This window comes from Parasteatoda tepidariorum, chromosome 7 (genome assembly GCF_982258835.1).
Source record: "Parasteatoda tepidariorum strain Cologne lab strain chromosome 7, Ptep-v5.0, whole genome shotgun sequence".
Lineage (NCBI taxonomy): Eukaryota > Metazoa > Arthropoda > Arachnida > Araneae > Theridiidae > Parasteatoda > Parasteatoda tepidariorum.
This window is the reverse complement of record NC_141761.1, coordinates 83637834-83926145: the sequence shown is the minus strand read 5'-3', so window position 1 is coordinate 83926145 and position 288312 is coordinate 83637834. Positions and strand designations below refer to the sequence as shown.

Genomic DNA, 288312 nt, shown 5'->3' with positions numbered 1-288312 from the left:
TTGCGCATAAGCTGCAAGTAACCAGAACTCATTGGATGAGTTCAAAATGAAGATAAAACAAAAGAAAATTACAGACACATGGAAAAAAAAGGGGGGGAAGAAAAATAATAATAAAAAAAATAACAAACAAATGGAAGAAAAAAAAGGGATAAAATGCTTCTAAAAAATCCGGAAAATAAAAGATATAATCTTTTCATCAGCCCACACGATTATATCAGCTAAAAAGAGTGCTTTCTGATATTATATATATATATATTTATAGTATATTTCATAAGATAATTTTATGTCAATTCTGTTTAATTATTTCCAGAGGTCAGGCAAAAAAATTCATTTTTAATGAGTTTAATCTATTTATGAAATAATAGCATTTTGCATATTTATTTTTTATATAATGTTATATTTCACCACTCATCATAATTATCAGGAATTCTTCCCTAAAAAATGGTTTATAATTATTGATACAATTGATTTTCAGTCCACCATAAGATTTTTTTAAATTCCTTAACAAAGGACTAGTTTTTGAAAGAACTTTGTGAAAAGACTTATGAAAGATATAATCTTTGAATTCATAAATTTGTCTAGTTCTCAGTCTGGATTTTCTTGCTATATGATTTTCTATATTTAGTTCGAGTAAATCACAATAAATTAGACAGAATAATTTATTTCATGATAAAAGAGATAATGGTTTTTATCACGAAAGCATTTGATTATTGCACAAAAGTTATCTCGAGTTCACAAAATAATGTTACTTTTCTTTAAAAGATATTTTTGCTTAATTCTTTGAAAGCGATTTATTGGAAATTGTATATTAGATAAACTATAGTCTGACTATTTTGAACAGAATAATGACCTGTCCATTTGTTGAAATTCTCCTTATGTAGTTTTATATAACACTGCTTTAATTTACCAATTTGTCTGTAACATATAAAACATTAGTTGTAGTACATTTTTGGTATTACTTTTTAGAAATAGAAGCATAAATATATAAATGTTGAAATCTTTTTTCTAGATAAAACATTCTTTTATTTTTGTTTAATACTGAAGCAGTTTAATATATATTGCTTGTCTTTAGCTTTATATCATAATTTCTCATAAACATTAACAGGTATTATTTCGATATTAATAATTAAAATCGTTTGTTAATATTATTTAACAAACAATTACAAGATTATGTTAATTCAGTGTAAAGAATTTAATACTTTAATATAACTTTAAATTACTATTAAATAAAGTAACATTAAAGCGATAAAAAAGAAAATTTCTTCTATTTTTATCCTTTTTTGTAGTTGTAGACATCAGTTTTAGAATTTCAAATAAGATTAAAAGCATTTTTTTCAAATTTGTTTTAGTGTGGAATCAATCAATTACATTTTTGTAGCCTGCAATTATATTTTAAAGGTTTTATATCCTGCAAAAAATTAAAAGCGAACTTTATTTTTCTGACTTTAATTTCTTTGAAAAAAAGAGGATTTCCTTAATAACCGCAAATATTTAGTTCGGGTCTACTTTCAAATGTTCAGAAAATACTTCTTTTATCTTCTGTTATCTTTTTTATTAAAATTTCTGATACTCGGGGTAACTGTTTTAAAATTATTTTTTGAGAAAACATGTGATAAATGATTATTTATAAACACAGATTTTCATGCATTTCCTTCCTGTATTCATCAAGCTTCCAAGCATATAAAGCTACATATACAGTATAAATACAAACTTCAAATGACATACTTATAGAGAATGAAATACACGTGAAAAACAAGTAATAATAGAAAATTTGGTGATAGGACTTACTAGTTTACTATGACTTAACTATCCGAATCGTTTAAAGGAAGAAGTTAAAAGGATTTGAATATAGTAAAAATAGAAATAAATATAATCAAATGAAAAGTACAAATTATAAATACAAGATTTTATTCAGAACAATGCCTTAAAGGAAACAATATATAAATATCTTATTGCTGAGGCATGCAAAAATATGTGCATTAAGTTTTTTAATAACATTTGGAATGGTATTAAAAACTCAAGAGATTTTTTTATTTTACAACATGGAATATAAATCACACGTTATAAGTTTATCGTGAAAATTCCGGATTAAATAACGTTAAAAATTACCGGCAATCAGGGTGCCAGTACCTTTTATCTTAAAGTTGTACCGTAATACTTAGTACCGTAATTTCATCTGGATTTATTTTTTACAGCAAGTAATATCTTGTTTGATGGCAGATAAAATGATACATGTTCACGAAAATAGATACAAACACACAAAAATAAATAAATGACTAAAAATGTGAAATAGATCATAAAAATAAAGCTTTATTATCCCCCCCAATTTTTTTATTTATAAAATATTTTAAGAGGTATCCCGAGTGGTAGTATTATTACACGTTTTATATCGATGGTTCCTCGATTGAGCTGTAAAAGTAATAAAAAACAAGCAGATTTTTTAGCAGCAGTTTTGAAACACCCTACATATTGCAACAATATTATCTATTGTTGTTGTTGTTGTCGTCATAGGCAATTACGGCAAGGAGAGTGATTTTTCTTCTTTTGAAATGGAGTTATCTCTGTCCAAGAATTAGATTTCTGTCACCCCCATAGATCACACCCGTTTATAGGGTGGACCTACGCATACATCCAACTATTCATCCACAGATCGTAATTTTGACCTGAACCAGAGAACGATCAATCTCTAATTCCGTAGCCCCACAGGTATAATTTGTTATGGGGACATAGAGTCTAGAGTCATTTTTGTCTTAGTTACAAACTAATTAATTTTTGAAGATTGATAATTTCGGTTACGAAAATTCCAAATAGTCTTGCTGTATGTATTACAGCTTGATGTTGCGGCTCGTCGAGCAATAATTAATTTTAGGTGATTTAGAGGATTCTTGAAATATGTTTTTTGGCCAAACAGGTTTTTCGGCGATTTTTTAAATATTTATTACTTTTTCCAAAGAAATTTTATAACAGATATACAGCAAATTATAAAGCCTATAATTTTCAAACTTAGTAATTAATTTGTCATCGATTTTTTTCGGAACTAATATAATTTAAATATTTTGCTTTAGAAAAAAGACAGAATTAAAAAATTATTTTTTTATAAAATTATTTATTTGCGTACTTAGAATTTTATAAGTTTAAAAGTAATTGGTAAATAAAATCGGTTATCTTAAAATTTTATGCAAAATCTGAAACATGCACATTTCTACAACATTATCCATTCTATGTCTTTCAAAATCATGGACGTTTAATACCTCTCGTCACCTGGTAGGCTGATAAATAATAATAATGATAATAATAATAAATAATAATTTCAATAATTTTACTTTTGCACAGACTGACCACAGAGCTGACGAAAAATATTCTCAGTGATAGACAGATCATGGGTTATTATCCTTTTGCCATTCTGAGAACCATGGAAAGTCTTTGTGGTTTTCCTCTTCACATAACGCCAATGTGGGTTAGTTCCATCAAAAGTCCTCCCCGAAGGCAAGTTAGTACCAGTGCTTGATCCAGTCACTCCCCTGTTTTCCAGATTAAGCTCAAAATTACAAGGCTGCGGAGTTGAACGTTGATAGTTGTAAACTGAGAATTGGGTCAGCTGTTCTACGCTAGTTATAAAATAAAATTATTTGACTTATATAGATATATACCTCTCTGCATAAGGTTGGATCTCGTAGTGTACATTTTTGCAATTTTATTGTTCATTAACTTTTTATTATCAAGATTAAAAAACAAGTTATTAGCTAATATGTAAATATATACAAAATTATTTTATTATTCTGATTTCCTGAGGTTATTTTGATTAAAATGTATAGCACATAAACGTAAATAATTCTCTTGCCGTACAAATTCTATAAATTCTTAAATAAGTGAAAACGAGTTTTAAAAATGGCATATTTTCGATAAACTTGATCTAAATATTGCTTTCCAAAGTAGATCTCATTCGAATTCAAATAGAACTGGTACAAAAAAGTTTTAAAATTGTGGAAGGCACGTGCATGGATTTCAGAATGTCTTTTTCAATTCTAGAAGAAATGCGTGCTCATTTGCAAGAGGAACGGCTTCATTATTTCAAACGAAATTTTGAGTCAGCTTGAAGAGATTAGAAAAAAAAATAGCAAAGCATTTCACTAACTGTAACTCACAATTTTTAAGTTTGTTTTCTAAAATAAACTATGAGATTAAATTTTAAAAACTTAAAAATGCAGCATTCTTTTCATAAACTTTAGCGCTTCTCTAAAACCGATTTTTAAAGAACTCGCACGCTTTTCCCTTATTTTATAAAAATTGAACGAATTTTTAATCACTTTTGCAGCCACATTAGTTCATTTTAAAAGAAAACTCCTCCGGTATTTGGTTGATTTTGATAGCTAAACGTGAAAGAGATTCAGCAAATTTAGATTAATTTATACAAGTTGTATATCTTAACGAAAATATTTATTTTTCTAATCTGAAAAGGAAGCTGGAATATATATCAAATGTTTTTAATATTTTGGTCATGGCAACATCAGTGTCACGAAAAATACTACAAAATGCGTTTTACTGATTGTAGATAAAGATTGTTTTAACGAAAATAAAATTTCATACGTTATTTTTACAATGCATTTAGGAATAACAGTTTCTGCAAAGTTGTTTCGATAAGGCATGAATTTAATTTCATTAAATTTATGCATATATTTTTTCCCGTCAATTATTTTTACAACATTTAGAATTTAAAAAATATTTTCTTTTCTGGGAAATTTGCAGCACATTGCAGAGGGAGTAAAAAATTTAAAAATTTGATTAAGAGTAGAGACAAACATAATTTGATTTCTTCGGAAATATCTTTTATTGTAGTAAAATAATGATTTATTAATAGTCACATTGAGAAAATAAGTATGGTTGAAACTATCAGATTGGTAAAATTTACCGTGTTTCTGGCTCAGACCGTCAGAAAGCTCGGTAATTTTTACTGAAGTGCTTTGGTAAAGAGCTTAATAGAATTAACGAAAAAGAATTGTTTTACAATATGTGATAAAATTTCGTAAATGCGGCAAAATTTGGTATTGTAATTTGTAATTGGTTTGTAATTTTATCATGATACTTCAGATCATGGCATAAAAACCATTTTTTTGTTAATTTTACTTGTGCATTTTATATTTTTTACTAAATGTATAGTAATAAGAATCATAATTTTAAAAACCAGAATTTCCGGTGAGTCACTTCCATATGAACGGGAAATTTACATAATGAATAGTTTAAATATCGTATATTTTTTTTATTACTAGAATTGTGCTTTTTTACCGTAAATGCCATTACCACACAGTATGGGAATTTTACCAGAATTTTACAAGAGAAGAAAATAAATGTATTAGAAGAAAACTCCGCTGTATAACTTTGAATATTTATTATCAAAATTATCCTTCATAATATGTACCTCGCTATTATTAATAAATGTTTTATTAGTATGTACTCTTAAATAACTTTAATTAGATACGAGTTCTGTTTCAGCTTTTGGATGATTCAATTACTTCGTTATGTCTAATCAGGCAACCAAATGAGCATCCTAATCCTCATAGTATCAATCTAATTATAAGGAACAAAATAGGTACAGTTTCAAAGCTACAGATCGTAATTTAATGAATGTACTTCTAAACTCTGTGTAAGAATTTAATTAATCTACATCACAAACTAGGCTGGAATTTAAGTAATAACAGATAACTGAAGACTAGTATCTTTTTAGAAATATTATACAAATAGTTAGAAAGTTAATTTTTAAATTATTATTTTTCTTATAGTTATAACCTTATTAATCCTATTCTGTCAAATAAAATAAATGGTGGAAAATCTGAGCCAAACATAAGCACGTTATTTGAGCTAAATATGCTAAACATATTAAAACTCATTCAGATAATAAATTATGATCTTGTGTTGTTAAAAAAAAGTATTGCTAATATTACATGTTCTTGTATTTTTTTTTATTATATAAAATTAAGAACAGATTCATTAAGAAAACAGTACTTAACACTCCACAGAACAATTTAGTAAAAATTTTTCATTTTTTTTTTATTTCCAATGAGCTGCATAATCGGACTTGCCGATGAGCAGACCTAGTGCGTTCTCCAGAGGTGGTATCCACTCTTTTAGGACCACCACAATGGGTGAGATACCGTTGGTCATGTCAAATTGGACGTCTAGTTTCTGCCGCACTAGATAGCCACCGAGACTTTATTTGGATACTAAAGTGCACTGAGAATTTAATTTTGCTGGAAATGCCAAGAGCCAATAAGGCACTCCAGGGATCTTTTACATGCCGCATAATCATACGACATGGCCGCTGAGGATTTTCTGCATCCCGAAAATCCGGTGTCTGGGCCGGGGATCGAACCCGCAGACTTGGGCTCAGAAGGCCGACGACAAACCAACTGCGCCACCCAGCCAGTAAACATTACATAGGGATTCTGCACACGTTATTTAACGGCAAAATTAATGAAGCTACAGTTAGTGCAATTTCGTAATTGAAAGTTTATAAATTTGTTTCTACAATTTTCTATAAAAAAAATTAAAGCAGCTCACTTTCTTCTAAAAGAAGTTTTTGAACTGTAGGAAACAATCTCTTCCAGAGCATGAATTTCTTTTATTTGTTCACGATCAGTAATCGCTCATGTCCTCTGGGAAACATACCGGGTAAAATTACGGTACAAAGTCAAAGCTCTTTGGGTGCATCATCCGTAACATCAATTTTACCGTAATTTTTACTGTAATATTTATTTAATTTGAGTAATTCTCTGATTTCCCGTAATTATTTTGGTATATCAGACTTTTTGCTTCTTAACATGTTCCCGTAAAAAAATTATTTTGTGGATCGGCGTCATAAGTACCGGCCCTTTTTATTGCAACAATTTACAATTTAGATGTATTCTGTGTTTGGGTACATCATCCGAAACATCAATTTTACAGTAATTTTTACAGTAATATTTATTTAATTTGAGTGATTCTGTGATTTTCGGTAATCATTACGGTATACCAGACTTTTTGCTCCTTAACATGTTCCCGTAAAAAAATATTTTACGGATCGGCGTCATAAGTGCCAGCCATTTTTTTGCAATTTGATTAAGAATTTCTTACAGTGTATTACAAGCTCAAAATATAAATTTACGTGATTAAAGTCGGAAAAAACTTTTAAATAGTTACCCATATGAATATTTAGATGTATTATTAAATAAGTGATGGTAAATGTAAGTAAATTTATAATTTAATGATTTCTTGTTTATTTTTTCTTGTTTAACACAGTATTTAAAGCTTTTTTCTTTTTCACCTCCATCATGTTTTTATTATCCCGAAAAAATTTAACTTATTAAGTTAGCCAATTAAATTGGAACACAGGATTTCTAACTAAATTTCATTAAATTTTAGAATGCTGTATTAATTCATATTTATTTGAAATCTTATTTTTTAAAGAACTAAAATCATAAAAAATATGATCTTTTTCAATACAAAAAAAAGTTTTATGAAATTATTTTCTACTAAACAGCTTTTAAATACACAAGTGGGCGACCTTTGTGCTTTTGTGCTCTTTAACGTTGTTTGCCTTAGTTTGTAAACAGCTTTTATCTAATTTTAAAAAAGTAACACCTCCACCAATAATACAAATACAGCAAAACATATAATAATATTAAAAAAATATAGGTAATGCCACTTTAGTACTCATAGTCTTATATTCTTAACACATATTATTAGCACATGAATAATAAGAACTGACGTTAAAAAAAACAATTGAAACAATTTACATAATCTACACAGATTTTTAATTAGAATAATTGCTACGATGGAAATACTTAGAACTATTTTCACATTTTATATTAACAATTTTTATCTAAATGGAACATTTTGTCGAAAATCACATACTCGTGATCTACTTACATGCTTAAACTTATTTAATATGCTTAAGGTATTTGATTCTTATTCAAGTTATTATAATATGAACTGATGTTTCATAATCTACTTATACGCTCTCTTACAATACTTATCATGTTGGAAACAATTTAAGAAATTCTCATATTCTATATAGAATTTTTATCCAAATAGAATAGTGTCGCGGAAAATATACGTTCTGGATATATTTACCGTTACATAGGTTCTTTGATTCTTATTCCAAATTGTTAACATGTGTAGAATAAGAATTGACGCTAAGAAAATAATTTAAACAATTTACTTAATCTACTACGATTTTTACTTAGAATAATTATCATATTGTAAGCACTTTGAACAATTTCCAAATTCTATCTGGAATTTCTATCTAAGTAGAACACTGTTTCGAAAAGCCCACTTTCCGGGAGTGTGTTTTTTTTTACATACTTAATGTTTTTGATTATTATTTCAAATTATTAGCCTGTGTAAAATAAGATTATGAAGTTAATAATATTTGAAAGCTTTTCATAATCTCCAAATACATTCACCAAGAACAAAATCTCGTGTGGAAAACACTTTGAACAATTTTTATATTGTGTAAATAACAGTGTTAATGCATTTAGGGTATAATTTTGTGTTTTTTTTTTCATCCTGATTTGAAATGTTACAGATGCCATGTAATTCCCCTATTTAAGAGCCTAATGTGTAGTCTAAGTACATAATAATTCCTTCAAAGGAATCGCATGGGAGGCTGGTAGGTGTGGCACTCGGTCTTGTCGTGGTAAATGGAGTCCGTGTTCTAGCTTAATCTACAACAGCCCTACTATGTTTCAGCGAAGGGGTTGCGCTAACATCTGTCTTCTTACAAGTTGTTATCAGGAGTATTGAATTCGCATTAGGAGTTGAATCGGTGCTCAGTTGGAAACCCAAAGAAAAACAATGTTATCAGTCAAAATGCTCAGTTCAAATCAGTTTTTTTCACTTTATTTAAGTTGTTGTTAGATTTTAGATAACTTTTAGCTGCAAAATATAGTCTGCGAGTGGAAAAAATCTATAATTAAATTCGATTTTTTAATAAGTTTTTAATTTGAGATATGTGACCTATTTTATTCAATTTTCCGAATTGATAGGAAGATTAAAACTGTTAAAATTCCAATTTTGCAAGATTCGATCAAAAATACAATCAATGAGTAGTTTCCTAAAATGGCAGAAGCAAATAACTATTCGATTCAGGTTTTGCGTTGGTGAATATAGTGTATCTGTGAATAAAATTGAATTTAAAATTAATTATTTCCTTAAATTATTTTGAACTTTTGGAATTTTTTAGTCAAAGTACTTTTGGATTTTTTTAAATTTCTCAATTCAAAAAACAAGATACTTTCTGCGAAGAAATCGATAGAAAAATTCACTTATATATTATACAAATTCCAGGATAACCTGGTCGGTAGGGCGCTGGGTCCATGTTAGAGTTCGCGGGTGCGAACTCCGCCGGCCGAAGACTCCCCGTGTAGTAAAATGGTGGCTGATGCACGTTAAATCTGTCGAGTCGCAAAGTCCTCCATGTTCCCATAAAAAAACAATGCGTCTGGGGGCACTGGATTGGAGATCAATCGTTCTTTCATCCAGGTCAAAAGTTACGATCTGTGGATGAATGAATGGATGCATGAATGGGTCCGCTCTATAAATGGGTGTGACGTGTGTGTGGCTGAAGTCGAATTCTTGGCCATAGATGGAGCCACTGAAAAACAGGAAACGCACACACTGCCTTAAATTTGCACGATTTCACCAAGTGGGCTTACTAGTGTGGCAAAATGCATTAGAAACAACAACAACAAATTCCAGATGAATGTGTGGTATAAAATACTGGCACTTTGGATGCATCAATCGTAAAATTTAATACCATAAAATATAATTCCGTAACGTAAATTATAATACCGTACTTTTTACAGGTAATATATATTTAATTAGATTAATTAGAGTGATTCAGTAATTTTATGGTAATCATTACAGTAATTATTACAGTTTACCTAAATTTTTGTTCCTTAACATGCACCTAAAAAATTGAATTTTTCGGTTAAAAGTACCAGCATTCAGAGTGCCGGTGCTTTTTACCGTAATTTCACCAGGAGCTTTTTTACAGTGTAAAGAATTTTTGGGAAAGTGGAGAAAAACTCAATTCCAAACTATACATGAAAAGAAATCTTTTTCCTTTCAATTCAAACCAGTATAAATCGCTATAATTAATAGCCATTCACCTAATTAAAAATCGACGGAAACATTCCTTTACAAAGACTTTGAGAAAACGACAATCAGCATACTTAATGCCAATAAATAATATACTAATATGTATAATCCATTCTTTCAACAATCCCTCAACTATTTAAACTAAAAACAATTCTGCGCATTGTGATAAAATTTATTGTTCAAAAGTAAAATCTATTACAATTTCAAGTCAATTTGAAAACAGCTTTTCTGCTATTATCGCAACGAAAATGTGTTAAAAATTCCATTTGAATCTTTTAAATCTACGGCTTAGTTACTAATTTTTATGAAATGAAAACCAGAATTAACTCTGTCAATTAGTAATATATTAATATGCATAATCCATTCTCTTAATAATCCCTTAACTACTTAAAGCAAAATTCTATATATTTCGAAAGACTCTTTGTTAAAAGGTTCAATCTATTACATTTTTAAATCAATTTGCATACAAACTTTTCTGTCATTCACTATACAACAAATGTGTCAAAAATTCAATTTGCAGCTTTTAAATCTATCACTTAGCTACAAATTTTCTAAATCTGAAGCAAAATTAACTTAATAAATTAATATGCATAGCCATTTTTTCAACGACCCCTTAACTATTTAATTCCAAAACAAATTCTTACATACTTTGATAAAGTTTATTGTTAAGTGGTTTTAATAATTACAATTTTAAATCAATTTGTTAACAAACTTTTCTGCCATTCACTACACAGCAAATGTATCAAAAATTCCATTTGCAGCTTTTAAATCTACTACTTAGCTCCCAATTTTCTAAATGAGAAGCAGAATTGGTTCCATCACGTGTCATTTCTGCCTCCAAATGAGAACCGGAAAACGAGATACGCCAAAGTTAATCTACAGGACCAAATGACCAAGTGGCGAGCTAATATTTCCAATTCGAATTAATTCAAGAAACTCTCGCTACTTGGGCCGTCCTTTATTACCTTTTCGGTCAATATTTTCCTTCCTACTCTCTAAATGTTTATTTTGCGTTCAGGAAATGATCTTCTTGTATTTCATCATGTTGACAGGAAAAGTCTTTTACACTTGTTTGCAGGAAATATAAGATTTGTTCCAAGTATATTGAAAAGAAAAGTAACTTACTCTTCAAAGAACTACATTTTGGCAAAATAAATAGGTAAATATTTAGTATTAATTTGTTTAAAACTAATTTCAAACTATTTTACCTCCTTACAGCTCTAAATAAATAGTTTGCTTTGAATTTTCCAGTAACTTTACGGTTAAAGTTGAAATTAAGAGAGTTATTAAAAGTTAATAATATTAGTAACTATACAACTATCAATATTGAAATAAATAGTTTCTAAACTATAATATAATAAAATAAAAATATAATATAGTAACTATTTCGTATTTTTTTGGGGGAATATTTTGTGAAGTTAGAGAAAAGTTAATCAATGCTAACATTTTGTATCGCCATCTCAGAGATATTTATAAGATAATATTTTCTTAGTGGCAATTTAACACTAAAAAGAAGAAAAACTTGGAAACAGATGATTTTGTCTCGTTTAGAAGTAAAAGTGTGCAATTCTTATTAAGAGTAGATAGTTCTACAAGTGGGTTCTTGTAACAAGAGATTGTTCAATACCTTTTTAAAATGACTAAGTTGATTTTCCACAGCATTTAGACATCTTCAATAACTTTTTCTTTAAGAAATACCTCATTACTGAAACATTAATTTTGTGCCAGTGTTTCGGTGAGTTGTAGCAGGAAAAATTTAGTTTTGCAGTAATAGTTTTGATGAAATATGTTTTCTTTTCAAAAATTTTGGGGAAAAGCGAGTTAAGGAAAATAAAGCCTTTTTTTAAAAAACAAAAACACACTGAGAAAAAATGTATGGCTAAAACATGGTAAAAACTATTTCTGGCTCTGTCGGAACACCAAAAAGCTCGATAATTTCGACAGAAGTGATTTCATAATGATTTTGGTAAAATTAACAATAAAATATGATTTTTCAATGAGTGATAAAATTTGGTGAATATGGAAAAATTTGGTGATTTCGTTATGATACTTTAGAGCAAGGCATAAAAACTTTTTATTCGGTTAAATTTAATTTTAGTTTTTGTATTTTTACTAAATGTGTGATAAGAAGAACTATAATTTAGAAAAACTATAATTTTCCTTAAACCGTTACCATATGAACTGAAAAATTAACAAATGAATGTTTAAATGTTGTGTAGCTTTGTTTTACTAACCATAATTATTTTTATTACTGAAAAGTATAAGATCACAGGGTACGGTATGTTTTACCAGGATTTTTTCTCAGTGTATCAAAAGGTAGAAAAATGTGGTTTGAAAATAACAAATAAATTTTATTTTTTATTATCATAAACTACTTATTAACAACTATTGAAAATGTTTAATGTTCAACTCAGGTGCTCAGTCCATTAAATAAAATAATTCAATACTTGAGTAATGTTTTAATCAAGCATTTCTATAAATACAATATAAAAGGCATTTTTGAATGCATAATGATTAATTCAAATGCAGTAATTTACTTTATCTTAAAAATCATTCTAACTTTTGTTAGATGTTAGTTAATGGCTTAACACTAAGTGATACATTGACGACAATAATAATAATAAGGAATATATCATGATTAAAATTAACCACTAAGGTTTAGCTTTCATTTTATCTGGTGCGAAATAAAGGGTAATTTATTTCGGAAAAATAATTGCAACGCTATGCGGCTAGGAAGGTATCACAGTTAATTTATGAATAAAATAAATTTCCTTTCATTGAAAGCATATTGAATTGCGTGATTTAATTTATTATTTATTGAATTGCGATAGATTATGCTTCAATTTATAGCTCGCTATTCCTTTGTGTGAGTCTTATCGCATCGTGTTGCGCTATATAGCAATACTGATTTTCCATTTTTCACTAATAATATTGATTATTCTTCTTCGTTAAAATAGTTAAAATGAATAAAGATAAAAGTAAGCTACGTGATTTTGACCATCAATAGTTGATATATCGATTTATATTTTAAGAAAAATTATATTGACAATAATAGTTGAAGTTTAAGAGATCGTTAAAATAAGTTTTGCTATGATTTAATTTAAAAGACAATGATAGTTTAATAAGAAACTATATGGAAATAAAATACATATACTTAAATAAAAATATATAATAAATTAAAATGAATTTGATGCAAAATTTTTAATTAACGAAATATAAATGCACAGACATAAAGTTTTTTTACTTGAAACTTATTTTCTTTATTAGTGCTTTAACTTATGGTTCAATTACAAAAAATATAATGTCCTTGCGAACCTAATATTTGAGTAACAATGACTTAGTAAAGACATTTGACTGCCATTGTGAAGAACAGATTTCGATCTCCAGTGGAATCTTGGAGCCCTCCCAGTTTCAGATTGATGGGTACTAGCTTGTCTAGGAAGTAAAGGCGGCCTGGGCCTAGAGCTGACTACATTGCCCAATCATGTCATTGGTCACAAATTTGTGCAATCTTAACCTTCATGACCACCTGGACTACAACGTGGTGTTGCAAGAATACTTTACTTTTATTACTTAATATATAACTAGACTATAATGTTATGTTAAATATCATTTTTCATATTGTTACATATTGTTTTCATATTGCTACAAAATGTTAATCACATAACAACATATATAAACTTATTACATCATTAACATAATCTAATAATAGTTAGCATTATTATAACCTAACCAAACACATCATTAGAACATAAACATTATATTTTAATTACATAGTATTCATCATATTACATAATATTAGCATAATACAACATTAACATAATGTTTACAAGAATAAGATTAATGACAAGATTAAATAGGATTATATATGTTACTAGCAAAGTTTGGAATCCGGCATTCTATAGAATACCTAGGCATGGTGTGTAATGCCTAAAACTAGCCGGCAACGTATGAAACGATTTATATTTCGCACATTTCCTAGGCATTCTAAAGAATGCCAAATGAGAAACCGGCAAAGTATAAAATGCATCTCTGCTTCGTCAAAATGTCATTCAAAACTGAAAATTCAAAACGTCATTCAAGCCTGCCATGTTGCAACAAGTAGGTTAATTTCTTATTTTTTATATGAAAATTTTGTTTCCCTTAATAAGAAAGGCATAAATTATGTTTTACGCAACTTTTTCTTTTTCTTTACACATTTTGAATAAATATTTTTTAATGGCACTCTCAGTATTTTTTCAGAATAACATTTTTATTTTTGAGAAATGCATGTTACTGTGAATGACCGAAATCTGGAGAATGTCGATTTTCTCCAGTGAATGTTAACAATCACATAGTCGCTTTGGTGAATGTCCGATATATTTATTACATCCAATTTGATATTAATTTATTAGTGGATATAATTACATCCAATTTGATATTAATTTATTAGCGAATATAATTACATTTATTCCATATTTTAATACTTACTGACGATAGATTGGAAGAGACATCAGTGTTTGGAGTATCGGGCAAATATATACCGGGCAATGGCACTTGACCTTAAAAAATATCAGTGTAGGGTATACCAGGCAAATGTATACCGGGAAGTGGCACTTAACTAGACCTAGTACATATTTCGAACATTTACCAAAGGTCTAGTCATACTAGGTCTAGTTAAGTGCCACTGCCCGATATCCATTGGCCGGGTATCCTACACTGATGTTTTTTAAGGTTTAGTGCCACTGCCGGTATACATTTGCCCGGTATATCCTACACTGATATTTTTTAAGGTTAAAGGCCATCGCCCGGTATATATTTGTCCGATACTCCAAACACTGATGTCTCTTCTAATCTATCGTCAATAAGTATTAAAATATGGAATAAATGCAATTATATCCACGAATAAATTAATAATAAATATTTTGGACATTCACCAAAGCGACTATGTGATTGTCAACATTCACCGGTGAAAGTCAACAACCACCGATTTCGGTCATTCACAGTAACATGCACCTCATTTACATAATGACCTCATCACTATGTTTTTCTCATACTTTGCCTAAATAGTATTTGTCATTCAATAGAATGCCTAGGTATTTTATACAATGCCTAGGGAAAGTATGTAATACTTCTCACATTTCATACTTAGCCTAAAAACATCCGGCATTGTATACAATGCCTAGGCATTCTATACAATGCCGACGTTTCATACTTTGCCGGTAACATATATATTATAAGAAATATGTACTTTTTTTCTGTTAAAAATACAACTCAACTCAGTGGAAACTTGATAGATAAAAATAACTTTCATTTTAGGACAAATTAAACATAGATAAAGGAAATAAAATATATTTAGTAAACAAAAAGGAATTTAACGAAATTTTTTGAAATTATCGTAGTTATTGAAACATGGTGCATTGAATATAATAATATTAAAATGTACCTCAAGGAGAAAGGTCAATAAATTCGAAATAGAAGTGGAAGTTTGCCACTAAATCATTCAGAAATCAATTATTAATCCTTAGAAATCATTTTAAAGGAGAATTTAATTATTGATAATTCATATTACTATATTAAATTGAGCAAGTTTCTGACAGATGTTGAGGTTTATTATTTTTCAATTTAAAATAATTGCTTAGTGAAGCCAATGTAGATATTAAGGTTGAAATTAATCAAGTATAAATACATACAATTAAAAATGGTGTACTATGAAATTAGCAAATCAGACTTATAATTCTTTGTCGAATTGCAAATATTCTACCTTATAGCCTCATATTCTTCTCATAGAGTAACATATATTAACACATTACAGCATTAACATAATGATTTACTAATAATCAGCATTATCATAATCTAAGATTCCACACAGCATTACATTATATTATTACATAAAATTTTCATGTCATTGCAATTATAATCATATAGCACAATATTAAAATTTCACAACATTAATGTAATGTTATAATATTCTACATTTTTATATAGATTAACGACACTATTAAAAGGCAAGCTACTTTTTTTCCTGTTGAAAAAGTCAACTCATCTCTTCGGTAAAAAGACAGAAAAAAACTTCATTTTGGGACAAATCCAACCTCACCTAAACAAAAGAAATAAAACATAAAATGCCTTTTGAATAAACAAAAATGAATTTAATGAAATTATTTGAAAGTATCTTAGTTATTGAAAAGTGGTGCATTGAATCTAATAACAATAAAGTATACCTCAAGGAGGAAAGTCAATGAATTCGAAATGGAAATGGAGGTTTGCTAGTAAATCATTTACTATGAGAATTTACTTGACGTTAATTCATATTTCCAAATTAAAATGAGCACGTTGGCAACAGATGTTGAGGTTTATTTTATTTCCATTTAAAATAAATGTTTACTGAAGCCTATGTAGATTTATTAAAGTTTTCCGAAATAGAAACTGTAAAACTGTCGGCGTTTATTCATATTAAGTTAAATTTTCCATTGAAGCATTTGAGATATTAGCGGAATAAATTTTAAGACGTGTTCATCAATAGAATGGGGGAAAAAAGGTTTGAATCGCATATGGATATTTAGTTGTGTGTGTGTTTATGATTATATATTTAACACTTAAGTAAAAGAGATGGGGGGGGGGATACGGTGGAATTATCGTTACCTGAAATGTCACATATTATCCCTAAAAAAAGGGATAACAAGTTCAAATTTGTTGTATTTGTAATGTATAAAGTGTAATTAATACGAATTACGTCACAAGAAATTAACCGTTTATTTATTAAACAATACTGTTTTTCAGAAAATAATAAAATACAATTTATACCGGGCTACGATTATTTCTAAATGAATTTCTTTGACCGATTTAGATTTTTAGGTAACTTATTTTTCATTACAAAAACAATCGATGTTTAGTAAATGACCTTTTCTACAATACCATTTTTCTCAAGTATTTGGAAACCTTCATTATCATAACATCAATTGAATTGTACCCCATTCTACTTACAATTTTTTATTCTTATTTTTTTTAATTTTTCGCCTCCCATTTTTAAGTTTTTCGATTCTTCGTTAGATGAAGCCACTCGGTGTATTTTATGTATTTTGACTTTATTTCTATAAACCATTTTTCTGTTCTTCATTTTCATTGTAGTTTCTGTTACGAAGCATTCCAATTAGAACGACTGTATATTGATTAGTGAAAATTTTTGTTCTAACAAACAAATAAACAAGTAATCAAACTTATTTAAACAACAACGTTTTTTTTCTCTAGAATAATGATTAGTTCAATTGTTTTTAAGGAGAAGTTACATTTCAAGTAAAAAACAATCAAAACAATTATTAACATTTGTACAAATGAGCAAATATAACTTATCTTCGGGTACAAGTTTGAATTCTGCAACGCTAAATAAAAAAAGACAGATCGATAGAAAGAAGATATATTTCTGAATGATAACATGCATCGACTATTTAATAAAAAGGATATGATTAATTTTATTCTTTCAGACAAGTTACGTTTAAGAACGAAATCAAAAGTTATCCCTCAGCACAAAAAAAAATTCCATAATTCGTCTCATTTTTACTTACAATGATTATTAAATTAGACACAGAATTAATTCCATTGTTTCATTGTTGTTTACAAAAAAAATCATAACCTATCATTTGTACAAGTTTTTAAACGATAGATATCCCCGAATGGTAAACGTTTAATTACTATATAATAACATAGATCATTAACGTTATTATGAAGAAAAAAATAACGTTTAAGAACGAAATCGAAAGTTTAAATTTTGTTTGTTTGCTTTTTCCAGTACAAACAAAGAAAATAATTCAGTTTTTACTTACAATGAATATTTAAGTAGAGATATGAATGTTTTTACTTTTTTAGAACGTAAGTTACGTTTAAGATTAAAAATCATTACTTACCCTGTAGTACAAGTCTGAGTTCTGCGATGTTAATTACAAAAAAATACGAAAGAAGAGAGAGACACAGAAAGAGACACAGAAAGAGAGTGAGTAGTTTTATTCTTTCAAAAAAGTTACATTTAAGAAAGAAATAATAAATTTTCAATACAAACAAATAAACCAGTAATTCAACTCATTTTAACTTACAATGGATAATTAATTAGAAATGCAAATAATTCTATTGTTTCTGAATGTAAGTTACGTTTACTAAAAAAAATCATAAGTTATCCTTTAGTACAAGTTTTTGTTCAGCTATGTCAAGTACGAAAAGGTAGAAAGGGAAAGAGAGAGAAAAAAAAGATAACTATTTCAAAATCAAAACAGACAACGACTATTTAATTAAAGACATGATTAATTTTATTCTTTTAGAAAAGTTACGTTTAAGAAAAAAATAATAAGCTCTACAAATAAACCAATAATTCAAATCATTTTAACTTACAATGACTATTTAATTAAAGACATGATTCATTCTATTGTTTCCGAACCTTAGTTACGTTTACGAAAAAAAAAACATAAGTTATCTTTCAGTACAAGTTAGAGTTCTGCAATGTTAAGTACAAAGAAATAAAATACAAAGTACAGAAAAAAGACAGATATTTCTGAATGGAAAAAGACGGAAGCATCGACTTTTGCCAACATCTGGGTCAATGTTTATCTGTTCTCGCTTTTTTCTCCTCATTTTCTGAATCTCCTTTGTTTTGAAGAAAGCGAGAAATGTCACGTGTGATCTCCTTTTCTACGCTTCGTTTCCTTTTTCCAGATTTTTTCTCCTTTTTTTTATCATTGATGAAAGAGGCGAGAAGCTATGATTTATGGCTGAGTATTTTGCCCAAATTTTCTCTAGAGTATTTCATTCTTTTCTTTTGACAGTTTCACCTTATGTGACGATTATATGACAAGAAGATCAAACACCATTCTAAAACTTCTTTGTCTAAAAAATTGTTTAATTAAGGCTCTTGTTTCGTAGTTTTAAGGAATATGAATGCTGGTACTTTGTATATTTTTTTATGTACATTTTATGACCAAGCGTTATTCTTTACTTACTTAACTTATATATATATACTTAACTTATACATATTTAACTTATGTATACTTAACTTATATATACTTAACTTATATATACTTCAAGTGTTTAACTTTTAGTTGTGGTACACAATTTATAAGTTAACGAACTTAGTCAAAGAAAGCTGTAAGTGACATTGTTGGAAACATGAGAATTTCTGAAAAACCTCAAGTTTACATCGAGAAAAGAAAAATGGCAAAATATGCCAGAGTGTGATAAAATTTATAGTGATTCTGACTCAATAGGATCGCTTAAAAACTCGTTAATTTTCACCGAAGCACTTTGGTAATGATTTTGATAAAATAAGGAATAAAATATGGTTTCATAATAAGAAATAAAATATGACAAATTTGGTAAAATTTGTTAATTTTATCGTAATGCCTTATAGCATGTCATTCTAACCATTTAGTCTGTGAAATATACTTTTTAGTTTTATATTTTTTACTAAATCTGTGGAAATAGAACTATAATTTTGAAAACCGGAATTTTCCGCAAAATGTTTACATATGATTTTATAAGTTACCAAATGAATAAATTAAGTACTGTATGTTTTGGTTTTATAAACCAGAATTATGGTTTTTCTTATCTAAGATGTCTTTACAATACAGTAATTTCGAAATAATTTTTTCTCTTTGTAATTACTGCAAAAAGGCGAAGAAAACTTTAGAAAACCTTGGATTCAAAAAACTATTTATTCATTCGCTTACAGAATTAACTAGCTTTGCAAAATAGTTCAAATGAATGTTTAGGATTCACTATTTTTTTTTAGAAAAGCAAGACATGAAGGCAATGCATAAGTTATAATTCTACTCACACGAGCTCCCTCACTATTTTCTTTTTAGAAAAGCAAGACATGAAGGCAATGCATAAGTTATAATTCTACTCACACGAGCTCCCTCACTATTTTCTTTTTAGAAAAGCAAGACATGAAGGCAATGCATAAGTTATAATTCTACTCACACGAGCTCCCTCACTATTTTTTTTAGAAAAGCAAGACATGAAGGCAATGCATAAGTTATAATTCTACTACCCTCACTATTTTTTTTAGAAAAGCAAGACATGAAGGCAATGCATAAGTTATAATTCTACTCACACGAGCTCCCTCACTTTTTTTTTAGAAAAGCAAGACATGAAGGCAATGCATAAGTTATAATTCTACTACCCTCACTATTTTTTTTTAGAAAAGCAAGACATGAAGGCAATGCATAAGTTATAATTCTACTACCCTCACTATTTTTTTTTAGAAAAGCAAGACATGAAGGCAATGCATAAGTTATAATTCTACTACCCTCACTATTTTTTTTTAGAAAAGCAAGACATGAAGGCAATGCATAAGTTATAATTCTACTACCCTCACTATTTTTTTTTAGAAAAGCAAGACATGAAGGAAATGCATAAGTTATAATTCTACTCACACGAGCTCCCTCACTTTTTTTTTAGAAAAGCAAGACATGAAGGCAATGCATAAGTTATAATTCTACTACCCTCACTATTTTTTTTTAGAAAAGCAAGACATGAAGGCAATGCATAAGTTATAATTCTACGCACACGAGCTCCCCCACTATTTTTTTTTAGAAAAGCAAGACATGAAGACAATGCATAAGTTATAATTCTACTCACACGAGCTCCCTAAAATATTTTAAAGTTTATGTTCGTAGTTTTTCATATGTACAGCAAAGACAAGCGGTGTTAAAAATAAGAGGAGAATATTGAGAAAAAGAGTCTCGCGTATTTCCTAAACCATAGCTTTTTATTTCTTATTCTCTTCTTTCAGAAAGACGTCTATTAAGTTTTATAGTGGAAATTTATGTAATTTCCTTTGGTATAATAAACTTTTTACTATAATTCAATGTTTAACTTCTTAACGATCTTATTATTTTCAAGAAAACGGTCATAAAAGCGGCTAGTGTTTTATTTAAGAAACTTATTGCACGTAAGACAGGCGTATGTACAATATATGTATACCTTTTTGATTTTTGGAATTTAATACTCCGTATGTCCGAGTAACTCTGACTCTATTATGTACACAATATAAAAAAAATACTTTATAGCCGAGCAGAAATCATATGTATTTGTGTTCTAATTAATTTCAAATTTTATTAATTAATTTAATTTAATTAATAAAAAATTTAAATTAAATTAATATTAACTAAGAAGTTGTGTATTCTGTTACTAAGAAATGAAAAGAATATGTGAAACACTATAAAAAATGCCACATAAATCTTATCTTATAAATCTTATGAGACTTCCTTCGTTTTTGAAAAAACAATTTTCTGGTGCATGGAAATTTAGCCAAAGTGACAAAATAAGTATTGCCACTTCTTCAAAGAAATGAATTTCGTAATAAATCTTTCATTACTTTATTTTATTTCTTTCTATAAAAAAGTGTCGTTGTGGATCGTTTTTTTTGTGGATGCCATATTGGTGAATCAACGTCACCCCAACAACACAAGAAAGACAGATGTATCGTAGAGATAAATTCATCTATTCCCGGAGTGGTGTTAGAAACCGGGATCTTCCTAGTAAGGGGCTCACCCCTTGACCACCATGCATTTATTCTGCTTATGGCGTCATTCTAGTTTTGGATGGTGTGGTTTTCGTTCTAGTTTCGTCATTCTACTTAAGAATCTCTCTCAACGCTCTGCAATGAGGTTCCAAGTTAAGGTAACATTTTCGTCATGTATTTGAGATTTCGCGTTTCATCATAAATCACGTGATTTCGTGACAAAATGACCCTCAAAATTAACAAAATACAGCTCAAAGATTGCAGAATCGTTAAATGGGAATTTTATTTCTGAGGGTTGAGCTCTTTATATTTCTTACGTACTGTTCCCACAAAATAATTCAAAACATTAATGCAAAAAACTCTAAATTAATTTAGTTAAAAATATAATGAATTTTAGTGCACAAGTTTCCCAACAGCGATAGCATATCAGTTGTCAAATAAAAGTCTCATTTACAAAATCCAAGTGATACTTAATTTTAAAAGTAAAGCTTGAATCAGGATGAATGACATTAGATATTTTTGTTCTTCAAAGATAAACTTATAAATAGATATCATTATCTATTACGGAAGGAATTAGGTGCTTATCTTTTAATCGACATTACAAGCTAGGAATTACTCACTTAGGAAAGAACAAAGTCACCTTCCAATTCTTTTGGGGATTTCTCTAAAGGGAAAACTCTACCATGCAACATTATCCCTGCAACTATTAATCTTGTGCAATCTTGAAGACATAGTGAGTTTCGGATTTTTCGGACTACCTCAAGTGGACATTCTTATCTGTCCACAGCAGATGGGAAAGGAGGAGAAAATGTCCATGTTGCTGATTCTTTCCTGAATTATCATATTATCTGGATGTCTAATGGTCTTGTTAGGCGGATTATTACCGTCTGTACTTGATAATAATAATTGCTTTCACGGAAAGTAATTACTATTTAAAAAAATATAACAAATAAGTGTATTTCTAACTGAATGAAAATAATCACCAACAAATAGTATTTCATGTGTAATTGAACTGTAATGTGTAGAGGTTAAAAATACAGTATAATATTTTTTGATACGATAGATAAAGTATAAATGTTTGATAAAGTTCTACTGGATTACATCTTTCTGTTCTTAATGATAGATAAATTTCTCTTACGAAAGGTAATTGCCACATTAAGAAAGGAATAAGTCTATTTTTAAAGACCAAAGCAATTGAATACATAGTATTCAATATATAATTTTGTGATAATATGCAATAATCTGAAAATATGATCCATGTCGATTTATATTATGACTCTATATAAACCATATATTTTTATCGCATCAAACTATAAAAACTATATTATTTATATACTATTTTACTAAGCCAAAACAATACATCCAATACATAAGAATTCAACATATAATCTTGTGATAATATGTAATAATCTGGAAATATGGTCCATGTTGATTGATAGTATGACTCTATATAAACCTTATAATTTTATCGTATCAAACTGTAAAAACCATATAATTATTATACTATATTATTAAGCCAAAAAAATCCGATACATAAGTACTTTATGTATAATCTTGTGACAATATGTAATAATCTGAAAATATGATCCATGTCGATTGATATTATGACTCTATATAAACCATATAATTTTATCGTATCAAACTATAAAAACCATATTATTTTTATACTATTTTACTAACCCAAAATAATCCATCCAATACATAAGAATTCAACATATAATCATGTGATAATATGTAATAATCTGGAAATATGGTCTATGTATGTCTTGATATTATGACTCTATATAATTATATAAAGCACATTATTATTGCACTACATTATTAAGAACCAAAACAAACAAATGCATAAGTATTCACCTTGTAATAATATGTGTAACTGTGTGATAATAATGTAATAGCAATAACTGTGCCATAATATGTAATAATCAGAAGATATGGATGTAAATTTGTAAATTTTAATTGAATATAAATCAGATTTGGAATCGGAATCAAACTGCAAACTATATATTCCACAGCACACACACGCAAAAAAATCGTTGCTGAGAGAATAGGAACAATTTTGATAAGATTTTGAAGACGAAATCACTGCTTGAAGCTACTTATTTCCTTAAGAAGAGTCGCAGATTGTGATCATCTCTCGATATTTTCTGACTCAGATGAATGTTACATGTGATCACGCATGCGTATTGCTATTGTTGAAGAAGCATTTCATTTGCATTATATCACACAATGCTCACAGAAAATTTCATTAAAATTTTCCCAGTAATTTTACAGATACTCGACCTAATCTAAAAATTCATTCAATTTCAAACACTTGGGTGAATTGCTTTACAAAGAGCTTATTTCTATAATTCGTGTTTTGTTTTACTGTTTTAGTAGTGTATGGAATTAGATTAAAAACAGTATATTCTGCTTAACCCTAATAATTTTTCAGAAAAATCTGAGCCCGATTTTTTTATTAATGATCACTTAATTTTGGAAACAAACAAAAGAGGATCGCTTGTGTTTAGAATTGTGCATTTTAATCCATGTGCAAGCTTTAAAATGCAACGCCTTAAATGTAAACATAATCTGTTCTTAGATGTAAATATAATCTTATTTCGATCCATTTCGAAACGAATAGAGTTTCAAAAATTAGAAAGGGAGAGAATGTTTATCTCTTGATAGAGGAACAAAGCAAAGAATTCTACAATATCAAAACAGACAGGAAAAAAAAATATGATCGCTTAAAGCAAACAGAATGGAACTAATCTCCGCTCTTTTGCAAAAAAATTATTTATATCTCGGGGACTATTGTAGGATTACTTCAAGTAGAAGCTCAAGCGAGCAAACACATGGGAAGAAAGAGATCTGGTGTAAATGGGAAATTTTAAATGCAAAATTCAATCCAGAGATTCAGGGTTCGCAAATAAACGACCTTGCGTTTCCTTTTAAAATTTATACTGCATGCGAGAAATACTTATTTCTTTTCCTTAAAATTGAATTATAATTTGTTAAAAACTTTTTGTTAATATTTTGAATTTCTTACTCAACAATATTTTTACATTATAACAAAACCGCATTTGCAATCTTAACAAAGGACGTGCTGGTGATTTGCCTGCACGAGCTCCACGATTCGCTGTTCCACATTGTTTCCCGCCTTCACGAAGTGACCGTTTCGCTGCTCCAAATTGATTCAGCTTCATTTGGCGACATTTTTCTGATTTCATAGCATTGGTATTTTAGAAACAAATCAAAGAGCAAGCAAACAAAAAAAAATATCACAGGGCATCTAAGCGTATTTGCCCAAAATGGGCAAACTTCCTATGTGGCAAAAACAAAAAAAAAAGAGCACTCGAAATACTCCATTTAAATGTTATTATTACTTTTTAATTCTGTGTGTTGATGCATTTTGATCAGAAACTGGGTATCTATAGGTGCACTTGTTCAGCTCCCGTCTATTAAAAAACTTGTTTTCTCTACTATTGAACCAGCTGCATAGTATTCATGAAAAGTTTCTTCAAAATTCTTTACAAAAAAGCAAGCTGAGGTGTCTGAGTCGCTCAAATAATAAATAAAAATAAAACACAAAAAATAATAATAAAATAAATGCTTTTATAAGCTTAAATCGCACTAAACAATATGGTTTATACCGGTAAACTCGACAATGTATTTTATTTCACAACCGGCGTTGAACAGCCGTCCCAATTCTAAGTTTGCGACAATCAGTGTTCAACTACGTAGCCTCGTAATTTTGAACCTAACCCAGAAGGAAAGAGATCACCTGGCTCAAGTATTTGTATAAACAAGCCTTCGGGAAGAATTTCTTAAAAATACTAACCCACATTTGCTTTACATGGAAAGGAAAACAACGAAAACATCGCAATACGACAAGGGGATTCTGACTCATGATCCGTCTACCACTAACTTGGGTCACCTGATTAAAAGGTGAGCGCTGTATCTCCTGATCTAATTTTTTCTTTGTATATAGAATGATGTCAAATTCATAGCTCAAACACTAAAAGTCAATACACATAACTAAAATTTATTTCACAGGAGCGTATTAGTGCACATGACAAAGTAAGTAGATAACGTGTTTGGATAACGCGTTTATTGACAGAGCCGTTAACAAGTACAATGTTAGCGTCAAGTGTTTCACTAAGCACTGTGCGTTAAGTGGTTGAACTATATCACATGGTTTCAACGTAATGGAACGGCATCCACTGCAGCGTTGGTCGTCTGAATCTCATTTTTGGAATTCTTTTAGAATTTGGAAATCTACAATGTGATATACAATGTAAAAATTTCTGGATAAGTCTACGATAAAAAAAGTTTTGGCACTCTGGGTGCATCATCCGTGTACTTCGTAAAACATTTTACCGTAAAATTTTATCTCTTAAATTTCACAGTAATATTTATTTAAATACATTTCAGTGATTTTATAGTAAATTCTACTGTAAAAATAACAGTATTTTGGATTTTCTGTTCCTTAAAATTTTACAGTATACAATCCTTAGAATTAACATGAATCAAGAATCACTACGTCACGATTAAATGGATACCTTATTAAATTAAAAAAAAATGTTTGGAATGCGTTTAACTGTTTTTGGATACCAGCTTAAAAGTTAACACGAAAGAAGTAATTATAAAACCATTTAACAATTTAATGTATATTTCACCACAAATGTTTTTATTATTTTTCCAGCAAATACACTTAATAAGTATGTTTACATCGCAAACAAAGCTCTAAAATCAAAATAAAATTAATAAATTAAAGTATTTGAGAAATTATATTCATTATGCAGTTAAAATAAAATTCTTAACCTATTCCTGTCGAAAAAATGTTTGTTTTTATTATCCGTTGAAATTGAATTTATGAACCTCATATTGATTAAACTAAAAAAAATAATTCTTAGAGTTTCCATAAATTACTAATGACGCATTTTTTTTAAAACAGAAAGAGTGTTTTCGCAATGTTTTAATTTGTAAAAAAAATAAATTAAAGCAGAAAGAAGGAGAACAAATGTGGAAATGACAAATGACAAATTCTTGTCTTAATTTGTATTTTTTTCAACTTTCTTTTAATTACATATTTTCTTTCATTATTGCAGCTCGAGAATTTTTTTTAATTTTATCATTTTTAGAAAGTATTGTTTTATTGTTTTTCCATTAATCTTTTAAGAAAAAAGTTATAAATAATTTTTTTGTGCCTCGGCCGCTTATCAATTTATCATTTTTAGCTACTTATTTTAAAATTAGTAGCAAAATTAAATAATTATCAAAGGAATTTTTTTACTCACTCTCGAAAGGAAAAAAAATTGCTTGAAAAATCTCTCTTTCTGTTCTTTATTTTTAATTATTTTCGTTTCTTTGTTAGTTGTTTAACATCTTTACAGAATAAAAACACATAAATGTATGTGCATACACACGTCTTAAAACTGGTGAACATTGTCTCTTTTAGTAAGAAAAACATGAAGTTAGTAAATTTTAATTACCTAATTATTTTGAGAACTTTACTGTAGTTATTTTTATTTAGTACTTAATTTAATAAAAGTTATATCTTCACTGCTGTTTAATAACAGTTTTTGGGAACAAAGTGACAATTTACTAATTATATCTTTGAAGTTATTTATATCAGTACGTTGTAAGCACAAAATATTTCCTCGTATGCCTCTTATTGATGTTATAGCGAGCAAAGTTAAAGGTTATGAAAACTGAGCCTCGGACGTTATTTAGAACGCAGTTTAATAAAAACTATGCTCTTACTTCTGGGTAATAGTTTTATGATAGCAAAGCAAAAAGTTTGTATATTAAAACTTTGAAAGATATTTGTATTTAATCCGTATTTTGGATAAATGTATTTATTTTCATTAACAGTTTCAACGAACAAAGTAAAAAAGTACAAAAATTAGTATTCAAAAATAATAAAAAAGTTCTAATAAAAGCTGAGATAAAAAATTTTCTGGTAAACTGCACTGAATGGTTACGTCATTTCGAGTAAAAAAATCATAATTCTGGTTAATAAAATCAAAATATAAAGTATCTAAACAACTTATTTAGTAATTTTTCCATTGATATGATAATGTTTTACCGGAAACATCGGTTTTTAAAATTATAATTCTAATAACCACACTTTTGGTTAAAAATACAAAACTTAAAAGTAAATTTAATGGAATAAGGGATTTTTATACCATGCTCCAAGGTTTCAAGATAAAATTACTAAATTTTCATTTTTATGCATTTTATATATTATTTATAGAATTATATTTTATTGTTAATTTTATCAAATTCATTAACAAAGGGCTTGTAAAAATTATCGAGGCTTTTGGTGTTCTCGTGGAGCCTGAAACAAGGTAAATTTTACCATATTCCGGTAGATAGGCCCATACTTTCTTTCTTAGAGGGAAAATCCTAATTACATTATTAATAATATAAGATTTTTGAGTGTATTTATCGTCTTCTTCAGCATTAAAATTTTTATTTAAATTAAATTGAGTAAAACAGTTTTTTTTAAAAATAAAAACTATATCTCCTTTAGTTCTCTCTTCATTTTTATATCGAATAGAAAGGCCTATTCTAACGTTTATAGCATCATTGTTGTCCTTAAAAGATAAAAAAAAAAGGATCGATTTACGATACACTTCTTGGAAACGAATTTTTTCTGTCTCATCAAGCATAGTTTTCTTTTCTCAAAAGTTTAGAACTGGCATGCTGTTTGTCACTGAGTGGAGATCATAAGCAACCAAGAATTAAAAAGAACAAAAGAAACAATCACCAGACGAGTGGTTTGGTATAAACGATTGATGAATTTTCGGTAAGACTTAAGTGTTTTTTTTTATACTGATTTCATTCTAATCTTTATTCTTCCTGTTTTAATTTTTAGAGTTGATTTAAACTCGAATATCTTTGAATAATAAAGATAAACAACTTGAAAAAAGTACAGATAATACCGCATTAAACGCTTTCTATGGCTTCTTTTTAATAATAAAGAATCTCAATCCCACTATAAAAAAATTCGGATTAAATTACAATAAAAAGTACATTGGGCACTCATGGTGCCGGTACTTTTTACCTAAAAATTCCTTTTTACCGTAGCATGTTACAAAAATTCTGATATTCCGATATTTTTAAAGTGATTGTTACCGTAAAATAACTGAACCACAATCATTAAATAAATATTGCTGCAAAAATTATGGTATAATATTTCACGTTAAAGATTAATTTTACCCTGAAATAGATTTCTCAGATAATCCACCTTTATACCGTTATCGGATCTGGAATATTTCACTGTGCAGTGTCCCATCACAGAATAAAACACAGGTGTGCTGAAGAAAACTACAAACAAGTTATAACAAGGAAAGAAGGAGGTTGTAGCAACGATAGAAAAGTGTGAACTTGCTTAAATGAGGTAAAAAAAAAAGCAATTTAAAACAATACAACTGGTTTGTTTACAACAACATTTATTTTCAATGTGACCTTCCATGTATTGGCTAAACTAATCATACCCTGAAACAAAAACATGCTTCAAATCAAGATATTCAAGAATCACTCATTACCTATGTAAATAAATTTCTTATCAAAGATTTGAGTTTCCTTCTGCAGAAATATTCAACATTGCCACTTAGCCACTAAACAAGATTTTTAGATATAATTAAAGGCATCTGACTGTTTTTGACGCAATTTTCTTAAGGTTAAGATAAAGTTTTAATTTTATATTTGATAAACAGCAAAATACATAATTTTAAAGTAATGTTTAAATATTTATAAAGTATTTTTAACATCAAGGGCTAATTTGGGTAAAAAAAATAAAAATTTCTTTATGTCACGCTAACAGCTCTACAACAAATTGTAATTATTGAATTTCAAATTATTTTCTTTCTTCTAGATCCATAGTGTGATTACCTGTGCTTTAAACTAAAATCTTAAAAAATTAAAAAAAGACAAATAAGGAAATAGTACTAAATACGTTGTTTAGTATCGAATTTAGTTGTTTAGTTTTCATTGTTAGTATAAATATTTATACTTGAATCTTGATAAAAGTAACAAATTCGAACTTACGAATTTATACTCTAGGTTTTAATTCAAAACATCTCTAAAATTATACATAATCTACATTCTAAATTTCAAAGAATTCGACAATATATATATATATATATATATATATATATATATATATATATATATATATATATATATATATATATATTGTAATGTGGGATAGCGTAAAGAAAATTTTCTCAAATTCAACGTTTTTCAGTAAATGAATTTAAAATGGAAAAAAAAAAATCTAAAATGTAAGAAAATTAACACATCGAAAATTAACTTCTGAAAATAAATTTTATTTTCTTAAAAATATAATTTATTCAAATAAATGATGGGTTCAAATACTTAAAACAAAAAGAAAACATTTTAGTTTCGTTTTTGTGAGTTTACTTCCGGTTTCCGTTTCGGCTGTCAACATACGAAAAAAAAACATTTGTAACTTCATTTCTAAAAGCCTGAGAAGAAAATTTGAAATGATTAGGGAAAACTAATGAACTAGAGTCAAAATCGAAATTAAAGTAAAGATTGAATTTTTCGTGGAAATTGCGGATTTTTACCTAGTCGGATACTTTAAAAAATTTTATAATTCAATTAATGATCTTCTTATTATCAATTAATCACCTTTTTTGACAAATATTTAGAAATATACATGGATATATTTTAATTTTGTTACCATTTTAGCACTTGCCATACTCAAAATATCTCTTCTACCTTGGCGTAATATCTCTTTGAAGTTGTGGGAAGGAACAGTATATTTCAAGTGAACACGAAATAGAATATCCATGTAACATTTATGAATGTAGTTAAATCTAAACACTTATCGTGTAAAAAGCTAACGCCAAGCTTACTCGCATTTACATCATACGTGAATTATTCTCGATTTCAAAAACACTCATCTTTGGAGAGTTTCGGATATCATCAGTAGAATTCATCGACATATTCATCGACAGAAATGAAAGTTAGCCGTTAAAATACACGCGTATATTTACAATTGTGAATTAAGAATACTTATTTTAAATTTTTTATTTTCTATGAATTGTATTAACTAATTTTATAATGTATAATATCTATCCGCTTCTCTTTTGTTAAGCCTAACTTGAATTCGACTTAATTTTCCATCTGGGCTACGCGCACATTTGATTAAAAAATTAATTATATATATATATACAACAAAGATTAGTTGTTCTACTTTATACTGCATTATAAAAATTCCACTACTGAGTCTTATGATTATCATATGTAACAGCAATTAAAGTTTTAGCGTTACTGAATAACAAAACTGGTGGCGGTTTCTTTGCACCAAGTAGTGTTAAGGAACATTCTTGGTATTTTCCTATATACTAGGAACTAACCATCATTTATTTTTGGTGCAGTAAAACCCTATTTTGTTTTATAAATTCAGTGTAAAGTAGTGGTCACTGTTTTTGATGATGAGATTTTTACAGCACACTTGACAATTACCCGGAAGGATCTGTGCAAAATGCAATAAACTTTCGCAAGATCAGTAAAAAAAAATTTTGGCTTCTATACGGAAATATACTGCTATTAAAAATGATGGGAAATCAATTAAACAATAAGGTACAAAAAGCTTTGTATAATCTTAAATTACGTAGTTCAATAACTTTTGAGAAATTAAATCATAGAAATCTTATCTTTTCTTGTTTTTTAATTCTAGATGTTTTTTTCACCACATTTAGCTAAAATTTTTTAATTTCGTAAATAAAACTACTTATTGTTTTATAAAACAAGAAATTTTCCTAAATATGCTTTAAAATTTCTGACTGTTTATATTTTGTGAAATTTTTTTTTATAAAGATATCATAAAAAAGAAATTTTTTAAGCAAAAGAGGACAAGTACTTTTTAGTACTTTGCAAGTACTAAAAAGTACTTGCAAAATCTTCTAGATTCTTGCCATTTGGAGAAAAGATATGGAACTTTATATAAACACTTAAAACAAAAACAACTAAAAGGGACACGCATTTTCTATCTTTTTCTTAATAAATAAAATACAGAAATATTTTTCAAGATTCGAATTACCACAGGTACAAAAATAATGATACGTAAACATTAGTTAAGTTAATATGCATTTTTTAAAATTTGATTTTATAAATTATCACTTACTTTAACCAATATACGCAATTAAGACGTCCTTACAGTTCATTATTTTGAATAATGTTTGTGTTAAATTTGTAGTGTATCTACCACTACAAAAATACATTTCCTATTCACTATTATATCTGACATGTTAACTCGATTCTACGATGGGGTACCTTTTCATAGATGAAGGTTGACATTGTCGCCCCACAAATTATCTATGAATAAATAGATAAATTACAATTGTTAAAGCTTTTAATGATTACATTTAATTGTTTCCACAAGTAATTCATACTATTTAATAATATACTGTTTTTATTTTTAATTAATAGAGCCAGCTAAATAAGACACTAAAATTTTATAAAGTTGGGATTTAACATATTGATTTTAAAATGAGCACAAACTGAAGATGTTTCTCACAAACAATCTTAAAGTTGAATTAAGCTAAAATTTGATTCAATTTTAAAATTTAAATACAAAATGCAGGTTTTTCTTTTTTCTTTTAACTAGTGAATATAAATGTTATGTTATAGAAATTTTTGAATTTAAATAAATAATTGAATAAGAAATTTATTTCAGTATTTCTATCAATAAATTGAAATCATAAATTAAATACCTATCATATTCAATTTAAAATGTCTAAAGAGTGTATTATAACGTGAGAAACCATTTAAGTTTGCGCAAATTATTAAAATAAAAACCTAATTTATTTTATGAAAAAAGAGAAATCAATTCTAATTTAACATTTTTTCCGACTTTTTCATTCAACGTAATTAAAAAGTCGTTAATTATGAAAAGACATAAAAAATATGAGTTTCATGAAAAAAGACACCAAAGCAACTTTAATGTCTGGATTGTTATGGTAACAAAGTTATGAACCTGATGGTTTTTAAAGTTCTTTTCCATCAATGATTAATTAGTTATTCCATCTGTTTTTACCTATCTTTTTTCCTATTATATTTTCATTTCTTGATATTCGATATTGTAATTATTAACTAATATGACAAAAAGTCTTAAGATAAAAAGCTGCAAGAAGTTACACAAAGAAAAAATAAGTATAACCAAAGCTACCAGAATATGGTAAAATTAACCATATTTCTGGCCTTGTGGGAACACTAATTGCTTGGTATTTTTTATCATAGCTCTTTAGTAAAGCTTTTGGTAAAATTAACAATAAAATATAGTTTTGGATTATGTGATAAAATGTGTTAACTTTGTGATGATACTTTCTAACATGCCATAAGAACCATGTTTTATGGTAATTTTTTATTTTTATTTGATTCAATTTTTTCAATTTTTATTATTTAATTTTCAATTTCCATGCTAATTTTTATTGAATGTCTGGCAATAAGAACTATGATTTTGAAACTTAGAATTTCCTTTAGAACGGTTGAAATACCGTAAATTTTGATTTCACTAACGGATTTTTTTTTTTTTTTTTTGTCAAACCTATATTTGGCTTTAGTATGGTAATGTTACCAGAATTGTTTTCTCCATGTCGTATCACATTTTGAAATACCTACGAAATCATCCTATTTTGAAAAGAAACTGGGAGCATCCTTGCTTCCTTTAAGCTTCTAAAAATGTCAATACTTATGCAAATATATTATTGAAAATTATTTTTTTTTAAATTTTAAGCAAAATAGTTTAATTGTTTTTTGTAAAAGTGATAATTGATTTTTTTGAACAATCACATTTAATTTTATTAGTCTAGGTAAGATCCATTAGGGAGAATCTAAAAAGGTTTGATTAAGAGGAAATTACGATTGGCTCTAATTAAGTAATATATACATGCAAATTCTGCTATTAGCAGTAAAGAAATGATCGAGTCTTGTACTGTCATCAGATACAGAGATAGAGTTTTTTTAGGCGTTTAACGCTATAATGTTTTTATAGACGGTTTCAAATATCGTTCGTTTAAAGTTACTTGAGGTTACGTTACTTAACGTTACATCAAATACAAAGCCTTCGATACAAATTGCAGAATCATTAAGATGCTGTAAAGATCGTTAACGTTACTGTTAATGCAAGAAAAAAGCCATGCAAACCTTGCCTAATATGATTGAAAATTGTTTTTGTCCGGAAAAGATTGAAAATTGACTAAGCATCAAACAAAACTCTAGATAATATGCATGCACTCTAGTTAATCGGAAATTTAATAGACGATAAAAAAAACGTGTTATTTGACAGTAAAAAGAATAAGCTCTGCTTCTAGTGGTTGGAAAATGCTCGAAACTTGCACTAAGAAGTATGGTAGAAACTGTTAGAATAAGGTTTCTGGTTCTATAGAAATCCAGAAGCACAGTAATTTTTATCGAAGCGCTTTGGTTATCAGAATTTGGTAGTTATAACATGATAACTTTAAGCATGGCTTTAAAAACATTTATTCGGGTAAATTTATTTTTCAGTTTTGTAGTTCTTACTAAATGAGTGATAATAAGAGCTATAATTCTGAAAATCAGAATTTTCAGTAAAACGCTACCATAGGAAAAGCCAAAAAAAAAACCCTGATAAATGAATGGTATAAATACCGTATAATTTGGTTTTATTACCAGAAATAGGATTTCGTAAACCAGAAATGCCAACAAATACGATAATTTTGCAGACATTTTCCCCGTGTACATTATCACAAGACAGAGCTCCAATCAACATTTGAGTACCAAAATTTGAGTGATAAACATTTGAATATTTAATACAGTTTACAAGGATTTGAAAAATAATATGAAAGTATCCTAATTAACGAAACTAAAAACGTGCATACATAATTTAAGCGGCGAACTTTTTCGGTAAATTTAAAGCATCATTGAAGAAGATCGCAAACTTTTAATCAGTTATAAACAATTACTGACGGTATCAAAACACGTCAACATTGGATTTTTAACGTATGATTCCAAGGTGTAAACATTTTTGAATTCAATGTTAACTTGGTGTCAACTTGATTTGGCTCAATTTGGTGTCAACTTGAATAAAAGTGCACTTTCACACAAGTTTTAGGGTTGTTCAATATCAAATTGGGAGAGATATTACTTCCCAGGTTTTACATTTCATAAAATATGCGTTTTGAAACAAATTTCGTTTGTGTCATTTATAATCGAAACAAAAGTACCGAATTTCACTTGCACTCAAAGAAATTGTAGACAGCAGCAAAGTCTTTCAAATACGCTACATCTTTACTGGGGTGATAAGTTAAAACTTAATATCGCAGCTCTTAAACTTAATTGCATTGTCGTTGGAACCATGGTAGTCCAGTGGTTAGTAAATCCGACTCCGGTTTGACTCTTAATCCCGCAAAGACCCACCGAGTATATGTGATACGTGATGCTCATGTTTGTAATACCCGTTAAAGTTAGACATGCAGCCGGTCGTCGAACAGTACCATTAGTACAGGGGTTAGGAGAAAATTTCCTTCCCCTTCATATCTGTGTCTAAGTTGAGGGATTGGTCTTAAGAATCATTCCTGCTTCCATATGTTCATGGGATTCTGAGCTAAGACATATTTCCCCCCTTCAGATGCTCTCTTATCAAACGAAAGGCGCACTTTCCTGATTTAATTCGTAAAAGGCCAATGATTAACGAGCTTGGTTTGTTCAGGATTGAACATCTCCTGTTGAACTTAATGTACGGAAGAACTACCAGCTGAACTTCATGCATGGTTGAACTACTGTGAATGAATTTCAATAAAAACATTATTCAATTCATCATCTTATTAAGGATACTAAAAATCTGCTCCATATTATGGTTTAAGGTACAAAAATCAAGGTACGACCTGAATTGATTCTTTTGAAATTGCATGTACTTTAAAAAATGTATGTACTCTTTAAAACGGCGTTATTAAGGGTTCAGCAAATATTACAACTTTTATATATTAAGTAGTTCTACGAATAAAATGTAATTGAAATTAAAAAATGTTTAGCTCTTAAATTAAAAAAAAATGTAATAATAACTCTTTTTGTAGGATGTTAGCTAAATTCTTATTAAACGCATGGTAATGATGTATATATATTTTTTTTTACATACATCATTATATATTATATCATTTTATATACATCATTATATATATTTTTTATTTTGTAGATAACCATTTTTATTCATTTATATTTTAACTATGATCACAATAGAAGAACAAAAAAAGGCAATTAAGTAGTCGCTAGAGTTTAAATAAGCTTATTCTTGCAAAAAAGTGGTTTTAATGATTTTCGAAACACAAAGAAAGCAAATTAATCAAAGGTCGTCTTTGTCCCAACGGCTTTGAAGAGGTGTCTATTCAGAAGTTCTTTTTGTAAGGCAATTCAATATTCGTGACATCTTTTTCGCAAAATGAATATCCTCTAAATACACATCTTTCAAGAGGGAGTATACCTTGTTAATATTTTTTTTTCATTTAAAATTGGTTGTTTGATAATGCGCAATTTTAACTTAAATGGGTGTGTTAGTTTATTAGTGAGTTTTAGTATCGGAAATGCTTGTTTCTATTGTTCAAAAAGATTAAAGGAGAAATACATATAATTAGGAAAGCATAAAAGCACAAGGGAAAAATTAAAAATGTATCATAAATAAAAAAAAACTATTTAAAAAATATAATTTTCCTTTTGTATTTTTAATTTTTTATTTTAAATAAAGTTCGATGAGCTTAAATTCAAAAATAGTGATTTTTTAAGGATTATGAACTGAAAGGTACAATGAGAAAATTACTTTTTGTTCCTAAATGTTTAAGTAATAAGTAAATATAAATTATGTTGAACAAAATAAGTCTAGTTATAAAATTTTACTTGCCATTTTTTTAAATGCATCAATTAGGTTAAAAAGGACTTCACACTTCTTACTGAAAAATCGGTTCGGTGCTTATGCTTATTTGCAGCAACCTTGATGAGGAAATAAATTGAACCGTGTTTCCGTTCATCATCATCAAGTCAAGGTCAAGATTTTCAAGAGCTCTATTTTCTAACGACCATGTCATCGGTCAGACCATGTGAACAGCTCCGGAGCAGGTACCTTTTTCTTCAAGATTCCCCATCACGAACAAAAAGTGAACTTCCAACCACGAAAAATTTAACGGGCTGCTTGTGACCAACGGTCAAACTTTTATTGGTAATCTTGCTTGTTACAGACGGCATTAGTAATTCAAATACCAGGATTTGAAATGAGCTACTATATCTATAACTATATTATTGCTTTCTGCAGCTTTGTAATGACAGAATCTTCGAAATAAAAAAAATCACAATAAAGATATAAAGATACAAATACAACTATTTTAAATAAAGTACATTGTTTCCAGAAAGTAGCGGTATCTGTTGACAAAAAAAGGTAACTAATTGTGAAACTTAATAAAAATTCTACTGTTTCCAAAATTATAAAGTGACATACCGTACAGTTCTCTTTTCATTTTTTTAAATTTATATTTTAAACCTTCGGCCCTATTTGATTAATTAGTAAAACTAAAATTTATAATACTCACCTTGCTAAATACATTTACTTTAATTCCTGGTAGAAATACAAATACGTGATTTAATTTTCCTGGTTAAAATTCCTGTTTTTTTCTGTTAATAAAAATTATTTAATGCGTCTTAATATAGCGTGCTTAAAAAGTCATAAATGTTATGTTTTTGTTGGACAAACATTCTATTTCTTTCAAATGACAAAAATGAAATTTATTGTGTTTGAAAACTTGATTTCATTATATCTTTTGGGAAAACTCTTCTTATAAACCTCTATATATGTTTGCTTTTTACAAATAAATTTGATAACAGCGAATATATAAAAGAAAGTCTATAGATATAGTCAGGGAAAGAAAATAGAAAAAAATGGAAGACTGAGTGTGAATATATTGTCGTCTCTCGAGATATATTGTTCGAAGACTGTATTGTATATTCAGTTTAAACTCCCATGGATATAGAACTTGATACTAACGGATTTTGAGAATACAAAAGAGAAAAAAAAAAGGAAAGTCTACCATTCACCTATTTAACAAAAGAAATGCATAAAATCTGATCCGAAATATATATTATCATTTGCATAACATTGTATATCTAGTTTTGAGATCAGTTTTCTGTATTTTATTTTTGAACAAATATATTTTTTTTATAAATGACGGACTGTATTATGATGAATGTTTTTATTTTGAAATAGTAAACATTTAAATATTTTTTTAAAGATATTTGCTTAAAAGAAAAAAATAGTATTATTTTAAAAAGAGTTATAAATATATAAGAGTTATAAAGCACATTAAATAAATAATCCCAAGAAACTGAAGAGGTAAGATATTACTTGATTGGAAACTTCATTCACTTCAAAAACATACAAAGTGGAAATTCAAGCGCTTCAAAAGTAGGCTCCCATTTTCAAGACTTGCCAGGCGTAAAAGTAAAGAAAACAAAAATGATTTGAAATAAAAAAACGTAAAGTAGCTAACAAAAACAAGAAAAATAAATGTGAGAAAAAATAAATAAACAGAAACTAAGAAAGAAAAGAAAGAAGAAAAAACAGAAAAATAAATCACATTGTCTGAGAGGCAAATCAGGTGGAAACGCATTTCTACGCGTTATGGAGAGGGGAGGAATGAATGTCGTTAACAAGGGAATCAGCATTCAAAAGAATACAACATTCTTTTATCTAAATGTTTTATGCATTCAAATGAATAAAACAATGTCTTACGTAAATGTTTTATTCATTTGAATGCTGATTATTTAGTTCCAAAATTTTATTTGTTGAAGTTTGTTTGCTCAAAACTCTTTAGGTAAGCTATCCTTTTTTTAATTTTGAAATCTTTATTTTGTTATCCGAGTTTTATTATTAGAATTGCCAGAAACAATTTAAGTTTTTGTATACATGCTTCTTACGCGATAAATTTTGTTTTAGACCACCAGCGCTAAATCTGAAGTACACTCTGACCCAAAAGTGTATACACGAGAGAAAATATTTTATTGTTTGATAAATTTTTCTGGCTTCATATCAAATATTTACGAAGTTATCTTTTTTATAATACAACTAATTTGAAACATTTAAGTTAATAATTAAAGCATGAGAGATATTTAATTGTATAAAATTGATAAAATTAAATATAGCTTGTCACTGAAATAAAAACTATCGATGCTAAGCTATCAATCGATTCGATCGATAAGATGAAGTAAAAAATCAATAATCAATCAAAAAGAATGATCGTTTTTTTCTAAAAAAATATTTTCGTTATTTAAAATCATAATTTAAAATTATAGGCCCTTGGAATGATTTTACTACATGGTTTACTTTAAAATCTTTATTTTCCACTTCATGTTTATTCAAAGTGCGTATTGCAAGATCTATTATTTTTCCGAATTACATGAATATGGTAAGAGGTCAAAAACTTTCTAAGGAAGAAATAAATACAATTTTGCATTAAAAATAGAAATGAAAATGGCTTGTTGATGCTTCTTAAGTTTTAAATATTAATAAAGAATTTAAATGCGGCAAAGATGAGAAAAGCCGCCAAAGTCTTCCAATTTTTGATGACAAACAGATGTATAAATATCATTTGAAGAAAAGAAAATCTGCGACCAATTGCTTTTAGTAAGCTCTTTTAATGTTTAATAAGATGTTAAATTAAAAAAAAGTCATGGGCATGGTAACATAGAGGAAGAGTAACAGGAAGGAAAGACGAAACTTAAAGTCAATTTTACTGAATTAGTTCAATTAAAACGAAAAAAATATTTATCTAAAATTAGGAAACATAAAAAAATCTACCTTATAAAAATCAAATGAACATTTAAACAAATATGCTGGTAACAAAGGGAGAGGTGAATAAAACAGATTTTTCTTGCCAGTTTTATTTTTTCAGAGTAAGCCAAATATAATGAAATTTTTAGAGTAGCTACCTTATCTAAAAATAGATCAAACAGGGAATCAATGGACCCCTTTTTGCCTACTCAACAGAAATAATTTAATACAATAATTACGGTAACAAATTGAAAAACGAAATCCTAGGACAACTTTAAAATGTTTGATTATTACTAAACAATAGTTTTTTAACTGTATATCAGATAATCTAGGCTGTATATTACATAATACACAATTTTCATAACTAGATAAATTAAAATTATTATTTAATTAACAGTTGGTTTAACTGAAATAAAAATAAAAGGCAATGAATGCTGGAACAAAGCAGTTCAGCTGAATCTGACTTTTAAAAATAGTGCAGCATATGCATATTTTTAGAAAAATATATTTATTTTGATTAATCTACATTTGCTAAACCATAAACTAAATTAAATTTCATAGTAAATTAAATTAAAATTAGTATATTATAGTAAATAAAACCTAGTAGAGTATATTAAAAAAAACTTTAATTTGCTTCCTAAAATATACAAAATGGTAATAACAGTCGACATGTTTCAAGCGCTCAAAAACAGGCGCTTAAGATGAAAATGAGAGCCTGTTTTTGAGTGCTTGAATTTTGACGATAGTTATTTCCAATTTGCATATTTTTGAAGCGAAAGAAGTTTTGACCAATTAATATCTTACCGATTCGGTTTCTTGCGATTATGTTTTTAATATATATAATTTAATTTAAATGCTCTTGATATACATGGTTAAAATCTATAGTATAAAGATTAGGAAGTTATTCCAACCATGTTATCTTTGAATTCTGAATATTATGTATGAATTTTTACTATTTAGAAATAATATTATTTCGCAATCAGTCTTCAGAAAAATAAACTTGAAATAAAGAAAAGAACAGCACTGTACTCATAAATTGGGATATCTATCACAGTCTGGAGAACAACGCCAAGTTTCCCTATTTAGATCTAACATTTCAATATCTGACGCTAGGTTCTTCTTCTTCAGCTTACAATTTTTTCTTTTTTCTTACTTAAAAACATTTGTCTTTCTTCCTCGAGTATATATTAAGAAGTCCTATCCTTCCTAAATTTATGCTCTCGTTTCAGACAGAGACATATGCAACATTGTACAATAAAGTAAACAAATCCCGCCCATTTTCCCAGAAAATTTCGCAATTTATGGTCTCCCCTGAGTTTTACATCATCCAATGTAAACTCGTTTGTTGTTCTATTTTTTTTTACAATATTGTTGTATGTCAGATTTTGTGGTTTTTTATAGTTGGATAAATTTTATTTTTCTGAACTAGATTTTATTCAACAATTAATCCGCCATGATTTTAAAATAAAAACCCAAGGCTTGCAAATGATTAGTTGTATCATTATTTGATGAAGTTATATCTACATATCAACTAATTGTCTTGTTTATTATAATATAAACAGCCCTCATCACTTATTTAAGTTATTACTATTTATTATTTGGTAGTATAAAAATTTTTCAAAAAAAAATGACTGCATTTTGTGAACTTTTTAAATTCTTAAAGTTTGTCGAACAAAAGCAAATTGAATTTTCAAAAGTTGTTAATTGAATGATAAGTTGCTCGTGATTTTTTTGCTATTCCTTTGTTTCCAAAAAGAGAAGGAGTTAAATATTGAAAATTTACAAAGAAAAAAAAAGCATTTCTTTTTTTAAAGCTAATTTTGTTTTAAATTAACAATGTTATTTCATTTTTATTTTATAGCCGTCGTTGAACAGCCGACCCAATTTTGGGTTTACGACTACTAATGTTCAACGCCGTAATTTTGAACCAATCCAGAGGACAAGAAAACTCCTGGATCAGTACCCCCAGAGGTATGATTTGTTATAGGAACATGGAGGACTCGACGGATTTAACGCGCATAAGTCATCTTTTACTACACGGGGAGTATTCGGCCGGCGGGGTTCGAACTCACGACCTCTTGGACATGGGTCCAGTGTCCTACCAACCAGGCTATCCCGGCCCGAAACAATGCCATTTTATATTTTATAACCGTCGTTGAACAGCCGATCCAATTTTTGAGTTTATGACTTCGAATGTTCAACCGCGTAGCCTTGCAATTTTGAACCCAATCCAAAAGACAAGGAAACTCCTGGATCATAGGGAGAAATTTTGCCTTCGTGGAGGACTTTTTGATGGAACTAACCCGCATTTGCGCTACATAGGGAGGAAGATTACGAGAACCTCCCACGGTTAGCCTAACCGCAAGGGGACTAACCCTTGATCTGTCTACCACTGAGGATATTTCAAGTCAGCACAGTGATCGGTGCAATCCGGATGCGGAATTTGTATCGACCAGCCATCGCCGGGATCGAACCCCGGTTCACCTCATTGGAAGGTGATAGCTCATGCAATTCTTTGCTGGTCCGATGAACCATCCAGAACTCACCAAGACGAGTTCCACCCGTGCCCATCCCAGTCACCCTACCATTGGGCATCGTATTCTCACTGTTATATATTTTTCTACAAAATCCTTATTATAACTTTAAATCAGTGTTGAATTCTGACTTAGTTTCGAAAGTTGCCATTATTGACCTGTCTTATAGTTTTGATAGTTTTTCTCGTATCATACCATCACGAGCTTCCACTCCACAAACATTTTTAGAAGCATCCGTAACAATTGTAACACATTTTTCAACAGCCTGGGTGTGGCATGGAGAGCAGAAAGTGTGTGGAAGAAAAGAAGGACCTTTATTCAAATTTTTTTTCAAATTTTCGCTTGATAGATGGGATGTTAGCTGCAGCTCTGTTAATTCAAATTGCTGCCATCGATGAAATCAATGTAGTGTAGTGCATTCACGTTGATCGTTGGTATCTTGAATTTACGTACTGGCAGGGACGGTTTTTTTGCTCTTGACCCCGCAGTAAGAATTACTTGTATACCTATGTTCCGGATATATTCGTCTTCATCCGCTAGTATTGTTACCAATAAATTTTCTGGGTGTGTGGCATAACCATTAAGCTGAATACGGAACCCTCCACGATGCTCTTTCACTCAGGTATAGAGGAAACCAAAGTGTACGCCATAGGTTTACAAAAGCAATCGTGATGGTAGATTTACAATTTTTTTAAAACTACATTTCTTTTTCACGCAAACAAATAACACCTCTCAAGTTACCCGTATTTACTGCAGTTCCGTGACATTAAATAAAGCGTGGGTGTATGTTTCTTCTATATTTTTACGTCAAATTGAATTAGTCTAAACATGAGTCAAAATAATTAGTAATGTTTAAACTTAAATTTAAAAAAAATATATATATATTTGAGTTTTACCTCGCATGAATAAAAATTTTATAACTTTTAAAGTATTTATGCAAAAGTTTAATGTTTTGGCGTATTTAATTTAATGTAAAAAAATCTCTAAGTTATGCATAAAATTTTCATAAACTTCTGAATTGTTAGTCTAATTTAAGAGTAAGAAAATACTTAATAATATCTGAGTTATCTAGATAGCAACGTTAGTTACGCAAATAGGTAATTTAGCATAAATATATTTTCATAACCCTCATAACTTCCAAACTATTAGTACTGCATCACAAGCTTGGTTACATTTGATTTAGCGAGAAATATTACGTCGGAAACAATATGTCATTTGTCTAAATAGTAATAAAGGTTATCCTCTTTTATTACCCCTCTTCCACCAAAACTCGTTAAAGAAACTGTTTTTGCGGATTCTCATGCTTGAGATCCTTATAAACAAATATCAATAAGTTCTGAAATAAATGGGAATATGCCCATAAACAACAATCAATTCTTTTATTTTGAATGTCTGGGCTTAAGCCATTTTTTAGATTAATTCTATTATAATATTGTTACGGCGGGCGACTTCACCAACTGAGCGATAGGTGCCAATAGGGCAGCCCCTTCTTCATCATCCAATCAGAAGGACTTTGAAGGGTTGCCCTGAAATGGTGAAGAATCTTGTGGAGCGTCCGGCAGTTGGAAGCGGAGCCATCTGAAGGAAGGAAGCTGGCGTGTGAGGGAGAAAGGTGCAGGGGTATGTTGGCTTCTTTTAAATTATATTCTAATTTGTAGTATTGATATAGTTAGAGATTAATTGTTTAGTAATAATCAAGATGTGTATTTAAATATTCAGGATTAAACATTAATTAAAATCTGTAGATAGTTGTTATCATATTATTTAAATTAATTTAGATTAGCTAATATAGGGATCCACGTGTGAATACAGGTTATGAAATAATCATTAGATCTTAAACAATGCAATGTACTGGGAACTTCGCAACATTGGCGCCGTGACCAAACACGGAATTTTTTTTTTAAAATTTAAAATGCTAGGAAACTTTAAAAAAATAAATTTAATTTCGACACGTGGATTCAATCTTAACAATCCAGTTATATCTATGAGTAGTTTTCATATACTAATAATTAATTTCGTTAAACTATGTATATTTGTTCAAAATTTATAATTATTTCATTTTTATTTTTTTTTAATATCGAGAGGTAGGGATTAACTTAGCTGCTACGCCAATTTTTTTTATCTAAGTCTTGCCACGTGCCGATTCACCGACTAGTGTAATTTTAGCATTTAGTATTTAAAATATTAAACCATCATGAGTAGAAGACGTCAACGTTCACCAGAACATGTGGAAGTTAGAGCAAATAATGTTCGCCTTAATAATTCAGAATTTTTAAACTTATTGCCTGAATATCGCGGCGATAGTGATGAGTTATCTGTTAGGGAATTTATAAACAAATTAAATCAGATAGCTCTTCTAAGTCATTGGACAAATCAAGAAAAAATAATTATAGCCAAATTAAAACTTAGAGATTCAGCTGCTAATCATCTAGAGATAGATAGGGAAATTAATACCACAAATGATTTTGATATGTTTAGTAATCTTTTAATCCAAAGGTTTTCAAAGAAAATACCCTTAGCTACAAATTTGCAAAATTTTGCTCAATGCAAACAAGAGGATTTAGAACCGGTTCAAACTTATGCATCCAGAATTAGGAAATTAGCGGTCGGCATATTGTCGCCGGTTGAACACTCGCGTGAAGTTTTAGAAGCTCACGATAGGATGATTCAAGCTCGTTTCACCAGCGGTTTGAAAGAGGGAATTCAGCGAGCTGTTTTATCTAAGGGACCGACAAGTTTTTCACAAGCGATAGAGATAGCTCTAACAGAGGAGCTTAACGATTCAATGGTTGCGCAGTCGCGAGTTAATAACAAAGTTGACCAGGCTACTGTCCAAGGGTCCGTTATTAATCTTTTGGTTGATCAAATATCCGCATTGAATTTGAAAGTTGATAAATTAGCTGAACAGGCAGCATGTTCAAATTCTGTTGAACACAGGGTGCATAATTACCAAACCGATCGGAGAAGTTATAGAGATCATAACGATAGATTTAGAATACAGTGTTTTCTTTGTAAAAATTTTGGGCATTTCAAAAGAGAATGCCCCATGTTGTTTCAAAATCAAATTCGACACCCAGATAGAAGACCCAGAGGACAGGGAAACGAAAGGGGGGGCTTCTCAACAAGAGCTCGAGGTTGGAACGGGAGGCCCCGGAGAAGTTAATTCAAGAAATAGAAAATAGTAGTAGAAAAATATCCTTGCCTTTGATAAAACTTCACTGTGGAGATTTGGAATTTTTTTCTTTAATAGATTCAGGCGCTAGTGTATCAATAATGTCTCCACAAATTTTTGATAAACTCGATAAAACTCAAATTGAAGAATGCGTTGATAAAGATATTAATATTAAAGCAGTAAACGGGGATACTTTAGAAATTTCTAAAGCTTACGTAATTAAATTTAAAATTGAAAACCATACATTTTCTCATTTGTTTTATATTACACGTGATATATTAACATCAGCCTATCAAACTATTTTGGGCTTTGGATTTTTTAAGCAAACCCAAGCTATCTTAGATACAAAAAATTCATGCTTACAAGTGTTAGATATTAAGGTTCCGATCATAGATCTAGTTTCGCATCATATTTATAATTCTGATTCTAATGCTACGCGGTTAAAACTAAAGAAAAAGACTATTCTTCCACCTAACTCTTTAAAAATATTAGATGTTACATTACCTATGATACCAGCTAACAATGTCGATATTTTAATTTCTCCTTTGAATAAATTAGATAAACGTGGAATTAATGTATTACCTACTGTAACAACAACCAATTCTAAGACAAAAGATCTTCAGTTAATGATTAGAAATACTACCAACAATGCTTTTGAATTAAATAAGCATATGACTTTAGGCATCGTAAACTCAATGGAGGAATTTCCCGTAACTGAAATACCTATTTCTAGTGATCCCCTTCCTCCTCTTTCCGAGAAAGACTTTAAATTTCCCGAATTAGACAAAAATTTAAAACAACGATTAGTTAAGGTCTTACTACAACATGCTAACGCGTTCGCAAGATCTACAAAGGAGTTAACCGGAGCTAAAACTCAACCTCATAGAATAATATTAGAGCATGAGAATCCAATTAAATGCCCTATATATAAAGTACCTTATCAATTGCGAGATGAAATGCGTAAGCAAATTAATGATTTATTAGATGCTAAAATTATATCACCTTCTGACTCGCAATATAATGCACCCACGCTTTTCGTTAGACAAAAAAATAAATGGCGACTCGTCCTCGATTTCAGACGTTTAAACGAAGTAACGTTAACAGAAGATTTTTTAATCCCATCCCTGGATGATATTTTATGTGAATTATCAAATAAAACTTACTTTTCGGCGCTAGATATGCGTTCGGCATTCAATCAGCAGCCCTTAGATCCAAGAGATCGGCACAAAACAGCCTTTACTGGTCCAGATGGAAAAAAATTCCATTTTAATAGATTATGTTTTGGACTCAAAAATAGCCCTAAATCTTTTCAATCTATTGCTCAAGAAATTCTCGGTGACTTATTACATAAAGGAGCGCTTGTTTACATCGATGATGTAATAATTTTTTCCGAAACAATAGAGGAGCACTTAGTAATATTAAATGAAATTTTAGGCCGTTTCGAAAAGTATAATTTGAAGTTTTCTCCTGCTAAATGTCAATTTTTAACCAAAACATGTAAATTCTTAGGCTTTATTGTTTCCTCCGACGGAATTTCGGTTGATAAAGATAAAACGGTCAAAATTAATGATTTCCCAGTTCCGAAAAATGTAAAAGAAGTTAAATCATTTTTAGCATGTTGCGGATTTTATAGGAGATATGTAAAAAATTTTTCAGCCAGAGCACATGCTCTTACGAATTTGTTACGCAAAGATGTAAAATTTGAATGGTCTCCTACTGTTCAAGCCGCTTTTGAAGACATAAAAAACGCAATTTTGAAACCACCTTGTTTAGCTCTCCCGGATTTCAACTTAGAAATGCAAATTACTACAGATTCTTCTGAAAAAGGAATTGGAGCTGTTTTAGAGCAAATCTATCCTTCAGGTGAAATAAAACCGATTTATTTCTATTCAAAAAAACTTAACCCGACTCAATCAAAATATAGTGCAACTGTGCTTGAATTCTATGCAATATACTGTGCCCTTCAATTTTTTAGAGCATTTTTAATAGGTAAAAAGAAATTTTTGATTTATACAGATCACAAACCGTTGTTAGGCTTTCTCTCTAACAAAAATCCATCCGCGAAAATTTTACGCTGGAAATTAGCACTAGAAGAGTTTAATTATGAGATAAGATATGTAAAAGGTACGATGAATCCAGTAGCAGATCATTTGTCTCGGTCAATAAATACTAATTCTATCTGCTTTCCCAATTCCGAAACCATTATAACTTTACAAAATCAGGACCCAAAATTGAAAACAATTATTTCGAAAATTAATAACAACACTAATAACGATGATTCTTATTTTATTTCCGAGGAAGGGTTGCTTATGCATTTGAGTAAAAGACACTCCAAATCCCCGCGAACTTCTTTAATTAAGCAAATTTGTATTCCACATTTCTTAAAATCCACAATTCTCAAAGCAATTCATAATGACTACGGAGGTCACTTGAGGTTTTTCAAAACCTATCATAGGTTACGAGAAAAATTTTTCTGGTCTAAAATGTACTGCGATACGAAAAATTTTATCAATTCGTGCGAAATTTGTTTATCCAGACGCAGTGCCTTTAATGTAAACAAACCTCCACACCAACCATTTACCCAAAGTAAATTTCCAGGGGAATGTTGCCATGTCGACATATTCGGACCATTAAAAACAACATCGAAAGGAAATAAATATGTCTTATCCATTATCGATGCTTTCACTAAATATATCCATCTGGTATCACTGTCGGATACGAAATCAGAGTCTATTAGTAAAGCTATTTTCGATAATTTTATTGCATTAAAGGGTTGCCCTGAAGTAATGATTACTGATAACGCTAAATATTTTAAAAGTAAGGAATTTTCTGATTTTTGTAAAATAAATTCAATCGAGAGGAGACACATTTCAGCATACAGTGCCTTTGTTAACGGCAGGGTAGAACGCCCAAATTATTCGATTGCAAATATCCTAGCAGCGCTCTGTGACGAAAACCCAGAATGGGACCAATTGCTTCCACATGTCATGATGTCGTTGAACTCTTCGACTCATGAGGCGACACATACATCACCTTTTTTCCTTGAACATGGTAGAGATATGAGATTACCATATTGCATTAAAGATTCTACTAATAAATTTCAATCAGAAACCGAATATCTACAACAGTTAATTTTAAATTTGAATGAAGTTTTTTCCAAAACGTTAACAAACTTGTTAGAGCAAGAGAAAAAACATATACGTCTCAGTGAAAAAAACATTGATACTAAAAAAATAAATTTCAGAATTGGTTCTCTTTGTTTTTTGAAAACACCTAACACTACAAGTAAATTATCAGCAAAATTAAAACCAAAATTTTCCGGTCCATATAGAGTTGTAGACAGGATTTCAAAAGTAAATTATAAATTAATGCTCGTTAATAATCCTAGGAAAGTCATATCTACTCATGTCCATAGGATGATTCCATTCATTAAAAGGTTTAGTTATTTGCACCTTACTCAACAAGATGAGGATCCTACAGAACAAGATAAATTTATTAAATTGCATTTGCAGCCGAAGAATAATGAGAATAAACCTACTAAAATTAATGCAAATCGTAAATATAATTTCAGAACAAGAGTTTTTAGGAATTCATCTTTACCAACAGAATAAAGTTTATAATTTGTAAAAAAAAAAAAAAAAAAAAAAAAAAAAAAAAAAAAATTATTTGTTAACATTTGTTTTTTCTTAATTGTATGCTGGCGTGCAGTTAGGGAATTCAAAAAAAAAGAATTTTTTTTTTCACAAGGGCCCGTGAGAAAAATATTAAGTTTGCAAATTGTTTTTTTTTTTCAGACAAGCTAAATTTGTAAAATAAATATATATAGATATACAAAAAAAATTTTTTTTAATTGATTATTTACATTAAATTTTTTTTATTCTTAATAAGTAAATAGCCACAGACCCTCTGTATCCTTATCTCCCTCCAAAAAAATAAACAAATTGTTCCTTCCAAAGAGTTGATTCTGCCAAACATTTCAGATCCCCGATCATCATTCAACCATGACACCCGTGGCTCCTGTGCTGACTTTCCATGTACGACATCAGTTGTTCCAGTTTGGAGGACAGATGATTCTTCGTCACTTCCAGTGTTAGCCTGTTAATCTTCATCCATTACTTAAGAGCAGCATCCTCAGCCTCCGATCCATGTGATCCAGACTTCGACCATCTACGTTCATATGAATGCTATTCTTCGATACTGTTCCAGTGTGAGCCTGTCAATCTTCATCCATTATTTAAGAGCAGCATCCTCAGCCTCCGATCCATGTGATCCAGACTCCGATCCTGACAGATCATCTATTGGACTTTAAGCAACTGCCTCTTGACACCAATCTCCCTCACAAAGTAGAATTTAGCGGCGGAGGGATGTTACGGCGGGCGACTTCACCAACTGAGCGATAGGTGCCAATAGGGCAGCCCCTTCTTCATCATCCAATCAGAAGGACTTTGAAGGGTTGCCCTGAAATGGTGAAGAATCTTGTGGAGCGTCCGGCAGTTGGAAGCGGAGCCATCTGAAGGAAGGAAGCTGGCGTGTGAGGGAGAAAGGTGCAGGGGTATGTTGGCTTCTTTTAAATTATATTCTAATTTGTAGTATTGATATAGTTAGAGATTAATTGTTTAGTAATAATCAAGATGTGTATTTAAATATTCAGGATTAAACATTAATTAAAATCTGTAGATAGTTGTTATCATATTATTTAAATTAATTTAGATTAGCTAATATAGGGATCCACGTGTGAATACAGGTTATGAAATAATCATTAGATCTTAAACAATGCAATGTACTGGGAACTTCGTAACAATATAAAATGTTCGCTACCTGGTAGAAATAAAATGCAATCCCATTTATACAATCGCTAATGGGCACGAACAATTAATATGTTGAAGTTCACAAACGACCTATTTTTTAAGTTTTTATTATTTGAAGTTTACATATAAAAATGATTATCTTTAAATAAAATTGAACTATTTGCAATATACTTTAAAGTATTTTGCCCTGGAAGAATGTAATAAATCTAGATGAATAATGAAATTCATTTACTTTTTTCTTTTATAAAACTTGTCAACAACGAGATTTCCGAAATATTTGTTGTTTTAACTGCTAGAAATCGCAATTTTCTCCAACTTTTTCCATTTAAATTGCAATACTTCAAATATTTTGAATTTCATCTAGTTTAAAAAAGAAAGTAAAAAAAGAAAAAAACGAGTTTCGACGATATTGGATTTGCCTGGGGTTACAAATAAGATAAATTGGTTTATCTTTCACAATATTTTTAGCTCTCAATATACAAATATCTTCGAAAAAAACCCTTTTTTTTTCTCTGAGTAAAACATTAAACTGGAGCTAAGACTGCACTTTATATTTTTAATTTTCGTAGAGATATCTCTATATTTTATCTACTTACTCTGAATGTAATATTTTGAAAATTTTCATAAAGCCATGTATACAATTTCTATTCTTGTCTAATTATTTTTTATTCAATCCATAATCCATTTTTCATGAAGTCTATCAAAGTATGATAATATATATTCTTTAGAAATTTTAGAACATCGATAAAAAATACATTTATTGTTAAAATATTAATATTTATAATGCAAAATGTTGGCATTATTATAAAAAAAAAAATTTAAACTAAAAAGAAACTATAATTAAAATATAAAATATTAATTTTTTAAAATTGAAAGTTTGCTCTGTTTTAACAAAGTAGTCGTTAAAAGAAAAAACTATTAATTTTTAATAATAAAACCAAAATTGTAAGTGAAATGATGCTTTATTAAAAGTTGAAAGATAGCAATTTTTAAGCATAGTAGTAAAAGCCAATCATATTGATTGTTTTCCATCAAGTTTTTACTTAATTCAAAACAATATTATAAAGCAAAAAGTGTTTTTGAAAAGTTAAGAACTAAATAAAGCATTTAAATAAAGCAATCGAACCATTCTTAGGAAACAAACATTTTTTATTATATTTTATTTATGCATTAGTTAAATTTTTCTGTATTTAAATTAATGCATGGTAAATTTATGTATTAAAATATATCTGTAAAAAAGGAAGGCTTTTTTTAATGAATAGATATTTTCTGTTTTACTAAATTTTTCTTAATTAATATTTTTTGTGTTCTGTTTTAAAATCAATTTATATTATCATAACGGTAAAAAAGTATGGATAAGTTGTCATGAAATAAATAAAAAAAAATAATTAAAATAAGTGCAAGAAATTATACTTTTGCTTAATACACTATGGAAATTGAGGTGTACTATTTCTCCAAATATATTGAACAATCCAAAAAATTGTTTGAAAGAGCACTTTGTCTTAAGAAAACAACACACCTAGGTTTTAGTGAATATTCCTAAAAGTCTTAAAATAAGAAAAGTTTACATAAGGTTCACATGCTCTCGCATCGTAAGTTAAATATTTTCTCTTTCAAAAATACCAATGTTGGTGTTTTTAATTGAACTTACCTGCATTTGCGTTACTCGGAGAGGAGAACCACGAAAAACTCCTACGGTTAACTTGACAGTGAGGAGAGTATAACCCATGATGCGTCTACTACTAGGGATATTTTACGTCAGCCCTGTGAAAGTGCGAGTCAGGTGCAGAATTCGTATCAACCGGCCACAGCTGAGAATCGAACTTAGATCATCTCATTGAGAGGAAATCGTCTCTCTCATAAGCTACCGCGACTCTGCTTTACTGTAATTTTAAATAATTGTGTTACAGAGCACCAAATATGGTGGTAGTTACTTTACCCAAAAGTATTGAAAAGAAAATTATTGGCGTTTTATTACGCCAGAAAATATGCTACGATCTACACTCCTAGCAACAATTTTACCTTGGCCCCAGTTGGGCTCAAAATTGGCTCACTATGGGTCTGTTAAGAACATGCATCGAGTGACCAATATTGAGATGTCTAATTTTTTTAATACTATTGCGATACCGTGGTGGCTCAGGTAATAAGAGGGTTCTCTTCCAAATGACGTGAACTCAAATCCCGGTAATTCCGCACCCGGCTCGCACCGACAACAGTGGTGATGTAAAATATCCTCAGTGGTAGACGGATCATGAGTTAAAGTCCCCATTATTGTTAAATTTCATTTGTAATAAATTTTGCAAAATTATTATTCTACGAGAAATAATTAGTATTAAAATATTTTAAATAATTATAATATGTAAACTATTAAAATATAATTATTTTTAAAATGTTATTATAGATATTATTTTAGAAATTTGTATTTTTTTCTTTTTTCTTTTTAAAAAAATTTAAGCAATATAATAATTTTCCACTCGAAAGATAGCTAATTGCACTACATAATATAATATTTTATTTTAGTTATTCGTTTAACAAATTCTGAGCAGCAATGGGCTTTTTTGGGATTTATTTTATTTCTTAAAAAACCTTTTTCTTTTACTTTCAGAAGCAATTTTAGTGCTTTTAATTTTTCCATTAACTAAGATAAATAAACAAGATTTTCAGTTAATCCATTACTTAAAATGCAATTTTCTATCTAAGCCAATTAAATTACTAAGGAAAGAGTGTTCTTAATAAACTAAAAACGAAATTAATTAGTGCAATATTTAGAACAAACATTACTCTAGGTTTGTCAGTTAGTTTAATATGATAGTTGCTCTATTTGAACTGAATAATTGCAACACGTCTAAAAATGCTTGTGACTTTTTTAAACAACTTAAAAAAGTAATTGGATTCAAAAAGGTTGAAATAATTGGTATTTAGATTAAAATACTTCAAAGATTAGAAAATAACTATTTTGTCTGTCTAAAATTTTCGGAAAAAAGCAAACCTAATGTAAAAGTAACCTTTTGATGAAATAGAAAGTTATACGAGTAAACTCAAATTATGCTTATCTGAGTTAATCGAAATACAGACCAGGAAAATGAATAATTAAACGCTGTATTTATTTGACGAACTATTAACATATTGGAAGAATTGTAAATTGAAAGAATGTTGAAATATAATACCGATACGCGCAGTCGCAGAAAAATCGAAGGAATGTTAAAATTTGATACCTATGCATGCAATCTCTGGAAAATTAGTTGAAACTGAAAAAAAAAATTACTGACGCATGCAGTCTCAGTAAAAATTATCGATCCTTTTGGTTTTCCTATCGAACTTGAGAAAACGTATATTTTGCTGTATTCTGGTAGTTTTAACTATACTTTTTTCCTCAGTGTATGAAGCAAAATATTCTTTCAACATTTTTGAGTCATCTAAAATCGAAAATTTTTAACTAAAATTCGCAAGAAAGTTGATTCATAAATTCATAAAAATTTCGTATATTATAACAAAGGTAATTTTATTATTTTTAATTACTTGTTATAAAAATAATAAATAAGGCACTATTGTTTTTGCACAAATTCTTTTATAAGTAATTTTAACTTTTAGAGTTTTTTCCGCAGGGTGTTTGGTAACCTCCGCTCTTCATACATATTTCAGAAACCTTATAAAATTAATAAAACAATTTACACGTAGAGGTTTCTGATAAATAGTTACACGAAGAAAAAAAAATCCAATAGAAAGTTTGACAATTCATAACTGAAGAAATCGTGTTGAAACAAAATTTTAGATAATTTTCCACAACAACTACAAATTTCAATCAAAATGAATTTGATGTTATTTTCTTTAAATTTCTCACCTCAAATATTGCAGATTTCGATTGTGTTTTCATTATTCACTCGTTTTGGCGTAGTAGTTTGCAAACGACAGCGTGTCTTTTTTTATTTTAAAAAGATAACAAAAATCTATATTACGGGCAGTGATTACTGAACAGTTTGCATTAAAAGATACTGTAAGAAGTCCAATTGTTCAATTCTGTATAGTTACAGATTATATGAGATAATTTTAACCTTTTTTCCAGTTTCTTTCAAATCTCGCTTAAAATACAGATTTCCCTTCAAAAAAATACTGAAATGCTTATTTTTTACTAAATTAAATTATTTACATTTTGAGACCAATATGAAACTTATAGCTGTAATAATTTCCAAGATACAATAAAAAAAAGAAAAGAAAAAAACGAATAGCTTAACTGAGAATTCATCTTTTAGTTGAAAATGACGGATGACGCATGCAAAGTAACTGTAATAATTTGATTTAGAATTTTTTTCATTGTAGACAATTTAATTTAGTAAATATAGCCAATTTATATAATATTGATAGCTAATCGAAGCATTGTAACAATGCACGATAAGTTCAGTGGGCTATTAAAATTTCCTTGCGAATTGCCAATTGAATCATATAATTCTTAAATGGAGTAGGAAAAGATTTTAATTAGGTTATTAAAAAAATCAACGAAGTTAAAATTTTAAAGTATATATATTTATTATTATAGATTGAAATCAAAACAATTTTTTAAAACATTTTTAAGAATTTATTAGAATTAATACGATATACGATGAAATATTTTGAATGCATAAAGATATACCAATTTAGTCAAAATTTCCTCGTAAACTTTCCTTTAATAAATAATTTCACTGAATCATGCTATTTTAAAAATAAAATTGAAAGCATTTCACCATTTTTCAATTAAAAACTTGAAGTATTTAATTTTAAAATATATTGCCAAGCATGGAAAGTAAATATAATATATTATTGAGAAATCTTTCACTAAAGTAAGAAATCTTTAATTTTAACGTTACAAAACAATTGATTAACTTCACTAAATTCTTCATTTGAGCATAAAATTACATGCTTCGTTCTTTTTCGAAATCTGAAATTTTATCCATTCTCATTAATTTTTGGTAATAAAAAAAGTTGCTGACAATGAAAATAAAGTCTTTCTCTTCAAAACTTTAAAATTATTAAAACTGTTTAATTGAAAACTCAGTCGAGCAAAGAAATTTTGAAATAAGTTTTGCTCTTATTTTCAATTATCAAGAACATTTTTCAATAAATTAAGATCATAATGGCTTAGTTAGGAACAGCATTTTTAAAAGTGACTACAGCCATTTAAAAGTGACTGAAAATAAGTTTCAAGTTTTCTAAATATAATTTTATTATTTAAGGAAAATACCGATAATTCTTTTTTTAATCCACATGTTATAAAATATGTGATAGAATGTATATTCTATTAAAATCAGTTTGAGACAAGTTCAGTTCTGAAGTTAAAGACATGACATTAATCATGACAAATTTTTGCGCTTATATTGAATTTTTAATCTTAGATTTTTATCCGATTTTAGAACCATATTATTTTTTATTTATGTTATAAAATATGTGGTGGAATGTGTATTAGTATTAACATTAATCTGCGAAAAGTATAATTTTGAAATTAAGTACACGAAATTAATCGTGAGATATTTTTTATGCTTATCATGAATTATAAATCTTAGATTTTATATCTGATTGCAAAATTATATTAATTTCATACATGTTGTAAAATATGCGGTCGTATGTATATTACATTAACATCAATCTGAGATAAGTATAATTCTGTAAGAAAGTACATGACAACCATTTATTGCGCTTATAATGAATAGTTAATCTTAGATTTCGATCTGATTCCAAAATCATATTAATTTCAAATTACTAAATATTGTTTACATTTGAGCCATGACTTCTTAACGGTAGTCACGGTAAAAACACGAAGCATTATATGAAGATTTTTTTGAAACAAAGCATTTTGAAGAGGTATTATCTTGAATATCAATATTTTTTTTCTAAAGCTTCTAATGCAGCGTTTCTCAACCTTTCACTATTCGCGGCCCAGTATAAATAATGTTAAAATCATAAATGTTACGTACAAATGCTCTCAAAAAGCCTTGAAAAAATAGTTTCTACGAATTTAATTTCTGAGAAGAACTTACCTTACATTTATCCGAGATAATCTTTAAAAGCTGTAATGTTTTGGAAAGGGAGGCTTTTGTTTCAGGTTAAATGTTTTATTGTTGAAGTTTGTTTTTTCATTATATTTTGCGCTTCCCAATTTTTTGCATCATTTTTATTTTTTATATTTAAACTCGGAATTATAGCAAAAGTATATTTTTTGAAGCAATATCTGAAGTAAAACGTATCGTTAAAAAAATTGATTTTTTAAAGTATGAATGATATCTAAAAGAAATTTTTCGGGAAAAATGGTCGAATAACAATTCGTTTAATTATTTTTTTACCATATTAAAACAATATAGTCAAATAACCATAAATAAAAGGGTATTCAAGCTATTAACTGTAAGAAAAATTGTTTTTCTTAAATTGCTTCCCCTAATACGGTTAGCCACCTAGCTCCTTGCAGGTGGTTATATATTATAATCGTAAGGGATAATCTGTCAATCTTGTGACCGACAGTATTGAAGTTCGGTTCCAAGCGTTGACACCACAATGTTTCCACCATTCACTTCAACAAATGAACATCTTCAAGCATCCTGTACTTCCTAATTTGTGACCCTGGACTATTAAAATACGATACTCTCATTCACGCATACGCATATATGGCAGACTCATAAAGCTGCTAAACTATCTCTAATGTTAGATGAAATTTCTTTTTTACGGTTTTGAAACGTTGCTAGTTGTAAATAGTTAAAAAACCATTTAATTTAGTATTCATGGATTTTTAACTATTCTAGTTTTAAATAGTTTAAAACTGTAAAGGTAAAAATTTCTCTTTACCCTAAGCTTTACGGTTAATTTGATAGATGGACTGCTGCCGGTAATTTTATCATAATTTCAGAATGAAAATTCGAACAGTGTAGCATTACATTTTAACAGAAAACTTTTCTAGTTGATAAATAATATTCTTTACCTTTAAAGCATTTACAGATTAAAGCACACAATTTAAGTTGAAGATTATTTAAGGTGTGTTATCGATTGAATAAAAAATACATTGCATGATCCTGCACTAATTAATACAAACTTATAAATAGTTGATAGTGCTCATTCGTCTTTGTAAAACATTAACATTGTAAAAAAGTTTAACGGGATGAATTTTTATGAACACGTATAATATTAAATCACAAAATTTTCTTTAGAAAATATATTTAAAATCTAACTTAAATAATTCTACGACTTGTATTAATGGATCTTGTATTTTTTTTCCTATTGTAAGAAAAATTTCAAAATTATGTATCATTTTGCAAAATATAAGAGTGCATATAAAAGAAACATTAGTGATTAGAAAAATCTCGGATTCAAAAGCAAATGTAATCATTTACAAATGCTTTCTTGTAGTCATATTCTTTTGCTTCTTAATATTAAAACTGAATTCGTATAATCAATTGAAAGCAAACGTTTATGTATGTAATTTTACTCAGTTCATATACATAATTTTACAATTATGCTTTATACATGAAGCAGAAATAATTTCAGTCGTAACTACTTAAAAAATATCAAAGATCTCACAGGATAAAAGCTAACTTTAAATAAAATGCAATGATAAAAAAATAGCTCAATAATTATCACATTTTAATATCGTTCATACTATCACAAATTACTATTTTGATAAAAGCTATTATTGTCTATCTCTTCAAAGATAGACGTAGTTTCAAACGGTTAATTCAGCGTTTCTCAACCTTTGAGTATTCGCGGCCCAGTTTTCAATCATAATTTTCATCGTGCCCCCCACTTGCAGTAAACTGTATGCAACAATAATGTATATTGAGTATTTTGAATTCTGTCTTTAAATTATTTTTAACTAACTACCAAAACAAAAGTAAAGTAAAAATCAGCAGCAATTGAGATTGCAGAAACTATGCTTGGAGTTAATTTTTCAAAACAATTACAGTCCATACCTCTTTCAAATGATACTGTTGCTATGAGAATTGGTGATACAGCTGAAAATGTAGTGTCAGCTTTTCTCGATGTTACGTGACAAAATGTTTTCAATAAACTTTGAAGCAAGAGATATTAATAAAGATGCTCATTTCATTGCCTATGTTTGATTTTGTGATAATATGTCAGTAGTAGAACTACTTTTCTGCAAATCAATAGAACTCAAAACAACAGCGATAGCATTATTTGCTATTTTAAATGATGTTATGAATGATGCAAACACAGAATGCAAAAATTGCATCGGAATATGCACTGGAATATGCATCAGAATATGCTTGTTCAATATCCGGAAGGTTCGAAAGTATACAAGCACTAGTAAAACAAAAATCGCCTCAATGCGTCTGGACACATTGCATGATCCACAGAGAAGCTTTGGGTTCGAAAGAAATACGTCCTAATTTAAATATTGTATTAACTGCGGTTGTAACCATTTCAAATTATATAAAAATGAGAACCCTGAGATCGAGAATCTTTTCTGCTCTTTGTAATGACATGGGTTCAGTACATTCAGAGTTACTATTCGCGATCGCAACGCTCGAGTACGCCGTCTAGCGGGAGCCTGTAAATATCAGACATTAATTTATCACGTTTTCATTTAGTTCCATCAAATTCATTGACAGAATCAGACGCCATTTTTTAGCAGCAAATAAGAAACAAAATTTCCCTAAGGAAAAGGCCGAAGAACTTGAAAAAAATCTCCAGAATATTTGTAAATCTTTCAGGAACAGAACACGCCAAACATTTGAAGAAAAATTCCTGAATAATTTTTAGTTTCTATTATCAACAAACTTGCAACTGATGACTTCCGATTTCGGATACTGTTACAGATGTGTGTATTAAGGTAAAATGCATTTCTTCTGTCTTCAATTCATTACGAATTAAAGTGAAGTCAACATTGCTTTCGTCATTCCAGTGAATAAATATGAATTCAGAACATACAGAATTGTAATAGTTATAGCATATTCTTCTTTGTTATAGAATAGTATATATTTCTGTATCTATATAATTCGGAAAACAACAATAAAAAATTATCCAAGTTACTTGAAATAGTGCCATTTGTGCTGATTCTTAATTAATTAAAATCGTTTTCTTGGTAAGTATTTTTTAGTTTTGAAAGAATAAGTTCAACTAGAATTCAGCTATTCTGTTTTTAGCTACATATTCAAATTCATATCAATTATAAAATTTTGCTGTGTAGTATGTTATCTAAAAGTAATGAAGGGATAAACTATGTATCTATTATTTGAGAATAAAGTTTTCAAACAAGGAACTTATCATTTTGGAATTCTCCGGGAATTATAAATCAGGTAAGTGCAATGATTTTTACAATAAAAAATTTGCTTGTAAATAATTGTTTTTCATTTGATGATGGTTCTCTACAGAATGGTTTTTTACGTCTGATTAAGAACTATAAGAATAATTAAAAAAAAACAATATGAAAGTTTTTATTTCAATGTAAAGAATTCTTAAAATCGTTTTTTTATCCTAAGAATTCTTTATTTTCCGTTTTTTAGTTTATAATTTTTGACAAAAATTGTTTTCAAAATACTTTTTTTGAAAAATTAAATGGTATAACATTATGTGTATATGTATACTTCTTGTATATTCCAATGTTTGAAGTAATATGATTCAGAAAAGTATGGAATAAAAATTCGGTACTTACGTATTAACCCCACCGCCGCTACAGGTTTGGCGGTTTTTAAGTGCCGCCAATCTATGCTTAAAATTTTTGCGACAATTCATAAAATAAAACACTTTATTTAAAATCAAAATAGTCAATCGGATTTCGGTGGAAAATGAGCCGATATAGAGTTTAGCATAGATTCGAAACAATCATATCGCCATATAAACTCTGATAAATAAGATTCCAAATGAAATAACATTTCCAAAACGTACGCTTACCAAGATAAAGTTTTATGTTGTGGGAATTGGTACATTTTCGTTTTTTCGGTAAAATATTTCCCTCCCGAAAAAATAAAATTGCATCTTGTTTTGTTTTTGGCAAATCCCAAAGACGAATTTTCGTAGCACTAAAAATGGCGACAAAAAAGAATTGTTTTTTTGTTTTTGTTTCGTCAGTATTCTTCATTTTACGTTTCTTAGTTTCTAAATAATGATTTTTATTGAAACTTGACATTTTTTGATAAAAATTGTTGTCAAAAAACTTTGTTTACAAAATTAAATTTCATAAAATTATGAGGCTTATGTATACTTTTTATTCATTTTAATTTTTGAAGTAATATGATTCTTAAAACTATAGAATGTAAAGTTTAAATGGGCCTTTCATGTTATATCATTAAATTTAGTAAAACTATTTCTCGGGCATTAGGTTTTAACTCTTATAAGAATAGACATATTTTTTTCTGTTAATGTACAAATATTTTTCCGATGTGTTTTGGATATTCCTTCTCTAATAAAAAGAGATACCATTTTGTTTTCGTTTGCATAAGAAAGAATATGAAGCATTTTTCTTTTTTAAATTTAATTAGCCACAATAAAGAAGAAACGTTGCAATGCTACGTGCTACATTAACGACGTCTCTAAAGTAACTGAATGACTGTTCATATAGAAATCGCAGGTATTAGTCTCATACAACAACGCCCCCTATAGTTCGTTGCGATCGCGAATTTAAATGTGAGGCAAGATGTTTATCACGTGAGAAATTTTTGCAACGTGCTCATGAATTAAGAGAAGAAATCGTCATTTTCTTAAAAGATAACAGACCGGAAACCGGGAATTTACACTATTGTTTATTTGTGATGAAATTGAGATACTTGGTCGTCATATTCGAGAAATTAAATAAATTGAATCTTAAACTCCAAGGAGCAAATACACATATGTTGGATACGAGTGATGAAGTTAATGCTTTTTGTAGAAAATTAGAATTGTGGGGCAGAAATTTAAAGCAAAAAAACTTAACAATGTTTGCAAATGTGGATAATTGTTCTAAAACTTATAAGGCTGAAGAAGAATAGATAAAAGTTACGTTTGTAACCATTGAAAATCATTTAGCCATGCTGGCGAAGAATTTTAAAAAGTATTTTCCTGCTCATGACAAACTGCTAGCAAGTTACGAGTGGGTTAGGAATCCATTTCATAAGACTCTCGAAGGACTCTCAATTGATGAGGAAGAAAAATTCATAGACTTCACGACAAGTGGCGAAACTGAAATGCAATTTAGTAAGAAATCACTATTTGAATTTTGGCGGGAGGAGGATTTTTCTGCACTGAAACAAAGGGCATTTCGCATTCTATTACCGTTTTCAATATCCTACCTTTGTGAAACTGGATTTTCTGCTGCGGCTTCTTTAAAGACAAAATATAGATCACGGCTAAATATAGAAACAGGACTGAGAGTGGCTATTTCTAATATTAAGCCTCACCTCAAAAAACTTTGCTCGGCAGGACAGACCCAAAGAAGTTACTAAAAATTATAATTTTTTTAAAAAAATTTAGTATGTTTGATTAAGTAAGGTGGGTAAGTCAAAGGTGACCAGTGCTCCTAACGTAGCCCGCCCCCCAAAGTAAAATGAAATTTATTTTGAATCATAAGATGTCCCTTCTGCATTGTAAATCTTGTATCTGAGGTGCACGAGGCTGAATTGGAAGATATTTCCTTGAATGGCCTCCATTGTATGAAGTGATTTAATTATTTGAAGTTGTCGTTCTAATTTCCTGGTGAGAAGATAATGTGAGAAGGTAATTCTTAGTGGTGAGAAGATAATTCTTAGAACTTGGAGTTGTAATATGTTTTCTGAAAGTTTATTTCTTTTTCTTTAACCACATTACTTTAATTCGAATTAATCTATCAGATTAATAGTTTTATGTCGTTCAAATGGTAAGAGAGACCTTATGTATGTTCCCAAGTGGCGCCACACTTGGGTCACCTTCGGAAGCAAACGTGAAATCTATAAAAGAGTTTATTATAAATCATTACGTAGCATATTATTTCTCAAAAAGGAATGCTTGAATTAAATGCCAATTGATTTATTTCATTTTAAGCAAATGTGGAACTTTGGCATTTTTTAAATTTTTATAATATTTTGACGCTCTCTGCACTTTAGTTGACTTTGCGATATTTTGATTCAAGTTTTTTTGTTTTGTTTGCATTTGAAAGTCATTTTTCAGGTATTTTTTTTATTTTTGTGGTAGTTATAAGTGTTTTTGTGGTCGATTCTGGTATTTTCTTGCAAATTTGGGTATTTTTAGATTAGTTATGGGTTTAGTTAGTTAACTCTAGTATGGTTATTTAACTCTTACTTATTGGCTAATCCTTCTGAAAAAATTAGCTCAATAATTCTTGATTAATTCTAATGAGTTAACTCAAAAGAATCGCTAATGACTTCACACAAGAACTATCAAAGTAAAATCAATAAACAAATTATACACTCTGAAAACAAATATCTTTTTTAAAGTCGGGAAACTTGTTCCTACCAGCAAGACACTTAAAGTGCCTTTTTAAAAGAAGTTTGCCAGTCCAAGTGTTTTTTCTAAAGATAATTTGAGTAAGTGAAAAAGTGATTTCAAAACATGGCTCACCTTTGGAACCTGTGCGAAACCTTAGGTGCAGAAGCTAAAATTTTAAAATTGTACTATAAAATAAATGAAATTTTATTTTACAATTAAAAGTATACGTGATATATATTAGAGATAGGTGTAAGATGTTACAGAAAAAATTCAGATACACAGACTTAATCAGAAAATTATAAAAAAATCCTTAAGGCCAAGCCACCCTTGGCTCCCCACCTTCAATTTTGATTTAATAAGTTGTTTCACTTTAATAAGTTATTAAATATGTCAAAATGTATTTTGTTTTCATGTATATGTGCGCTTTCCTTTCATCCAGTTAATCAATTTTTTTAAATAATATTTTCTCTTGAACATTCTCGCGCCACCCCTCTGGTGTGCTCGCGCCCCCCTAGGGGGGCGCGCCCCACAGGTTGAGAAACGCTGTTCTAATGTATTTACGGAAATTTTTAGAACTATTTATACCAGATTTTTTAGGAGGGTCAAAGTAGTACTGAGTAGTTATCTAAACGTGAAGGAAAAACATCCCGTAAAATTACTGTTTTGCATGGTAAAAGCATTTCAAGCGAAACAAATACTAACAATAAAACTATAACATGCGGTATTTAAGCCCATAATCTGGTAATTTTTTGTTCTTGCAGAATGACGGTTCACTAAAATTTCTAGTTTGCAAAATTATAGTTCTAGTAATAAATTAAGAAGTGGAAATTTAATTTCACCGAATATAACAGTTTTTATGACATGCTCTAAAGTAACATGTTAAAAATACCAAATTTTGTCACACTTATCAAATTTTAACACAAATTATAAAAAAATATTTAATAGTTAACTTTATAAAAATCAGTACTAAAACAATTGCCGTGCTTTTTAGCTTTCCCATGGAGAAAATAACATGGCAAACTTGACCTTATTCTTAGAGGTTTGACTATATTTTTGTTCTTAATGTATGACTGGACATCAAACCATCGATCTGAGGAATATTATCTCTTCTAATATATAATGTTGAACTCCCCAAAATTCTGTAGTGAGGAACACTTTGTTTCAGAATAACACCAAATCGAGCTTTCATGTATAATTTTAAACGCCTAATTTAAATCCAAGCACTTAAAATGGTTTGCACAAAACTCCTGAAACACTTATGTTGGTGCACTTTGAATGTCACCAGTAGTTAGTTTGTAATTCGAAATGGGATGGCGTGTCTTTGTTGTTGTCTTTCACACCATTATATTTTTATCTTTTACACATTTTACACATTAAGCCAGGGGTCGCCAAACTTTTTTGATCATCGACCCCTATATAAATTTTTGAAATCTCTATCGACCCCCACAAAATTAATTTTCTGTTAATTAAAATAAAACTCTATCAGATACTGTGTTTGTACATTTATTTTATGATTTTAAACATTTATTAAAGTAGTAGTACATTGTGTAACAACAGTATTATGAAAAATATATTAACATTGAAATTTAAATACCTTATTATTAAATAATAAATAATAATGCATAAATAGATATACTAAGTAAAGTGACTAAAAATTTACTGCTTCTTGATCAATGAGATGGGTGTGCCTGGTGTTTTTTTGAAAGGTTCGCTATATTGGGTTCAAAATTGGTCAATTTTAATTTTCGTAAAAAAATACAAAGTGTGCTATAGTTTTGTCGCGGGCTGTACTAATCCATATTATTAATGCTTACCTTCTTTTTTGTGCATTGATAATTAAAATTGATATCTAAGCTAAACGAATGGTTTTATCGAAACAATAACTAATTATCCAAAACCATAAAAGTTTTAATAATGACACTGCAAATATTCAACACAGTTTGCAAAGATAGCTGAAACTGCGTATGATATTTGCATTTGTAACGTCAATGCTCGTCACACGTGACATTTCTACAAGCGCATTTATGCATATGACTTATAAACTGCGCTGAGTTCGTGCCACTGCGCGGTGGTACGTAAATACTTGTTTTACCCCAATAAATATACGTTTATAAATTTATGTTTTATAAAGAAACTGATATTGAGTCAATTATAAAAAAAATTCACAAATTTTACATACTTAATTAGGTATTTGTGATTTGCGTATTGAGAACTGTTTTTTTTTTTCCGACCCACAATCGATCCTTCCAATTCGGATCGACCCGCATTCGCCCCCCATGGCTCAGATCGACCCCCGCTTTTGTTAAATAGACCCCTGGGGGTCTATATAGACCACTTTGGCGACCTCTGCATTAAGCAAAGAATTCAAAACGGGAAAGTAAATTTGAGCGAACAAATGATGTTTATGCCATGCTTTAATGTATCATGATAAAGTACCAAATTACCAAATCAACAAAGTAAAAGGTTACTGTTAAAATATGTATGCATGTTTTTAGTTACGTAATAAGGATAATTAAATTTTAATTTTTAGATAACTGCGAACTATATCAAATAGATTTGTACAATATAATTTCTATCAGCTTCAGATCTGTTACGTACAGTTCAAATTCATCCGAATATTCAATTTCTCAAAAACCTTAATAAATCGATTGAAGATATTTGTATTCAAATGGAGATACTTTCCATTCGAGATATTGGTTTTTTGAAATCCAATCAATCCCTCCATTTTTCTTCCCTCACATTAAGCAAAGAATTCAAAACAGAAAAGTAAATTTGAGCGAACAAAGGATGTTTATGCCATGCTTTAAAGTATCATGATAAATTACCAAATTTACCAATGTTTATCACATTCTCAAAACCACATTTTATAGTTAATTTTACTAAAATAATTAACAAAGTGTTTCGGTAAAATTACCGATCTTTCTGGTGTTCCCATAAAGTCAGAAACATTGGAAATGTAACCATATACTAGTAGTTTCGACCATATTTTTTTCAATGCAAAATTATAATAATTGATACAAATCTTATTTTCTAGTATTAAATATTTCAATTACAATCTCCATTTTAAAATGTGTTTTGGTAAAAAAATAACGTAAATTTAGTATTTATGGTAAAAAGAAAAGTGCAATTTTTAAAGCACGGCTAAGTAAAATAAAATGTATTCTTAGTACCGTGATGCTTTCTTCCACAAAAATGATTATAAAATGAAAACAGCATTCTTATTTCGATAATATTTATATAGATAACTATATAAAAACGTGTCTCTTAATTTTTTACTCGATGAATGCTATATAAAATAAAATAAAATGGGCGATATTCAAAAATACCTTTTTTTTTAAAATTGCAAACTATAAAAAGTTTTTAAGTCTATTTTTTTCAGATTCAGTTATAACACAATTTTTTATTTTGCTTATAGTTGTTTTTTTTAAATAAAATAACATTACACCTCAATACATAACGTCGAATTTATTTTGGATGTTCTGCAATATTTAAAAAAAATCCGTTTCGAGCTTACTTTTACCACTTAAAACCATTAAGTACTTTTATTAACATTAATTTAATTAAATTTAATTGTTTTTTTTTATTTGTATTTTCTCATGAACATAAAGTAACTTTAAAATATTCTAGACACTACTTCTAGCTGCAATAACAAGCTTCATTTAACAAAGGAGACATTATCAATTTTGTTTATCGCAAGAAAAATAATTTACTGCTTTTAAAGTTACCGTAAAAACATATAAAAAAAGATATGTTTTTATTTTGTAGATTTTTTTCCTTGCTTTCGCCGCTAGTAATACATCACAATTTTTTTTTATTTGTAAAAAAATTAAAATACGCGATGACAGCGCTTTTTCATTCTAAAAAACAAATTACTTTTCTATTCGTAGGAAATTGTTTACTTGAGTAGATGAGATGTTTACTCTCTACTTATGGCAATAAATTAAAAAAATATATACATATAAATAAAAGCGTGAGTAAAACCTTTTATACCCTGAAGAACAAAATTGTAAGATTGTTGTTATAAGGAGGAAGAAGCTTAAGATAATGAAGGAAAAAAAAAGAACGCTCTTCTTCATTTACCAAGAAATGGAAGTAATAATTCTGATGTTTAAGAATAATTCTGTGAAACTTCTAATTATCTGTGCAAATATTTTTGATTCTAATATGTCGAAAAAAATTATGAAGTAAAAAATGTATTTGATGTCTTAATGAAATGATTTTGAGATATTTAAAACTGTGCTTTTACTTTTCAACAACAGGCTATGTATGTGAATTTCGTATGAATTTTTTTTTGTTTCGGCCTTAAATTCTTAAAAAATTAGTTTTAATAATTAATATGCATTGTGAGATGTATATTTAGTAATCGTCAATAGTTATGCAATAATTAATATTTAAAGGATTTAAAAGCTATTTTGCAGTCATTTTGATCATTGGATCGAATTGCTTGCTAAATATAGAATTTTTGCATTTAGAAGTATAAGAGGGAAGAAATCACTGAGAGGATAAACTATATGTTTATCTGTATATATAAGAGATATTTAAGTAAACATATAGTTGATAAATAAACATACAAACGTACAGGCAGAAAAGTGTTAATTGTTTAAATCACCGCACTTTATGGTAACGACACCTATGGTAAAAAAAATAATCTTAATTCTGGTTAATAAAACAATAATATACAGTATTTCAATTACTCATTTGGTAATTCTTCGGTTCCTTTGGAAACAGTTAACCGGGTATACTGGTTTTAAAAATTATAATTTTTATTACCACTCATTTAGAAAAAAATCAAAACCGAAAAACAAATTTAACCACATTTTATGTTATTCTCTAAGGTACTATACTGAAATTATCAAATTTTACCACATTTGCTACCAAACTGTATGGTAATAAAATCATATTTTATTGTCAATTTTATCAAAGGCCATTATCAAAGCACTTCGCAAAAATAACAATGCTTTTTTGAGTTCTCATAGAGACAAAAACAAGGTAAATTTTACCATGTCCTGGTGGTCTTCACTATACTTTTTTTCTCAGTGTCAGGAAGCTTAAATTATTTTTAACATTAAAAGTCTTTATTTTGCGAAACCACTAGTAAATGCTGCTGCTGCTGTAGCGTTTGTTATAGGTTAACTTTATAGGTTGGTTATTGGTTAGCTCCATAGGTAGGTTATAGGTTAGCTGGTAGTTTAGCTTTGTCGTGAGTACAGTGAAAAGACAGCTATGCGCATGCCCGAAATAATCGTCATCGTTGCAATTCAGAAAAAAAGATTACCTTTGGAAATTATTGATATTAAATTTCTAATTTTGGATAATTACATTCCCCAATTACTGTTTTTTAATTGTTAATTAACAATAAATTTTTTTAACTATACATATTTTAATTAACTATACATATCTTTTTAATTTAGGTAAAAATATAGGATAAATACTTTCCGAGGTCCTCTAATCTTTCTTATTTTTTTATCTGTTAGTCCTAATACACAACATTGTTAAACCAACTTCTTAGATTATAAAACATCTTCTAGCTCAATATAGCCAATTTCAAGTATTAATACAAGCTCAAAACAGACAATAATTTGTGAGATTCTATTCCACATTTACACTCATAAGCAAAAATTAGAAATAATAATATCTTTTAACAGGCTAAGTGTGCAATTTCAAAAAGCAATTATTCAAACAATGATTAATTTAACTTAAGGTTCTAAACTATAATTCTAATTATAAATGAGAATCTATTAACTGATTCGCAGCACTATCACTAAGATAATTTATTGATAAATTACTAGAGATAAGTAAATTTCTGCAATTCAATATATCTAATGCTATGAGCTAGAAGTGGAAATCATTAAATAAAGAGTACTTTAATTGAAGACATTGTGGAGAACTAGACAACATTCGCTTCCGCGTATCACGTCCCTATATTTATTTTAATTGAGAGAATTTTCGGAGAAGCATGGAATATTTATTGATAACTATATTAAGTAGTGGGAAATTTCAATCCTTTATTCCATGAAATGAACCAATCATTTAAAATTTTACTTGCGAGAGAGCAGTGATATGTTATCTCAAAGGCTATTAAAGATAATGTTTATGTTGATAATATAGTTGGTTTATTTCCATTTTTAAATTTTACTGTCCGTCAATTTTTATAGTTGAAATAATGGTTTTAGATCATGGTAAAAACGCCATTTCTAAGTTCTTCCTCGAGCTTTAGTAGTTAAAGGACCTTAATAGACGTAAGAGCTATAAATATAAAATTTTTAGAATGAAAATGAATTAGCAATCATATTTTTACGTTGAAATATTTAAAAGTATATTGATTCGTTGTAATGGTTTGAATGCTAGTTTGATTTTTATTTCACTGCACTTAGACAAACACAACTTTTAACCATTGTTTTTAGCACTGCTATTCTAAGCCTTGAAATAATTTCGATTTATGTTGTTTATTACCTTGTAAAAATAGGAGGTAAAAATATGGATTCGATTGATAATAATAGCAATTAACATGAAGAATTCAATCGAAAAAAGCACGAAAATGCAGTATTTATCCATTTTTGAATTTGCAGGTGATGAAGTAGCCAATGAAAAAACAGTAAATTAAATTATAGTATTTTTCATAAATTTTTTTTGAAACCATTGAAAATAAATGAATAAATAGCTAACTGTCCTTGCATCTGAAAGGTTCTGGGTTCGAATCCCGGGCAAGGCATGGATGTTTCTTTCTCTCTCTGTGTGTTCTATGTCATTCCTCATTTGTGTGTGAATGTGACCCGCTCTATAAACGGGTGTGGTTGTGTGAATGGCGTGGCAGAAGTCGAATTCCTGGCCATAGATGGCGCCACTGAAAAACAGGAGCAATCGCACCCCCACTGCCTAAACAGGCATATGGCAACAACAACAACAAACAAATAAATAGCTGAATTTACTTGCTCCTAAAAAATGAACCAAGAATTCCTTATTTTGAACGACTTAAAGTAATATGAGTCGAAGAAAGCTTTCTTGGAGCATTTATTGGCTTGCACTACTTCAAGATATTTTCTGATAGACCTTTTTTATTTTTTCTTCTTATAGTCTGTTTGTCTATTAAGACTTATTTTTTTACCAAGTTCGTTATTCAATACTTTTATTTATTAATGACATGTATTAAGTTGAAAATTACGGAAAATAAAGTTCATTTAATATTTACTCTTTATTACTCAGATTTTTGCAGTATCTAAAATATTTAACAACTAATAAATAACAAAAAAGCAATTTTCTTTCTAAAGAACCGCTTGTATTTCTTTTTGCTTTCAAAAAGATTTTTAAAGCAGTTTTTCACACTTTATCTAAACAAATGCAGATTTTTTTTCTTCCATTCTAAAAGAAGAAATATGGGAAAATGTTTTTGTTTCGCTTTGTTCTAAATACATTTAAAATTCTCGAGTCGGCATATAAATGCCGTACATATTCTCAAACCGCATTCACTTTTAAAAAAATACCCCAAACATATACTAATAAATGGGAATGTTTCTTTTTTTCCTTTACCTTTTTAAAGACAATTCAACGTTTTGCAATAACCGCTTGGGATAGTAACCATGGAAACGTTTGCAAATCCAGATATCTATCTGTTTTGAAATATTATTGTCCTGTTGTCTTTATTTTTTTTCCTAACAGATTTTTCTTTACACTACAGATTTTATTTCTTTTAAAAACTGCTGACAGCTAATTTGATTTTTTCTTGCCGAGTTTTATTTAATGAGGTAATAACGTGTAAAAAATATATTTTTGGCGCTCTTCTTACAGCTTAAGCTCAATTGCGTAATTATCGGACAAATTCAATTCTGTGTTATTTTAAACTGCTAAAGAAACATTAATATATATTAATGATCTTGAAAAGGCTGCTTTTTTGAGAATTTAAAATCTGCGAGTTGACACGAAGTTTAATAATGGGATTGCGCTAAATTCAAAAACATCTTTTAAAAGATTATTCCTTTGAAGCTTTTTTAAGGAAATTTTCAAACCATTTCATTGAGCAGATGAAATTCTTATTAGAGGAAACTATAGCATGGGAGAAACTTTTCATTACAAATTTTCCTTCATCTCCATAAGTAATTTAAAGCTTAAAGAAATTTGAGACAAGGTAGACCTCGTTTAATTGCTGAAAAGTAATTTTCAAAATATCAAAAGGAAAAAAAATATAATGAGGACTTATTATACAATGGGGAAGTTCTCTTAAAATAATTTGTTTGCATTTTGATGTTTTGAAATTTTTTTTTCAACAATTGAACTTCATGGGCCTACTCTAGGTTTGCATAAACTCACAATTTCTATACTTTAAATTTTAAATTAGTTGGGGTGGAGAAACAGAATTTGCAATGAAAAGTTTATCCCGTTGTATGGCGTCCTCTTAAATCTCTACTGCAGCACCGTGCCTGATCACAATACCAATAAGAATCATTTTCCTTTCGGGCTACAAACTTATTTTATCGTTCTTTTACCATCGAGTTGAATTTATCGTCAATCACATTTCTCACCACTTCTTCATTTCACTTCTTATTACAGCTCTGTCCAATAACATCCAAACGGATTTCATGCCAAAAACAATCGAATTATAATGTCGTATTGTGTCCCAAAATCAATTTATCGTCAATTTAAATTTGTACTACTTTTTGAGAATTTAAATTTCAACGAAGCATTCTGAGCATGAATGACAAAAAAATTGATCAATTTCTGGAAAGTTTTCAGGAATTGCTAAAGCTATTAACGCCAAACAAAATTTCACTTCCATCAAAATTTCGACTACTTTCCGATTGGCTATAGAAGGTATAAATTCCACCTGATAAGAAATGACCGAGGCAAATGCTAGTTATATTCGTTTTTTTAAATTTATTGTAAGCAGTATTTATCACTCATTTCTACCACTTTTTAGATGGATGTGCGAAAAAAACAGTCATGAAAATAAAGGGTACTTTTCCATTTCGCCCCCGCAAGTGAGTTCTACTCTCTTATCCATTAATTTATTTATTTAAAAAAATAGTCACTCAAAAAAAAATTGAATTCACTTACTTTGGCAACTTTATCGCCGGCGAAATGGATAAGTACAAAATTTGTGTTAATGATTAGAGCAACCTTCACTTTTAAATTGTGACCGAGTATGTATGAAAGCCTTAACAAAAAAAAAAAAAAAAAAAAAAAAAACAGTGCTCGTCTAAAATATTAAACAAACCTTGAGAAGGAGAATTTGTCCTCGGTTTGAGTACGGTTTCCACTCGTAATATGCGAAGGATGATTCATAGTCGAATTCAGAAGTTTTTCTAGCCTTATTTTGTAAAGGCAGATTTAATATCGATATAAAATTGTTCTGTACGGTAGGTTAATGTAAACCTCATTAGCTTGTAAACTAGCGTAATTAAGTTTAACATTGTTTCAAACTTACATGATTTATTTAAGTATTGTTTATAAACCTTGCTGGGTTTTGCGACAAAATTTCTTGATGACATTAAAATCAACCTTACACTGCTATTCCGGGTTCTTATTTTTCTTGGTAAAAGAGCTTAAAAAACACCCAACTCATAAGAAGTAAGTAATAATAATCTAAATATTAGAAAAAAAATGGGGAAATGTTAATCAAACAAATTTTATTCATAAATGTACAAAAGTTCGCTTAAAAAATGTATAAATAAATAAATAAAATAACGTATGAGGCGTTTATACATGTTATTTCTTGGCGTAAATAAAGACCATGTTAGAGAGGAACAATCTTTTATAGTACCACGTCTATCTACATTGGGTAATTTTCACGCCATCTGGTTTCTTCTGCGATAATTACCAAACATTTCTACTCCCCCTTCTTCGATTATTCTATAAGATACAACCCTTCCTCTCTTCTATCATCGACTAAAAAAATCAGAAGATTAAAGACACTCTGCTGATTTGAGATGAAGTGAAGTCAAAAAGGGCAACTTCGCAAAAGGAAATATGTTTATTTCCCCAACCTCTGTGGTGAAAGTATATTTAAGTAATTTTCGATACAGATCATCGATATTCATTGTTAGGCGAGAAGTAATTCTGAGCTTTTGATATCGATTAAGTAATCTGATGGGAATGGAAAAAGGCTTAAAATATGCAGTAAACTTGTCTGTTTTCATTCCTTGTTCCCAGTGGTAGTCAATATTTAAAGGACATATTTCGGATACGCGATACAATACGTATGGAGGTAAAAACTGATGTACTAAAAAATGATGGATTACTCTTCAGAAAAATCCATCATGTTTGTCAATTTTTTATCTTGATAACGGAATAAAAAGTGGGAAAATGAATTGCTAAGACCTCATAAATGTTTATGAATATTTTTCATATTAAAAATTCCAATCTCTCTTTTTTTTAAATACATTGATCTACGTTTTAACCCTCTCACCTTCAGTGGGACATATATGCCCCGCATATGAAAACAGAACTGGGACTTATGTGCCACACTTTGTTTTTTAGACTGGACGTATATGTCTCTGTGGTGTTGTAGAAGAAAAGCCATTAGAGGCTTAGCAGAAAAACCGTTCTGTTAACAAAGCAAATATGCAGAAAAAGTCTGTAAAATACGAATTTTTTTACATTTCGCATATAAAGATTAAAAACAGAGAAAAGCTCTATTTTCCTAAAAGTAGCTCTTTTCCGTAAAATATTTTTTTCCTGTAGAATTTACAGTTATTTTTTGAAGATGTAATAGCTTCAGCCACGATCTCAGTAAAATAATAGGTTCACAGCGTTGAACAATTATATCGACATTCTTCATGCTATTGGCTGAAACCTTCACAAGATCTTAACCTGAAAAATGTTCCTATTCAAATCGAATGAGAAAGTTTAAGAACTTTAATAATAATATGGTAACCATATTAAGGTTGCAGAAAATTTGAACGACATTGAGGTTCCAGCTATTTTAAAATTTACAATGGTTAATTTGCTGGATGAAGTGGCTTGACTTAACACCATTTTGAAGTTGCTGTCAATTTGAATGATAATTAGGTTCAACTCAGTTCAAAAATATATACAACGTTTTTAACAGCGTACTTGTAAAGAAGATACTCAATGATGAAAACCAATGATGAAAACTAATGATTTACTCAATGATGAAAACTATTTGCATATTTATTCATGAGTTTTAATTTAACAAACTGCTGTAATTTAATTAAAAAAATATCATTCCAGATCAAAATACGGTATAGTATCGGCACTTTGAGTGCACCATCTGTAACTTTCATTTTACCGTAAAATATTGCACCGTAACTATGACAGCAATTATTTTTAATTGAAATTATTCCGTGATTTTGTAATTATTTCTGTAAAAATTATGTAATATCGGATTGTTGTTCCGTAACATCTTCCGGCAAAAATGGATTTCGCAGTAAACAGATGGTAATTTTTACAGTGAAATTGCTATCATATTATAGCCATAATTAAAAACAACTCATGTATTAAAAATACGCTTTTAATATTTTTTGAAAAAAAAAACCCGTCTAAAATAAAGCAGACAAGAATGCTAATTAAGAACAAAATGATAAATATATACTCTTCTGGCTAAAAAATATTTTTAAATACGATAATTAATATTTATAATCAGAAATAAAAATCATAAAAAATATGTTTGAAATCAGAGTTCAATAATTTAGCTTAAAAAGAAGAAAATTTTCTCATTAATATAATTTCATTGGTATTAACTTTGTTTAATTCATATTAAAGTAAGTTAAAAATAATTTAAAGTCATTACATAATTAGTTTTAGAAATAATTCGATATTTTTCAAAGCCATTCTTCAAAAAATCTTCTATTTAATATGCTTTTTAATAACTCAATATTCTGTATCAATTACGTGTTATTGTTATAACTTAATTAAACCTGTAGAAAAGTTATTTCTACTTTCTGAAATATTTTATTGACTTCTTGGCATCGTTAAAACTAGTTGAGTTTTGCAATTGCAGATAAAGTCCTCTATTAAAAAAAATGTAAGAGAGTTTTAAAGACATGTTGACATTCTAGACAAGCTGGGAATAATTGGAAATAATTAAATCTCCAAACAGTAATATTTACTAAAAAGGATTTTTTTGCCCATTTTTGCCTTGAAGCAATATAGGAAAAAAAGAAAATGGACATTTTATTTCATTAATTAATTACGAATTCTTTTCGTTTTTAAAACATCTCAATTATATTTCGTTGAACGTTTTGCATCATTGTTAAAAATAAAAAACATAAATTTGGAATTGATTTTTTTTAAATCTTAAGAAAAAGATGGGCTGCATAGGAAAATTATTTAATATTGCATAAGTTGCGCAAAAAGATAATTGAATCACTTTAAAAGTATTCTATTACATTTCAATTACAAGAATTTGAATATTTTACTTTATTAAAGTGTTTATGACTAGGAGGTTCCACCCCTGTTTGTTCCTCTTTCCAGCCCCGTGATGGACTCTTATCCTTCTTTACCCCCTTTAAAATTCGAAACTTTTCAAAAAAGAAAGATTATTTTGTTGATAAAACATATAATTATTAAGATTATGTAACAAAATGAATGTTTACTTGAATTAGAAAAATAATCTACTGTATTTGAAAAATAAATTAAACTCTTAGGTATATGGAATGTGTGATAAAAATGAGAAGTAACTTTTTTGTTTAACAACCTAAAAATAACCTCATATTGTGAAACAGTTTTAATTGTAAGTGATTTTTTCCCTCCTGAGTCATGTATATTTTTAGAAAAATTTCTATACACACACACTATTATTATACCTCTAAGCAACAAGTAATCGATTTTTTTTATTTCTTTTCTTCAATTTCTTCATTTCCTGTAAATTTTAACACATCAAAAAAAACACATCAAATTAATTAAATAATGATCTCAAGAAATATTTATCTATCTATATTATCTGTAAATACTATATATATATATATATTATGCATGGTATTATATATTACACATGATTATTCGGTGTAAATTTGAAAAATAGTCCCATTTGGAAGATGGGCACATTCCCATACAATTTCTGTTTGATTTCGATGTATTTTGTTGCGTAATAGTAACAGATGCGGATAACAAATTTGACGGACTGTTATACGGAAAGGTCATTAATTAAGTACTTTTGTTTCGAAATAGGACCTGGTAGATAAGTTGTAGACGACAGATACATGCAAATACATGATTTGAAAATACGTGTTTGCAAACATTTCATGTGCGAAATTTACATGTTTTTTTGCATATATAATTAGATAAACGCATGTTGTCTTTTAAATTGCATAAATACCTGCGCACTTCAACTTTCTAAACTTTCTTGATATTACGAGCATCTGAGGAGAATCATAATTTTCTCGTAAAAGTGAATAAGGGAGAATGTGCCAAAAAATAAACCTAACACTTTGCAATTATGGTGGAAGAAAAAGAGCTTTTTTCCCTTAAAATGTAAATAGTATCTATAACCACAAATAATTGTAAAGTTCCATTTCCATCAAATGTTCAATCTGTATAACAAAAATAAATGCTTACCAATGTTTTTAATTTTAAAAACTTTAATATACATTTCGTTTTAACTACTTATATATATAACTACTTATAATATATATATATATATATATATATATATATATATATATATATATATATATATATATATATAAAATAAATAAATAAATACAAGAAAACATGAAGAAAGTTAAGAAAAACAATAAGTTTCATTCGTTCAGCTTTAGATGCAAAAAAACAAAACTCAGTAGATAAGGTTCAAAATGAAGATAAACAAAGAAAAATTATAGACATATGAAAGAAAAGGGGGGGGGAATTAAAAAAAAAGGGGAGAAATAAAAAGTAAAAAAATAACAAACAATAGTTAAAAAAAAAGAAAAAAAAAGAAGAAATTTTATTTAGAAAACCGGAAAAAAAAGATATAATCTTTTCATCAGCCCACACGATTATATCCGAAAAACAGAGTGCTTTCTGATATTGTATCAATAAAGCCAAAGCAAAATATATTAATACAATAGTGTGAGGAGCACTCAAAAAATTTTTTTACAAAAATTACAACAAATAAAATAGAACACAAAAAGTAAAAATAAGTAAAAATAACATGTAAAAACAGAAAATAAAATAAAAGAAAAAGAAAAAACAGTATAAAAATGAACTATAAAGCGAGTAACGAAATCAGATCTACTTTCTTGGACGGGAAATTTTTCAAGAATGATTTATAAATTTTTTTGCAGAAAGATTGCCAGATTACAAAATATTAAAATAAAAGCGCAAATTGAGTGTAAATAGAGGGTTTTAAAGTGCCGTTCTTACTGCACTGCTGAAGTGATTTGTTATTCTGTGCATTGATTTGTTAGTTACCAAGGATGGGCCCGAAATGGATGTGCGCAAGGTAATATTATACTTTATAGTTTTAAAAATTGACCATAAATAGTTTTAGAAAATAGATGTTTATTTAAGAAAAAATATAAAATAGAAAAGAGAAACATAAATTGCCTGTTTTGCGAATAATTTTAGCCACGGATTTGCACGAAATGGATTAGCACATGGAAAAATTACATAAACTATCAAAGAAAAAAAACTTTAATAGATAATTTTAACACGGGTTTGCCCGATTTTGTTTGCTGAAAATTTCTTGTAGTTCTATACATATATATATATATATATATATATATATATATATATATATATATATATATATATATATATAAAATCAGAGCAAAAATTATTGAATAAATTGTTTGATATTCTTTTAATTCTCAACGTACTTAATGAGATACAGTTTAGAGATTACACAGTATTATTACGTTAAGCAAAAATAGTACTTAGTAAGAAGTTTTTTAATGGTTAATTATTCAATTACCGCAAACAAATTATTTAGTGAATTTCTTATCTATTAGTTCAAAGTATTTTGTTCGTATGCTTGAGAGTAGCTATATGAAAAAAACTCCCTTCAATGAATATTTTATATTTGCTGAAAATTTTGCTTAAAAAAACTAACTAAACAGGAACGAAAAATTTTACAACGCTGGAGTTTAATGAAAATGTAGAATGGAATACATGCAAGAGATGAATTCAAGAAGGCTAAAAACTCAGTAGGTAAGGATACGCAGTAAAAAATGGTTTCAAGAAACTTTCTTCAAATCTTTCAAAACTTTTGTCAACTGTCTTATTTTATTTTATAACCGTCGTAAAGCAGCCGACCCAATTTTGGGTTTACGACAACAAATGTTCAATTCCATATCCTTGTAATTTTGAGCCCCAGACGGCAAGGAAATTCATGGATCAAGTATTAGGAGAAATTGCCTTCATGGAAGACTTTTTGATGGAACTAACCCGCATTTGCGGTACCCGGAGGGGAAAACCACGAAAGTCTGTAATGGTTAGCCTGAAGGAAATGACTCTGTTCCATGATCCGTCTACCACTGAGGATTATTTTCGTCAACACTGTTATTGGTTCGAGCCGGGTGTGAAATTTGTTTCTACTAGCTATCTGTAGGATTCTAAGCCAGTTCAGTTTGGAAAGTTTAGGAAACATTTTTGCTAGATATTTAAGAGTCCGCGTTTTGTCCCAAATTCCATCATTTCGTTACAAAATGATGCTTAAAATTAAGTAATTGCAGTTCAGCGATTGCTGAATCATCAAAAGTGAGATTTTATTTCTGAGAATTAAAAAAAATATGTAATATCTTATTCATCTATGAATTGATTGTATTATAAATCATATGTCACTAATATATATATATATATATATATATATATATATATATATATATATACATAAAACATTAGTTTATTCTTTAGATGTAGCTTCCAGATCATTATACTTATATCAAAATTTAAAATATTTAGCAAGACTAAGACACTACAAAAATAAATGAAATATGGGTAAAACACTAAAAATGACTTTAAATTAAATTAAAATTGCTTTGATAATACTGGCTAAAACAAAAAAAAATAAATAAAATATATGCTTTGATTGTCTCATGGTTCAGCAATAGGAAGTAAATCCCCTCTCGATGACAACTGAAGTTCAATCTTCTTGCCACCTGAAGTGCCCGAGAAAACATGGAAGTATACTTAGCTTTCGGCTTTCATAGTCAAAACATAAACGATAAAAACAAAACACCGTAACGCACTGCATTTGGTGCTAAGAAAAATTTATATTATAAGTTAAAGACTTTGAGAATCTTAGTCAGTGGTGATCAAACGAGCCTATTAAGCAGCAAAAACATCTGAGTTTTGATAGAGCATTTGAAGGGAATTTGTTTATAAGCTGTATGTTTCATTATGTCTTAAATGTTTTGGCTCAAGAGCTGGAGGATTCACCCTTTAATGAGGTGAACCAGGTTCGAATCCCGGTGATAACTGGTAAAATCGTAAGCAGAGACATGACACAGTACTGATGTAAATTATTCCCAGAGATAAATAGACCGAGAATTAGATTTTTTTTTGCCATTTGACAAATCGCAGAAAGTATTCCTTCTTTTTTATAACATATAAACAAGTTAGTTTTTTTTCAAGCAACCAACCTAAATGCAAGTTTGATCCGTTGATTGATTCAGGTGCCTCCTTATGTTTTTTTAATTCTTCTGTGTGTCCAAGTACTTTTCAGATTATTTTTTACTTTGTATGCAAAGTTTTTAATATATCGGTTAGGACCGAGGTGGCTCAAGAGACAGAGCATTATTTTCGCAATGAGGTGCTCCGTACTTGAATCTCAACGGTGGTTGATACGAATTCTGCTCCCGGCTCGCACCGATTGCAAAAATCCTCTTGGGTAGACAGAATATGGATTATAATCTTTTTGTCTTCGACCAAGCCCTGGGAGGCTTTCACGATTTTTTTTCTCCGTGTAAATCGAATAAGAGTAAGTTTCACCAAATGTAAAATATATGGCTTATAGAATTGCTTGCCTCTTATACAGGGTGTTTATAAAGTCCCGGACCCATTTTGATGCTTAATAACTCATAAAATAATAAAGATAGATTAAAATTAATAACATAAATGGTTAGATAGACTCAAAAAATTTCATGACCCTTGTCAATGAACTTCCACGTGTGCCCCCTTCGTCACACGGAGAATATCAAGTCGATAGACAATTTCACGCCAGGTAGCGGCAAGCATGTCGGCATCCACGGAGGCTATTGCGGTTTTCTGAAGCGCATAATGTTCTCCGACAAAACATCCTTTCATGCTTCTGGCATTGTTAATCGCCATAATGTGGACATATGGGGATCTGAAAACCCCCATGAATACCGTGAGACACAAAGGGATTCCCCAAAGGTTAATATGTGGTGTGTACTAATGCACGACCGAGTCATTGGGCCTTCCTTTTTTACAGAAAAGACGGTCTCATCAGTCGTATACTTAGACAAGTTGGAAAACTTCGTATTTCCGCAACTAGAAGAGCTTCAGCCATATGCCTTTTTTTTGCAACAAGATGGTGCACCACCTCATTGGGGTATCATCGTTCGTAATTCTTTGAATGACCATTTTCCAGGAGGATGGATTGGGCGAGGAGGTGCAATTCCTTGGCTTCCCAGATCACCTGATATAAGGCAGCTGGACTTTTTTCTTTGGGGATTTATAAAGGACAATGTTTACAGGAGGATCATGTCGAACATTGATGACCTAAAAGCCAGAATTACAATCGCAAAAGCCTCTGCGAATGCCGACATGCTTACCGCTACCTGGCGTGAAATTGACTATCGAATTAACATTCTCCGTGTGACGAAGGGGGCACACGTGGAAGTTCATTGACAAGGGTCATGAAACTTTTTGAGTCTATCTAACTATTTATGTTATTAATTTTAATCTATCTTTATTATCTTATGAGTTATTAAACATCAAAATGGGTCCGGGACTTTATAAACACCCTGTATTTTTTTCCCTTTTTCTAAACCTATATTATTAACCCTTCACGAAAACTAGTTTGATTAATTAAATAAAGTGATAAAATATTAATACTTAAGTGTTCAATAAATGTTGAGCTTCTCCTTTCAATACTGTTCAGCTTGCTCCTCACTGTCATCTTAGATACTACTTTGAAGTACCAGTAGGATAAAATACACTTGTTTAAAAATATCGTACTTCAACTATGTTCAGAAATGTCGATAAATTTTTTTACATATTACTAAGTGTAAACATTAAAAGTTAAATTATGAAAATAAAAATTATAGATCAATGCTTAAGTACGTGTTTTAGGTCGGAAAAATTGACAGCTTTGTACTTTCCGGCGTTATATTTTCACACTATTTGCTCTAATTTATTGTGTGTTACATGTTTTTATATTTTATTTCGTTAAAATGAAAGGTTAAAACACCCCGCCAATATATAACACAGAGAAATCCTCAACACACCCACATAAATAAATATGAGGTTTAGATCACGGATAAAGAATTTCTATTTATGTCCATATAGAGCAGAAAATGGCGATTTCTTTGCGCATTCACCAAATTTTTCTTGAAACTGCAATATTTTCCCCTCTTTTTTTTCTCTATTGATACATAAAAAGAACACAATCTTTTTCTGTGACCAACATAAAAGATTCAATTGAAGGGAAGGAAAAGGCTAGGAATCTCGTTGATAGCCATCAGAAAGAAAAAAAAACTTTTTGAACTGAACCGTCTATGTTGATAGAATAAAGACATAAGGTTTATGAGTATTTCGAAACTTTAACACGCATAAAATTTTATTTTATCAAATGCAAAAAAATTTTTTTTTCTGTAATATACATTTCTTATTGGTATTTTATTTTAATAAAAATTATACATTCCTTTTGTTTGTTTAACTAGTGAATTTCAGATTAACAAAAACTGTAAACACGAAAACTCCAAGGGGATATAAGAGAATGATAATAAATTAATGATAAAACTAGGTTAATTAATTAAAATTGAACAAAAACAAAATTCTTTTCTTTAAATTATAAAGCTTTTTTTAGCACTTATAGAATATATATATATATATATATATATATATATATATATATATATATATATATATATATATATATATAATAAATAAATACAAGAAAACACGAAGAAAGTTAAGAAAAACAATAAGTTTCATTATTGTTTTCATTCAATAACTTATTATTTCCCCCCCCCTTTTTTGTCTATTATTTTTCTTTGGTTTTTTTTCTTCATTTTAAACATATATATATATATATATATATATATATATATATATATATATATATATATATATATATATATATATATATATATATATATATATATATATATATATATATATATATATATATATATATATATATAAAAGAAAATATCATATCATATTCAATCCTGAAGAAACGAGCTTTTACCAGCCATATGCATAGAAAAGAAGTATAATAAATCTTATTTGAAACTAATCTCCATGCTTTTTAAATCTTTGTTGCAGAGCTTAGAATTTCCGGGCATGAACTCTGCTTCAGCAAAAAACAGAATAAGCTATTTAAATAAAATAAAAAGTTCCATGATCTTTGAAGTAATGCTCTATTGTTTGTGTTTTGAACCTAATTCAACCATTTTAAACGAAAAGAAAACAGTACAAAATCTTCATGTCACACAAGAAAATAAGCTTATGTATACTCCTTTTGAAACAAAATGTAAGAAAAAAATCTGTTTGAATGCTATGTTTAAGGTATGTTTTATTGAAATCTTGATTCCTTACCTTATATGGAGTATACTATACAGTGTATTAAAAAGACTATATCCAAACACATGTTTTCAAAGAATAACTCAAAGTTGTACCCTTCTGGGAAGGAAAAAAAAACGAAAGGAAAAAAAAAGGAAGAAAAAAAGTATCTAACAAAACGAAGCACTACTGTTAATAGCAAAGATATCTGCCGAGGCCTGCAGGTCTTTCATATGCACAGTCCCACTATGAATAGAATTTAAAAGTTTTCTTGGAAACTGACCTAAAGGATTGAGCTTCAATTCCCACTGCACTCGTGCTTGTGAAAACTGCAGCACCCTGAAGGAATTATATAAATTGAACCGAACTTACTTGATAAATAAAGTGAGATAAGGCATGCGAATGAATTAAATTTCAAAGCGATTCTACATGTTTATTAAGTAATCTGTACGGTGGTCAAGGGAGATGACCTTAATTTAGAAAGACCCCGGGTCCGAATCCCGGATAAGACAATAGATAGTCTTTCCTTTTCTTCTCTGTACCATCTGTCTTTCTTACTGTTAGAGCAACGTTGATCCACCACACTACGGTGTCCTTAGAGACTGGAGCACAAATTTGCCCTTCTAATATCCGAATGACGAAAGTCAATGTCCAGGTGGACATTGGAAAAGGAATTTAGTATGTGGAATAAATTTCATTAATTTTTCCCAATTCCTTCATGATGTTTCAATGTTCACATACACTAATGTGTTATATAAAAACCATTTCTGCGAAGATTTGCATCATAAATGGAGAAGTTATCCACTTGGAAAATCCTACTTAAGCAACCGATTATCGCTGAAAAATAGCAGTAAATACGCTTTATGTGACCCGATTGAAAAGGTATGCAAAGTTTACCACTATACCCTAAGACTTCACACTCCATTAATTAACCTTCATCTAGCTGTTTAACTGATAATAAATTGTCCTCTTTCTATTCTAATCGTATGCCAATTTGTCTTGGTCATCCGGATTCCGTTCTTTTTTGTTCTCCTAATCTTGTCGATAACTTTCAACAAGGTATACAATTTAATTCTTTTACTTCATAAATTACTTGCAAGATATGAAAGTTGAAATTGCAGATGAGAAAAAAAAGAGGAAATCTCCAACAAATGGTAAGGCTAAATAATGGTGTAAGAAAACTTCAGCTATGTTAGTAAACTTAACGTGGCTTTTCATTTAGACAGCAGTAAGTCTACTAATCACAAAAAAATTATTGACATTTGCAGAGAATTGTCATGTCATGGAATGTTCTGCATTTTCTCTAGATTTCAATTCTCAAGAGAAAAGCTGGAGTTTGACCAGCAGAGCTATGCAAGTCAAGCAGTTTTAATTTATAGAAGGATTGGAGGTTGCCATTATTGTTACCAGGGATAATACTGTCTTTCTGAGATTAGTAAATAGTGTCTAACGTCGTATATTTTAAAGCATATGTAAGTATGGTGGTTATATTGGTTATTGCCATGAAAACACTTTTTCCTTGGTGTTTTAATATGTTTGATACTTCTTGAAAATATGTGTTTGCAGGTGCAATATCTTAATCCAGTAACGCCTGAATTTTATTACATGCCGCGACTCAAAAAAAGCTATTATAATTTTTCTTTATTTTTTCATAACTAGATTATTTCTTCTAATATTTTTTTGATATTTTCTTCTGTTAGCTACTACTTGTATTTTGAAAATAATTAAAAACATTTACTTGATTTAGTAAGAGTCTTTTTTCAAAATAGAAGAATTCTCATAGAATTCTCGCAATTCGCATGATGTATAGGTCACGCTAGGTCAAAATGGGTATATATTAAGATACTCCACTCCCTGATTACTCCATGCACCAACCCTATAATTGCTTTTCATTTATCATTGCTTTTCCCCCCTTAAAAGTCAATATTTTCCACATAATGAAAAAAAAACATTTTATTAACAAAATAAATGATTATTGCAGCTTTATAAAAGAACATTTTATCAATATTTATATCGCAGTGAAATAAACGATTACCTGGAATTGAAAATTAATTATCTATACTTGAAAAAAAATTATCCAAAGGAATATACGCTAACCAAAAATAACTGAATAGACTCTTTCAGAATCTTCATATATTTTAGTCTTTAAAATTTTACCAGAAATACTTTAAGAATCATTTAATAATTTTAGAATTATTTAGGTCATGCGATTTCAATATCACTTTAAATATCACATATAAGAATAATCTTATATGTGATATTTAAAGCTTTCTCAGGTTTGAGGGATCGGTTCAAAACAATTACGAACGAGAAAAAGTTTTTATAGATAACCTATGTCAGAAAATATATTAATGAACTTTAACTTGTATCGACTACTTTGGTTATAATGGGTAATAACTTCATAAAATTTCGTAAGCCTGGTTTAAATATTTATGAAGGTATGGATATTTTTATAAGAATTATTCTCTTGTCTTACTCTTTTTTTGCTGTGCCTTTAAAAACATTCAATGCAATTAAACATAATTTTTGGAACAACTTTTAATTATTAACAAAATTATTATTTCAAAATTCGTTACGAATTTTGTACGATATGGGAATTTAAAGTAGTTTTTTTATACTTCGCTTTCGAGCGAAACATAAATTTTTTATTCATAATAATGTAGAGAACCATATTAATTAGCTAATGAAAAAAAAAGCCTTTTAATATCCAGAAATTTAAAAAAAGTTCCTAGCAATTTTTTAGTAGTATTTATATATTTTAAATAAAGCTTTGAACGATGAGGGGATTTCCACAAATTTTATTTTATACTATTAAACTAGCTTTATTAAAATGGCATCGGCATTATGGGACATTATCTCCCTTAAATTTGTAATTTCCTCCTTTATGCCATGGCATTTTTGTGTTCAGGCAATTATTTTAAGGTATTGCGATTTGTTAATAAATTTTGTGTCATGATACAAATTGAAATTTGTGGAAAACCCCTTATCATTCAAAATTTACAAAAACACTTAGGAAAATTGCTTGAATTTCTTTTTAATTTCCAAAATACTTTTTTCATTACTACAAAAATATGAAAAGAATAATACTTTCAATGCATATTGGGCGTGCGCAGTAAGAAAGGATTATTTTAATTGTTTACTTCTTTCTTAGTTTCAATATAAGGATTTTTTTACCAATACAAAATTTCTCCGAAATTTTTTTTAATTTTACTGAGCACTAGACGACGACGGATTTTTCCTCTGTTGTAATTTTTTTTAAATAATTTCAACATCAACGATGCATTTTACATGTTACGATATACATCTGGAATAACAACGTGTTATGATATATATCTGGAAACATCGTAACCTTTCTCTCATTTTTTTGATTTTGACTTTAAATCGAGCGTGATAAATATTTCGTGACTAAAAATTAAATTTTTCTGTAACAATGGATGAATATTCAATACAAAAAAAAATCTGAGAGAAAATTAAAGAAAAATGTAATTCAAATTGCAATAATTTTCAAACAAATAAGAATTTCAAAAACAACTCACGTTAATTTTGCAAATATAAATTGCTCTTTGAAAACTTTTTATTTCAACTCCATAGTTACTTTTTTGCTGTCTATTAGAGTGGCTCGCCTGGTATTTTTCACTGCAAGTTTTACAGTTAATAATTCTTGAGGTAATAATTGATTGTTAAATTCATTATTCCATTACTCCTAATACATTTTTCCACACTCCATCATAGTTTCAAGGTATTGAATCTTATAGTTTTTCGTCACAAGGCAAAATGTAACATAATTAGCGAAAAGGGCACATTAAAATTTTTAACCTTCGAACAAATTTCAGTTTCAGAACATCGTAATTTTAAAAAAAAATTGACTTTAAAATTTCGTCAGTTTACAGATCGACTCACTAAGTATTTTATAGTGAGTTAAACAGTTAATAATTCTCTATATTGAATTTCAATTTTTGCTAACAATGAAAGTTTTATTCCGTCGTACTCTCAGTATTTTTTTTGACACACCTTCGTAATTTCACGGATTATAAGTCTTATACTTTTACGCCGCAAAAGAAAGTGTAATGTAAAGTACAACAACAGCGGTACTTATGATTTTTTTTAATAGAGAGAAATTTTTTATTCTCAATACTTTCTATGTAAATTTTTTGCTCAAGTTCAAGGTGCTTTAACTTAAGTTTAACATACTAAATTATTACTGTACAAAATAACAAGGTTTCTTTTTCCAGAAAAATTATAAAATTTCTAACTCTAAATTTAAAAATAAGCATTATCAGTGTAAGATTTTTGAAAAAAAGCTTTGCTAGAATTTTTTCTATTTTCTTTTTCAATCACCAAGAGTGATATAAAATATCTGAAGCACCATGATATAAAATATATATTAATTTACTGGCTATTTTCCAATTGCAACTCGAGATTAAAATTTCGAGATTCCATTAGAATTTCGAGATTCTGATTCTGTTATTTAAATTTGATGCATAAAAAAAAATTTTAATAAAATTGCTATTCATTTCGAATTTCAAAATTTAGTTTATTTACATTGTAGATATGTTTTTCCCTTAAAGAAAACAAACAATTGATCTCCTCGTTTAACAAACAACATTTACGAGTTAGTTATTGATAAAAAAAATCAATAAATAATAAATTAACAGATGAAGCAACACAGATAAGTTTCTCGCTGTCTTTTATAATGAAATTTGTTGAAAATTGTACCATTCAAACAATTCATGGGTATATCGCCATTCAATTGTTTTAGTCGAACAATCAAAATAAATAGTTTATTTTTACTTAATCATGAAGAGTTAATTTTTATTTTCAACATGTTTCGTTATAAGCGACAGCAGGAAACCTACTTCATCAAAAGTGCCTGTAAGCTATTGATAAAAGATATTTAAATATCTCTTGTCTATAACTCAAAAGTTTTTAAATGAAGTAACGCCAATAAATTTCTCGCTTTCTCCTAAAACAAGGCATGTTGAAAAGTAGAAAATTATAGCATTCGAACCTTTCATATACATATCGACATTCAACTGTTCAAAACAAACAATTGGACCAGATAGTTTGTTTTTGCTTAAAAATAAAGCACTATTTTTTTTTTATCTGATATGCACTCTATGACATCATTCTCATGCAAAACGTAGAGTTCTCCGATGTTTACGCAATTTTAGAAACCCAGTTCACGTCCTGGCAGTTGTTTCCACACTAAATTACCCTTTCCATTTATATTCTTCCTATACTGATCCTCTTTCTTCTCTCTCCTTCCTTTTTTATAAGCGAATGTGAAGAAGATGAAGTGCTTTCAAGATGAAAAAAAAGACCTTGCTCGAATAAAGACTATACTTGAGGAAATGATGCAAGGAAAATTCAAGAAATGGCCATACCAGATGGTCGAAAATCTCGTAGTCAAAGACGAAATTTCCATTTCTTCATCCTAAAGAGTTAGGGACAACAAACATCAAAAGAATGATGCATTATATAGTGCACACGGTTTTTCTATGGGATAAATGAAAATATTTTCGAAAAACGCTATTTTTTTTTAATTTGCCTGTCTCCCAGTTTTTATTAGTAAGATTAATAGTAGATTGAAAAGTTTAATTTAGGTTTTTATACCTTTTGTTATCATTAGTTCTATGAGAGGTAATAAAATGGTGTTAAGTTTTACTCCGTATTTCTAAACATTTAAAAATTTATTTTATTATGCACCAAAGAGCCATTACATTATGACCACCCTGCTAATATCATGTAGGACCACCTTTAGCCCTCAAAACTGCTAACACCCGCCGTGGCATTGATTCCACAAGGTGCTGATAGGTAGTCTGAGGTATCTGGTACCAAGCGCCCAAAAACTGGTCCTGCAATTCCCTGACATTGCGAGGGGGTAGCGTGGCAGAACGAATTTGGTTTTCCAAGTAGGACCACAAATGCTCTATTGCAATAAGGTCAGGTGAATTTGGGGGCCAAGACATGACTTGAGAGTCACTGGAATGTTTCTCGACGATTCGACCTTTATGACATGGTGCATTATCCTGTTGGTAAACACCATCCACCGTAGGAAAAACTGCTGCCATGAATGGGTGAACCTAATCTGCAACTATGTTTAAGTAGTTTACAGAGGTCAGGGATTGTTCTATGAGGATTATGGGTCCTAATGTGCCCCATGAAAACATTGTTCCTAGGCGAGAAACCATGAAAACCAGGGCGAGCCCATTGTTATAGATGGAGGGTGGTCATAATGCAATGGTTCTTCGGTGTATATCGTTCTAAGACGTAGAACTAAATATTATTTACCTTATTGGATGCAGTTTATTTTTCAAATAAATATTTAGTATATTTTAAACATGAATAATAAGGATATAAAATCTAAATTATTAAAATTCTTCATTTTGAATATCTTCATATAAGAATAATTCTTATGCAAAGGAATTGCGAAGAATAATAACCCTTCGTTTTGGACTACGCTATCACAATGTTGATAAGCATTTTTTTTAAACATCTTATAGAGTTTTTTTCTTCTTAATTTTAAATTTTTTGTAATTATAATGAATTTTTATGAACAAAGAAGAATGCACTCCTCCTGAAAAACATAAGAGGCGCAGAGGTCATGAAATGACCCCAAATGCAATCCATTAATGCGTTGCTAAAAAACGTTAAATTTTTTATTGGAAAATCTAACGCTTTTTAGTCTTAGACGTCGAGTATTTATTTCTTAACTATTTGAAGATTTTTAACATTCCTTTTGTGATCAAATTTAATAAAACCTGATATTCGTGAATTTCTAGTAATTAGTTTATAAATTATTATATTATATCACTGTAATCATATATTATATTAGATGTTATTATAATTATATAATATACATTATATTATTATATTATGTTATTTTAATTATACATTATTTTATTACATATTTTGTTATTATATATTTTGTTATTATATATTAATTTTTGCACTCGATATGATGGTTTTAATACAGACGTGAATGTATATAATAATATTCATTTATATTTGTTTTATTTGAAGCAATAGTTAAATACGGAAATTATATGTTCCTTGAAAAATATTGGCATTTCCAGTATCTCCAGTAGTTTTAGATTTTTCGAGAAGAACTCCCTTTTAAGGAAGTAGTTTTTACATTTCTATTTTGGTGATTTCAGGCAAAAACTTAGTATATGAATTTTAAGTTCATTATTTAAACTCGGATTGACCGTACGTTTACTGGCGTTAATCACTAGTAAGTGACCTAGCAAGGTCTTTGATTTTCGCACACAAATAAGTACCATCGTTGGTTCTTATACACAGTTTAATCCAGTAGTGCGTATAAAAATCGACTCCTTTGCTATGCACGGATTTTTGTTACATAGAAAAGCAGTTCTTGCACTTATTGTGGCAAGACTTTCATAAACCTAGTAAACAAATAGAAATCATTTTAATGTGAAACGAAGAATAACGCACGGAACTCCCAGCTACAAGAAATAAAATGATATGTGGAACAAACTGAAATATGCACGGAGTCAATCCATAACCCCAATTACTGATAAAAAGTCTATTGGTGTTAGGAAAAATGCGGAAAATTTCTAATTACTCACGAAAGGATGATAAGGATGGAAAACTCAGCCACTAATAAAAAAAGAATTAAGAAGTGTCTAGTATTTTTAGAAATCGGAACTTGTACAATGCATGGGGTCATGAGATGACCCCTGCGATTCCTAATTTATAACATTTTGCAAGTTTCTGCCGAAAGTACGCTGTTATGAAAGAACTGAGAATCTCAAAGACTTTCTATGATATACATTCGTTTTGAAGATATCCGTGGTCATCTTTGTACTTTTAACTAATGTAAGTTTTCTTTAAAGTTCATAGTTTTTATGCTTAAAATGAATGTCGATATGTTGATTTTTTTTTGTGCAAGATATCCTGCGTTCCTTCAATAAAAAATTCAAAGTTCATAAAAAATTGATTAGACCTGCTGAAATAGTATTTTTTAAAAATTATGCCTCTTAAATTGAATAGTCTCTGAAAAAGTTTTTTTTTCTTAAAAGAAAAAAACTGGTTTTTATAATTCTGTAACTTTCAAATATGAAAACAATGTTTCTCCAAAACGTCTATCTATGCAGCAATGGAACCAAAGGGCAATGAAATGTTTTTGACCAACCTGCCCAACAAAAAAATATGCCTATTTCTTTTAGCCAGTTTTATAACCATAAACAGTGTACCAGTTACAGATACAGAAAAAGAAATTATCTTATTTCTCTTTTTCATAATTCATTGTAGCAAAATTTTGAAAGAATTTTGTTGGGAACTAACTAATTGTACCAAATTTTTAAAACGCAAGTTGATAAAAAACTGATTTTATATTTTAAACTAGGATCAGTATTTCAGATAAGTACCTCAATTAGTCGAGGACAGTTTTATTCATTATAATTATTTTACAAACAAAAAGTGTTTATAGTTCAAATTTATAAGTAAATATTGAACCACTAACAGATTCATTTAGATTGAGCAACCCTCATGTGATTTATAAAGATTAATTTCTATCCGTTATTTATAATTGACTTATGTTACTTCGATCGACTATGTCAACCTTCATCTATCAAAAGGCTCCTCTTGATAAAATCAAGTTAACATGTCTTATATACTAGTGAATTGGTACTTAATATTTATAGCGGTAGTTACGCCACACTTCGTTTTTTATTAATAAACTTAGGATATAAATGGTTTTTGAGCAATTTATTGTAAAAAGGTACATTCCGACGTAGAAAAAGATTTCAAACAATATAGACACGAGGAAACAATGTAACATGTAGTTTTTTATCTGTAAACAATAAATATCATCACATATGGAGATCAGGGAAACGAACTTCCATTGTTTGAATATGACGAAGAAATTCATCTTTGTTTTTCTTCTTTTTCTTTTTCATGCTACCGCCCACCATAAAAACTGGAGAAGCATTTGAGAAGTTCTTAGTGGTTAACTCACGGTTCTGATTGTGCTGAAGACAGTGAGGGAGATGTTCAAAGCTCGCTGGATGAGTCTGTTGATGAAGTCGACGCTGCTGAGAGTATTTACGGAACAAAAAGAATATTAACAGCCCGACTCCCATAAATACAACTAAGCACCCCATGCCCACTGAAATATACAGTGTTAAAGTTTGCTGACAGTTTTCTGCGGATTCATCAAATCCACTGTGAGGGCAGTGCACAACGCCATCACACCAGAGTTCAGGGTTGATGCAAGCACTGAGTTCTGGGCATTCATGGAGACAATTTATGTTCTTCAGTGTCCTGCCCCCATCTGAGTGCACTTCATCTGTGACTGGTTTAGATGATGGTTTGGAAACTTCCAACCACTTCACTGTCAAGGTACCTTTTCTAAAAGCCATGAGTTCTACTATTATTTTATCTGGAATACTTTGGTTTCGCTCTTGGTAACTGTTGGAAGAAATCGATTCATCCTTAATGAAAAACTGTGAGTTGTTGGTATCATTTTTGTACCATGACGTAGAGAAGAAATCGAAAATTTCACTCTCAGATTTTGAAGAAACTGATTCTGATGGAAAAGAAGATAAACATAGCACCATTTTGGGATACATGAGGCCGTTACTTTCGCTGCTATACAATATAACTCTATTTCTTTCCTCCAACCATAAAGGATTATCACAAGGTTTACCACGCAATTGTAAATACAAGTAAGTTTCGGGTAAGGAGGATTGTAGAAACCAGCGACAACGCAATAAATGCTCACCTACCATATTTGAGCTTGAAGGAGCTGCCTGGAAAGACAGTTCTCCTCCATGAGTTCGATTTCTATCAAGTTTATCTGGTAAAACACTACATTCTTGATCATTAGAACTTGAAGGAAGAATTCTGTAACGAACACTAAAGCTGAAATTGGAGTAATCCTCAAATGCAGTCATTCCAGATACATCAAAAGTCATTGTAATTGCTGATGACTGTTCAGACGAAGAGGAAGTAAACATGATTGATGGGGCTAGAGAAATTGCTCGGTCACAAATGCAACCAACGTGAACTGACGATGAGCCAAATGATTCGGTGAAAGAAAGGAATGAATGTCTGTGCGGGATTGTATTCTCTGAATAAGATTGATGAGAGGAAATTCCACCTTTGAAATAACAATCGAATCGCTGAAGTCGAGGATCAAATGATGTAGAACATGTACGTATATTAGAATGAAAGTGGCCGACTTCAATGAGGATTCTTTCTTTAGCTTGAAGCGAGAAATGGTAATCACACGTTAGTTTTTCTTGCCCACCTCTTCCATACAAAAATAAATTCCGTGGGGAAAAAATTTCACCAGAAAGATTCACACTTGAATTTATAAATCTGCCGCAAGATCTTCCAGCAGTTGCATCAAACCTTTGCGGTTTTTCAGAGGGCTCAACATCTACGAACTCATATCGAATTATGAAAGATGTAGCAGAAAGTGAGGATACTACATTAGGAGCTCGCATACTGAGTGAGTAACGGATAAGAACTTTGGATGATTCAGAAAAATAACTTTCATTCGGTGGTAAGCAAGGCCTCTTTGGAATGAAATCAATAAAGTCTGAAGCCCTGGTGCACATCACAGGCAATGTAGATTCGCAAAAACGGAAATAAGTACTATTGTTCATTGATTTTTCGTGGCTTGTTTTTGAAAAAGACTTATTGTGAGAGTCGCGTAAATACAATTCTAAACTACTGATATCACAAGTATCTTCAGTCAAGGCATTACTTTGAAACTCAGTACTTGATGGGTGGTGATCAAAGCCTAGAGTGCCCTGATCCTGTACAAAATATGATACAAAATATAACCATATACGTTGGGAACTGGTTCCTATTAATTTTGCTTCACAAGTGGTATTTTTAGGCATGTTGTGCTGAGGGCTTTTAATAACACCTGTACGGGTGACAGATCCATCAATCACTATTTCACACTTTCCATCACGATTAGAACTGAATTCATTTTCCATTTTTCTTATTTCAGAAAACTCAACACGGACTTCTAATTCTAGTCTTGATTCATATAGGAGATTTGATGGAGCACTATAAAGCTGGACGAGCATTTCTGGACCACTTGATACAACATCAGTTAAAGAACCGGATTCGCAAAATTCCGTCAGTAGAGCACGACCACCATCATCTTCTGAGTTTATCCTATCATATATGCGAACAACATCTCCTGCACAATCTGTAGAGAGCCCACCAATGCCTGCAAATAGCAAAGAAATATTTTTTTACATAATTTTATGATATGTTATATGAGAAGTATATGTTGTAATTTAATTTTATGATATTTCAAGTTTATTCATTAAAACATAATATTCATTTTTACTTTTCCATTCCTTAAAATTGCAACATTAATAAACAATCATTCAAATGAAATTAAATGAACACGCTCTGCTTGCAGTGGAATCCAAACCACCAATAAATGGTTGGTAATTCGCTAAAAAACACTTGAGCTCAGTGAATCGAATTCCAGCCAAAGGTTTATAAACATTAAAAAATCTTTATAATAAATTTGAAACTAAGAATAAACCTAATTAAATATTCTGCTTTAATATAAAAAGAATTTTTTTTTCTAACACTTAGGGGAAAGACCACTGCACAGTGATTGTCGAAATATTCTTTTATTCTTATTTATATATATATATATATATATATATATATATATATATATATATATATATATATATATATATATATATATATATATATATATATATATATATATATATATATATATATATATATATATATATATATATATATATATATATATATATATATATATATATATATATATATATATATATATATATATATATATATATATATATATATATATATCAATGAAACACTTTGAAAACAGTTTTAAAAATGAAACGATAGTCTAAATGTGAATACCTTGATTAATTAGTTTCCTGGAATCAGATCTGATGAGAGAAGAACCAGTATTAACAGATATTTTATACTCATTAGATTGATATATCACTATGTGTGCTCTTTTTCCTGGTGGAATGTAATCCTGTCTGATGTAGTAATTACAGGTGAAATTCCTCAGATACAATCCAGGGAAGTTCGGTGATCGAATGATGCACTTTTTCCGATCGCAGTTGGCAAAAGCTTTGTCGCAGTAGGTGTTCGCAACCTCATTGCCTAGATGCATGGTAGGACCATCATGATCGGTGTTTTGAGAAGCTTTGGGTGGATTTGATGACAAAAATCTGTAAGAAACGCTTAATTAGCCGTTTCAAATGCCAATAAAAATATCTCAATAGAATTCGAATTTCCCGTTATATTTAGATGAAGGTTGATACCTATGGGCCACTTAAATTATTCTTAATAACATCAGATTTTGAAACTTCATAGTTTTGTGTATTTTCTTAAGATTATTACTTTTCATATTGCGCTTATCTAGGCATTACAATTGTTTTGCATTAAGTAAATAGTGGAAAAATAAAATTGAGTGTCATTTGTATAATATATTAACCAGTCATTTTAATGATTAATCTGGAAGCTATTTTATCGCAGTACCGCACAATCAAAGTATCAATACAATTAAGTAAAATGTTTAAAACTATTTTTAGAAAACCCATTACAGACCATTGGAGGAAGTTGTCAGATCGGCACAAACGGAGTATATATCACTTTAAAACAGATTTAAATATACAGTGTCCCAGTATGGAATAAAAGAAGATTATTATTTAATTATACATTTAATTTTAATGAAATTTCTTTAAGTCACGCGCAGCCTCATTTTATTACACAACTAAACAAATTGCAAGATATTTGTCCCGATATGATTTTAAGCTTATGCACAGCGACTCAGCATAAATCAGTGAAGGCAAATATTAGTCTGTATGTATTATGTTCAACATTTGCTTATAACAAAGTATAAAATATTTGTTAAGGTGTTTAAATAACTCTGATTTAACACAGTTTAGCTATGGTAAATATTTTTCGCCATGTGATATTTTCTCACTTAATTTTAATCATTTTTTACCCACTTTAATCTTATTCAGTAAAATGTTCCAAGGAGAAAGCCGATGTAGAATAATATTGAAATGTAGGGAAAAAATCTGGTAAAATTACTGCACTAAAAGCCAATAACATTTCTGGTAACATTTTTAAACTTTAATTCCTATTACCACACATTTAGTGAAAAATACAGAACTGAAAGATAAACTCAACGGAATAAATAAGTTTAAGCCATGATCTAAGATATCATAAAAAATTTACAGCGTTTTATCACATTAACCAAGTTTTATCACATATTGTAAAATCATATTTTGTTGTTAATTTTACCAAAATTATTAAAAAGTGTTTCGGTAAATAATACCATGCTTTCGCTATTCCCATAGAAACAGAAACACTGTAACTTTCACCACAGTACGGTAATTTTAACCATACTTTTTATCAGTGAACGTGAAACTGTTATAAAATTTAGAGTGCAATTTCTTAAGTTTCGAAAAGAGATTAATCAGTATGTGAGAGTCTCACGGAATTGATTTTATTTTGTATAATGATATTTAAAATATTAGGCTTTGGTAGTTGTTGAGGCTAATTTTCATCACAGTATAGCTACACAATGGGCTATTGGCGACGGTCTGGGAAACATTCCCGAGAATGATTCGAAGACTAGCAATTACAATTTTGATTCTCTGCAGAGGAGATGGCACCCTGCTTTGGCAGCTCGACAACCTGCCAGTGAAGTCGAGCACTTTACGGTAGAGCAGCTGAACTAGGACCCCTAACGTGCTGATCATAGTGGTCACCCACCCGCACACTGACCGCGGCCAGGGATGTGTGACTTCGATGATCTGCTGGGATCCATAGCCTAACGATTAGTCCACTGCGGGACGTGGGTCTTGGTCATTTCTCCAACTTCCTTTGATCTACTTTTGTTCGTCCTTTGAAGTCTGCTGAGTTCGCCAAAGCACATTCAAAACATTTTCTAACTTATTTGCTTTAAATACCATTTTGCAATGAAACCATTTCGAAACTATGAATGAACTTTCGATACTTCTTCTTCCATATAACGTTCCATGTTCTATTCCACAGTTCTTCCATTTTCTATTTTATATCACATCAAAAATTAAGTTTCATTTAAAACGTTTCATTAAAAATAAAATGTTTCAATTAATTGGTGCTAAAATGTTTGATTTAAGATGTCAATGCGAATTTTTTTACCTTAATAAGAAAGCATCAGTATGACCAAACAGCTGTAAATTTATTGCTTTTTATTTTAATATCATTCCGTAAACCATTTTCATTATATGCCGTTGTAGTGAAATATATTCAAATTGTTTTTTTTTCTCGACAAATTGTATTAATTAATCGTAATTATTAACGTTAATCAAATTACAATTAGTTTTTAACTGTTACGTGGAATTCTTAGTCTACAATTTTGTGACTAGGAAACACACCAGAACTTTCACATTAGTAGGAACGGAGCGTCTGCTAAAAGGTTAAACAATGTAATTAATATAAATTTACAATATGATTCTTAGAAACTTAAAATTTACTTTAATTAAAACCCATCGTAATAAAACTAGATTGCTTTTATGATTCATTTACCCTACTGATTCCATATAAATAGATAATTATTAGTAAATATAACACAAAATCTTGTTTTATTTTAAAAAGGGGAAAAATACACCCTATTGATTCTGTATTTTTTGATTTATCAAATACAATGAAATTTTTATTTATTTACTTTCAATTATGTATACAAAAAACTTGCGAAAAATTAGAAATATATCTCCTTATAACAAAATCCGATGACTCAAGATAAGTTGTAATGAACCTCGCATGTTAAACATTATATCATCTCTAATTTTACAAAATATCTGATAATGTTCTGAAATATTTATTTCGTTTCGGCATCGAGAAAAAAACAATTTGATGAACCTTTTCTCTTATTACAAAAAAATGTTGAAGGCAATTTTTTCACGTAAGATAGCAAGATTTAATATTTTTTATAAAATAAAAATTCAATTTACAAAAAGTAAACATTCTAAACATATCCCTTTCAGATCATGAAAACATATTTTTCTAATTAGATAAGATATTTACTAAAATTTTTAAAATATTAATTTTATGCAGAAATGGATACGATGATCTCAACTTTTCTTCGTAAGGCAAAATAAAAGTAAAGCACAGCAATTATTGATGTCTAGACTATCCAACTTTGCTAATTAATTTAGTCTTGTTTTCTTTTTAATAGAATTATGATTAGTCTCAATAATGTTTTCCCCAAAGTCATTGTAAGCTGATTAAAATAAACATACCCGATTCGTATTAGATTTTAAACGGATTATACCCTACTTATGTGCTGATATCTTAGGAATTAATTTTCTATTATATATAGAGGAAATATTATTAAATTTTATTTCCCTATGCAATTCGTAGAATTTTTTGTATTTAAAAGATTAATAGTAGCTTTCTAAACACGTTTGTCGGTTCTGTTTATCCTTACAATCTAACATGTAAAAGGGGGAAAAAGAAATGGAAGATAGGAAAGAAAGACATATTCTTGGTATGAATCAATATTTCAAATAATAATCCTTTTGTCTTTCAATTATCTATTAAATTATTGTACGGAAATTATTTAAATCTCTTTTTTTGGCGAAATTGTTGTTAACTCAGTTTACTATTTCAGACAAGTTTAATGTAAATAGAAAGCGAGTTTTAGGACTAAATCATCACTGAATCTATTTTTTAAGATCCACGTTGTATAGTACAATTTTTCATAAACACATTACATGTTATATCATGAAAATAGCCGTGCTTTAAATGTCTTACATAGCTATGCTTTATAAATAATCAAAACTGAATAACGTAAAAAATTTCGGATTTTCTTAAACTAAAGCGAAAAAACATACATACTTTGATAGTACTGAGTGTCTCAGCAACGATTTGAACTATCATTTAAAGAAAAGCGGAAAGAAATGAATAGTTTACTGCGTTTTGCTTATGAGCTTTCAAAATAAGTTGAAAATTTCGACAACAGATGATGACACAAGCTTTGAAAAACTTTAAAAAAACATTTATAAAATAAATATAATTTACAACACCAATCTAGATTAGCTTGAGGGCAAAATTAATAGACTTATGGGTATATATTTTATTTAAAAGTATCCCACATTCAGAAAAAAACATGGTTTTTGTTATGTTTTTATCTAACAGCGCCATCTGTTGACGAATTTTGCAACTAGTTTTCCCTGGTCATAAAAAATCTATGGGTTTTAATCAGAATGACAGTATACGGTTTGCTTGTACACTTCTTCTTATAATTTTTCAAGTTATTGGTCTGTTTTGTGACACCCGGAATAATTTAGCAAGAATTGAAATATATATATAAACTATTTAATTTACGGGGAATGTTTAAAGTATAACTTTTGGTATTAAAACATATATTATTTTCCATGCACTGGCAAGATAAATTCTGGATTTTGAATTTCAGTTATCTTGTTGACTAATACGAATGGGTGTTTAAAGTTTTCATCCTTACAAAAACTGATAGTGCGTAAACTTTTAAGTTCATGTTGCCAACTGGGTGAATATTTCATTAAGCGTTCTGTTTAAAAAATTGATAAGTTCTGCACAGATGTGTTACTTTCATTAGTAACATCTATGACAGAAAAAGTGAAAATATTGTCTGTTTAAAACAGGATCTACCTACTGTCTGTATTAAGAAGGACAACGCGGAATAAATTTTTGTTGCATTTATACAAATGATTGATCTTGCCTAATTTGCGTGTGGGGATTATAAATCTAAGACTAGTTTTACTCCTAAGGCTAAAGATTTCTTTTTAAATAACATTTTCAGTCTATTTTTTTGTTGAAATGTACGAGTTTAAAAACGTTATATATAACAGAAGTATCAGTAAGTGTTGCAACAGATTTCAAGGGCACATTATCAGAACTAAATTAATATACGAATAATCCATACGAATCCTATCGCTTCCCTGTTATCACTACTTGCTCAGAAGCATAAGAAAAAACAGTTCATAATAGGGTGGCTCCCTTAGCTGAGTATGACGAGATATCAGGGCTGGAGTTCCTATGCAATTTTAATCCTGATGATGTGCCCTAACTGTTTATATGGCGTTTTATATAACCCTAATACTAACGGGTGTTATATAATACTAACGTTTTATATAACCCCCTGTTATAAAAAACGTTTTTAAACTCGTGCATTCTGACATAAAATAGACAAAAGAATGTCATTAAAAAACTGTAGCTTGAACAGAGTAACTGATTGTAGATTTGTAATTAAAGTACCTGAGACTGTAAGATTAAGAAATCTCATACAACAGAACATAAAAAATGTTCCACAGAGTAATTATTCACTGGATGGGTATAAGAATATATTTATTTGCATTTATTATTTACATTTTGCCACCACTAAATCTTTTTCTTTAACACGAGAAATTGTTTCACAAAGAAAATTGTTGGTTAGTTATTTTTGAAGAAAAAATGATTTAAATGCATACTGTGAAAGTAATCTGAAGGAATAAAAACTTGAATGGAATAAATATGGAGAGAGAGAGAGAGAGAGAGAGAGAGAGAGAGAGAGAGAGAGAGAGAGAGAGAGAGAGTGAGAGAGAGAAAAGGAAATTTCAATTAAATAAATACATGTTATTTAACACTTAACAGAAATAAATAAACAAGTAGTCAAATGTAATAGTCAAATGTAACTGTAACTAATTGCAGAACGAATTATTGTAGAAATTAGGAACACTCAGGGTACCGTTACTTTTTTTCCATAAAATCCATTCTTACCAGAACCAAAAAGCGAAATCCGGTATACCTCTAATTACATAAATATCACTGTAAAAGTTACGGAATATTTTACAGTAAAAGCAGATTTAACGTGAAATGGATTTTACTGATGATGCACCCAAAGTGATGCTACTTTATACGGCAACATGATTCTGAATTTTTTCTAGAGTATGAAAAAAAAGAGGATTTAGTAAAAATGGATAGAAATTTAGGTTATATCCACCTAATATACAGGGACATCTTTAAATTAGATTACTTTAATATACTTTTATAATAAATTCAAAATGTCTGTCATTTTATGCACTATAAATAATTTTGAAATAGTTTCTGAATAAATAATTTATTTCATAAATAGAAAATTAACAGTTTAATGTAAACTACTTAAAATAAATAAAAAATTTAAAATTTAAAAAAAAATCAGAATTAATGAAATAGATACAACTTCAATATTTCTCATAAATGCAATTAAAAAATACTTGTTTCATCTACTTGTATGATACAGGTAGATAATGAATTACAAGTGAAAATAATAGTTTCGTATTTAATCTACCTGTAGGTTAAATACAATCCAAACGAGCCCATGAGAGACGTTGCTCCAACAGCTGATCTCGGTGGTAAATAGACAGATAATGTGACATTATTTCCAGACGAATAGAACGCAACTCCTAAATTTGACGAAATGAGACTTCCGCAAAATAATCCGAAATCTGGTTCCATGTTGGCAGTAAGCTCGTAGAGTGTAGACAATTGTCTCAGCGGAGGTTCTTTAAATGCTGAAATGAGTTGAGAAAACCCTCGAGTCTGCTGACTTCTGAGAGTTGATCCCGGTTTTCGAAAACCATCATCGCCAAGAAAAATGTCATCGTGGCTCTCAGATAGACGAAGGTAACCTCTTTTGCATTCCAGTTTGTCTTCACTGCCATTACTAAGAAATTAAGAGAAAAAAAAACAAGAGCATTAATGTATGATTATGTTAATTTTACTATTCATTTGGAAAAGTTCATGGTATTTATCACAGTTCTTCACAGCATTGCAGATAAATTTGAAACATTTTGTGCGACTAAAGAATCAATGTTTTACAAAATAAAAACGAACATTTCTATTCAGATATATATTTCTTTTAGGAAAAAAAAATTAATTTCATTTTAACAGAAAAATTCAAATTTAATATATCATTCTTAGTTCCACAGGTAAATATATATTGAAAATAATGCGTAAATAAATAGATACCGATGTTATAGAGCAGCGGTTCCCAACATTTTTGTTGCGCGGATCACCAGTTTTGTAGAAAAGGAAACAAAAAAAACTTAGAGAACTTCTAATTACTAAATATACAAGTAAAAAAAATATAAGGACAAATTGACACATCTAGAGCCATGGTGTCTCAGGGGATAGAGCATTTGTCTGCAAATGAGGTGAACCGAAACTGTTCCGACCACAGTGCTGACGTACAAGATCCTCAGTGGATCATGGGCTTGAGTCCTCTTGCCGTCAGTGTAACCGTGGAAGGATTCCGTGACTTTCCTTTTCATGTAACGCAAATGCGGGTTAGTTCCATCAAAAAGTCCTCCACAAAAGCGAATTTCTCCCAATACTTGATCCAAGAGTTCCCTTGTCCTCTGATTTGGTTCAAAATTACGTTGAACATTAGTAGTCTTAAACCCAAAATTGAATCGTCTGTTCAACGACGTTTATAAAATAGATACATCTAACATCCGGGTTAGTTCCATCAAAGAGTCCTCCATGAAGGTAAGTTTCACCCAATACTTGATCCAGGAGTTTCCTTTTCTTCCGGATTGTATTCAAAATTAAAAGGATTTAAACATTCGTAGCCGTAAATTATACTATCATTAGTATTATTAGTATTAGTAAATATTATTATTAGTATTATTAAATATTATTATTAGTATTATTAGATATTATTAGTAGTATTATTAAATATCATTATTAGTATTATTAAAAGCACACCATATTATCAGATATGCCAACTTCCTTTGGATAGCAAATAAATATTTTCGAGTGGTAATTCGTTAATGTATGATTTTTGGATGTAGTAAATTCAATTTACAGGATTTTAACTCACCACTACTTCAAAATAATTCAAATGCTTATGTGAAATGCCATTTTTTTACAGTTAAGCATTGTTGAGCCGTTTAAAAAAGTGACAACATTAACCGAAAATCTGCAAATTCTAGTTTGTAGTTCTCTACCGTTTTCTTAAAAAAGTTTGCCGAATCCCAAGCAGATGGCATCTCTATATTATATACATACAAAAAATATTTTAGACAAGCAAAAAATATGTTTTTAGAAAACACAAAAACAAGTAATCGAAGTTTTTAAAAACAATAACCACGCAGAAAAAAAAACTTGATGGAATTTTTGGCACTGTTTGAGAGCGTAGGATGATAGAGGACAATCTTAGCCTCAAATCACTCTTAAGGGACAGTTTTTGAGGGACGTCACACATCACAAAGAATAGTGAAACGAAACTGGTAAAAACTGGTATTGGCATTTAAATTTGTCTTGGCTTAAACTTTCGACCCGTGGTTTGGGCTGGGAACCCGCTCCTATGAAATATTATTGTTCCGATTCAGCAAAATATTGATGTATTCTATTAACCGATAATAATCCCTCCGCTTAACTAATTTTCCGTTTAGCTTGTCTAACTTCTATTTTACAAACAGACATACAATAGATATATTAAATTTCTAATTTACCATTAGACAAGGAATAAAACTATAAATTTCATATTTTACAAATAGCCCTATAACGAAACTACTATATTTTTTACACAGAAGAAAAAACTAATAAATTTCTAATTTACAAATTGAATAATCTAAATTTCTAAGAAAAATTATTTATGAATATTTATTCACAGTCAACGTAAAAGTCCTTTTAACAAAACTAATTGCTTATTTAGAAAGACCTAATGCTCTTAAACTTAACTTATTTCTACCCTTACAAAGCATTTATACTATTCAGTTGACTTTTCCCGTTTTGCAGAATTTAATTTTTAAACACAAATTAATTACAAAGACTATTAGACTATTTTATTAAGATCGATGATAATGCCTTTGATGAATCTAAACTTAAGTTCAATAATTGAATGAAAACATTCACGATGATCATAGTTACGGAAATAAGTAAGCACATTAACTATTTCAGATGAATAATTATTCAAAAAGATGCAATCTGCAAACTTAAAGAAATTAATTATATCCAATTACCTACTTATGTCTAAGTTATGTCAATAATGGAATGAAAACATTCACGATGATTATAGTTACGGAAATAAGTAAACACATTAACTATTTCCGATGAATAATTATTAAAAAAGTTAAAATCTGCTAACGTAAGGAAATTAATTAAGTCTAAGTAACTCTAAAAGCACATATTTTAGATGTCAAAAAATAATAGTGAAATAAAATGATAAAATTCAATTTGTCTGAACTTCAGTTTTGGATAGAAAATCGTTGATAAGGAAGAAATCTTTAATTAAAAAATATTGAGTTACAATCCTGGGGGTAAAAACAGAAAATTAATTTATTTTCCTTTGTTTAAGAATGGGTTTTGTAATGAAAGTTTGTGAGAAAAAAAATGAATAAAGGAAATAGAAATAATATATTTCAGTTTAACAGTGAACATACAAAGGTAAAAAATTACAATTTTAAAGTTTATTAATTTTTAAAGTAATGTTGAAGTAAAAAATATTCATAAAGAAGGTTTATCTAAGTCTGTATCTGTTGACTGAAGTTATAAAATTAGCATTAAAAATATAAGAAATTGAATATTTCGTATGTGTATCTTTAATAAATTTAAATGCCGACCGGACTGTGTGGGAGGCAGGGAACTGTCCTTGCATCAGAAAGTTCCTGGGTTCGAATCCCGGGCAAGGCATTGATGTTTTTTTCTCTCTCTGTGTTCTATGTCCCTTCTCATTTGTGTGTGAATGTGTGTGAATGTGACCTGCCCTATAAACCATAACCACTTAGAGTAGGTGTTGTATAAACACCTTCTAGTAGGTGTTGTATAAACACCCGTTTATAGTGGTTGCGTGAATGGCGTGGCAGAAGTCGAATTCCTGGCCATAGATGGCGCCACTGAAAAACAGGAACTATCGCACCCCCACTACCTAAACAGGCGTACGACAAAATAAATAAATAAATAAATTTAAATGATGAGATTTTAGTAGCGAGAAAAATTTATTAAGAACGCTGTTCATGAAATTCACTTGTCTCAAAGTGCATTAGTCCACTCACTAGTACAAAGAGAATAAAAATCTGGTTAAAAAAACTGTATGGTATGGTACTAATATTTCTGGGAAAAAACATAAATCTGGTTAATAAAGCAAAGCTATGCGATATTTAAATAATTTATTTGGTAATTTTTCTATTCATGTCGTAATGGTTTATTGGGAACTTTGATTTTCAAAATATTATTACACACTAAGTAAAAAAAAAACTTAATTTAATTCAAATTCGATGTTTACGTGACTCGTATAGTGAAACGCAAATAAAATATTTTAACTAATATTTGATGTTGTAACTTTTGATGTTATGAATAGCTATGTAGGAATATTGGTGAAACCTCTTTGAATCTTAATTTAATTCAAATTCAATGTGTTTGTGACTCCTATTGTAAAACACAATTAAAATATTTTAATTAATATTTTACTTTTGATATTATAAAAAGCTATCAGCGAGAACATTGTAGTATAATTATCCTCTTTCAACTTTATCCTTTGCTTATTAATATTGAAATTAAAAAGAAAGATTCAATAATTGATTCTTCTAAACCCCTAGATGACTAAAGTAGACCCATTTAGTGTTTTTCCACATGGAGAAAAAATATGGGCAATATTACAGCACTATGGGTAATGACATTTCTTGTTAGAAAAAAACAACAACGTAATTCTGGATAATAACACCAAAATTTAAGTCATTTAAACCATTCAGTTTTTAACTTTTCTGCTCATATGGAAAAAGTTTGCTTTGAAAATTCTGTTTTTTAAAATTATAGTTCTTATTACCACGCATTTAGTTAAAGAAAATAAAACTGAAAAATAAATTTAACCGAAAAAATGGCTTTTATGCCATGCTTTAAGTTATCACGACAAAATTAAAAAAATTTATAATAGAATATAAAACTATATTTTATTGTTAATTTTTCCACAATCATTTACCAAAGTGCTGCGGTAAAAACTTAGGGCTTTCTGGTGTTCCCTTAGAGCCAGAAACACCGTAAAATTTTACTATATTCTGTTAGTTTTGAGCACACTTTTTTCCGCTAATCAATTCATCCATTTTTTTGGTTTTGTAATTAATTTTATTACTTTTCATGTTTAACGGAATAAATATTTAAAGCTTTAAAAAAATAATGTAGGGTAAAAATGTCTTGCTCCACTGCATTACAGTTAAACAATATCAAAGTTGTTTTTTTTTAAATCAAATTTAAAATTATAGTGCTTTCTTAAAAACTTACAAAAGATAATTGAAACTACATTAAACTACATTTAATATAAAAAATAATCAAATTATTTAAAAATTTGTTTGCTTGGAATGGTTTAATTACTCTGCATATGCGTTTATCACAAGCTTCAACTTTAAGAAAAAATGTAAAAAGGCAGTTTGAATAAGCAAATCCACTATGGATGTACAATTCAAAACAAATGTACAGAGAGCTTATTTAAAAATAAATTTTATTTTGTCCGCAATCAACTAGTTTATATACTTTTTAAAATCCTTTTAAAGAACGAGTTTAATTACTTTTTTTAACACTCTTATAGGACTAAATGTTAACTAAAATGTAATGTTTATTTTAAACTCTTAAGTTATTTCAACGCAGCGTACTTAATGTGTTTATTTTCACATATTAGGTTCAAAATATTTTCATATAATTAGATTATAATACAAAAAATAAATGAATTTCTTAAGCTCATATTTATTTTATGAAGCTAATAGAAATTCCCAAAGTTATCAATGAATATGCAGTTACTAATTACGATTTTTCCATCTGAACTATAAAGTAAATATATTTTTCTGATGAGAAAAGAGAAAAAAGAAACTTTTCGATTATTGAATTTTCATAAATAAAAGTTAAAAGAATAACTATCGCTTATAAGAAAATATATAGGTTTATATTTAAAAAAAAATCCAGCTCTAAGATAAATCGTTGAAAATAGATAAATGTTAGTTTAAGTATGCATGAAACACATATGCAAAAACACATAACTTAATTGCTTTATTACAAATCTTTACTTAGGGCTTCAAAAACGTAATGGTTGCTCTAAACTTATAATTATACATGTTATCATTTTTAAAATGATGGAAAATATCTAGCAGCAAACTGTCCATCTAATTAACTATAAAGTTTACGGTAAAGAACATGTTTTACCCTTACGATTTTCAAACCGTTTACTACTAGTACTGATAAAAAAGCTATGAATACTAAACTCAGCGGTTTTTAACCATTTACAACTAGCATGGTTTCAAAATAGCTAAAAAAAAGAAAATTCAAGTGAACATTGGAGATAGTTTAGCAGCTTTATGGTGTTGCCATCTAAACGTGAATGAGACTATCGTATTTTAATATTCTAAGGTCATAAAATGGGGAGTGCAAGATACTAGAAACTCTTCGTGTGTTGAAGGGAATGAAGGAAATGTTGTGCTGTCAATGTTGGGATTCGAATACCCGTTCTGTCAGTCATGAGATTGTCAGTCATGAGATTGAATTATGCCTATTGGCTGTGTACCCATCCTCAAGGAACTAAATGGCTTCAGTTGGTCAAATTGGTTGGTGCTATAAATTTCTGGCTCGTAAACCGTAATAGGTGAAAGTAGTTAATAAACGGTTTTTCTCACACTTCGAATACCATTTTATTTATGGTTATTTGACTTATTTGCTTGAATATGGTAAAATAACAATTAAATAAATTTTATGTAACCATTTTTCTTTGAAATTTCTAACAGTCTAATATTAATCATTTTAACATATTTTAGGTGTGTGTGTGTTTTTTTTAAAAATATTCAGTTATTAAACGTACTCTTATATAACTGATTTACGATACATACAATAATTAAAAGTCATTAAAATATTTTTATTTACCAATAGATGCATATTCGTGATTAAGAATTTATACATTATTTATTTTTACTTTTCAGCAATAGAATGAAATTATTGCTGCTACGTGACAAAAGCAAAAAAAAAAAAGAGTTAGTAAAATTTCTTTAATAAATAAGTTTTGAAAAATATTGTACAATAAAAATACAAATTCCGTCATTGAATAAATCTTTCATGTCTAAATATAAAAATAAAGAAATTTCAGATCTAAGTGGTTAATGAATCGTCTAAAATAGATTAAGAATCATCTGTCATCAGATTTTTGAAACATGCATAAATTTAAAACTTCCAGAATTTTCTAGTCTTGTGGAATGTTTACACAAATCCTTTTTTTCTTCTATTTAAAGTTGTTTTTCTTTTCTTCACCTGACGTAAATTATGTTGATGATTATTTGTGAAATATTGGCTACTAAATAACAACCAAAGAAAAGCTAATGTCCCATATTTTTCAAGAATTTTCTGTCAAAGAACTCGGCAATAAATCACACTTGATCATTAGGAGCGATAGAAACATCTTTCTTTTTCTTCGCCAGAACTTAAAGAAAAGAAATCACCATTGAAAGATAAATATTGCTACATTTGAAAAGAGAGTTATAGAAAAATTATCTGAATTTTTTTCAATTTTTCTAGTTATCGAAGAATAATAAGTTTGTATTGAATTCATGTTTAAGAGATTTTTTATTTAATAATATCTGTTTTACTCACAGAAATAAAGAAATGTTTTCTGTTAGTAGGCAAATAAAGAAATTTCTTGAGATATATTTCGATAATGAACTGCGAAAATAAAAAAAAAAGTAAAAGTGTTTCCTTTTCGCAATTATCCTTTTTACATTTTTCTTTCAAAAATACACAAAGCATCTATATTTTATTAAAAAATGCATCATAAGCAAAAGTATTTTGATTTATAAATCAATTTAAATGCACTTTAAAAGCATCAGTAAACCGTCTAAAAATAATATCAATTCATTTATAGTCTTTTAATGTTTAAATTAACAATTAATCTCTTTATATATCCCTTTCATTAAATTCTATTAAAAATCAAACTTCTTGAACTTTTTTTTTCCTTAGGAAAAATAATAGTCATTCCTTTCAATAAAAAAATATTAAAATTCAATTATCATCTTAAAATTTAATTATCTTAGCACAACGTAATTATCATCTACAGTTATTAAAATTTAATTATCATCTAATAGCTTCAAAAAGAAATATAAAATTTGCACGGCCCTTAAAATAACAATAAATTTGAAAAGCAAATAAATCATGCATTTTTAGACAGGTAAGGGAGGATAAAATAATTTATTTAATCTTTCTCGCACATTTTCTTTGCTAGATTGAAGATCTGAAACGAAGTATCTCAAAGTTGAAAATAAATAGCGCAACTCTTCTAAATTGCAGTTAATAAATTTATCTACTTGATATTTCATTTTTATTTTAGTCAAACGAAGCACAAGCCCTTAAAATTCTCAGCGCCAGGCAATTGCCTCAGAGCACGTAATTCTACACTATGTTATTGATGAACTACCCCAAACACCACTAATGTGTTTTCTTAAAGGTCCTCGGAAAGTGAGGATGATTAAAAAAAAAAATTGCAACAACTTTCTTACCGGGAAACTTTATTAGAGTGCTTCAGGGTAAAAAGGTTGTTCTTCGAAATTACTGCACTAATTACATTTACCCATTCAGTGAAGTAGTTATTGACTTCTTGGAAAACACCCCAGTAATAAACTAGTAAAAAGGAAAAAAAAGGAGGTTGTTCTGAAACGTCTTGTAGATTAAATTTTATAGTTTCCTCTCAGCAGTTTGTGAATAATAAAAGCTGCCATGTTACTGCTTGGGTTAGAGGCTTGCAAATATTGCATTAGAAGAGGTAGTAATTATCATTGACTGGTAATGAAAGTGCGAGTTATTAAACACGTCATTTCGCCGATAGGTTCTAGGATGGGGTGTCATTACAAGAGTTTGTCCATTAAAGTTGTCAACGCCTTGCGTGTTCTCCAGAAAATTGACGCTGAAATTAAGACAGGCAAGATAAATGAAGCGTTTCTCACTCAGTTTGGCTCTCGGAGGAAATTAACATGAAACTTACGGACTATTTTTTTCTTCTTTCTATTCTGAATTAAGCAGAAATTTAACGCAAATAGATCAACCAGCATGAGGGACAAAAATTATAATAAGAATGTGAATTTCATGCATGATATCTAAGTTTAATTTGTTCCATAATATGATTTGCAAAGTATAGTGCGCAGAGAAATAAAAAAAACTGCAGGAAAATTAAATAACGTTTGAGGATCTTCATGTTCTAGGATTTAATCTTAAAGGATCGAATTACAAAATTACGACTTTTCAAAATTGGAGTTCTCTGGAACTATTTAACCGATTTCGTTCAAGTTATGTTCCACCAATTCCAACTTTCTATTTGAAATTTCATTTTTTAAAATTGTATCAAAATTCTATACCAAACAATTTAGAATTTTCCTACTATTATTAAACGAAACAGCCAATACAATACCAATACAGTTTTCCTCAAGTTCAATATCTATATGGGTAATTAATTGCAGTTGTCTTATATTGTAATCAATGTGATCAATTTACCATGTGATTAATAAATTTAATTGAATACTTTGGAGCAAAATTTTTCTAATGTTGTTGAGGCATTTTTATTGGCCGGAAATTCATATGGTAGGATACAGTTTCCTCTTATTGACATTCATATTCTTTGGTAGTAATCAGCATAATATTATAATATTTTTTTATTTTTAGGTGAAAGGTGAGGATGGAAAATAAAACAGGCTCATCAATAAAAATAAATGCCGATCCTGGCACATTTTTTAAAATCATTAACTGTGCCACTTCCATCTTTTTGAGTCTAGAGATCTACGCTTAACCAGACTGCTAGGTAAGAGATATAAAATTGAAAACTAATATTAGAAAATAATTATTAATTGACAAATTATAATAATGCAGGAAATATTTTAATTAAAAAAATTAAATAAGTCTTTGCTTTATCTAATTTTTAGACTGGACAGCATAGGCAAGCATGTTGATGAAATAAGCATTTCGCAGAAATTCAGCAATATACATATATCAAATGTTTGAAATATTGTTGAGTGAATGCTAGAACTGGCGGCAGCTTTATTGCTAGCAATTAGATTGGGACCTCTTCTGACTTGGAAGCTTACTGTTATAGATTTTTATTTAATTATTTTTTTCCCTTTAAATTTCGTAACATTGATTACGAAGCTTATACTAATTGCTTTAAAACAGAATAGCAGTAAGTTTGGTAATTGATTGATTTAATTTGAAAGTTAATTGATATTTACTTATGACTTTGCTACAAATATTTATGTTTTAAATTTACTACTACCAACAGGGGGGAAGAGTCAGTCAAAATCCAATTTAATTTTAAGCTCGTTTTATTAAGAGAGTTAAAAATTAAAAAAAAATTCATTTTTCTTTACAGATTCGTATCTATCCTAGACACCTACTTGTAAATAAAATAAAATTAAATTAAATTTAAAAAAATAAAATAAAATAAAATAGAATAAAATAAAATAAAATAAAATAAAATAAATAAAATAAAAATAAAATGAAAGTGAAATAAAAATAAAATAAAAATAAAATAAAATAAGATAAGAATAAAATAAAATGAAAATAAAATAAAAATGAAATAAAATAAAATAAAATAAAATAAAAATAAAAATAAAAACAAAATAAAATAAAATAAAATAAAATAAAATAAAATAAAATAAAATAAAATAAAATAAAATAAAATAAAATAAAAATAAAATAAAATAAAATTAAATTAAATTAAATTAAAATAAATAAAAATAAAATAAAAATGAAAATAAAAATAAACATAAATGTAGAATGTAAATATATCTCTTTTGTGGCACCATGAACTAGGGTATATATGCATTACTAGCACCATTATTATGTATTATCAATTCCGTTAGATTGGCTTAATTAATAAAATAGTGTTAAAAATTGTTAAAATGTTTATTATTTATTTAGATTAGTTTTGTTATATTACCTTAAGCAGTAATTTAAATGTCGTTGACAAGTTAGTTAGATGTCAAGTATTTATTTAGATTCATTTTGTATTTTTATAGAAATAAAAACTTAGTTTAATTATTGAGATTTATTTTTGATCCTTTCTAAAATAGCCAAAGAAAATTTAAATATAAACTGTGCTGTGGTGCCGCATAGTGCAATGTCAATTATTGGTGGCTGAGTTTGCCTTTTATTTGAGTGATAGCACATATACATTATGCGGTACTTGCGTTATGGTGCGAAATGTGCTTGAGGAAGTAGTACAGCACGTAATGGAGCATTAGATTGAATTATCCTATTATCTCACTACAGAGAAGGAAATAGTTCTAATATTTCTGCTATCTACTATGCTGAAATGCCACAGACTCATATTTAAAGTAGTTTGTGTGTTTCAATGGCTGCCGGATAAATTTTAAATTATTACAAAAAAATCAGTACATAAAAATTCGTGGACATCTCTTGAAAATAGTTAAAAATTGAAATCAAAGTACTTCTGTGCGGAAAACAATTTAGTTAAAAATCTGGTTAATATATATTGTTTAAAAATAATTAAGCTTTTAGGATTGAAATAGGGGTTGATGAATTACAATGTTTAAATACAATTGTGCTGTGCATTTGTGCTTGGTTAACATTAAAGTTTATATGCTGTGTATGATATTTTTGAAAGGAGAGCAAGCTGGTCCCCAAAGTGTTACAATGAAATAATTTTAGAAAAAAAGTAAGATTCGCTTCATTAATTCTACACCACATGATTCCTTAGACACTAACTCAGTAAGTACTGAAACGCTTTAGAATTGAACCTACACCACATGGGGTTATTACAAAGCTATTGTAATTGTAAGGAATTGAAGACTGGAATGTGTTAATTACGTTTCGTACTTGGTTTTAATAAAAATAATGACTCTTCTAGAATTTTCATGAATTTGTTGAAGTTAAATTTATTTCAAAAATAACTTACTCTGTATTCTTTTCTTTTTTCTTCGCAAGGTTGTTGCAAATTAGAGTACCTCGTTTCTCGTTTAAACAACCATCCTATACATTATTGCAAGATATAAGTGGAAGTAAATTATTTCAAACCATAAACTTGCACATCATTAGCCTAGAGATCATTTCACTAATTGGGATTGTTCCACTAATTACAGGCTTAAGTATTGAAGCAATTCATCGTAAAGCGCAGTAAGTGCTAAAACAACACGGGGGTAAATGATCGTACTTCATGTATCATTAATAACATGATGTCGAATTAGGCTTGGTCCAGCCACGGTTAACAGTTAATAAATGTTTTAAAGCAAAGTAAGAGTAATCTCTTCCTACTTTTTAATTACTAAGCTGAGGAAAATTAATTAATATTTTTCGGAGTTGGTTTAATCTGAATTATGGAAGCAATCTTTAAAGAAAGTAAGTAAGAAATATTTAACTACTTTGTAAGTGAGCCGTAAAACTTTGATGGTTTTGCGGTTTTCGCATGTAAATTAAATAGCATCGAAAAAATTGAATAATAATATACTTAATGTTTAAAGGAAGATTTTTTTTACACAGTAAACACTGCAGTGCAATATCTCTTTGAATTTGAAGTTGAATAATTCAAAACATTGCGTGAAAGAGTATTTTATTAAGAGCTAAAGCCAAATCGAGCATTCAAATATAATTTAAAGGTTCAGTTAAATCTAAACACCATTAAAATAATTAAAAAAAATTGTGATCGCTTTATTGCAATCACTGGTTAACCATTGGTCTAACGCTTTTTTTTCTGGTTTGACCCGATAAACGCAACATTTCAGATCATGGGTTGCAAAAACTGTCTCAACTGATGTTTGCCGTCGGATTGGTTTTCAAATCCTGGCTATATAGAAGTTTCAAGAAGTCACGAAATACTTTTCCTTCTTCAGTATTCATATTTGTATTAAAATCACCGTCAAGACAGTAATTATAAGTTAATAATAAAAGAATATAAAAATACTTAATTGTGTAAATAAAAATACTTTATTATGAACGACTGCTGGTGAAAATAAAAAGAAAAAAAAATTCTAAAAAAAATATCAAACTTCAGTGGTCACCATAGCAACGCATGCAATTATGACGCATGCGCACTGTTTACTATTACTCTTGAACACAGTTGAAAAGTGTGATGACGTCCAAATAAAATGCTCACGCCATCATAAACCCAAAACAAAACCCCTTTTGCCGATCGGTAACAGAATGGTCACACAGTGCCCAAGCATATTCACACCATTCGTAAACTGCTTTCGCTTCCCAAAATGCCAAATTTGGGGTTTTGTCAGTCGGTAGTTTATATTCGAGCACGAAATTATGTGATTTTATTGTTATCTTGCACAATGCTCTACAATTTTAGACACTATAGTTTGCCATTATAAAATGTAAGTCTGTTTTTAGTCGTTTATTGAAGATAATTGTATTTTATTTCAATACCTGTCAATTGTATCAAATAATTTTCTAATATTTAATTTCCATCAATTTTATTCCATCAAATGAAATTTGAACTTTTTTTTGCTATGCGCATGTTTGATTTACTAACTAATTTTAATTCACGAATTAGTGTGTGCAGGCATCCAAAGTTAACTATTCTTATTTAAAATTGAATTGTTATATTAACTTCACTAACCCTTATGTATATTGCATTTATTGTAATTATAAACTTAAGTGTTTCAAAAAAATAGTGGCAATTACTTTACACCAAAAGTTTTGCAAAGGAACATTCCATGTAATTCAAAATATCTTAAATTGCCCTTTATGTTTATTTACACCACGAACTATCTCTGGGGCTTTAACTCATAAATTGTTTTGCAAAGTAGCTGCCACCAATTTAGGTGTTTCGATACATGAAAACATTTTGCATAGCGCAGTTTATCTTTATACATTTGGAAGAACATAGTGATATCTTTATTCCATAAGTTAACAAACAGCGAGGTAAAATGTTTACAAGTACCATGAATTCGATCAAAGGAATAGGATTTTGATTTATCTAAAGAGAAGAACTTTAAACAAACGTAACTGAAATGTTTGGTAAAATGTAAAATTTATAGAGTCAAACGATGATTAATTGGTTGAAGAGACTCAAGCATCATAGAAATATGTGCTCACATATGTTTAATTAATCTCAAAGTTTAGAATCAATTAATTTTAAGGTGACGCCCGGTGGCTAAGCGGTAGCTTTTCGCGCTTTCGTGCCACTGGTCCCTGGTTCGATCCTCGGGCCGGGCAAGGTTGACTCAGTCTTTCATCCCCTCAGTGGGTCGATAAATGAGTACCAAGCATGCTTGGGAACTAAACACTGGGAGTTCCGCGTTCGGCTGACCACCTGGCCGGAACATCTGCTACTGCCCCCAGAGCCCATGGTCAGGAAAACTGAGGTGGGCACAGTAGGCCTTGGCCCTCTATGGGCTGTCACGCCGCTGAGTGAGTTAGAGTTAGTTAATTTTAAGGTAAATTTAATCAATAAATAACCGTAAAATCCCTTTTTACCGGAACATGCAATGGAACAAAAAAACTGATGTACCGTAATTTTTACTGTAGTAATTGCCGTAAAATCGCTGAATAAAATTAAATATATATTACTATAAAAATTACTGTATAACATTTTAGGATAAACCAGGATTTTACGTTAAACTGGATTCTATGCAAGATGCATCAACCAGTGGCCCCCATCTCCCCAGCTCTTGGGCGCATTCATCCCCCCCCCCAAAAAAAAATTGCTAACTTCCTACTTCCATGCTAGCTTGTTCATTTATGTACTTAAAAAATTCTCTCGTCTAAATTCCCCCCCAAACTATTCGTTTTTTTCAGTGTAAAAATCCCCCCCAAGCTTCAAGTGGGCGCATCGTGCGCTCACCTTCCCCCCTGATGGGGGCCCCTGCATCAAGCATGCTTCTATCTACCGTGATTAGATCCGGTATTTTTCACTATGTATTAAGAAGTAAAAAATTACCATATTGTTATTGATGCCAATGATGATTAATTAAATTTGGTAATAGTTAATAATTGAAGCAAAAAAATAAGCTACGCACTAAAAAGCAAAATTAATGAAAAAATGTTACGAATTTGTCTAAGAGAAGCGTAAAACCCTGAGCAACAGTAACCTAACGCCAAAGCCCATTACCTAACAAAAAGTTTTGCTCCAATATCCAGTAAGACTTCCTTTTTACACTTTTGAAATGGACAAATTATTATTGGCTCGAATAATAAATATTTAATTTTAGCAATTGTTATTAATTGAATATAAATAAAAATTAAGCTATGTTCTGAAAAGAAAAAATAATGGGGAAACGGGACCAAGTAATTTAAGAGAAGCGTGAAAAACCGCCATGACGCCAATGACGTTTAGTTAAAATTTTATTTCATCATGATTGGTGCAATATACATATGGGTACAATTAGCAATATACTAATATACCAAATATACTAAAATAGGTTCTATTAGAATATTTAGTACCTACAAAACTTCGCCAGTACTGAGCAGTTTTAATATAGGCACAGTAGAAAGAATAATTTTACGGCCTCACGGAAGGAGTAAGAAAAGGAGTAAATTGTTTGATTGTGGAAAATTTGCCTATCATGAGTTGGCAAATTAAATTTCTTTTTCCAGTTAAACTTCATTTTTACGCTTTTGAAGCCCTGCTAGTTGTAAATGACAAAATACCGTATAGTTTTGTATTTATGATTTTTTAGTCACACAAGTGGTAAAGTGTTTCAAATGCAAAATGGTTTTTATTTTAAACCCTACGGTTAATTGGGTGGACAAAATGCTGCCTGTTATTAATTTTAGAATGAAAATTTCTAACAGTGTGGCATCAAATGTTAAGAAAACAATACAACAAGATTAAAATCAAATTATTAGAAGTCTTTTCTGTTCCTTCCGTATGGATCTTGAGTTATTTTATTTTTACAATATAATCGATTAAATTTGCCAATTCAAATGAAAAAAAAAAAAAAAAACTAAAACGACGAGACTCTCGAGACAGAAAATTAAATTATTTCTTCTTGGTTTCGCACAACGTAATTTATTAAATCCAATTTACTAGTTTATTATACCATAGACATAATTTTATTCTGTTTAACTAAGATGCATAATATATACTAAGATAATACACTGAATTTTGTTAACTTCTTTCAACTAAATAATTTATTATAATAAATTTCCATCCTATTACTCTTATTATATTTTTAAGTGGAGGAAACTAATCTACTTCTACACTAATAGTTAAGAACAAAGGTATAAAACAGAGTGGATTAAAGCTTTTTTTATTTTAGTTTATCGAATAAAAATGACTAATTACACCCAAGATATACCAGATTAAAAATAAATATTTTTATTATTAAAGGCTGAGTTAACTAAATTTATAATGATATTCATTGATTGTTTGCATAAATTCTCTGGCATTGATAAATGATAAAAGATTTTAATACTTTAAGGATGGGAGGTCATTTACACCAAACGAGAACTATTTTCACTTCCGAAAATGCCGATGTTAGGGGGTTTTGATTTTATTTTATAATCGCCGTTGAACAGCCAACCTACTTTTGGGTTCACGACTGTTCAACTCCGTAGCCTTGTAACTTTGAACCCAATCCAGAAGACAAGAGAACTACAGGATCAAGTATTTGGAGAAATTTTGCCTTCATGAAATACTTTTTTATGGAACTAACCCGCATTTGCATACATGAAGAGGAAAACTATGAAAACCTTCTACGGTTGATCAGATGGCAAGGAGACTCTAACTTGTGATCTGTATATCACTAAGGATATTTTACGTCAGCACTGTGGTCAGTGCGAGCCGGGTGCGAAATTTGTATCGACCAGCGATCTCTGGGATTCGAACCCGTTTCACCTCATTGGGAGGCGAACACTCAATTCTCTGAACTACCACTACTCGAGGGGCTTTGAGTAAAAATCACCAGTTTTCTTTCAAACAGAGAATGAGTTTGAACAGGAATCTACGGCACTGTTATATGTCCTCGCCAAACCAAAAGCTCACTTGTAAAATATATCTACATTTGTATTATTTAGTTCGGTAATAAATCTAACTATATTTTAATTTTTTAAATCTTTGGGAAATGTATTAAGTGATTTAATTATGAATCAACCAACTACCGCTCTGTTGAGTCTAGTTAAAATCCATATCAATATTTTCTCTGTGCTGTGTGTCTGTTTGATTTACGAATTAATTTTAATTTAAGTATTAATATATGTACGTATTCTATATTAATGATTTTTACTCAATTTTGAATCGAAAATATAGTTTTACTGATTCTTATGTGTACTTTATCTTACTGTTGTCATAAATGTTAGTGCTACTAAATACAAAAAAAATGGTGCCAGCTGCTTTAAACCAAGTAGTTAAAAAGAACATTCGTGGCGTACTGGAACATCATTTTGGTGTTAAGTAGTCACCAGCATTTTCGTTGCTAAAACACTCGGCAATATTCTTCAGTGTCGGAGTTTAGATACCTAGCTTTTGGCATAAAGTAGTAGAATCAATGACAGCTAAACTAGATCCAAATATTTTATTTACTTTACTGGATTTTAGTTCACTGAGTTTAAAAAATTAGTGATCATCTCCATTTTGGTGATGAGCCCCCCCCAAAAAAACAAAGAATTTCTGAAAGACAGCCTTTAGTTATAGATTATGCATCAAAATCTAAATGTTTTTTAATAAGATGTAATAAATCTAATATTTGCTTTTCAAATTACTCCCCTGTACTGAAAAGAATTTTTAAAAAAATTGACAGCTGATTCGTAATCTACAAAAATTAGTTATATCCAATTTCAAGCTTTGCTTAAGATTTTAACTTAAGTTTAAAAATCATCATGCACTTGAAAGGTTTTCTATAAATATTTAATTATTGACTAGTATTATTTTATTCAATAGTGGTCAAAAGAATGTTAGTTGAATGGTTATGTTTGACATCATTTTAAGGAACGAAATTTTATCATACAAATCGCAAAATTTGATCGAAATCGGTTGAATAGTTCTCGAGAAATCAAATTTTTATTCTTTAAGGTTTTTAAAATTGGGTAACTCAAATACTATTTGACCAATTCTGCTCAATTTTTTTCCACTTAAAACCACATTCTTAAAATAATTTGAAAATCTGTATACCTCACAATTAAAATAAAATTATTACTAAGTAAAATAATAAAAAAAAATATTAAAAAATAAGTTTTGCACAGGATTAAGAAATCATCCTTGAATAAAGAAATTTTACAACTGTGTGTAAAAAAAATTTAGTCTTAAATGAAGCAAAATTTTCAAAATGTGGCAAAATGCGCAAAAAGTACAATTAACATAAAGGTGTCCTAGCTTTGGATTGCTCTCCTGACTTAAATATTGGGACCATGTTTTCTAGATTACGTCTACCTGTTATATTTTGGGGGTCATAAATCCAAATACGTTGAAAAAAAGATATGTTTATTCAGAGAAAGTACGTTTGTGCCTGATTTCGTAACTTAAAATATCATCTGCACTAATAAATTAGCAGATTTCAGGTCAAATGTAGGAACATTTGAAAATTTCTTCTAATACTTGAAAATCCGATAATTAAATCAAAAGTTACTGTGGTGTAGCATTTTTTAATTTTTTTCGCAGCCTCTTAACCACTAAAACTAATTTTTAAGTTGCTTCCTGATTTGAAACATTTATTAAAGTGTATTTTATTATAATAAGACATTAGTATCACACTTATTAATAGCTGTTAAATTTAACTATTCCCATGTTATAAACTACGATACAAGTAATATCCAAAGGGATTCGTAATCGTATGTACTCATTGAAAATCAACAAGGTATAATTTCCCAGAATACAATAACCATCTATCATTACAGTGGACGTGTTAATTCAAATTGCTGAAGTTGAACTAAATTAGTATATATACTGGTAGCTCACTTGAAACACCCGGACCGGTTAGTATGTTTAAGAACATAGTATTAACGATGCAGTTCTGTGATGAATTTATTTAGGATGTTGATTTCCCTGACGTCGAAGTTAGAGAGTTACCATTGCTATGAAATGTTCAATTTTACATTTTAAAATGATATAAAACATACCATTTTATTTATGAAATATGGTAATTAATAGTAATCGAAATTGTTACAAATAAAAACATCTTAAGTATGTTTTATGTTATCTTGTTGTAAAAAATAATAATATAATTTTCACTTAAATTTTCGTAAGGATTTGAAAATTCGATTTAAAAATATAACAATGCGCAAAATCTAAACAGATTTAATTTAAAATTGTGCATAACTTCATCTTTTTTTAAAAAAAAATCTTTTTAAGTTTATTTTCTCTCTTTGCTCTTATTTTTAAGAAATTACCTAATGGTTTTGAAAATCAGATAAATAAAATTGTGATTCAAATTCATTGTTGAATTGATACTCTGCTTAATTATTAGCAGTCTTTAGATATATTTTTTTGGTAAAATTGCCAGATACTTTGTTTAAGCCTAGACCAACATAGTTTTAAACGTTTCTTATACGTAACTATAATTTCAGAAAGTCAGTTTTATACTTTTAAGCTAAAAAAAAGGGTTCAAGATCTTTCTTCATAAAGAAGTAATATATATACATATATATTTATGTATGTATGTATGTATTGAGAAATATTGACAAAACATGGAAAATAATAAAGATTAATTAAAAGAGAAGAAGGAAAATTTTAAAAATAAAATTATTCTTAAAAAACACTAAAATTTTTTTATGTATCTTAAAAAAAAAGAAAGAAAGAAAAAAACATTAAAATTCCAGAAAACAAAATAAAAAAAAAAGATATAACTTCTTCATCAGCTCACACGGTTATATCCAAAAAAAAGAGTGCTTTATAATATAGACTAAGCAAAATATATCAATACAATTGTGTGAGGAGCACTCAAAAAAAAGTTTTATTTGTTTTATGAAACGAAAATAGAATTCCAAAATTAAAAACTATGTATGAAATAAAACAAATGAAGCAAAAAACAGAACATAATAAGTAAAGGAAATATATAACAAAACACGAAAAGAAATCAGTAAAGCGAGGAGCGAATTCAAATGAACTTACGCGTGCCAGAATCATTCAAGAATGATACAAAATATTTTTGTAATATGATTGCCAAATGACAAAATATGAAAACAAAAGCTTAAATAATGTGATCTCTTATAGCGCGTCCTGACTGCAATACTGACGAGCGTTTAATATGTTAAATACCTAGGATTGACTCGAAAATGGATGTGCGTAAGGTAATAATAATATATCGAATAATTTAAAGTTTATAATTAATGAGGTTGATACTAAATTATAGAATTTTAGTGATTTTAGAAAATTAACATGTATTTAAAAAAGAATCATGATTTTCTCGCTTTACACAGAATTTATTACTGTATTCGTTTTATCTCATTCTTTATTTTTTGTCTTCATTGAGCTATATATATATATATATATATATATCTATATATATAAAAGAAAGTCGTGTTAGTTACTTCACTTATAACTCAAGAACGGCTGAACCGATTTAGCTGAAAATTGGCAGGGAGGTAGTTTAGAGCCAGGAGAAGGACATAGGATACTTTTTATCCCGTGCGATAAACCGTTCCAGCGATATCAGTGAAAGTCGAAATGGAATTTTCTGATTGGTTAAAAGCTAGCCATTGTTTTAAATTTTGCTATAAACGATTCAATTTTCAAATATCTTGAAGATAACAACAGTGATATTTTCTATCTTATAACTCTATTCATTTAGAAAAGTAAATTAAAGTAAATTGCATATACTTTAATTTTTAATTCGCGCTTTTCTGTATGTCAGGTGAGCACAAGCAAGTAAAATCAACGAGAATAGATTTCTTAATTGTTGGTCGTATCACGGATTCAGTACTGTGAAAACTGTTTAATAAATATAAAGACAAAAGCAAATTTCATTCAAATTGCACGTTTTCAGAAATATTTATATTTAGTACGTAATTTTAGGTTAGCAAAATTAAATATACTTTTCGAAGATTTCAGTGCTGTGACAGTTGTCATTTGAAAACTATTAGTTTGTTTGTTTATTTATGCAAAGTTTTCGAATTCATCCATTTTATTTCTTTCATTTATAAAATTGATTTTTGTTTTAAATCTTATAATTTTCATGTTTCTTATTCATCTCATTTTTATTGCTCTTTTTATTATTTAAAATATGTATGTGATATTTCGATTTAGCAAATTTGCGACCACTGCCAACTTTTACATTTCTTTTTCGTTGTCAGAAAGAATATTTGCAAAAATATGCCGCCTAAGCAAATCGCTCTTAGTCGGTCGACATCTCAAGCGCGCAAAAAGAGAACTACCCGTGTTTCAGAAACATCGGAGCAACGGGAAAAAGACTTGAAACTAATCGAGAACAGAATGCTTTTGCCCGTTCCTTAGAAACGTCTGAGCAACAGGAAAGAAGACTGTCAACAAATCAACTACGAACTACACAAGCCCGTTCGTCGGAAACATCAGAGCAATGGGAAGCAAGAATGAAAACCGACCGAGAACGCATTTCGCTATTCAGACGCTGCCAATACTCTGATTTGAATTTCAGTGCATTTCACTATGATCCGACAACAAACTATAGTCTTCCCCTAAGTGTCATCATCGGAGAAATATATCAATTATGTATGTTTTGTAATGCTCTCAAATTTAAAAATGAAACAGCTGAAATTTGCTGTTCTAGAAGCATACAGAAACTACAAGATTTTACGTCGCCTGCCGAGACATTATCAACCTTCGTATCAGGTCAAACAAACCAATCTAAACATTTTTTGGCGCATATACGCCGGTACAATTCGTGTTTCTAAATGACTTTATTCGGTGCTACACGTATCCTGAACGAGAATTACATCCCAACATTCAAAGTGCAAGGCCAAATTTATCATCGTGCAAGGATCACTTCTTTCAATGCCTAACGCAGATCATAAATTTCTACAAATTTATTTCATGGATAACACAAATGATCAAGTCAATCAACGTTGTCAGGTAAACAATGGCACTAAACGAAAAATTGTTACCGTATTACAAAAATTTTTCGATCAACATAATCAGTTAATTAGGCTGTTCACAATTGCCCTAGACTAAATGTCATCCGATATTTACAAAGTTGTTATTAGAGCTGAAAAAACACCTGTAGGCCACCACAAAGAAAAATACAATGCGCCAACATTGGATGAAGTGGCTATTGTTATAGTTGGCGAAGAATTTACCTCCCGCGATACAGTTCTTCATCGCAGAAATCGTGACGTTCAAAGAGTTCTCAGAAACGTATCGATCATATGATGCATTGCAATATCCTATTTTATTTTGGTGAGGAGAGGAGGGATATTATTTTAACATAAAATTAAGAAGTCCGCAAACAGGCGAGAAAACCAATAAGAAAGCAAGTGCAATAAGTTTTTATGCATATAGATTAATGATTGCCAAAACGCTGATAATCATACTTTAAAATGTCGACAATTAGTTCATCAATACATTGTCGATATGTATGCGAAAATTGAAACTGAACGCCTACTGTATATTAAATTAAATCAAACCAAATTACGTTCAGAAGAATGCATTCATTTACGGGATGCAATAATTAATGATGGTAACGTTAATCCTAATGATGTGGGGAAAATGATTATATTGCCGACTACATTTGCAGGGAGAAAAACTTGGACTCCCTGCAAATGTAGTATTCATACATGTCTGAGTATTCATACATGTGCCTTGGACTCCAAGGCACATGTATGAATACTCACAGGATGCAATGACATATGTTCTCGCATATGGGCTCCTAGATTTATTTATTACATTTACGTGCAATTCTGCTTGGGTTGAAATTAGAGATATTTTGTTACCAGGACAATCATCATCGGATCGTCATGATATTACAGCACGTGTGTTCAAACAAAAATGATAATCTTTACTTGATTTCATTGTGAAGCGTCATGTTTTTAGAGAGACACGGTGTTGGGTGTACTCTATTGAATGGCAAAAACGAGGATTGCCTCAGGCACACATTCTAATTTGGCTTATTGAAAAAAAACCACCTTCTAAAACTGATCAGATATCAGCAGAAATTCTTGATGTCACCATAGATCCAGTCTTATTTCAGATCATTGTCCAAAATATGTTTCATGCTCCGTGTGCATCACCATACATGTCTGTTTGAAAATGCACTAATGATATCCTAGAGAATTAACTGCTTTTTTTCACCATTAAATAAAATTTGCATTTCAAATCATAATCGCAAATGTCATTTACACACTTAAATACAAAATTCAAATTCAAATTGAAAGCGTTGCAACGCACGCAGGGTACAGCTAGTATATATATATATGTGTGTGTGTATATATATATTGTATATATATATATATATATATATATATATATATATATATATATATATAACGTTAAAAGTAATTTTAATTTAGAATCTTAAATTAATATTTGTTATAAAAACTAAGTTTGTAAGCACTCCATCAACATTCGACTGAAAATTAAATAAAAATATTTCTTTATTCTCTTTTTTTGTTTAACTTAAAAGAAAATGTCAATTTCTGACTTAGTCTATTTTATCTTATCATCGATCTTATTTTTGTTACTTTCTAAGAATGAATCAGAAAATCAATTTCGAAGATGATATTTCTGAAACATTCTTTATAAATACTGAATTAACTGAAATAATTCTGTGAGGTTTTCCATTACACTTGAATAGTAAGTATCCTTTTGTAGGAGTAGTAGTAACTTTCAGGAAGTCTCCTCCTACCGTATTACACCCCCCTTGTTTGACATGAGTGATTAGCCTGAAATGTTGTTTGGTGTGAATCAATCTCTTGAAATCCTCAATTAATCTTCAAGCTTGTCCGGATCCCCAACAATGCAGAAATCCATTTAATTGAGCGATTCCAACTAACAGATTCTCTGGATCGAAAAGCGTATCAGTTCTGTATCAATACAACGCCTTCCTAACTCAATTCGGTTTCAGTATTCTTTAGAAGTTTAATTTATTTATTGATTCGCTTTATGTAGATTGTTCATTTCTTTGATGCGAATAATGATCTCAAAATAAAAATAAAAAATTGATTAAATACCTTCCGTTGTTGGATAAAATAATTGACTCTATAAAAAAGGGTTTTATCATAATATAATTTGCAATTGTTTAAATCTGGATTAAATTAATATCCATTTAATAGAAAATCAATTAATAATTTTCTATCTTTTATGAAAAAAACTTTTTTTCAAATCTATTACTTTTTATTTTTTTTTTTAAATCAGAGCATTCTTTAAATAATAAAATTTTAAAATCTTTTGTACATCACAAAGCATTAAAATTTAATATGACAGTAGTTTTTTTACACAATCATTTTTAATGTGATATTTCTTTTATTTTTTTAAATTTATGTTTAATTTGGAAATATAACAACGTTGGAAATTAGAATGATTACTTAATGCTTGTAAAAGTAGAATTCGGCAATAGGTTTCTAATTTGAGTAGAATCAACTCTCTGTTATCGCAAATACTTAGTATAAAAATATGATGTTTCTTATATTTAGCAAATAGTAAAATTAACACAAGTAGAGTTAGCAAGTAAAATTAACACAAATTTTATTAAATTTGTGCTAATTTTACTTGGTGATGAATAAATAAATTTTTATCAAGAAAATGATATCTGATTCTATTCAAACATTTAACAGATAATATTCTTGAAAGAATGGACTATTTGGAGATATATTTTTTTGGGCCAATTATTTTTATTCGTATTTGGCTCAGTTTAATATCTTAGAAAATAAATGCTTAAATTCCATAGCTATTTGCCAAACTAGCGTTTATACATTTTTTTTTACCACATTACAAATTAGAACCTTGAGTCGCGAAGGCTCAGGGGATAGAGCGTTTGCCTTCCAATGAGGCGAACCGGGTTCGAATCCCAGTCTATACGAAGTCCGCATCCGACTTACACCGACCACAGTTCTGACGTAAAATATCCTCAGTGGTAGACGGATCATGGGTTAGAGTCCCCTTATCGTCAGGCTAACCGTGGGAGGTTCTCGTAGTCTTCCTCTCCATGTAACGCAAATGCGGGTTAGCTCCATTAAAAAGTCTTCCATGAAGGCGAATTTCTTCCAATTCTCGATCCAGGATAGCCCTTGTCTTCTGGGTTGGGTTCAAAATTACAAGCCTACGGAGTTGAACATTAGTAGCCGTAAACCCATAAAATTGGGTCGACTGTTCAACGACGGTCATAAAAATTAGAACCTTTTTCTTTCTCAACTTCAAACTATGCTCACTCCTGCACAAGGATATTTCCTTTTCTCCAAAGTCATATTTATTTTCGCTCTTCGATATGTTTTAGTCAATCATTTCTGGAAAAAAAAACTCATCTTTGCCAAATCAATTTTCTTTTTTAAAAATCAAATGTCATTCTACTTACCGATCAAGAGTCAAAGATCCGATTTGAAATGAGAGGAATGTTATTTCCAATCTTTCTCCTAGAAGATCTCCGCCACCGGCCACAAGATGGAGTTTGCATACAAAGGGAGAATTCCGATGAAAAGGTTCAGTAATTCTCAGCGGATACTTCGTTCCCACTTCGCCCATCAACGTCTGGTTACAATCTGCGGATAAAAAGAGAAAAAAGAAAAGATAAAAAGTTAAGTAAAGGTGGAATGCAGTGCTAAGTGTATCAAATCATCATTGTTCATTCTCATTAGTATTTTTAAAATGTAATATATTTGCATAAATATAGCTAGTTTAATTTTAAAATGATGCAGTTCAACACAAATATCGAACTGATTAATTTATACATTTTTGCTAAAGGTTGTTCAGTATTGAAACCTAAATAAAATGTAATTTGAACTATATAACGGGAGAAATGGGTTGAAACTTATTAAGATTTTAAATTCAGCAATGTTACAGTCCAAGTTGAACAATAGCACCGTAAAATCCAGCTTATGAAGCAAGTTAATATGATTCAATTTTGCAATTTTCTTCTCAATAAGATTCTCAAGATTCCCAAAGAGTTGCACGAATTTTAACAATGTAGAAAAGGAAATTACAGTAGTATTTTAATTTAGTGCGTACTAATTGAGATGATTGATGAAATTGTGTAATCACTAGCTCTTTGTATCAATAGATTCTGCATTTGCTTGTTGTTTTACTTTTTAACGTTGAGTCTTATGCAAGGTGATCTTTGAATTTTGTAAGTAATCGGTGTTAGAAATATTAATGAAGGACTTTTCCCTCTTAATTTTATTTATTTTTTTGTTGCGTCTCTTATAACTATTTTTACAGAATAGAATATTTTTGCTAACACTTACATACCTCATTAATTCGAGATCTATTTTTACGAAAAAAAACTTTAAAATAATAATTTTTTTCCATATTTTTGTAATGAAAGAAAAAGTTTGATACTTTGAGTTTAAGACTATATAACGAAAAATATAATGCTATTTTATGCTATAAATGCAAAGTCTAAATTAAATTGTTGTGAAGGTTTCTCACACTATAGTAATGTATAATTGAATTAGTGATGCCAAGTTGACACGAGAACAGCTTTTGTAAAATAATTTATAATTGGAGAATTTTATACAATTCTCCCCAGTTAGGCATCTGAGAAGACTTAGATAGTACTCGTCAACTTTCTTAAGGTCTTATGTTAGTGTTCGAGTCTATTTTTTTGTATTCGACAAAATATTTTAAATTTCTTTGCCCAGTATAAAAACAAGTTGCATCATCAAAATTTTTTAGTTTTCAAAATAATGCCTTTCAACTTCATGCGATTTAATTCTTAAGACATTTCTCACAATATTAGCTGTTTGAAAACTTTTTTCAGTTCAGAAATAAATGAATATGAAATAACAAGCGCTTCAAAAATTATCGCCAATTTTCAAGACTTAATTGCCAGACATGAATGTTAAGAAACAAAAATGATTTTAAATGAAAAACGTAAAGGTGCCAACAAAAAATGGAAAAATAAAGGTAAAAAACATGAAGAGGTGTAAAAAGTGAGAAAATTAGTAAAACCACAGAAGCCGAGAGAGAAAACGGTAAAAAACAAAACAAGAAAATTCACTGTGACCGAGAGGCAAATCAATACAATGCATTTCCACGCGTTATGGAGAAGTGGGGAAACTAAAGTCGTTAACAAGGGAATCCCCAGTCAAATGAATAAAACAAGATTCCAGAGCATCAGGATGAGCTCATACAACAGGGGTAGATATTTTTATAGTAGCTTATTTTATAACCAGAGTTTAACAATGATTGATTTTTATACTCAGGTTATAAAGTAAAATATAAGATAAACTGTACCTTATCCTATTTATTTAATTAAGTTCCCATAGTAATACTTTTGCTATGAAAATTAAATTTATATATTTCATAATTTCTATCTATCGGCAAAATATTTTAAGATGCAATTTTATAGTTGACTGAAGGCTATTTAATTTTTATTTTTGTGATTAGTTACACTCATTAGATTAGATTTATTGGATAAATTATTTCAAAATTCCCATACTTGTGCAACCTGGTGGCTCATCTGAAGAATCTCCACAGTCATCCGTTCCATCGCAATAACGATTGTGGCTGATGCAGTGATCGTTTGAGCAACGGAATTCCCATGACTTGCAAGGGCTGGATTCCACTGTCTCCCCTTGAGTGCCATATGTCACCACCAGAAGAATTAAGACCACACATCTCATAGTCAACTCCCTTCTCAATCACATTCTAACTGTAAATAAGAAATATGCTATTTATAACAATAAAAACATTGGTATAAAAGTAGAAAAGGTAATATAACAGCAGTATTTTGATACTAAAAATAAATAAAAATATATGGTTTATTTTCATTATATGGAGAGTGAGCAAAATTTCTAAACTGAAGAGCCCATAGAGCTCCACTAAAATTAGAGCTTGAGAATTAAACTAGATTATAGACTACACAGTCGTCTGAGTAATGATAAAAAAGCTAGCCAAAATATAAGCGGTTGAAAAAATTACGAAGGGTAGCTTAGGAGATAGAGCGTATGTCTCTGGATGAAGTGACTCAGCTGATACGAATGGTTAATTTGCTAATGTCGATACGAATGGTTGACACGAATACTGGTTGATACCCTCTCGCTCTGAAAACAGTGCAGATGTAAACAAATCTTCAGTTTTGGAGGGATCTTGGGATAGAATTCCTTTGCCGTCGATCAAAAGATGGGGTGTTTTTGTGGTTTTCCACTCCATGTAAGGAAAATACGAGTTAGTCAAGAGAAAAAGTCCTCCGTGAAAATTAAGTAGTTCTACTGCTTGATATAGGAGTTCCCTTGTCTTCTTTGTTAGGTTAAAAATTACATGGACATTGATTGTCTTAAATTTAGAATTGAGTCAGCTGTTCAGCATCTATTATATATATATATAGTATGAGCAAAGTAAAAATAAATTAGTGTTTTTTTTGGGAGGGGGGTACGGGATTGCTAATATAATATCTACGTGTAAAAATTTAAAAGCGGATATAAAAGTTTTATTGTTATTAAAAATAAAATCTTTAATGACATTAATTTGAAATCACTAAGTTTGAACTGTGAAAACAATTGGGATTGAAAATTAAATATTAATTTATATAAAATGCATCAAATATTGTATACATTCTATAAGATCACGAAATAAATTAAAAATTTACATATCCTGCATTATATGATAAGAAATATATACAGTAATATTACTTCCAGTTGTCACATCTCCTTTTTTTAAGAGAAAAATTTTATAATGATAACATTTTGCTATTAACTTTTGAATGATAGTCACGATTTAAAATTTAGATTAAAGAGAATTATTCAGATTGCAAGCTACAGTTTTTTGAATTTCGATATCGAGACCTAGACTTAGCTATGAATTGAAACATTAGATTATCACTAGAAGTACATTGTTTTTTAACAAAACTATTAAAGCTTTCCTCATGTCTTGCAGGAGATAATTACATATTAATAATATACAAAATTAAATGTATTCTCTTTTAGATTAACTTTCAAATTTATTGCTCTCTTTCAATTTTAAGATTGAGTAATTTTAACTCTTTACCCCTTTATTTTTAATGCTTACTGAAGTCCAATGCATGGAGTATGACTTTTTTCTAAATGAGCAGCAGATTTGTTTTCTTTCTTCTTAAAACAATGAATTTTTGAACTCTCAAAGATGACCATCATTTTTGAATTCAAAGATGTTCCTACAAATTCGGAAATTAAAATGCATGCTCTTATAAAGTCTACATGAGAAAGTAAATTGCAATATGTATGCATTATTCTTACATATTTGTATTCGTTAAATGTATTATTTTATCAAGCAATTCTTTTGCTTTCAAAAATTAATTTTGTGAAGATTTTGTTTGAGCCTGTTACTTAAGTGGAAAAAAGCAAATACAATGTTTTTTCTCTGTAATTATATTGTTCTATAGACACTTTTAATAGTCCTTTGCTTTACATTTGGCTCCCTGTTTCTCGATTCAAACAAGTGGGCGTCGAATGCAGGTGAATTGTTACATAGTAAACCAACGATAATGAAATTTTCGATGCAAACGTACGGAAAATATATATTCATCTTGATTTTTAAGAGTTTTTGGCGCAAATATGCGCAGCCAATTCTTTTTTTTTTTTTTTTTTGTTCTTCATTGTATGAACGTTTCTCTACATCGATAATGCAATTTTAAAGCAGCCATATGTAATCAGCATTTTTGAATTTAAAAAATTGCTTCTAAAAGAAAAACAGAAACGAAAATACATACTTTATAAAGTCTACCTGAGAATATAGTCTATATATTCCCCCATTTGCTTTTGTTAAAGACAACATTTAAAAAAAAATTAAAAAAACATTTTCAAAATTTAATTTTTAAAATTTTAACTTTTTTTTCTTTGTGACGTTAAGATAAAAAAGCATAAATTCATCAAGTTATATGAGAAAAAGAAAAAGCCAACACAAAATGTATCCTTGTGGTGACTTTGGTCTATATACATCAAAAAGACGTTATGATAACAAAAATAAATTTAATATTTTTTTTCCACTTTTGACGATTTTTTTTCGTTCTTTTTAAAATCTGGACTGACAATCGTAACTGGCAAATTTTATCACAATAAATTATACAGATGATTAATGCAAAAGTGTTATAATAATAAACAAACGAAAACGTCAATATTTCGATCAAGGAACATGCTCTTATGTGGAAATAAAAATGTGGAAAGCAAGTTTATTTGCCTCGCCGTTTTTTGATTTTTTTTTTCTAATTGGTGCTGCATGTTTCAAATGTTGTGAAAAAGTTCAGTTAGTATTTCGATAAAAATTTTAAAAATTACAACAAAAAAGGTGATCGAAGCAAAAAATTTTCCGTTCTATGCTGTCTGTTGATAAATGTTTCAAATTTTTATTAATATCTGTAAGACTTCAATTAAATCTTATATAGATTTTAATTTTATTTTTTTGTTGTGATATTGAATAATTTGGTAACAAAACTTATAAATTGTGAGTCTAACATAAAAATCAAGTTGAAGGTATTGAGTTGAATCAAAAAAACGCCTCTAAGGCATTTTTTTAGGGTTCTTTGTTGGTTAAATTTTGCTATATATTACAAATAAAATACTATTACATATTTATTCTTCAAAAAAAAAATACACAAATAATTCTATATCTAAAAGTATCAGTATCAAGAACTTCAGAAAATTCGACATTTTTAAGAGAGTTTTTATTTCATTTTCTCTATCCTTTTCTCAGATTACTGTCGAGATACACACGCCATCAAAAGTGTCAAGTATGTTCAAGCAAGGTTTAGTTGTTTCCTTCCTGGTAGAAAGTTAGCCTCTTTGATATTGTTCCCTTTCCCAGAGGAAACGTAATAAAAAGTTCCATTCCTCTTCGAGTAGTGTCGCGAGGGTGCGCAAGTGTAGATTTTCACTTTTCCCCTGAAATAAGGGCTCATCACACCTCTCTGCTAAAATTGGATTTCTAGAAACTCAAAGTTTCTCTCCTCCTTTTTTTTTTTTCCTGGTAGAACTTTCGATCGACATGATCAAAATCTTTAGAATGTGCCCTTTGAGATTTAACACAACTCACAAAATCACAAAAGAGCATAAAAATCTTTTAACTTTAATTCCAGTAGAAGGTGAAGCTTTTGTTTACCTACGAGGTGTTTGGTTTCAAAAACCAGCTTTGTTTACCTCTTTCCGAATCCCCTTATTTCCTTTTTATTCCATTTTTTTCTTCATGATTTCTATCAATAGCCACCTTCTTCTGTGCTTCTTGGATTGATTAATTTTGTTTCTGATAAATTTTTATCAAAAAAAAAATAATAATAAATCGAAAACGCTATTTTGTAAATTCTGTCTGCAAGTCTTTAGGAATATCCGAGTTTAGTTATTCCAATTATTGAACATTTAGAAAATTCACATTTAGAGCAATTTTTCTAAAAAAATGATAATATTTTCGAAATAAAACATAAAAACAATATTTTTCTTCTTTTTCTTTCTGTTTTCAAGACACTGATAATGTGCAGTATTCATTTATGATTTTGTGGTTTACTTATTTAGTATTATCATTAGTATTATTTATTATTATTATCATTATTATTATTTATTATTATTATTATTATTATCATTATTATTATTATTATTTATTATTATTATTATTATTATTATTATTATTATTATTATTATTATTATTATTATCATTATTATTATTATTACTATTATCATTATTATTATCATTTATTATTATTATTACCATTATTATTATTATTTATTATTATTATTATCATTATTATTATTTATTATCATCATTGCTTAAATTTTTTACCAACTACTCGTAAACCGTTTTTAATTTCATTCACTATATTTTAAAATAGATATAGTATTTCATAAATTTTCTCCAAATTAATATTTAATTTTCAATCCCAATTGTTTTCGCAGTTTAAACCGAAGAATTTACAAAATTATTTTTAATTGTAATAAAATTCTTATATACGTTTTTAAATTTTTATTCGGTGATATTATATTAACAATCATGAATCTGAATTCATGATTAATGATCAATCATGATCAATAACTAAAATTTAATATTTTCAATATTTTTAAAATTTAATAATATGCTTAACAAATAACCATTTTCATCTTTTATATCATTTCTTTAAAGATACAGAATGTGTATCTACATCAAAAATAAATTCATGTAATAGACTAGATAATAATTCATATAAAACATAAAAATTCATATAATGCATAATAAAAAAGGAAAAAATTCATATGATAGATAAATAAATAGACTAGATATAGCATTAGGTTTGCAAGTTTAACAGTGGAACATAAAATATAATTTTAGATTATTAATGATAAAACAATGAAACATCTTTATCCCTCTAATTAAATATTTTAGAAACAATCCTCTGTAGGTTATAACGTTCCTAATTACACTAATAAACTTTATTTATAAAGCCTGGGTTTCTGCCGGAAGAAGGTTAATTTTTTAGGGTTCTGTAACCGAAGAAGAAAAAACTGTATTGAAAGTTTCCTTATTGATGACGAAGTTCATTGTTTAAAAGAATGAAGATGCCCACAAGCTATAATTTCAATTTTTTAAACTAAGCCTTTTTTTATGAAATACTAACAAGGAAAATTTTAATTTTACCTTAACAATATAATAATCTTTTATAAAATTCAATAGTATATTTCTACCTTCAACGGAGTTTTCAAACTTCATGCTAAACAAAAAATAAAACTGAGGAACAAGAAAAAAAGAATTGTGAAAGGTTCTTTCATTAAACATGGTGTTTACTGTTTAAAAGATATTCAATATTTCACAGTATATATTTCCTGTTTTCTAAACTTTTTATTGAAATATTGGCAATCAGAAGTTCAATATTATTCAGAAAAAAGCTCAGGAGCTTGTAAAGTGAGAAAATAGACTTATTATTTATTTATTTTTGATTTCATAGCTTTTTTTCTCTAAAAAAATCAATTTTCAAATTTGAAATTAAAAGTCGACGGATGTCACTTCGATTGTCAATACTACCAGAAACTATTGCTTACTTTTTCTTCCTTTCTAAAACTCAGGCAGAAAACTTCGAATAATCAATCTTGACTTGGGGAATTTTTTGCTCTTTTTCTTTATTGTACTAACTCGGATCCTTTATTGAATAGCCAGGGAAAAAAATCCAAAAACAATAATAAAAAAATTTACTTTATCCAATGACTTTAAGACTAAATAAAAGTTATTAGTATCGAGAAGTTTAAAATTAGTTATGTCAAAATGATTGATGTAGGTTGAATTAGAACTTAACAGTTATATTTTTTCCACTTAAAAAGAAATTGATTGAATTTTGTGCATACAAAATCAGTTTTTGAATTACTATAATAGATTTTTCCTCACGAAAGGTGAAGTATTTTTTTAAATATATATTTATCTATTTTTTTTAAAAAAAAGTTCGCAATTTGGCATCAAATAATGAAAAGCAATTTATAAGGCGGATGAGGTCAAACCCTAGATAAATTTAATAGAAGATTTATTATTTTATTTCAAGTTTTGTATTATGTGTATTACATTGTTAATATATTGCGTTGTTACTGTATTGTATTTTAATCTTATTATATTAGACATATATTGTAATCACTTATAATTTTTTTTAAAAATTTTAATAAGCAAATGCGTTAGAAATAACTGTTCATTTACACAGAATATTGCCTTATATTAAATTTATATTTCATAAACTGTCCTAATTTATTAGTAAAAGATCTCCAAACCCATGAAACGGATCCCCATTTAGAGTTTTCTCTCTCTTTATGTACATATATATATATATATATATATATATATATATATATATATTCAAAATAATTATAAGGCAATTGAAATTTCGCAGAAAGAATAATTAAATACCAATTTTTTTGATTGTTTTTTTGCCATATTCAAACGAAACAGTCAAATAACCATGAATAAAGTGGTGTTCAAATTTAAAATTGTGCGAAAACCACTTATTAACTGTTTTCACCTAATGCGCTTAAACAACCAGAATATTATAGCACCCCAACTAGGCCCACCAAATGATGTCATTTAATTCTTTGCAACTGGGGACACATTATAGACAATAGGGCTAATCATTCAATCTCATGACCAACAAAATGGGGATTTGAGTCCCAGTATTTCTCCCATTCTCTTCAAGGCATAAAGAGTTTCTAGTGTCCTGCATTCTCAAATTTGTGAAACTAGACTGTTAGAATATGATATTCTTATTCACGCATAGATGGCAGCCCCATAAAGCTACTGAACACAAAAAAGCTTAGTATTTCCCATCTCTTATAAGTGCAACAACAAGATAAACTATTTTAACCACATTTCCACAGTTCATAAAACACAACTCAACTACAACATAATTCCATAGCTCATTACCTAAGGGAAAGCGTAACTCCAATGACGAGTTAGATATTTTTTGTACGGTTTTAAAATCATATTAGTTATAAATAGTTGAGCAACCGTATAGTTTTGCATTTAAGCCGACTTTTAATCATACTAGCTGTAAACGGTTTCAAAACCGAAAAGTTAGAAAAAAAAGCTCTTTAACGTAAATTTTACGGTTAATTGGATGGACAGACTGCTGTCGGTTATCTTATTGTTAATTTCGAATGAAAATTCTAAAAGTGTACGTCACTTTTCATAATTTGAAATTAAATTAAAGACATTATATAATTGACTTGATAATAAAAAAACAGCACTCACAAAAATTTTAGGATTTCTAAAATTAAAATATTGTACATGTTAAAAGCTATATAATTTTTTGAGGAGAACTAGTTGAGTTCAAGGGATAATTTCATGTAGGCCCTGTGTTTACAAGTTTGAAATATTAAATCATAGAGTTAAGTTAGTTTTTATGGATAAAAAATATCTTATTTAATTAAATGCATGTAGTTTTTCCTGTGTGTTCAAAAATTTTACTAATCGTATTTCAATTTCTAATGCAATGGTTGTAAAATTTAAAATTCTAAAGTAACTCAGATTAGTTCCTAAATATCACATATTTGTAATACAGAGGGACACGGGCATCCATTTTAAATTTATTTTCTTCAGACTACCTAAATACATGCAAAAATATATTTTAGTAATTTTAAATTATAAAAAGAAACAGTCAAAATTTGCTAAAAAAATAGTTAAATTATCGAAATTATATTTGTACTAAAATACAAAAGCCATGAAAAGGAAGTTTGATATTTTTTTCATTAATATTCAAACTTTTATAATTATTTGATTTTGTAAGTTATAGAAATTTCAATGATGAGTAACTGTTAACTTAAAACTAAATGAATGCAGATTTGAGAAATTATTGTTTGGAAGATTTTACATTTAACGCATGAAAAACACCTGTATTTCATGCTAAATTTCATTATCATAAATTATTATAATGTTAAATGTAATATTTTCCACTTATTATGATCTGAATTAAAACAAAATTACTAAAAATACGATTTAAAATTTTCATCATAGGGTTAATAAGGAAACTAATAATAGTATTTCATTGAAATATATATATTTTTTGGCATTATAAAATCAAAAAATCAAAATATTAATCTTTTTTCTCTGGAATAAAACCCAACATATCAATCAAAAATATTTGGACATAATATTTTGTCAGCGAAAAAAAGATGTTTCTTTTCAATAAAAAGGTAAAAAAAATGTATTTGACATATTTCAACCATGAATTGAGCATTATCATAATTTACTTGTCATCTTGTCAAGCACTGCAGAATGATTCATAAATAATCGATTTTTATGACAAAATCAGAATTTCGGCATAAAATGCATGAATGAAGAGCAAGCATACACTGTAAGGAGATGTTGTAGATATTATTGAAAGCAGGTGTCTTATGGTACATATTAATGACTTGATCACGGAATTATTTTTTGCTTATATGCATGATGATTTGTATGGACTAGTGACGCAATTATTGCATTAAAAATGACACAAAACAAACTTTTAAACGCTTTTTAGAATTGAATTTAAAGAGTTAATTTTTACTAAGTTATTCGCGTGACACATTTTACGGATATAAAAATTTAAAATTTTTAGAAATGAGATTTAAACAATGTTTAATAATGAAACATTTTAAATTTTTGAGATGTGATTACTTTATGTTGCACAGAAGAAAAACGAATCTGGTAAAAGCACTTTACTGTATGGTAATTGTATCTCTTTTAAAAATCACCAAAATTCTGGTAATAGAAACCAAAATATACAGTATATAAACCCTTCATTTAGTAATTTTTCCGTTTATATCGTAAAATTTTACCGGATATTTTGGTTTATAAATTATGCTTTTTTTTTCGACTCATTAAGTTAAAATTATATAGCTGAAAAAAGATTTATTTCAATTGGTTTTTATGCCATGGTCTAATTATTTTTTCAATGCCCACCTGGAGAATGACCTTTCGTCATAAAAGCAATTGAAGGGCAGCTTTGTTGGTCATTCTTTCAGGGGCACCATATTAGGTGGGCCAACGTTGCTCCCATAGTGAGGACAGATAGTACAGAGAAATTCGAACCCAGAACCTTTCTAATGCGAGGCTAGTTCCCTGACCCTTACACAGGCTAGTCGGCACCATGGTCTAAGTAATCAAGATAAAATTACTAAATTTTACCTCATTCACCGAATTTTAGCAGGTATTATGAAAACATATTTTAGTGTTAACTTTACCAAAATCAGTAACTCAGTTTTTTGATGTTTCCATAGAGCAAATGAAATCTTTACTTTGTTAAAATATTTTCTTAAAACCTTTTTTGACCTCATGCAATGTTTTGGCATTTATATTCTTAGCAATACAATTTCTTAACTGAAATTTATGTTTGATGAAATTTATACAACTTATCATCATCATGTTTGATTGTCTTTATTTCCTGTCTATTAAAGCAGCATTTTGACCAGACGATAAAAATATTTAAAGAAAAAAGAAAATTAGAAAAAATTTTGTGTTAATGTATAGAACAATTTTTTTAACTAGTCAAAGATAATTTAAGAGTGTTTCCGAGTGATAAATTTAAAGACAGGCATTTTTCTTCTGTATTGTTAGTTATATTTAATTACTAAATGCCTGATGTATTTGAAGCTAATGTATTTTTGAAACTTACTTCACATTCCCTTTTTAATTTACAAAATATTTTTAAAATTTTTTTTTAACAAAAAGGTACTTTCTAGTGTCATACTTCAATTTAAAATTTAAATATATATATATATATATATATATATATATATATATATATATATATATATATATATATATATATATATATATATATATATATATATATATATATATATATATATATATATATATACTTAAACTTAAACAGAGGGAAAAAAGTATTTTTCAAGGCAATTATTGAGGTCGCATTTCTTAAATAATTTTTTCTCATAACAATCTCGGAACTCAAAACAATGATAAATCCGAAACTACACTGTAAAAAATCCCTGATCAAATTACCTTAAAAATTATTATAGTCAGGGTAACAGTACTTTTTACTGTTAAATGGAACATGTGAAGGTACGAAAAAATCTGATGAGTCGTGTTTTTTACAGTAATAATTACTGTCAAGTCACTGATTCACTCTAATTAAATAAATATTACTGTAGAAATTACTGTACAATATTTTACGATAAAAATGGTTTTTATGATAAAACAGATTTTACGAATGATGCAAACCAAAGTGCCGGTACTGTATATCGTAATTTGGTCCTGATTTTTTTACAGTCTATGCAGAAATTTATTTTTCTAAGAATTATTTACTTAAAAAGAGCTCTTTTAGTTTATAATAGAAGAATGCTGATTTTTTAAATCTAGCTCTGTAACAGAAAAATCTTTTAAAATTTATGAACTGTGGCTTGTGTTATGGACTGCGGCTGTTAAACTGTCAGCTGGTGCGCCAATCTATGAAATAGTTACCTGTTTTTTAATCAGATAAGTATTATTATTTTAACGAGCAAACTTCTTTGTTTTAACAAATAAACTCTGTTATGTTAACAAAAAAAATTCTGCTATTTTAACAAAAAATAATTTATAAAATATCTACATTTTGGTCATAGAGAAACATGAGTAGACTTCGTATGACCAGTAAACGTCGGAATTCGAACGATTTAGGAAACGGATGTTCTGTCCCTAAACTATCGAATCTGTAACATTCATTATATATTTTTTTTAGCTGTTTTTATTTTAAGAGTCATATTGAAATCATATTTAAGTGTAAAAACATTTAAAACTAAAAAGACCCTTTTTTTATAAAATTAACACTAGATTGCCCAAGGATGTCATTTTGACTGCTTTTTAATTTCAATTAAAAAAGCAATGATGACACAATTTCTTAGAAGTTTTGTGACTTTTTGTACAACATATAATTTTTTTATTGTTAATATTTACTAACAACTTGGTTTATAACTGAAAATGATATCAAAAATATTAAAAATTAATTTTAAACAAATTTTTTATACATTAGTTGTTCTTTCACAATGCAGTATTTTGACTGTTTTTTGGCAATATAGGTATTTCAGTCTTTCTAGTGTTAACTAAACTAAACCTACTAACCAAACTTTACTAAATAATCAAACTAAACTAAACTTACCAAAACTATATTTAGAGAAACATAATAATCCGGTCGACTTTCATTTTGACAATCAAGCAGTTTTATTTATACGATATATAAAACCATAAAATAATTGCTGAAAAATAAGAACAAGTAAAAGTACGCTTTGTTAAATATAAAATATCTCGGTTTCTTTATAGAAAATAATAAGAGTATTTCAATATACCTATAGTTTTTTACTTATAAAGAAAAGGAAGATCAATTTTCCAAAAATACAATGTACAAGGATAATTGAAACGCCAGTGTTCAGTTTAATCAAATGCGTTTGTTAACTGAATTAAATAAAATAGTATATAATTTCAATGACCAAGTCTATAATATGATTTTATTAAATGAATTATAATTATATTTCAAAATTTTTGATGCTTAGTTGATATACAGTACAACTAATCTACATAAATAATTTACAGACACTGGCCCCTTCGTCTTTCTAGTGTTAACATCCGTTTGAATAATTACACTAATATTTAAAATCGATAAAACGAATTATCTAACAAATATCCGTACAATATAGTAAAATAAAAAACATCAGACCTTTAAAACAGTGTCATTATGTTTCAGACAAAGAACTCTAACGTGATTAGTTTCCTTAAATAAACATTAAACTCAAATCTCTTAAAACTGAATAGAGTATCATGAACAATTAAAACTAAGCAAATCTTATCACTTATTGAAACTTTAAGAAAAATAAATGAAATGCCGACAAGTTTAATACAAGTTACAAATTGAAGCTTGTATTTTAAATAATGCAAGAAATGATTCTTTAATCTAACATTGATTATTTACTGAGACCATTCTTTCTCATCAAAAGGAATTTGATTTCGTTCCCGATTCTTCATTAATTCTTCAGTTACCTATATTTTTCATGGGAATGTATGAAGAAGGAAGAATGTAAGAATAATTTGTTTGCTAGTTATGCATATATTCCGAACTAAGCAAACGTTGCAATTGGATTGATAATGGATGGAGTGGGTTTAATTCGTTCAATGCTTACTTTGTCATCCAAATTGATGAAAATGCAAATTTTAAATCTTTCGAAGCTCTTGGCGAAGCTTTTAACCATATTATTTATCTTAAATCGGAAATTTTAATTCCAAAACAAATCCCTTGATCCACTTGGGTAATGCCAGTATTATGTTAATAAAACAAAATGGAGAGGAAGGAATCATTAATATTTTTGTAATTTAATTGAAAGATAGGATCTGTTTTGTCTTTGTTTTGCTTAAATCCTTCGGACAGTTTCATGTAAGATTATTTGTTAGTTTTGTGTAAGAGACTTAAGTAAATTTCAAATAAAATAAATATCTTTTTGTAAATTATATTTTCAAATTTAACACAAAAAATAGAAATATTCTAAAATATTTTGATGATGTTTCAAAATATTACTTTCATGTCATGATTTTAACACTTTTTACTAACATCATAACAGAATTGTCTTTAAGTTTCGAACTCGCTGTAAATTTGGTTGGTAAATTAGAGGTCTATCCAAGTCAAATTTACTACCGTTTAGTGGTACCTTCACAAATTCAACTTTAGAAAAAACGGTAATTTCACAAAATACTTTTTCTTAAAATTTTAATTTTGCGTCTAGTAAGAAACGATAAATCCATATTTTTACCATTTTTTTGTGTTGATTTTTTAATATAATTTTTAATTTTCGCAAATTATGTCTAAATTTTCATAAAATAGGTACCTTTCAGAAAAACCTAGATATATGGTAGATAAACCTAGATATAAACCTTATATTATGGCATTGGTTGACTTACATATATAGCAAACAAAATATCGTTAGAGACAGTTTTTATCTCTAAAATATCATGTTGAATTTTTTTCAACGATTGAAATTTTTCTTATAATATTTCAAAAAATTATTTTTAAAATTCCATACATCAGGAAATATAGTATTTTTTTCAAACATCATAGCGGAATTGTATTAAAGACATGAATACTTGATAGGTTTATTCCGTATTCCGAAATAATGTCACACCAAAAACCTAATCAAACATTTCAAGTACTAAAATATTGTCAAATGAAAAATATCGTGGATATTTTGGCTATAATCAGAAGTGTGTTTAATTCGATGGGACGCGTTTCCCCCATCTCCTTAGTATTTTCTATGATTGAAAGTCGGAACAGGAAGTGAGTTACTCCTTGTAATTATGTATATAGGTTTTCAAAACATGTATGTTTGGTTCGCAGGGGTTTTCTTTCAGTATAGTTATGACAAAAATCAAGAAGGCTTCATTTAGCTGGGGTACATTACATGAATGATAATCATACAGAAATTGAATGAGGTTAATTTATCTGCACGCATATAATTTGCTTTCACTAATAAAAAAATAATGAGAAATAGATTTTCGTGAAACATATTATTTGAACAAAACATCGTAATAAACAGCAAAAAATAGTTAATAGTATGCTTCTAAGATTAATTTCCTTTAAAGACTAACACAAACTATCGAATTATTTGATGAAGTCATTTTACGATAAAACAAACTATATATTTATGATTAAACTAAAAAAAATTGATTTAATAAATATGGTAATAGTTTATTTATAAATAACAAAAATTACGTACATGTTTTTTATATTGAACACTTAAATATGAAATACTTAATTTTGTGTTTTTCTTTGCAATAACAGAATATTTATAAATACGGCAGCTTTTTACAAAATTCATTTCCACTAAATACGATTAAACTTAAAAATATTATAAGTTTTAAATAAAAATAATTGTATATTTTAAAGAAAACTTTTATTTTAATTCTAAGGAAACTCTTAAATATTTTTAATAATCAATAGTAATATCTATGAAGTAAATTTATCAGTACAAATATAATTTACTTATAATAGTTTAAAAGTAAAGAAAAAAACTTTTTGGCAATATAAAATTTGTTTATGTGTATACTATCACTCATAATTACTCAAACAAATAAATTAAAATAACGATAATTTGCTTTTTAAGATAGTGTATTTTACACAATTATAAAAACAACTCTCGAGTTATTAAATAAATAATACCAAGAAATTTAAGCAGTAAGATATTACTTATTTTATTCGCTTCATTTCCTATTCGTATATTTTTTAAGCAAATGGAATTTTTTATCAGGCAACTTTCGAATTTATTTGGTATAGTTAATTTACTATGAGAAACTACATCTTTTTTATATTAAAAAAAACTGAAAAATTAAGATTGCTGAAAGCTGCTTATTATCTAAAACCTGACCTTTCCACAAATTGGTAATCAGGCAAAAAATGATGATATAAAAGCTGCATAAAGAAAGAGGTAAATAATCAATCAAAAAAGGGGGAGTTATCAGGCAGAACATGCCTGGAGAATCTACTGAAAGATATTGCAGTAGGATGCATAAACTTGGTAAACCACTCTCTCCATCTACGTTCAAAACGATTTAATTAAAAATTTATTATTTTAATGTACAAAAATGATTTAATTGTAATGAATTATACTATATTATAATTATAGTATTACTGTATTATAATTAACTTGAGTAAACTTACATTATTTATTCTATTGTTAAATGCATTAGATCCTGGTCCTCAACGTCTGTATATTTCAAAGAATATTCTGAAGAAAATATTACGCTATACCACATTCTTAATCAATTATACATTTAGAAACACAGCATAAAAAAGTTTAAAAAAATGTTAAAAAAGGAGAATATAACAACACACCTGTTACAACAAACTGAGAAAACGAAGGAAAAAAAAACCCGACCATAAATTTCTTTTTCGTTTTTCACATTGGAGTATTACGTTAATGTGTTTTTCTTTCACACTCTTACGAAAATTTGCTTTTCAATGCTCAAAAGAATAGATTTTTCTAAGATCTTTACTCCAAGATAACAGTACCACTTTTTATTTTTAGAGGAGAGTTAGTGGCATCTTTTAGAGTGAGATCAATTCTAAGCTTCTTCAGAGTAAAGGAAAGAAATCCGCAAAAAAAGAAGGAAGAAAGCACAGCTGATGTCGCAGGATAATATTGAACTTTTTGAAACATTTGGTTTATCCTCTTTTTTTAGAAATCTGATAACTTTAGATTTGAAATTTTGTCGTAGTTGGAAGAATGAGGGAAGATGATTTTTTCCTGAAATAATGCAAAATTCATACAGAATTTGTTTATATTAAGTTAGACATGAAGTCAATTTATAAAAAAAATATATTCTTTTGTGTGTTACAATAAAGGTTCAAAATAAATCCATCGTATCCATTTTTTAAAATTTTAGTATCGTCTGACTTTTTTTTAAAAATTTTTTTCTCTGAAATATATATTTAAACAACAAACAACTTATCAGTACTATATTTATTTTATTTTATTATTGTTTTAATGAGAGAAACATCTCCTTTTCAGAAATAACACTATATTTGTAGAAAAGCTATTGAAAAAGAAAATAACATTCTGAACCATTTTTGAAATTTAAAATTATGCTATATGAGTTACACTGTAAAATATTCCAGATAAAATTATGATATAAAGTACCGGCACTTTGAATCCGTAAAATCCATTTTTACTGTAAAATATTTAACCACAATTTTTGCAGAAATATTTATTTAATTAGAGTATTTCACTAATTTTATGATAATCATTACTGTTTAAATTTCAGCATGCCAGACATTTTTGTTCCCTAACATTATGTTCCGATAAAAATGTATTTTACGGTAAAAAATAATTTGATCCGTAAGCTCTGTAGTGCCTGTAATTTGATCCAGAATTTTTACAATGTCGAAAATTATACTATCGAAGTTGTTTGTATACTTGTAAATAGTCATATTATTGTAAATGCATAGTGAATATTTAAAAGAATACTGATAAATGATTTTTATACATCTTATTAATTGACTAAAAGATTTTACAAAAATACTCGATTACTGCCAGAGTACTGTCACCTGGGTGTCGGTACTTTTTATGGTAATTTGTTCCTATTTTTTTTTATATTTTAGTAGGACATTCTTTTCATCACAATTAAATACCCTTCACATAAAAAAATAAAAACTTTTAAAAGAAAAATATTACATAAAATTAAAATGTAAAAATAAATAGATATTCTGTTTATTGTGCATGCATTTATGCATACGAAATACATGCCAATGCAGAAATAACTATCACGTCAAATAACAACTCACAAAGAGACTGATGTAATAGTTTTTTCAATCATTTCATTTACTTTTCGAGTAAGCGACTGATTAAATATTAAGTAAAATTTTCACACAAGGTTTGCTTTTAAAAAAAGTCTCCCACATTTACGTGTGTTTTTTTTTTGTTTTTTTTCTTTTTAACTGTCTATCATTTCTCTTCGTAATAATAGTCTTAGGTTTACACCTTCTTCTTTCTCCTTAAACAAATTCACAATGAAGTAAAAGAAAACTCACTTTTTCACCCGCATTTTAAATTTTTAAGTAAAAGATAAGCTTCTGATCCATATAACAAACGCATTTCTTTCAAGAAAGAATGTAATTTGTTTCCCTGGACACAGACTGTTCTGCTGTCATTCAGCGCTTTAAAAATATTTCCCCTTCTTTGAGTTAAATGGAACCAACAAAGAAACGCGTGATTTTTTTCTCCGAAGAACGTATAATGGGTGATATATCATTCTTCTCTGCATCGTGTATGATAATTATTCTCTTTTTAAAAAAAAATTATAATTGCTAACAAAAACTGAATGGTTACCAAAAGAATTCTAACAAATTCAAATATCGATTCTTTTTCTGTCAGTATATATATATATATATATATATATATATATATATATATATATATATATATATACATGTATATATATATATATATATATATATATATATATATATATATATATATATATATATATATATATATATATATATATATATATATATATATATATATATATATATATATATATATATATATATATATATATATATATATATATATATATATATATATATAAGAAAAATAATAATAATTTTTATTATTTACTACACATAAGCTGCAAGTACATGGAACTCATAAAATAAGTCAAATGTATAAAGAAAACAAGGTGAAAGATGCAAAGACATTTTAAAGGAGAATAAAAAACTATTAAAAAATATTTTTAAAAATATTCGCAATAATATTTTTACTTTTTAAAATTCAAAGAAAAATGTAAGAAAATTAAGAATGTTTTACAACTTTTTAAGTTTACTTACGATTGCAACTTTTAAAGTTTACTTAAAATTTTTAAAGTTTTATGAAGAGAGAAAGGTTATTACTTTTTGATTCTTTAATTTTTGATCAAGAAAGTGACGTTGACGCTACGTAAGTAATTGAAGCTGCTTTATTTTTTTCCATGAATAAACAAAATGTTTATTTTTATCGTTAATGCGAAAACCAAAAAAAAAAAAAAAGAAAGAAAGAAAGAAACAAAAAGCATTGAAGCGTTTAAGATTGTATTTTTTTTCGTCAGAGCAATTTTTAAAACAATAACCTTATATTTTTTAATAATTTGAAATTTCAACATCTGACTAGCATTTTTCGGCCGGGTAGTACAGTGGTTAAAGAATCACACTTCGGTCTGAATGGGCTAGAGTTCGATCATTGACTCTACTAATACCAACCGAATGCATGCCATATACGTGCTCGTCTGCGTAACTGAAAGTCTGTTGCTGAGCAGCACCATGGTTACAGAGATCAGTCTCCCTTCAGATCTATGTCTTTACTGAGAAAGCGACCTGATTAATTAATGGTGTCGTCATTTATCCGAGAGGTTTTGAGCCAAGGCGTATTTTCACCCTTGGGGTACTCTCATCTCAAGCGAAAGGCGCACACTCCGGACTTAATTTGCAAGGAAAATAACTGTTTAGCTTGATTTGTCCAAGTATCATTGGAAACACTACAATTCTTTTGATCCCTTTATTTTACATCTTTTACTAACTTTTATTTAATACTCAATGTATAATATAAAAAGAATAAAATGAAACGGAAAATATTGAATTATCCGTTAAATTCTACGCCGTAATGGCATTTCTCCAATTTTCATTGCAAGAGATTTGCTTTAGATAGGATACTATATTTATATTTTGATTTAGTATATAATACATAACCTATATTCCATTACTATTGTCTGATTTGAAGCATAGAAGATGGAATTCGTTTTGAGGAAAAGCTTTTCATGTTGAAAGCAAACGTGTAAAAATTCTTAAAGTCACTCTTGACTAAAATATTCAGTTGTTTGAAAAAGCTGACACATAGAAGAGAGACACATTCCTAAAGCAACATTCCAGAAAATATTCTCGGAATTCTCTTTCATAAAGTAGTAAGTTCTGCCTTTTGTTCGCCGGGCATATTTGAAATTCTAAGCTAAAAATACATTAGTTCTCTGTATAAATAATGCAAGTAGAAAAGAAAAAAGAGATTATAATTCACATAACTATAGAATTCCAACGTATATAAATTAGTTATTTGAAAGTACATAATACTATAGTTACACACGACGCAAAGTGTGTTAATTGGTGTGTCAACAAGCTTTGAAAAAAAAGTAAAAAAAAAAAAAAAAAACAACAATAATTTTAATGTGATGCTCATAAATTGGTTTTCTCCTTCCCTAATAGCTATACTTCAATTTTATAAATCATTTTGAGTGCTCTTACAAATAGTTAAACAAATGAGCTTGTTGGCCTTTTTTACATCATTTTCTATAAAATGGCATGGGCGATATTAAATATATTACATGCACAATCATATAATAATTTTGTTCAGTAGTCACGATGGCTCAGGTTAGTCGCTAGATTCTCACTACAAAGATCTAGGGTTCTATCCTCGATGGCAACTTGTCAGTGAGATAAAAATTACTTTGTGCAATGAAAGTCACATTGACATTATTATGCCACTGATAATGAAAAAAGATAGTCTAAACCTCTATGAGAATAGGCCGTTCCTCCCTGCTCAGAATAAGCTGTTAAGGGAATGCTACATTTTCTTCTAATTGTTAGCTGTAGTTTCCTACTGCAATATTCTCTGTGCAAGTTTGAACAGACCTATCTTCTTATTAGTCAGCAAAACACTCTCTTAAAAAGAAAAAAAGAAACGAAAAACACCGTTCAAAATGCTTGAGGATTGATCAGTGTCCTTAAATATACGTAGGTAAATTCTGACGCTTTATCTAAAAATGTTTTTAGTAACCTTTTTGTCTTGTTATGATTTATGCATTAATAATATACCCTGCACACCATAAGAAAAACCTATGGCGTATAGAGTAATTTATAAATGTATAAACTAAAACTACCAGAATCTGGTAAATTTACCGGGATTTTGGTTTTATGGGTACACCAAGCTTAGATATTTTTACCGAAGCGCTTTGCTAAAGAGTTTGGAATAATTATCTATAAAATTTGCTTATTTTTTCACGATACTTTAGGGCATGACATAAAAACCATTTATTCGGTTAAGTTTACGTTTTAGCTTTGATACACCGAAAAACAAGTTGAGAAAGAAGATCTGGTCAAAACCATCAGAATATGCTGAAACGTACTATATTTCTGAAGCTATAGGAGCACCAAAAATATCGTTAATTTTCACCGAAGCAAGTTGGTAATGATTTTGTTAACTAACAATAAAATATGGCTTTCTAATATGTGGTAATATTTAGTAAATGTGGTAAAATAAGGTAATTTTTTCATGATATCTTACAGCATGATATAAAAATCTTTTTAGTTAAATTTATTTTACAGTTTTGAATGTTTTTCTAAATGTAGGCACTATAATTTTGGAAAACTAAAATTTCCAGTAAACTGTTACCATATGAAAGGAAAAACAACTAAATGAATAGTTTAAATACCGTATGTTTTTATCTTTTTTATAACCTGAAATATGATTTATTTTACCAGAAATATCATTAGCAAACAGTATGGTAATTTCCCCAGAATTTTTTTCTCCGTGCAGACGAAACTTAATCCAACCAGACAAATTATGGTACAACTAATTAACCTGAAAAGAAATATCTCTGATTCATTTTCATATTAAGTATAAGAAATAGTATTAAAACTAACCGTTTTATTGCAATGTATTCTATATTTGCTTGTCTGCTTAAATATTTACTTTTTTTCCAATTTTCGGGTAAAAAATGGCCAAAAAAAGTAACAGAATTCAACGATAACATAATCAAATTAAGTAAAATCAATACAATTAGTTTAAAAGGGAACATATAAAATATAAAAAGGAAGATTTAAAGAATTGAGCTTTTTCCTTACCTGAGTATCATAAATAAATAATTCAAAACAGTGTTGTTATAACTACGTCACCAGGTCGGTAGGCATAAATTTAGAAAGTAAAATTAGCGCAGTGAGAAAATATCAAAGTGTGCGACCCTCTTTTTACATTATGTTTGCTTTATTTTATTATTTCAGTATTGTTTTCACTGAAAGAGATCATGTTATTAGAAAGTATAATCGTCTTTTCTGGTCCTCCTCTCGTAATTGTACACGGAGAAATCCCCCCCCCCCAAGAAAAAAAAAAAAAGAAACGAAATTCTGGACGTGAAAATCCACAATACAATTCTGGTCTGGTAACTAAAATATACGGTATTTAAACCATTCATTTGCAAATTTTTCCTTTCATTTGGTAAAAGTTTACAGAAATTTCTAGCCTTCAAAATTATAGTTCTCGTTGCCTCCTATTTAGTAAATAATACAAAATTGAAAAGTGAATTAAACCGAATAATTACCTTGCTTTAAGGTATCATGATTTAAGAATACTAAATTTTACCACATTTACCAAACTTTATCACACATTATAAAGCCATATTTTCTTGTTTATTTAATCCTTACCAAAGCTCTTCGGTAAGAATTACAGATCTTTATAGTGTTTTCACCATGCCAGAAGCGCGGTACATTTTACCATATTTTGGTTGCTTTGACTATGCTTTTTTCTCAGTTTATTAATACATTTTGTTTTGTAGATATCGATACAATTGTAGGAAGCCTCTTAATGTTTATAATTGTGCGTTTTAAAAAATAAAATCTTTACTTTAATAATTGGGTATTAATCGATTTAACTTCACTTGTTTCGTTTTTTTAAGACAAAAATAATATTTTCGTTTTGTAAGCTAATATATTTTTTTATTTTTCCTTCTCTAAACTCCCTATTTTAAACATTTCTGTGCTTTTTTTAAACTTCTATTCATTGCATTTTGTTGTATTACGGCACCTAGATACCCTGCAGCATATGCGCTGTTTACAAAACTTCCATTAAATGTAACTTTTGTTTACAAAAAAGTTTTCTTTTTTTTTTACTTATAACCTTAAATAACCTTACATTTCTGTGAATGGTAGTATAAATTTAGTTTTGAGGTGTTTCGGGTTTTTATTTTGACAAAGTCAGCTTTATTGTTAAATTTTTTTGTTTATATTTCTGAATAAAAAAATCAGCTTTTATAAATAAATTCTAACAGGATATTAAACCATCAAGCACTGAATTTACTTAAGCTATAAATATTTGTAATTTGTTTTTCAGATATATAATGTTATCAGATCTCTAAATGAGTTAATTGATTTATTCCTCATACAAAATAAAAATATGTAATCATTTTGGTAGACGGAAAAAAAGGTCCCGGAAATAAAGGTACGGAAAAAAAGGTCCCGGAAAAAAAGGTACCTGGTAAAAAAGGTACGGAAAAAAGGGTCCCTGGAAAAAAAGGTCCCGGAAAAAAAGGTCCCGGTAAAAAAGGTACCTCCATAGGGAAAATCTGTAGGGATATTTCCCCTCTCGCTTTCTGGGCAACATGAATGCTTCTCGCTGTTTCAATGAATATTCTTTTTATCTGTAATAATTCAGATTAGATCATTGAGGTAACGAGAAGGGTAAGGGGGGGCACTTATAGGCTGGTTGTATTACGCTTTTTTTAAAAATTTTATTTCACTTATTTATTCTTCTTTGATTATTTTTTAAAGCAGGAAGATACAATTTAAATTTTTCAATAATATTTTACTATTTTTTTAAATTTTTTTAAGCGAAAAATGTGTTATTTTCTATTTTAAATTATATTTTGTGAAGAAGTTGCTAATGTGGGGCTTAAAGTAGCCAATCGGGGAAGTTGGGAGGATTTATGTGTTGGATGGTTATTCGTGATTGAAGGTGTAAGTATTGGTGCCTTTTAATTAGAGTAGCGGTATTTCTTTTTTTTATAAGCTGGGTATGTTTAATTTCTCTATTTATTTTATTTTTTTAGGGCAAGATTTAATATAAAATATGCTATTTTTTTTCATTTTAAATGATATTTTTTGAAAAGGGTGTTGATATTTATATGAGCCGATTAAGGAAGGTGGGTGGATTTCTGTGTTGGATGTTTATTCTTTAATTGTGGAGAAAGGAAAGTATTGCTCTTTTTTAATTAGAGTCATGGTATTTCTTTTCTTAGAAGCTGGATGTATTTAATTTATTTATTTATTTTATTTTTCTAAGGGGAAGATGCATTTTAATATGTTTAATGTAAAAGATGTTATTTTTTTATTTTAAATGATAAATTGGAAAGAGGGTATAGATATTCATATTAGCCGATTGAGGAAAGTAGGAGGACTTCTAGGTCGGATGCATTTTTTCTTTCTTTTTATAAGATTTTAAATTGTTATAAGAGGTTTCGTCTTTTATTTATTTATTTATAGATTTTTTATTTCTTATAAGAGATACGTTTATCTCTATTAACTTATTTTATTGTCGAAAATTCTGATTCGGATGGTTGGTGTCATGGAAATATTTTAAGTTCATATTAATTGATATTTAGTTTTGCTAATTGAGGTAAAGGAGAAAGAACATTTAAGCACAATGTTACTTTTTCCCCCTTCCTTTATATGATAAAAAGACTATTTAAAATGTTTTTGTTGTTTCTGTTACAGAATGTGTGTTATTCTTTATTTAACTAATAGTTTATAGAAGTAGTTGACACGACGCTAACGTTATGAATAGTTTTCTTGCCGTTTCATAATTTTGATTCAGATTCGTTAATTAGTGCAAGTAGGAGGAGGAGGGATTTGATGCAAGAAATTTTTTTCATTTCTAAGAAGGAGTTTCTTAAACTAGATATTTTTTTGTTAAATATATTTCTTTTCTTAATTAAACAAGGATTTTTTTAAAACATATGTCAGTTTTTAAGTAATTAGTGGAGATACAATTCTCTGCAAAATTGTTTTCACCCTATTTTAACAGTTATGATTCATTTATTTTGGTAAAATGAGGAGTCTTTTACCAGATAGGTAGTCTTTTAGGGGATTATTTTAATACTGAATTTTATTAAGAATATTTTTTTGTTAATACATTTCATTTTAACACGGTTAAGATTTAATTTAAGATTTCGGCATAAAAAAAAATTTAATTTCAAAGAACTTATTCAAACACGCGTTATTTTGCGCTGATAAATTACATTAAATAGCCTGTAACACATTTCTCAGCTATTTTTAGGAAATATATAAGTAGATTTCGCTTTGTTTAAAATCTATTATTTATTATTATTTCTGTTAAGAAATAATAATAAATAATAGACATTTCTGTTCTGTTATGTCTATTTTTATTCAGTTTTAAATATGTTTTTTTTATTTCATTAAAGACGGTTTTATTTTTAATTCTTTTTAAAAACAGCATTCATGAAACTACATTTTTTAATAAAAAATCACTTTCTCTATGCACTTTCATTATCAGAGAAATGTTTTTAAAAGGACGATTCTGTTATAATGGTCTAAAACAGGGGTGTGGGGAGAGTAGTTACAGACCATGTTAACCTTCAGTGGGGAGAGTAGTTACAGACCATGTTAACCTTCATCTATGAAAAGGTACCCCGACATAGAGTCGAGTTAACATGTCTTATATACTAGTGAATTGTAGTTGTAATTTTGTAGTGGTAGATACGCTACAGTACTCCCCCACCAGAATTATAGCTATGATAGAATTCGATGAATGGATGCCACTAGTTGATTCATTGCTGTTTTGTGCGAAGCCGGGAGAGCTGTATTAAGATCACCGTATTTTTTGAGTGCTGAATGTGAGAGGTGTATTAACTTCACGGTCGTAGTCGCTCCTCTGTTGCCGTTAGCAGTCGAGTAATCACAAGTATGCAAGCCGACGTTGTGTGTGATCGAGATGAGACTGAGTAGCAACTGCGTGAGGAGGTGGATAATGATGCAGTCACAAGTAGCAAGTCAACTGTTCAATGTGGATCATTCAACGAAGTAGGCGTTACTGCCGATGTAGGCGTATCCAGATCAAAGTGGGCGTTTTTGTCAAGGTAGGCGTGTTTACATCACGTCCGAAGGTGACCAATGTGGGGGGTGTAGTTACAGACCATGTTAACCTTCATCTATGAAAAGGTACCCCGACATAGAGTCGAGTTAACATGTCTTATATACTAGTGAATTGTAGTTGTAATTTTGTAGTGGTAGATACGCTACAAGGGGTTTCCAACTTACATGAGGCCGCGGGCCACAATTAAAAATTCAAATCAAATGGTGTTGCCATAACTTTATAAAATTTTATGAAGGACTTTTTCATGTTTGAAAGAACATTAAATATTATTGTCAGATTTTTAATAAGTTGTACAAAACAAAAGTATTGAATTACAAATTAAAATAAGAAGTAGATTTTTAGAAATATTTAATTCTTATTAATAATATTTTTAAAAATATTAAATAAATAATAAAAATTCGGGCTACAATAACTTAGGTTTTTATTAAAACTTACATAGTAGCACACAAAATATTCAATGAGAAAATTGAGATTTGTCTGCTACAACCACCAGAGAATAGATATTTACATTTAAAATTTACAAATGTGTGTGCAAATATTTTCGTCCAAAATGAGTGGTCTCAAAAAGTTAAATCGGATAATTTCTTCGAGAAAATTTCTGATACGCACATGCTAAATTATATTAACAAAATACAAAAAGAAATGAAATAAAATAGAGCTACATACATGATTATTTTTGCATTTGAATAAATATTTTCCTGGGTGTAAAACCTGAGAAATAAATTTTTTTGCACAATTGGTATGTTAAATTTCACAGATACGAAGAAATTAGGTTTTTATTAACGAGAAAAGCATTTTAAACCCATATTGATTCTTTACGAAAATTGTCCGCAAAAAAATGACAACTAGTAAAGTTTAGTCCGCGGGCCACAAAAAAAGGCTTCGCGGGCCGGATGCGGCCCCCGGGCTGCCAGTTGGAAACCCCTGGTCTAAAACAAATATCATTTGAACAAAGTGAATAATATATATTATAAATCAATGATTATCAAATTCAATAAGGTATGTTACAGATTGAATCATGTTAGATGCACTGAAGTGTGCCTTTACCAAAAAACAAGCATTTGTGGCTATATTAAAATTTTTGCAAATAAAAGGAAATTGGTGTTATAAAAAAGGAAAGATGTTTATGTACTTTTTTGTGAGTCTACTGCTAGAATCAGTGCATTTCATTAATCTTGTAAATTTCTGAAGATAGCAATTACTTTGACGTATGTGTACATTAGTGTACTGCAAATGGATGTCCTTGAGGTTTCTTGAATACACCTACAAGAATAAGAGGGGGTTTCACTCTAACAACCCTTTCAACCTTTTTCTTAGAATGTTTCAGCCATTCTTTGTATTTCAGTTTTTCATTTTTTGTCATTCTTTGTATTTCAGTTTCCAGCAAATCAAAGCTGGAGTGCATATCGCACATAGAAAAAAGAGGAGCTATGAAACTCTTCAAAAAAGGTTGAAAACACTTTGCGTTAAGTTTTTAAACCAAAATCTAGACATCCCAGAATTTTTAAGTTCAATAGCTAATAATCTAAGAAAGAAAAACATGTAAATTTAAAAACTAACTAAATTTAAAACCCCTAAAAACTCAAAATTGTCAACATGCAAAATTTTCATTCATTTCCAATTTCATATTAAAATCTGTATTCATTACTTTAGCTTATTAATTTTTTTGAATAGCTAAAAATGATACTACATGGCAGTTTTAAATAAAGCAAATTTTATATTTAAATATTCCTAAATGTAAGTTTTTAATTTTCTTTAACATCTAAAAGACATACCATTTAAAAAATTTATGAGATATTTTAACGATGATATGTAATACCTTTTTTGCAGAGTTTCATAGCAATGAACTATTTATGTTTTTGTATATTGTATATTTGTGAATTTGTATATTTTAAACATCGAAATCGTCATTATTTTACAAAAAAATAAAAAATTTTCCTCTAATGTATTCCAATCAAGTTATTTTTTAATTTTCTTGTGTTTTCAAAAAATAATGTCATAAAAAATGATGTTTATAAATATATTGTTGTAAGCAGAAACAAAGTTCTCCATATACGTCTAAGCTGAAGTTTTTAGAGGAATAGTTAAAAAAGTTGTCAACTACGTCATAAAAGGTTTGTGATATATTTTATTTTAAATTGAAGAAACTGATCTACTTATAAAACACATCTTATTTAATTCAACTTTATAAATATTAAAATAATAACAACTTAATAAATATTAAAATAATGTAATAAAAATAATTACATATTTCAGGCAATATTACTGTATTATAAATTACTTTCTAGCAAATGCATAATGGATGCAAACTTTTTGTTCAAACTAATTGGAAATTGAATATAAATGAATCATAAAAAAATAAAGAAAAATACATGAAAAAAAATCAAGCATACTAATTTTTTTTTATTTACTTATTAAAAAAGCAATCCTACTTTAATGAATGGTTTCTTTTTTTCTGGAAATTTCATAATTACAAATTAAAATATGTAAAAGACCAGATATTATAATACATATATACATTAAATGACTAATATATATTTAAGTATTAACATTCGATTCAATACGAAACAATGATATTTTCAAAAAAACCAGCTGACTTAAATCATGATTAAATCAATGAAATCCTGCTAAAAATATTCAATAAGGTTTGCTTCTGATAAGTTTCCAGCATTTTGATTCTAATTTGCTCTTAAATATAGTACATTGAATAAATTTTAATTGTGAATGTAAATAAATGTGAAAAAAAATTCATTAATTATAATACTACGTTGTAATGCAACGTTAAATAACCTTTTACGCTTCAATTAGTAAATTAATTACTAAAGATGTAAAGTAATTAAAATGATAGTTGTTACTGTTTAGATAATTTTTTAAGTTGTTCTTATTGCCAATTAATTAAATAAGAAGTATTATCTATTTAAAGAGAGAAATAAGCGAATAACACCACCATTACCACCAATCAAATGCTCAAGAGCCGAACCGGGTTCGAATGCCAGAGCCGGCGGGTCAATATGAAGATGCACTCAGTTCGCACTGATCACAGTACTAATGTAAAATATCCTCTGTGGAAGACAGATTATGGGTTAGAGTTCACTTGCCGTCAGTCTAACCGTGGATGGTTTTTGTGGCTTACACTATATGTAACGCACATGCTTTTAAGTTCCATTGAAAAGTCCCCACGAAGGCAAATTTCTCCCAATGCTTGATCTAGGAGTTCTCTTTGTCTTCTGGGTTGAGTTCACTTTTATAAGACTACGTAATTGAACATTAGTAGCCTTTTAAAAGCAATTAAGACATTACAAATATTTATAATTTTTAACAAATTTTAAAAAATAATCGAAAATAATTTTTAGATTTATTCACTAAAATAATAAAAATAAAAAGTCACTAACAGAGATAAAATCTTTAAGAGAAATGGCACCGAAAATTGAAGTTTTTAAAACCCAAAATAAAAAAAAGAAAAATATGCTCTCGAATTCGATAGCAAATGATATTTAAACATTAACCAGATAGTGGATATAGAATGCTCTGCCTTGTTTATTGCAATATATTTTCAGATAAATTATAATTTTGTCATATTTTAGGGTTTGAATTATAAATTCAATAGTTAGGGGATATTATGTTTTAATAAATCAAAAACTTTAAAAAAAATTTAAATCAAAAACTTTTTTTAAACTTCATTTTTTTTCCCAATATCGTAAACAAGAGGTGGCAAACAGTGGGTCAAATAAGACCGTCAATGCATAAACCGATTCCCAAACGTGCCATTGGTTAACTGAAACGGTTCTGTGCTATGTTATCAATTGTAACTTATTACAAAATAAAAAAAAAGCGAAAAATGAAAGAAAATGACACCTGTCAAAAAATTTCTATTAGAAGCGTTATAAGCGAAACACATTAATTTTACTCCCCCTCCCCTAAAAGTTTCATGTAGCCTGATAACACTTTTTCAATAGATAAGAGTCAAGATTCCCGGTAGAATCATGATCTTAGAAAATAAATAAACAATTTTATTGCACATTTTCATATTTAATTAACTTTTTAAGAATAAATGCATAAATAAGAAACAAAAGTTGGATAAAAAGCTCTTTGAACACGCGCGACACGCAAAAAAACATGCACGGAACAGCAAAAAGCGCTTCAATCCAATCTTCTCATTTAAAATATTTTCCCCTACAGAATTTTCCCTACACAGGTACCTTTTTTACCGGGACCTTTTTTTCCGGGGACCTTTTTTTCCGTACCTTTTTTTCCGGTACCTTTTTTTCCAGGTACCTTTTTTTCCGGGACCTTTTTTTCCGTACCTTTTTTTCCGGTACCTTTTTTTCCTAGAATCATAATTTTAAATCTAAAAAGAATGCAGCATTGTATTAAAGAAAGAAAGTGTTTTTAAAAAAGTCCATTTTATAAAATAAAGTTCAGAAACACGCTTGTTACTTATAAGAAAAAAAAAGAGAATAAATAAATGAATCTATGCTAAAGCACGTAAATACTTAATACGCTAGAAGTAAACAAAACTTAAGAAAAACAATTTTCTTCTCAAAAAGGAGTAGCTTGCAAATCAACTAATCAACTTGCTATATACGTAATTAAAGAAAGTAGAAAACTAAATGAAATATGTAAGGATAAGCTCACTTTCAATGTCCAGACTTAGCACCAAAGCCAATTATTTTCAACTAACGAATTGCATTTTTTTCGCCAAATCAAAGCCCCAACTGAATAATGTGATGGCATCAAAAATTATGAGAAGTGCGTCTTTTCGTTATTTGCTTATCAGTAATAGAGATGAAGTTCTTTATTTTTTAGTTGTTGGTGGAGGAATATATTTTAACTTAGAAGCTTGCCACTTTCTAACTTTGCTTATGATTTATGAATATAATCTTCGTCTTCTGAGGAAAGATATCATTTTCTTTTATGATGGAAAAAGACTTTCTCTTATTTGAGAAGGAAAAAAAAACATGAGAACGAAAACTGAATATTTGTTTGATTCAATTTCCTGTTCGCGTGCTCGGAACTTAGAATTTTTTCTTCTTGACATTTATCTAACTTGAATCCATCAGGGTATAACCTTCATTCTCAACCAAGAAGTCGAAAGGCATATTCTCATGAACATAAATAAATTCAATGTATAACATACATTCAGCCATGAAATCGAAATAAATAATAAAAGTATATGTCTCAAATATCACTTAACATCTATGAAACTCAAACCAAAATAAAAAGTAAAGCTTTAAAACAATACATTAAAATATTTTTTTCATAAATTGATAACAGGAAATTTTGTTGCATAATTAGAAGATTCCTCTTCAAAGAAAACTATTAAAATATACTAAAATGCTTCGGGGATAAAGTGTAAAATGAACATTTCGTTGCTATATTAGCAGTTTTCGTTTCAATGGGAAACAATAAATAATAAATATTCCAGGAATAAGTCAGGAATTGGAAATTTAGTGGCCTTACTAGAAATTTTCGTTCCAGTGGAAAACATTAAAATATGCTGAAATATTCCGCGAAAAGTTGTAAATTGAAAATTAAGTTGAGTTGTCTCATTAAAAATTTTCGTTTCCATGGAAAACAATAAAATATGCTAAAATGCTTCAAGTTTAAAAATGGGGCCGGAAATTTAATTACTTTGAAAGTGAATTAATTAATTACTTTAATTACTTTTATTACTTTCATTTTAAATTGAAAAAAAATTGATATAGTAGTTTTTAATTTCTTATAAGAATATAATTTAGTAAATTGTAAGCTTAGTAAATCCTTAACGAAATCCTTATATAAATAACACAACTATATCAAAGTATCATATAGTGCCAACGTATGAGGATCTAATTCCACGTAAGCAAATCTAACTGCACGATGTGCCATTTATTAACTAAACTACTACTCATGTGAATTGTATTGCTTCCTAAGGAGGGAACTGGCAGGTTCTTTCTTTTTCTTTAGGAAATGAAGTGAAAACACAATTGTTATTATTTTGATTGGTTTGGTGATAAGTTATTTGGAACCAAAAATAATATTTTGTGTTGAAATGTTATACATTTTATTTGATTTCAACTGTAATTGCATAAAGTTTATGAATTCTTTGATATGAATCAGTGTAATTTTATGAAAAATAGAGTTGTAAAAATTATAAATAGTAGCAAAACAGTTACCAATATCTTTTCTATCCTCATTTATAAGATATTAAGTGAATAAAAAATTGTACGCTGAGAAAAAGTGGTAAAATTTCTGTACTGCATGGTAAAAACATTTGTGGTAAAAATGAACTATAATTCTGGTAAAAGTATCAAAATATACTGTATTTAAAACATCGCATGGAAAGCTTTCTGTCCACATGATAACTATTTTACTGGAAATTGAAGTTTTCTAAATCTCATTACCATACTTCTTATTACCACACATTAAATACAATTACAAGGCTTTAAAGTAAATTTAACCGAATAAAGGATTTTTTTTTTGCCATGCTTTAGAGTATCATGACTAAATTGCCAAATTTTATGACATTTACCAAATTTCAACTCATATTACAAGACGATATTTTATTGCTAGTTTTACGAAAATCAATACCAAAGAGCTTAGTAAAAATTACCGTACTTTTTGCTATTCCTATAGATCAAGACACACGGTAAATTTTCAAAATGTCAGGTAGTTCTGACTATACTTTTTTCCCGGTGAATAAAAAATTTAAAATTGAGCTTGTGCTACATTTTAAACAAATAAATTTTATAATTTCAGTAATATTCACATATAACGTGTTATCTGAATATTAATGGAGGTCAATATCAATAAAACTAAAGTCTTTATATTGGATATTGAACTACAGTTATAAAATGTAGTAAGAATAAATAACAAAAGAAGGTGACGTGTAAAAAAATCATGGTTGAAATGTAGAACTCCATTGGTGAATCCATGGAAGTATTATGAAAGTTGTATAGTTAAATTTCGGGTTTTTAAAAACTATTCGACTCATTTCCTTCAAGTTTTGTATTTTGCCATGCAATATTAGATACTTAAAAATGATGGAAAAAATTGTATGCCATACAATTAAATTAATTAAGGCTATTATTAAATAAAATAATAAAAAATAATAAATATTTCCTGAAATTTATTTTTTGAGTGGAATTATTGATGAATAAAGGAATTTTATAATTATGTACAAAAAGTTTTCAATTTGCTTAAAAAGTTCTCGAGATATGGCGAAATACGCAAAAAGTAAAATTAAAATTAAGGGGTCTAAACTTTGGAGCGCTGTCCTGACCAAACTATAGGGACCATATTTCCCAGATTGCGATCACCCTCTATATTTTGAAGGGACAGAAATTTGAATCCGTTGAGCAAAAGGTATGTTTATGCTGAGAAAATACGTTTTGGTGTTTGATTTTGTAACTTAAAATATCGTCTGCACTAATTATTTAGCATATTTGACAGCATCCCTTCGAACCATTAAGATAGAGTTCGAGATCGTAAAGATCGGATTATTAGATCGAAAGTTATTTAGGATAATATATTTTTTTATACATTGTGCATAAACAAATAATTCAATTTTTGATCAATACACTCATTGACAAACTTTTAATTAATACACGCATATGACACTTACAAAGACTTATTCCGTAGAATTATATTTCCTGAATGATTCTAGTGAATGATTAATTAAATACATTAAAAAACAATGATTTCTTTTTTCAGTATCCTCAACCAACAAATCATACCAATAGTTTTTCTGCGATTTTTAAAGTAAAACTTGCCTACCCCCTTCGTCGTTGTCAAATTGAAATTACAGTCTATTCATATGGTTAAGGTTTCTATAGAAATGGCAAACTTCTCCGGCTTTCAAAATTATAGTTCTTATTACCATACATTTTGTAAAAATTTAAAACTAAAAAATAAATTTAAATGAATAAATGATTTTTATACTATGTTAAGGTTATCTTGACCTTCTAAATTAGAGCATAACTTGTGTAAAATTACAGATACATTTATGCTTTGTATTATTGGAAAAATAGCATTTTAGTGATGAATAAAATGCTATTGCGACATTTTGAAAACGTTTTAAAGCGTCCGAATTATAAAATTAAAAAAAAATGATTAATGCTGAAAAGAACCCTAACAGTTTTTCGCTTAATGGATCCTTGTAACTATTTGAACTCTGTTGAATGTTATAAACATTTGTGAAAAACTTTAGAGAGAAAGAAATAGTTTAATGCTTAATGACAACTAAAATATATAAACTTATATAAAATTAGCTTTTGCGCATTTAAAACTATTTTATGCTGACAAAAATGAAATTTTAGTTTATTTAAGGGGCGTCGGTAGAGCATACACCAATAATGCTAAAACTGTCCTTTTCCGATGTACTTTCTGTAAAGGATATTGCTTCAGTTTTTTTCACAGAATATTTAAATAAACATGTTTATACAGGGATAACTGTTAATATGCATCTTGAGCAGAATTCGTTTCTTAAATTTAAGGACTGAGAACTTTCAATTTTTTAGGCAAATTCCTCAATTTTCAGCAAAAATCATTCGTAACTCAAAAACTAACTTCTGTTAAAGCAAAAAAATTGCCACGGCATACAACCGATATAATCTGAAATATCCCCAAAAATTTTCTAAACGATATCATGGGTAGTTTCCTAAAAAAGTTACATCGAAAAGGATCAGCTTCAGCATTATTGATATTATGCCTCCAGTTAATTTTTATATCACCACTAAGCAACTGCAAATTATTTTTCTGTGTTTTTAGTTAGGGTGTTTTCATAATAAAAATTGAAAATACTTAAATGCAAGTTAAATATAGATTAAATTAAAGAGACTAAAATAAACAGTAAAAGTAGCTGTTGTAGTGTTGTTGTGTGTTTTCGCAAATATGAAAAAGCACAGTAATTTATTGCTAAAGTAAAAAAAAAATATTTAAAATAAAAGATAAATTAGCCATGAATACTTATAAAAATGCGTTTGCAATTCATATGATTCAACTAAATAATTAATTTATATTTTTGATGATCTTATGAAATTATTGAAAAAATATAAATAATGCACGTTTTCTTCAAAACAATATCTTACACGAGAATCGAGTATCATGAACCTTTAATCATGAAAAGCGAATATTTAAAAAAACACAACTGTTTATAATCGACAATAAATTAATTTTAAAGAATGAAAACTAATCATTAAAGGAAAATTACTTTTTTTTCTCCATTTTAAATGAAAGATGGAATCGGTAAATTTAACTTCAAATTGCCTTGGGAAATGATTGAGTTTTAAATGAGAAAGAATTAAGCAAATAAAAGGTAAATAGAAATTATTTTAATCAGATTTCTGAAACTCAAATTAGCTAGCAATATTTCAGGCGTATTTTCAATAGAGAAATGAATTTAAACTTTATCATCAGTCTCATTTCAACTTCAGGTATTGCTTTTTAAAATATTGCTTAAATAATTAACAGCCTGTTACATAAAACTATATTTTTTTTTACGAAAATTACAGCTATTTTGAAAAAGTATGGATATTTCTTAATTATATGCGTAATGATTTGCTTAAACCTTTAAGTAAAAGATAAAACATTTTTCATTCTAGTAGATTATTTGACTTTTTTTGTTTCATTGAATGAACAAATAAAATTTGATTCTTTCAGTAATTCATCCGATTATCAAATGTACATGTAAACGCTTTTCCTACTAAATTAATGATCAGAATTGCTATAATAATTTTACAAATTAGTTGATGCTTTTATTTGTCGATTGATTTTGATAATTTTTTTTAAATATATTGATAAATTTAATCAAAATTATAATTTTGATCATGAAATGCATCATATATTTTAATATCTTTTCATTTCTTATAATCTTTATAAACGTATCTATAGTATCATACGCTTTTCGTCTTGTAAGTATTTAAAATTTACAAAATATAAAGGTTTATAATCAAAAATTATGTTTATCAAAAATTATGCCTTGGGCGTGGAATTTTTAGCCTTTTCTGTTTTTACAACTTACCGGTCATGTAAATATTTAATCAGAAACAATATAAAATAATTACATTATAATTACAAAGAATGTAAAATAATAGAAACAATATAAAATAATTACATTCTATTTGTTACAAAAATCACCAAGTTGAACCATAGGGCAAAAATGGGTATCATATATGTTGTGAAAACAAAGGGAAAAAGTTTTTTTCAAAATATAATAGCTGTGTATAGGATAATAAATTCAATAGCTGTGTATAGGAAAATAATTTAAAAAAATTTCAAATATCATTTTAAGTAACAAGGTAATAAGCATTTAATAACAGATTAGTACCTAATAAAGATTCATACTTTGCTATTGTAGATAAGTTTCCAATGTAATTTAAATAAGTAATAATTACATGCATATGCTTTCAATCGAAAACTACATTCTGGCATGTAAAAGTTCTATTTGAACACGTAATTGGGTACAATAATGTGCCCTATAAAGCACGAGTTTTTCAGAACGAGTTTCTATAAAGAACGAGTTTTTCAGTTTCGAGTTTTTCAGAGCTCTGTTAAATACTAGTTACGACATTAGTTTTCAAAATAAAATGTAATTCGGAATATTTTTTAATCACGTGACTATTCATATGGATGTTTCTTCTACTAAACAATCTAGTCATAGACATATTTGATGCGCCTAATTAGTTTATTTTATTCAACCCTTTGACACAGAAAATTATGAAGTATAGTTTTTAAACTTTTTTCATTATTTTGTATTAATTTAGGCAAAAGTAAATGAAACATTTTATATCAAGTATTTTAATAATTTCTTGGCCATGAAATGTATTATGAAACATCAGTTTTTTTTCTGCATAAAAGATAAAATAATTCAGGTACTGCTTTCTTCAAACAAAATTTTTTAAAATTTGTGCTTATTTGCAGTTATTTAGATCTAATCGAAATAGCTATAAATCATTAAAAATTTCTTTTATTACCAAAATCAATAATTGATAAATTTCCGAATATGAATGAAAAAACTTTTTTTTTGAATTTTATATTTCAGTACAAATATAATTCCCGTTAATCTAACAAATTTTTTAGTAACTATTAGACTTATAATTAAAAAATACCAAAATATCTTTTAAAATATAGAATAGAGTGTCTGAATAAGTTATATATAAAAGGGACACCACTGTTTCAGTTGCATCAAAGGGTTAATAATATATTTCTACCCATACAAAATTAAATATTTATTCTTGTCATATTTTCGTCTTCATCTATTATTGTAAATACAAACTTCATATTTAAAACCGTTGAAACAACATTGTCAAGTTTTAATTCAATAAAGTAATAAACGAAGCAGAAATAACCATTCCAAACGCCGAATCCTTGTTTTGAATCAGCATATTAATCTTAATTCTTATAGATTCTCTTTAAAACAAAACTTTTATAGCCTCCAAACTTCAATTTTTACCCTACTCCATTGTCGTTTTCTTTAAACATTAAGAGCCTACTGTCGTTTCGACCAGCCCTTTAATATCCTTCACTTTTGTCTTTAGGTTTTTGGCAACAGCGCCACTTTTGCGGTTGACGTCCATAGTATCGCCAAATGGCGAGAAGATAATGGCGCCATAAATCAACTTGGGTCTTCTTGTACTACTATTTCTACTTCAGTGAACCCTCTCCCTTACCCTCTTTCTTTATTCGAATTTTCTACTTCCCCAGCTTTCGTTATATCGTAACTTAGAATTGAGTGAAATACCCCTTTCCCTGAGATGAGAGTATTGAAGGCTTAATAAATTTCTGTTCCACTTGCTGGCCTGTAATTTGCTTTTACAAGACAGCCAACAATCTATCTTTGCTAGTTCACATCACCCCCTCTTCTTTGCTGCAATTTATGTCCCTTATCGTTTCAAAACATCCAATGTTTGAACAAAGACTAAGATTAAAGAATTTGGATATGCTAAAAAATAGGAAAACGACTGAGCTATTTTGTATATTTTTTTTTATTTGGTTGTATTGGCTAAGCATATATGTAAGCATCATTTTTAGAACCATTTTGAGCTTACGAATAAACCATTTTATCTATTTCATTTTTTTTTATTTATTTTTTAGTTGAGGAGAATCTTTTGGAAAAATAAATGGGGGAGGGTTATTTTATGATCCTGCAATGGAAATTGATGGGCACCTATAAAAGAAGAAAATGGTTTTTTCATAGGAAACTATTGAGCAATAGTGCTATATTGGATTTTTTCAATTGCTCTCATTTTTCTATTGAGTGAAACTCTGAGACTCAGCAATGTAATGTTTAATAAAGCAAAAACTTGTTATTATGCAGCCTGTTAACAAAAATAGCCAAATGCTGAATATATATCGAATCAAAAATTAAAATGCATATTTATTGATCACATTAATGTATCACATTCAGTGGCATAAACATAGAAAGAACATAGTTTAAAAAGGATTCCGTAAAAATTCAAGTTTTATTCCTTCCGTCTTTATTTATTTTTTGATATCATGGAAGATAAAACTTAGATGTGCAGAGCGTTTGATGGAAAATAAATAATAACAAATCTATCTAAATTTTCTCATTTTTATAAACAAAACAAATCTGCTTTTTTTCTACTTATTTTCAAACTGTAACGAGCAGAAATTCCTATGATGGAAATTATTCATACGGCGATATAATTAGCAAAAACATTCATACCTTGATATGGAAATTTATTTATATTTTGAGAAAATAATGATGCTTATAACTAAGTTTAGTTATAAACATCGGTTGTTTATAACATAAGAATTAAAAATAAATAACCTATTACTTATGTAATTATTTTCTACAATGTATTTGAACAAAACAAAAAACTTAAAAAATAGAGACTAATTTTTACAACAGTAAGGCACGTCAAAAGCATTGGGGGAGGGGAGCTTGTGGTAGCCCTGTGGTTAGATAATCGAACTCTGAGACGGAGGGACTGGAGTTCAGTTCTCGACTCCGCTTAGACCCACTTAGTACATGCGAATTACGAGCTCGTAAAATCTGTGGTATCGAAAGTACCATGGTTACAAGGATCTCGTGAAAATTTCTTTCTCTTCCAGATCTGTGTCAAAATTGTTGAAGTGGCTTCACGAATTTATCTGTTGCCATCTGCCTGGGCGTGGTTAACCAAGTTTCATAAAACAACAACAACGAATAGATTGAGAATCCCATAATGTAGCTCGTGGCAAATAAGATTCATCACATTCAAAGTTTTGATTTCTTTCAGTGGGAGAATTTCTAAGCTATCGTACATCATGAGACTGTGGGGTGTGAAATTAATCTAGTGGCAAGACTTGTTCGCACTGCTGCAACAACAGTGTTTAGCAATTAATGTTCTATGGATACCCGGGATGTGAAGACTATTCGAACATCTATTGTAAATATATAAGATACAAATTCCCCATTGACTATAAACACTTCGTCTTTTGTAAACCTGTAGCACAGTTATAGATTGCAATTAAAAATTTCTCTATGCCCTTTCAGATGTACTCAACCATATTCCTATGGCTTGCCAGCTGTGTCAGATTTTCGTGGTTTTCCACTCTACGTAACACAAATGTGAGTTTTTTCCATCAAAAAGTCTTCCACGAAAGCTAGTTTGCCCATGTAATTCATACATTAGTTCCCCATTCTTCTGGGTTGGGATCAAAATTACCAGGCTACGGATTTGAACTTTAAAAGTTACAAACTCAGAATTGGCCGGCTGTCAACGCTGGTTACAAAACATAGAATAATGAAGGTTAAGATTTCCACTTAGAGTGTGAAAACACTAATCTTTATATCAAAAGTTGTTCCCTTTTTTTCGTATTGTACTTTTTTATTTGTATTGCACACTTGTATTATTTCTCAAAGCAACATTCATTTAATTCATTTTTATTCCCCATTTAAAAATCAATATCTCAGGTACATTAAAGGTACATTTAGTACAACTTTAAATGGAATCATTTATATTTCAAATTTAAATATAGAGCGCGTAGTCATAAAGGAAACGTAACAAATATCACTCACTCAAACGATAGACAGTTCTGTCTTTAAAATGCATTTCAAATTATCCTTTAAAAGAAGAACGGTAACATAGTAATTGAACTGACGACATTTCTTGCTGCAATTTCAGAAAAGGAGAAATTAAATTATCTCAGTTACTATCTCAACAATTTCTTAATCTAGTCGCATTTTCGAAACGAGATGACGCTTTCGAAAATATTTATGAACGTACAAATAGAAAATTCTTCTTGAAGCACCCCTGAAACTGCAACTGTGAGATAAAATCCACACCATTACCATGAATATTGTTGTTCTAAAAAGGAGCAACTTAGTTTCGGTTCATTACTTTACAAATCTCTACAAACTTGGCAGAAGAAAATGCATTAGTTGCCATGGAAACAGTGAAGTGGTGATGAAAATAAAATGGCATTACTTTTCAAATTATCAATTGAATCTGAAAATGTTGTTTCGAATCTGTGCTTGAAAATCTTGAAATTTGTTTCAGCTGAGAGATTTACGGAAACGAAGTACAGCTCGAAACTTCATCATTTTTAACAGTGGTTGCGATATCTTGAATTTAATATTTCTTATTCGATGCAAATACATTTCAAAATTGCTTTATAAATATAAAATTTGATGTCATATTTTGCCTAAATCTTAGGTTACATATATATGAATGCAATTTTGCGATGATAACTTAGTTAATTAAATTAGCATCATTTTTGAAGGATGACACTTTTAATAATGTAATTTTTATTCTGTAAATTTAGAAACAAATGATTTCTTAAATTTAACTCTAAATAAATGTAATTTTTTCTTATCGTTATATATTAATTTACCGCTTTTGTTGAATTGTTACATATGGCTTTATTGGAAATATTAATCCATATACAGATTTTGTTGAATTAAATTCAATTAAATGACTATAAATTTTAAGGTGCATCAGTTATTAATTCCTCAATAGTTAGAAATGACGAAATATAAAAGCATGAAATAAAGAAACCATTATACTTGATTCAGTTTAAATAAATAAAACTAAAGTATAAGCGTTATTTATTGCATCTGTAAACTGTTACCTTACAATTTTCAAATTTGATATGGTGCTAAATCAGACCATGTTGTTGTGAAAATTCATGGCATGATATTTTGGTTCAAATTGAAATAAAATAGGGTTCTTTTAAACGCCTTAAGTAAAGTTGCACGGAATTTAGGCTCGCATTATGGTTCAATGAACAAATAATATTGTTCATAGTCGTACTGATTGTTCTGAGAGTATAGTTCATGTCCATTGATAATTAAAAAGAAAAGAAAAGCACGTTGTTTGATGTACGTTTATCTAGCTTTTATATACTTCATCGCAATCAAAAGTTTCATTGGAAATCTGTTTATCAATCATTTATTAAAATAAATAATGAATGAAATGATATAATTAAAAAAAATTAGTATTGAATTGGAAATTTCCAGAAAAAAATATTAACTAAAGCTTTTTTACAGTTTCGGGAATCTTGATTAGTGATACATGTGGTGCAACATTTTTCAAATTAGAAAATAACTATAATTACCAAAGAGTCGTATATGCTCCCCGGTAACGAGATTCATTGCTCCAAGTAAGATAAAATTGTTATAAAATGTGCGTAAATACCCCATCTTTAATTTAAATTACAATTGATATTATTACCGGGTTGAATGGTAATGACATTTCTGATAAAAAGACAACAACATAATTCTGATAATAAAACCAAAATATACGTTGTTTAAACCATTCCATATGGTGTTTTTGTAAATTCATATGATAACGGTGTACTGGAAATCTTGTGTCTCAAATAATAGTTCTTGTTACAACACATTTAGTAAAAAAAAATAAAGAAAAAAAATTGAAAAATAAATCTGACCAAATAAATAGTTTTTATGCTATTCTCTAAAGTATTTTGATAAAATTCACTAAAAAGCTTATAAAGCTTATCAAGATTTTTTGGTGTCTTCTTTGAGACAGAAGCACAGCTCCGTACAGTTCCGTATTTTCGTAGTTTTCACCATATTTAATTCTCATAATAGTTTTGAAGTTAGATATAGATCTATAAAAAGGTCAAACGCTCGTGGACTATAGCTCCTGATCAGGAAAAAAAGTTTTTTAGACTATTCACACGGCCTTGCTTCCCATAAGCTGCAGTGCGTATGAAGAAAATGAGTTTTTAAGTTATTATATAAACGCAAAGCATGTTTAGGTAGATATTACTTTTAATAAACCAAGTTGTTTATATGAAAACTTTCAACTTATGTGATGAAAATAATACAAAAAATATATTTTAAGTTTAAAATATTAGAAGACATATTCCAAATATTCAAAACATTTTTCCTAATATTCAGTTTCAGATAATAGAATATTCATTTTAAGTGATTCAGATATTTAAAGCAAGTTTTATTTATTTTTTTCAGCATTTTACGATGTTTATGACAAAACTGTATGTAATTAAGATTATTTTTTTAAAATTATTTTCTACATTTCTAATTGGATTTTTTTTATTGAGCAATTTAGATATTGTTTCGGAATAAATTAGTCTTTTTATCTCTGAATAGCATTGGCATGAAGGTAGCAATAAATAGTCTAACGTTAAATTATTTCGTTATCAAGTATATTAAAAAATATTGAAAAATTATATATAAAAATAAAAATGAAAAGCTCTAGCAATCGATTGCTGCAGTGGCGGTTAAAAATAAAATTAAAATGGCAAGAATTCACCGAAAACTGCATTTAAAAAAATGACTTCGAAACCTGTGGTTTATCGAAGAGAACTTAAATTATTTTGTAAGTTGAAAACATTATATCTTGATTAATATAAGTTTGATATGAGTGTTCTAAAATGAAAGGCAATAATATTTGTAAAACAAAAGTGTGAGTGAAATCCTTTTTTTTTTCAAAAATGTTATCAAACCTTGAATAAACAATTATTCTAATTCATTTAAACAATGCTTACTTAACATAACTTTGAAAAAAAAAAGCATAAGATTTTATTCTAAATGAAATAATATTAATAATAAAAAATAGAGAAACCTGAAGATTCCTTCGACATACGCTTTTTTATTGAAAAGCAACTATACAAATAATTCAATATATTAAAAAATATATGAAATATAACAGATTTTACACAATTTCATTCTGAAACACGCTATTCGAAAAGACTGAACCACGTTTAAATTTGGAATAGATAGGATTAAACTAAAAGGATAAACAGATCAACGTCTGATGAAATTGAAATCCTCCTTCAATAGCAGTTAAACCTCGTTTCCCAATTTCATGTAACATGTTTACAGTTTTCTCAACCAATATTATACAGATAATGGATATCTTAAAGCTGCGGGAAAAAACGCACAAGAGCAATTCTTATTTAATCCTATCCTATCATCTTCCATTGTTTGGCGATGAAGATGAATTATTATTTGCTCTAGAATGGTGACTTTTCGCAATTTTTCGTTTTGTTTATACCTTCTAGTTCGAAAAATAATCGAAACCAAAAGCATAATTCTATATATATATTTTTTTTTCATATATCATGTCATTGTTTGTGATCAATAATAAGGTAATGTTAACGGTAAGAACTGTTGTTGATCTTCCAGTCGAAAATATCAAGCCAAGCTTCTTTTAACCCTTTTTCACTCCCCAAATCCCCCCATATCAATTTTTTTTGTATACGATGCAAGATTGGATTTTCCCCCATTTTATCCCCCTCATTTTCTTTCCTTTTGTGAGCCTTAAATTCATCGATTATCTTTAGAACCCTCGCTGTTCAAAAATTTTTTTCATGTATTTTTTTAATGCATGTATACATTGGATGGAAAAGAGAATGGATTTTAGTTTTTTTTCACTGCTTTTGGTTTTCTATTTTAAGTTTTATCAGGGTTAGGGAAAATAAAAGAATTGGAAAATAAGTGGAACAGAAAGAAAAAAAACAGTCTTACAGAGAGAAAGTTTTTCACTTTGGTTGACCTTATTTCAAAGTTCTAGAAGAAGTTTCTAGAAACATTGCCAGAATATTTGATGGACATTATGAAAATAAAGTATGCTGAATTATCTCAAACTCCTTATTTACCTTTTATTTTACTATTTTGCTAATTAAAACTTGAAAATTCCTTTTTTTAAGCAAAAATAAAAATTTTATAAAACTCGTCTAAAAACATCAAATAAGTACAGGTAATGACTGCAGTAAGTCTTAATTAATAGATTAAAAATAATAAAATTATTTTTTCAGAGCCCTTTTTGATGTTTTAGAAGAAAAAAGAATCGAAAATCGCTCGGAATTACAAATGAAGATTTTACTTGAATGATAAGTTACATTTCTTGACGTTCAAACAAAACAAATTTACCTTCAAATACAAAAAATGGTTCTTAAATCAAAGTTAATACAAAGCTTGGCAAATATTTTATTCAAAGTCTTAGAAGAGAAAAGTTTCCTGAATATAGTCAAAAATCAAAGGAAAATTCAAATCATACGATTCCCGAAGTTAAGATACTAACTTTGGTTGACCTTATTTCAAAGTTCAGGAAGAGGTTTTTCGAAACATTGCCAGAATACTTGATGGAAGTTATAAAAATTCAGTTCAGTTATGATTGCTGAATTATCTCGAATTCTTTTTTTCTTTCTTTCATTTAATTTGTACTTTTATTTTTATTTTACTAATCAAAATTTTCAAATTTTTTTCTATCCGTAAGTATAGCAATTTTCTACAACTTGTCCAAAAAAAAATGGCGAATAATATGTAAAAAGATTGTAAATAAGTCTGAATAATTAATAGATTAGAAATAAAAAAATATTTTTAAGGCATTTTTAGTAATCTTTCAGAAAAAAAATGCACGGTTTTAGAAGATCCAACAAACAAACTCAATTCGAAATATCAAAAAGCACAAATAATCCTCTTTTATTTCGAAGCTAAACATAAAAGTTGGCAAATAATTTCATCGTAGCACAGTTTTAAAAAAGAAGTTTTAATTCAAATGTTTCCAAATCTAAATAATAACTTGGATCAGACAATTTTGATTGGATCAAGTAATTTTTCGTATTATTTTTTCCACTAAGAAGGATTTCTAATAAATGAATTGGTAGATTACAATTTAAACCTAATAACTTTTTGCTAAATTTTTCTTTTTAATTAGTGCAAATTCTCAAACAAAAATACTTCATTTATAATATTTTTAAGAAACTTTTCATTTAAAAAAAAATAAATGAAAACGAGAGAGAAAAGCATAATTTGGTAATAATCGCTAAACTTTTTGCTATTTAAACCATTTATTTAGTAAACACTAAAATTTTCGCCATTTAAACCATACATTTGGTAAAGATTCTGTTCGCTATTGTGATGGTTTGTAGTAAATTTAAGTTTCAAAAATTACAGTTTTTATTAGTCACACATTTAATAACAAAGTATAACATTGATCTCTAAATTTTGCAGCAAAAATGCTTGTTACGCCATTTTTTGAAGAACCACAAGGAAATTGCAGGACTATTCTCAAGAACGTGTTTAATTTTGCTATTTAGTTGGTAACATTGAGATTTTGCAGGTAATATATTTACCAAAAATAATGGCAGTCTGTTTTCAGCTTTGGGGTATGGGTTATTTAAAATGATGGTGATGAGTCAATTTGGAGTAACATGATATAATTTTCCATCACGTAGTAATATTTAGTTCTATAACTGAAAACGGTGTTAATTCTATATTCAGAAAACTAAATATTTTGTTAGCTCTATATTATCTTAAAAACGTATTAATTATTATAAGTTAATACTTAAGTCAGTTAATAATTTTATTTTTATTAAATTGATTACCACATTTTAATTTTCTATGAGACGCTGCAACCTGTATAAAGTTATCTTTACTTTTATAATTATGAAATCTTGCGCATAAAAATCTAATTTAAAGAAAAGATGGGAAAGGGAGAAATTTATATTTTTAAAGACAATATAGATAGATAATTATTTTAAAACAAAGCTTATGAAAGTGAATGTATTTATTGCACACAATAAACAAATACCTGCTTAAAAACTACAGGCAAATTAACAATTTTTAAGACCTGTAGTGTTAAAAAAATATACTTTTCTGTTTTTACTTGTTTCTTTAATTTCCTTATGAAAAATTTATTTTTGAAATTTCCAACTAACTGTATGTTCTGCATTGATCAAAACAAAGTAAAAGCTCTCTTCTGTTTTCGAAATCCATGTAGAGTTCTTTTTCGAATATCCAAGAATATCTTTTAGATTTATTGCATAGGTATTAGAAATTAAGAAAATGACGTAAAAAAGATAAGCAGAAACGCTAACGAATTTAGAAAAAAATATTGTTTTATATAATTATTAACTAGATATAATTACTCTAAAATTCTAATTCTAAAATTATTTTTAAAAAAAAATTATTTTTAAAATTATTTTTCTACTCTTTTTAAAATGTTCACGATGTTCTTATATTTTTTTTACTTCTTTAATTCATTCGTAGTTTTTGTGTTGAAATTCACACAGAAGAACAGATAAACGAAAGTGTAAGAATGTTGTCTTCTTAAACTGTTGCGTTCAATCGAAACCGCTAGAAATTTTATTCACTTCAAATTATGCCCATGACTAGGACTGGGCTATAGATCGATGTATCGAGACATATCGATTTAATGCATATATCGGCAAGACGATACAGCGACTTTCATTCAAGGCGATGCATCAGAAATCTGATTTAAGCTGTCGAGTAAAGACAACGAGCGCAAAATGATATAGCGATATAAGACACGCAAGGATGTAAGATAACGATATAGCGATATAAGACTCTTCTCTTACGTTCCGATGTCGACTCGCGCTGTGGAAGACGATGTTCGTTCCGTTATGTTGAAATGGCCTTGATTGGTGAGCTGTATAATCAGAATCAGAGTTTTGAGAACATATATCGTTATATCGCATGTTTCTTTTCGCACCTCTTAGCTTTTTTTTCTTTGTCGCGACTTTTCTTGTAGATTATTTTCAGTGAGACTAACTTCGTGATCGCCGATGTTACCTTGTTCTGAAGGCAATCTATTATTGAAAAGAATATATAAAGAAGAGTTTCTTCATTAATTAGATAAGTTTTTTTTTTTAAAAAAACTTCTTTTTATTTTTAAATGTGAAAATTATCGGCAATCTAATTTAAGCGCCCATAAAGATTTGAATTTATTAGGTTATTTTTTTACTTTCTTTTAATTTAATAAAAACTTTTTGGGTGAAACCTCTAATAATTTAATGAGTTTTTATTACAGATTTTAAATTTATAAATCTTGTTGCTTTTATTTTTAGAAATAAAGTTAAAACAAAATTTATTTTTGTCATTTGGATTTGGACATAAGTTAATCAACTTTGTTGATACAAAAAAATTTGAAAGATTTGAGTATTTTATTCATTTTTTTAAATCATTTAGCACTTCGTTTTATTAGAGAGTATAATAATTCTCTTTAAAAAATATTCTTTTCATATTATTTGTTAATTAGCGAATTATATTATCGAATATCACAATTTTTTTATTTTTAAGAAATTAAATCTTACTTTGCTTTTCGTTCATAATTCGGTCATTATTTAATTTAATTTAATTATTTATCTGAAATGATTAGGTCCCGCAGTGGACTGATCGTTAAGGCACGGTTCCCTGCAGATCAGGTCAGTGTGCGGGTGAGTGACCACTTGGATCAGTCTGCGTAGGGACCGAGGGTGTGCGGTATTGGTCCTCGTTAAACTGTTCGACTTCGCGTGCAGGTCGTCGAGCTCCCGAAGCGGGGGTGCCATCCCATCTGCAGAGGATCAAAATTGTGATGGCATGTCTTCGGATCATCCTCAGGGATGTTTCTTAAACCGTCGCCAATAGCCCATTGTGCAGCTCTAGTGTGACGTAAATGAACTATAATATAACTATAATAACTGAAATGATAATAATAAAAAATAGTGTTTTAAAAGCGTTTTTTTCTAAAATTTATTTAGCAATTTGTTTTAAACATACAAATAATTTTTAACGTTTCATTTAGAAATTGAACATTACGATCGAACTTAATAATTATGTATTTATTTATGCATAAAAGTACAAGAAAATATTAGTTTGTAAGAAACGCTTTAAAAAAAAAGTTTTTAACACTTTGTTTTACGCGTATTATGAATTTCTAAACAAACATTTCAATAAATATTTTAAGTAAGATTTGTACATTGTAGTCAATTTATTTAATATCTTTCTTAAGCAAAACATATATATCTTCAAATTTATAAATTGATTTAAATCAATCTGAGTATGAAGTTTTGATAGAAATCTGACTTTCTGTGCCTTATAAGTAAATGAAATTCAAAAATACTATATCGCGATACATCGCTATATCGCGATGCAAAACTGACGATGCATCTCGATATATAATTTCTAATATAGCCCAGTCCTACCCATGACAAATTGTCACCGTAACGAAATATGCCAATTACGAGTTACGAGTTGTTCCCTACGATGTATTGTCGTTGCATCGAATTGTCACCAGGATGGATTGTGGGTGATAAATTAAGGAAAAGCCTTCAGAAACTGTTTTTTTTTTTTGTATACCTCTTAATTTTATTCTATTCATTGCCGCTGAAGGAGGGAACTATATATCAATCCACATCGGCATCGGATTTTACAATTATAGTTTTTAGAATTTTTGGTAAAAATTTAAGATTTACTTTATTTCATATTTTGAAAATGCTGCAATGAAAATTATGACAAAACGAACTGTTAAATTAATTTACTTTAAAAGAAAACCAATCCATACATTTTATTAAGAGAGTTTCGCTCGAAAAAACTCTTAATCAAGCTTGAAGACGAAGAGTGCTCTTTTTGTAGGCTGATTGCTTTACCAGCTAATGCTCCGGACTTATTTAATACGATTAATTTATAGGTTCTGAAGATCGATAACAACCCTTGAGACTTTGCTTTTGCGGTGTAATCTAAGAATATACTAGCATGAGTTCTCTTCTAGACAGTGTGTGATAAATTGAGGTAAAAAGAAAAAGGATATCGATATCTCTTCGAAAACGGGAAAAGTATAAAAAGCAAAGAAATCTATCTCCCGTTAAAAGTAAAAGGTTTAGAAGATTTATTCATGCTACGCTAGGTATGACACAATTTAGTTTATTTTTTGTTAAATAAAGATACTTAAATGCAAACTGGAAAGAAACATTTGTGGTCATAGATACCGGAATGTGTTAAAATTTACGTGTTTCTGACTCTAGGCAAACACCAAAAAGCTAGGTAAGTTTTACCGCATATCGTTTTTAATGATTTTTGATAATATTTACAGTAAAATATGTTTTTTTTAAATATGTATTAAAATTTAGTAATTGAGGTAAAGTTTGGTCGTTCATTCGATCATGATACCTTAAAGTATGATGAAAAAAAACATTTATTAGGTAAAATTTATTTTTCAGTTTTGTATTTTAACTAGATATGTGGAAATCAGAACAACAATTTTGAAAACCAGAATTTCCAGAAAATCGTTACAATAGCAACGATATGATTTCCAAATGATTAGCTTACCTTATAGTTTGATTTTATTAACCAAAATTATTCTTTTTAATCATAAATGTCATTACCATACAGTAAAGTAATTTAAGCGGAATTTTCTTTCTCTGTGTAGGCATAACAAGTAGGGTAAACATTCGGAGCCATTTTCGAATAAATCGATTGTTTATTAACCTTTTCCTTAAGGCTGGTACAACATGTGAACCACATGTGATGGTAGAACATAGTACACCGTTAGCAAATGATTAATCCAACGTCCTACCAATTTTCTGAGAATATTCATAATTTGCTATCTTGAGTATGTATACAAATAGTATCGAAAACTGCAGTTCTTATGGGTTTAAATTTTTGAAGATGCTAAGGGTAAAATGCAAATTTCATCAACTCGTCATTATCTGGGGAAAGATCAAGTTTCTGTATTCTACTTCACCTGAAAAAATATTGACTTATGGGGGCCCATTTAGGTCCACATCAAAACTGATATTCGAAGAAACTATCTTCGAAACTAATATTCGAATTTAAAAATCAGGTATTTTTAGATTATGACAATTAATTTAAAGATTCGGAAACTCGATAACAGTCAGTAAAACCCTAGCTTGCTTTTGCGGTGAAACTGAAGAGCATTCTAGTATGAGTAATTTTTCAGATATTATAGGATAAATTAAAGTAGAATAAAACTTAAAGTGATAATAAAATGAAAATTTTTATCTCTCCTTAAGAATATAAGGTTCAAAAAATATTCCCCGCTATAAAAGGTGCGTCACATTTCAAGCAATATTTTTGTTACTAAAAAAATACTTTAGGGCATACTTGAAATGCTTTGAGTAATTTTAATATTGGGGGTACAAATCAGCTCAGTTCATTTTTATTCCGGAACGTTCATGCATTTATTTCAGAACAAAATGAATTAACAGATTAATCAAAGTATTGTCCATCGCTGGCTACTACTTTTTCCCACCTCTCAGGCAATTTTCGAATTCTATCTCGAAAAAAATGTCTCGTCAGAAGACGAGACATTTTTTTCAGGTGATCCAAGTTGGGAGCCAATTTTCGATTTCCGCGAAAGAAGTGAACTGGTGACCTGCCAAATCATGCTTCATCCGTAGGAACAACCAGTAATCAGAAGGAGCAATGTCCTGCGAATACAGCGGGTGCGGTAAAATATCCCACTTGAGCGTTTCCAAATAATTTTTTATGATTTTTGCAACATCATGCCGACCGTTATTATGCAGAAGAATAACTTTTTATGTCTTTGCTCGTATTCCAGCCGTTTTTCGCTTAATGCGCGGCTCAAACGAATCAACTGTAGCCTGTACCGATAGCCCGTAATGGAATCACCAGGTTGTAGCAGCTCATAGTATACAAAACTATTCACCATTCACCATTCTCGAAAAGTCGAAACCATTCCCTACATGATTTATCAGTTGGAGCATTGTCACCATAAATTTCTACGAGCATTCGATGCTCTTCAGCTGCACTTTTCTTCCAATTAAAGCCGAAACATTAAACCTCCCGCAAATAGTGCTTCCTTACAAAATGTGACATATTCAACTAGGTAAAAAACAGGGTTTTTGTATGAAACTCAAAGCGATATAAACTGAATATAACTGACAGATGTTTAACCTCTCTGAAATTACCGAAACCAGCTGTCACTATGAAACATTCACAACAGCAGAGCCATCTCTTAAAAGCGGACCGAACTAATTTGTACTCCCAATATTAATTTACCGAATTACAATCTTTAAAAACTCAGTCAAAGTAATTCCTGAACTCTGCTAGAGATATTGGAGAGAGGTTAAAATTTGCAGATATATTTGAGTGCACCGATATTCTAGTAGCAAATTAGTGTACAACTTTTTTTCGAGAGTATACTTAAGAGCTTATGAAAAGTATACATACGAAGCCTGAACAGCCAGTTTTTTGAATAAACATTTTAAAAAAAAGGAATGACATAGCATCAAATGTTTATAAGTTTATTATGATCTAAGGAACGATTAAATGTGTGTTTGCTTTATCAGCTGAATTTATTTTACACGATTTCTTTACAGTTTTGAAAATCTGGTAGCAGTACTGGGGACTTTATCCAGCTTTAAAGCGTAATCGAGGATAATACTACACTCTAAAAAATTTTTAAAAGAAACAAAGAGAAAAATGAGAATCTTGGTAAAATTCAATCTTGTTCAAATGCATATAACTGATTTCTTGTTAACAGAGTTATGGGTAATACCAGTTTCTTCCACTTCATTTCTGTAAAAGAACTTTATTTCAGAAAAAAGGACTTTTCCAAAAAACGATGAGCTCCAAGAGCTCAAAAATAGGCGTCCATTTTAAAGACCAGCTAAACTGCGAAAAATTCTTGATCAAATAATTGCAAAAAAGTACCCACACTCAGGGTACCGGTACTTTTTACAGTAAATATATATTTTTACCGGAACATGTTACAGAAAAAAAAAAACAATTTGACACACCGTCATAATTACCATAAAACCACTTAAGCATTCTAATTAAATAAATAATACTGTAAAAATTACGGTACAATAATTTACGGTAAAAATGGATTTTACAGATGATGCACCCGAATTGCCGGTAATTTATACCGTGAATTGATCCGGAATTGTTTACAGTGCAGACGTGACCTCCATAAGTTTTTGAAGCAAATAAAGTTTTTATTATTTAGTATATCTTTCCGTTTTAGTTTGTTGTCATAATTTATTTGCATGTATGTATTTTTAATTATTCCAGAAAGAAGTAGCTACTCATTAATTATGGTTTGGATTATCATAGTGTCTCTTTGGATTTGATTCAACACGTTATTAGTTACGTGTCAGTTTGGTTTGCCCTTTATATTTCAGTGGCGGTTATTTTTATAAAAGAATTTCCGTTTTTAATTGCTTAAAATTTAAATGAGTTCCTTAGTAAATGATTTGAAGTGCATTCTATTTTTAAAGAAAATTAGCTTTATAACTTAAAATTTCTATTTAAAAAAAAGTGTATTTTTTGACAGTTTGTACTAAATTGAAGAAAAATAAAAAGTATATAAAGTTCTGTTCCAAAATAAAAAAAAGATAAACATGATTATGAACTTTAAACGTTCTTTAAGAAAAGAAGGCACAGATAATTCAATTATGCTAAGCTTAATCGAACTGAAAATGTTTTTTAATTCGTGTCTTAAATAATATGGGTAAATTTATCACTGGTCTAAACTAATAAAAATGAATAAAAAAAAGTAAATTAAAAACATGCTGGAAAAACTACTTTTGAGCTTAATTTTGTTTCAAAATGCCACTAAACAATTATGATAAAAAGTTGCATTAATTTTAAGAGTAATGTAATATAATTGGTAGTACTATTCATGCATAAAAATCCTTTAATTAATATTCGATTATAATTATAAATAAATGCTTGTTTCCTTCATTCTATTCATCTCTAATCTTAGTTTTCATTATATTTTTGTATCTTACACCGTTATTTTCTAAAAAGGAAACAGAAACTGTCTAGTAAAGAAATATAGTTGATGATACAGCCAAAGAAGCGTAAAATAATGTATACCCATGAAGTTACATGTTTTTATTTTTATCTTTAACACAGTTTCAAGTTTATTGCTATAACAAGTTTTATTTTCTTAACTATATATCTAAAAGAGACCGAATTCATAAATCTTAAAATAAGTTATTAGTGTGAAAAGTTTCGAAAATTGAGTTAGTGTTTGATGTGTCTTTTTTTCCTTCTTTTTTACTTTGAAATTGGCTATGTGCCATGAAATCCTAAAATAAGTAGTATGTTTCTATTTGGAGTTGTATGGCAAGTAAAAATATTCTGGTTTGTTCTTAGAAACGAATATTTTAATTTTCCTTTTTCCGGTTTAAAGCAAAAAAGTTCATTACTTTCAATGAATATTATTCGCTAACTAAGGCGAAATATTCCTCTTAAAAGTTAATTTTACTTTCGAAATTTTTTTGAAATTTGTGCAATGACATAACTTGCTTTCATTTTGTTTCCGGTTTTTATTTTTTTGGAAATATTTTCATGAAAAAACGGTTATAAATGTTTCAAATTATAAAAAAGCGTAATTATGTTAATGCAGAGGTATAAAAAGAAGTGCTGGTGTAAGATTTCAGATGCAAAATGTACGAAAAACGAATTTTGCTTTCAATTTTTCTTGCATCTGCGCTAAAGTCTGCAATTGTAAATGGGTTTGGTTGAACTATTGTAAATGTGTTCAATTGCAAAATTGTAAATGCGGCCATGCATAGTTCTGAGAAAACTTCACTGTGAAGATACCAAGAAAATTAATAGAATATTAATCCCTCTGAAATTAGTTTGCGTCCAAAATTCAAAAGCTAGTAATTCGAAATTTATAATATGTTAACCAAATAATTAATTGTGGAAAATTTCACGATTTATGGCAAGGCAATTTTTGCAGACTTCAAAAGCTAGTAATTTGCAATTTATAATGTGTTGACAAAATAATTAATTGTGATAAATTTAACCATTTATGAAGGCAATTTCTGCAGACTTCAAAAACTAGTAACCAAGTTTAAAAAAATCAAACTGTACCCAACATTTTCTATTAAATTAACCCTAACACTAGCTTTAAGATAGTTAAAAAAAAACTTAAAAGACTTTTAAAAAACGAAATAAAAACTGGGTGTTAGTGGCGTAACATATTGGATAATGTCTGCAGTGCCCAGTTTTTAATATATTTATTTTTCAATCTTACGAAAATTATAAAAAATTGCAATATGCGTAAGATTTCCCAAGAATATGAAAAAAACTAGCTGAATACCCGTTCATTTTTAAGAGTGAAAAAATTATAAGATCAATAAATCAGTATTATATATGTAAAAAGCCAATAGTCATATACTGACATAATTAATTAAGCTAAAACAATTCAAAATGTTTTTGTTTATTATTATTTGCTGCTTTTTGAGGTGAGTTAATGTTATGGTATTAAGAAAATCTTGTTTTTTGAAGTTATTTCCCTCAAATTAAAAATACTAATATTTTGTTTGATTTAGCATAATGCTATTTCTTGAGGTCGACTTCTGATATTCAAAAATTACCATGGTCAACAATTATCTGCCGTACATATATCTCTCAATGACCGTAAAAACTTATTCCACAGAAGTATCTTGGTACCAAAACTAGTATATTTGGTACTCTAAAGTACCTATTAACATAATAGCATGGTCATGCCCAGGACTAAAATTAATTAAGCATGATTGATGTCAATATTATTAAGGCTGATTTTTTATGGTTAATGGTTTTATGATTTTTATGGCTCCATTAATTTAGCTTTTTGTACAAAACATATTATTTTATTTCGATTAGCACCTATTACAAAAATTAATTAGGCATCATTGTCAATAACAATATGGCAATTTTTTATTGTTCATACAGACGAATGTTTATACACACATTTCTTTCCACTAATTTGGCATTTTTTTGCATATTTTTTATATAGTATTGATTACTAAAATTAGTTTTTTTATAACCGTCGTTGAACAGTCGACCCAATTTTATGGGCTTACGACTACTAATGTTCAACTCAGTAGCCTTGTAATTTTGAACCCAATCCAGAAGACAAGGGAACTCCCTGATGGAGTATTGGGAAAAATTTGCATTCGTGGAGGACTTTTTGATGGAGCTAACCCTCATTTGCGTTGCATGTGGAAGGAGACCATGAGAACCTCCCACGGTTAGCCTGACGGCAAGAGGACTCTAACCCATGATCAGCCTACCACTGAAGATATTTCACGTCAGCCCTGTAGTCTGTGCAAGCCGGATGCGGAATTCGTATAGTTGTAATTCTCAAAAATAATTAGTTATGACACTAATATTTATTAATTATTTTCGACAAACGAACTAATATCGGTACATATTTCGAAAGCCGTAAAAATCACCAAGCTATTATAGACACCAGTAATGCTGAGTTAAATGTGGTTTCAAATGCTATTGGTATTGTACTGTGTACTGGTATAAGTGCTGTGGTAATAAGAGCCTATTATCCCCATCCTATATACTCATAGTACATAATATACAACCTGTATTTTTTATTAATTGTTGCATATTCTGCTGCAGCCGCATACTATTAGATTTATCATAATCTAAGTTAGTTCAACTAACTAAGAGAAAAATTTAAAACTAGTATCACTTAGAGTGTGATATTCATAATTTTCCATATATTTTCAATTACTAAAAAGATAACATTAATTTTAGTTCATGAGTACCTGTTGAGTTGCCACTAACTATATGTATAAAAATACGGTATAATAAGTATCATAACATTTTAAAACATGAATTCTGTGATGTCATTCCCATAAGTTGAAAAAATTATTAACGCTGATTTTACATGTGATAACCTAACATAGGAAAGCTAAGATTAATAACTCATAAGAATAATAAAACTAATTTTCGATTATTTAGAGCTGTAAGCTAACAAATCACTCATATTATAAATTTATATCAAATCCAATGGATAATTATTTCTTTGCAATGTAGCCCGCGAGCCAGAGGGAGTTTTAAAATAAACAGTTAGGTCCACCGTCTCTCGGAACGTATATGAACCAAATTTGGTGTGGAATGATCCAGAATTTAAGATTTGTGTTAGGTAGATAGGAAAGGAATTAATTATCGACTATGTCAACCCTCATCTATCAAAAGGTAACTCTTGATAGAGTCAAGTTAACATGTCTTATATACTAGTAAATTGGTATTCAATATTTATAGTGGTAGTTACGCCACATTACTCCCCTTCCAGAATTTTATCTGTGATAGAATTCGATGAATGAATGCCACTACTTGATTCATGCTGTTTTATTTATTTATTCATATCATTTTTGCTAATTTTTTTTTCGTAGCAATTCGCTCATTATTTTTTTTTTTTCTTCTTGATTTTTTTTGTTGTTTTGTTTATTGACCGGGAGACTTTATTTACTTCACCGGATTTTTTTTTATTTATTTTTTTATTTCTTTATTTTTTATTTTTTTTTTTATTTTCAATTTTGTTTATAGCATTTCGCTAATTTTTTTTCTTCATTTTTGTATATTAACCGGGAGACTTTTATTACTTCACCAGATTTTTTTTTCTTATATTTTTAAGCAAATCAACTGTTTAATGCGGATTCATCCATCAATACTGGCAATTTCTTATCACCTCCGGGTCACCAGTGAGGGATTTATTCAAAGACTTTGTCAACCTTCATCTATCAAAAGGTACCTCTAGATAGAATCGAGTTAACATATCTTATATACTAGTGAACTGGTATTTAATATTTATAGTGGTAGTTACGCCACAGATACAAACTTCTGCACATTTGACATTTTTTTATATATATTAAAGGAACTTAATGATTTTTAACCGAGTTTTGTATTTCTAAAATCCACAAATACGACATTCCTAAATAGTGGAATATACGGTATGGGTAAATATTTCTTTTATCGGGAATCAAACGAACAATTAACATAATCATTTTGGATTTCTACAGTGTAGACATTGCATTTTTCCCTATAAAATGTTAGTTTAACGCTGTAATTTCTAGTTTAGCTTAAATAAACTCTACTCCCAAACGCTTAAAATAACCACGTGATGAAATATTCAAACTGTTATAAATAAATAAGCAGAGCTTTTTCTCTCGCCAAGGAGTTTCAGTTAGCATTTCCTAAATGAGTTGGGTATAGTCGTTGGCGCAAAGGTTAGAGATAAGAGACTATGCGTTAGGCGTAAAACACGGGACATCATTAAGTGATGCATAATTACTAACTCAACTTCCATTATGTATATGTACGGTCAGCCCACTTTCCCAAAGAGTTTCGCACTTGGGAAATTGCAATTTGTTGAGAATCTCCAAGTACGATCTTAAGCCGCGAAATCTTTCAAGGCTCTGCTAACTAGCTGTCTTAAAGCAATGGGAAAGATGCGCCAACTAAACTTAAGTTTCAACTTCCCGAGTGTCTTCCTTTTAAGATAAGATATAAGTGATCTAATTAAAAAATTTTATACTGTACTCGCATTTAATTTTTGATGAAACAGAATATCCATATATTTTACTACATTATATTTAAAGCTTGTTTTAATACGCTATTTCTTATTATTTATATGAATAACTATGTTATGGAAATAAAGATTTAATGGATACTATTTCTCCGTTTGATTTGATTTTCATAAGTTGAATGCGAAAATCTTTATCTGTATAATAACAGTTTTGATGCTATGATCTGAATCGTATTAACGTGATTTAGAAATAATTAGTATTTGTGGCGTAACTACCACTATGAAAGTTTAACATCATTCACTAGTATATAAAGCATGCTAACTTGATTCTATCATGAGGTACCTTTTGATAGATGAAGGTTGGTATTGTCTAATACTCCGCCCCCCACATTGGTGACCTTCGAATGTGATTTGCTCACGCAAGTAATGACCACTTAGCAATCTCTTAACGGTTACGCCTACTTCGATGCATAGTCCACATTGAACGGTTGACTTGCTATTTGTGAAAGCATCATTCACCCTCCTGCGCTGTTGCTGCTCAGTCTCGTCTCAAACATACACATAACGTCGGCCAGCACACACTCGACTGCTAAAGGCAACACAGGAGCGACTTCTACTGTGATGTTAATACACCTCTCACAATCAGCACTCAAAACTCCGGTGACCTTAATTGCAGCTCTCCCGGTCTTTCACAAGTACAGCAACTAGTGAGATCTGTTCATCGAATTATATCTCTGATAAAATTCTGGTGGGGGAGTACTGTGGCGTAACTACCACTATGAAAGTTTAACATCATTCACTAGTATATAAAGCATGCTAACTTGATTCTATCATGAGGTACCTTTTGATAGATGAAGGTTGGTATTGTCTAATACTCCGCCCCCCACATATTTAAATTGTAGTCTTTGATGCCAAAATGTAAAAGAAATAATACGATATTCATTCGTGATAGTTTATATGTATTTTTTTTTCATTGCTATATAGTGACGCAAAATGACGTGATGCAAAGTTATATCTGCGTTAAGGAATATATGCATTTATGTTATACATGCATTTGAATTAGATTGGTTGTCTTACATTGTAAAAAATTACGGATAAAATTACGGTATTAAGTACCGTCATTTCAGGTGCAATAATCCGTAAAATCCATTTTATCGTAAATTCCATTTTTGTTCTAAACTATTAAACCATAATTTTTACAGTAACTATTACTTAATTAGAGTGACTCAGTGATTTCACTGTAATTATCACTGTGAAATTACTGTGTATCAGATTTTTTTGTTCTGTAACAAGCTCCTGTAAAAATTTATTTTAAGGTAAAAACTATCGTATAATATATGAAAGTAAAACAAATTGACGAGATTTTCAGAATTGCGTTTTACAGTGAATATTTTTTTAAAATCATATAAAATAATTTGCAATGCACAGAAAAATGTTCATTGAGATGAATAACTGATTTCAATAATTTTCACCGCGATCTATGCAAAACTACATAATACACTCGTTTAAATATATACGAAGAAAAATATTCAATTATTTGGTATCACATTTTTTGTCTTGTGTAGTCGGAATTTTTCGTTTTTCTGAACGTTAGTATGCAATAACTCAAAGAAAGCATATCCAAAATCTTAAAAGGAAAATTTTGCTTTTTCATAATTTTTAAGAGACACAGAATATCAAACACACAAGCATTAGCGTTAACAATGCTAGAGTTTTGTCTCCTTTATTTGAATTTTCACAATAGTTTTTAGTTATTAAAATCAAGAAATTAAACACATACCCATTAGAAATTTCGTATAACCTTTCTTCCTCTCACTTCTATCCAAAGTAATAAGTTCTGATTCCTTCGAAAGAATCTATAAAGGAATATTTACATTATTTAATAAAAAGACTTACGCACACATTGACACAACATTATACAAAATTCTATTGCTAGTTTGAATGCTAAAATTTATATAAGATGATCACACATAATAAAAATGATCATTCAAAGTTAATTTTCCCCCTCCTTTTTTTTCTTTGTTTAAACTTGTTCCTCTGTCCTTATTGGTTAAACCACTTTACACGTCTTCCTCTTTTTACTTCTCTATCTTCATTCGATGCTTAGACAAATTCTTGTTTATAGAACTGGAACTATAATATGTCTATTTATGTACTATCATTAGTGCTTTTATCATGTTGTTTTTTGCTTTTGTCTGCATGGCACTAAGCTTACCTTTTATGGATGAAGTTTTTATTTCAAACATTTGCATATGAGTCACCAACGTTTCTCTTCTTCTAGTTGCAACTGATTTACTAATATTTTATCATATTTCTTGTATAAAGGTAGTTTTAAAGATGCCAACAGCTTATGACTTTTGAATATGAACTAGTGTCTCCAAGACAGATACGATAATAATATGGTTATTTTCTGCAGTGTAAAAAGTTAGAAAAAATCTGCATTATACCATATTTCTTTTGCTTTTAGAGCTATGGGTCAGCGAAATCATGATAAAAAATCAATCCATTATTGACTGAAAAAGAAATTTTTAGACCAGGAAAGCTTAACATCGTTCAAAATGAATTTGTAATCTGAAATGAGCAAAATGTTTGGTTTTAATCTTTTTAATGTCATTTATTGTCTCTCTATCACTTAAAACTTGATTTTTATTTTGTTTAGAAGTTGCTACAAAATCCTTTAAAATCTATCATAACTAAATTATATTAAACTGAATTTAATTCACATAATCAATAATAAAAAAGGAATAAATATATAATCACGCTTTCTCAAACAGAACTTTATACCAATAAACCAAAATTTATCTCCGTTATATACTTTCCATTTTAAATAGTTTTCCTCACACATCAAAAATATAAACAAACAAATCAAAATAATTTTGATTGGAACTGTTTTTAAACAAAATATTGCTAAACTATGATTAAAGTCGCAGTGATAGCTTCAAAAGAATAATTTTCTAATATATCATGTATTGTGTTTGAATATGTTTCTGCAATGTGTTCTCTATCATAAGTTTCCAACCATGTGATGCCCTCATCAATTAAGAAAGGTTTTAGAATCGATATTATCGAATATCGATAAAGAAGTTCAGTGGGGCATAAAGAATCAAATTTGTCTACGATAGAGCAAACAAATTGCTCCATCTAACTTTGTTTCAAGGATCCTCTGTCCTGGAAAATGGATTCTATAACTCATATTTCCCAATGCCGATTTATCGAATGTGTAAGACAGCATTATCGTTTTTATTCCGCAATTCAGTTTTTTTTCCTAACCGAAGCAGACGATAAATAAAATGGAATCGATTTATTATGTGGGTAGAATTTATGTTCGATTTACGATGCAATTTAAGTGGAGAAAGAAGACTTTTTTTTGCATTAATAATAACTTCTAATAATTCATTTTATGAAAATTGAAATTGCTTGAATAAAGAATTATAATAGAATTATTCAATTATGTGAGAATATATTTAAGAATATATGTATATTTATTTAAAGTAAAATCATTTGCGACTTCTGTTTGGAAAATGAACTAAATTGGAATTTAAAATATTTGTGTATTTTTTAAAAAGTAATATTTTTTTTCTTCACTTAGTTCTTATAAATATTATTGTAGCTACACAGTAAAAAATTTTGAATCAAATTACCGTATAAAGTGCTGGAACGTAGGGTGCATCATCCGTAAAATCTATTTTACCAAAAAATAAATTTTTACGGTAAAATATTATACCGTATTTGTTTACTTTATACAGTACAGCATTATCGTTCTTATTTCGCAGTTAAATTTTTTCTCTAACCGAAGCAGACGATAAATAAAACGGAAAGGATTTATTATGTGGGAAGAATTTATGTTCGATTTACGATGCAATTTAAGGGGAGAAAGAAGACATATTTTGTATTAATAACTTCCAATAATTCATTTTCTGCAAATTGAAATTCTTGAAGAAAGAATTATACTGGAATAATTCAATTATGTGAAAATGTATTTTTATTCTATATAATGCGTAAAATCTAATGCCATCTTTGTTTGAAAAATAAATTTAAGTAGAAATTAAAACGTTCAAAAGCTTGTAAAAATTGTAATAAAATAATTAGTTTTCATAAATATTATTTCGTGATAATTCAGTTAGTTTTCATAAATATTATAGCATCCACATCGTAAAAATTTCTAATACGGTTACTGCATTATATGCATTTGGAGTGCATCATCCAGAAAATCTATTTTATCGTCAAATCTATTTTTACCGTAAAATGTTACACCATTAAGTATATAATTCTTTCAGTTATATTATATCTATATATTCAGCTTTAATTATATCTATTCATTGATTTTACAGTAAATATTACTGTAAAAATTGTGCTATATCAGATTTTTTATTCCGTGAAATAATCTGGTAAATAATTTTACGGTAAAAAGTACCGGAACCTTGAGTGTCGGTATTTTTTACCATACTTTTTACTTTACTTTCCTTTACTTAGGAAAATAGAAAACTCTAAATATTCAAACAAGAAAAAGCAGATTTATTTTTTATTTTTTAAAGCATTTGTCTGATGAAAATATGGTTTAATAAAAGAACGATAGTGATTTTATAAATGAATGGTCTTAGCGTGTTGAGACACTGTAATGATTTCATTTTTGGTGTTTTAATTCTTGAAAGATATTGATTTTACAAATCATTCATTTAATTAGTAGTATTCTCTGTATTACCTTTTCATCTTTTAACCTTTTACTTACGGCTAGTACAACACATGGACCGCATGCGATGGTACAACATGAACACCGTAAGCAAAGGGTTAATGCAGTAGGCAGGTAGAGATTCTCTCAAAGATTAAAATAAAGCAATAAAATTAAAATAAAACTAAACTTTTCCTAAGCATTTCTAAAGTATATAGGTGTAATAATTGACTCAAATTTGATTTCACATGAGTAAAATCAAAAATGACAACGAGAAAAATTATTTAACTTTCCCATTCATTTATTCAATTTAAGCTTGAATACCATATGTTTTCTTTAGAATTGATCTTTTTTTTGCCATACTGAAAAAATACTGAATAGAATAGAAAAAAAAAGTATCTAATGGCATGCTACTATAGGGAGTTCATGCTACGGTACAATAAACAATCTATTTAAGGAAGTAGAAAGAAAATATATTTAATTTTTATCACAATTGCAACGGAAGTAAAAATTATTCATAGAACATTTTTTTTATATTAATTTTTCTTCATTCTTAATTTTTTTTATTATAGTTGTACGGAGAAGAAAATCTTTAGATAGAAAGAAAAGAGGAATAATTTGAACCTATAACAAGCATCAATTGCTATTTTATCATTTCTATTTTTTCTTCAATTTTTAGTTAAATATATTATTAATTTTTAATGCTTATGTAAAAAAGAATGTGGATAAAGTTGCTCAGAAATTATAGGTGTACGGAGAAGAAAATCTTTAGATAGAAAGAAAAGAGGAAAAATTTGAAGCTATAACAAGCATCAATTGCTCTTTTATCATTTCTATTTTTTCCTCAATTTTTAGTTAAATATATTATTAATTTTTAATGCTTATGTAGAAAAGAATGTGGATAAAATTGCTCAGAAATTATAGGTGTACGGAGAAGAAAATCTTTAGATAGAAAGAAAAGAGGAAAAATTTGAAACAAGCATCAATTGCTCTTTTATCATTTCTATTTTTTCCTCAAGTTTTAGTTAAATATATTATTAATTTTTAATGCTTATGTAAAAAAGAATGTGGATAAAATTGCTCAGAAATTATAGGTGTACGGAGAAGAAAATCTTTAGATAGAAAGAAAAGAGGAAAAATTTGAAACAAGCATCAATTGCTCTTTTATCATTTCTATTTTTTCCTCAATTTTTAGTTAAATATATTATTAATTTTTAATGCTTATGTAGAAAAGAATGTGGATAAAATTGCTCAGAAATTATAGGTGTACGGAGAAGAAAATCTTTAGATAGAAAGAAAAGAGGAAAAATTTGAAACAAGCATCAATTGCTCTTTTATCATTTCTATTTTTTCCTCAATTTTTAGTTAAATATATTATTAATTTTTAATGCTTATGTAGAAAAGAATGTGGATAAAATTGTTCAGAAATTATAGGTGTACGGAGAAGAAAATCTTTAGATAGAAAGAAAAGAGGAAAAATTTGAAACAAGCATCAATTGCTCTTTTATCATTTCTATTTTTTCCTCAATTTTTAGTTAAATATATTATTAATTTTTAATGCTTATGTAAAAAAGAATGGGCGATTCCACGAAAAGTGGTCCTGAGCGACTAAATTTTTAAAATTATCGTAAAATCAAAAATGATACAATTTCGGAATCTAGAAGATGTACATTTTTTAATAGTTAAGATAGTTTTTTGAATTACAAAAAATATTTATGTGAATTCTAACAAAAGGTGGAACACTATGAATTTTAACAGGAGTTCTCTTCTTTGTTATGTTATATTCCAATGGAGTTCTTAAAGTATTAAAGAGCAATAAAATAGTTTTTAGTAATAAATATAACTATTTTATTCTTTTATCATTGTTTAATGTATTTTTTTAATTTGGCCTAAATTTTTTTGCTTGTTTGAAAGTTGATTAATCAAGATAGTCTAATTTCCCAGTAACACACGTAACATAATTTTGCATTTTTTTCTGTAAAAACTTTAGTAAAAAAGAAAATTTAAAAATTTTTTGTTTTATAAATTAAGAAGGCAAGATATGCAACGGAAAAAATTCTCGAATTAAAACTGCCAATAGTTAAAATTTTATAATTAATTTTATTCAAGGTAACACACGTAACGAAAAGTTACGCGCGTTACTGTTATGTGTGTTAGAGGTACTTATACACTTTAATTATTTATTTATTTTCAATAAAAGATTTAAATCATGTTCGGAAATTTTTTATAACCGCCACGCAACTTCAATGCCACAAATACGGAATTGTAAGATTGTGGTTTTTTGTAAAATCAGGTCAGTATAAGCATTAATAAAAAAACAGCATAATAAGACGATAATTTTGAAACTATTGGAAATTGTTTTCCCAAACTTCTATTTGTTATACGTTTATGTTTAAGTAGAATATTTCGACTGCATTTTCTAGATTATTATAAAATGGATAAGCTTAAAATAGTGTCCTTATCTGGATTTAAAAGAATAAGAAGATGAAGAAAAAAAGAAAAGAGCATAAGATTCTGCACTTCAAAGGAAAGAAAATAAGGAAATAATGAAAGTTAGACTTGAACTTTCAAAACAGATTGATAATGATGTAAAAGGTTCACCACTAAGTATTTCAGATGAACTTAATTATTAATAAATGGATTTTCTTCAAAAGTTAGATTGTTTATACTATGCTTGTATTGAAACAAGAGCTGGTTCTCTGGATTATTACGGGGAAAAACGAGCAATAAAACGAAAGAACTATCTAACAATGTTTCTAAGAGAGGCTTATACTGATTTTTGTCAGTTGCATCCTAAACATTGTTTAATTTTTAGTGCTTTATGACTAAAAAATTTATTGCTACTGTAAAACTTAGAATCAAAACAAATATCATGAAATTTTTATTCTTTAATTGGAAGGCTAAAATTAAGTTTATGACAATACATGGTGATGGTAGAAGTATTTATGTATATAAAGTAAAAGAAATTTTGGATCTAATTGTTGGAAGGGGGCTTCTGATACTTACAAAAATTTCTCATTGCTTGTTATAGGTTTCTAACCATCATTTATTGTGACAATAGCTCACAATAAAAAATATATAATGGCAAATGTGCAAGAAGAATGTTTTGAAATAACTCTTGAAAATTGGACTAACTTTCAATAGTACGTAAGAGTTAAAAGAATCCGAGGTGATACTCTCCAAACAAGCATATCTAGCATTAAAACCAGGGAAGATCAAGTTGACTTTGCAGAGACATATTCTTTTGAATATCAAAACGAATTTCAATCAGCATTATGCTATGCAGCCACAGTTCCGTTATTCACAGCAGCTGTTGTCTTAGACGATACTCTCCTAAAGAGTTTAAAATAGAGTCCTTTACAATATTTTCCAAAGGCAAAGACAAAGGTGAAACAATGTCTACACTTTTATTTTAAGACAGTTTAAAAACGATTCTACTTCAGAAGATGAGCTAACAGAAACCTTCTATAGTAATAAGTCAAGTTAAGAATTTCATATTTTGTCAATCAAAATATAAAAAAGGAAATTAATTTGGAAATATTTTACGATATCACATGCAGAAGTTCCTTCTATGGGATAGATGTGTAGTACAAAATCTTGAAAGCGAAGCAAAAAGCAAAGTTATTTATATCATTGTGTTGTTAAACAAAAAAATTTATTTGCTATCCAGTGTTGTTTGCAAAGCTAACCAATCAACTCATGCCTAATACAACAGTATTATATATTAGCCAAAAGGAAATAAAGATATTAATTGAAAAGATCAATACATGGCAACGGTAATACAAAGCATAAAATCTATGCATAAATATCGTTAGATACTTGAATAAGATGCATAGATGCACATTGTGGCACACAAATAGTCAGTAAGTTAATTTCTGTTCCCTCCTGATCAGAAGTGCGCCTATAACTGAAATTAAAACGACATATGCTCTATCTCGGGAACATTATTGACGCAAATGCACATGCTTGTAAACTTAAAATGCAATATTTGCATAAAATAATTGGAAAATATGCATATTTTTGTTTCCAAACAGAAATGATTTTGAAGGAATAGATGTGCCTAGGATTTGCTATGTTTTACTCTCTAAACCAGTATAAAGAAGGGCTACAACCATCTTTCCAGACCATTAACTATTTTATTTGCTAAAATAAATTGTTTTTCCTCTGCTAAATTAAAATAAATAAATGTTTTAGTGCAACATTTATGACTTCTCAGTTGAAATATTCACAGAGGGTAACACACGTAACGTTCAGTTAACACACGTAACGCACCAATTTCACCAAAATAAAGAAGTTTTTACTGTTGCAAGAAATTTTTAAAAATCACTAAACACAGCTTCGATATTGTATCTCTCTATAAAAGAAAATATCTTAATTTTTTGCCTTTATACTTCACAGAATTAAATGAATATATTCAAAGTTTCAAATATCTAGCATTATAAAGGGTAACACACGTAACAAAATTTCAGAGATTTTTTTTTTCAACATCAAATTAATTTGCGTCTTCAATCTTCGTTTTGTAAACTTACAACACATATAGATTTAACAACAAATTAAGAAAAACATAAAAAATATCTAACAAGTTTATTATAATAAGTGTTAAAGTTGAAATATGTCGTGTAAAAGTAACACACGTAACGAAAGAATCGCCCAATGTGGATAAAATTGCTCAGAAATTATAGGTGTACGGAGAAGAAAATCTTTAGATAGAAAGAAAAGAGGAAAAATTTGAAGCTATAACAAGCATCAATTGCTCTTTTATCATTTCTATTTTTTCCTCAATTTTTAGTTAAATATATTATTAATTTTTAATGCTTATGTAGAAAAGAATGTGGATAAAATTGCTCAGAAATTATAGGTGTACGGAGAAGAAAATCTTTAGATAGAAAGAAAAGAGGAAAAATTTGAAACAAGCATCAATTGCTCTTTTATCATTTCTATTTTTTCCTCAAATTTTAGTTAAATATATTATTAATTTTTAATGCTTATGTGAAAAAGAATGTGGATAAAATTGCTCAGAAATTATAGGTGTACGGAGAAGAAAATCTTTAGATAGAAAGAAAAGAGGAAAATTTTGAAGCTATAACAAGCATCAATTGCTCTTTTATCATTTCTATTTTTTCCTCAATTTTTAGTTAAATATATTATTAATTTTTAATGCTTATGTAAAAAAGAATGTGGATAAAATTGCTCAGAAATTATAGGTGTACGGAGAAGAAAATCTTTAGATAGAAAGAAAAGAGGAAAAATTTGAAGCTATAACAAGCATCAATTGCTCTTTTATCATTTCTATTTTTTCCACAATTTTTAGTTAAATATGTTTTAACTTTTAATGCTTATGTAAAAAAGAATATGGATATAATTGCCCAGAAATTATATTTTTCGTTTGAAGAAACTCTCATTTTTTTCAAGAATGAAAAAATCATAATTATTTTTTCTTAAATGTTAAATAATTTTGCTCTCCTTTTCGCTATAGATGTTATCATCCTATTTCTATTAGTGATAAATTTTCTAAACCGATACTTCCGATGAAAGTAAAAAAATATAAACCACCATATTTTCAAAACATTTTACTCGAAATAAAATCGAGGAGAACTAATACCACAGAACTGTAGTTTTATTTTCGATTTTTTTTTTATCTAAATACATTTCTTTTTACAATATTCTTTTTATTGATTGCTAATTTATTATTATTCATGACCAATTTATTAATTTATTATCATTCATAAATTGTTTAAAAATTAACTGAATTAAGCAAGGAGAGACATTAATGAAAAAATGAATCAAAATAATAATTTAAATATTTTTACGCTTAATTTTTTTGTAATCTAGGCCATTAAAGTGTGCAAAAATAAGAAGAAAAAAACAAAAGAATTCTGATCTAATGATTAGATTCTTCTTCTTAGACTCATCCTTTATAATTAACGGTACGAACCTTGTATATTCAGTTTATCAGTACAGATATTGGAAGTCTAAACCCTTTAATACTATTTTCACTTTTTCCACACTGAATAGTAATGTAAAATTAATATTTTAAAATTTTCCTTTCACAAGATTCTAATTAACCGATTAATTTTTCTAATTCACCGCTTCCGTTCAAATTTTTGATTTTAACTTTGAAAATTACAAAAAGAAATAGTATACCACATTAAACTGCGTACCATAATAAATTGAATTCCTTGTGAAAAATTGTATGCCATATAATATATGTATATGTTTGCTAAAATGACAATTTTTTTTAAATTTCTGGTTACATTTTTCTTATATTCTATAAACTATATTATACACATTATATTATTAAATATAATATATATATATATATATATATATATATATATATATATATATATATATATATATATATATATATATATATATATATATATATATATATATATATATATATATATATATATATATATATATATATATATATATATATATATATATACATATTATACACTCATATATTATTACATACATTATTACACTGGATTTTGACATCACTTTTTCAACTTTTATTAAATTTTCGACAATTATTTAATATTACTATTTACAGTATAATAATGCATATTAATATTGTAACTAGTTCGTAATAATTAACTTATGGCGATATTATTTGCACATATTAAAATTTAAGCAATTAACAAGTATCATTTTGAGAATGCAAACCATTTTTTTTTCTCAAAATGATTTTTTTTAAATTTTTAAGAATTCTAAACTTTTCTAGTTAACTTCGGATAAATACGTGATAATTATTCCAAATATTATAATCTTTCTTTTAAAAAATCTCGATTTTCATAGGATTTATAATGTCTGCGATTTTGCGAAAAGCAGATCTCTAAACCATGTTTTAACCATATACTCTTCCAAAAGGCTGCAAAACAGCAAAGGCACGGAAAAAGGGGATTTTCTCACCCACAGGAAATTAAAAATATTTAGGTTTGGGGTCAATGACTGCAAAGAAGGTCTTAGAAAGTTAAGATTCTTTTCCGATAGAGAAGTGAAATTTAGTAAGATAAGAATAACTCGAATGTTTAAATTAAGAGAAATCTATTGTAAATATAGAAAAATGCAATAATATAAATTAAAGTTCTCATGAAATTAAGAGTAAATATAATGATTAAAAATAATAGATGAAAAGATTTAAGTAAGAAAAAAAAAGAGTAATTGTCACATTCCACAAAGTGTAATTGTGATATTCACAATTTTTCAAAAGTGCTTATGATTACATCACGCACTTTTTGAACAACAGGAGAAGGGAATAAAAGTATATGTTCATTCTTTCTCCATGATATTTCGCCAAAAAACATATGCGAAAATTTTAAAAAATTAAAAAAATTTTAAAAAATTTTCGAAAATTTTAAAAAATTAGCTTTTTTTTAATCCCTAGCTCAATAGCAAATGCAATTGCTTTTAAGAGGATGCTGTCCCAAGGGAGAAACGGTTCCTCGCAAATTCTATTTCATCTTTCACTTCCATAACTGATTTAAAATTTAAAGCATGGTTAAAGGGAGTTCAGCAAACCTAGAATAAACCATGAAGTTTCAATTGTTGAAAAAGAAATTTCAAAATATCAATATGCAATCAAATTATTGGAAGAGAAATTCCTTATTTCATAATCTTAAGTTATCATCTCGTAATTTGTTTTCATTTAGACATTTCGAATATTTTTCACCATTTAAAACTTCATCTCTTACTCTAGATTTGTCTGAATTCACTTACTTCATGCTTTAGATTTTAAAGTACTTTTAGAGGGGAAAGATAACTTGCGACATAAAAGTTCTCTCGTGGTATAGAGCCTTCTTAAGAAAAAAGTTAAAAACATAGTTGATAGTCTTATAAATTAATTCCCTCATCGGGTTTTTATTTTAGTCTATAGAATTGATTTAAGGTAATTAGCGTACATGTAAGAAAATGTCTAAATTTTACATAAAAATAGTCATTTAAGAAAATTAACAGTCAAGTTGCACACAGTTCTGTTTAAGGGATTTTTTTAATTCATCAAGCATTAGTAGTAGCTTATTTACATCGCACTAAAGCAGCACAATAGGCTTTTAGCGCCGGTCTGGGAAACGACCCTAAGGATGATCCGAAGACATGCCATCACAATTTTGTTCCGCTGCAGATTAGATGGCCTCCCTACTTCGGAAGCCCGATGATCTGCGAGTCAAGAAGAGAGCTTTACTGTAGACTAGCTTACGACGATCGATACCGTGCATCCTCTGTCCCTTCGCAGGCTGATCATAATGGCCATCCACCAGCGCACTGACAGCAGGCAGTAATACTTGACTTCGGTAATCTGCTGGGAACCGATTCTTAGCAATCAGTCTATTGCGGGACTATACTGATAAAGAAGCATAGTTCAGGAATGAAAATGATCATAACATTTACGACACTAAGAATATTTTATCATGCAATATTTTCTTATATCGAGAGTTATTTTGAAATATTATATAGTTATTTAAAAATATGAATAAAATTTTGCCGAAATTTTTATAAAAATAATAGAAACTAATTTCTTCAAATCTTTTGTTCTGATAAAAATAAAGTATTTAAAAAAATCAAAATCTCGAAAGACTACTAAGCATAAACGTTTCATAGAAATACAGAGTTTTATTTCTTTTCTGTTTAAAGTATCAAAATATACGTTAAACTATAAATGATTTCAAATGTCAAGACAACTCTTCCGGAAATTTTCTGTTTCAATATATAAAATTGAAATGCTGCATATTCTCAACAGAATATTACAAATGCTAAATATTGTAAATTTGCATGAAGGATCACTTAACTCTAGTACTTTAAATCAGGATGAAACGCAAAATGCAGCTTGAATTTCAAACATGGATATCTGTTTTAGTCAAAATGATATTTTCTGTCGTCAGTTTTCCATCGAATATTCATTAGCTTCGAATGAATTATTCTAATTCCAAATAAGTTAAGTATTTCGTGAATGCCTCTTCTCTTTTTGAACATTTAGCATCGCATTCTTCCTCTTTTCGTTTGAACAGAAAATAGTTCTGCTTCCGTATAAGTGAATAGTACGTAATATTAAAATTTTAATTCCTGCTTGCTACTGTTTTTAAGTTTCAATAAAAAGTCTTAGATGAATTTTTAAGCAAAGTAAGTGCATTTTATGAGATTTTATATACACGGAGAAAAAAATTCGAGTAAAACTACGGAACAGTATGGTTATGACATTCCTTGGAGAAAAAGGCATAATTCTGGTTAGCAAAACCAAAATGTGCGTCATTTCGATCAATAATTTGGTAATTTTTCGTTTATACGTTAACAGTTTACGGAAAATTCTTACTTTCGAAACGATAGTTCGTATTACCACACATTTAGTAAAAAATACAAAACTGAAAATTAAATTTAATCGAAGAATTTGTATGCCCTGCCCTAAGGAGTCATGATAAAATTACAAGCATTGCCCAGATTCACCAAGTTTCATCACACATTATAAAATTACACCGAAGAGCCATTACATTATGACCGCACTGCTAATAACATGTAGGACCACCTTTAGCCCTCAAAACAGCTACCACCCGTCGTGGCATTGATTCCACATGGTGCTGATAGGTAGTCCGAGGTATCTGGTACCAAGCGCTCGCCAACTGGTCCTGCAATTCCTTCACATTGCGAGGGGGTTGCGTGGCCGCATGAATTTGGTTTTCCAAGTAGGACCACAAATGCTCTATTGGATTAAGGTCAGATGAATTTGGGGGCCAAAACATGACTTGAAAGTCACTGGAATGTTCCTCGATGATTCGACCCTTATGACATGGTGCATTATCCTGTTGGTAAACACCATCCGCAGCAGGAAAAACTGTTGCCATGAATGGGTGAACCTGGTCTGCAACTATGTTCAAGTAGCTTGCAGACGTCAGGGATTATTCTATGAGTATTATGGGTCCTTATGTGCCCCATGAAAGCATTGTTCCTGGGCGAGAAACCATGAAAACCTGGGCGAGCCCATTCTTATAGATGGAGGGTGGTCATAATGTAATGGCTTTTCGGTGTATATTTTACTGTTAATTTTACCTTAATCATTACAAAAGCGCTTCTGTAAAATCTACTGACCTTTTTGGTATTCCTTTAGAGCGAAAAACACGGTAAGTTTTTCCATATTTTATTAGTTTTGAGTATATTTTTTCTCAGAGTATATTTCATGTTTTAAGTAAAAAGAAGTTTGTTTTTAATATGAATTTAAAACTTCAACATTCAATTAAATTCACACAAATTTTATAAATTCGACAATTCTTTTCAGTATAGAAACAAAGAATGGTGAATTTTCAGTACGTAATAATTTAATATGATAGTTTTGTCCAAACAATTTTTGTAAAATATAGATTTTCTACTTGCAGTTTTTTTTAAATTTCTGTTTATAATTTATAAGCAACAAAGAAAATTTTTGTCTAAGAGATAAAATAGATAAACGATGGTGTTAAACCTTACTAATAAAATCCTGCATTTCAAAATGACGTACAAGATTTCTTGATACATTTCAGCATCATCTTTAGCGCAGACTGCAGAAAAATAGCGATGAAACAATCAATTTTCAATTAGCTAGAGCGCTCAAGGTTCTGCAGAAGCTCTGTGCTATAAAACAAGCCACGTTTCAGTAGTTAACCTAGTTGTTTCCAGCATAATTTATACCCATCGAAAAAAAAAATAACAATCACTTTCCAAGTAAATAGAGTACTCCATTCCTTGTATCAGAAGCTAAAAAAAGTTAAAAATTTTCTTACCCCTACAAACTGAATTTGTTGTTACACCGTTGTAAAAAATTTCGGATCAAATAACGATAAATAGTGCCGGGTCCCAGGGAAACAGTACTTTTTACCGCAAAATTCCTCTTTACCGTAGCATGTTAGGGAACAAAAAATCTGACATAACATCCTTTTTACAGTAATAATTGCAGTAAAATCACTGAATCACTCTAATTAAACGATGTTGCTTTAAAAATTACAATTTATTATTTAACGATAAAATGTATTTTACGAATGATGTACCCAAAGAGATAAACCGGATTCAGAATTATATCGCACTGCATCTTGAATTTTTACCGTGTATAATATTACCGAAATTAATTATAGTTCAGCTATCATGTATGCAATATCTACAGATTGATACGTAATTTAAATTATTTTCTTTACCCACCCAAATGCAGAAATTTATCAAGCTCTGGCTCCTGTGCCTTTTAATTCCACATTTTACTCAACAAACAGCAACCATTATCGTCTAATTACTAAATACGTACTCTCTTAAAAAGAACGAGTGAAAATAACTGAACTTGAGTGATATTTAACTCTTTCATCTAGAAAAAACCGGCCTTCTCATCATGAGTTAAAATCACTCAAGTGATAGAGTTATATGGAAATAGCTCAATTTGAGTGAAAAAAATTTCCCTCAAACTTGAGTTATTTTCACTCGAGTTTGAGTGACTTTCAGTATTACCTGAGTGGATCGTTTTCACTCAAACTTGAGTGATTTTAACTCGTATTTGAGCGATTTTCAGTAAATTGCAGTCAAAATTTTTATTGTTAATATACAAAATGTTTGTATTTAGTGGTGCCATCTATCGTAAGCGATGGAAAATACTCTAGTTTTTGTTTACAAAAATTGCTTTTGAATGAAAGCCTTATATAGGAATTTTCTTTTTATCTTAACGATTGTTGAACTTGAATATCGAATTAGATAGTATCGTACTTTTGAAAGTTTTCGCTGTGAGCATCGACTCTGTGTAACCTGAGGATTCGAACTCGCTTCCCGTCTGTCGTGAGATTGACCGATTAACCCTCTCGGCTACAGTCCTGTGTCAAGACGGCTACAAAGAACTAATTACTTTCATAAGCTGGGTCTCGTTGGCGAGGATAAAGTTTTCATTTGTTAAATCAAATAAGGTGAAAACACAGTTAAAAAAAATTTTTCAGAGTTGACAGTTTGAATAGCAGCATTTTATGGTTATCCAATTGTTTTGATTGTATACGGTAAAACAACAATTAAATGCATTATTACTTACGAGTTTTTTTTTTATGAAACATTCCTTATCACTGAAGATTTGAGTTTTTTTTCTTTCCCTTAAGTTTCGTCATTTTTCTTTTAAGTTTAATTTTTAAAAGTAAGGAGCCCTAAACGAATTTTTAAAGTAAGCAGTTTTATAAATATTATGCTCATTTAGGTTCAATTGAAAATACTACGAGTTATTTTTTTTTCGAACAAAAAGCTTTATTTTCAAGCAATAAAAAAGGTATAATCAGTGCCCCCCCCCCAAGCACTTGGGCGCATTCATCCCCCCCCCCCCCAAAAAAAAAAATTTTGTTAACTTTCCCCTTCCATGTTAACTTGTTCGAAAGAGTGCTACGTTGCTTCTTTTATTTATGTACTTAAGAAAAAATTCTCTCGTCTAAATTCCCCCCCAAACTATTCGTTTTATTTAGTGTAAAAATTCCCCCCCAAGCTTTAAGTGGGCGCATCGTGCGCCCACCTTCCCCCCTGATGGGGGCCCCTGGGAATATTGTTTTAAATTGCCTAAATTTTTTTAAGACAAATTTCTGACACTAAGTGAAATTAATTAATTTTTGAGGAAGACGTTTGAAGCTAAAAAATCTGGATTAAACACCCTTTTTCAAACTCAATTTTGCAAACTCTTTTGATATAAATTTGTTTAAAATCCAAACTATATATTTGTTTCGATTAGAAAAAAATAAGTATAATTTTTGTTCTGCAATAATCCTAACTTAGTATGAATTCGAATAAAAGAAATAACTAATTAACATTAACTACTTGACTTTACTTTAATATTGTTTTTACCATAAACTTTGCTCAAACATAGTTTTCTTAAGTCAAAAAGAAATAAATAACAAAAATTTATAAAAACGACATTTTTAATAAAATTATTAAAATACAGAAATATTTAAATACCTAATTTTAGGTATACTTTAAACTAATTAAATTGTATCACTTCTGAATTATAAATAATTACATCAAATAAATCAAGCATGTATTTTATGAATTTTAACTATTGTGAATATAGATAGTGTACGTTATTTCCGTCATCAATATATATGTTTAGAATTTTTACCTAATTGTAAGAAATTAATATATAATCAAAAAGAAAAAACTTTATAAAAACTCTTTTGATATAAATTTGTTTAAAATCCAAACTATATATTTGTTTCAATTAGAAAAAAATAAGTATAATTTTTGTTCTGCAATAATCCTAACTTAGTATGAATTCGAATAAAAGAAATAACTAATTAACATTAACTACTTGACTTTACTTTAATATTGTTTTTACCATAAACTTTGCTCAAACATAGTTTTCTTAAGTCAAAAAGAAATAAATAACAAAAATTTATAAAAACGACATTTTTAATAAAATTATTAAAATACAGAAATATTTAAATACCTAATTTTAGGTATATTTTAAACTAATTAAATTGTATCACTTCTGAATTATAAATAATTACATCAAATAAATCAAGCATGTATTTTATGAATTTTAACTATTGTGAATATAGATAGTGTACGTTATTTCCGTCATCAATATATATGTTTAGAATTTTTACCTAATTGTAAGAAATTAATATATAATCAAAAAGAAAAAACTTTATAAAAATTTAATATACCAGCCAGGAAAACAAGATTGAAGACATCAAACTCTTTCAATTTTACAACAATGCCAAGTAACTGCAGTTTTTCTGCAGATTCATCAGAAAGTATACTTCTGAAACAATGACTGCATAATTATTTCAAATTTACTGCAGAATGACCACGAATTTAAAGTTTCAGTTTTTTCTAAATTTATGATTTTAAAGTGACCTCACTTAAACTAAAGTAATTTTGTAGACAATAGCTAAAAGTTTTTTCGAAATAAATTACTGAGAAAATACTTCTCATTAGCTGCAAAATAACTGCAGTGTTTTTACAGTTAAGATTGCACTACAGAAAATTTGCAGTTAACTCTAGAAAAACTACGAAATTACTTCAGTTCTGTAGAAAAACTACAGTTTACTTTCATCTGGGATGTAGGTATATAAATTCAAATTGAACTATATTTCATAATAAATATTATTTCTAATTCTGCTCCTAGTTTTTTACTATTAATCAATAACTATTGAAAAATTTTAATTTATTTGCATTTTCAAATACTTTAATTAGCATTGTACTTTTAATTAAATATTAATTCTGCATTTTCAATTTTGCCTCGAAAATTGAACTTGAAGAAAAGGGGTAAGAACTTTTATGCTTGCAACAAAGGAAAAATAGTTTGTATAATGTGATAAATACTTTATGAAATACGAAGATAGTATTAATTCTGAATTCCAATTAAATAAACGTTAAAAGCAGGATAAAAGCAGAAAAATTCAAAATACTGCATTATTTTTTTAAATACAATATTTTACGCTTTTTCTTTGAATGATATAATTATAATAAAATGCATTGAACATCTGAAGATTCTGATTTGAATTAATGGATATTGGAAAGGTGAACTTTCAAAAATTAAAGACAGTCAACTTTATTAATAGAAAGCAATTTAAATAACAGCAATTATAGACTGTATTAACAATAATTTCGTAAATATCTTTTATAAAAGAAGTATGGAATGATATGAAATTAATTATCCAGAAATGTTTTGTACCAAAATTATACATCAAAAAACTAAAACAGGGATATAAATTTATTATATTAAAATAAAATGTTAAAACTTTAATATGAAATCTGAAAAAATTCTAAAACTCTTATCAGATATAATATATTCCCACATGCTTTGACAAAGATTCTAGCATGGAATCAGATTTTTTTAATATTCCATAATCATCCACAATTAACACTTTCAATTTTAATAAATTTTTTTGACAAATAATTTAAATGAATAATATTTTATTGAGAAACGCTGAAAAACAGCTAATTTAAATGGAATGTGTATATAACACATTCAAAATAAAATTATTTTCAAAATAAAAGCAACAAGGTATATATACTTACTAAAAAGTAAAACAGCGTCTTCTTCAGAAATACCGTTGTGAACTAAAATTGTTTTAATTCTTCTTAATTCAAAATATTAAATGACATATTCTCCAGAAAAAAAAATTAAACGTAAAATAAAAACGAAGACATAATCTATTTAGATCACAGAACATAAAAATTTTATTAGATTTATTATCGTTTGCTTTTTGAAATAAAACGATAGAAATTCCAGCTCATAGCTCGCACAAAATTGAATAATGAATAAATCACTCAAGTTTGATCTAAAAGCACTCAAATATTGCTTAATAAATACCACTCAAGTTTGAGTAAACGCAAAGCAAGAATTTCGCTCAAATAAGAATGTATTTCACTCAAGTAGAGTTAAAAAAATTTAACTCTTTTTTGAGTAGGGGAAATAACTCTTTCATTTTAAGAGAGTATGCATTGCTTTTCGTTAAATGTTGAATTACATACAGATGTATATATAACTATTTAATTGGCTTTCCAATATCATGAATACACTTTAAACACCATAAAGGATTCCGGATCAAATTTCGGTATTAGGTACTGGCAATTTGGATTAAATCCGTTTACCTTAAAAAACATTAAATCCGTTTTTACCTTAAAGTATTATACAGTCAGTTATTTACAGTAATATTTACAGTTATTCAGTGATTTTGCTATAATTATTGCTGTGAAAATTTCGGTATTGCAGATTTTTCCGTAAAATTTTATGATAAAAATGGATTTTACGGCAAAAAGTTCTGGCACACTGAGCGCCGGTACTTCTTACCGTAACTTGATCCTGAAATTTTTACAGTGTATTTAATTGGCTTTCCTATCACATGAATAATTTAATGTAAATACTAGATTTGAAAATTTAAGTATTATTAATATGTAGTGGTGACAAATTTTTAACGCATTATAGTAAGATATTATTTTAAATCTTTGAATATTTTAGTGAACATAAAATAAAAAAAAAAAATTAAAAGAAAGTCTGTTATTAAAAAATGTTCAAGATTTGTTTTTATACGTCAATTTATTGCCCTAATTTTTATATTATTGTTGGAAAATCGCTATTTTTATTTTTACCATTACACTGTTAAAATCCTGGATCGAATTGCGGTAAAAAGTATCGGGAATGAGGGTGTCTATACTATTTAACGCAAAATGCGTTTTTACAAGAATATATTATCTGACTTATTAATATAGTACTAGAATATATTATCTTTACTAGAATCTATTTTATTACCTTTATTATCATCTGATAAACCGTAATTTTTATAGTATTGATAACCGTAAAGTCACTGAATCTCTCTAATTGAATAAATATTACTGTAAAAATTACGGTATAATATCTTACGGTAAAAATTGATTTTACGGTGAAAGGAATTGTACAGATGATACACCATGAATGAACGTACTTTATATCGTAATTTTATCCGGAAATTTTTACAACGCAGTTATGATCATAAACTGAACGATATGATAATTTACATGGATAAAAATTAATCCATTCTCGCGCAAATAATGTCCTCCGATAAACAAAAATAACTTTAACTTTGAGACTTGCATTCAATTCAAACAAAACAAGATTAAGAAGAATCTTTCTTTAAAAGCTCTTCCAAGAATAACAGAAGACAAAGACTCTTAATGGAAAGTACAACCGATAATATTAGTACTTAGTTTGGTTTAGAACTGAATAAATATTTATTTAAGCTGAATAAGCAATTTCCGGTCTTCAAAGTTCGGCGAAGGTGCCTTTTATTTTCCCTTTGCATCAGAATGATTTTGCCCCGATCCTTGCACCTGCGGGGAACACCTAGAGATATTAGATTAATTTAGTGTAGAATGCAGACCTTAATCAAACAAATCTTCGAAAAGTTCATTAGGCAAGAAGATCACTGAATAGAATTCTCTTTCGAGAATTGCTTTAGAATGAATATTTGTCTCAGTACTTTCGCAATATTTTACCGTTTGTTTCATCCATTTTAAAAGTACAAAGGAATTTGCAGTCAAACATTTTAAAGTCGGAGGAAGTTCGACGGTTGTAACCAACGCAATTTGATTTCTCAAAATAAATGGAAATTGTTTTACCTTTCAGGCAGGTTTTGTTCGTGTTTGTTGAAGCATTACTCACTCAAAATTTTTGCAACAAAAGGGTTCAAAATCAAGAAGGAAATGTTATTTTCGAGAGGCATAGAAACAGGCATAATTTTCATGATTAAGAAGATTATTTTCATTGATGATTATTAAATTAATTTTTTAAGATCTTGACAAACTTTGAAAACATGTCATGAGTTTCTTACTTAATTTTTCAATTTCATGTTAAACTTATCGAATACTTACTTAACCCCTTAGCAATCTATTAATTTTAAAGAAAGCTGTCATAAAAGTGCCGATTTTTTAATATCTAGTTTAAGATAAATTGACATCTAGTGCTGACATCTAGTTTAAAATAAACTAATTATCTCCAATTACCTTAAAAACATCCTGGTACTGCCATCTGATGTGTAAAATGAGAAATAAAATGTTTTACGGGCAAAAGAAATAAATTAGTTTTATTCTTATTGGCTCGTTACTCCAGTCCGGAAATGTCACGGAAGCGAGAAATAGAGGGCGAAACCTCACCCCGTCATTTTCACAGGAGTGAGAAGAAATTTTAAAGTCCAGGAAAATTCAAAAGTTGCAACCAAAGCATTTTTTTTTTTAATAAATATAATTTGTTTAACCTTTCAGATTTTGTTTATGCTTGTTGAAGTATTCGTCAAAAACTTTTGTAATATAAACATATAAAATTGAGAAAGAATATTATTTGCGAGAGCCATACAACCAGGCATGATTTTCAAGCTAATGACGATTATTATATTATGAGAAAGAATATTTAAAAAAGAAAAGCAACAAAATAGTGTGAAAACATAACGAACTTTGAGAACTTGCTACGTGTCTAACTTAATTTGCTGTCCCATGTTATCAAATAAAAAAGAGTGAAATAGCAGAAAGAATGTCATATTAGAACTTAACAAATTATTAAAATATTAATAAGGTTGCAATACGAAACCCTGATAAATTGAGGTAAAATGTGTCGGCAATCCGGGAATAAGTACATTCCTGCTATAACTTCAATATTTACAGAACACTCTATTACTTCTTACAGAAGAATGATATTGAGAAAAGTATAGGGAAAAATATCCTGATAAAATTACCTTGTTATGTGGTAATGGTAATTCTGGTAAAGAAAATTATAATTCCGGTTAATAAAACCAAATTATATGGTGCTTAAGCCATTTATTTAGTAATGTTTTAGTTCATATGGTAACGCTGTATTAAAAATTCTGGTTTCCAAAATTCTAGATTTTATTATCACATATTTAGTAAGAAAAATTACATAATTAACACATATTTGGCAGAACTGAAAAGTAAATTTAATTGAATAAATGTTTTCATATCATGCTCTAAAATATCGTGATAAAAATAAAACATTTTACCTCAGCTACCTAATTTTTTCACATAGTATAAAACCATTTTATTATTATTAATTTAATCAAATCCATTACCAAATTTCTCCATTAAAATTTACTGAGCTTTTTGGTGTTCTGTTGAAGTCATGGTCGTTACTATCAGAACATGGTAAGTTTTACCATATTCTGGTAGTTATGACCATACCCTTTTCTCAGCGTATGTATCAAAAAGAAACAAAATATCAAGCATTAATTTGAAAGCAAAATTCAGTTACATGGCATGGAGGACAATAAAGTAACAAATAAGCGAAAGAGTCTAAATTTGAAGCCATATTGAGAGTGGACAGATATTTTCAGAACTAAAGTCTTGGATATCAGATATCACTTCCTTCCTTGGTCTTTTATTTCTTCCCCAGAAGCAAATCTTTGGGGAAGTATTTGGTTATTATTCTTGAGTTTTGTTCTCCTAGTATTAAAGAACAGCGGGTTGAGTTTCAGAACTGTATGAATAATGGACAGATGAAAAATCACTGTACCCTCTTGCACATGCGATGTACTTTTTTTTCTTTTAAATTCTGCGAATATAGTTGAGTTCTGTGGAATAAGTAAGTAATTTAGTTACAAATTTGAAATGGAAAATTGAATTTCTCTTCAACGATTTGAATTTCTAGTTTTTAAGAAATCTAGTTTAAAAAAAGTAAGAACATTTCTAGCTTATTCCCTTAACACTTTTTTTTAAAAATAAATGACAAATTTTAAAATTACGAAACTATACAGCATTTTAATTCCCTCCTTTCATAACACTTTGAAGTAGAATTTTTATTATAAATATTTTTCAGACTAATTTTTTCATTATTTTGTATTAATTTTGGTCAAAATAAGTATTAGCAATCTAAAAATTTATGGTTATGAATTTATGGCTACAGCATGAAACACCGGTGATTTTTCATGAGGTAAAGGTGTAACCAAACAATACCAAGCTATAAATTTCTTAAATTTGCACTAAATTGCAATTATTTAGATATCTAAGAGAAACAGCATTTCATCTTTGGAATTTATATATATAATGGATAATAAAAAAATAGTATACTTTTATTCTCTTTTAGACAATAAATATTTTTAGTTATTATGATTAGAGGACAATCTTATTATTAGAAAACTATTCTAATATGATGGAATTTTACAGAATCTTCAGCGAAAAAGTCACAGTTGGAATATTTGACAAAAGTATTCAATTTAACAGAAAACGTTTCGTTATCTTTAACTTAGAAATATGAAACTGTATATAAATAACTACAAATATACAAAATACATTTAAGGACAGAGGAAAAATACGTATAGCTGTCAATTACTGTATCACATTGATAGTTTGAAATGTCTTTCTTCTATTTATGATTTGGTTCATAGCTATCCTCATTAGCTGAGTTATTGAATTACCCATTTACGGAGTGTGGGATTTGTTATTACCTTTATTTGCTTGTTATCTGATTCACAATTACTTTCTTTTTATCACTGATTATTCTCTTCCTCATCAGATTGCACCTACTACATCAGGAATTAACAGTCAATAATTTCAACAATTACGTATAAAATAAAATAAACAAAATATAACAAAATCTAAAAAAAAATGACCTCAAAAGAAATTCATTAAGAAAACCACAATTACTTATCGAAGAAACAAAATATTAAGTGATTTATGCTTCGATATAATACTTAAAAAAATTGGTATAAAACTGTTTATTTGAAGAAAAAGAATTTGAAGATTTAAATCTATCAACTACTGGCCATGAGTACTACGAATTACAATGTTTGTTGATATGAAGTGCCTCAAAGATTTTCAAACAGTCTTGGGGAAAAAAAAGAAATAATTTGCATAAAATAAACTTGGTTTAGAAAATAAGAAAACACTCGTTCAGTAGTGTTTACTAAACCTTTGAAACTAGCATAACGTTTAAGAAAACAGTCATTAAGGTGCTACCTTTTATTCAAGAAAATTATACAAAATTCCATGTATGTACAATTAATGTCTTAATCTTTGAGTTAATTGCTGGATTACATGTTTGGTAAATGATAGCATCTAGTTTAAAATATACTAATAACACTCTAAATACATTACAAATAGTCTGGTACTGCCATCTGTTGTATAGATTGAGAAATAAACATGATTCCAAGCATAAATAGGAATCTATTTTTTTAATATCTTTTTATGCACGTTGCACGTTACTTCTGAACACTATCTAGGTTTCTTTCTAGAAAAACAAAGTTCTTAATTTACAAAATTCTCATCAGGCCGTTCTTATTCTTTTGAAGCCTGGACAATGACCAAACTGGAGGAAAATTGTATCTCAATATTTGAGAGTAAGATTTTGCGGAGTGTAACTCGGTGGTGAAATGAAAACATTAACTTGAGAAAGAGATTCAACTAGGAATTAAACAAGATTTATAAACAACCTGATATTATTAAATACGTAAAAATAAAAGAATGAATTGTATGATTCACGTGGTTTGAATGAGTGGTGACAATACAAAAAAAAATATATTGCTTTTTAGACCCACAGGAAAAACAAGGTGGGGAAGACAGCGGATGAGATGAGCTGATTCAGTGGAGTTTGATTTTTTTGCAATTAGGGAAAAGAATTCAAGATCAAAGATAAATCGGAATACGTTATGAAGAAATCTTCAGAAGAAAGCGTTTGCCTATACTGGGCTGCCTGACCAACTATGACAATGATGATGATGAATTTTAAACACTCTTGGAAATATCACGGGCAAGAGAAATAGAGGGCGAAATGTGACACTGACATTCTGACGAGAGCGAGAAGGAATAAGTTAAACTGGTTAAATTAACAAACGAATTAGCGGTTAAATTATCAAATTTTATGCAAAAATGTAATTTTGCAGGAAACTGATTTTCTGGAAACTACTTTTTTTACACCCAGACACTTCCCACAACCAAAAAGCTTTCACCCCCTTGTCAGTTCTGGAAACAGTAGAATTTTTGGAAGCATATTGCTTACCTACATATAAAAACATTTAAAAATTATTTATGCCTCTAAAAAAGCATTTTTTTTTAACTTACCAACTTTCAGAAAATAATCCAAATTTAAAATAAAAACTGACGTTAACATCTAAAAATATTCAATTCATATCATAAAAATTTATACAACTTAGGCTAATATTTTATAAGAGTTAAAACACTGATCGGTGAGTAACACATAATTGCAACGGCTGTTTATTTTAGCCATGAAAACCAAGACCAATAGGCAAATCAATCTGAAGTGTTAAGTATTCCATTTATATAATGAAAACTCATACAACTTAGGCTTACATTTTACTAGAGTTACAGCAATGATCGATGACTAAGACCTAAGACCATTAAGCAATTTCATATATAGTACAAACAAAGTGCTGTTCGTATTAAAAAAATATAATTAAACTTTCGTTCTATGATAATGTTAAAAAAATATAAAATAATGAACCACAAAAATACGAATTACCAAGATCATGTGTTGGCATCTGTTTATGATAAAAGTGACAAAATTTTTTAAATTTTCCGAAATCCATTTTTTCCCCAGACGCAAAAGGTAATATTTAATTAAGTAGAAGGTAATAAGTAATTTTTATCAGTAAAAACCTTTCCTCTATTAAAAAATTAAAATAAAAACTAAGATGAACTTTAAAAAATATTCAATTCTTAAAATGAAAATTCATACAACTTATACTTGCATTTTATTAGAGTTACAACTATAATCGGTGATTGAAACCAAATTGCAATGCTAGTTAATTTTCGCTATGAAACCAAAGACCATTAAGCAATTCAATCTGAAGTACAAAATAAATGCAATTTGTTTTTAAAAAAATATAATCAAACTTTCTTTTAATAACCATGTCAAAAAATATAAAATAATGTACCACCAAAATACGAATATGAAGATAATCTGTTGCCAGATGTTTATGATGAAAGTGCCAAAACTTCTTAGATTTTCTAAAAGCATTTTGTTTTCCCAGAAGCAAAACCTAATATTAAGATGTCAAGTTAAAGGTAATAATGAATACCTCTGTTAAAACCTTCCTAAATAAGGAAAAAATTGAATTTTCGTTTACGTCCTGTTTTAAGAAAAAGTAAGCTTTTCGGCAAAAGCAGCGGATTTTGATGAAAATAAATAAGGGGTTCAACCAGCCTGTAGAAAAATCTTTTTGCTTCAGTGAGTGCTTTAATAGAGTTTGGATCGTAATGAAAGGTTTCTTTTAGATGCCATGCAATTTCATACCTTTTGGGTTATACCAAATTGAATTTTAAATAGCATGTCTTTTCTGTACATGAACCGAAATCGTAAGAGAATGCTATCCCTGACATAAAAGAAGAGGGAAAAAATTGAATTGAGAAGAAGAAAAAAAATATTTAGTCAATGTAAGAGCGAAATTATCTGGTTAGGAAAATTGTGTCCTGGAGTAGTTGGTTAATCCACAGTTTAAATTGATAAAAAAAAATAGATCTTCTCATACATATTTTTTTTAAAAATTCTATGTTAAAAAAGTTACATCTTTGACAATATTTTTAAGGATTGTATGATTATTAAAAGGCTTGAAAATAAGATCATTTTTGAAGTGTGAAAGAAATTAGGTATCCATGGATTTTCAAAGTATAGAGCATTGAGTTTTTAGAAAACCAAATTTGATGATAGTTTTATTTCTCCTTTAATATAGCATTAGTAATTTTTTTTGATGACATGAAATTCTCTTCTTGGCAACACCTTAATCTCATAGCTGTTAAATTATAAGTATTGTAAAATGGGACCATAATTAAAATACACATTGTAAATTTAAAAAAAAATTCAATTTATGGTAAAATGTACCCGGGTGCCGGTACTTTTTTACCGTAAATTCCATTTTTATTTTAAATTTTAGGGGATAAAAGCCTGATGCACCGTGTTTTAAAGTAATATATATTGTAAAATCAATTAATCACTGCTGTTAAATAACTATTACTGCAACATATACGGTATAAAATTTTGTGGTAAAAATGGACTTCAATGAAAATTTAATTTTACGACTGACGTATGAAAATTAATTTTAAGGATAACGGTGCCCGCACTTTTTACCGTAATTTGATACGGAATTTCTTACAGTGTACCTCACTAAAATTTATGAATTATCTAAAGAAAAAAATTCAATTTTCCGTTGAATCTCCTGATCATAACCCTTCCTCCCCGGAAAAGAAGAAACTCAATTTTAAAAATAGTCAATAGTATGTTTAAGTAAATAATTGTTTGCCTTGAATAATTAATATCTATAGTGTTTTAAAATAATTTGTTTATAATTTTTATGCTTTTTTTTCTTCTTTTATATTTTTTCATTGCATGCAAAGTTTTTGAAAAGAGTATTATAGGATGTCCGAAATGATGAAATGATTTTTTGAAATTCCAATTTCAAAAAATTAATTATAATAAAATTTGGAAGAAGAAAAACTTGGGAGTGCGATTTGCTCAAAGGTTTTGAATATCGAAAGTAAAGATGTTTTGAGATATCAAGACTTTCTTTCTGTTATAACATCACTCCGTTGACTAACAATGTAGGAAATTTTAAATATTAAAATGCTTATTTTAAGTCTTTATTTCATAGCAGTAATGTTTACAAGAATTAATGTTGCTAAATTTATAATGCTCAACAAATAGGGGAGAGTCGGGTAGCCCCGCCCACTTATGGAGTATTGCCTATATTTCTGTATAATATTGAGTAATAATCAATATTTTTGTATGTTTCTATTATTTTATCATCTAATTAAATAATGCAAGAAAATAAATAAAAAAAAAGAATAGTTTAACTTAAAAAAATAGAAATTAAAAAAAACATGTTTTTCAGCTCTTTTCAAAATGTGTCGGGTAGCACCGCCCAGTTACAAAAATTATGATTCTTGACTGATTTTTCAGGTGTAAATGAAAATGACCAATGTATTGACAATAGACAAACCTCATTTATCATTTTTATGACAAAATTCAACCGATTTTTCTTAATTGCATTACTACTGTATTCAACATATTTTCAAAACTATTGTTTACCATGTTACCAGCTGCGTAAATACTTGAAACTTTGAAAATAATCTTTTTTTAATATAACAATTAATGTCCGATCGCCCAATGACTTAAAAAAATATTCTATACATATGAAATTGACAGTGGGCGGGGGGTACCCGACACTCCCCTATGTGATTCAGATTTACTCAAAATCCCATACCCTTTCTGCAGCTTCATAATTTTCCACTAGGTGCTTAGAAAATGATTCCATCTTGTAGCACATAGAAATTTTACTACGCTATTTAAATAACAATAGCTACAGACGCATGAATATTATAAGGGTTTTACCAGTTAGTTACCAGTTGTTAAGTAGAACAATGGTCACATAAATATGCAGTACTATTCTCGCATTTGCAAGAAATTTTTTTTCTCTATGTGTCACAAGGGCATATTTAAACTGGAGAAATGAATTTTTTCGATGCTAACATTTTGAAATCATTGATGAAATCATTCTGAATTATTCCTTTAGTTATTAATTTTATTTACTTTTATTAACTCACTTTTAAAGAAGTCTTTAGTAAAAGATAAGCATTAAATAAATTTTTCTAACACAAATTTGAAATTAGAATATTTAAAAAAACCTCTTATCATTTTGTCAGTCTTCAAAATATGAACATAAAGTAAAATTTCCTAAACCAAAATAGAAATTAGAATACTTAACAACCTCTCATCATTTTATCAGTCTTCAAACTGTACAATACCATCAGTAAAGAACTTCATCTTTAGCTCTGACCTTAATACTTACAAGCACATGAAATGAAAACTTAATTTAACATTCCATTCAAAATAAGCGTGGCTTTTAAATGTACATTGAAAATATTCTTTTCAGCATAGTATTACATTTTTAAAACTATTCAAATGCTTTTTTAAAAATTAAAAAAATAATCATGCCTTTTAGGATGAATAGAAATTATTTATGAAAGTTATTATATTTTCCGAAAACCTAATTTATCTAAGTCTTTAAAGGCGACGTTAATTAAAACTGAAATACTAGAAGTTATATTCTGAAATTTGGGAGCAACAGAATCCCTAAGAGCTCAACTTTTAATTAAACACCAGAGCTCAATCAAGCTTCATAAAATTTCAAATTTATGTTAAAATACATTAAAAAGAATACTGTTAATAGTTCTTTTTCTGATTTTGAATTTAAACAAAACATTTTATGTTTACATGATCAATAAATATTCTCCATTGAAATGTCTCTGAAAATGAACTTTTATATTTATTTTTTCTTCGTCTTTTCTTTCATCTTATTCTTTTGACGTAAAAAATAGAAAAATGTATTTAATTTTTATTTTAAAACTATTTTTATGTCTTTCTCTAAAAAAATCTTAGATGTCTTACTACTTTAAATATTTTATTTGCATAGCAACAACAATTATAATTCTTAGATCTGTGTCTGTAAAAAAATTATATTTGTATCTTTTTTTAATTATGAAATAAAAAGTAATTGTATGTTTGCTTTTCATGAATTTTCTCAAAATGTTTCAATATTTCTTTTTAAAACTCATAAGTAAAAAAAAAATAATTTTGCTCGAATGATCTTGTTATTTTGCAAATTTGAAGAAAAAAAATAAAAACATAAATTTTATTAAGTATGTGTTTAACGTTCAGATTGTTTTGTAAAAACACGTTCATAATACAATTCTTTTTGAAGAATTATTTTTTTATTAGGATTTCACATCTGGTCTAATGGTTATATTATAGCCTCGTTATCTTCTTATGTTTCTGTACAATATTTACAGAATCCTGTTTTATTAAAAGTGTCGACTACATTAGGAAACATGCTTTTAACGTTTCAAAAATGTTAAATCTCTCTTCCATCTTGATAACATAACACCAATTTTATATTCTTAAAAATAAATTTCTTTGACATTTTAAAGATTGCCCTTTAATAAACTGATATGGAAAGCTGTTTAAATATTTCAGTTTTTTTGTCTAAAATATGTTATAAACTTTTTTTGGACAATTATACAAATTGAACAATTTATTTTTCATTAAGATAATATACGCACCAATAAATTTAACAGCATAGTTTTTAATATAAGCGTTTGGGTTTTGGGAGTTTAATTTTAAATATGCGATTTCCTAAAAGGCATGTTATTCTTATTTTGAATTATTTGACAAATGTTATCGTTAAATTTTATTAAATGTTATTGTTAAATTTTATTAAATGTTATTGTTAAATTTTATTAAATGTTATTGTTAAATTTTATTAAATGTTATTGTTTAATTTTATTAAATGTTATTGTTAAATTTTATTAAATGTAATTGTTAAAAAAATAGCTTCTTAAAAATTTCCATTTTTATTTTTAGATTGCTCTGCCGTAGATTAAAAAATAACCAATATGTTTCTATGCAAATGAATAATATTTTCCCTGATACTTTTTGAATTTGGTGCAATCGTGAACTAATGAAGCATTAAAAACCATATTCTAAAATATACTATAAAGTGTGATTTTATTTTTTGAATGTATTCAGTAAATTAAGAAATCGCTTAACGCAGAAAAAATACAATTGCTATTTTCAAACAAAAGTGTTCCCATGCGGTATTATATGAGGGAACTTTAATCGCAATACCTACTTTCTGAATATAAATAAAAGATAAAGCACAAAGATGAAATGAAAATATTTGGACATTGTTATTAAGTTGTAGCTTTTATAAAAAATTAAATAAAGTTGTATTGATATAGTCTTAAATTTTGTAGTTTTTATAGTTATAACTATAAAAACTATCTCTTATAGTTACAAATAGTATAGTACATGTTGTACATGTTGTATTTAGTTACTACTAGTTATTAATAGTGCATGTTGTATTTAGTTAATATTTTAAATCACATTAACTTTTCACATTAATGCTATTTTAAAAGAAAAATTTGAAATTCAAAAAATTTATTAAAAATAAGTCATTAAATTTTTAAAATGGCAGCTATCTTAATAATTTATGTAAATTGCACAGTTTGTTCTCATGGTTTTGGCATAAAGTTTCTTCAGTGTATAGCTTCATAATTTCAGCTACTCAATCGGTTATGGCACTTATATCTATATTTGTAAGAATTTTTATTTAAAAATAAATCATTAAATTTTCTCATGATCCAATCCAGTTTATATATGGAAAATACTAAAAAAAAAAACTTTATGAGTAATTACTTCAATAAATAAACACATTTAATTTGAAATATACGAATGAATTGCATGAACTTCAAATTCAAAACAAATTCTTCAAGCATATTATTAGATTATTTTTCTCTCAAGCTTTTTTTAAGCTTTCTGAATAGCACTTAGCTCTCAAAACTGTCAACCATTGTTTAAATTCCCGACAGAAAAATCTCAAATACCAAACACCATTCCGATGTTGATCATTTAAATCTAAAGTTCTTTCACCCATTTCAGGCACTGTCAGAGAGATACAACTAAGAAGGGGGTCTAAACGACTAAACAGGGGAAGGGGCCGTTGACTCATTAAAATTTTCTCCCAAGAACTAATGCCCTTGGCGCCTTGTCATCGCCATAGATGTAGGACATATGCCTCATCCTCATTATTCACCGGACTTGGCGCTCGCCATGGCATTTCTGGAAGAAAGCCAAACGGATAGGGAATTTTTACTGTCATCATACTTGTATAGTTCATGATGTTTCAGAAGGAAAGGTGGAAAAGGAAATGCGGGTGGGGATATTTGAACACGTGAATGAGGGGAAGGAAAGGGAAGAAATGATTGTTAACATTCCCTTTCTGGATTGTATAGAGAGGGATGATAGTGCAGTCTGAAATGATGTGGATTATTGATTGCGTGTTGTTTTATTTTACGGAGAGCAATGTTAAGCAAACAGACCCCGGTAACAAATCTTTGATTTTAGAAATTCGAAGATAAACTCAATGGGTTGTAAAACCGGAGTATATATCTTAGTCCCAAGTGTCCCAACTTTTTTTGCTCGCTTTCAGCGAAATAGACGGGAGAAAATGTAACGAAGAATAATTTGAAAGTGTTTTTCTTATTCTCGTGTGATCTGCTACATTAGGCTATAAATTCAGGAGAATTGAATTAACTTTGAATGCTGCATGTATTTAATGGGCTTTAAAATTTATCATATTCATTAAAGTAGAAATGGAATGAATATGAGACAAGAAAAAATTTATGAAAAAGACAAATTTAAATCAGAAAAATATTAAAATTTCATTTTTTTAAATTGAAATTTCATTTTCAATTTTTAAAATGTTATTAAAATTTCATTAAAAAACTTAATAGTCAGATTTTTTTTTTAAATTTAGGGCAAGGAATTTTAGATAATTAACCATAAGTCTTTTAATAGATCAAGACTAGTATTTTATTGTTTTTATTTCTATTTTTATACATTTACATGGCAAAGTGTAGAATAAATATTCTACTTACAAAAGTTAGTTTATAAAAACAATTCTGTTTCGCACTGATGAAAAAAGCATGATCAAAACTATCAGAATATGGTTAAAGTTACCGTGTTTCGTTCTAGGAGAAAACCAGATGATTTAGTAATGATTTTAACAAAATTAACAATAAAATAGGAATCTATAATAATAATTTGGTAATAATGTGGCGAAATTTGATAGTTTTATCGTAATACCTTCGAATATTGCGCAAAAAGCTATCTATTTGTTTAAATTTACCTTTCAGTTTTTCTTTACTAAATGTATGGTAATCAGAGCTATAATTTTGAAAACAAGAATCTTCGGTAAACTGTTACCATATAAACGGGAAGACTACTAAACGAATGGTAAAATGCCGGATATTTTGATGTCATTAACCAAAATTATGGTTATTTTTTTAGCAGAAATGTGATTGCTATACAGTATCCATAAGTTTACCAGAATTTTACAAATATCCCGGAAAATTTTCCGGCTTATTGACTAAAAACACAGTGTAAAATATTCCGGATCAAATTACGGTACTTGCACTTTGAGTATATCATACGTAAAACCCATTTTACCTTAAAATACCGTACCGTTAGAGTAATTGAGTCTTTAAAATGTTTAAAAATGTCTTTTTTATCTTAATTTTTTAAAATTAAAATAATTAAGATAATCTGGATCTGTGACACTTTCAAAAGTAAAGTACCGTTGTTACTATTTTTTTCGGAATTTTAATTTTCTCATTTATTTAACCAGAAAATAACATTTTTGTTTAGGATTTATTTCATTTGAAAAATTTTAACTTAATTTTTTGGCATCTATAAACTACTTTTTGAGAAAAAAAAATATAAAATTACCGTTTTATGCAAAATCACGCCGCAAATACCTTCATAAATATTGAACATAGTCTCAATCTAAAATTTGCATTTTACTCACAATTACTTAATTATTTAGAACATAATGCATTTATTACTATAATTTAATATTTCTGAGTCTTTGCATTGCTGATTACTTGTATTTGTTTTCATTAACCTTATGTTTCTGTGTTTTAATTCTGGAATAAAATCAACCTATCTTTTTGTCTTTTAAAAATCCGAATTAAATATTATTTGATAAAAATTTTTATTTAAAATATTAACTAATTCTTACAATTTTTAAACTGTTGCAACTTGAAAAATAGAAGAGTTATGTTTATTTTTTTCTCAGAAGAATAATATTATTTCTATTAAAATATCTTTTTTAAGGCTAATTTGCCTAAACAACTTTCTAATTAACTCTCAAAACTCATTACGTTAATTTAAATTTGCTTTGTTTGCTAAGCTGAGATTACAGTAATTTTTGCATACCCTTTCATTCAAATGACACGAGAGAGCTCTTGAAAATTAAAAGAAGTGAAATAAAATGCTAGCCCATTTAGTTTGAAAAAGCATTTAACTTACAATGTAATTAATGAGCTTTCACTTTTATAAACATTTTCTTGTTTTGTTACAGGTGAATTATGATGAGAGGCAGGTATTAAGACAAGGCCTGTTGTTTTATATCAATGTAATTTGTTTTAAAATAAAACGTATTCTCAAAAACATGATATTATATTTCAATCAGAAATGAAAAAAAAAAGAATCAACATTTTTCACGTAAGTGACATTAAAGATAAGGAGATAAAACATCAGAACGTAATTTATCAATATGAGAAGTCAGAGGTAAAAAAATATATAGTGTAATTTATAATCCCAAGAAACTGTAGCGGTAATATATTACTTGATTTAAAAAAAATTCCATTCGCTTCAAAAATATACAAATTGGAAATAACGGTTGACGTGTTTCAAGTGCTCAAAAATATTCGCTGATTTTCAAGAATTACCAGACGTGAATGAGAAGATACAAAAGTGTTTTAGAATATAAAATATAAAAATGCAAACTAAATATAGAAAGCAACTGCAAGAAATAAAACTAGAAAAACCGCAGTAGCCGAGAGAGAAACAAAAATAAAGATGAAAAAAAGAGCAAGAAAAACCACTGTGGTCGAGAGGCATTCATATGAATAAAACAGGATTCATAAAACAGACTATTATTAATAAGCAAGTTTAATAAAACAGACTAGGGCATCAGGATGCGCTGGTGTGACAAGCCAGATTTGTTCCTCTCATCCACTGTCGTTTTTCTTAGTCCTTTTTTTCTTGTTTATTATTATTCTCTCGTCTAATGATGTTTTTCTAGTTTTACTTCTCACCTTTATTTTCCATCTTTCGCTGGCATCTTTTCATTTTACATTTCAAATCACTTCTGTTTCTTCTCATTCACGTCTGGCAAGTCTAGAAAATGAGCACCCATTTTTGAGCCCCTTTGCCTATTTTTACAGCGAATTTTAGTCAAGTGGAACGCAAAAATATTACTTCCATGGTATCTGTTGAAACAGATTGACTAATACCTGAGCTTATTCAAAATAATTTTGAGTTAGAAATTTTTAAATCCTCTTTATCCTAGGTGCTCGAAAAAATACAATATCGGATGCAGAGAACGGAAATTTGGACGCGAGTGCTTATAAAATTTATGATACACCTCGAAGCATAATGTCACATCTAACTAAACGAATTATTGTTTGAATAGAAAGGAGATGTAAAAGATTTGAAGTTGTTTAATCTCTATTTGGCAACTTAACATCCTTTAAAAGAGTCGCTACTTTGAAAATAGTTATCAATAGCATTAGAAACAGCAGATTTATAAGAAGACTAGCTGAATGCTCGTGTCTCGCATGGGGTGAATAAAAAAGTAAAGAATTAATAAGGCAGTACTGAGAAACACTGCTCATAATTGAAAGGCTTATATCGACACGATTAAAGAGTTTGATGGAAGAGCCAGGTAAGTGACATTCTTAGGAGATTCAATGAATCAGATTAAATAAAGTGAAGTTGTTGCATCAATATAAGTATGTTTTATGTTAATAAGTATGCTTGTTTTTGCAATCACTTTAATAATTAACATAACTAAAACACATCAGTTTTTAGCATGCTTACATGATTTTTGTTTCAAATTAGGCCGTGGTAATCAAAATAAAGCAAATAAAGGCTATTAGTCCCACATTCTAATAAATTGGTAATAAAATAGTTCTAACACAATTTTTTTCGTTCTAAAAATTTTACTTACCAGGTTCTTACACTAATTTTTTCAATTAATGTAGCTAAAATAATGGCAGTTTTTCTCATTTAGCATTATTTGTTGTCCTTTTCGATGGCTTTACCTTATTGAAAGAAACAAAAGTCTTCCACTGTTGTTCATCCCATTATAAAAAAGATAAAATGTATTTAGAATAACTTGCCATGATGTTATTGCTCGTAGCCAACTCATGGTAGTCAAAATTTATTCATGATCTTCTTTGTGTTAATTATACTTTTTTGCGCATTTCAGCATATTTCGAAAACTTTTTAAGTGAATTAAAAAAACTTTGCACACAATTATATAATTCGTTGATCCAAACATAATTTAATGCAAAATATGACTTTTAAATAATTTTAATTATTTCTTATTATTTTATTTGATAGGTAAATGAATTATAACGTAAAATTTTTTTTACATCATTTAAGAATGTAATTTTACATGGTAAAATTCAAAATCTGAGCAAAATAGGTCAGATAATTTCTGAGAAATTGAATTCTTAAAAATTGCATTTTTAGAATTCAATTTCTCAAGAACTATTCGACTGAAATTCCCTAATTTTTATATTGTTTAAATTTTTCCCTAATTCCCTAATTTTTATATTTCCACACGGAGAAAAAAAATCGGTCAGAATTACTCTGTATGGTAATGGCATTTCCGGTACAGAAACATAATTCCCGTTAACAAAAGCATAATATACGATATTTAAAGCAATTGATTGGTAATTTTTCCTTAAATATATTGACAGTTTACTCGAACTTCTGGTTTTCAAAATTAAAGTTCATATTAACACGCATTTAGTAAAACATAGGAAACTGAAAAGTAAATTTAATCAAATAAATAGTTTTCGTACCATGCTCTAAGGTCTCGTGATAAAATTACTGAATTTCAACACATGTGTACGTTCATGGACTATATTTTATTGCTATTTTTATCGAAATCATTGCCAAATCACTTCGATAAAAATTTCTAAGCTTTTTGGTGTTCCCATAGAGCCAGAAACACGGTAAATATTAACATATTTTGGTAGTTCGGACCTTACCTTTTTCTCAGAGTAGAATATTATTCTTAAACGAAGATATCAAATTAGTTTACTGATTTTAGTATTCAATGTTTAAAAAAAGCTCTTGTAAAGGGATAAAAGTAGTTAATAACACTATTAATTACAGTATTTTTTATTCAAATTTATTTATTTGTAACATACTGTACAACATCCAACCTTTAAACTGCTTACATGAAGTTTTTCAAAACTAAGTATGTCGAAATTTCATTTTAACTTATAATAATAAGTAAATAATAAATAAATGAAATGATAAGTATAAAATAATAAATACAATAATAAGCATAACATACTGTACAACATCCAACCTTTAAACTGCTTACATGAAGTTTTTCAAAACTAAGTATGTCGAAATTTCATTTTAACTTATAATAATAAGTAAATAATAAATAAATGAAATGATAAGTATAAAATAATAAATACAATAATAAGCATAAAATAATAAATACAATAATAAGCAAATTAGTTTACTGATTTTAGTATTCAATGTTTAAAAAAAGCTCTTGTAAAGGGATAAAAGTAGTTAATAACACTATTAATTACAGTATTTTTTATTCAAATTTATTTATTTGTAACATACTGTACAACATCCAACCTTTAAACTGCTTACATGAAGTTTTTCAAAACTAAGTATGTCGAAATTTCATTTTAACTTATAATAATAAGTAAATAATAAATAAATGAAATGATAAGTATAAAATAATAAATACAATAATAAGCATAAAATAATAAATACAATAATAAGCATAAAAAATAAATTAAATAATAAATAAATTAAAATAATAAGTGCATGCTATTTAGGTCGTGAACAAAAAATAAATAAAGAAATAAAAAATTAAAAAAAATGAGTGAAAATTGTAAAACTTTATTACACTAAGTTTCTTCAGTCCATTCTCAGTAAACTGCTTTTAATTTTTAAAGAATTTCTCAATCTGTTTACAACATATTAAAAAGCTCATTTTACATTGAAAATTCTTTTCTTAGCTATTTTCTAAATCAGCTTACATGTCATTAAAAATTAAAAATTTCTATCGAAATTTAAAAAGCCATTGCAGTTTTGTAGAAAAGTATTGCTTGCAATATTAAAACAATCAATTCGATGAAGGATAATTAGAAACTATTAAAGGAACTATTAAAACAATTTACGAGTTTGGTTTCTTAATTACTCCTGAAGATCATGGATAATAACTTTCTATTTTCGCAGAAAATTTTCTAATTTTGCTCCTATTCTTAACAAAGAATAATAATCTTCTCAAGAGGATATATTTGAGGGGGAGGGGGAGGGTTTAAGAAAGGGAACTAGGTTGAAATGCGGTTCGGTGAACCGAGAGCGCTTATTTATGCGCTGTCATGCATACCGTGATTCGAAAATGCCAGGAATGCAAGGTTTAATATTTCCATTTGGCAACAATTAGGGCCGCTGTCTTTAAAATGATTTTGCATCAAGTGTAGATTATCACTTCATGAACCTCAATACATGGAAGTAGTTTATGTTTGTGGAACTACTCATAAAGATTAATTGTGCGGAAAATTGAAAAATTAAACTTCTCTTAATTTCTGATGAAAAAGCAAGAGAATTTTATGAGTTTCTTAATACATCATTATTATATACAGCATAATGAAAATTAAATGTATTTATTTCTAAAGCAAAACGTATAAGAAAAATAGATGAAAAAAGGAAATTTAAAAAAAATGACACAAAATATTGCTAAAATTTTAAAATTAAAAAAAAGGAAATTTCTCAGACGAAAAACAGGTGTAAAATCAGGTGCTTATCCTCTATTTAGAACACTAGAATGTAATATGTAAAATGTAAAACTTATTTTTAATGTAATTTTATTTTGATTGTTCAGAGAGAGAAAAGAGTACAGCTAAAACTACCAGAATATGATAAAGTTTACTGTGTTTCCTGCTCTATGGCAGTGGTTCTCAACCACTGTGCCGCGGCACTTTTGTGTGACGCCAAATTCTTAAATTGTGTCGCCAAATATTAGAAATGATACAATAAAAATTATAATGCATTTTTTTATTATGTGTAGAGCTTAAATTGAAGAAATGTGTATATATATAATTTTTCTATGCTTTATCCGCTTGAACATCTTCGTCGGCGATTGTATTGTCTGACAATCTTAAAATAAGATGGAAGTGCTTAAATTGTATATGACACAGAATTTTAAAAAAATTTTGTAAGAGCTAATCATTAAAGTAAGATATTCAATTAATAAACAAATTGACGAAGATTAACTAACAAAAATTAAGCTAACAATTATTAATTAGCAAAAAAAACTAGTTAACAAGAAATCACAAAAAAATAACAGTTAATAATTATAGAAACAAGCTAACAATTAATAACTAGCAAAAAAATAATTAAGTGTTGCTAACTAATAAAAAATTGGTCGAAAGAAATATTTAATCCCTTAATAAATGTGCTTTTGTAGTACACATTATATTATTTCACATTCAAAATTATGATCACAAACTATTTAACACAGTGTAAAATAGGTAATTAAACAACTTTTCAACTAATTTTTTTTTATTGTGTGCCGTCAAATTTCGAAATCGTTAAAAGTGTGCCGCAACAAAAAGGCTGAGAATAACTGCTCTATGGTAACAACGTGAAGCTCAGTAAATTTTACCGAAACGCTTTAGTAATACAGAGGCTTGAGAAGGAGAGAGAAAGAGAGATAGAAAAAGAAAGAAAAATACTAAATTAAAATATTAAATTATAAATTAAAATATAAATTGTAAAACCAATTCAACACACACATTGAATAGTCTGAAAAAATCTAACAAGAAAATAGAAGCAGAGCTAAAGAGAATAATATATTTTATATCAAATACACTCTCTTTGCATGTACGTACATATTTTCAAATATTTATAGCCAAAAGTAGTTCTTTATGGTGAGTGAAAAAAAAAACGATAGAAATTATGATTAACTTAACCGAGTGTAGAATTTGAGGATAGCTATTCAAGACGACAATATATTTACTTTTATGTGGCAGAGTTTGTATAGAGCTCTTGCATATATAATATTTAAATTCTAAAATCATAAATCATAAACATTAAATTATTCCATTTGTGAGGTGCACATCATAAAAATGGCGCCAGCTCTAGCATTCGCATATATTTTGGCAATTCACGAAAAAGCCGTAAAATCTTTATTCTTATGGAGATTTTTTTTTCAAAACGGGACTGCCAAAATGAAATAGTTTGTCATCATGTTATTTTTCTTGCTGTGTATTTTATTATTCAATCTTGCTTATTGCAGTAAAAGTTGTAAAGCAGGCTTACGAACATGAATTTTCTAGATTTTCAACGAAGCTAATGTAAGTTATTCTGAGATTTTTATTAATAACTGAAAAAATAGGCATCCCCTACTTATATTGATTCAGTAATGAAAACAAAGCAAAATAATGCGGGGAATAATGATATACATTTTCCCATTCTTTTAAAAGGAAACGAATATTATCTTCTTTAATTACAACGAGAGAAACAAAGCTTTTGAAGCAATATTTTTAATAATTTTATATTAATAGCTTATATAATCAATATCTAAATTAAAAAGGTTTAAATGAACTCATTTCATAATTTTTTAAGGCTTACACTGAGTGATAAAAATTAGGACATAATTAATAGTTTTGATAAGGAGTTAGAAATTTTGAAATAGATAAAATAAAAAAAATAATAATTTTTTGGCTGAATAAATTTGTATAATATTTAAAAATTGGGCAATGAAAATATAAAATAATGATCTTATAATTTATGGAAATATTGTTTCTTATTTTAATTTATTAATTTTTTAAAGAAATTTCATCACAAATCATCATTGCTCAACAGACTAGGGTGAGCCTTGGACTTTTTCTAGAAAATCCCCCAATGAAAATCTTGTCACCAGATCTTTCCTGTCCAGTTCAATACCCTAATTGTTCAGAAATCCACGCTAATGGAGTCCAGATATCAAAGTTTCGAATGTCCTCTACTAACATACCTAGCAAATCTTCTAGTGCTTTCTAATAAATTTTATGTATGACTAAGTCTCGTTAGTTATCGTTAGTTACCATCTCAAAGGTTATGAGCCGCGATGGCTGAGGGAATAGAGCGTACGCTTTCCAATGAGGAGACAGGGTTCGAATCCCAGCAATGGCTGGTCAATTCGAATTCCGCATCCGGCTAGCACCGACCACAGTGCTGGCGTTAAATATCCTCAGTGGTAAACGGATCAAGGGCTAGAGTTCCCTTGCCGTCAGGCTAACCATGGGAGGTTCTCGTGGTCCTCCTCTCCATGTAATGCAAATGGGTGTTAGTTTACTCAAAAAGTCCTACACGAAAAGCAAATTTCTCCCACTACTTGCTCTAGGAGTTTCCTTGTTTTCCGGATTGGGTTCAGAATTACAAGCCTACGTATTGGTCATTAGTAGTCGTAAACCTGAAAATTGGGTCTGCTGTTCAACGAAAAATTATAAAAATATACATAAATTATAAAAATTACAAAAATATGCTATTCTTATAATGTTTATTATGTCAATTTAGATCATTTTGAAACTAACTGATTCCCGCGTCTATTGTTCAGAAATTCTAGCGACTTTATAAAATTGCATGTATTTATTTTATTCTGAAAAGATACGTCATACAAATGATGAAAGAAGAAGTAAAAACTTGTTTCACTTAACATTTTGCTTACGGCGCTTAGCATGGTGAAGCTATTCTAGTCCACTTATTGTACCAATCGTAAGTACTTATTGTTCCAGCCGTAAAGATTAGTACCGTAACATCATGTTTAATGTATCAGTTAATGAAACGAATGAAACATGTGGTGTTGCCGGCTCAAGAAATGATAGCAGGAATTAATGAAGTCAAAGTGGTACCGATAAAGACAGCAAAACTAAAATAACTAGTAGTACCAGATTTCGTGGAAGGTCTTGAATTCCTTGAAACATTCTGGAACTTACTATATTCACACGGACTCGCAAAAAATAATTTGGTACAAATATCGAAAATTTAATATTTTTCCTGTGAAAAAAGAGTTTTCAAACTAAAAGTTTCAAATATTTTAAACAAATTAATGTATATATCCCTCTTTCATTTGCAGCAAGTGCATACATTTTTCAACTTTTTCAACTTGTAAAACGATCTGTCGAGGTTCTTCTCTTTTGGCTAAACTTGCATGAAAGTAGTATTTTATTCAATAAATTTAAGATGTTAAAAAATATACTCTTAAACTATTAGGTCGATACTTTTTTTAAAAGAAAAATCTCTAGACTCGCTTGAAGGTAAAAGAATGAAAAGTTGGTAGACACTTTGATAACGAACAATTCAAACTTAAAAACAATTTTCAACCGCAAGAGATTTAAATTACATATCCCTTCTTGTAGTTCACATAACTTCAAGTAACATTTTGCAATTAAACATTTCGAAACTCGGTATTTAATTCTTTGGTTTATTGCTCATAAGTATTTAGTCAAAGTCCGAAAAAAATTATTTTACTAAACTGTTTTATCATTTGAATTTGTTCATTTAGGCTTAAACAATTTTCTTTGGTGAATTTTTCAAAAGTTCTATTAAGTTTCTTTTAGAAAAAATTTAAAGTAGTTTTATAAATCCGTAAAGTTAGGAATTTATATTATTTTAGCTTAAAAGGGAATGAAATAGAATATTTTGTACAGTTTATTACCATTCTTAGTTTCAGAGTTTTAATTTATATTTTTTTCAAGTCAAAGTTTTAAACTTACTTTTTATCAAAAGTCATAAGTATTAATTTTTAATAAGATAAAAGCTTTAATATAAGATTTTTAATGAGTATCTCATAAAATTATTGTAGACTGCATATTTTAAACCTATATATTAGTAATATAAACAGGTTTTGGTAGGACGGACTGCTTAAATGCCGTTGAAATACCAATAAACTGTTAAATTACCATATTGTGTGTTAATAAAATTTCTGGTACGAACAACGTAAATTTGGCATTAAAAAATAAAATATACGGTATATAAATTATTTATTTGGTAATTTTTCCTTTCATATGGTAATAGTTAATTGGAAATTTTGGTTTTCAAAATATAACTTTCATTACCACACATTTAGTTAAAGAAATTGAAAGGTAGAGGAGAGTGGGGTCCATTGTAACATTTTTTTACGTAACTATTTTTAACTAGCAAAAAATCCAATATATTATCCAATAATTATTAGTACTAATTGATAGACGAGTAAAGTAGACTATCCTCTGCTTTGAAAAAGAAATAAATACCTTATTTTAAATGTTATTATATTAGTTATTAACAATTTTTGACAGTCGTGCATTTGTTACAATTGTCTCCACTTTCGGTGTCAATTGTAACAGTTCATAAATTAAACAAAAACATAGTTAATCATACATATTATCATAGTTGTGATATATTTCGTTATTGATCAAAATAGTAGTGATATTTTAGGAGTAAAAATAATAATGAGCAGACACCTAAAGGGTTAAACTTTTAACTCTAAAGGGTTAAAAATTTTAATTTATGCTGTGAAAGGTGACAAATAAAATAATGCACATGCAGCATAATATAAATGATATAGGAAACTATTGGTGGTTCTTAAAGAGTTAAGTAATGGTTTGTAAACATAAGATTATTCATTTTCAGTTGTTACAATCGTCCCCTTACTTATTGTTACAATCGTCCCCAAGACGCCATTTCAGCTTCATTTGTTAAAACAATGCTAGTTAATTAACAAAACTATTTTTTTTTGAAATGTTAATTAAGGTGTCCACTTACATATTCGGTTAATAATTTTCATTTGTTTAAACAAAATTACTTTGTTACAATATAATATTCTAATAACAAAAAAAAGTACTTACGTAGCGTGAAAACATGTTTTGAGATGTAACTCTTTCAAAAGTACATAAAAATGGTTGCCAGCAGGAATGTACATGTAGACTTATTAAATACACCTTGTGCGCCACCTAGAAACCAAATCTAGAACCCGACACTCGAAAGTTTTGCTCTGTTACAATCGTACCCTGTTACAATTGACCCCACTCTCTCCTAAATTTAACCGAATAAACGGTTTTTATGTCAAGCTCAAAGGTATCATGACGAAATTATTAAATTTTATCACAGATTATAAAACTGTATTTTATAGTTAATTTTTCCAATATCATTTACCAAATGTAAAATTTACCGAGATTTTTGGTATTTTAATAGAGCCAGAAACGCTGTAAATGTTACCTTGTACTGGTAGCTTTGACAGGGTTGGTAGTTTACTTTTTTCTCAATGTTCTTGACTGAAATCAGTTTAATAAAAAGTAATATTAAAAATAAGTTTTGATATCGATATATTGTTACAGTCGTCGTGATATTAAATACGTAGTATAAATATGTAGCAACGATCTGAAATAAAAAGTTGGCTTGTCAGTTAGCTGTTGTATTTAGTGAGAAATGGTGCAAGGGCAATTAAAATGAATATTAATTTCAGAAACGAATAAAATTGAGATGCTAAAAAATTAAGCAGTGCTTATAAAGGAATAACATTTTAATAGCGACTGCAAATATTTATACACACATCAATTATACTGGATTTTTAACTTTGTGTTACAAGATTGGGCAAATTGGTAAGAATTGGTATCAATTATTCGGAGACTAAATTTCATTTCCGAAACTTACATCCCGCAGCATTAACTTCATACAAAGATTTAAGTTAACAAATTTGTATGCTACAATCACGAATCTAATATGTGCATTCCCAAATTTAATATTAAAAATACTAATACTTCAATTAAGAAAAAATTAAGACAAGAAAATATTAAAACTATAACAACTTTTAAGAAAGTACCAAATTAAGTTGCAGATAAAAGTTACTTTGTCTTGAAGTTTAAACATGTATTAACTACAAAATAACAACTGATGATCATACAAAGCTTTTGAAATCCATTCAATCCACAGATTCCCAAAATTATTATTTTTTTTTGGATCACAGCCAATTTGCAGCTCAAACTAGTTATTTTCCTTTTGCTTACTAATTAAGCCATCATAAACGTAAAGAAGCAAAAATAATTGATACTCAGTATAAGTTATTTACACCAAAGAATTTGAATGACTTCAACAAACAGCTTTTTTTTAAATGTGAAATTTCAACGACAAACTAATGATTTTGGAACCATAGGAACCTCCCACTTTTAACTACTGAAACCTCCCACGGTTACCCTGACGGCAAGGAGACTCTAACCCAGAGGTCACCAAAGTGGTCTATACAGACCCCCTGGTGTCTATTTAGCAAAAGCGGGGGTCGATCTGAGCCAGGGGGTCAAATGGGGGTCGAAGAAAAACAGTTCTTAATAGGCAAATCACACATACCTCATCGAGTATGTAAAATTTGTGAATTTTACCACTAAGGATATTTTACGTCAACACTGTGATCGATGCGAGTAGGTTGCGGAATTTGTATCAACCAGCCATCACTGGGATTTGAACCTGGTTCACCTTAATCCTCTGAACCACCACAGCTCAACTTGCTTCATAATGATCAGAAGAAATGATATGTTTCATAAGAATTTACTGATTTCTTTTTTAAGCGTTCATCAAATTCTAATCACAAAGCCTCCAATTTACACTGCACCGGCTACAGCTCTTCTTAAGTGATTCAGCGCCCTCTAGGATATATTAGAGACAATGGTAGGAGACAATAATTTAACCCATTCCAGCAGCGATAAAGGTTTTAGTCAAGCACTATATTTCTATTTTTATTTTATAGGTGTCGTTGAACAGCCGACCCAATTTTGTGTTTACGACTATTAATGTTCAACTCCGTAGCCTTGTAATTTTGGATCCAATCTAATAGACAAGGGAACTCCTGGATCAAGTATTGGGAGGCTTTTTGCCTTCGTAGAGGACTTTCTTGATGGAACTAACCCGCAATTGCGTTGCATGGAGTGGAAGACCACGAGAACCTCTCACAGTTAGCCTGACGGAAAAGGGACTCTAACCCACGATCCTTCTTCCACTGAGGATATTTCACGTCACCACAGTGGCCGGTGCAAGCCGGAAGCGGATTCGTATGAACCAATAATCGCAGGGGAGTTCGAACCCAGGTTACCTCATCGGAAGATGAACGCTCTATCCCTTGAGCCATCGTGGCTTTCAAGCACTATATTGGAAACTTAAGCTCTGTGATGTTACAATAATGTTGGTTACTAAAAAAAGACTTACGTTTAGAACTAAATAGTTTTTTATTAGTCGCTCATAATATTATATATAAAATGGCCCTATATCAGACGCAGTGTGTAGAAAGGAGTTGATGTTTCACAAATCTGTTTAAATCCTTCCTCATAATACCAAAATCATTAAAGTATTATTGCTTTCTTAACAAAGTACTGCTACCCTATTAATCTTATTTACTTGACATCTAAAAACAACTAACAGTAAATTTAAGCTTTTGACAAATATTTTTTTTAAAAATTATATGATGGAATATGTGTATACATAATTTTAAACGACAAGGAACTTTGAAAAAAAACTCAACAATTCCCAGCATAGCTTGAGGAATGTGCGTGATTTGCAACGTAACTATCTGATAGACACTGCAAAAAATTCTAGATCAAATTATCGGAAGAAGTACTGTCTTCCTGGGTGCATCACCCATGAAATTCCTTTTACGGTAAAATTCTTTTTCACTGTAAAATTTTATACCATAGTATTTGTTTAGTTACAGTGACTCAGCGATTTTAGTGTACAGCGATTTTACATCATATTTTTTGTTCGGTAAAATTTTACGTTAAAAATGGTTTTCACGCTAAAAAATATCGGCACCCAGGGTGCTGGTTTATTTTAGCGTAATTTGATCTTGACTTTTTTACAGTGTATACACTTTTAGTAATTTCCCTGTACCTACGAATTCTCAATACTCGTACCTATGAATCTTTTTCATTCATTTTTACAGCATAGTAGCACTGATTAAATATTGATTCAGTTAATTTCGCAATATTGTATAAACGTAATTAAAGTATATTATATATTTTCATTGAAGACAATAATAATTTAAACGATGAATTTTAAAGTGTTTCGAAAAATTATTTGCGTAATAAAATATCCAAAAACATAAACATTTATTACGCTAATAAATGCATTCATTTTTATTACAGAAGATTTTTACTCACTTTAATATTACCTTCATTTCAAAATAAAAAAATAAATGTAGGTTTTTTAGAGCGCAAAATTTAAAACGCAATAACTTTTATGTCCAGGTTACTTCCAAAAACCTTTTAGGAAATTTGCGAATGCCGATTCTCAAACCATTTCCTTTTCTTTACATGTTTAAAATGTGTTGAAAGAAAGCAATAATTTCAAATATATTTCTTCATCTCTTTATAAAGCGAGAGATAAAGAAAAAAAGATGGAAAAAGAACGAAAAAAGAATATACATATATTTGTTACTTAAAAGCTTTCATCCCACATTTCCCTTCGGTCTCAAACGACAGGCATCCAGAGCCCTTGGGTGAGAAAAACGAAAAATACATTCCCAAAAAACGACGCCTTTTTACCCAAGAAAAACGTGTAGTATAATCCATAAAAATGGATTTTTTACTACCGCTTTACCACCTTTGATGTATTGGTAGGGAAAACTCTTTCCCATCCCCTCAATGGGAACGAATACCTATAAATATATATTTATATTTTCTGTAATATCAGAGCAGCTGCTGTCTTTTTTTTTCGTCTTGGGTACGGAAATTTTAATCAAATTCTCTTTTTTTCCTCGTCTCTTCAACTTAAATTATTTTTATCTCTCTATTTCTAACAATTTTAGCAAGTTCGAGAGATCTCAATCATTTCAAGCGAATTCTCTTTTTATCGCTGTTTGAGAAGAAACACTCACATCGAAATATTTTTACTTACTGTTTGAAAAATATTTTAAAATGCAGAATGAGAAATATTCTTTCAAGTGTATTGAAAGAAAATATAAATGTTTGCTGAATTCATTTTTATAGCGGATTAAAACAAAATAAATGTATCATTTCTAAAAGATTGAATTTTTTTTTAAATAAAAATTTCTACTGACTTGAATAACAATAAGTTCATTGTTATCAAATAAAGTAAGCATTTTCACATCTATATAAATAAAGCAGAATGTTTATATGTGCGTATGCATGTGTGTCCACATGTGTCTTTGTATGTATATACCTTATCGTGGCACTTGTCGATTTAGAAGCTATTTAGATTCGACACACATCTGTGATATCGATTATATGAATCCAGTTAAATGTGGTTTAAATTACATAGTTGAGAATAATCATTTCCCTTCTTTTCGTGTTCAAGTTCCGAAATAAATAATTTTTATTTTTATTTCAAAATATGTTTGACGTCAGCAAGCAAAGATGCAATCGTAAGGGTTTTCCGAAGGACTTGAGTTCCAGGCCCTCAAAGTATAGGGGTAATCTGAGATACATGATCCCAATAGCTTCGTGAAGAGAGCAGTCGAAAGTTTGAATCCCTCAATGTTCATCATCTTCATCAATGGTTCAACAGCCCAATGTGGGCCTTGGCCTTCACAAGAAGTTTTTCCCAGGATAACCTTTTTCCTGTTAGCGTTTTAAAGTTTTTATTTTTTAAGATCAAAAGGTCTTTTTCTCGGCCATCCATCCATCTCAAATTCGGCCTGCCTCTTTTGCGTGTGCCAACTGGTCTGGCATTGAAAACTCTTTTTGTAGTACGGTCTTCGTCCATTCTGATAACGGGGCCTGTCCATTTTATTCCTTGTCGTTTAGTAAAGTTAATAATGTCACGTTCTTTATATGAGTGATAAAGCTCTAGATTTGATCTTCTAAGCCACAGACCAATTTTTTTTTTAATTCCTCCAAAAATACTTCTCAGGACCTTTCTCTCAAAGGTACCCAACATAACCTCATTCGTACAAGATACGGTTCAGGTTTCACAAGCATATGTTAAAATTGATCTTAAAAGAGATTTATATAATAAAACTTTTGTTTTTCTGTGAATTACATTAGATTTTATGTATTTCCATTAAAACATTTATTGGCTATAGTAATTCTTCTTTGTATTTCGATTGTAATATTGTTCCTGTTGTTGATTACTGAACCCAAGTAAACGAAATTGTTAACAACCTCAAATTTATATTCTTCAATTTCTGAATGGGTGTTATTGAAGCTTGTTTCAGTACAGGGCAAATATTTAGTTTTGCTCTCGTTTATTCTCAGGCCCATCTTGAGAACTGCTTTCTCTAAAGAAATAAAAACATGTCTTAGTGATATAGGTGTTCTAACAATAATGTCTATGTCATCAGCAAAGGCCAAGAGTTGTACAGATTTATTAAAAATAATTCCTGTGATAATATTGTTGGAATCTCTTATTACTTTTTCTAATACTAAATTGAAGAGAAGGCATGAAAAAGAAAAGGTAGAGCAGTCGAAAGTTTGGATCCCTCAATGTTAGTTTTATTTTTGGCACATTTTGCCATAGCTTGAAGAGCTTTTATGCAAATTGAAAAAAGGAAATGTGCGCAGTTATAAAATTCGTTTATCCAAATATAATTTCATGAAAAAAGTAATTTCTCATAATTATTTATTTTTATTATTTGTTAGGTATGAGTTGAAATTTAAAATTGTGAAATTGTTAACATTTTTAAAAAATATAATTTTATACTGCAAAATACAAAATGTGAGCAAAATTGGTTGAATAGTTTTTGAAGAAAAAAAAAACTTTTAAAAAGTCATTATATGAAATCAGATTTGCCATTATTTAAAAATCTACTGATTTCATACAAACTTTGAATTTTATCACATAAAACTACATTCTTTAAAATCTTACATTTTAAACTTTTTCCTACTTTTATTAATAAAATAATTAATCGACTTTTATTAATAAAATAAAAACTTCGATAGCAACATAATCATATATTTTTTGCATGAAATTATATTTAAATAAACGAATTTAATAACTGTGGGCCAAAAATTTTCAACTCACTCGCAAATTTATCGAGATACGGCAAAATTGGCAAAATACGCTCAAAGTAAAATTAACATGGATGGTCCAAACTTTCAACACTTCCCTTACCGTACTTTTGAGACCAAATCCATCCATCGATAAGAAAAGAGCATGTTAATTCAGAGAAAGTTCGCTTTTGTGCTTAATTTTGAAACTTAAAATATTGCCTGCACCAACTATTAGGTCCCCGTCTTTAAGTACCTCTCTTAGCACTTGAAAATTCGATCATAGGATAAAAAGTTAAAGTGTTTCTTTCTCTCCGCTTTGTACATAAGCTACTGAATTCTTTATCAATCACGAAACAAGATGGTACAAAAACAGAAACGAATATTTAGATGGTGTTGATGGAATTTCAAATTTTGCTTCTGGTTGTTACAAAATTACGCAACCTCCAGTTTTACGTATATCATAAAATATCCTCCAAAACGTAGGTTATTTCTAATAATTACGTGAAATTCTGCCAATTCAAATAAAGAATTTGTCAAATAATTCGATTTTTTTTCTTTGTTCTTTAACGCATTAAAATGACAGTATTTTAAATGTGATTTAAAAGGACAAAGAAATTGTTTAAAAAGAAATTTAAATGCTTAAAATGTTTACTTCATTGAGCATGAACATTATATATATATATATGTGATGTTTAAATTAATGAATATTATTGAATTATGAAGATTTATTTCGTTATATTTCTAACCGGAAATTTATAAAATACAATTTTTTTTCAAAACACATGGAACGTTACATTCTGTTCTTTAAAATATCAAGCATGCTTACTATTAAAGAATCCATATTAGATTTTCAACTAACAAAGTATAATTTATTATATAAGTTTACAAATAAAAATTAAAAAAATTCGATATTAGAAGACTTTTTCAACTTTTTATTTTATTGACCAAACCACACGATTACGCTGAAATTAATTTTGTTTCTTACAATAAAAAAATTATTACATCAATTATTACAAATCAGTTGATAAAAAAAACATTTTTTCTTTCATTGACAATGTTTTCAACTCCATTAGATAACAAATAAAACTGTATTTTCGCGAATACCATATCAATTTCACCCCTAAACTCTTTTTTGAATTTTAATATAGCGTTTGGTTACAATAAAAACTCATTAAATATTAGTTAGCAAATATTTGAGATTAGTTAGCAAATATTTTGAAAAAATAATTATAAATATTTTGAGTTTTAAAAAGTGATTTTGAATTCTTTATTTTGATTAAAAAAGATGGCAAAACAGTTTTACATAAAATTTGTTTTAAAAGTAAATATTACTTATTATAAAGAAATTATAAATTATTTAACTTTTCCTAATTGGCCTTGCATTAGAAAGGTTCTGGGTTCGAATCCCGGGTAAGGCATGGTTGTTCTTTCATTCTCTGTACTATTTGTCCTTACTGTGGGAATAACGTTGGCCCTACAAATGAGGTGCCGTGAAAGAGTGGCCAACAAATTTGCCCAGTGAATACCTGAATTGACGAAATGTTAACACAATTAAATGTTAACACAATTAATTAATGTTAACACAGTTAAAAAAAATTCTTCTAATTGAAAAACGTTACTTAAATATCGTTAACATAATTGTTTCTTAATAAAGTATTTGTTACTTTATAGTTTCAGTGACAGAACAGCACTTTTAATTTTTTGAATTTCAATTTTAAACAAAATCGATCCAAAAATCATTGCAACAGATAATTATGTTTAGAGATGATAAAATACGACTGATAATTCCTGTTTAGTTAAATCTAAATAAATAATTAACAGCTCTACTGTTATATTTTCATTTATTAATTTTGTTCTGATGCCAGCGAGAGATAACTAGATCTTCTTTACTTATGAAATATCATATCATGTGATTTTTCTGCCCAATGAGAACGCTTGAAACAGACGATTATCTTTTTATGATGTATAGATTTCTTTTTTTTTAACATTTTTCAGTGAAAAGAATAGTGTAAAACAAATTGTTAAACCAATATTCAATAAGTATCTTTCTCGCATATAAAAATAAAGAATTCCTGCTTTCGGGATTTAATGCTCGAAAAATATCTTAGTTAATGATAATGGTTTCAAACAACTATCATTTCTCGTTTACTTTATGAGAAGCAATTAACGAAATTGTTTTTTGGAACTTTTCGTTCTTTGTCAAAATTAGTATTTTTTTACATCCATCATATCCGCGGTTATTTAATCGCATTTTTACTTTATTTTGTAAGACCTGATATGCCTAAATAAAACTCGTTAATAAGTTAAATTTTTCATTTACTGAATAACTAAGCATGTGGGTAATTCTCACTGAATAATTTGACAAGCAAAAGAACAAGCAAAAAGGAAAATCAAATGCTAAAACTTAACTTGCAATTGTATCCCCGTTGGGATATTAAATGTAACAAAATTAAAATAAAATCTAGGTATCAAGTTTTTAAGTATTTTTTCGTTAGATAATAAGTATAAGAATTATGTCAATATTATTAATTATAAACGACCATTCTTACATTTGATCTCAGTCATTTACTAATATTTCGCAATTGAGTCTAACAGACGGGTTCGGGTTCCACAAAATTTGCTTTATGTTTTCCCCTTTCGCAATACTGGCATTGAAAATGCTACTCTCACAGTGAGAAAAACGTATGGTAAAAACTACCAGAAAAAGGTAAAATGTACCGCGCTTCTGTCTCTATGAGAACACCAAAAAGCTTGGTAATTTACACCGAAGAATTCTACCAAATAGCAATTGAGAATTGCTGAATTGCAAACAAATGCAATTTCTACTGAAGTAATGATTTTGGTATAATTGACAATAAAATTTTGTGTTTTACCTAAATAAAACCCGTAATACGACAAAATATACGACAAAATAAAACATTTATATAGTTGAATTTACTTTCGAGTTCGGTATTTTTTTTTAATAGTTTATGGAATAAGAACTATAATTTTGAAAACCAGAATCAGACGAACCGTTACTATACGAACGGAAACCGTTACTATAGGATTGGTTTAAATATCATGCATTTTGGTTTTGTTACCAGAACCATGATTTCTTTACCAGAATTGTCTTTATCAAACTGCACGATATTTTCAAAAGAATTTTATTTTCCATCTAGGGTTTTTTGTCCTTCTAAGAATCGTAGCCCACGAAACGAATTCAGTCGTCTGCACCCGAAGCATGTGAATTCAGTCAGATTTTATAGAGAATTTTCTATTTTCTCGCAGTTTTAAAACATCTTCTTACCGTCAGCCTCACGTTTCTCTACTTCTTACAGGCTGCTACAATTGTCTCATTTTACAACCATTTTTAAATTTCCCTCATTGTATAGTATGAAACCTTAAAAGAATCGAAAATAATAGAGAAATCAGTTTTGAACCCCTATTTTAAGCTGGTTAGGAATCACAAAACTGCATTGACTAAATGATTTAAAAGAAATTTATCTGAGAAGAATTTTTTTTTACCTGAAAGATCTTTTTTTTTGCTCTATATTTTCCTGTGACTAAATTACCTTTATTAATGATGACTGTAATATTAATCGGAATTAATTAACTGTTTTTCTACCACTTATACACTTTGCTACAATTATACCCATTTAAAAAAATTGAAATGTACCAAATGACAAGAAAAAACTTTTTTTCGTAAGGAGAAACTCTTGCAGCCTACCTTCGAAAATTAATGCAGTACAGTCTCCTGAATAGTGAATTTTAAAGTTGTTTATAAATACTAATGCAAAACATATAGGAAAACAAGTGGCGCTAAAGTTAAGATAAATAATAAATTGTGATAAAAATTTGTTTAAACTTATAAGAAAATAAAAAGATAAATAAACGAATCAACAACAACTAAAATTGAAAAGAAACGTTAAAATCTCTCTATTTAAAATAGTTTTTGTAGTACAAGATATAGATCTGTGGTGATTTTTGAAAATTCTTTTTTCTAAACAGTAATTAAAAAATTTAAAGGCATCACAGAAAACATGTTTAAATTGTTTCATTTTTTTAAAAAATATTTTAAAAAACATATGTTTTAATATAGCACTCTTTTAAAGTAAGAATTTTGAAAAAGTATGGGTCGTTTGACTCACCCTATCTTTTTTAGATTTAAACGTTAATTCAGCTGATGAGCATCAAATTGCGCCATGTGATTAAGCAATATTGCCTGTTGTTTAATTTAATCTGTCATTTGCTAGTAAAACGAAGAATAAGAGGACATTTCCAGCTTCTTTTTATTTATTTATTTATAGGCAAGTATTTGTTGTTGGAGCCGTCTGTTTTAACGCACATAGAAAAAAAAACATACTTTCTGAGTTTAGATTAATATTTTAAAGTTCAATTCTATTTCAAGATAATGTCTTTTATATTTTATTTTATGTTTTATATTTTTTTATTAATTTATTTTATTCTATAGCGTTTTATTCTTACGAGTACTATTCTATCTATTTTATTTTTACAAATTGGCTATTAACGGAAGATCGAACCTTCGTAACAAATAAAGGATTATGACAGATATCCCTTGTCAAAGACAGCATTGTAAAGAAGTACTTCATGAAAAAACATCACAAAACGTTACGAAGATGATTAAGAAACACTGAAAAAGTGAGTAACAGAATTATACTCTAGACAGTTTGCTAATTGAAACTAATTTTACTTAACAATTTCAATTCATATTTGTTATTTTGATATATTTGATATTTTTATTTTATTGCAAATAAATGTTTGACACTTTTATAGGCTGTTGATTCCTGTGACTTACGTGCAATTTTAATAATTAATCTACACTGTAAAGAAATTCGGATCGAAGTACGGTATAAAGTACCAACCTCTTGGGTGCACCATACGTATTTTTGCCGCAATATTTATTTAATAAAAGTGATTCAGTGATGCTACTGTATTTATTATTGTAAAAATTATGGTAGATTTTTTTCTCCGTGGCATGTGAAGGTAAAAATGGATTTTATGAAAAAAGTACTGGCACCCTGAGCGCAAATACTTTTTACGACAATTTTATCTGAAATCTTACTTGAGGACTATGCTTCTTTCAAGTAAAAAGTTTAGAATATGTTTGTACTCTCTTGAAAAAAATCACTTATAAAAGCTGTAGTTTTATTTGTTTAAAAGTGTAGCTTATTATTTTGGTAGAAATAATATTCTAACCAGATGTCAACAATATAAACTCTAAAATAATGCGAACTTGTAAATTTTGTTAGGCAACAATAAATTGCAATAGACACTTTTGTGCAAGAAAGATCAAACTTCCCATGCTTCCTTTACTGGTTAAAACGGTAAAAGAAATGAATAAAAAAAGAATTCTAAACTTGTTATTCGTAACAGGAGATTGATTTCTGTGATGTATACATGTACTTATTCAAGGAGGAAACTGTTCTAGTAAAATTACTGTACTGCATAGTTATGACATTTCGGATAAGAAAAAAGCATTCTGGTAAGATTACCGTATAGAATGATAATGACATTCCTTGGGAGAAAAAGGCCATAATTCTGTTTAATAAAACCAAAATATACGGTATTTGAAACAATTATTTAGTGATTTTTTTTGGCTCATAAGTTAATGGATTACCGGAAATTCTGGTTTTCAGAATTGTAGTTTTCATCACCACACATTTAGTGAAAAATACAAATATAAAAAGCAAATTTAACTCTATAAAGGCTTTTTCGTCATGCTCTAAAAGACTAATTAAAAAACTTAACTTAAAAAAACTAATTAAACTCTAAGACAAAATTACAAAATGTTACTGCATGTTCCAATTTTACACACATTATAAAGCCATATTTTATTGTTATTTTTCCCAAAATCATAACCAAAGTGCTTTCGTAAAAATAACATAGCTTTTCAGTGTTCCCATGGAGCCAAAAATGATGTAATTTTTACTATACTCTTTTAACCAAACTGTTATATCAATGTAGTAATGGGCGTATCATAAGTTTGAAATCCCTTCTGTTATCATATCGTTACATCTAAACGTAGCATAAGTAATTTGTGTATTGTTTAAGAACTAAAACACAATTGTTTCAATTAACAAACAATAAAATAACGATTCAACTTTTATTTGAGTTGAAATGTGCAAATCTTAAATTACTTAGCTTATAATTAATATAAATTACTTAGCGTATAATTAATATAAATTAATTTATATTATATAATATAAATTACCTTAATCTATAATGTCAACAAAAAAAAAGATTCTTGTTAATATGCGAAATTAAGATGGAATAACTTGCGTTTTCGAATATTCCAAGTTAAGTCTATCAAGAATGTATAGTTCTATATTTGCAAACTGATATTGTATTTTCCATGTCAAGATTTCAGCATGGATATTAATGTTAAGGACTCCTTCAGAGAATTGGAATTGTTGATACAGGCACATTCTCTGTATGCGTAGATACACGGCAATAACTTCTTGAAATGTCCGTAAATTTCAATTTTGAGAAGAATTAAGTTCTGCATTGAAATTACAATGCATAGTTTCCAAACCAGAAGAGTTAAGTGGAGCATACGGTAAGCATATGGATTTCAAACAAGTGCTTTATACGTCATTTGTATACTCAAATTAATCTTGAAATTATGTTTAAATTTTATTTTAATTTACGAGTTTGTTCAAACAATACCTTACTCCTAAACTTTGGAACATTAAATAACGTCGATTTTTATTTCTTTTTTAACTCAAGGAGGATCGAAAATAAAGTAAATAACACGTTCAAGACACTTTAAAATTAAACACAAGAAAAGTAATGTGGAATCCGTATGACTTTAAGAATTATTTCGTTCCTTTTATAAAATGATCTGCACGGAGAAAAGAATTCTGGTGTAATTGTCGTCTTGTTTACGATTGACAATTCTGGTAAAAAATAAGTAAATAAAAAAATGAGAAAAAAGAAACATAATTCTGTTTAATAAAACCAAAACTTACGGTATATAAATCATTCATTCAGTAATGTTTACCGTTTGTATAGCAACAGTTTACCGAAAATTCTGGATTTCAAAATTAGTTCTGCATCTTTCTAAGGATCAACAATCTACCACGGTAAAAATATATTTGAAACAGAGAAGTGTTAACTTTTACACTTCAATTTATTTATTTTTAATCTTGCGTTTTTGTTCAATTTCTTGAAAGACGTAAAAAAAGTAAATCAATAAAATAAAATAAAAATTATAATAAGAATATCCCTCAATTTAATTCAAATTCTGCGACTTTTGCCAACAGGTGGCACCACCAAGTAAATTCAACTGAATAAATGGTTTTTATTCCATGTTCTAAGTATCATCGTATGCGGCTAGGAATGTTTTCCTAATATAACCTTTTTGGAAGCACGCGAAAAAACACTTAAAAATACAGAAGAGGCCCTAGATGTGTATATTTTTATCAATTTAAAAAATTACTCATTTTTATCTAAGTTTTGCACCACTTACAAAATATTAACAAAAAAAAAACATTTTGTATGCATAAAGAAATATTTAACTAAAAGAGGAAATGAAGCGAATAAAAATATAATTTGTGAAATTTTGGACAATCATTATTTTTTAATATCAAAATACACTGTAAAAAATTTCGAATCAAATTTCGGTAGTTCAGAGTGCCTGCACTTTTTGCCAATAAAATCCATTTTTATGGAACAAAAAAACTGATATACCATAAATTTTACAGTAATAATAACCGCACAATCACTCTAAATAAATATTACTGTAAAAATTCATAATTTTTACAGTAATAATAACCGCACAAAATCACTCGAAATAAATATTACTGTAAAAATTACTGTTTTTTATTCTAAAGTAAAAGTGGATTTTACAGTAACGGATACACACGCAAATTATATTATTATTAATTTATACACGCACAGTTATACGGATGACGCACCCAAAGTATCGGTACTTTATACCATACTTTGATCCGGAATTTTTTATTGTTCCTTAAAAAATTATTCTTTTTATAAGATGAAAAAATTGTGACAACAATTTTCATTCAATAAAATAGGGCAAGTATTGAAAATTTTGTGAAACAAGTCTGCAATCTAATGGGGAATCTAAAATAGATAACTGATTTAATAATATTTATTCTCTATGAGTAAATTTTTTTTCTCCATATCTAGTAAAATCGTTCAAGAAATAAAATTATAATGTAAAAACCAAGCATTAAGTTCTTGTTTTATAAAACGCTCTGAGCAATATAATGTTCGTTGTAATTCTAAATCTGATTCAGAAGGCAGGAAAAATTTGATTGAGGATTCAGCGTCATACAGAGACATTAGACCCGAGGGGTAAAGGGGACTTTCGCCCCCTCAAATTTTATAAATGGGGAAACATAGTCCCTTCTATGATTACAATTTTTAACTTAATTTTTATGTAATTAAGTTTACCATTAAAAAAATACAATTTTTTTTGCATCTGAATTCTAAGAAGAAATTAAGAAAAAAAAAGAGGAATATTTCAAGCGCGATTTAGCATTTCCATGGTAAAAGCTCTTACCAAATCATCCCTTACTAATCCCCTGTAGAGGAAATATACGCCCCTACTGCTGTCCGTTGGGAAAATTCTTGGTTTTAAATGTGACAGTGAACGGAATTAAAAAAAACAATGATATATATATATATATATATATATATATATATATATATATATATATATATATATATATATATATATATATATATATATATATATATATATATATATATATATATATATATATATATATATATATATATATATATATATATATATATATATAAAATATAATATATAAAGATATAAAATATAAAGATTATATCTTTTTTTTTTCTGGCTTTTTTTCCGGTTTTTTAATTAACATTTCATTTTTTTTTTTAATAAAATGTTGTTTGTTATTTTTTACTTATTATTTCCCACCCCCCTTTTTTTCATATGTCTATAATTTTTCTTTGTTTTATTCTTCATTTTGAACTGGATATATATATATATATATATATATATATAGATAGATATATAGATAGATAGATAGATAGATAGATAGATATATTGGCGCCATCACTCTCGTTGTAAAGTTAATTTGTTAATTCATTTATTTTTTAAAGTAAGCAACTTATATTCGTATAGGTAGAAAGAAAGCATGCGTAAACATGTTTGATTTAACGAAACAAGAGAACAACATGCTATAAATAGGAATAGTATAGGTCAGGCTTGTGTTCCGAATAAAAATCACTTGTTTTTCAAACCTGCGTCCACATGACAATAAGAGTCTTTGGTCTCCCGATACTTTCACTATGCTATATGAAATATCTATAAGAGCTTTTGTCATTTGTTTTAGATACTATGGTCGAATAAATATTACAATGCGCTAGTTGGATATAAAGAAATATTCCGTGGCATGAAGATGCAACTTAAAATTTTATTATATAAATTATTGACTTCCAATGAAATTCTAAAGGTATATAAATTACAAAAAAACTATTCATCATAAATATTGATATGATAATTTGATATAGCAAATTATAGTTATTATATTATGTTTTAACGCGGTACGCGTAAAGAATTACGGTAAAAAGTATTGACTACATGGGTGTATCGTCCGTAAAATACATTTTAAGCATAAATATTTATAACGTATTGCAGTAATAATTATTAAATTAAAGCAATTCAGTGATTTCACAGTATATATTACAGTAAATTACATTAGTAGTTATTAAATTAAGGCAACTCGGTGATACCTCAGTACATATTACAATAAAAATTACGATATATAAGATTTTCGCTAAGTAAAATTTTCAATAAAAAGGGATTTTACGGTTAAATGCACCAGAACATGGAGTCCCGGTACTTTTTACGGTAATTTGATCCGGATTTTTTTACAGCGTATACCATTATTCAAGCAGCTTTAGAAGTTTGTAAGCATTTCCATAAGAATAAATTTTTTGAGATAGGTTATTCCGTTACTTACTTATAAATTTTATTAGAAAAATATTTTAATGAAAATACTCAACAGAAAAATTTTTAATTGATAAACTCTGAAAATTATAAGCAAAAAGGGAGTAGAAGACATAAGTTAAAAGCAGGTGAAATAGAAGAAGCATTCATATAAAAAATATGATTCATCTTCTTTAAGTCATATTTTTTTTCTTCTTAAAACAATGAATTGAAAAAAGTAAATCTCACCTCAGAAGAGATATAAGATTTCTTTCATTTTCTTTTCAACCTGTCCCGCTAAAGTCAAACAATTTGTTCACCACTTATCATAATGATACCAAATTGCAGTGATTCCACTAAAGTTTTTCCTATTCCTCCAAACGCTTTGAGAGAAGTTGATAATTTTCCCTCCGATCAGAAGTCGAAACGATCTTGTTCTGTGAGCTTCACCGCATATCCCGAAAACTGCGTGGGTGCACCCCTTAAAATAGCGACCTCTAGTGGATAGCAGATACAACTGTTCTACTGTCCCACAAATTGAAATAAAGTTGTTTCTTTTAATTGCACCGATAAAAAAATTCCTGCTCAATGAATCCTGTATTCCTTTCTTTTGCTTTGATTATTAAAATGAGTCATTTAAGAAAGGGGATGATGAAGGGGAGGGATTCAGATCGAATACCAGACCCCCTCTTCAATAATATACCTGACATCTCAGAAGGCAACAGGTGCTCATGGTTGTCATGGTAACCAGATATGCCAGCTCAGAATAAAGAACTGAAATGGGGTTGCTTTTCCAGGGATTTAAAGCCTGCAGTTTCATAATTTAAAAATTATATATATATTTTTTGGTTTAGTTTAGGAGTATGGAAGTTCATAAAATTTTAATGACTAGTCCATATTTAAAGATAGATTAAATGTATATTTTTTATGAAAATTTCCGTAATAATGCTAGCTAATTTTAGAATAAGTCAAAAAATTATGGTACAAAACGAGATTTAGGTTAACAAATTACAAAATATAAATTTTAAAATCACACGTAGTTTTTCTTTTTATAATTACAAATTTTTATGCGACAGTAATGAACCCTATTATTTATGTTATTATGAGCCCTGTAAGAAAATTAAAATATGTTTGCGAAGATTTCAAGAATTTCCAATAAGTTCCTCGCGAAGAAAGTTTATCTATATTATATATTTTAAATTTCAAATACTTAAGATTTTAATATATACTTTACATTTCAAATCCTACCAATATGACTAATAGATATTAAAGTAATTAAGAAAAACTGTACAATGTCAAAAAGAAACGGGCAACCGGAATAACTTTTGATCCAATCATTGGACTTTCACGAAACTGGGACTCAACCTTAATGATTCGAGAGGGTGACCTCAAATATGCCAATTAATTAGGGCAGACGGTATTTAGATTACGAAATCAGACACAAAGATGAACTTTTCCTGAATATACACACCCTATTTTGATTGATTTAGATTTCAGACTACAAAAATATAGGGGGTAGCCGCGATCTGGGAAATATGGTCTCAATAATTTGGCCAGGAGTGCGATCGAAAGTTTAAACCACTTAATACTCATTTTGTTTTTTGCGAATTTCGTCTTATCTATAAAAAATTTTAAGTGAATTAAGAAAAAATTCCTCTACAATTATGAAACTTACTTATTCGAAGATATTCCCATGCGAAATAGAATTTTTAATAATTTATTATTACTTAGTTTAATATTAGTCGAAAAAATGAAAACTTTGGCATGCAAATTATCCCATTGTTTTTAAAAAATAATTTTAAAAGACAAAATACAAAATTTGAACAAAATTGATTGAATAGTTCCTGAGAAATTGAATTCCAATGAAGTTGTGTATTTGAAGTTCGTTTCCTATGTGTATTCAGTGTACGTCGAAATTTCAAAAACAATCTCATTTAATGCACCTTTTCTCAATTTCGGGTGCATTCGAAACTATAATAAGCACTAGACTTTTTTGGAGAAAAAAATTTTGTTTCTAACTATCCTTTATTTTATGTGGAAATGAATACTTATTTTCATTAGCTATAAATTCCCATTTTGAGCAATTTAATATGCACTAAATTTGGTATTAGTGTCGTTAAAGAACCCACTTGATCATTCGACAAATAAATAATCACTTTTTAAGAGGTCCTCAGTTATTTAATTTCAAAATATTCATTATACATTCACTCGATCCTTAATAGATCTTCAATACCATAGACATTCATACTCAAAATATAAGCTTTAATTATTATGATTTTATATAGTAAAGTTCCCACTTAGAAGTCCGACTTAGTAACTAACATAATAAGAATTTTTAACTTAAAATTAAACATTCAAATATATTTCATTCATATTAATTAAATATCAATTTAAGTACCTTATCTCGAGTATTGAGATTATCTTTAATTCAATTTAAGCACGTCTTCACCATTGATTATTATTTGCCAAAAATTATATATAGCTAGCACTAATATCACTTTTAAAAATGTAATACGTCAGTTAAATTACTTAACAAGATGTCTAGACATTATTTAAGTATGTAAAATAGTTACTATTAACGATTTCAAAACTTGAACTTAATTATGGGAAATTGTTTCAAAAATACAATGCCTAATATATTGAATTATGCATTCTAAAGGTCTAGTTGTGCTTTGGAAAGAAAAGAAACTGTTACAACGAATTTGATAGATTGGTTTTTGTTCGTAAAGTAAGATGATTCATATTCAACACGCATCACGTGTGCATTAATTTTAGTATTGGGTGGTTTTTATGTATAACTTTTCATCTGAATTTACGGGTTATGACCTTATATAATAATAATGCGGCCGTAACATTAAATGAAGAAAATACATAATGACAGTTGAGCTTTTTATTGGATGCATAGACACTCCTTTGACGATTCAGCAATCCTTGATCTGTAATTTGTTAAAGAACTATGTACTGTATTTTCTTTAAAAAAAAGTGTTGAAAATTTTAAAATTCTGCCCTCTAACTGCATTTATGAGAACTGATATTCATTCAATCAATTATTTTCATAATTACTTAATGCAAAATTTTATTCTTTTAACCTAATCTCTGACGGAGAGGGTAAGTCTCTCTCTATCTCTTTCTGCATAATGTTGGCAACTATGTTCTATTGTTTTAATTTTATTTTATAACCGTCATTGAGCAGTCGACCCAATTTAAAGTTTAGGAATCTCTGACGGAGAGGGTAAGTCTCTCTCTATCTCTTTCTGCATAATGTTGGCAACTATGTTCTATTGTTTTAATTTTATTTTATAACCGTCATTGAGCAGTCGACCCAATTTAAAGTTTAGGAATCTCTGACGGAGAGGGTAAGTCTCTCTCTATCTCTTTCTGCATAATGTTGGCAACTATGTTCTATTGTTTTAATTTTATTTTATAACCGTCATTGAGCAGTCGACCCAATTAAAAGTTTAGGACTACAATTGCTCAACTCCGTAGAATAGTAATTTTGCACACAATTCAGAAGACAAGGGAACCACTCACGTATTCGGAGAAATTTGCCTTCGTAGAGAGCTTTTCTGCTGGAACTAAGCAGCATTTGAGTAACATGGAGAGGGAAACCATGAAAACCCTCCACAATTAGCCTGACGGCAAGAGTACTTTAATCCATGATCCATCTACCACTGAGGATCTCTGTAGTCAGCTCTGTGGACGGGGCAAGCCGGGTGTGGATTTTGAATCAACCAGTCATCGCTGGAATTCGAGCCTGGTTCACCTTATTGAAAGACGAACTGCCCATCCCCAGAGCCTTACTTTTTACTTGGTCTGGGATAGCCCAGTTGGTCGAACGTTGGACTCGTGTTCGTGAGATCGTAAGTTTGAATCCAATCGGCTGAAGAATCCCCGTGTATTAAATGGTTATTGGTGCACGTTAAATCTGTCGGGATCACATAGTCTTCCAAGTTGTCATAACAAATCAATACCTCGGGGGTACTGAATTGGAGCAGGTCAAAATTACGATCTATGAATGAATGAATGAAATATGAATGAGTCCTCCCTGTAAAACGGGCTGTGACATATATGTGGTTGAAGTAGTATTGTTGACTAGGATTTAGAAACTGAAAAACCAGAAACGCCCCTTTTGCCTTGAAAATTCGCTTGATATCAAGCAAGCTTCCCGGTAATGACAATTGGCATAAGTAACAACAACAACAGCTTTTTTACGTTCCTTTTAACGGACGTAACGTAACGTAATTGTGTTTCGCTCTTTGTAATTAAAACTAGCACCTCAAGGTCACATTTTCTACTTTCGTTATCTTGGTAACGATGTGACTGGTAGCAACGCTACTCTTTCATAATATTATAATGATATTAACACACTGGCGTGGGGAAAAAGCGAGATTTGTGGATAACATTGTAACGGAGAGGATAAACGTGGATAAATCACATAACCTTGAAATGCCTATTCCATTTACAAAGACTTTAAATGTTTCGTATATTGTTTTAGTTCTTTTGAAAAAAAAGTTTTTTTCGAGTGAATTTGGGCGTTTATTTTCACAATATTAAAATAGTTCAGATCATTAGGTAACTTCCGATCAATAAATGGTCATGTTGTAAAAAATTAGCATTCTTGATACCTTCTTTTTTTGCTTTTAAAAAAGGTTCAAAAGAGAAGACGTCTTAATTGAGAGAATCTCTGGTGATTAGTGTGCCAAATTAAAAATGAAAGTTTCAAAATTTTGTTCTCAAAGACGCAGCTCATACAGGCCACCCAGTTGAGTTTGACGAAGATTGACTTAACCAATAGAAATGAAAACAACCAATCAAACAAAACAAACTTAACAAGCGACTAAACCAGTAGAAATGAAAACAACCAATCAACCAAAGAAGCCACTAAACCAATAGAAATTAACGTAACTAACCAACCAAAAGGAAAAAGAAAGCTAACAATCGACTAAACCAATAGAAATGAAAGTAACTAACTAACCAAAAATAAAATTAACAAGCGTTCACTAAATAAAATAGAATTTTCAAAAATGAACATTTTCTCAAATGATATTTGTATGTTAAAATAACAAAATTATTTGGTAAAAATATCAAATTTTATTACATTTATTACCTAACAGATTGATAATAAAACCATATTTTATTTGCAATCTTACTATAAGTCATTAGCAAAGAGCTGTAATAAAAATGACGGCACTTTTTAGTATTCCAATTGAGCCAGAAAATACGGATTTTACCATATTCTTGTAGTTATGACCATAATTTTTTTTTTCCTGTGTACCGTGACGTTTTGTAAATAAAATCGCAATTATTATGCTAATAATTACTTAAAAACTGCTCAAATCATTAATGTACAAGCTTTTTTTATCGTTCAAGGATGATGAGAAACTTTATTTAAAACAAGATTAGAGCAATGCATATTTTTTATTCATGGTTTCTCAGAACTGCTGCATTCTTTTCTCCCTCATTTTGTCTGAAATTGCTCTTATTTAAAAATCGATAAGGTTTAGTCACATTTAGAAAAAATGAATATATTTGATAATATGCGACCACATTGAGATTTGAGTCAGAGACATAAATACATCTACAATTTTAAATGAGACAGTCGCATGGTTTGGGGAGCTCCCATTTCACAAGGAAGATTCTATTTCGCATAGTTAATAACATTTACAATAATAGTTTCTAACCGTAATAATGCTCTCTTGAGAAAATTCAGAAGAAATTTTTTTATCTCGAAACATTACACTGAGAAAAATGTATGGTCACAACTAACAGAATATGGTAAAATTAACAGTGTTTCTTGGGTCAATGTGCACACCAAAAATATCGGTAATTCTTATCTAAGCGCTTTGCCAATGATTTTGGTGACATTAACAAAGTGTGGTTTCCAGATACGTGATATAATTGGGCAAATGCTTTAAATTAGGTTATTTTGTCTTAATAATTTAGAGAATGGCATCGGTGGTCTGGTTTTAAGTACTATAATTTTGAAAACAAGAATTTTCTGCAAACCGTTACCATATGAACAGAAAAATTACTAATGAATGGTTAAATATCGTATATTTTGGTTCCGTTTAGAAAAATTATGTTGCTTTTACTAGAAATATCTTCACTATACCGTAAGGTAATTTTACTATTTTTCTTCTTCGTGTACTATGTATCAGTGCAAGTCAAAAATCTAACAAAATTATGATTACATTTTGACAGGGTTAACGCAATTAACCAACTTCCATGCTGTTTAATGCAAATCTAACAGAAAATATTTCAGGCTTGTCCGTTTGTCAGATTTTTATAAGCTACCGAATCACTGTTCTACTGCAGAATCACTTTTTTTTCAATACAGCAAGGTTGCATTAGGTATTAAACAATCGAAAAAATGTAGTTCAACATCTAATTTTCGAATTTTAATTAAATGCAATATAATGGTAGTACAATTTAAGTGATGATTTCTGTGAAAAATATTAATGTAAACAAACATAGCAGTGGGCAATTAAATTTCAAAATTGATTTAAAGAAATACCGTTCATGCATGTTTTTTAAATATTTGTAAAAAGGAAAAGAAGCATGTAATTTTAAAATATGTTTCTTTAGTTCCTTCATTTGTTAAAAATGTTTAAAAATATTTCTTTTGAGATAAAAATTATAATTTAAAAACTACGATTTCTAATTTATCTAATTATCTATGTGACTAATAATATTATGCTTTTATATTACTCATTTTGAAAAAAGGGTTGTCTTATCAAAGTTTTTATGATCATTAACATTAAAAGAAAAATTTCTAAAGTTAAATTTAAATTTTTCTTCTTTTCATTTTGAGAATACGTGTGTTAAATTTTTTTGCTTCATAGAAATAAATTAAAATATGTGGCATATTCTAAATTTCATGTTCCGTCTCTTTCACCGTATTTTTTAGCTTTAGTGCTATATAATTTTAAAACAAAGACAATGAATAAAAATATTATAAAGGAATGAATTTAAATTTTAGCACTACTTATACTTTTTAGATTACATCAATTATAAATTCAAACATTGCTTTCGAACTAAGATAATTAGTATTATTTTTTTCAAAAAATTTTTCAAATTTAAAAACAAATCTTCAAACAAAATAATATAAAACAATTCTTTATTTCGCACTCAGTGCATAGTAAAAACTAACAACAACAAAATCTAAAATTCAATTTTCGTACAATGCATAGTAGAAAAATACAAAGAATAAAATGTTTTACTTTTCGTAAATATTTTCTTCTTTATTTTCTATTCGCAAGTCATATTTTCAACAAACATTGTATCCAAAAATGAATACAAATAACCAGCAATAATAATTTATTCTCTTCTACGAAAACAAATTTACCAAACAATATTTGCATAAGAAGCAGTTTTTATTTATAAATTCCCCAATACTTATGAAATAAGGAAATTTGCAATAATCTGAGTCTCAATCAGTTACATACAGTTCATAAGAATATGAATTTTTATGTATTTTGGTCGTATACTTTTTGAATAATATAAAGTTTTTTTGCTAAGTATATATTAAAAAAGAAGCTGAATTGTTGCTGAACGAAAATATGTTACTGAAAGAAAACTTTTACAAATAATTCGGTTTATTCGAAACTGAATGTTTAAGGAGATTTAATTATTTTTATTATATTTTAGCTTTAACTTAGGAGTTTTTTTTTCAATCTCTCCCATATCATCCCTTATATATACAATCATCATTCCTGTCCCAGACTGGTAGATATGTCTACCATTTTTTCAGGGGAGCTATAATAGGCTCGCCAACGTTTCCTCCACAGTAAGAAGGATATATTTATAATACAGAGAAGACAGAAGGAACAGCCATGCGTCAGACCGGATTTCAAACCCGGGACCTTTCTGACATGAAGCCAGCTTCATAATCATTACACAGCCAGGAGGCTGCTCTTGAATGTTTTTCTTTTTTTAATTTTAAGTAAAATGTATGATCTTGCATTATGCTAATTCTTAAGGAATGTGCATTACGCAACAACTGTTCAGCTTTCTAACCTCTAATCAAATGATCGGATCTGCACGTTCTAGGAATCGATCTCAATGGTTTAACAATAGTTTAGTCAGAAGTTCAAAAAGATTTAGAATCACTTAATGTTAATTTTACTTTTTGCTTATTTCGCCAAATATCGAAATCTTTTTGAACGAATTGAAAAAATTTTACGCACAATTATAAAATACGTTTATTCAAATATAATTGCATGAAAAAGATCATTTTTCGCAAATATGTATTTTTTTAATTATTTTATTTATTAATTGTAAGGCATACAATTTTTGCATCATTTTAAAGAATGTAAGCTTACAAGGCAAAGGTCAAAATTTATGCAAAATCGGTCGATTATTTCCTAAGAAATGGAATTTTAAATATACGGCTTTTTTAAATAAAATTTGATTTCTCAAAAACTCTCTATGGATCGTTCCTTTACCCAAACAATAATGACCATATTTTCCAAATTATAGCTATTTTGTTTGTCAGAGATCCAAATTTGTTGAAAAAATGGTATATTTTCAGAATGAAAGCGTTTTTGCGTCTTAAAATAACGTTTGTACTTATTAATTAGCATATTCGAGGTCACCTCCTGGAATCATTAAGTTTGAGTCTTTGAATGTGAAGATCCGATCATTCTATCAAAAGTTATTCAGAAGGGCCGATTTTTTTATTCCATTTTTTTAAATTTTTTTATTTGCTCACTTTACATAGTTGCGAAACTGTGCACGTCCTCAATATTTATTTAATAAAAGAGATACATGCATGCAAAAAATCAAAACTAAGATGCGCAAAACGAGATTAAAAGAATGAAGTATTAAAAAAGAGTAGATGAATCACAAATGTCTGTTCGCATTGACCATTACTCTCTTAAACGAGATCGTCCCGAATGAAAACACTAATATTAACAAACATAAGTAAGCGTTAAAAAATATTGCATTGTTAATTCGCGATCGCAACGCTCGAGTACGCCGTCTAGCGGGAGCCTGTAAATATCGGACATTAATTTATCACGTTTTCATTTAGTTCCATCGAAATCATTGACTGAATCAGACGCCATTTTTTAGCAGCAAATAAGAAACAAAATTTCCCTAAGGAAAAGGCCGAAGAACTTGAAAAAAATATCCAGAATATTAGTAAATCTTTCAGGAACAGAACACGCCAAACATTTGAAGAAAAATTCCGCAATAATTTTTAGTTTCTATTATCAACAAACTTGCAACTGATGACTTCCGATTTCGGATACTGTTACAGATGTGTGTATTAAGGTAAAATGCATTTCTTCTGTCTTCAATTCATTACGAATTAAAGTGAAGTCAACATTGCTTTCGTCATTCCAGTGAATAAATATGAATTCAGAACATACAAAATTGTAATAGTTATAACATATTCTTCTTCGTTATAGAATAGTATATATTTCTGTATCCATATAATTCGGAAAACAACAATAAAAAATTATCCAAGTTACTTGAAATAGTGCCATTTGTGCTGATTCTTAATTAATTTTAATCGCTTTCTTGGTAAGTATTTTTTAGTTTTGAAAGAATAAGTTCAACTAGAATTCAGCTATTCTGTTTTTAGCTACATATTCAATTTCATATCTATTATAAAATTTTGCTGTGTAGTATGTTATCTAAAAGTAATGAAGGGACAAACTATGTATCTATTATTTGAGAATAAAGTTTTCAAACAAGGAACTTATCATTTTGGAATTCTCCGGGAATTATAAATCAGGTAAGTGCAATGATTTTTACAATAAAAAATTTGACTGTAAATATTTTTTTTTCATTTGATGATGGTTCTCTACAGAATGGTTTTTTACGTCTGATTAAGAACTATAAGAATAATAAAAAAAGAAACAATATGAAAGTTTTTATTTCAATGTAAAGAATTCTTGAAATCGTTTTTTTATCCTAAGAATTCTTTATTTTCCGTTTTTTAGTTTATAATTTTTTGATAAAAATTGTTCTCAAAATACTTTTTTTGAAAAATTAAATGGTATAACATTATGTGTTTATGTATACTTCTTGTATATTCCAATGTTTGAAGTAATATGATTCAGAAAAGTATGGAATAAAAATTCGGTACTTACTTATTAACGCCACCGCCGCTACAGATTTGGCGGTTTTTAAGTGCCGCTAATCTACACTTAAAATTTTTGCGACAATTCATAAAATAAAACACTTTATTTAAAATCAAAATAGTCAATCGGATTTCGGTGGAAAATGAGCCGATATAGAGTTTAGCAAAGATTCAAAACAATCATATTGCCATATGAACTCTGATAAATAAGATTCCAAATGAAATAACATTTCCAAAACGTACGTTTACCAAGATAAAGTTTTATGTTGTGGGAATTGGTACATTTTCGTTTTTTCGGTAAAATATTTCCCTCCTAAAAAAATACAATTGCATCTTGTTTTGTTTTTGGCAAATCCCAAAGACGAATTTTTGTAGCACTGAAAATGGCGACAAAAAAGAATTGTTCATTTGTTTTTGATTCGACAGCATTCTTTATTTTACGTTTCTTAGTTTCTAAATAATGATTTTTATTGAAACTTGAAATTTTTTGATAAAAATTGTTGTCAGAAAACTTTGTTTACAAAATTAAATTTCATAAAATTATGAGGCTTATGTATACTTTTTGTTCATTTTAATTTTTGAACTAATATGATTCTTAAAACTATAGAATGTAAAGTTTAAATGGGCCTTTCATGTTATATCATTAAATTTAGTAAAACTATTTCTCGGGCATTAGGTTTTAACTCTTATAAGAATATGCATATTTTTTTCTGTTAATGTACAAATATTTTTCCGATGTGTTTTGGATATTCCTTCTCTAATAAAAAGAGATACCATTTTGTTTTCGTTTGCATAAGAAAGAATATCAAGCATTTTTCTTTTTTAAATTTAATTAGTCACAATAAAGAAGGAACGTTGCAATGCTACATGCTACATTAACGACGTCTCTAGAGTAACTGAATGACGGTTCATGTAGAAATCGCAGGTATGCGTCTCATACAACAACGCCCCCTATAGTTCGTTGCGATCGCGAATCATATTACTGTTGCACTATATTCTCAAATATTTGAATCTTTATTTCTTTTTTTTGATTTTTAACTTTTATTGTCAATTTAATATCGTCACTCTTTAATTGCATATTTGTCTCAATTGGTATGACGCAATCGTTGCCGAATTACATCGTCTTTGTTTTGTCTTCTCTGCTATTGGTCCCACTGATTAAAGTGTACTCACGTGACACCGAGACACATTTTGATTTTTAAATTATTGCGATTTCAAACATCTTTTTTATTTTATTTCTGTAATGCTGCACTTTTTGAAATGAATTTCATGATTCAATTAAAATGGTTCTTTTAATTTAATTCGTTTAATTCGTTATATATTACATCTTGCTGAAGTTGGAGTCAATTCTCACTGTTTTATGGTTCAAAAGCGACTGATGTCATCGTTTAAAATTGAGCCAATTTTTTTTAAAGAATATACAGTATATCAGTAAACACACTCAGATAGTCTAACAGCAGCTCATCGCGGTGAAACGTTTGAGGAAAATACCAACCCCCTCATTATGCCTCGTTCTTCTCTATAGTTTGATAAATTTCTTCCTGACAACAAACTTCGTAACTGCCCTGAATGTGATTGCTGCAACACAGAGTTAAAACGTAAGAATCAATCATATAAATTTAAAATGAATATTTCAATTTAATTACATTTTTTTAAAAAACTTTTTATTAAAGTAAACATTTATATTTTGCAAATCTAAACATCAATACATTTGTAAAACCTAGGACCACTTTTAAGTATACATTTGTAAAAGTAACTTTAAACTAAGGAAATGACCTCTTTTACGTGTAGTTTCACTTTCAATTTAAATGTAGTATTTATTTTCGTCTAAGTATTTGTTTAACCCAAAATGAAGAGAACTGAAAGTGAAAAATATCATTTTATCGCATTTGTAACCTGAGGCAAATCCAATTCCTACAAAACTCATTTTCTCCTCTCATTCCCGATTGAGTAATTCAAAATATTTCAATCTCTTTTTTTTTCAAACTAAAAGTCAAAAAAGATGGGGAAGCATTCTGATTTAACTGTTTCATAAGTGTGTAGTTTTATAAGCTTATTTTTGAACAAATAAAAAAATTTTATGCATTTAAATGATATGTTTCGCATTTAATAAATACTTTTCTTTACTTTGAAATTTTTTTAAAAAAATATTAAATATAGAACGCTAGGTACATGACGAATTGTTGAATTGTCCTCTCAGTTTTCAAAGTCCAATAGAACTCTAACCTCACACACACTTTGAAATTTGTGTCCTTATTGAAGCATAATAAAGATTTATAGAATGAAGCATAGAAAGCATATGAAGCATAGAAAGTTTCTTTTTCAATCAGTGGAGTAAAGTTGAAGCATATCATGATGCTTCCTAAGCTTATTTCACGATACTATACACTGTAAAAAAGTTGTTTCAGCTGCCACACTTTTTGGTGTTGAGCACTAAATGCATAAGTACGGAACTGTAGTTATCGTTCAAAAAAAATAATAAAAATAGATTTAAAAAAAAAAGCAAACAAGCAAGTGATTTAAAGAATTAATCCGAATATATTACTAGAGAAATTTTTATTTTTTAAACTAAATATTTTCGCTATTAATCTATGAATTTCTTATAATGCGTAAGTAAATAAGTATTGTTAGTAAAAAAAATAAACATTAAATAAATAAATAAAACTATAACAATAAAACAGAAAAGAATAAATGTTACTACATGCATTGTATTAAAAATTTTAGTTCACCTTAACACATACAATGGTGGCTACTATGCTCCAAGACAGTGTAGTTTAATCTGAATAGTCACATTGTTCAATAATTCGTTCTATTAAGGTTTCATCAATTTATTTCCTTATTGTTTTTCAAGGTAACTAATATTTTAATTCAATATTGCACTGAATTTTCAGAATTGGTACACTGTAAAACCTGTGGTGTATTAATTATCCAAATTTTGTGTTGAAAAACTCTTAAACTTGTGTGGTGATTAATTCATTTCAAGTTAATACCCTTCTCATAAGATTTACATATATCTGCCAATTGTATAAAATAATTTTAAAATATTTAATCTCCATTCACCTCGGTTTTGCCTGAATTCATTTTGATATTTTGTCTGTGCTGTGGGTAAGTTTGATTAACTAAATAATTTCATCTTAATACTTATGGTATCTATGCATCTCATATTTTTATCTTGCTTCATATTGTATCAAGAAAAAAAAACTTTGCTGATTCCTATGTGCATCATATCTTAGCTGCTGTTGGCTTTGAAAATCTAGTTTGGCTATACGATTGGTTTTGAAACGGATCTAAAAGAAAAAAGTGAAATTAATAAAAACTAAAGAGTTGTTACTATAAATATCAGAATTGACTGAAACTGCAATTGTAATTAACCAACGCTCTATGATTGGCACAGGCACCACGCTTTTCTCAGACCAGTTTTAAATTACCGGATCACGTTAACAACAGTACTGATATGAAGAAATATCCTCAAAATTTAAAGTATCACGAAAACAATGAGCAAATTCCATACTTTAACCAGCCCAGTTTTAAATTCCCAGATCAAGATAACTGTATTACTGCTATGAAGAAATATCTTCAAAAGTCAAATTAACACATAAATATTGAGCAAAATGAGTAATATTTTCAAGACTTTCTCCCGGATCACGCTAACTGTAGTACTGTTATGAAGAAATATCTTCAGAATTCAAATTAACACATAAATATAGAGCGAACTGAGGAATATTTTCCTGACTTTAATCTATTTGTAAAGAAAATGCGACTTAGATTCATTGAAAAAGAATTCATAATAAGAATGAATCAAATATGACTTTTTTTTACATAATTAAGTTCATTTGTTTCTTTAATTGATTTACGAGTTTAAATAATACACAAGCACACACCATTTCCTCAAATTCATTCATGTTCTAAGTAATAAGAGTAAATATTGTTTTGCTAACGGTGAAATGGGATTAAGGTGTAATAAATCACTAGAGCATCCGCATCTTGTAATATATTTTCTTAAGTAAACATTATTTTCACAACTTTTATAAGCAGCACGAAATAAAAAAAATATCCATTCTCTTTTCCTCATTCTGATAAAAATCAGCATTAGCGAAAATGCTTTTTGTAAAGAATAGACTTCATAGTTATTTGAACTTTAAGTACATCGAATGAATTTCCCTTATGATGACATGTATTTCGAACTCGAATTTCGGTTCTTTAAAGAGAGAGATATCATTAGAAAATGATGATCGAAGGGAAATCAGTCTTTGTGCATCTTCAACTTTTCTCAGCGATCAGAAGGTTTTGAAGAAGTATCTCTAAGAAGTCATGATCGTTTGACGAAGATACTCCTTATCGGAAAAAGAGTAAAACTTGATGAGACCCAGTTTCATGCAAGATACATTTGCAGTATATCTATATTTTTTTCATTCTTCCTCTTTATCTGTCTTTTTCTCTTTTTTCTGAATATATCTGTATATACCATTACATTGGAACTTTCATATAAATCTTCAGAAAGTAAGGCAGTCTCATTTGGCAAAAAAAGTAACAGTTACATATGTATATTTTAAGAAATAGAAAAACTCTAGGTGGCATGTCGGCAGGGTGATAAGCTCGAAAAATGGCTCCTATATTTTTTATAATTTCAGCTTCTTTTAAATTTTAGCAACCTTATAAAGTCTGTATTGTTTGTGGTAGGGCACGGTAAGAAAGGGTTAATAGAAGCTCGAAAACGGAATTTGTCTCATTGGTTTAAGCACTGAACATTGAAATAAACTGTGGACAATTCTGTTTTATATATACTTTTTCAGATGATATTAATAATAATTTCAAGCTTATAGCTCTTTTTAATTAAAAAAAAAGTTTATCAAGCGTTCATCAACCTCTAGCTATTGTTAACTTTTATTTTTTATACAACTATTTTTTTACATTTGAATTATAATTGGGCATTTGCACTTCAAAAAGATGAAAATCACTGACACCCACACATGTAACCTTGTACAGGAGATAGTTTATAAGCAAAATGGCATATTGAAGTTGAGCTTTGTTTCCCTACACAACTTAGAATGTTATTTAAAGTGAAGTTAATTAAATGCAATTCCGTATCACAGATCAAATTTGTTGAAATATAATTCTTTCTTATCTACGTCTTTTACGTAACTTCGATTTAATATTTGTTTATGTATTTCATTGAAACCGTGATATATTTTTGTTTTGTGTGCCTGGTAACTTCGATGCATAATTAGTTTATGTTCTACATGACTTATTGTCTGTTTTGTGTTAAGTAGGAAATATTTAATGGAAGAATTGATATGTCCGTGAAAGAATATAGAATGTGTCATTTAAACGAATTGATACTCAAAGGGCTTGCTTACTCGAAATAGAATTGAAAGAACAGTTGCTAACGTAAACAAGTGTCATGTTTCAACAACCAATTAAAATCTAAATACCCACATTACGTCACTTTCAGGTATGCCGTTCTATTTTTTTATACTATTGCGATAAAATTAATGATAATTGCAAGCTTATAGCTCCATTCAACTACAAAAAGCAAGTTTATCAAGTCTTCTTTAACGTTTAGTTATTTTTTACATTTATTTTTCATTTAATTATTTTTTATGCAATTTTTCTTCAATATTTGCTTTATAATTACACTTTAGAAACGTGTTTTTATTATCTTAATTAGCTTAAAATCAATGGTAGTTGACCGAATTGAAAAGTTAACGGTTAGTTACTCAATAGAGAAAAGGTACTTTTTAGTTTCGGAGAACTGTAATGCCATTATTTACTCCAACGATGCTTAGTTAATTTTGGTAATATTTGCTGTAGGTAAAGTGGTAATAAATGTTGTTTCAGCAGGCAGCAAATATACTAATGAAGGTAATTAATTTGATACTAATGTACCCCTAACACTGATACCGGGGTAATAGATTTTCTTATCACCATCCAAAAAATTTAAGCAATGAAAAAAAATATCTATATTTGGATAAATGTTGAATATCATCAGTAGGCTTCGAGCATAAGCATTTTATCAAATGAATATGCTCAATCTTTATTTGTCAGGATGAACTTCTAAAAACATATTTTACTTAATCAAATAACACAAAGCAAGCAAGGGCAGCATAAAATAAATTCAAAAAATGGAATTCTTTTAGCTTTACTTTTTAAAACGGTATATTTTTTTTCATTTTTTGTAAGATTTTGTAATGTGGATAAATAACGATTTAAAGATGGTTTCCTTTATTTTACGCCACACGTAGGACGACTGTTTATGGCAAATTCTCTAATTTGCCATAAAAGACGGTAAATTACTACTTCTTATTTTAAAATTTCAGTGTTGTTCTTTGGGTTGTTGTGCTGATAATACTTTTATGTAATTGGAAACGTGGAGATCCAGAGATGTCAAAAAGTGTTTACCAAGTGCATTTCTTTTCTTTTTCCTTTATAAACTTGAGTTTTTTTCTTATAATCATTACTGGTTTACTTCAGGTGTGAATTTCTATAAAAATATAAGAAATGGATTTTGTGTTAGTTTATAAAGAAAACGTAATTAGTTTTATCACGTTAGCTAATAATTTTATGAAATGAGTCTAAAATATGGCACATCCGTTCAATTTACCTTTTGTATCAAATGAATTTATTTCGAAATAAATTGCTAAAAACATTGAATCAGTAGTATCAATTTGAAAAAGATGCGAGGAATATGCGAGAGTAATGGCAAAGGGAAAAGGGGAAGTTCTTATAATATAACTAATATATATTATTTATACTAATTAAAAAATGTCGTAATAATCTTAGTCTAAATTACCAATTAAGATTTTTGATACCACTTATAAAAGTGTAAAAAAAATAACTACTACAGCGCTGCAGTTAACAATTTGAAAAATAGATGAAAATAATAGTTCGGAAATAAATGCAAATGTGCGTAAAGTTAAAGCAGAAAGTATGACTTATGTAACTTTCACGCAAAGTGTTGAATTAAAAAAAGTAAAGATATAAGATGTATCTGAGAAAATTAACAAGACTCCTTAAAAGCATGATTTTCTTTTTTTTCTAACTTTTTTCCTTTTTCTGAAACTATAATGAATAGTCCTAAATCTGAATCTATATTTTAAAGTGTATATGAATTGATGTATCGAAATTAATTCTTCTGAAAACTTAACTAAATATGAAAAGTAAATGTATATATACAGAAGGAAAATTGATTTCTTAATCGGAAAAATCAATGAAACATTTTTTTTATAATTATGTATAAAAAAAGTTTTTTTATTATTCGCTTCAATAATTTTGAAGACATGGTAATACACAACAGGAGCTTTTAGCATTAAGAAGCCAGACCTTGACGGATCTCTTACCTAAACTGCTAAACTATATATTTAAAATTTCTGGTGCGACTTACAACATATAAATCCGAAATCATTGAAAAGAAATGCGTTCTATGAATGTACTTGTTTTGTTTACAGATTTAGAAACACCAAATATTATCTGCAATGCATTCAGTGAATGTAATTTTTTTTTCCTGATTTAGAAACATGAAATATCATCGACAATGTATTTAGTGAAAGTAATTTTTATTTCTCTGATTTAGAATTATATATTATCATCTCCACTAATTAGTTAACTCAAACTGTAAGAAGTTACGGATCAAACTACGGGAAAAATTACCGGCACTCAGGAATCCAGTACTTCTTACCATGAAATCCATTTTTACCGTAGAACTTTACAAAACAAGAAATCTGATGTACCGTAATTTTGCAATAAGACTTATTGAATCACTGTAATTAACCAAATACTATTGAAGAAAGTCGTGTTTTAAATTTTACAGTGAAAATGGATTTTACGATAGAATCGATTTTATAGATGCTGCACTCAGGGTCTCAGTATTTCAGTACTTTATACCAGTATTTTATCCGGAATTTTTTACAGCGTATAAGGTGAGCTCGAACTGTTAAGATAGAGTTCTAGTACGTGAAAAACCGATCATTGGATCAAAAGTTACACAAGAAGTGCGCTCTGCTTGTTTTGCACAATTCTGTTCTTTTAATAAATCTTCTCAATAAAATCAAAATAATTACCTTTTGTTATATTCGGTGTTGAAACTTGTTTTGTTATTTTCAGCAAAAAAAAACTATAAAATTCGGAGAAAATTAAAACTACATCTCTATTTTTAAGTAATGTACTTAATTAATATAGAAACTCAAATAAGACATTATTCATATTTAACTATTACTAATAGTTAAAATGTAGCAAGCAAAATGTATTTACTCAGTAAAACAGATTCATGTTAATTAGTATTAAAATCTAACTTAATTTTACTTATTTATCGAAAATTCCTTAGAGTACATGAATAAATAGCAAGTTTAATACTTAAAAGAGTTTTATATAAATTTCACAATACGTTGAGTTCTTTAAAAGAATATTTTACTTGTTATATTTGCACATTGTATTTATTTATTGTACTTATATTTCTACTTGAAAACTAATTATTTATTAAATATAATTAAAACTCAAAAATTTTATAATTTCTTTACGTGATTTAAGCATATATAAATTTTTAATTCGAGTTGTGCAACAAATTGATATGAGACCAAAATATAGAATTAATGATATTTAAGTAAAATATGCATATTTCTCGAACAGCAAAATGGAGCAGTGCTTTTTTTATAAATGACGCTATTGCTTCAATAAATTTGCTTTTTACTATTTTTATATACATTTTTTCGAATTAAATATTTTTAATGGAGAAAAAGTTTATTGAGTACTATTTCCTTCCATTCCTATTTAAAAATGGTAATAAAATCAATTTGAATTCTCCAGAGTTTAATAATGCACCATCTTGTTTTCCCTACAAAAAGAAAAAACTCTGGTAAAATTACTATGCTATGTGGTAATAATAATTCTGATAAAAAAAAGCCATAACTCTAGTTAATAAAACTGAAGTATACGGTTTTCAAACTATTTTGGTAATTTTTCTGTTCATATGGTACCAGTTTTCCGAAAATTCTTGCTTTCAAAATTATAGTTCTTGCAACCGTACATTTAGTAAAAAAAATACAAACCTTAATTCAAACAAATAAATGACTCACAAGTTATGTTGCAAATTTTTAAAAGAACATTGACAGAAGAGTTTAATCTTCCAAATATCCAATAGCGTGTGCTTTTCTCAATATAGAAGAATTTATTTCAAAGAGAATATTTGGTTAAGACAAATTTTGGCGCAACTAACATTGATAATGAAAGTATCTTGAAAACTGATTTTGAGATAAGTCCTCTTGATGTATTGTTAGTTGCAAAAACAATTGATTCCCTAAATAAATGGTAAGTACTGCTGAAGACCCGCTAGATGAAAGTCAGTGAGAGATGGATTTTACTCAAACTTCGAAACTTCTTTTTCTCATTTATTATCCAGTGAGGAATTCTAAAAATGGTACTGGAAAATCAAAGAAATTTCGAAGATACATTTACGTTGGCCAAAAATTAGAAAAAAAGAGGAAGGTCTAATCAAAAGGAAAAGAAATATATTACTTTTTTGCATTAACTTCAGAAAAAAAACGAAAATTTAAAGAGACTGAAGGAGCTGAAAAAAAAGTTAAAGCAGAAAGTATGACAAAGAGAAAAAAAATACTTAAAAAGATTAAAAAAAAGTCTCAAAAATATGAGGGAAAAGAGTAAATAAAAAAGTGATATAATAATAATACTAATAAAAACATCATCGGATTACACAATGATAAACATTCACGATTTAGAACGGACTATTAAACTGTGAGAAAAAAAATGAAAAACAATTTTTTTAATTCTGTATCCAACCGTATTTTGCATTCCATGACAAAGGAAAAAGTAAAATTTCCCACGTTAACTCCGGTTATATGTAGTAATTCCAAGAAAAAAATCTTGTTTTTAGACATTTGTGTGGCCTATGAATTCCTAACGAGCATTCTAAAAATTAAGTGTTCATTCACTTGAAAATTTAGTGTTTATTCACAAGTAAGTACCCTTCCTTCACTTGGTAATCTTACTATTTATTATTTAAACCACCAAAAGCTGAAAACAATATTATGTAAGTTATTTAAAAAAAATTTTACATAATTTGTTTTTAATAACAAATATGTTGACACCGTCATTTAGCTAAAATTACAAATTTTTATGATTTTTTTAACGGCTAGCGAAGCTTAAGTATTCCTTCACTGGTTAGTTTACCTTACTGCACTGGAATTCTTTTCTCTGTGTAGAAATCGATAAAAAAGTTTGAACATTTCAGACAAAATTTTTTTGGCTTAAAAAAGTTTAAAGATTTATTTTGTTTACGGAGAAATTATTATTAAACTGCACGTTATAATTTTTTTTCCTTAAATATGTCTCCAAATTATCGCAGATAAAAAATTTATTGTAAAAGGCTGCTTTTAGTTAGGACGACTTTCCTTAAACGGAAACCAAATGATATTTACGTTTTAAAAATCTAAATTGAAACAGTTAAATTTAAAAATTAGAACGAAAGTTCTAAAAAATAAAGTGAATTTATCATAGTAAAGTTTGTAAAAAATAAATTTATCATACATTATTTCACATTAGCAGCCAAATAACTGTTGAAGTACTTTTATAGTTAAAATTGCATTACAGAAAATCTACAGTACAAAGTAGAATAATTTAAGCACACAATTCTACCGAACAGTCCAATTTTGCTGTTAGACTTCAGTTTGTTTTTTGCTGAGTAGGGTCGGATTAGTTATTTTCTTGTATTTAAGTGTTTGAAAACAAACGAAAAAATTATAACTACCCCAAAATTTTATTTATATAGTTCCATAAATCACAGTTTTAAGGGGAAAGGAAAAAGAAGATCCATGTCAGGAAACTGATTTTTTTTTTGTTTTTCAACGCTAAGCCTCAATGAATATTTTTCCAAAGTTTCAAAAGCTTATAATTTTTATTTCCTTATTCAACATTTTTTTAATCTGATTTGAATGAATATAAACGAGTTATGCATCTGAAAAATAATTTTTGCTTCCTTAACCAACCAACCTTGCTTTCATCTTATTTTAACCAACTGGTTCTATTACCATGACACTAGACTGGCTTTCTTTAAACTTAATAATGAAATATTAATTAATATCATTAAATAAATAAAAAATGTAGACTAAAATTTTAGCCACTAATTTTTAAGCAAACAGAATTCTCTTAACAATTTTGAAGCGAAACGCCAGTGCACATCTCTTACAGATGATTAAGGAGTATATTTGTGTTTTAAACAAATTTTTATCGTTTTTATTTAAGTCTGAAAAAAAGCATACTTTAAATTTATTTTAAGCTAATTTTTTTTCTTATTTTTTTTCTCTTTTATAGATATTTTATGCATGAACGTTTGCCTCGATAAATAGATAAAGTTTGGATCGCCGATAAAATTGTGGTCCAGTTTATTAACACTACTTAGGAAATAAATTTAATTTGTAATGTAATTAAACACAGAAATAAAGTTTACAATTTAAGACTCAACTTATGATTGATAATAAGTTCTTAAACTATAAAAAAATAAATTGGTTGTAAATAAATTATATTTGATTAGTAAAATGGCGATATAAACTTTTATGCGCTTATAGCTTTCAAGAAACGATAGAAATTGGTATTGTACTCTAACACAAAGTTGCAATTAAAGTCTGAGCATCCCAACTAGTTGAGAAGTACTTAATATTTTTACTGACGACGAATTGCCATATGGGAAAACTAGATAATAATTTATGTCTTGCAGTGGTGTGAAAATGAATAAAATGGTATTTTGGCATTCCTTTAGCCACAATTTTAGAACTTAGTCCTGTAGTTAAATGAAACGTGGTTATAAATTCGATTGAAAGATTGCAGCAATATAAAGAATCATAATAACTTTAATAACAATCTAATAAAAACGTCGAAGTAAAACGTTAAGTGCTATCGTTTTAAATTTTCAAGAAAACATATTTTAAAATCTATTATGAACTTAGAAATGTTATTAAAATTAAATATATTATCTATATTTTTTTTGAAAAGTGTTTATTCAATTTCAGAACCAGAATTCTCCCAGAGCGGCAGTTGTCACTATATTTTTCGTACTCGAAGAAATATTAGGACTAAAAATATATGACTGAATATTATATTCCAAAAGTTGAAGAAATGTGAGAAGATGTTGAAGAAATAGAACAAGTGAGGCATTCCTACTCTAGAATATCGTATTTCTCTCCCGTGGAATAAAATTCTCATCTAAATTCAATTTACATGTTCTAGAAACAATTTAAAAAAACAAGAGCCAACGTAGAGTTACTACAAGTATATGCTAAACTGAAATTTTTGAAAAACAATGTAGTTTAAAATAATATTCAAAACTGAAATAAAATAATTTTAATCGGAATTTAAACAAAATGTTTTCTTTTACAATTGCATGAATCTATTAATTTAATTATTTAAAGTATTGCTAATGATAAAGTTGTGCCATCATAATCAAACTCCAACCCTAGTTAAAAGCAAGTATTTACTTGAATTTTAATTTTAATTTAAGTTAATGATTCAACGCAATGTGTGATCAAATTATTGAAGATGAACTTATAAGAGTCGAATTTGGTATACGTGGTATGTATACGATATAAAAATAAGTATTTTTTACCCTGGTAGCAGTAATCCTCGATTATGCGGCAGATTATAACAGCATTTTCAGATAAAATTTTGTTTAATTTTTTTAAAAAGCTAAAAAATAAAGTGAGAAAATTACTAAGACTACTTTTTACAACATATATTTAATTTTGTTTACAATAAAAATTTAAAAGGCGAATTAAAAGAAAAGCATTGGAACAATAAAAAGTAAAAAATCAATAAGAAACAAATAAAATAAAAATGATATTACTTGATTACAGGTTTAAAAGTATAACAATTTATTTATTTTTAAAGTAATTATTTTTAATTGTACCAAATTCAGCTTAAATTTTAACAACTAGGATGTTTTGCTCCCTGTTCGCTCCACTCTCCATCCCAGTGGTTTTTCCTCATTAATCGTTCTTTTTATGAAAAATCAAAACAAAAAGTTCACTTTTATTTATAAAATTATTTTAAATTCATGTAAGTACATTTTATTATTATGTTAAACTAAATGAAAAGTTTCCTGAATTTAAAAAATATAATCAACAGTTTCCTCTCGAATAATTAATAATTTGCGGTTCCTAAAATTTATTTTTTATTTGGTTTTTGACAAGAATTGTAAAAGTATATGTTATACGTTCAATTAAAGCAGGGAACAGGTTAATTTATAGAAAAACTACTTACTTACTGTTTATAAAAAAATAGTTACTGTATGATAATTTGAAATTAATTTTTTTTTTTTTACAACATGTATTAATTTTACCATGAGCTTATTTTCTATATTCTTAACACTTAGGTAATATCATTTTCTCTGCACACTTTTTTCCTTTAATACCAAATTGTAATTATTTAATAATTATGCATAATTAAAGAAATATGCGAATATTTGTGGGCAATAATATTTAAAAATCTTGAAATAAGTAAATTCTTAAAAAGTGAGTAATATGAGATGAGACCTAGTTTATCGACACAAGATGATGTAAATAGCAGGGAAAATATTTTTTTATTTTTTTACTTTCTATATTCAACCCTTTCGTTAAGTTTCTACGGCAACACAGTTAAGTTAATCTTAACATTCTCAAATTCTTTTTCCCAATAATGAGATTTTCTCTTTAGTTCTTGGTGTCTTCATATAATCTTTGTATTATTTACACTTCTTTCAAATTTTGCTTTTTGTGTAAACCTATGGACAGGAAAAGGTTTAAAGGTTTGACTATATACTTTACATGCAAACTTTTTTTTTTTTGAATTCTCGAATAAAGAATTTAAGAAAAAGTTGGAGAAAGAATTAAATCTTGCTTAGATGTTATTCTCAAGAATATGGAAAACAAATGGAAAATTTAAATCCTGCATGCTTTTTGATATTTTATAGGAAAAATATTGAAAATTAAAACTAATTTTTACAATTAACTTTTAAGAAATAAGAGAAGTATAATCTGAGAAAAAATATGGTCGAAACTACCAGAATATGGTAAAATTTACCGTGTTTCTGACTTTACAAAAACACTAAAAAGTTAAGTTTTTTAACCGAATTTTTTTAGCTATTTTGGTAAAACTGACAATAAAATATGGTTTTATTGTTAGTTATTGTGTGATAAATTTGGTACATGTTGTAAAATTTTATCATGATGGTTTATAGTATAGCACAAAAATTATTTATTCGGTTAAATTTAATTTTAAATTTTGTATTTTTTATTAAGTAGGAACTAAGGAAATAAGAGCTATGATTTTGTAAACCAGAATTTCCGTTCCCACATGAATGCCTTAAAAACCATATATTTTGTTTCATTAACCAAAATTATGCTGTTGTTTTTTTACCAGAGATATTTTTTTTTATGCAGTTCGGTAATTTTATCAGAATACTTTTCTCCTTGTAAAAGAATTTTTTTTCTTGCAAATATAATCTCTAAAGCTAGTCTGATTGTAATAATTCAAACTTTAAAAGAGCTCTAAAGAAAGCATATTTTTTCAGTTCTCAATTTTCTTATATTCGTCTTCACTTTCTGCAACACTTTACTTGAAATCATGAAATATATTCGATTTTTAATTAAATAAAATTTATGTTTTAATATGAATATAACGGGAAAAGTTAATTTTATTTAAAATTTTAATTTTTTTGATGCATGCCAGACCAAACAAGGAAAAAAAGGCAACAATTTTAAATTCTTATTTAAAGTAAAACTACATAATGTTTACTAGCAGTTATACAGTTGTAATATTTAAAAAAATTAATTGCATGAATCACATTTGCAAGTTGATTTTTCGAGTGTTAAATCATAGTTCAAATTATTTAATTTAAAGAATGCAGAAAGTTAGTCTGATGTGAACTAATTAAGCAAAACTATTGATATTGTATCAACAAACAACACATAGGAGAACTCTTTTCATGAAATATTTTTATTTTATTTTATTACAAATGCCCAGAAGATTGGCTATGACGCCATTAGTTTTCTGGCCGTCCAATATCTCTGTACATTACAATTAAATATGATATTTTCATAAAATATGAATTTCATATATTCTTTGCTGATTATACAAGGGAAAGGATTGCTGATTATACAAATAATTAATTGAATGGTTATGGTAAACAAGTAAAACTATCTTAATAATAATTCTCTTTCTAAAATTGAAAAGTCGAGTTTTCTAGAAAGACAAACGTGCCATTAGGATATAATATTAGGTATAATATTAGATATAATTATAAAATATTTTATAAAATGTTGCAAATTATTTTTGAAGCATTAATACAATATTTTGGTTTTCTTCATTTGCTGCACTAAAAAATATGGACAGGACTACCAGACTAAAGTAAAATTTACCGTGTTTCTGGATGTAGAAGAATATCAAAAAGCTTGAATTTGCACCGAAGGTTGATTGATTTGTACCGAAGGTTGATTTCTGTAAAATTAAAAGTGAAATATAGTCTTACAATGAGTAGTACAATTTGGAAAGTGTGGTAAAATTTGGTAATTTTATCATGATTTCTTAGCGCATAGCATAAAGACAATTTATTCGGTAAAATTATTTTCGTTTCAGTTTTGTATTTTCTACTTCAGGTGATAATAAGAACAATGATTTTGAAAACCAGAATTTCTGGTAAACCGTGACCACATGATCAGAAAAGTTACCAAATGAGTGGTTTAAATACCGAATATTACAGTTCATACCGTATATTTTAATCGCCGTATATTATTAATGTATATTTTAACCATTATTGACCTGAAATATCATTACCATACAATACGATAATTTTACAAGATTTTTTTTTCTCCGCGTGATTATACAGTCTAAAAAATTGCTCATTATGCAATATATTTTAAATTCCACAGAAAAATATAAAATCTTCTTAATAAAATATAATGTTAGAAAAGCTAAGTACCCGGTCTTTTGAAAATCAAAGGTGATAATCCAGCTAGCAACGAAGCTAAGAATTATCTAAGCAAAATGTCTAGTTAGAAGGTCCGAGAAATGCATGCTTAGAACGAAATTTTTTGTTCACACATTCAAAAAATATTCCATAAATTTTAAGGGTTCAGTTTTCTTCCATAGCTGCTTATGCAAGGAAAAAATGCTGATTATACAATAAAGTTTCAAACTCCTAACTCCGATACCCTCAAAACTCTTATAATAAAAATATAAAGCTGCCTCAGTAAAATATAAGACTAGAAAACCTGTGAGAGACAGATTTGAAAAAGAGAATTATAAGTGGAACAGGATATGCTATAAAAGGGAACAGTATAAACGTAATACACTAAATATTATTTCAGTAGTTTCCTTTCAATTTTTAACTGCAATTGGTAAAAGGTTGCGAAAAGTTATTGAGAGGTTTAAATCTCTTAGTTGTTTAATAAAATTAATAGTTTAATAGTTTAAAAAAATATTAAGTTGGAAAAAAATATAGAGATAGTACAATATTTAGAGGAAAAATTGAAACAAAGCAATTTTCTATGCTTTTAAAAATTTTCTTTAAGCTATTAAAACTATTTAAATCATTCTTTCTCTTCTTGCTGACCATGCGATACAGAATTCAAATTATATAAGCTGTTGTCAAACTTCAAGTGGCTTATCAAAGTAATATAAGTCCACGCGGCTGATCCAAACCAACAATGTTAAACATTTTGGTTTATAGTTGCCACCGGTTTTGGTTTTGAGAAAAACTAAACACATTTTTAATTCCAAAGCTGAAGTTATTGTGCAAAAATTGATATAAAATTGACAAAATAAAAATTTTTTGAAGAAAAAAAAATGCAAATATATTACTAAAAATTCTTGTAATAATGTTTTTTTTATTCTTGTTTTTGCTATTAATGCGTCATTAAAATTTGTGTTTTCAGTAAACAAACAAACAAAAAATGAACAAAGAATTTAATAAAACTATAACAGTGATGAAATAAATAAAAAGTGTCACGATATTCACCGTCGAAAACTTTAGTTCAACTCAACAATAATAAGGGTTGCAACTACTTAACGAAATTTCGAACCGAGAAGGAAACCGCAAGGAAACTAATATCTGAGAGGTCGGTGATCGACATTTATTTTTTAAATATGGATACTCGAAATGCTCAAAATGCGTGTTTACTAAAATGAACCCAGCTCGAAATCTAGGCCTTTGAAAATTTGAAACAGTTAGAAATGCATGTTTATAGTTTTTTTCCAATGCCCACTTTATTGACAGTCTTCATCTAGGTATTAGTAGGATAGATTTGTTGGCCACTTTTTCAGGGCATCCATATTAGGTAGGCCAACCTTGCTCGGACAGCAAGGATAGATAGTACGGAGAATGAAATAACATCCATGCCGTGTCCAGGATTCGAACTCACGACAGTCCAGTCGCTGTTTAAGAAAATAGACTTAGCTATTTAAGAATATGAACATAGCATTAAATTACATTTTTTAAGCTTCTTTTACTGGTATTGTTCATTTTTTAAAGAGTAAACGAATGAATCCATTCGTATGAATCATTTAGTACAATTAATTAAATTAGTATTTTATGGAATAGATTTTGAAAGTCGGTGGTTATTTTTTCAAGGTTGCCACTGGTGCTGTAAAATTAGAATAAGAGAAGTAAATTTACTTTTACTAAGAGTAGTAAAATTACAACAAAAAAGGCTGTTTAAGCACGCATTTCGAGATGTGTTCATTTTTATAAACACACATTTCGAGCTGTGTCTATCTTTTTAAACACACATTTTAAGCTGTGTGAAATTTTCCTTAACACAGATTTCGAGCTATGTTCATTTTTGTAAACCCGAATCACTAGCTGTGTCCATTTTCTTATACACACATTTTGATCCGTGTTTATTTTAGTAAAGAAGCATTTCGATCTGTGTCCAATTTCTTAAACACGGATTTCAAGCTGTGTTCATTTTAGTGAACAAGCATATCGAGCAGTATCCATTTTCTTAAACACACGTTTCGAGCTGTGTTCATTTTAAACAAGCATTTTGAGCTGTGTACCTCTTCTTAAATACCCATTCAAAATTGTGTATATACTTCCGTAAGGAAGCATTCTGAGTTGTGTCCAAATTTAAAAGCTCACTGACGAAATGTAAACTATAGAGGTATGATTAAATGTTCTTTTTGCTTTAAAAATACTGAATTAGTTTTCTTTCCTCGACAATTATAGTAGGTAGAAAACTTTTGACTGTGATGAGTGTTTTGAAACTCAATGGTATTGAGTCAACTAATTTCAAAAATTAGAGAAAAAAATTTAAACTTTGAATATCCGGAAAATATGACTCTGACTGAAAAAGTTTGTAATTAGGACAAAATACCTTTTTTCCCAACACTGAAAAATATTTTACTGCTTTAAAACTATATTACACTATATTTCTTACAAAAAGAATCAAAACTTTACAAAAATAATGTGGTTTCTTATTCGAATTGAGAGAAATAGGATTCGTAAGGGTTTGAAAACTTTGAGAATTTCTTATTCTATTTATCCATATTTTATTATGATTCCTGACATTTGAGTCACAGCTATAGGTTTGGGATTCTTTTAAGATATTTCTTTAAAAAAGAATAGCAGTTTTAAAATGAATAAATTCAACAAGAAGTTATTGAAACATTTTGATCACCAATATCAGCTTTAAGAATTTCAGTTTAAACAAGCTGATAGTAGTTTTGGAAACTCAATTCTTTTTTAAAGTTTAAGGAACAGAAGGAAGAAAAAAAAACTTGTAAGATGTGTAAATAACGATATAAAACTTTTTTTTCTTGTTTCAATAAATTTCTATGCAATATTGATCATAGAAAACTAACAAACGCAAAAGGATAGAAAACATATAACTTTTTGAGCAATGAATTCTGAATGTTTGAAATTAATTTTAATGTATGCAAGACGTAGGTTAAAAGACAATGTTTAGTTATACTTTCCCTTTTTTATTTAAAAAAAAAGGGAAATAAAAAGCTATAAAGGACATAAATGATATCAAAGCTTTATTTCCATGCAAGCAATTAAAAAGAAAATCACATAGTACAATCTCATAGTACATAGTTTTTTTTAAATCAACAACTCGTAACTAAAAATAAAAATCATTAGATGCTTCTATTGAATACTCACAAATGACGCCACCCGTGGATCTGGCATTCAGGTTCAACACTTACGTGCGACATCGCGTGAATGTGTCCAATTATATCTGATCTGAAAATTGATTCAGAGAGATAATAAACTAAAGCTTTAAAGATGTAACGTTAGCACGTCATGCGCACATATGTGATTGGCTGCAAGTACCCAATTATTTTATAAAAAATAATGATATCTAAACTAAAGTCAATTGATTGATATTTCAACAAATTCTTCTCATATCTCACTCGCATATCTAACTAATTACATAAGTTTTTCAATCTCTCTTCAACCTTGGTGGACCCAAAGCTACATTCTGCGTTTAAAAAATAAATAAAGGAAAAAGACTTGTAAATCATATTATTTACTGCATGTAATTTTTATTTTTTAGTAGGAATAAATAAATTAACATATTATTTTGGCTTATCTCATAATTTTTTTTCACAAGAAGTTGCTTATGTGTTTCATAATGCTAACAGTGTTGTTGTTGCTAACTCCCATCTGGTCTGACGGGGTCAGACCAGATCAATGAATCCGTTGATATTGAGAAAATCCGAAACCAGAATGGGAGAGGAATGAATATCGTTCCAGTCCAGCCCTAAACAGATCAAGATGTGCTCAGGTGATGCCTGGCTTTGTTGGCATTTAGGGCAAAGAGGAAAGATCTTTTGATTTGCAGAAAATGTGAGACTTTTCAGGTGTCCACTGGCTAGTCGGGATAGGCAGGTGTTGGTTTGCCTGTCACCAGGGAGAGATAGAGAGAATCCTGGTCTTTTTGCTTTATACCAGTAGTGAATAGGTGGCAGCAGCCACTTTTGTTTGTTCTGGGCCTTTTGCCTTGCAAAAAGTTCAAGGTATGTAAGCTCTGAGGTGGGGGGACTGGATGGTCTAGTCCAGTGGTTCCCAACCTGGGGGCGATAGAGCTTCTCAAGTGGGCGATAATCCTTAGGGGGGCGATCAGGGGGCGACGAGTACTCAAAAGATAAAAATTGCTAATAATATTAATAATAAAAGCTATTTGAGATTGAAATTGAAAATATATATGAAACCTATGGTTCTGGTGTAGACAAAGAATTATGATAGCTAAAAATTAAAAAAAATTCAAGTGCAGGATCGTTTTCGTCATACGTTTTGGTATCGCAGGCGGAAATCTGATAAATCACTCTGTTCCTCTGAGTAATAATACTGTTTCCAGGCGTATTGATGAGATGGCCGCCGACGTTGAATCAAAACACATCAAATTTCTGAAAGAAGGTAAATTTGCGTTGCAGATTGATGAATCAACTGTGATAGATAACAAAGCTGTTTTAGCTTACGTGAGATTCATAAATGAGAGTAAGGAGATTAACGAAGAAATGTTGTTTACAAGAACTTTGAACACAGATACAAAAGGATCGTCGATTTTTAAATTGGTCAAAGATTATTTTGAGGTAAAAGAAATTCCCCTCACAAATGTAAGTGCTTGTGCAACAGATGGTGCTCCAACCATGTCTGGTTGTCATACTGGGTTTCTGGGTCACCTTAAAAAAGAAGTACCGGAAGTTATCTCACCATTCATTATGTCATTAATCGTCAACTTTTGACTGCGAAAAATTGGTTATTTCTGGCATCAATAAAATAAAAGCTAATTCTCCTAATAACCGTTTGTTCCGAGAACTTTGCCATGAAAATGATGAAGATTTCGAATTTCTGCTCCTACATATAGCTGTGAGATGGCTTTCAAAAGGAAACTGAGCCGTTTCTTCGAATTGCTGGATTCGGTTACTGAGTTTCTCGACATCATTGATCCTGTTTTAAGTGAGAGTTTGAAGCAACGCAAGTTGGAAACTGCGTACCTCACTCATAGTCTTGAAAAAATGAAGGAAATCAACGTAAAACTTCAAGGAAATAAAATGAACATTATCAAGGCTAAGGGAATCATATCTTCATTCATCGCCAAGTTTGATATCTACAAGTCAAACATTGGTCGCAAAGAGCTAATGCAACTTCCAACTCTTAAAAAGTGTTCAATGGCAGATATCGAGATTCTCGAAAATAAAACTTAATTTTTACTGATCACCTTGATCAGTTATGGAATCAAGATTTAAAGATTTAATGAAATTAGAAATTCAGGATTGGATTTTCGATCCTTTCTCTTTTGAAGTTGTGGATAAGCTCACTTCCTCTTTGTAGACTGAGATTTTAGGTTTGAAGTATGACTGTGAGGCTAAAGTCGTCTTTAAAAAATACGGTTACAAGTTAGCTTGGGTAAAACTTATGGACACTTATCCACAATTGTGGAAACAAACTGAGCCGCTTCTTATCTCGTTCCCGTCAACATATTTAGTAGAGACAGGATTTAGTTCTGTCTTCCAGCTGCTCACAATGCAAAGAGAAAGGTTGGATATTTGCTTCAAAGGAGACCCGCGTTTAAATCTGAGGGGCATAAAACCTGACATTCAAGCTTTAACTTGAAATACACCAAGCACAGGGCAGTCATTGAAGTGGTAAAAATGTACTTTCTCAATCTTCATTTCTTTCGGAAATTTTAGTTGTTAACGTTTTAACTTTTTCTTGATTACATTAAAATATGAATTTAAAAAAATGTACTTTTGTTTTGATTATTCCGTTTTAAATATCATTTCTTTTTGAAAAAAAAAGATGCACAATTTCTTTTTTAATTAATAAAAATGACAGGCTAAATGTGCCTCCTTATTTGCATTACAATTTAAATTACAATCAAATAACATTGCATATATTCAGTGTTTGGTTGCTCACAAGTAACAATGAATGGTTTTTTGAGCAAAAAGAGAAAGGGGCGATATGTGTCAGCCAACCCCAAGAAGGGGGCGATGGTCCATAAAAGGTTGGGAACCACTGGTCTAGTCCCTTCTTTGCAAGAGTGTCAGCCAACTCGTTGCCGTGGATATCGACGTGGGACGGGATCCATTGAAAGTGGACCTCATGCTGTCGGGAAATGAGCTTTACTTTTTGTAAGATCGAAAAACTGGTTTTATCTCCAATGAGGGCCCAATTTTTGAGGTGTTGAATTGAACTAGGGCTATCAGATAGTATCCAAGTATTTCCAAGGTGCCCTTCACTCAAGATTTTCTCTAGTCCCCTGTCGATTGCAATTAGTTCGCTTCGAAAGACGGAGCAAAAATCGGGGTTTCGTTGATGAAGAGTGTAGTTCTATCGAGGTGTTTCAATAAATACCCCACTGCCAGTCTGTCTATCCATTTTACTGCCATCAGAGAATATTTTGATGTCGTTTGGAGGGATTTTATTGATGATTTCCAGGGACAATTGTCTGAGGAAGTCAGGCACACAGTCTCTCTTGTCAAGCATAAAATAGTTATCAAGCTAAAATCATATTAATGCTTCATGATTATTTGCAAATAATAGTGTTTTTCAAACTTACGAAATTTATAGAAATAGACGCTCAAAAGATTTTGTTGTTAGCTAACAGTCAGTGACAGACAAAAAGTTCCAATCACTGACTGTGAAAATAAATTATGCCCATAAAACTAACATGATTACAAAATACAGACCTTCCTTTAAATTATTTGCTTAACCTTTTATGTACGGATGGAATTTTTAAGACCCACAAATATTAATTCTTTATAGCTCTGAAACAAAACAAAATATCTGATCGGAACTTGTCTATCCCTATAACTTTCCGCTTATCATTGCAAATTGACAACACGTAATTATTTGAAATGAAACACCACCGATAGAATTATTGAGTTATTGAAATCTCGTCCAAGGACATCATTTTATGATTCCCCAATTTCATTCCTCAATTCTCAGATTTCAATCTCGAACAATTTTGCAAGTAAGACTTTCACATTTTTTTATTTATTCATTAACAGTTTTAATAAGTCTTAAAACAAAGTATTAAAAGTTGAACTTAATTTTAAATTTAATAATCTGGTTCAAGGTCCAAATTAAACATTTTATGGAAAATTAGAAAATAATATTGAATATTAAATAAAACATCAAAGTACAAAATGGAAATTATTAAATTAGACAAAAAAATTTCTCACATTTTTTTGTATTTTTTCTTTTAATTTGGTAAATAAAGTGTTAAAACATATGATTACAACAAACATATGACCGCTATTGACGTTATGCTCAAAGTTATTTTCAGTTCTTGCTTTCCTCTTATCTGAGACTCAAGCGATTTGCTTGATTGGTTTGGTCACCGCAGGTGGCCAGCCAACCCACGAAACCGGCTTACGGCTTTTCGTGGTCACTGCGTAAAACTACACCCCCCACATTTAAGGAGGTGACCCAGACCCCCCGGACACGGAAACCACACAGCCGCCACCCAGAAGACGCGTGTGCTGTTCGGCGCACCTAGTGTCCAATCCTACAACCCTACAGACCCACTAAGCACGTCTGTCTAGGCTTGCTATAAGGGAAAGGGTTAATACGTGGAAAACAATTATAGTTTACATAAAAACAGAATTAATAAGAAGCTAGTTAAGGATTAAAATGGTTAGAATTAGTTAAATAACTATTAAAGAAAATTATCGAATAATTATGCCACTGATTAAGTAAATCAAATTGTATTTGGTTGATTAGGGCATGGCTGTTATCAAGCTGATCAGCTGTCAAAGTTGCAGAACTGTGTGGGTATTCAGTTTGTTGTTGTTGGTTGTCCCTTCTTTGTCGAATAAAAGCGAACCTTGGAATGAAGCAAAATAGTGTTGGACGTGGTCATTACCAATGTATAGCGAGATATTATCTGGAACTGATTGGAATTGAATCCGGGACACTTGTGACAGTAGCCTGATGCTGCAAGCACCATGAAAAATATCGTACATCCCTGAATTTAGTTAAGAAACTTTATAAAATAGCCGTATGAATGGAGTTGTCAACTCTACTCATTTTGCTAAAGTTAGGTTTTTTTTGTCAAAGACCGTATAAATTTACGGCCATCTCTCCGATTTTTATGAAAATTTCTTAGAATTTAGTCTCTGTATTTATTTGAGTTTAAAGTCGAACAAACCAAAGTTTAAAGGTCTGTAAAAGTACCAGTGTGAGTGCTTAAATTTAAAGAAAACACAGAAATTATTTGAAAAATGTCTCCTGTTTTCAGCGGGTAGGTAAAATAACTGTTCTAAATGCTATCCTTCTTTGCGAATACCGAAACAGGCTTGATCTACCGGGCTTTTGAGAAACAGACTTTTGATGTTACGATGCATATTCTTAGTCAAGAAATGGTCTTTTCCAACAATATACTGCCATTTATCTAGTGCCCTTTTCAACCAATTTTGTAGGTCAACCATCACTCTGTAGGTCACAAAAAAGGTCAACCATTTTTTTGTTGGTTAGCAGCTAGTTGCATTGTACTTAGGGCAGTGAACTAATTGCATCACCGTTGAGGCATTAAACATTGCTGCAACAGTATATCTGACAGTATTGAACTGAGACAGTGAAGTAATCGTATTACCGTTGAGTCATTAAGCTTTACTGCAGCAGCTCGCTTAACTCAATTTACTTGCTTTAAGCATTACTTTACATTGCATTGCACACAACTTGCTTTAAAGATTGCTGCAACATTGCACAGTGCTTTAACAGTATTGTACTGAGACAGTGAATTAATCATATCCCCATTGAGTCATTTAGCATTGCTGCAATTGTATATTTCTTTCGAAACTTTTCAATGACGTGGGGATATGATTTTTCAACACCTGACAAAAAAAAGGCTTGGGTAATCGTTGCTCCTTGTACAACAATCACTTGGACAGCAAATGTTTTGCAAATCAAATCTCTTCAATTGATATCACCGATATTAATTAAATTTAAATAGATTTAAAACAGTCTTCCTTACTAACTGCCAGGAAAAAATCCATGTTAAATGAATGATTTCTGTATTGCAAGTTGTTAGGCTTTAATGTGCAAGATTTTAAACTCATCCTGATTATTATGCAATTTTCATGCTGTTTCGAGTAGTATTTTATTGTAATTACGTATATTTTAATTCTATAAACTCTAAAATTTTCGTTATTGTTAAATTTCGATATTAGCTTTTTAACTTGCGTTAGAAATTTTTTTTTAAAAAAGTAATGGAATGTGTAAGAAATTAACGAAAAGCGGAGCTATGTAAAATATGAACAAATAATTTTCTGCTACAATAAAAATGAATTTTTTTTAGGTTTATCAAATAGGAAATAATTGATAGTATTCAATAATTATTTTTCTGAAGTGTATAATTATTTTTCCATTTTAATATTTGTTTAAAATGAAGTTTTTAAACTTTCGAAGCTAACATAAATTTTTAAAAAAAACAATTAAAATACAATTGGAATACGGATTAAATTTTAACTAAAAGTACAAAGAACTTTTTTATCTTAATTTCTGTATCTGATGAGCTTGTAAAGTTAATATTTACTATTAGTCATAGTAGCCCTCCGAAATCGGGGTTATAAACTATGATTCACTGATTTAGTCACATTAAGTGGAAATAAAAAATACTCATAAAATGGCACTCTCTTACAAACTTCCGTTTTGCGCTCTTCATTTTCTGATTTATCTTACTCATTGCTTTTCGAAGATTTTTATTCATTTGGTTTAAAAAATGGAAAACTACCTGAATATATTTCGTCTTGCCCGGCAGTTATCTGTAAACAGAAGGCAGCGTCTTTAAAAATATATTAAATCAGTATGTATCACAGACATAAATATTTATATGGTAAATACATTTTATAAATATTCTTGGCTTCTTATAAAAGGATAATTCTTCAGAAAAAAGGAAGGAGAATTATCTTTTATTTAGAAATTATTTCTATTTATTTCAAAATAGAAAAATATAGAAAGATTTTAAAAATCTATAGGGAAAAAAAATAATAAAAATTCATCACTCCTAAAAAAATAAATTTTTACTGTTACACTGGATTTTAAATGAGTTTTTAAAGAACATCAAGTGATGTTAAAAATTTTTGGTAATTTGTTTTTTTCTTTTTCAAACGGCTATGTTGTTTATAAATTGGTTCCGTCTCTTGGTCTCCCAAGTCTGCAGATCCGATCTTACTAAATGTTGCTTCTCTAAGCGCTTCTAAAAAGCATCATTTATGTGACGCCTATTGTATCATCAAGGATAAATTATCACGCGACTTGTTGTCATGTCTGCAGACCTTATTGAAATGTCGAGAATCTTTCAATACTTCCATGACTTACTATGCTCCAAAGAGAAGTCTGAAGTGCTTCTAGTAGTCAAATCGGAGAAATTGTCGTAATATTTTCATTAATAAGCAAAAATTATTGTCATTTATTACTAGCCATCAATGTGTTCTTTAGTATCCCCTAGTAGCTTCAAGGCACAAAAGTGCATGATCACAAAAACTAAAATAAAACTTTTATAGAACTGGAATTTTAATTACTTGGGACCAAACCTAATCTCGTGGTTTCTTCATAGTAGGCTCGTTCATGGTTCGCCTTTTCCTTTCTGATAACTTCGCATGGTGATAGTAGTTTATTAAGGCAAGTTCAAAGACGTCTTATAATTGTGTACAAAATTTTTTACACCAGGAACAATGATTATACGCTGTGATATATTTTTTTTCAAAATTTAAAATGTAATTTTAACATTCAGATTTTAATCTACTTGAACTTGAGCAATATTTTAGCTGTTTAAAAAATCAGCCTCCTTGGGTAACTACATTTTATACGTTGCACATAAAAATGTAATTAACTTTTTCTTAATGCTGAAATAGGAGAAGCAATTTTTAATTTCATCTTATTATTGTCACATTTTTTTTCAGTAACGCAAAATTGCAAACATGTCTGTAATTTCAAGATTATGATAAACTTGAAAAACTATTAAAAAATTTAGGAGTCAACAATAGAAATTGGAAAGCTGACGTATTTTCACTTATCTGTCCATTTATAAGTAGGAATACGCCACTAAGTAAGAAGTAGGAATACGTTTACATTGGGATGTGAATATAAATCATTCAATTGGAATGAAGAAAACGACAATTGATTGATTTATTCCACTCTGTGATATAGTTCAGCCCCTGGTTTTGACAACTCTCTATTGATCATTGATGCTGGTGAAAAGTAAGACGATCCATTAATTTTTATATTACTGATATTTCAATTCAATATTTCATATTGCTTTGTATGTTACTACAAGTGCAGTGTATAAATTGGTTGTTGCAATATTCCATATTCAAAAAAGATATAAAATATCGTGAAGACTTCTCTTGTAAGATATTGTGTTCGTTCGGAAATAGATATCTGACAATCTATGCTATCTAAATCATAGGGTATCAGTCCTATGGTTCTCCAGCTAACTAGCCTAATGATCTCAAGTTAAGCTGATAAAAAAGTATGGACAAAACTATCAGAATATTGTAAAATATACCACATTTCAAGCTCTATGGGAGCACCAATATCTTGGTATTTTTACAAAGACCATTGGCAATGATTGTAGTGGCTTAGTGGTACAATATGGTTTTATAATGTAAGATAAAAATATTTGAATGCTGTAAAATTTGATAAATTTTTTAAGATATCTTAGAACCTGGTCAAAAAGTCGTTTACTCGGTCAAATTTATTTTTCAATTTTTTATTTTTTGCTAGATTTGTGGTAATAAGAACTATAATTTTGAAAACCAGAACTTCCGGCAAGCCGTTACCACATGAACGAAAAAACTACCAAATGAATTGTCTAAGTGACATATGTTTGGATTCTATTAACAAGAATCATGGTATTTACAAGAAATTTCATTACCCTATAGTACGGTTGTCTTACCAGAATTGTTTTCTCTGTGTAGACTGTTATAAAGCACAATAGGTTAATATATTTACTAATCCAAGCTGCCTGAGATTCTTCAGTTCAATACATTAGTGTGAACGGGCAGTATTTAGCAACTGGTTCGTGTACTATTGGTCGTCATTTTTTAAAATGTAATTTTAAAAAATTCGTCTTCCAATGAGGTGAACCGAGTTAAAATACCAGCAATGGTTGGTCAATACGAATTCCGACCGACCACAGTGCTGACGTAAAATATCCTCAGAGGTAGAAAAATCACGGGTTTGAGTCCCTTTGCCGTCAAGCTAAACGTGGAAGGTTTTCGCAGTTTTCCTCTCAGTTTAACACGAGTACGGGTTAGTTCCACCAAAAAAGTCCTCCACGGAGGCAAATTTCTCACATTACTTTGTCCAGGAGATCCCTTGTCTTCTGGATTAGGTTTAAAATTACAGGGCTACTGAGAGGAACATTAGTATTCGTAAATCCAAAAATTAGATCGGCTATTCAACGACCGTAATAAATATAAATATCATTTTAATCCTCAAACTCTTTGAGACTTTCCATTCAGATAATGCTTTTTTATACTGTTTATCTAATGCTGTTCTCAGCCTTTTCTTTGCATTTATATAATGATCCCTGGAATGGGTTATAAAATCCGAATTTTGAAATACTGAGGATTTCTGAGAATCTCCATACTACCTCAAGCAGAGAGTAGAAAATATAATTAATTATAGATGATTGCATTCGGGGAATACCAAGTCTCCAAGTGCAGAATAAAAAAAAAAGAATGCAGCAATCATTAAAAATTTTAATCTAGAAATCAAACAATAAAGAATGAAACTTAAGCGAAAGAAGTATTTTAGGAGAAGCATTTTACACAAAATATAAAGAAAAGGTGAAAAATTACGGAAATAAATTTTGTTTCAAGTGCTTCTCATTAGAGTTATAATAATTAAACAAATTCTTATCCTTTCTGGATAATAAGTGAACATCTTAACTAAACTAAACTATGTTAATTGAAAAATTATTTTTTAATTGTAGCTAAACTCTAAAAACTTTTTGTTCATAAGAAAAATAAGAACATAAGCTATTATTCATGCCTTACACAAGTCCAAAAATGTCAAAAATGCAAATGTTATAATCCTTTAACGTAATTTTTTGTTATGTAAATTGGTGATTTAATAGAAATCAGGAAGCAACCACACATCATTGATTAAAAATACTACACGGATTTAACTTTTGAACTAGCATTGTGGTTTCTTCCAAAAATTAAATAATACGCACAAAAACAGTCCTTAAAATACTGTTACCGTTTAAATAGATAAAATCAATTTACTCTATGATTTCTTTTTCATTTAAAGAGAACAAAAGCAATTTGCTTAACTTTATTATCATATGCAGCCTTTGTTCTAAGCATGAACAAAACCAATTGGTTCCTAAACTACTTTTAGAAGAAATTTCACATGAAGATAGCTCAATGAGCAGGATCTCAAGACGACATAAAAGTAAAACTACTTTTACATAATGGCTTGTAAGGGAGCCATGAAGATCAGTTACGAGTTATAAAATAACAGTTTATGGCGCTCGCCAAAAGCGTCTTTCATGGCAGTTGTTTATCGTCACTGCTAACCGAAAACCGTGTAGTGATTAGTTTAAATTTTTGGCGAGAAATTATATTTAAAAATGCTTTTTCTCAAGAGAGCAATTAGTGAACGACTAAGAAAATAGTTTTGGAGAAAAGTGAAATGGCAGCTGCAATTTCAGTGAATTGAATATCCGTGGCTTGTTTCAGTTTTGAATTAGTAAAAGTTATTTTATATTTTCAATAACTCAATAAATAAAGTTATAAATAAATAAAAATAGTTGGGAAAAATATAAAATTCAAGGAGGAAATATTTTTCTGAACATTTTTAAAAAACAGCTCTTTAATTGATTAATTACTTTTATCGTTATTATGACCTATTGCACATTCATATATATATATATATATATATATATATATATATATATATATATATATATATATATATATATATATATATATATATATATATATATATATATATATATATATATATATATATATATATATATATATATATATATATATATATATATATATATATATATAATTGGTCGTCAGATGTGCTGAAAATAGACATGTCTGTTATTGGACATGTTTAATAAAAATAAACCAAATGAAAGTTTAGCACACAGTAAAGTAAATTAGAATTTCTTGAACTTTCGAGTCCAACTATACACTAAATAAGGCTTTTTTTAAATAAAAAATTTATTGCTCAGTTCCTTCAAATTTGTCTTTGTTATGCCTTTTACCAACCTAAATTTTTTTGATTTTATCTGTGAAACATAAATTAAGATTTGCCTCTATTATTTTCTCACGCATTAGATAAAAAAAAATTATGAACCTCTAACACTGCTAATAAAGAATTACTTTACATCTTTATAAGATAAATTATCAATGGTAACAGACATGAAATTTTTTAAAGTATAATGAAGTTTAATATTTAATTTATATTTTAGAATGGTGAACAGGGTCTTTGCACTAGGTATATCTACGCCCAATAAAACTTCTTTGTCACCTGATCTTAACAGCAGCCACAACTCCATGGGTAGCTTCCTTGCCATAACCTATCTCATAAAATGTCCATGATGCATATTTAAGACTGTTTTTATCTATGAGGGTGAAATATATGTTTCTTTTTCGATATTGCATAGTTGGACCATCCAAAAAAGTGTGACTTTCAGTTGGAATTTCTTTAAGTTGATCTAATATTGGTTGAAGATGCACCCAAATTGCAGCTAGCCCATGAAATGAAAAGTGCCCATTGTGAAATTTTGCAAAAAGATAATGACTTTTGTCGTGTAAAAAACAAAATTCCAGTGCGTAGAGTGGCTTGTTTTCTTGTAATGTCAAAATGATATACTTAAATATATGTGGATTACGTTTTGAGAAGTCGATGTGAATCATTGCTTTACATTGAAGATATTCTTTATCATTTTAGTAAACGTAATTGAAAATATGTTTTTGGAATCTGATCATATCAGTGTTTAATTTTATTATCAGTTCACAAATGCTAGTCTTCATTGTTTAATTTGACATGACACGAATATTCTTTTTCTTGCCCTTAATAATTTAATTTTGTCCATTTATTTAACCAACATTGCCATTTTATTTTATCAGTGACTTTATAACAATTAGTTTACTTCTTTCTATTTCAAATAATCATTAATATTATACATGCAACTTCTTTTTTTCATGATATGGCAAGATTTTGAGATGGCAAGATTCATATTTCAAGAATTATAATTTTTAATTTATGGAGTACTTGAGCTTTAGCACTAGACTGACCAAGGAAGTCGTTTTGACTGCTTTTTAACTGCTTTTTCATTTGCAAATATGTAGAAATAATAATGCATAAATTATTTTTCCCCAAGTGTAGTAATTTTTTTTATTGTTCATATCTACTAATAACTTGTTATATAATTGTGATGTAAAAATTATTAAAAATTAATTAAGCAAATTTCTTTACACATTAGTAATTCTTTCACAATGCAGTAATTTTGATTGATTTTGGGCAATATCGGTATATACTAATTTTCTGTCTTTCTAACATATTCATGGACGTATTCATGAATATATAAATATGCATTTCGTTCACCGCTTGTTAGAACACATGCATAAAAGGAACAATATTAGTAAACACACTGTATGTAATTTTCACAGAAACATTTTCCTTTATTAAAATTTTTTTTTAAATTTTCTGAAAGGACATTTAATTGGATAATCTCTTATTTTAACCAAACGCTTACCAGTTAAAAATCTTCTTGAAGAAAGAATTTCGTCACCAATTCTAATTTAACTTTAATACTTCACTTGAGTTTTTTTTTTGAGTGTGGAGGGGGTAAGGGAGAAATACAGAACTTATAAGCATTTAACATAATTATGTTATTTCATAAAGAAAGAAAAGTATTTTTAGCATTTTGAATGCTCTTAGATTATAATTCACTAAAAAACTAATGTGTTTTAGATGATTTATTAAGAAACATTACCGTGAATGTATAAAAAATAGCATTATAATGGTTGTAAAATGATCTTAAAATAAAATAAAAAATTCAGGTTAAAGGAATTTTTACTAACAAATAAGAATCTGAATTACCTATTCTAATTAAAATGTGTGCTATGAAGAGAATATCTCTTCGAAATTTCGACCTGGAAACAAGTCGTGTCTGCCATGTCAAACCATTACCACATTTGTCATGTCTGTTTCTTAATATGGTAATAGATATCAAATACTGTATTTGATTTAAAATAAAATCTTACTAAAATAAATAATCTTGCTGAAAGAATTAAGAAATAAATTCATTTTATAAAACTAATTAATGTAGTAGAGGAGATTGACATGCAAAAAAATATATACTTACTATGAAAAGATTTCCACACACCCCCTCCCCTATAAAATAAAAACAACATTCAAAATCTCTTTATACTTTGTCTTTTCTACACATTATTCACTAGTATACAAGAGTTACCATTAAAAAATTACAATTGTGCAGTTTTAAAAATGTAAATATGTGTATAATAGCAGACATGACATTAATGTTTGGGCAGCTCTATTTTATTACACTGCTGGCCACCCAAATTGCAACACCAAGAAAGACAAGAGACACCACAACAAAATTTATTTTGTAGATAGCATGCACCAAGTATCAAATGATTAAATTTATAGACTTCTGTGCCAAAATCAGTAGACAGAGTAGCCGCCATTGTTGGAGATCATCACAGCCACGCGCCTCGGCATTGATTCAAAGAGACTTTGGATGTGTTCTTGGGGTACAGCAAACCAAGCAACTTCCACACGTTGTGAAAGTTGATCTTTTGTGGCAGCTGGGGATGTAATCTGGGTCAATCGTTGAGCATTCATGGACCACATGTTTTCTATCGGCGAAATATCCGGAGAGCGAACTGGCCAGGAAAGATATTCAATCTGGCGATTGACGGAGAACCCTTGGACAATCCATGCCACTTGTGGCTGCATTATCTTGTTGAAATATGGCTGTGGGCAAGCTCTGATTGGAAGGAAGGACAACTGGATCCAGCACCTCGGAAATGTAGCTCTGGCTGTTTAAAATACCGGCAATGCGTACTAGAGGAGTGCGAGAGTGACATCCAATACCGCCCCATACAATAATACCCGATGCAGAACCAGTGTGGAGGTGCATAACGCAGTTGTTCAGCATCCTCTCTTCACGGTGTCTCCACACTCGAATGCGACCATCGTGGTGTTGCAGACAGAAGCGTGACTCGTCAGTAAAGATAATTTCATTTAATTCTGTTGTCCACATCCATGTTTCATCGCTCCATTGGCGGCGGTGACGTCTATAGTTCTGCATCAAGGGTAGACGAAGCAATGAACGTCTTGCGGACAGACCACTCTGCTGTAAACAGCGTCGAATGATACGCGCAGACACTGGATGATGCGTTACAGACCGAACGTGCTGTGCTATCGCTTGTGATGTGACTGAGCGATCAGTCACTGCTATGAGAACAACTCGCCTATCATCACGTGAAGTGGTGCGCTGGTCGTACCCTTCTGCATCCAACGATCACATATCCGCATTACAGTTGTTTGGTTTCGTCCAACACGACTAATGATTTCCCTGAAAGGTATTCCACAATCTCGATAGGCCACTATCCTTCCTTTTTCGAACTCGGATACTTGATCAAAAGATGATCGCTGTTTTCTACGATTCATAATTGATCGTTTTTTGAAAAAAAAACACAAGAAAAACACAATTGCCAAACTTCAAATCGTCGAAATCTCGAAGCCTTAAATAGCGCTTTGAAGTGACGCCACATGCGCGAGTAATGTGCGTCTGCGCTGAAATTCTAATCAGTTGCATATCTCACCTCCGCTAATGCATGTTGTAAATTTCATGTTATTTGCATGCTTCCTTCAGGATGTTGCATTTACGGTGGCCAGCAGTGCAGTTAAAAAAATAAAAGTTTACTTTTTTTTTTGTATAATCTGATCAGAATGACATTTTGATACACATATAAGGTATGACAGAATGGAAAGTTTAGTTATTGGAATGTAATTCCTGTAATAACATTTGAGAGTTTATGATTTAGACAGCTGTTTTTTCATATTTCCCTTCATTTCATTTCCCTAAAATAATAATTTTCGTAATTACAGCTCTAAAACATTGTACTTCCTGTGCTAGAAACTGTCTGTTAATAAATATGATACAAAGAAAAATCATTAAAGGTATCTTAAAACTTCGATCTTTATATATATATATATATATATATATATATATATATATATATATATATATATATATATATATATATATATATATATATATATATATATACTATAAAAAATTCTTT

General features: G+C 28.7%; 1 protein-coding gene and 1 long non-coding RNA gene across 2 annotated transcripts; one reads left to right on the top strand and one right to left on the bottom strand.

The window, feature by feature from the left end:
- Positions 1–43400: 43400 nt before the first annotated feature.
- LOC147807280 (uncharacterized) lies at positions 43401–49813 on the top strand. Its single transcript, XR_015435594.1, has 2 exons — positions 43401–43585; positions 49118–49813. It is a non-coding gene; the product is annotated as an uncharacterized LOC147807280 (long non-coding RNA).
- Positions 49814–90658: 40845 nt separating this feature from the next.
- On the bottom strand, positions 90659–244411 carry LOC107451710 (uncharacterized). Its single transcript, XM_016067889.4, has 7 exons — positions 244179–244411; positions 185072–185147; positions 127405–127617; positions 125323–125506; positions 100284–100658; positions 93851–94170; positions 90659–93155 (listed from the first exon to the last, which is right to left on the bottom strand). The coding sequence occupies exons 3-7, from the start codon at positions 127586–127588 to the stop codon at positions 90778–90780; spliced, it is 3441 nt and encodes a 1146-aa protein (XP_015923375.2). The 5' UTR covers positions 127589–127617; positions 185072–185147; positions 244179–244411; the 3' UTR covers positions 90659–90777.
- Positions 244412–288312: the final 43901 nt, after the last annotated feature.

Excerpts from the sequence above, each read along its gene's own strand:
- LOC107451710 (XM_016067889.4), bottom strand. The coding sequence starts at position 127,588 with ATGAGATGTGTGGTCTTAATTCTTCTGGTGGTGACATATGGCACTCAA. Across the intron at positions 94,171-100,283 it reads GGATTGTATTTAACCTACAG|ATTTTTGTCATCAAATCCAC; the intron begins GTAGATTAAATA and ends CGTTTCTTACAG. Across the intron at positions 93,156-93,850 it reads CAGGAAACTAATTAATCAAG|GCATTGGTGGGCTCTCTACA; the intron begins GTATTCACATTT and ends TGCTATTTGCAG.